The sequence below is a fragment of the Diabrotica virgifera genome, chromosome 3 (genome assembly GCF_917563875.1).
Source record: "Diabrotica virgifera virgifera chromosome 3, PGI_DIABVI_V3a".
Lineage (NCBI taxonomy): Eukaryota > Metazoa > Arthropoda > Insecta > Coleoptera > Chrysomelidae > Diabrotica > Diabrotica virgifera.
In genome coordinates this window covers 107,938,420-108,226,777 of record NC_065445.1, presented here as the reverse complement: position 1 = coordinate 108,226,777, position 288,358 = coordinate 107,938,420, and the positions used below count along the sequence as shown (strand labels likewise).

General features: G+C 33.6%; 2 protein-coding genes and 2 long non-coding RNA genes across 4 annotated transcripts in view; 2 read left to right on the top strand and 2 right to left on the bottom strand.

Moving 5' to 3' along the window:
• LOC114338920 (extracellular serine/threonine protein CG31145) overlaps positions 1-25,152 on the top strand; it is a 964,172-nt gene extending 939,020 nt beyond the window's left edge. The window contains exon 11 of the mRNA XM_050647518.1: positions 12,795-25,152. Coding sequence (XP_050503475.1) covers positions 12,795-12,981 — 187 coding nt within the window. The 3' untranslated portion in view covers positions 12,982-25,152. The remainder of the gene's footprint in view (positions 1-12,794) is intronic.
• Positions 25,153-109,700: 84,548 nt separating this feature from the next.
• Positions 109,701-126,368, bottom strand: LOC126882036 (uncharacterized). The gene is made up of 2 exons (XR_007697086.1): positions 110,928-126,368; positions 109,701-110,592 (listed from the first exon to the last, which is right to left on the bottom strand). It is a non-coding gene; the product is annotated as an uncharacterized LOC126882036 (long non-coding RNA).
• Positions 126,369-138,557: 12,189 nt separating this feature from the next.
• LOC126882037 (uncharacterized) lies at positions 138,558-139,716 on the top strand. The gene is made up of 2 exons (XR_007697087.1): positions 138,558-138,698; positions 138,765-139,716. It is a non-coding gene; the product is annotated as an uncharacterized LOC126882037 (long non-coding RNA).
• A 4,831-nt stretch (positions 139,717-144,547) lies between these two features.
• LOC114339927 (E3 ubiquitin-protein ligase SMURF2) lies at positions 144,548-280,060 on the bottom strand. Its single transcript, XM_028290612.2, has 12 exons — positions 279,928-280,060; positions 279,723-279,761; positions 239,991-240,233; positions 235,916-236,279; positions 230,112-230,632; positions 228,794-228,963; positions 223,037-223,209; positions 216,917-217,174; positions 197,652-198,038; positions 194,753-195,045; positions 156,164-156,517; positions 144,548-144,829 (listed from the first exon to the last, which is right to left on the bottom strand). Exons 1-11 carry the CDS (start codon positions 279,980-279,982, stop codon positions 156,165-156,167), a joined length of 2,856 nt encoding a protein of 951 aa, XP_028146413.1. The 5' UTR covers positions 279,983-280,060; the 3' UTR covers positions 144,548-144,829; position 156,164.
• Positions 280,061-288,358: the final 8,298 nt, after the last annotated feature.

The following is a 288,358-nucleotide window of genomic DNA, read 5'->3' as shown; positions in this document are numbered from 1 at the left end:
CATTTTTGTAGATGGTAGAATAAATACCAGATGGCTCATCATGTGTAGTTTGCCGAACTTGTATTATAAACAAGTGATTAAATATTATTTAAGTTATTATAAGCAAGACAAAATCCAAAGAGTCGGAGAACTAAAGATTTCTTAGGCAGGCGGCACATCAAAGAAACTTGAAACGTGAAACATTAAATGTGAAACATGAAACAAATAAATTGTAAAAATAGTACTAATCGATGAAACAAAAATAAAATTTGTATAGTCGGCAATGGATAGTGACGTGGTCGTTGCTGTCGGCGCCGCTCTTTAATTGCTTTTTAATATTAAAGAAACGTGAAACATAAAATGTGAAACATGAAACAAATAAATTGTAAAGAACGAAACCGTGTCATGTTATATACAGTTGAGTCCGCGAGTCTTTACCCGTGCGTCATTAATACCTGGCGAGATAAAACACATACTTTTTATCTAGCATCATTCTCTTCCACGCATGAAACTAATGACAAACCAGCTGCCGCCTGTTATTAAGTAAAAACACATGTTAATTTTATGAACGATCTACACTCAGTGCATTGAAAAGAGATAGGTACAAAGAAAGACGATTGGGGATGTTTTCACATATTTTAAGTACAATTTCTGACGTTTTGGCTTGTTTACTTTTGTGGCTGTCAGTTTGTCGAATTTTTTGCTGTTATTTTGTCGAATTTTTGCATTTTGAAGTTTTTTATAGTATACAAACAGTTGTTTTCACAACTAATGTTATATTGGAGTTAGAAATTTTATGATAAGTTTATGTTATTTTACGATAAATTTTGACAACGTACAAATAACCTTATTGTTGACACAGTTAAGGAATGCTTGTGTTTAATGTTCCACCAAACTGAATAAAATAACAAAAAGAAAATATGTTATCAAATTTTTTTAAAAATTGTTTATTTATTTATTAATCAATGATAATAAAATAATTTATTACGCTACTTCAAATGTAGCTGCAATTATGCACCAAAATTTTAAAGCAAAACTTAAATTTGACATTCTATTTATTTGATAACGTCAAATTTTATACTATAATCCGTGATCGGAATAATACCCACTTTCTGTTAATTACTGTTGCGTTTGGTAAATTTCCGACTTATTTCGTATGCTTTAAATGATGACGCACGAGTAAAGACTCGGGGACTCAACTGTAGTGTAGGAAACAGAGGTTGAACTTCGCAAACTCGACACAAGTCCGGTTTTATTTTGTTTCTAGTATATCAAGGGGTGCTTTTAACGAGATTAACTCTTCCAAAAAAAGATTTCGCCCCGGAACACCCATTTTCATCCCTTTAAAGGTAGTTTGTGGTTTTTGCGAAACGTAGCCCTTCCTGTACGTTATTGCAAAAAATTTCTTAATAGAAATATGAAGAGGACTATATTTCCTACAATTTATTCCGCGACAGCATATATCACACACCGTTTGCGGAGGTGGCGCCCCAAAGTTGACAAGTTTTTAAAAAAGATGTTTTAAAAAAATTATTTTTCCCTAACCGTAATGGGAATCAAGAAGCAACCCAGCGGCAATTAATTACAAATAAATGTCTGATTTTTGGTATAATTCACCCCCATATTTTCCTCGAAACCACCCAAAAAAAAAAGAAAAGAGAGAATATGCAAAAATTGACCCCTGGTCTACCACTGTGGCTTTAGGGTGCAAAGAAAGTAAAATATGTATAGGTCATAATATGTAGCAGACAGTGTGTTCTTTTATTTGTCATAAGTATGTTATTAATAAAACGAATAGGTGACGAAAAAAAAACAAAAACTGGAGCCCGCCAAAGCATTTCTGAGGTTTGCGGTGCCACTGTGCCGTAACGGTTGCTATACGAAAAAATGCATACCACCTTACTTGTAGAGCAAATAGTGGTCTTTAATTCTGTATAAGCGTTGTTTCAAAAAAATATATAGGTAATGAAAAAATCGTAAAAACATGCTCGCCAAACTTATTTTCAGGGATAAGGGTAGTTTCCGCAGGCATATTGCAATAACCATAATATATATTTATAAAAAACCCTAATGATGGAGTAGGATTTTCCCTATCACCTTTAAAGGAATGAAAATGAGTGTTCCGGGGCAAATCTTTTAAGAAAATGTTAGTCTCATAATAAGAACCCCTTGATATACCAGAAAAAAAGTAAAACCGGACTTGTGTCGAGTTTGCGAAGTTTAACCTCTGTTGCCTACACTAATATACTAATCAAAGAAACAAAAATAAAATTTGTATAGTAAATAATAGAAAGTGGTGATGACGAGGTCGTTGCTGTTGTGGAAACTCTTTTATTACTGTCCAAAGATCATAACCATAGTACTTAATATTTGGTTGCAAACGAATTAAATAATCATCTTACTAAATTTTAATAATTTTATAGAATGAGTATTGGTTTAAAAGAACGATATTTTCTTATTATTGTCTATTCGAGTACCACTCCAGGGTATAGTTGTACAACTCTTCGTTCTTCTCCACCACAGAAACCAATGCAATATTAAATTCTTGGTCGGCATTTATTTTACGCACGTAATTAATTATTCAAAACAATGAAACTAATATCGAAAAATAGAACACGTCCTATTTCATGCAACACGTTTCAAAAAGTTAAAAATGTTTGATGGGCATGAATCACACTCGTTTCATAGATATGCGGACGTCTATTTGTTTAGCAGTGTTTTACTTTTATGAAACGTGTTTCACGTTTCATGTTTCTTTGGTGTGCGCCTTCGGAAGATAAAAATGTTTCACACGCATGAATCACACTCGTTTCATTGGTATGCGGACTTCTATTTTGTTTAGCATTGTTTTAGTGTCATGAAACTTGTTTCACGTTTTATGTTTCATGTTTTACGTTTCATGTTTCTTTGATGTGCCTTACACTGCGCCTTACACTGGAGAACAAATTCTGGTTAAAACCTAAACCCGAGCCTTCTACAATTTATTTACAAATCAAACGGACGATAAATAGATAGACGTAGGGAATCTACAATTCGCATTCCACGACACGTCAATTTATCTAGTTAAAACTCCAATGAATTTCATTCCTAGTTTTACTCAATTTGTCAGTAAACGAATGTAAATAAAGACAATTAAGGTTTAATTTAGTTCAGAGATCAACACCATATGCTTCTGCACATTTCATTCTCTTGAACTCAGCACAGCCCGTCGTGTGATATGTCTTTCTATAATTTATTATATTTTTATATAGTTATGATTAAATAGCGGAGTATATAGTCTAAGAGCTAGAGCCGGAAAATCATCGTCATAAGTAATATGGAGTTTGGCATGTGAAATGTGTCTATTGTATATTGATAATTATGACCCCTTTCAGGCTGACACCTCAGTGGATACAGGAAGTAGCAATAAGGGATGAAAGGAGAAAGTTAGTGTAGTCTTTAAAGGTTTTCAGCTCCTATTTTGTTAAACCTCCATCGATTTGCATGAAAATTGGTGACTAGTTAGATCATACCTCAAGAAACAAAACTGATTTGGTGCCAACTTGCACTTTTGCCCTGGGGGTGGATACCACCCCTTCGCCGGGGTGAAAACTATTTTATTAAAAATACATCCAAATATCGATAAAGGGACAAATTTTAAATAAAATTTATTATATCATGTTATTAAAATAAATCAATACTTTTTGAGTTAAAGATCAAAGATTTTAATTTTTCGTGAAAAAATGCATGGTGTAAAGCGGTTTTTCATAAATAACTCAAAAACTATAAGTTTTATCAAAAAAGTTATAATTATCAAAACTGAAGACAATAAAAAATAAAATAGATTTCTTATTCGAAAAACCTTTGATAATTAATTAAAAGTGAGTTATAGGTGATTGAATGTATATTTTTTTCGGCTAGTACTAAAATCTAAGTATTCAAGCTTAAATAATGGGAAAACGATACATTTTATAAAATATATTTACTGAACACTTGACAAAGTACTCAGGAATATGTATCAAATGAGCTTTCGGAGAAGTGGATACCATTACACATTATGCTACAAACATTTTTCAAAGTTTAGGCTCCAAAAATTTGGAGCCTAATTTTAATATTAATTATATAAGTTTTTTAAATTGTTTTAAGACATTTATGTAAAATCTAGCAAAAATGTATTCGAATATGTCAAATGTACCCATTATTGGACACCCCCAGTTTCTGGTAATATTCAGTTTATATTGATAGAAAAAATTCAATAATATTCAAAATAATATAAAAATAATATTTTACTAACATACAATTAATTAATATGTTCTTTTTATCATCCGTAACTTGTGTGCTCTTAAATAGACGCTATTGTATTCGATACCTGAATTCTATAACTAGGTAACTCCATATTAACTTATTTTACAGAATCAACAAAAATGATGCGCTAACCTTTTTGGAAATACTGAAACTCACACAACAGTTAAATAAAAATGTCAAATATTGTAATCATACATTTTATTATCAAATTAATAGTAATATTGACAATTATTACAAATAGTAGTTACATTTTGTTAAAAAATAAAATTAGATTATGTAACATATCTACTTTTGGTTTTAAAGAGATATCTACTTTTTGGTTCTATACAGAGTGTTTCATTAATAATTGTCCATATAGTAACTGGAGAATCCTTAGCACAAAATACGAAGATTGAACCTAAAACACTTAAATAAAATGTGGTTCCTTACTGAGTTACAGGGTGTTTTATCTAAAAATTTAAAAACTATTTTTGCTCAGCATTTTAAAACTATTCGACGTATCCTTTTCATACTTGGCAGGAACTACCTATAGGTACTGTACAAACTACTTAATTATGTTAAACAAACGTTTCTGTCTATTACCAGAGGCGTACGACGGGGGAAAGTGAATGCTATTTTAGTTCAATTTTTGGATTCTCCAATACTTTCCATTAAAATAATATACTCTTCATTCGTAACGATAAAGTCATTAGTTTTCGAGATCATTGAAGTTAAAAATGAAAAGACACGGTTATTTTGATTAATGTCCCTTCATTTTTAATTTCAAATATCTGGAAAACTAATCATTTTATCGTTACGAATGAGAAGTACATTATTTACATAAAGAGTATTGAAAAATCCAAAAATAACACTAAAATAGCAATTTCGTCAGTGGCGTAGAATTTGGGAAGGGTCAACCAGCCACTATCCCCTGTCGTACGCCTCTGGTAGTAGCTATAAACGTATATTTATCTTAATTTAGTAGGGTGTACAGTACCTACACTTTCTGGAAAGTATTATACGGATACGCCAAATAGTTTTAGAGTACTGGGTACAAATAATTTTTAAATTTTAATCATATCAATCATATCATAAAATTAATCGAAATAACTGTGCCGTTTCATATTTAACTTCAAATATCTAGAAAACTAATGACTTTATCGTTACCAATGTGGAGTATATTATTTACGTAGAAAGTATTGGAGAATCTAAAAATGGCACTAAAATAGTAATTCCACCAGTGGCGTAGAATTTGAGAAGGGTCAACCATTTACTATCCCCTGTCGTACGCCTCTGGTAGTAGCTAGAAACGTTTGTTTATCATAATTTAGTAGGGTGTATAGTAGTCACACTTTCCGCCAAGTATGAAAAGGATAAGTCAAATAGTTTTAAAATGCTGAGCAAAAATAGTTTTTAAATTTTTAGATAAAACACCCTGTAACTCAGTAAGGAACCACATTTTATTTAAGTGTTTTGGGTTAAATATTCGTATTTTGTGCTAAGGTTTCTCCAGTTACTATATGGACAATTATTAATGAAACACCCTGTATAAGAGATATCTATAATTGACACAGTTAAGTTATCCACTTATAGAACTAATAGGTCGATAAGAAAAATTAAATAAAAACAAACAAAGGAACGTGAAAACCCTAAATTAAACAAGAAACACATAAAAATTGGATTTTGACAGAAACTAAAAAACTACCTATATCTATTCATCATCGTTACCACTTGCATAATCTTCATCTATACAATTTCCATGTGGCAAATTTTTATAAAAAAATGTATAGTCTACGCTAATTGCTGGTGGGTTTGATGTAAATAATGACATTAAGTCATTGTATTTTGCATTGGAAATTGGTCTTCTCGAAGGGTATAACTTTTCTACATTTGATTGAATATTATTATACCTGGTTCGTTTGTTGCAGTCTAATACTCGTTAAATTTTTCTTTACATAAAATTACATTGTGCCTATCTTTTTTAAATCGTAGCCAACTAATTTTTTGCCAGTTAATATTATTTTCATCATTTTTTTGCTTAATTAAAAGGGATTTTTGAGTTCTTTTCTCGTTTGACCAGTTGTTAACCTCAAATTTCTTTCGCATTACTAATGTTTCTTTAGTAAACCTATGTCCTAAAAATGAAGCCAACATAAAATTCAGCAATAAAATAATTCAGTTGTCAATATTTTCAATAGCTGAAAAGGGGTCCAAATGTTCAGTGTCTTCCAGTGGTTCAATATTCTCAGTATATGGTAGAATCTTTTGGCAAGCACCAATTTCTGTCTACACTGTTTTGTGCAACCGCAAGGTGCACCTATGTTTTTGTTTCTATTTTCTTCCCTTTTGTATTTATATATTCGTAACCTATATTTCTTTTAGTCTTGCGCTTAATTTTTTCATGTCGTTGGCTATCCTTGTGTCTCCATCTAGAAGGGGCCTTTTTTTGGATTGGCAAGACACCTGGAGAAATCTATGGGGTATAAACCTATTCATTTTCCTACAATAAAGTAGGTATTTTACTAAAAAGGGATAAGCCACAAAAAACCTTTAGAACAGTCCTAATATTTTTAGGTTCGAAAAATATAACATAAGGGGACAAGCCATACATTTAATAAACAAACTGTTCCTAAGTTTATGCCTAGTTCCTAGCCTCATATTTTTTCAAAAAATATTCAATAACTCCAAAACCGTTAAATAAACATTTGTGTTGCTTTTATTGTATATTTAATAACATATTTCCAAACGATTATTGGCCTTACTTCCGAGAAAAATGTAAAAATTGGATTTTAGGATTTGAAAATGAGTTTAAAATTATGTTTTCTCCAAAATATTGTTTGGTGGCATGTCCCCTTCTGGTCCTAAGGTCTTCAATTTATATTATAAATAGCGTATGTTTTAAAATTCGAAAGGGTTCTCTTATTTTCATCATCACTTGTTTAGCTTTGATGTTATCAACTTCATCTGGAGCTCATTTACTTTATAGGTATTCTTGAGTATTTTGACAAGTGTTGAGTAAGTATGTATATTCTAGAAAATGCATCGTTTTCCCGTTATTTAAGCTTGAATACTCGTACTTAGATTTGAGTACTAGCCGAAAAAAAATATATATTCAATCAACTATAACTCACTTTTAATTATTTCTAAAAGGTCTTTCATGCAAAGAATCTATTCGATTTTTTACTATCTTCAATTTTGGTAATCATAACTATTTTGTTAAAACTTACAGTTTTTGAATTATTTATGAAAAACCGCTTTACATCATGCATTTGTTTCACGAAAAATTCAAATCTCTTATCTTTAATAACTCAAAAAGTATTGATTTATTTTGATAACTTGATATAACAAATACTTAAAATTTGTCCCTCTATCGATTTGTGGGGTTATTTTTAATAAAATAGTTTTCACCCCCGAGAAGGGGTGGTATCCACCCCCAGAGCAAAAGTGCAAGTTGGCACCAAATCAGTTTTGTTTCTTGAGGTATGCTCTAACTAGTCACCAATTTTTATGCAAATCGATGGAGGTTTAACAAAATAGGAGGTGAAAACCTTTAATGACTGCACTAACTTTCCCCTTTCATCCCTTATTGCTACTTCCTGTATCCACTGAGGTGTCAGCCTGAAAGGGGTCATAATTATCAATATACAATGGACACATTTCACAGGAAAAACTCCATATTACTTATGACGATGATTTTTCGGCTCTAGCTCTCCGTCTAATAAGCATGGAAGAAACGTCAAAATGAGCATCAAATAACTTGTGCAATTACACAAAAGCCTCCAGATGTAGTGCTATAATTGCAATTTTTAAACTTTAAGTTTGTGTAGTGTCTTGTTATGTGTGATCCGTTTTACTGTATTTAGCTTTGTCAAAATTCAATTTCAAAAAGAACTTGACTCGAAACCAACTATAGATACGTCAATAAATTAAATTATTATCAATCTTGAAAATACCGATAGCCAGTAAATGAACGGAAAATACCGTGTAATTTTCAGGAGGAACTCTGAATTGCATGAAAATTTGGATTTAGGTTCTACTTACCTTCCACTTAAAAGTTGAATTTGTGCCGTTGGTTGCTTTACTTGGGGGATGACAGTAACCCCTTCTAGGGGTTGAAAATAGATAAATTGACTGATTATAAGCAACTTTTGTTTCATAGAGTTGTTTATGTAAGTTTATACTTTTCGAGTCATTTGCGATTGAAAATGTTTATTTTTCGACAAAAAAACTACGTTTTTAGACGGTTTTTTGCAAATAACTCAAAAAGTAAATATTTTATCGAAAAAAATATTTTTAGCAAAAATGTAGCTGGAAAAAAAACGAAAAGAGTTGTGAATTCGTGAAGTCTATAGATCCAGCAAAAGCAAATTTGTAGCTCATGCAAAATACGTTTTTATTCTTCCAATTCCAAATCGAATATTTCATCGTGAAATGACCAAAAAATGATGCACTTTTTAGAAAAAACTAATTTAAACTTTTTTAAAGTGTTTAAAAAAAGCTTTATTTGAATTGTTTATAAAAGTTTCTAGCATTAAAAATAAGCGAGTTACGCTCAAAATAAAGTTGGCCCCCTTTTTTTGGTAAAAAATCATGAAAATCTCCCCGTGTTTAGCTCCCTAAATTAAATTAATGGTTACCGCTTTACAAACAATTTACTGTACTTATCTATTTTTTTATATCAACTGTCAGTTTCACTGGTTTAAAGTTCTTATTTTTGAAAGGGTTCTAGTTGAAAGGGTTTGAATGAGTCACTAATCATGAGCGTATGCAAACTTTGAACAGCCATATCTTAACCAATGTTTGTCTTACAGGAAAACAAAATGAAACTAGCATATTTATAACAGCAAACCTACATTTTTTTACTCTTTAAGATTTTTCGTATCACTAATACTTTTTTAGTTATTTTAAAAAAAGGAAATTTTTTCAAAGTTTTTGGAAACATTTTTTTTTTACTATAAAATCAAATTTTTTAAAAAATAAGCACTTCAAACGGGCCAAACTTACAGATCATAAAATATAAACAATACACATATATTTTAAAGTAAATGGTAAAGCGGTAACGATTAAGTTTATTTAGGGTGGTAAATAGAGGGGACTTTCACGATTTTTTTACCAAAAAAAGGGGCCAACTTTTTTTTCAGCGTAAATAGTTTATTTATGATGCTAAAAACTTTTTTAAAAAATAAAAATGAAGCTTTTTTTGTAAACACTTTAAAAAATGTTTTTCCCGAAAATTGCTTTTAATTTTTCGAATTAGGCGAATAAAAAAGTATTTTTCATGAGCTACAACTATGCTTTTACTTGGTTTATAGACTTTACTAATACACAATTTTTTCGTTTTTTTATAAGCTACACTTTTGCTAAGAAAATTTTTTTCGATAATTTTTTTTTGAGTTATTTGCGAAAAACCGTCTGAAAACGTATTTTCCTAGTTTTTTTTTGTTGAAAAAGAAACATTTTCCATCACAAATAACTGGAAAAGTATTGACTTACATAAAAAACTCTATAGAACAAAAGTTGCTTATAATCAGTCAAAGTATCCATTTCCGGGCGTTATTTTAACACGCGCTTTTTCACCCCCGAGAAGGCGTGACTGTCACCCCCCAAGTAAAAGCAAACAATGGCACAAATTCAGCTTTGAAGTGGAGGGTAAGTAGAACCTAAATCCAAATTTTCATGCAATTCGGAGTTCCTCCTGAAAATTACACTCCAAAACGGTCATTTACTGGGCTAGGATTCAGACGGTGATTTTTTTTAATGTTGGTTCTAAAATTGAAAATAGTGAATCCGATGATAGTAATTCATAGAAATCGATTACAAACAAATATTTTAACAAACCAAAGGGAAAAATATAATTCTTTTATTATACGAGCTTAAAACGGTAAATTTATTTCCAATAATTTACAAAAGCTTTCAAATATAAATTTCAGCTCTTATTGTATTTTTTATTTAGTGTAGGTATTGTTTGTTTTTATATAGAAATAAATATTCAACAAACATTGTGCAAATTTTAAATGTAATCAACAATTCTTATTTAGATTATCTATAAATATTTCTTCGTCCTTTTAATAGACAAATATTTCATGGATTTTATGGATTTTGTCCAACAAGTGAAATCATACATTTAGAGTTGCATCTCTATCAGATACAAGCAAGTTAGAATTTTAAAATCAGACGTATGATTTTTAATTCAGCAGTTCAGCACTCAGGTAACTGCATCTAGTTTCTCGGTAAATAAAAAATATTCAAATACACAAGGAAAAAGGTTTTCTTGTAGCCGGCTGTATACCATAATCACAAAAAATAAGTAAAATCCTTTATAAATAGTATATTAAGTATGGAGAACGGTAAGGGTTTTATACCGATCGAAGACAATTGTTTGTCCAATTATTGTCTGAGATCGGTTACCCTTAACGTTCGACATGCTTATAACGTTTTTTGCACGATTGATACCATTATAAACTATAAAATTAAACATTTTCCTCATATTGACTAACTAGTTTCATTCATTTTATCAAGATAGATACTTTGGTTGTTAGGTAGTAACTAGGGTGCATAACAACAATGGAAAATTGAGTTTTTATTTAGTTGTCAATAATTTTAAGTACAATTTTGATTATTATAAATTAAAATATGAGCGAAAGTGAATTTGAAGAAATTGAACGGGCTTGGGAAGAAGGGTGATCCGCAATTATTCCCGAATAATCCAAAAAAATATTGTGCAATACTAGTAATACTACTAATGTATGCGATTCTGCAGGAGTTTCTGTTAGAAGTGAAACCACAGCCCAAACAAGTGGGATTTCATTAAATAATTTAACAAATTGTACCATAAGTTTCAATATTAATAAATAATTCGTTAGTTTTCTTTATTCTTTCAAAAAATAAATTAAAATTAAGAGATTTTTTAACTCAACGGTAAGTATATTACTTACCGTCGAGTTGGAGTACTTACCGTCGAGTTGGATTACTTGAAAGTTGAAAATATTTGGGTAAATAGGGGAGTGCAATTAGAACGAGAACATGCATTGTTTCGGAAAAATTCAAACAAGCTTATACTTTTCTAAAACTTTTTTTGTTAGTTTATATACATGTTAAAGTAAAAAGTTCTACTCGCAGATTTGGCCGCTACTTGTTTATTCCATTTAGAAATATTTTTAAATGGTTCCTATTTTCTTTTACCTATGTGTCGAATTAGCTTTTGAAAAAATTTACAGAGAACAAAAATTAATTAATACATACTAGAGATGCAGGATTGAATAATGAAATAGGTACTTACATTCCGTAATGTCTTCAGGGATAATCTTTTCAAATAAAAATGTATTTGTTTTATTCTTGATATGACTTTCACACCGAAGAAAGGAGATAATTCTTTCGAAATTGCTGTCTCATCCATCAATAAGTCCATTTCCATTTCCAAATGCCACTCCAAAGTCCATATCAATCTGCAAAAGTGGAAATAGAAGTACAATTTTTTTTTATAGAAATCCAACAAAATAATTTATAAATAGTTAAAAATATATGTAAATACATACCTTAGAAAAATCAACCAAATCACTAGTGCCAAACACCGCTCCTCAGAGTCTGCAGGGTGACTGTCTGCTAGGAGGCTGCAACTGTTGTCACGTGATTTTTACACCAATAAAAACACTTATAGAGTTTTAAGAAATGTATCGGTTTATGTACAAGATTATTGCTACAATGTATTGATCATTGATTCAGGTATATTACATTAATACAATGATTGCGTTACATCAAAACAATGCATCGAGTTATTAATCAAAGTAGAAAACATTGATTCAATAAACGAGTTCGGAATTTAAAGAACACTGTACATTAGTGCAACGTTTTATATTCATTAATTTAACCGCATAATCCTTATGTATAGTTTCATATATACAATGAACAAATTATTAGTATTATGAAAAAAGTCATTGGATAGATAAAACGATTCGTTGGATTAATGATTCTATTCATTATTTTTTAATGAATAGAATTACATTGTAATAATGAATATGGTCATTACTTAATGACTACGTGTTTATAGTATTAGCAAAATTTTCATTGAATCAATGTAAAAAAAGTCAATGATTGGCGTTCATTGGTACTATGTACAATATTTTTTTCAGTGTATCGGTACTAAATTGACTTCTGGATTTTCAAGTGATTTCCATTTTTTATGGTATTTTGATATTTCTCTGTTTTTTGAATTTCCCATTTCGTTTTTTTTTTGGGATTTATTCTTAACATTTAAAAACAGTGACGCCCTTTTTTGAAGAGTTGTTTCCTTTCCTGCTTTATTTTGTTATTTTATATTTATTCTTTTTTGTCTATGAACGACTCCGCTCTTAATCTATCAGGATTAAGCAATGGGGCCTTCGAGCATATATTGTATCAATGTTATAAGTTTATTTCGTAGCAATCTAGTTCACTATGAATGGCTACAAATGACAAACAATGAAACTTGTACTTCAGATGTTAATCTACTGTTAGCTATATTTTAATTATTATTTTATGCTTTTAAATACTATTTTTACGTTTCTTTGTTACAGATTCCAAAACGGCCCTGTCAAGTTAAGCCAAGCTATGCGCATGAGCATGAGCACCGATCCTGTAGCTCCAATTCTATGGGAGCCCCATCTAGAGGCTCTAGATCGTAGGTTAGAAACTGTTCTAAGAGTTATAAGAGACTGTTTACAAAAAGGTGAAAGCATTTCGGGTAATGAAAATGAAACGTAGGAGTTATTATATTTAAATGAAAGAAAATTACTATGACTGAAGTTTCAAAATAATTGGGATATTTTCTATGTTAGTTATGAATATATACATACCTGTATGTATATATAACATAAATATACATATATGTATAATATTTATATAACATTAACAAATATATGCTATATGAGTACTGAATATCTTGATTATTTTTAAATAGACTTATGAAAAATTGATAGCAACGGCTCCATTTTAACATTTGTTTTGACCATTAAATAGCTTTAAACAAAAATTAGGAAATATTAAATAATTAAATAAAAAATCCGTTATTGTAAATTTAATTAACAGACCTTGGGCCCACATTGGTTCCTTTCCTGTCTTCTCAGGGATTGTCATTTAAACTAATATTGTCGTTATTTTTACAAACACCTTCAGTCTATCTCCTTTGCTGGTGTTTTATCTCATAGTTTACTCAATGTTCTGAGACTTTATTTTTATAGAATTTTAACATTTATTATATTCTCGCTAGCAATAAGGTTCGATATATAGAAAAAAACAAAGTGTGCCTATGTTATTTATAGTAAATCTTTCTTTCATTTATTTTATTGAAAGTACAATGTAAATGGAGCATTTCTATTGATTTTTCATGCATTTTGAATAGACATTTTGTAATATTGTAAGATATGTACAAATTGTAAGTTCAGTTCCTACGTTTTTACTATTATTTAAATTCAAAGCTAATAATAAATTAAATTTTATTTGTAAGTATCTTCCTAGTCTCTACACCATAGTGAAAATTTACTCGGATTCGTATATTATTTAAATATGTATAAAGATTTATTAAAATTCTCACCTAAGCATAAGCAAAAGTTAAAAATACCTATCTTTATTTGAAACTTACATTAACCAATTCTTCTTCTTATTCAAATGGTAAAAGTAGCCATCGATGATAAAACTTTTAGACATCTTGTAATATTTTATTTATCATTAAAGTTTTCTATATAGGCCGATATTCGCCAATATTCATTATATTTTGTGAAAATACTAATACAGATCGATTTTTATTCCAAAGGAGACATCTTTTGACGACATTGATACCTGTCATTTTTCAACCCCCTCCCTTTCAGTACCACACACCCTTAACTTTAAATAGAGAATATGTTATGTGTGGTACACCATTAGACAGGTTCTTCCCTGAAGAATTCATCCATGATTTCCCACCCCTAAAAAACTAACTGTAACGCCAATGTTACCAAATTTAAGTTTTTCTCGTCACGTCAAAAACTACCATAAAACGAAGTTTGCAACATTAATAGGAAAGTTTATTAAATGCAAAATAAAGTGTAAGTAAATAATAAATTCATAATTCAAAACAGTTAACTCATCAGCTACAAATATTTAATACTCTGGGCTAATTAGTAAAATACAAGGAAAAGTTATTTACCAGCAATTTTATTGCTGGAATCGAATCTTATGATTGTATATATTCTTAATATAGGTATGCAAAGTCCGCAGAAAGTGTGCTACTTTTTTATAAACAAAATGACGCCCGAAAATCGTGTTTTTTCAATTTTTGCTCTATAACTCCAAAGATTTTAACGTTACACCAAAAACACTCAAATAAAAATTCACCGTAACTAAATTCTGCATAGAGACGTGTTTTTCCCGATTTACTTCGACGAAAATTTTCCCCGGAAAATGCAATTACAAATTAGCAGTGACTTCATACCCCGAATTTAAGCATATTTCTCTTATGTAAATATGGTCGTGTTTCAAATAATGCATGTGACATAATTCAGATCAACTGTTTAGTTTTTAAACAAGCCATAAGTTACTTAATATTGATCGTGAAAAGAAATATTGGTTAATGTACAGTTTTTTACTTATTGAAAGCTACACAAACTGTTTGTATGTGATTAAGTGAATCTCACAAATAGTTACTTTTTATATACCAATATGTTAAACATTTGTTTAGCCAAGGAGAAATCAGTTAAATTTATTTAACACTAGATACAAATTGTTAAAGATATGTTTAAACTTTTTTAATGTACGTAGCCAAAACCTTAGCACAACAAAAAAAAAGAGGAAAACTTTACTATACTAGAGAAGAAAAGACTAAGAGCAAGCTTAGGACCACTAAAAATAAATAAAAATGATTTTAGACACAGAACGAATCATGAACTGATAAAATAAATAAAAGAAGATATAGCTTGTAAAATAAAACAGCAAAGAGCAAAATGATATATATTATGGGAATCAGGACCATGTACGTCAATATTCTCAATATTAGAATGGACACCAGCTAGACGTGGTAGACCAATATTTATCTATATTCTTATTCTTCTTCTTGTAGTGCCTATCCGTTTCGGATGTTGGCGACCATCATGGCAAGATGTAGTTTGCACACTGCTGATCTACAGAGATTTGTAGTTGTTGTGTTGAACCATGTACATAGATTTTTCAGCCAGGAAATCCTTCGCCTTCCTGGTCCTTGCTTTCCTTCTACTTTTCCTTGCAAGATTAGTTGCAGCAGTCCATATATTTCACTGTTCCTCATGATGTGATCATGATATTCAATTTTGGCTTTTTTATTGTGATTAACAGCTCTTTTTCTTTTTGCATTCTCAGCAAAACACCCTGGTTAGTAATGTGGTCGGTATAAGATGTCTTCAGGATTCGACGATAAAGCCACATTTCAAAAGCCTCAATTTTCTTGCAGATGGCGTCTGTGAGAGTCCATGACTCAACTCCGTACAACAGTGTAGAAAAGATATAACATCGTAGTAACCTGATTTTTATGGGTATTGAGAAATCATGACATTTGAATAACTTTTAAAGCCATTTTTGAAATGCAGATCTTGCTTTCTCTATCGTACATTTGATTTCTATGGAATGGTCCCAATTTTCATTAACGTTCGTACCAAGGTAGCTGTATGTTTTTACTCTTTCTATTTGTTGACCGTTCACACTGATTCGTCCAAATTGCTGTTCATTCTTAGAGATCATCGTACATTTTGTTTTCTTAGTGCTTAGTGAAAGTCCGTATCTCTGACTGACTTCTGCGATTCTGTTCATTAACTCCTAGAGGGCTTCAGAACTGTCAGCGAATACCACCGTGTCGTCTGCTGCGTATCTTATATTATTGATACGGTTATTAGAAGTAAAAAAACAACCTCAACAGGTCGGGTGTAGGATAATAGAGAGAAAAAACGAGAGATGGGTAACTGTGAAAAAAAATAACTTAAAAAATTAAATAAATAAAATCACGACTGATGTATCACATAATATAGATCTAGAGAGCGGAAATCTGCCTTAACTCACCTAGCATCAAGTTTCCCATATGTTCTTTATGCCGTTGACAATATAGCATAAATATAAAATAAATATTTTGTCTGAAGGTACAACTCTAGTTTTTCCACAAAAAGATGTTATGACTCTCAGGATTAGAAATTAGAGATTAGAGAACAATCACAAAGCATCATTACTTATCGAATAGAGTATTAATTTTATGTAATCGAATGAATTATGTTCATAAATTATTCATAAATTTATTACAAAAATTCACCTATAACATACTCTGATTCCTGTTACAAACAGGCAAGCAGCTAGTATTGCCAAAGTCACGTCTTTGAATGAACGAAATGACAAAAAACTAAGTGGTCATTTGTCTAACATAGCTCCTCTAGATTCAGTGAAATTGACGATAAACTATAGGTCCTAAACATGTGTGTGTACACTTAATAATATACACCACATTACACGTAAACCCCATTTGGGAGTTACGATAAGATAACGCCGTAAATAGTACCACAAGAGATTGGTTAGATTTGTTAAATTAGACAATCATTTTTGAGGCATCCAGATATATTCATACACAAAATTCTTGATGCGTATACAGACTATCATTATATTGATTCGTTCAATGGTATACTATAAATTTTATATTCTGCATATCCGAAAACATCCTAAAAATATCCTAGAAAAATCTTAAATATGGATACAATTTCAAAAGTAGTCAAAGCTCATCCGTTGGAGAACAAATCTGTCTACAAATCAAGTGTGGAATCTATTTTAGAACAAAAAATATTAATAACCAATGTGTATAGCTCCATATTTAGAATTCAAATTGAAGAATACCTTTTAAAGGGTACATTCAACCAACTACAGGTTAACTATACTTTCTCCTTGGCTGACATTGTTTGCTTATGTTTTAAAGTGTATACTATTGGTTTATATATTATCCAAAGAAAGTAATGGTCAGACTGATGTATCTAGGACTCGAAAATTAAATGTATGTAATTGTTTATTAATGTAATAAAACAACACCGTACTTATAATACCTTTTTTAAAAAAGATTAATTTTGAAAAAGATGGTAAATAAAATGTAATAATATAATTATTTTATTAATTACATTAATATTATAATTGTATTATGAGTCTTAAAATTGTAACAATTTTTTTCATATAATTGTCCCGAAGTATTTTAGTGATTTCTAATAATTTGGTATTCAGAAGTCAATAAAAGTTTTTAAATCAAAATTGAAAAATGTTAACGATAACAATCATAAATTTTAGTCTGAATATTTTTTCTGAATTTAGTATCTTTGTTCTTAATTTTGTAAAATTGTCCGGTCAACAACAATCCTAATAAATGAATGGATATTTACTGCTTATGTGAAAAATATTTTGTTTTTCAAAGATTTTTAGTGATGTTTCTTCATTATTAAGAAATTTTATGTAAATCATGTTGGAATCTTAAAAGAAGGCAGGCCTCTTTTGATATATGGACAAAATGAGGATATGCACTAATGTACTATGTACTTCGATTAGAAAATATTTTAAACAATAGGCTTGCTTGTGGAAAAATGTGAAAAGTCGTTGCTTTTGTATGTGGTATAAACACTTTAGTCTGAATATATTATTACGTTACTGATTTTAAGTATACAATATGGTGCAAATGAAAGAAATAAATTCGTTATTTCGTAAGCCTGCTATTTGAACCAGGTCGATTTTTATTTTTAAATTATGTTTTTTTGACATTACTTATATGTATCATCGTGGATTTCGTACACTTCCAATGAAGATGTTCTTCAAATGATGAATTCGGAACGTCTGCTCATAAGCATCATAAAGAGGAGAAAAACAGAATACTTCGGCCATATAATTAGAGCATATTATAGAGGACTATAACTATATAATTAGAGGACCTAAATACCATCTGCTTCTCCTTATAATACAAGGAAAAGTGGAGGGAAAGAGATGGATTGGTCGAAAGAAACTTTCATGACTGCGTAATATTAGACAATGGTGTGGCTGCACAGTAGAAGAATTATTTCGCGCAGCAGCCGATAGAGAGAGATTTTAAGAAATTGTAAACATGATGACGGCCAACGTCTGAATACAGACACGGCACCTAAAGAAGAAGAAGATATGTACTCGTGTCTGGCGTGATGACGTAATCGATGATTTTTTTTGTTTAAATTTAATCGATGATTTAAATTAATTGACATAAACAAAAGAATGTGTGTAATTTATTTAATTCAAAATATATTTTACTGCTGTCAGAAAACAGAAAAAAATGTTTATTTGACAAATAGATGTTGCTTTTCGCTTAAATTAAATGTTCAATCCTCCACCCACTTACCTCTTGACAGTGTGTACATTTAATTTAGGCGAAAAGCAATGTTTATTTGCCAAATAAACATTTTTCTGTTTTGCCGTAGTAGTAAAATGTAGATTCAATTAATTAAATTCAATACATTCTCACTTTTTGTGTCAATTAATGTAGTTAAAAAAATTTGTTTGCACACCCGGTAGAAATAAGTATATTAATGTTTGTATTACTAAATAGAGAATTAAAATACCTCTCAAATTATCCATCACACGATCCCTATTCTTATTAACAAAAATCATCGATTACGTCATCAAGTCCAGATGGATGACATCACTAGTATGATACCTATATACTATGCCAAATGATCACAATTTAAAAATAAAAATCGACCTGTTTCAGGATTTTTCCCTAAAGTCGCCGGTTTACGAAATATTCCTTTCATTTGGATCATACTGTATGTTAAAATATTAACATAAACGGGAAATTGAATCTTCTGTTTTATTTCAAAATACTTTTTTGTAACCATACTTATCATAAGATGTTGTTTTAATACATTAGTTAACTGTTTCTAGAAAAAATATCGATATTCTAGCTTTTTTAAATGTTAATTATTATTTAGTGTAAAATCTATATCATTAAGCCAAAGTTATTTGTAAAATAATGTCCAGAATATACTTGTATCTATCCAAATATTGTTTTTAGATTATATTCACAAGTGGTTTGTTATTTTTCTTTATTTTAACAGCTCCTTTGTAAAAACATTTTTCCTCTTATTTCTTTACTCTATATTTATTGTAATACCCAATCGGAAGGCCTCGAAAACGATGAAATGATAACTTACTGAAGGCACATTGAAAAAACAGACAGTCATTTCTACAAAAAAAGAAGAAGAAGAAGAAGAAGAAGAAGAAGAAGAAGAAGAAGATAATCGTAATTATAATAATTTTCGTTTGCGATGACCTACCATATTTGTGTTGCAGGTTTTATGAGTTATAGTATATGGGTATATGAATGCAATTGTGTGGTTGTCGTATTTCGTGGAAAATCTTCCTAGATTTTTGTTATTTTCTATGTTCCACTATTATATTTCCACTTCTTTAACACCATTTTTAAGATATATTTATTTAACATAGCTAAATATTTATTTTAGTAAATAACTAGTACACGGTTTATCCATGATAGAGAATATCCATGATAGAGAATAAACAAGAAAGAACATTTACTGACCCGGCCAGTCAGCAATCACACTTTTGGCCAAGAAACGCATGAGCGCCCAAATATTTGTATTATGTGTTATTCTCTTGATACTAATCTACTGCAATATTCACGCATTTATTATAATATTATGAAATACTGAAAATAAGATCTCAAAACAACTTCCTGTTAACTACTCCAACTTCCACTTAAAAACAAAAAAGATTTCCGAACGGGAATCGAACCCGACTCGCCTGGGTGAAAGCCAGCAGCCAGATGTCCTAACTACTAAGCCATTATGGATGTAAGTCACGGAGATAAATATTTGACTTATAAGTTGTAGAGTTTTTCCATCTACTTTCAAATTTTATCTTTCCTTGCCTAAAAGCCCCGGTTAAGGGCTAAGTGATACATCATTTGTTAGTAAGCTTTGGAACACCTAACTAAATTAAAAAACAGCCATGCTAAAATGATCCGGTCAAATTTGACACTATCTCCCGGGCTACCATCTATCTTTCTATAAGTTCATCATGTTTTATTTTTTTTTAATTCTGTAGTCAGGTTGGTGATATTATTTATGTATCGAAGATTTGAAATGACCTTAGAGTCCAAGACTATTCCAAGATTTTTAACATCTCTAGCTAACATTAATAATAACCTGAGATGACTTAATCTAATAAACTTTCAGTGAAAGCAATTAGTTTGGGTACCGTTAGCATTTTAGCATCATATCTCTATTAGTTTAGTGCATAGCGCATCTGAATGGACATTGTACCAGGAAATTTGCTCTTGATAACAGTAAAGGTATTATCTGCCCATCTTTGTACCCTTATTCTGAAGTGTCTCACGAATGTGATTATGCAAAAAAATCTCATGGGAATATTTTTCCAACGAAGCCGCCGTTTTCGCCTTGTTTAACTGGCAAATCCGTCTCTGTCCAATGCGGCTGTAAGCAAAGATGCTGAATGAAAACAGTCCTGTCTCTGATATTTTTAATCCATGAAATCTGGCGCCTATCGGGACCCCTTTTTCCTTCAAACTAAAGCTTAAATTTAATAAAAATGTTTAAATTTTGGCTTAAGCTGTTAAAATAAGGAAGAAATTAAAACTTCGATTAGCTATATAATTAAATGTGGGTTGTATATATACATAATTATATAAAATTATATTTTTGATTTTATATTATAAAATTATACCTACGTGATACTTATAGTGTGTGATATATATAAGCTACGCAAACTCAAAGTTAAACAATGTAAGACATGAATATTTAATGAAGATCTAATTGTACTGTAATATAGCTCTGAACTTTTTAGTAAAAATTCATGCTTTATAAAACTGTTTGATGAATTTAAACAAGGGAGCTTTTACTCTATTCATACTTACATTTTACGTATCAATAAAATCTTTTTGTGGGAAAATTAAAGAACATTATCACTTAAATATTGAGCGAGTACATTACCGTTTTAAAATCAATTATACGTCTACAGGGTGTTTCATTAAGAATTGTCCATATCGTAACTGGAGAAACCTTCTTCTTCTTCTTCTACGGCACTACAGCCCAAATTGAGCCTTGGCCTCCTTTATTTTTTGCCTCCACCCTTGCCTGTCTGTGGCTGCTCTTCTTCATACACGGACTCCTAAAAGGGCTTGTGCGTCGCTGTTTACTGTGTCTTCCCACCGCTTTCGTGGCTTCCCAACCGGTCTCTTTCCTTGCATTCTAGCATTCAGTGCTCGTTTTGGTAGCCTATCCTCTCCCATTCTTATCACATGTCCGGCCCATTGCAATCTTTGTAATCTAATGAAGTCTGACAGGGGCGTTTCCTTATAAAGTTGATAAAGCTCGTTGTTGTATCGACTTCTGAAGATTCCGTTTTCCCTCACAGGTCCTAGTATTCTCCTAAGTACTTTCCTTTCGAATGTGTCGAGTTTGTTTTTGGATGTTTCTTTCAGCACCCAGACTTCACTGCTATAGCATGTTATTGGTCGAATTAAGGTTTTATAGATTCTCATCTTTGTATTTCGGTGGACACTTTTTGACCGAAATATATGGGAGAGGGCAAAATAAGCTCTGTTTGCCTGCGTTATTCTCTTCCTTATTTCTCCATCTTCTGATCCGTCGGCATATATTTCTACTCCCAGGTATGTAAACTTTTCAACCGTTTCAATGTCATTTTCATGTATAATGTTTTCTGGGACTATATTTCTTTTCGTCTGAGTCATTATTTTTGTTTTTTCTGTGTTAATTTCCAGACCTAGCATTTTTGTTTGTGTTTTTAACTCTGCATATGTTTCCTGTGCTCCTGTTGATGTTCTACTCATAATATTAATATCATCAGCATAAGCGGCCAGTTGAACCGTTCGGTTGGTCAGTAGATTTCCTCGTCCAGTTTGCATTTGCCTAACCGCATACTCCAGTGCCAGGTTAAACAATGTTGGGGCCAGCCCATCTCCCTGTTTTAGTCCCTGCGAAATGTTAAAAAAGTCTGTCCGGTGGTTTTGTATTCGTACACATGCCTGAGTTTCATCCATTGTGGCTTTAATGAGTCTTATTAACTTGTGTGGTATTGCCAATTCAGCCAATATATAGTATAGTTTGTTTCTTTTGACTGAGTCGTATGCCTGTTTGAAGTCTACAAACACGTTGTGAACATCAATATCGTGTTGCCATGCTTTGCTCAAGATCTGTTTTACTGTGAATATTTGATCCAATGTCGATCTTCCCCGTCGGAAGCCCGTCTGATACTCTCCAATAATATTTTCTGCTAGTGGTTGGAGCCGCTGGTTTATAATATACGTGAGGACTTTATATGCTGTACATAGTAGAGAGATTCCACGGTAGTTTTTGCACTGGAGTTTGTCTCCTTTTTTATAGATCGGGCATACTATACTTTTCTTCCAGTCGTCGGGTATTTTCTCTTCTTGCCATACGTCTCTGATGAGCGCGTGGATGTGACTTGCTAGGTGGTCGCCACCTACCTTATATAGTTCTGCTGGTATTTCATCAACTCCCGGAGCTTTATTGTTTTTCTGAGCCTTAATGGCTTCGAAAACTTCCTCTATGGTTGGAGCTTCTACTCCATTCTCTTCTACGTAGATCATACCCATTTCATCTTCCATGTCTACTTGAGTTCCAAGTAGTGTCTGAAAATAAGGCTTCCAGGTTTCTGTGACTTTCTGTTGGTCACTGATTATTTGCCCACTTTCATCTTTACATAGACTTGTTTGAGGTTTATACCCACTTTTTATCTTTTTTATGTATTCGTAAGCCCCTCTAATTTCGTTGTTTTTGAAATGTTCTTCCATTTTTTCTATTTGTCCATTTTCATAGGCTCTCTTTTTATTTCTACATGTCTCGTCTGCTTTCCGTCTTGAGACTTCAAATAATGTTCGTCTTTCCCGTGTTCTTCTTGTTATGTACATTTTGTGTGCTTCATTTCTTTCCTCGATTGCTTGTCTGCACTCGTCATCAAACCATGCTGCTCTTCTCTCCTTTTTCTTGTTTCCCAGGGTGGACGCTGCTGCTGTCAGTAGTGCTGTTTTGATATTAGTCCATTTGCCCTCTATGGAGTGCAGTTCTAGCGTCCTTAACTCATTTGCGACTTCTTGTTCGAACTTCTCTTTACATTCCTGAATCTTCAGTTTTTACAGGTCCAGTTTGTTTGTTCTTTGTTGTTTTTCGTTTCTTTTGCTGTTAACTCTGCATCTAAATTTGGTTTGTACTAAAAGATGGTCTGATCCACAGCATGCTCCTCGTCGTGTTCTCACATCGGAGATACTACTGGAGAAACCTTAGCAAACACAAAATACGAAGATTCAACACAAAACACTTAAATAAAATATTTTTTTTGCCGAGATAAAAAGTGTTATAATACAAATATTCTAAAATTATTTTAGCCCATTATTTTAACACCTAATATTATTTTTTCAAACTTGATAAACAGTTTACACATGTTAGGATACTCTAACTAGTGTTAAAATATGGTTTTCTGCTATTACCAGAGGCGTGCTGTAGGGATATATACTTCATTTTCGCCACTTTTCACCCTCACAATCTACGTCACTGTCGTAATAATGATTTCAGCATGATTTTTTTATTCCGTGTTACTTTTTACATAAATATCATCCTTTTGTTTCATTGCGATAAAGTAAGTAGTTTTCAAGTTATTTGCGTTTAAAGATAATGGATTCCATAAGACTATGTATTTTAAACTACATTCAATACACACTTTTGGCCAAGAAACGCATGAGCGCCCAAATATTTGTATTATGTGTTATTCTCTTGATACTAATCTACTGCAATATTCACGCATTTATTATAATATTATGAAATACTGAAAATAAGATCTCAAAACAACTTCCTGTTAACTACTCCAACTTCCACTTAAAAACAAAAAAGATTTCCGAACGGGAATCGAACCCGACTCGCCTGGGTGAAAGCCAGCAGCCAGATGTCCTAACTACTAAGCCATTATGGATGTAAGTCACGGAGATAAATATTTGACTTATAAGTTGTAGAGTTTTTCCATCTACTTTCAAATTTTATCTTTCCTTGCCTAAAAGCCCCGGTTAAGGGCTAAGTGATACATCATTTGTTAGTAAGCTTTGGAACACCTAACTAAATTAAAAAACAGCCATGCTAAAATGATCCGGTCAAATTTGACACTATCTCCCGGGCTACCATCTATCTTTCTATAAGTTCATCATGTTTTATTTTTTTTTAATTCTGTAGTCAGGTTGGTGATATTATTTATGTATCGAAGATTTGAAATGACCTTAGAGTCCAAGACTATTCCAAGATTTTTAACATCTCTAGCTAACATTAATAATAACCTGAGATGACTTAATCTAATAAACTTTCAGTGAAAGCAATTAGTTTGGGTACCGTTAGCATTTTAGCATCATATCTCTATTAGTTTAGTGCATAGCGCATCTGAATGGACATTGTACCAGGAAATTTGCTCTTGATAACAGTAAAGGTATTATCTGCCCATCTTTGTACCCTTATTCTGAAGTGTCTCACGAATGTGATTATGCAAAAAAATCTCATGGGAATATTTTTCCAACGAAGCCGCCGTTTTCGCCTTGTTTAACTGGCAAATCCGTCTCTGTCCAATGCGGCTGTAAGCAAAGATGCTGAATGAAAACAGTCCTGTCTCTGATATTTTTAATCCATGAAATCTGGCGCCTATCGGGACCCCTTTTTCCTTCAAACTAAAGCTTAAATTTAATAAAAATGTTTAAATTTTGGCTTAAGCTGTTAAAATAAGGAAGAAATTAAAACTTCGATTAGCTATATAATTAAATGTGGGTTGTATATATACATAATTATATAAAATTATATTTTTGATTTTATATTATAAAATTATACCTACGTGATACTTATAGTGTGTGATATATATAAGCTACGCAAACTCAAAGTTAAACAATGTAAGACATGAATATTTAATGAAGATCTAATTGTACTGTAATATAGCTCTGAACTTTTTAGTAAAAATTCATGCTTTATAAAACTGTTTGATGAATTTAAACAAGGGAGCTTTTACTCTATTCATACTTACATTTTACGTATCAATAAAATCTTTTTGTGGGAAAATTAAAGAACATTATCACTTAAATATTGAGCGAGTACATTACCGTTTTAAAATCAATTATACGTCTACAGGGTGTTTCATTAAGAATTGTCCATATCGTAACTGGAGAAACCTTCTTCTTCTTCTTCTACGGCACTACAGCCCAAATTGAGCCTTGGCCTCCTTTATTTTTTGCCTCCACCCTTGCCTGTCTGTGGCTGCTCTTCTTCATACACGGACTCCTAAAAGGGCTTGTGCGTCGCTGTTTACTGTGTCTTCCCACCGCTTTCGTGGCTTCCCAACCGGTCTCTTTCCTTGCATTCTAGCATTCAGTGCTCGTTTTGGTAGCCTATCCTCTCCCATTCTTATCACATGTCCGGCCCATTGCAATCTTTGTAATCTAATGAAGTCTGACAGGGGCGTTTCCTTATAAAGTTGATAAAGCTCGTTGTTGTATCGACTTCTGAAGATTCCGTTTTCCCTCACAGGTCCTAGTATTCTCCTAAGTACTTTCCTTTCGAATGTGTCGAGTTTGTTTTTGGATGTTTCTTTCAGCACCCAGACTTCACTGCTATAGCATGTTATTGGTCGAATTAAGGTTTTATAGATTCTCATCTTTGTATTTCGGTGGACACTTTTTGACCGAAATATATGGGAGAGGGCAAAATAAGCTCTGTTTGCCTGCGTTATTCTCTTCCTTATTTCTCCATCTTCTGATCCGTCGGCATATATTTCTACTCCCAGGTATGTAAACTTTTCAACCGTTTCAATGTCATTTTCATGTATAATGTTTTCTGGGACTATATTTCTTTTCGTCTGAGTCATTATTTTTGTTTTTTCTGTGTTAATTTCCAGACCTAGCATTTTTGTTTGTGTTTTTAACTCTGCATATGTTTCCTGTGCTCCTGTTGATGTTCTACTCATAATATTAATATCATCAGCATAAGCGGCCAGTTGAACCGTTCGGTTGGTCAGTAGATTTCCTCGTCCAGTTTGCATTTGCCTAACCGCATACTCCAGTGCCAGGTTAAACAATGTTGGGGCCAGCCCATCTCCCTGTTTTAGTCCCTGCGAAATGTTAAAAAAGTCTGTCCGGTGGTTTTGTATTCGTACACATGCCTGAGTTTCATCCATTGTGGCTTTAATGAGTCTTATTAACTTGTGTGGTATTGCCAATTCAGCCAATATATAGTATAGTTTGTTTCTTTTGACTGAGTCGTATGCCTGTTTGAAGTCTACAAACACGTTGTGAACATCAATATCGTGTTGCCATGCTTTGCTCAAGATCTGTTTTACTGTGAATATTTGATCCAATGTCGATCTTCCCCGTCGGAAGCCCGTCTGATACTCTCCAATAATATTTTCTGCTAGTGGTTGGAGCCGCTGGTTTATAATATACGTGAGGACTTTATATGCTGTACATAGTAGAGAGATTCCACGGTAGTTTTTGCACTGGAGTTTGTCTCCTTTTTTATAGATCGGGCATACTATACTTTTCTTCCAGTCGTCGGGTATTTTCTCTTCTTGCCATACGTCTCTGATGAGCGCGTGGATGTGACTTGCTAGGTGGTCGCCACCTACCTTATATAGTTCTGCTGGTATTTCATCAACTCCCGGAGCTTTATTGTTTTTCTGAGCCTTAATGGCTTCGAAAACTTCCTCTATGGTTGGAGCTTCTACTCCATTCTCTTCTACGTAGATCATACCCATTTCATCTTCCATGTCTACTTGAGTTCCAAGTAGTGTCTGAAAATAAGGCTTCCAGGTTTCTGTGACTTTCTGTTGGTCACTGATTATTTGCCCACTTTCATCTTTACATAGACTTGTTTGAGGTTTATACCCACTTTTTATCTTTTTTATGTATTCGTAAGCCCCTCTAATTTCGTTGTTTTTGAAATGTTCTTCCATTTTTTCTATTTGTCCATTTTCATAGGCTCTCTTTTTATTTCTACATGTCTCGTCTGCTTTCCGTCTTGAGACTTCAAATAATGTTCGTCTTTCCCGTGTTCTTCTTGTTATGTACATTTTGTGTGCTTCATTTCTTTCCTCGATTGCTTGTCTGCACTCGTCATCAAACCATGCTGCTCTTCTCTCCTTTTTCTTGTTTCCCAGGGTGGACGCTGCTGCTGTCAGTAGTGCTGTTTTGATATTAGTCCATTTGCCCTCTATGGAGTGCAGTTCTAGCGTCCTTAACTCATTTGCGACTTCTTGTTCGAACTTCTCTTTACATTCCTGAATCTTCAGTTTTTACAGGTCCAGTTTGTTTGTTCTTTGTTGTTTTTCGTTTCTTTTGCTGTTAACTCTGCATCTAAATTTGGTTTGTACTAAAAGATGGTCTGATCCACAGCATGCTCCTCGTCGTGTTCTCACATCGGAGATACTACTGGAGAAACCTTAGCAAACACAAAATACGAAGATTCAACACAAAACACTTAAATAAAATATTTTTTTTGCCGAGATAAAAAGTGTTATAATACAAATATTCTAAAATTATTTTAGCCCATTATTTTAACACCTAATATTATTTTTTCAAACTTGATAAACAGTTTACACATGTTAGGATACTCTAACTAGTGTTAAAATATGGTTTTCTGCTATTACCAGAGGCGTGCTGTAGGGATATATACTTCATTTTCGCCACTTTTCACCCTCACAATCTACGTCACTGTCGTAATAATGATTTCAGCATGATTTTTTTATTCCGTGTTACTTTTTACATAAATATCATCCTTTTGTTTCATTGCGATAAAGTAAGTAGTTTTCAAGTTATTTGCGTTTAAAGATAATGGATTCCATAAGACTATGTATTTTAAACTACATTCAATAAGATTATGTGTTTAAAATACATACAGTCGGAAAAATGAAAGAATACCCATGAACGATCACATCAATCACTTATTTTGTATTTGCTGTCTGTTTCTATAAATAACAAACGTTTGTTATAGAAAAAGACAGCAAATACAAAATAAGTGATTGATGTGATCGCTCATGGGTATTCTTTCATTTTTTCGACTGTAATCTTATTGAATCCATTACATTAAAACGCAAATAACTTGAAAACTACTTACTCTATCGCATTGAGACAAAAGGGTGATATTTACGTAAAAAGTAACAAAGAATAAAAAAACATGCTGAAATGATTATTACGAGAGTGACGTAGATTCTAAGGGGGAAAAGGGGCGAAAATGAAGTATATATCCCTACAGTACGCCTCTGGTAACAACGGAAAACTATCTTTTAACACTAGTTAAAGTATCCGAACATGTGTAAAGTGTGCCAAGTTTGAACAAAAAATATTAAAAGGTGTTTTAACAATGGACTAAAATCATTTTAGAAAATTTATAATAAAACACTCTGTATCTCGGTAAGGAAGAATATTTTATTTTTTAAGTGTTTTGGGTTAAATCTTCGTATTTTTTGCTAAGGTTTCTACAGTTACGATATGTACAATTGTTAATGAAACACTCTGTATACATCATAAATAAACATAAATTAAGACCTCTTGTTTAATTTCCTTTCATAGTTACTTTTTTATTAACAGTCATTGAAGTTGAATAAAATATTATTTTTTAATGATTATTGAATCATCAGTTATGTTTGCAACAAAAAAGTTATGAAAAATAATAACGTAAATATAAAAAACTAACAAATTCGAAGTTTTATTTCCGGAGAAATTAAAACTCTAATGAGACCAATTTTCTGGTTGCGCCTACTCGTGGTATCTAATACTTGCAAACCAAACGAATGATGAATGAAAGAAGACACGGGGAGATTTAAAAGTTGCATCTCACTACCTGTCTATTTATCGTGGCCAAATTTATGGCGCTCTCTAAAGAAACTGAAATATAAGACGTCTCTTAATTTCGGTTTACAATGAGTTATTTTGTTAAAAAAATATTTTATTTTTTTTGTAAAAATCGGCTCGTAAACATCTTCTTTAGACATATATAGAGAAGAATTGAGTTCTAAAAATAATTATATACTATGGTAAAGGGTTTCTTTAGTAACTATTAAATTTCTTCTTCTCTTCTTTTTCGGTTTCACCCCTATTCAGCGGTCCCCGATTGAGCGGTCTCAATACAGCGGTCCCCGTTTCAGCGGTACCCCCGATTCAGCGGTGCCCGATTCAGCGGTCCCCATAAACTCGGTCCCCAATAGAGCGGTCTCAATAAGAAAATAATAATATGACAATGATAAGTAATTAGTTTTATTGTAGGATATTATTTTAACCTATTCTTGTTTGAAAATATACAGGTAATATCTAAGTATCTGGTATATACCCCAGTTAATAGGGAAAAAATCATCGATTTCACGTAAAAATGTTCTACAGGGTTTTCAAAGATTTAAACGGTAGATGAGGGATAACTGATGATAATTCCGTGGAGACGTACAACTGATTTTGCTTTTTTTTTAACAATTGTAAAGAATGAAAAAAGCAGTTTTTTGACTATAAAACGTTTCTTGTACATTTTAGAGAAAAATGTTTCAAATAAATGTAGATCTTAAAAAGTTCTTTAATTTAGTGGTAAGCATATTGTAATATATAAACAATTGATCGAGATACGCGCAAAAAACCCTCATTTTTGCAGTAAATTATAAATATTAATAACTTTACTTTTTTGCACAATGACGTAAAATTTAATGACTTTAAATTATGTCAATTAATGAGTTATTTAAGTGTGCTAAATTTCAACCAGATCGACCAAATAGTTTATAAGTTATTCAATTTGTTTATCTCAGAGAGCAATTGTTTATACAACTGTTCTTGCCCTACAGTGACCCTGTGAGATATTTAGCAGATCGCAGTCGATTATTTGACACTTTAATTTTAAGACGTATTAAAAAAATTTTAACAAATCATATTTCCGTTGTTTATACAAACTAAGAGCTGAAAATTGAACAGATTGTATATGAGAATCTACATTTTATGATCCAGTTTATGAACTGCCTATGCAGTGAAATAATAAAAAGTTGTGACCCTTTAAAATGATGGAAAATCATGGAAAAATCAATTGATTACATTTTTTTAATTATTGAATTTTACAATTATTTCGTAAGAATTCTGTAAATTTTATTAAATAAAGTATATTATTAAGATAAATATATAATAAAAATACACATTAAAAAAGAAAAAAATAGTTTTACATGACCAGTAGAAATCAAGTTAACATTTGTTTTTTAATAAATCATATTTCAATTGTTTACAAATATTAATAGGTGAAAATTGAACAGATTTTATATAAGAATCTACATTTTATAATCTAATTTATGGATTGTATATGCAGTGAAATAATAAAAAGTAAGGACCCTTTAAAATAATGGAAAATCCCTGAAAAGTAAATTGATTACATTTATTATAAAAGTTATTGAATTTTACAATTATTATTATTTTGTAAGTCACTTACACACGTAAAAACATGTGTAGTTCATATGCTGTCAAAGTCAATGGTGACTTGACAATTTATTTTCGGTATGGTGTGGACTAACTGGACTAATCAATAATTGTGTTCGCATATGGAAACCGTGAAGTAAAGTTAACGCTGTGGCATTTTTTTTAATGCCTTTTTACATTTTGTCACTCTAACTATAAACAGCCGTTTTAAGTGCAACAAACCGGTGTAATATTAGGAACTTTAAAAATGAGGCGTAGAAAAAGCTCTTTTTGAGTAGTGGTTGTAAAAAAAATGGATTTTACTCACTGTTTTTTTGGTGCGGAAAATGTGATTTTCCGCATGCTAGTAGAAAAAATATTTTTTTTACTTCTAACAAATTGATTTGATAAACCCCCTCTCCCTCTTTCGATAGGTACCCGCAGAATCATCCTAAGTAAATTGGTTTATGTAGAATAAAGTTATAAATATTTAGCCTCTAGGATAAACTTTTACAATTTTACAAAAACTATTGCATGAATTAATTAAAAAATTTTTTTGAAAATTATTTACTATCTTACCCTACTTTTTATGCAATTGCAAAGCAATAGGGTGATTTTGGGACAATTTATTGTTTATTTTATAAAATTCATTTTTTATTGTTAAAACTACTTTCCCCACGAGGGTCCTGTTTTTACTCATTTTCCTGAACGATGCCTCTCAAACGGCATGCTGCAGAACCAAACGCCGGCGCCGCTGAAACGGGTCGGTGGAATCGAGAACCGCCGAAACGGGGACTGCTGAAATGGGTACCGCTGAACCGGGGACTGCTGAAAAGGGTCGGTGCAATCGAGAACCGCTGAAACGGGGACTGTTAAAATGGGGTCTTACTTCTTTTTCAGCCTATTTGCATCCACTCGTGAACAAAGACCTCCTTATGAGTTTTCCACTTTTCTCTGTTCTGTACTATTTAGTGCCAATTTCTCCCCACTTATGCTTTATGTCGTCTAGCCACCGTTTTTGTGGTCCTCCTCTACTATAACTGTGCTAACATGGTCTCTAATGTACAATGTTTCTCTTCTACCTTCCTTTTTTTTTGTCGTAGCACGTGTCCTACCCAGTTCCATTTCATTTGCGCAATTCTTTCAATTACATCTTTCACCTTCGCCCTTCCTTGCGCGTCTTCATTTCATATAGGTTCCCTTAAAGAAACTTCTAACATAGCTTGTTCGATCGTCCTCTGTGCTGTTCCTAATCTATTGGTTAATAACTCTGTAAGTCTTACGGTCTCCATTCTATAGGTCATAAGTTTAGTGGTAGAATACAACTGTTTGTAGAATACCCTTTTTAGCCCAATAAATGACCGTTTTGGAGTGTAATTTCCAGGGGCAACTCCGAATTGCATGAAAATTTGGATTTAGGTTCTACTTACCCTCCATTTCAAAATTGAATTTGTGCCGTTGGTTGCTTTTACTTGGGGGTGACATTTACCCCTTCTCGGGGGTGAAAAACGCGTGTTTAGAATAAGTCCGGAAATGGATAAATTGACTTATTTTAAGCACCTTTTGTTCTATAAAGTTTTTTATGTAAGTCAATACTTTTCGAGTTATTCGCGATTTAAAATGTTGATTTTTCGACAAAAAAGCTACATTTTCAGACCGTTTTTCCCAAATAACTCAAAAGTAAATATTTTATCGAAAAAAATATTTTTAGCAAAAGTGTAGCCTATAAAAAAACGAAAAAAATGGTGTCCAGTAAAGTCTACAAATTGAGTAGAAGCAAAGTTGTAGCTCATGAAAAATACGTTCTTATTCGTCTAATTCCAAATCAAATAATTCAACGCGAAATCACCGAAGAAAGAAGCATTTGTCGGGAAAGCCTTATTAATATTTTTAAAGTACTGAAAAAAAAAAGCTTATTATTTGTTTTGAAAACACTGAAAATAAAAGTTGGCCCTTTTTTTGGTAAAAAAAAATGTGAAAACCTCCCTCTATTTAGCACACTAAATGAAATTAATCGTTTGACTTTACCATCTATTTTAACTGTATGTGTATTGTTTATATGATCTGTAAGTTTGATTAGTTTGAAAACATTTGGTTTTATATTAAAAAAAAATTTTCTAGAAATTTTTGAAAAATTTAATTTTTTCAAAATAACTTAAAAAGTATTAGTGATAAGAAAAATCTTAAAGAGTAAAAAAATGTAGGTTGTGCTATTATAAATATGCTAGTTTCATTTTGTTTCTCCGTAAGACAAAAAATGATTAAGATATTGCTGTTACAATTTGCATACACTCGTGATTAGTGACCCATTCAAGCTTTCTCAATTATACGCCTTTCAAAAATAAACACTTTAAACCGGTGAGACTGACAGATCATATAAAAAATACAAAGATGAGTAAATTGTTTGTAAAGCGGTAGCGATTAATTTCATTTGGGGAGCTAAACACGGCGAGATTTTCATGATTTTTTACAAAAAAAAGAGGGCCAACTTTATTTTGAGCGTAACTCGCTTATTTTTAATGCTAAAACTTTTGTTAACAATTAAAACAAAGCTTTTTATAATCACTTTAAAAAAGTTTAAACAAGTTTTTCCCGAAAAGTGCTTAATTCTTCGGTGATTTCACCTTAAAATATTCGATTTGGAATTAGACGAATAAGAACGTATTTTTCATGAGCTACAACTTTGTTTTTACTTGATCGATAGACTTTACTGATACACCATTTTTTTTGGGTTTTTTATAAGCTACACTTTTGTTAAGGATATTTTTTTCGATAAAATATTTATTTTTTGAGTTATTTGCGAAAAACCGTCTGAAAACATAGTTTTTTTGTCGAAAAATCAACATTTTCAATGGCAAATAACTCAAAAAGTATTGACTTACGTAAAAAACTCTATAGGACAAAAGTTGCTTAAAATCAGTCAATTTATCCATTTCCGGTCTTACCTTGAACGTATGTTTTTTCACCCCCGAGAAGGGGTGACTGTCACCCCCCAAGTAAAAGCAACCAACGGCACAATTTCAACTTTGAAGTGGAGGCTAAGTAGAACCAAAATCCAAATTTTCATGCAATTCGGAGTTGCCCCTGAAAATTACAGGGTATCGCCGAATTTCCCGTTCATTTACTGGGCTATTTCTTTAGATTTATTGATATCGTGTTGTTTTTCGATACAACAATAAATCATTCGGCTTCTTTTAGTTCTCTGCCGTTTGATTACGTATGTTTAAGGGACTGTTTTCATGTAGGCGGTTTGCCAGCGGTTGACGACGCGGTTAGCCGACGTTTGCATCGTACACATGAGAGCGATTAACTGGCGGTCTCATTCCTCCCCTAGTAAACTAACAACCGCCGCGGTTTGACGACGGATCGGTTGTATATGTACGATTCCATTTGTTTCTTGGCAACTCGAACTGCGGCGCGCGGCGGTTGGGTTTTTCAGGTAAACCGCGGCGTCAAACGTTGACAAACCGCCCTATCTGAACAAGGCCTTAGCTAAACATGTGATGGGATCGCTATTGTTGTTATTTTCTTCTCCTCAAACTGTTCAGATTTGTGATTGTTTCGTTTTGCCATTCTCTGTTTTTTGTAATGAATTTTGTAATAAATAGTTGAATTACCTGAATTAATTTGGGGCTGATATGATATCTTCCAATGCTTTACATATTGAGCTCTTTTAATTTATTAAATGCTTGTTGAAAAGCTGTTAAAAATTAATAAGTAATATTTTATTCAAAGAAGATGACAATTAAGGTTATTAAAATCCAAGGTAAATATTTTAAAATGGATATTTACTATGTTATATATTACCAAAATTGACAATGTGTCTATTGATTTCGGTGACTATAGGTAAGTTATCAAACTACTAGCAAATATACCCAAGAAGTTCTGTTTAATTTAAAAATACTTGGTGGTGTGTTATTTTTTAATTGTTATAATAGAACCAAATAGGAGCACTGGATTTTCAATGAAAGCAATATTAGTATATTATTTTTAAGAAAGCCATATTATCCTTATTACTCAACTAAATGATTTAATACTGTGTACACAAAATGTCTTAGCCATCAGCCTGTTAATGCATGTACCTACACAAATCTTCACACGAATAAAAACAACCAACAAATTTTACCAAGCCAGAGAGCAGGCAAGATTTCGGTCAAAATTTGGAACCAACGCGTTGACCGTTGACCGTTGCTACGGTCACCTGCAAACGATAAAACAATTCATTGAAAAATCCATAGAATACAACAGACCTCTGGTATTAGTGTTTGTCAGACTGGGTAGAATTAGTTAGTGTAATTGAAGCATTAAATGAAAGTCGCGTAGATAACTGCTTTTCCAGATCAGTATAAAATATTTTTAAAATTGCATCAAGTTACACGAAAACAATAACAAATTAAAAATTCAAAGAGGTGTTAGTCAGGGTGATACACTACCGCCAAATATTTTTATAACTAACCTAAAACGTTTTTAAAACTCTTAATTGGGGTTATAAAGGGATAGGTAAGTGCCGACTGGGATAGACTGTACTACCTGAGTTATGTTGATGACATAGTTTTTATAAGAGATGACCTAGGCGATATCAACAACATGTTAGAATAACAGGAAATAGCCTGCAGAGAAGCGGGTTTCAGAATAAATATCCCCAAAACAAAATACTTGTTTTTAAAAGCGTATTTTAGAGCTTTTAAAAACGTATTTAAAGACGAAGCGTACCGATTAATCTGAAACGGCAAGTCTTATATCAGTGTGTTTTGCCAGTAATGAACTACGATTCAAAACAAAAAACAATGCCCCAAAGAAGGATGTATCGTTCAATGATATCGTCAAATGAGCTAGCACGCAACCCCTATTCTTATTTTAAAAAATTATTGATTACTTTAACATGTTCATATGTATAACGTCACCAGTATGATATATTGTGTATGCAAAAAAATCATATATTAAAAAATAAAAATCGACCTATTTCGTTAATTTTTCCCAAAGTCGCCTATTTTCGAAAAAAAAAATGTATTTATTTCATACTTTTGCCCCTCACTGTATATTAAGCATAAGGTGTTACAGGAAAATACTAAATGTAATAACTAGGAATGGCGGTTGTTGACAAAATCACCGGTTTTCGGTTATACCGGTTTTTTTACATACAGTTTAACCTGGCGGTTATAACCGGTCAACCGAGTTTTTTAGTCATAGCCAATACCAAATAAGTTACATTTACATTGCGCTTTAGTTTGCGATACTACATTCGAATCGATATCAGTCCGTATCAGTATAGAAATCAGTCATCAGTGTTGTAAAATCGGTTTCAGTCAGCTTAAAGTTTCTCATTTATGCACGGGGGTGAAAAATGTTCCCATTTTTTCTCTAAATTCAGTATTTTTTCCACTTATCCGGTTTTTTGCCGGTTATTACTTTAAAAAGAAAAAAACGGTTATAACCGGGATAAAAAAAGAACCGGAAAAACTGATTATTGCAAAGGGAAAAAAACCGGTTTTAGGTTATAACCGGTAGGTTTTTATCATCCCTAGACAACACCCACGACTCTGAATCCCCACTTTCTGAGTTAGAAGCCGAAATTGTACAATATTTAAAATTAAACTTATTCACATATTCTGAAGCAAAATTACTTAGAAAATACTAGTTTGAACTTTTTCTGGGAACAGACACTTTTAAAGCAATACCCTTTTCTTACTTCGACGTCTGAAATGAATAATAACGACCTTTTCCACCATACATAAAGGAACTAAAATGGATCTACTAAGCTCAAAAGAGTTACTTACAATTTAATTGTATTTAGAACTAATTCATTATAAAAAAAATATTGGATTTTAATGTTAACTAAAATTCTGCAATAACCGATGCAGTACATGTAAACAACGATTTAAGTTGTTAAAGATGTTCAAAATTTACCTACTCGTTCTATAATAACGTTATACAGTCAAACCCGCTTATTAGAGTACCGCTTATGGGAATATCCCGGTTTGTGGAATAAAAATTCGAGGTCCCGAAACCTTTCCATTTACTCATTAATAAATTTATCGGTTTATTGGAATATGATTTAGTAAGATAGTACCGCTTTATAGAATATTCTTCATGTCAACCAATTAATTTTTACCTACAATTTCCCAAAAATTTAAATTATGTCTGGTATTATGGATTGTCGACAAAGGCCTCGAAGGCATAATATAGTGCTGTTTAAATTTTTAGGGTGTGTCAAGTAATACACTTTATTACTTTATTACTTTGTTATGAGTTCGAATTCAATCGTTCGCCGACACAGGTCATAAAATAATTTCATTTGTCTGCAAATTTCTTTACATATTGCCACCCATTATAAAAACATTTTTAGAAACAGGCTTATCGGCTATCCTAACCGCTCGTAGATAAGAAGTTCTCTGGAGGGTCAATCCAATGGAAATTTTTCTAATTTTATAATTTAGAGCAACAACTGATTAGTAGTTTATGTAACAAAAAAAAACAGTACAATTACCTATTATTTTTCAAGGCAAAATAAGTAACTCTTTTATATGTATTCTAATAAGAAAATATTTACACATCTATATTGTATACATTTCATATTATTCCTGTATGCACCCACATTATAATGCAATTTGGTTTTTAATAAATAAGTACCTAATAGTTACACTACTGTATTATTGACATAAAAAGACCTAAAACCATATACATATTATACATGTTAACATAGTATGTACTATCATTACGTATATTCGGTACATTTATTTCGGCTAGCCACCAACGATCGGTTATTAGAATATCCCGGTTATAAGAATATTTTTGCTTGGCACGAAGGCTATTCCAATAAGCGGGTTCGACTGTATTATTAAAATTACTTTATCACTTTTTCTCTTTTCTCGATTATTACTTTTTAGTGTATAGTATATAAATTATTGTAATCGCTGAATGCATAGATAGTGAAATAGTAATCATATTAATTAAATTAATAAATAATTTACTCGATTATACAAGTAACTATTAACCAAAAATATTCAAAAACTGAACGAAATAGCCATCTCGTTCGTTGCTGATGACGACATTGCTGTTACCTGATGTTTATATCTACTGCATAGCTTATGTGAATAAACTTTAGTGATTTATTTTATTATTAATGTTCGTTGTCAGTTCAAATCATTTTTAAAATATTGCAACTGTAGTCAATGGTAACTAATTTTTTTTTAACTAATTTTGTTCCAACCTTTTTCTATAACATAATGCTTCAACAAATATTTTAACATCTATTTTAATAGTTCAGAGATAAATGTAAGCTTCTACGTATTAATTAAACACCTATGAGATAGCTAGACAAACACAAGGAAACTAAAATTTCACGGTAGGTAAGGAATCTATCCAACAGTAACAAGAGCGAAAGTGGAAGTTTAGCTTTAATTCAAACTCCTTTATAGTCCTGTCCATATGCTATACGGCTTATCGAGGTTTAGTTTTTAAAAAATGAAATAAAATATATACATGTTACATGACAAGAAAGCTATTAGAGGAATACAGGAAATGGGGACTAGAGATCAACATAAGAAAAACCAAATATATGAATATCGGTGGAACGCAACAGGACTTGATACTAGAAGGAGGAGAAACAATCAGTAAATGTAAGGAATATAAATACCTGGGTATGAAAATCACGAATGATGGAACACTGGACGGAGCCATTAAAGAACGAAGTACTCAGGGCATGAAAGCAATTACGCTTCTAAACTCAGTACTCTGGGACAAGTAGATAAACAACCAAAACAAGAAAAAGATCTATAACGCCGTAGTGAAAAGCATTATAATATACAGCTGCGAAGTATGGTCTATGAAAAAAAAGCAAAACTAATGTTAGAGGTCACCGAAATGGATTTCTGGAGAAGAGCTGCCAAAAGATCAAGAAGAGAACATGTCACCAATGAACGAATACGAGAAATAATGAAGGTCACACATAACCAAATTAATGAAATACAACTACGATGGTTTGGTCACGTACAAAGAATGCACGAAGACAGAATCCCAAAATAAATACAAAACTGGAAACCGCAAGGCAGAAGAAGAAGAGGTAGACCGAAGAAAAGTTGGCAAGCAGGAATAAATAAAGCCATGGATCAAAGAGGTCTGCAAGTAGATCATTATGCGGACAGAGAGGAATGGCGAACGGGTATCGGAAGACGGAGAACGTTGTAAACCGATAATACATAAAATAAAATATACATCTTCTTCTTCTTTAAGTTCCATCTTCTATCGAAGGTTGGAAATCATCATGGCAATGCGGACCCTGTTGACTGCCGCTCTAAATATCTCTGCACTACTGCATTCGAACCATTCCCGTAAGTTCTTAAGCCAGGATGTTCTTCGTCTTCCCACATTTCGCTTTCCTCGGATTTTGCCTTGCATAATAAGTTGTAATAATGAGTATTTTTGCCCTCTCATCACATGTCCCAAGTACTCAAGTTTTCGTCTTTTGATAGTTAGTATTATTTCCGGTTGATTTCCTATCCTTCTAGTTACTTCCACGTTCGACATTCTTCGATTCTTCTGTAACACCAAAATTCAAAGGCGGCCAACTTATTCAAATGGACTTGTTTCAACGTCCACGCTTCCAAGCCATAAAGAAGAGTAGAGAACACGTAACATCGAAGCATCCTTAGGCGTAGTTCTAACCTTATATCCCGACAACAAAGAAACTTTTTAAGTTTAATGTTTATTATAAACATGGCAATAATGAAAAGTCACATTTGACTTTTCATTATTGCCATGTTTATTATAAATATGGCAATAATGAAAAGTCACATTCTAATGTTTTGACAGTTCTCTTACATCAAAAATTTTGACCTACGTAATATCGCTTTTGTAGTAAAAATACTATATATGGTAAATCCCAAATCATGATTTCCAAAGTTTATACATTGTAAATTATGATTCGGGAGTGCTCCTAGTAGCATTTAACGTGTCTTGGTTTGTTTATTTCTTCTGCATCTTGATTGTAAATTTATTATACACTATTTGTTACTGCTTTTTATGGTTGGCGATAAAATTTTGTATGCACAACGTCAGTAAAGACTATTTATTGACTTGGTACATAAATAACTATAACCGTAATATTATACACGTTGGTGTGACCACAAGACTACTAGGCGGCCAGGCGGTCGGCTAATTCGTGGAATACGTGCTGGGAGTGCCAGAGGGGAGCTATGAGTAAGGTCGACGGGTCAGATATGCTCACTAAGAGCGGTTCCGGACCCGTCGGCTGGAGAAAGAGGAGGTGGGTTTAGTCGGTAGGCGGCCCGGCAAGATAGAGATAGGATGGACTGAATCCGACACACCTAGGACACCTTCCCAGACGGTCTTAAGAAGATTCCCACCTCCCAAAAAAAAAAGAAAAAAAATCTATACAAGTTACAAGACGTAGTACAATTATTATTCCAACCGATTTTTGCACAAACGTAATAATTGTAATGATTAGGAAATGGCTATTATCCCGGTGGACGTATTTTATAAAATTATTTTATTGCAGTGTTTGAACTTTTCTTGACAATTGAGGAAATTTACGGACTGAACATTAAAAAGATTGAAGATCATACCAACTATTGCTAATATAAAGATAATATAGAACGGTAATAAATAAAAAAAACAAAAAGTAATGCAGTAATCTCGAAAATGAACAAATAAGTTTCCGTTTGACAGAACTATAGCCAGACTAATGTATTATAGTAACAATTTGTTGGTTAAAAAATATTACTTGTCTCATTAGCTTAAAAATAGATTATTACCGTATTAGTAATTATGAAGTAATCAAAAGGGAGAGCAACAGTTAGTCGTTCTAATAATTATATTAAAAGAAAAAATTACAATGAAATGTACAAACAAAAACTAAAAGTTTAATTAATATGAAAAACCATTTTAAACACAACATAGGCACCAATGTCACTGAAAACGATAAACGACAAAATTCTTAATAAATAATGTATCAAAGACGTACCCGTATCGCTTATTCTTGTCTAACTTATCGTGGTTTCTATTGACAAGCGACTTAAGTTTGCAATACTACTTTCTTTGAGTAAAAAAGAGACCTAGTATAAAAAGTAATGCGTGAATACTATCATGAAAGTGTAAAGATCCATTGACGTTGGAACAACTGTATAATATGATATTGTTCGTCCGTTCTAACTTTTCCCATGCGTCACGTTTCATTTTCAAACAAATTAAATCAAAACATAAAGTGAAACGTACGCCGGTGTGTGTAGTATAGTGATGAGCGCGCAAATAACCAAAATAGCTCAAAAGATGGAAAACATAATACATTGCGAAACAAAAACAAATAAAACTAGTGGAGGTGGAAATTATCGTTATAAACGTCTAAAATAACATTACATTACATAGTTTCCCACCTTTAGACGTATCAGAGGAGTGTGACAACTGTCACTGTGACAGTAGAATTTTATAAAATACTCCTGTCACAGACGTCTAAAGGTGGCAAACTATGCAATGTAACGTTAATTAATACGTTTATAACGATAATTTCCATCTCCACTAGTTTCATCTCTTTTTGTTTCGCAATGTATTATGTTTTCCATCTTTTGAGCTATTTTTCCGGTTATTGTATAGTATACAAAATGTATATACACATCGACGTTCGTTTCACTTTATGTTTTGACTCAATTTGTTTGAAAATGAATCGTGACGCATGGGAAAAGTTATAGCGAACGAACAATATTGACCATTTACTGGAAAAATACGCAATATACACGGATAAGGATGAAAAACTCAAGAAATGTTAATATTTATCAACAAATAATTTTCCAGGGAATAATTATTAAAGGTGAAAGAGAACGGAACATAAAAAATATATTTAAGATACTCAATTCCAAAAAAGATTTATTAAATATTAGATAAGAAAGATCTTTTTATTTCAACAGGCTGCGCTTTTACATAAAAAATATTAAAAAATAAATTCATAATTCAAATAGTAAAAGGGCTACCTTCAAGAATTGTGAGTTATTATATTCTATACTTGTTTTAAGTGTTGGAATACTCAAAATTATTAATAAAATATTAATATGTACGCCCATGGCTAGGTACTAAAATTTAGACACAAAAAATTTTTTCGGTGGAGTATATGTATGCAACGTATTAAGTGATTTTGTTGGGTAATAAAGATCTCTTGAAAAACATGATAATTTTGAAATTTGCTGAAATGACTTTACAGTTATTTAAAATCATCCCTAAAAATTTTACATGATTTTCAAAAAATCCTAAAACATGTTCTAGTAGGCTTGATTGATTTAAACAAACAATTACTGACTTTTAGATATATCTCAAATACTCATTTTTTTTTGTCTTTTAAAATCAATAATTTACACCAAAGATTTAACACATGTATACCACCTATAATAAGCTTTTATTTTATTTTAGTGTATAATATATCAAACCACTTCAAGTACAAATACTAACCAAACCACAAAAACTATAAGTATCTGATATGAGACACATTGTAAATCGTATTTTTACCTGCTAATTTTATTATAACAAAATTTAGTTAATAAGTTTGATCAATTTCACTGTACACAAGAACGGTATTTATATTTAGTTTTGAAATTGTTAATACAAAAATATCGCTCAACCTTGTAAAAAATAAAAATATTTTATTTAACGTTTGCACACTGTGTTTTTTATAGCCTTCCTCCATCATCCATATTACGTTGTCCTAGCATAGCAGTTGTTTTGATTTTCTGTGTGAATATAAACGCTTCCTGTCGTCCATTTACTCTCCTTAGTTGGGATATTATCAAATTCGGATAAATAGTATACGCGTCTTAAAAAATTTGTGTAAGATACCTAAAAATCAAATGTAGGATAGAGAAAGCAAGATCGGCATTTCAAAAAATGGCTTCTTCTAATGGTGCCTACCTTCTGGAGATGTTGGCGACGACATTGGCCCATCTTATTCTATTTACAGCAGCTCGCAATAGATCAGTTGACGTTAGAACAGTCCACTTCCTAAGATTGTAGACCGGTCTGGTTAGACTCAAAAATAGGAGTGAGGCTACAATAATTACCATCAAGCTGAAAATTGGCAGGATTGTTCAAAATACCATCATAAATGAAATCTAAAAAGTCCTTATAAATCCGACCCCTGCTAAAAAATTTACGCTTGGTCAAAGGTCACCAAATATAGTTTTTAGCGATTTTCAGCGAAACGCTAAGTTTTATCGTAAAATAGCTCTAACAAAAAATGTAGATTAGATAATTATCTATAAAAAATATCTTAATAGTTTTTTTCCTAAGAGGCACTGTTTTTGAGATACAACGATTCAAAGAGTTGAAAGACTTCTAATCGTCATAATATATGTATTAGTACACCAGGTATATACATCACTGAAGCTGTAATACAAGTAAACATAATATTCTACGGTCAACTTAACTTATACTACACATAATAATATAAGATTATAAATATGATAATGTTTCTACTATACAGCTTGCGGTCTACCGAGGGATGCAATCCATAAGCTGTATTATATTACAGTGCCAACAAAAAAATCTTTACAAAGTGAATGCAACGCGAAAATAATAAGAATTATTTGAATTTTACGGCTTAATCCCAACAAAAATACACAACAAAATACAACAAATGACAAAGTATTAACTCATAATAATTCTTTTTATTTATGCGCCTTAGTTCAATTTGCAAAGATGGGTTTTGTCGGAATAAACACGTTCGTCAGCTAATCTAATCACCCTACCTATTCTCTTCTCAGGAGGGTTTGAACATAATAATGAAAGACAACTTTCTAGGCAAAATGTTTATTGCTAAGTACTAATAAATACTTATGCAAATTACACCGTAATTTTCCTGGGTGGCGAAATCCTTCAGGTAGATGACACCCTCGAGGTATTAATTAGTCTTGAGTACTACTCCGGAGTGAAAATACGTGTTAAACCTATATTTTTTATCGTGTATTTCATGTTATTTTCATTGTTGTAACAAAAATGTCAGAATATTGTTTTATTTGCGCTAAAATTTTAACTGAAGGTGAAATTGTTACCGTTGAACGTGGTATAAAAACATTAATCAATGCAAGTACTGAAAGAGCTGATGGATTTTTAGAATTTCTTAAACAGCAGAAATCTGTGACCATACATGTGAAGTGTCGTAAAAGTTATACTCGAAAGTGTTCTATTGCTGCAGCTATTAAAAGACAATATGAAAAACAAGAAGCCAGTATATCGACCAAAAGTCCTCCTCTTACTAGAGCACGTGTAAGTGAACTAGCTTTTTGTTTTAAAAAACAATGCTTATTTTGCGGCCAGGAATGTAATGAAGAGCGTGAAGAAAAATCCTGTCTTCCTCCAACCTCAGCGGCTGCTCATCAACATCTTTTTCGGGTATATTACCAAGTTCAAGTGTAGCTTGGTTATCAGCTAGATCCAAAAGACTGGGGATGGAAATTAGTCGACAGTTTATTAGAACCAATTCAAACGTTACTCCCCCCTGCGCCGGAAAAACTCCTGAACACAATTTTTTGCAACTGTAAAAAGGGATGTAGCGCTAAATGTGATTGCAAAAAAGTTGGACTGTTTTGTTCGGTAGCATGCACTAATTGTCAAAACCGGTCGCGCTCCAATGTTGAATCACCAACAATTGAGGATTCATTTGTTTCTATCGAGGAGCCATGCGATGTGTCATTATTGGGACAATTTACTTGCACCCAGGATGAACAAGAAGAAGAAGAAGAAAAACAAGAAGAAGGAGAAGAAGAAGAACTAGAAGATAAAGAAGAGGAAGAAGAACAATGAGAAGAAGAACAAGGGAAGCAGAAGTATTAGAAAATTATGAACCAGTTTGATAAATTTCCCTTTTTTTTAATTTATACCGCTTTATATAAAGTTTAATCATTTTTAACCCTTTCCAATATCCAATTATTAAATAGCTTTAAATTAAACAGAATCATAACAGATCCGTGGAATAGGCCTACTGGGGAAACCACGTTAAAAAAACGCACTAAGTACACTACCTCAAAGGTGGTGTGGATACGTGTGCGCATATTATGACGATTACCACTTTTTGAATCGTTATATCTCAAAAACGGTGGCTCCCAGGAAAAAAAATAATAAGACATTTTTTATAGATAATTATCTAATCTACATTTTTTGTTAGCACTAATTTTACCATAAAACTTACCGTTTCGCTGAAAATCACTAAAAACCATATTTGGTGACTTTTGATCCCGCGTAAAATTTTTAGCAGGGGTCGGATTTATGAGGACTTTTTAGATTTCATTTATGATGGTATTTTTAACAATCCTGCCAATTTTCAGCTTGATGGTAATTTTTGTAGCCTCGGATGCGTAAGTTGACCGGAGTATTGGCCAGCCAGGATATACGTCTACGTCCAGGGCATCTCTTGCCCTCAATCTTGCCTCGTAGGATCAACTGTAGCAGTCGGTATTTTTTATCATTACGCATAATGTGGCCGAAGTAAGCCAATTTTCTGTTCTTTACGGTGTTAACTATTTCTTTGTCTTTTCTTAGCCTCTCGAGAATAGTTATATTAGTTGTGTGGTGTATACAGGGTGTCCCGGAAAATAGTGCGTTCCTTAAAGGTATAGGTAGAAGGCACCATGTAGAACAAAAAACTCTCATAACATTTTTTTCTAAATTCAACCGTTTGACCAAAAAACTATAAAACATTTTGGAACGCAAATTCAAATCTGGCAACTCTGTGAAGTACAAGAATCTAAATGTAAATAGTCCCATGTTTAGTAAACAGATAATTTGAAAGAATCCTGTTTAGTGTCAACGCCGAAAATGTTTTTGAATCGTGTGTTCATGAGTAATATTATGATATTATGTTGTTTATTTATGGCAGATCAATAAATGGAGAGGCATAATACCTACTAAAATTCTTTCAAAATGTTTTGCTGGAATTTCTCGTCGTACGAGTGCATGTTTCTCTATGAATTCATGTGTTCGCAAAAGTGGTGGTTCAGTTAAAATATGTGTTTTCATCTTAAAATATGTAAGTATATTTCGTTTAAAATTATGCCATATTTCAACTACATTTTAAAAAAAATTATAGTAAACAAAGATAGTAAGTATTAGGTTGGATTATTTTAAATACTGTAAGACACAAACGAGTTCTTATTCACCAGTGCGTAACATGTTGCCAGATTATTTAATTTTCTGAAGATTAAAATTCAGGTATATGGAAACCAATGTAATCTTTTTTTTGGAAACGGCTAACTTTAGAAAAAAATGGTATAGGACTTTTTTGTTCTAAATTGTGTGTTCTATCCATACCTTAAAGGAACGCACTATTTTCCGGGACACCCTGTATATGAGACCCTCAACCAAAGCTTGGCCGGGTACTGATAAATTGTACTCGGGTACAGAGTACCGGGTACTTTTCATATTAAAGGAACGAGTACAGAGTACCGAGTACATTGCCCCAGAAAAGTACTCAGAATACAATACTCAAAGTACAATTACCCTAATTTCTCGGGTACTTATTTCGAGTACATTCGAATGTAAAACCCGAAAAAATGTAAGAAGGTAGGTAATAATTATCTCTGCATCTCTAAACATATTTATGATTATGAGTCATGAAAACATCTAATCAAATAACGTTCAATTCCAATTGAAATAAAAAAATAAGAATTTTAAAAATTAATCATCGATTAATAATCAGTGTAACACCAGTCACACTCACTGATTAATTTTATTGACTTTTAAGATAACTCATTTTTCAAAGCTTTCATCAGAGTTAGAGCATTTCTTCGGGGGCTATTAATTATTGTAACATAAGAGAATAGGCATTCTGTAGACGCAGAAGAAGGCAAGCATGTATTATATCTAGAGCCTGGATTATGTGCACTAAAAAATGGTTAAACTATGCATGCAATATGCACTTAAAAAGTAACCACTATGCTATTATTATTTGTAATATGCATTATTTATACATGTATTATATGCACTTTAGAAAAAATATTTTGCAATTTCCAATGCTTGAGATTTGGCGAGAAATAAAATTATTGTATAACTTAGAGAGTTTTTATTTATTACTACATTTAATAATAAACTATACCTACATGAAAATTCACAAGAAAATGTCCTCGTTTCTGCTGTTACAATAATCATAAAATGTTTTATGCCTTCTTTCAGTTAATAAGTGTTTATATGAGGAAAACGATCTTTCAACATCAGAAGATGTAATGGGCGCAAATCTAAAGTTTGACAATAGCGAGAGATCCATATTATCAACTTCGTCAAAACTTCCATTGATTTTGTTATTATTTATTGATCGCAATAAAGAAAAGCCTTCGTTTCTGTTTAAAACGTCACTAAATTTAACTTTGATATATTTGATATTATTATTTGCAAATGCTATCTCTGAGGTTCTCCTTCTATCTTTGACTCTCTAGTTTTGTGATAGAGTTTATAATTATGTCAAAATTCGATTTTATATAGAACAGTTCTTTCTGAACAGAATTCTCATTAAAAATTTTTTTGACATTTAAAGGACGTTTTACCGTAAAGAGGATTTAAAAACGAATTGACTATACCTGTTGGTCCTATTCTACTGATAAACAGTTCCAGATTGGTTTTCCCAAACAATAAAACTTGTAATAAAGCCATTTAGTAGATACATACTTGGAATAAAGTAATAAAGTTATTTAGTAGATACCCCAAGTATATACGCGTATATACAGGGTCTCCCCGAAAATAGTGCGTTCCTTAAAGGTGTAGGTAGAAGGCATAGGTGTAGGTATATTGAGAACCGGCAACGGGGTAGAGCCAAGAGAAGGTTATTGAAATACCACCTACTATTTTACCGAATTTTGGATGTAGTAGTGGAAATTAAATAACAGTTTCCAATATAAAGTGAATATAAAAGTGCATACTGACGATACAAGTGAAAAAATAAACAAAAATTACTAATTAAGTGTGAATTAAGAGTGTATAAACAAACAAACACAAAAAACTGGCATAGGAAAGTGAACGAGTTTCAACAGCCAGCTGGTAGACGGGTCACGCTCCACGTCACGGCGACGTTGCCAGACTGTAGTAAAAGTCGCGGAAAAAGGGAAAACTCTAAAAATTAAAATACTTAGCGAAGAAAAATAAAAGAAACTACTTAGTTTGAGGACTCAAAGAGGAACCTAGCTTTTGAAGAGTCGATCTGGGCCGAAGTTCCTATCGTTGAGATACCAACTAAGATACCGTGAAATAAACAAGAACATGGCGGAAGGTGATAATAAAATAATACAAAGCGAAACAAACAAGAACATGGAGGACAGCGACGACTGTTCGGACGACAGCAAAAGGAAAAGAGATCCGGATGATGCGACTCAAAGATCAAAAAATAGAAAACTCTCACAAATACCATCTAAAACAAATAGTAAAGAACAAAAACTAGATCTATTAATAGAGATGGTGTCGGAGCTCAAAAAGCAGAGTGACAAAACCAGTGAAGATATAAAAATGATAAGAGAAGAAAATAAGATATTGAGACAAGAAAATCAAAAACTAAAAGAAGAAAATAAAGATATAAAAGAGAAGCTAGAGGAAACAAATGATAGAATTGAATGGCTAGAGAGAGAGAAAAGGAAAAATAATATAGTGATGTCAGGAATTGAAATTGAGACAGAAAATAAAACAGAACTTAAACAATTCGTGGAGAACATAATAAAAAACACTCTACAGATAAATCTTAATGTAAAAACAGCTCATAAAATAGGAAGAAAAGTATGCTTAATTGAAATAAATAATGAAGACGAAAAAGAACAAATCATGAAAAACAAATACAAATTAAAAGAACTGCAGCAGGAAAAGGTATACATAAATCATGACATGACAACAAAGGAGCGTGAGAAGAACAAGCAAATAAGAAAAATGGCAAAAGAAGAAGAATTAAAAGGAAATAAGGTGAAAATTGGATACAATAAAATAACTATAAATGGCGAGATATGGAAATGGAATAAGACTATGAAAAAACTAGAAGTAATAAATCCAAAAAACGAATAGCAGAAATTGAAAGCGACATGAAAACAAACACAACGAACCTGGCAAATAAAATGGACACGAATAAAAATATATATGAAGCTACAAATATAGCGAGGAACAAAAATGGTGAGATATATAAAAATACGGAACATAAGGAAAACGAAAAGGAAATCATAAAAATGGCTATATGGAACGTGCGAGGTATTAACGGTAAAGAAGAGGAAATAATTGAAGAGATGAAACTACAAAATATAGACTACTTGGGAGTAACTGAAATAAAAAAGAAAGGTAGAGGAATAGTAGATCTAAATGATGATTACCGCTTATATTGGTCAGGAGTTGACTTAAAAGAATGGGGCGCGGGAGGTGTAGGCCTAATAGTAAAAACAGAAAAGACAAATAACATAATAGGTGAAAGATATATAAACGAAAGATTATTGGTAGTGGAAGTAAAACTAGATAATACAAATATAACCAGCATAATCGTAGCATATGGGCCAAATGATAATGCCAAAAAAGAGGAAAAAGATGAATTCTTTGAAATATTACAAGCAGAGATGGATAACGAAGGAGAAAACATTATATTAATGGGAGACCTAAATGGTAGGGTGGGAAGAGACAATAAAGGGATTGAACGATACTTAGGGCAACATGGAGAAGAAATGAAAAATGATAACGGAAACAGAATCATAGATCTATGTATAGCAAATGATATGGTTATAACGAATTCAAAATTTATGCACAAAGACATACACAAATATACTAGAGAAATCTCATCGAGAAAAGAAAAATCCATAATAGACTATTTCCTAATAAAAAGAAAAGACCTAAAGATGATAAAAGACGTAAAGGTAAAAAGAGAGGCTGAAATAAGCAGTGACCATTACTTGCTTATAATGGAACTAAGGGTGTACACACATAACACAACAGAAAAAAGAAAGAAGATAACTAAAGAAAAAATAAAAAGCTACAAATTAAGAGAAATAGATAGTAAAGAGGAATACCAGAAGAAGTTAACCAAACAGTTCGAGACTATAAAGGCAATTAACACAGGAATAGAAAATAAATGGAAGCAATTTAAGGAAATCATATTGAAAACATCAAAAGAAGTATGCGGAACAACTAAAATCACAAACATATATTCGAAGAAAAGTAAATGGTGGACAGCGGAAATACAACGTAAAGTGAAAGAAAAGAAAAAAGTATGGAAAATGTATCTAAAAACCAAATCGGAGGACGATTTCGAAAAATATAAAATGGCCAGAAACGACATTAAACAAGAAATTAAAACGGCAAAAAAGAAGTCTTGGGAAGATTTTGGACACAAAATGAATGAAAACTATTGTAATAACCAAAAATTGTTCTATGGTACATTGAAACAGCTAAGACAAAAGAAAACACATAGATTAAGAAACATAAGAGATAAAGAAGGAAATATATTAACTACAGAAAGAGAAATAATGCAAAGATGGAAGCAGTACTTTGAAGAACTAACAGAATGGAAACAATATCAACATGAAAGAGAGGAAGACATGATCGAAAATACAGAGGAAATGCAGCAAATAACAAAAGAGGAAATTGCAGAAGCCATTGACAAATTAAAATTGGGAAAATCTCCAGGCCAAGATGAAATCACAGCTGAAATGTTAAAGTACATGAGTGAAAATTCAAAAGAAAAATTCCGAGAACTACTAAATGAAATAATCACAGCAAAGGAAATACCATCTGATTGGAAAACAGATATAATAGTACCACTGTTTAAGAAAGGAGAGGCAAGAAATTGCGAAAATTATAGGGGTATTACATTGACAAGCGTTCCTGCCAAAATATTCAATAGAATAATTGAAAAAAGGCTAAGGGAAAAACTAGAAATAAAACTAGAAGAATCCCAGCATGGCTTCAGAAAAGGAAGGAGTACCCAAGATCTGATATTCATATTGAGACAAATAGGAGAAAAACTATTGATGAAAGGCAAAGAGATACACATATGCTTTATTGATCTGAAAAAAGCTTTTGATAGAATAAGAAGGGAAGATATATGGAAATGTTTAAAGAAAAATGGAATAGAAAAGGATATGATAGAAATAATTAAAGCCTTATATAAAAATAATAAAATAAAAATAAGGACTCACAATCAAGAATCTGATGAATTCCAGGCAAAGATAGGACTAAAACAAGGCTGTGTACTAAGTCCATTACTTTTCTCAATGGTACTAGATGACGCAATAAAGCAATGCAAGGAGAAATCTAAAGACATGATATTGGGAAAATGGAAAATAAACAATGTACAAATACAAGAATTACTATTTGCAGATGATATGGTATTGTTAGCTGACACGGAAGAGAAACTGCAACAAATAATAAACACTTATATAAAAGAACTAAGAAAAATGAACATGGAAATAAACACAGATAAAAGTAAAACAATGGTTATGGCAACTACAAAAAAAGTGATAAAAATTAAGGTAGAAGGACAAGTTTTGGAACAAGTAAACAGCTACAACTACTTAGGTACAATTATTGAAGAAGATGGTAAAATAGACAAAGAAATAAACAATAAAATAGGAAAAGCAGGGACAATTTATAATACATTAAGAAATACGTTCTTTGGAAAGAAAGAGGTACCCAAAGAAGTCAAAACACAAGTGTACCAAAAAGTGGTTCGACCATCAATCGTCTATGGGAGTGAGTCGTGGACGCTAACAAAGAACAACAAAAGAAAAATCAAAGCTACAGATATGAGATTCTTGAGAAAAATAGAAGGGATCACACGAAGAGACAAAATAAGAAACGACACAATAACTCAAGCTCTAAAGATAAAACCCATAGAGACAATTATAGGGGAACGACAGTTAGGATGGTTGGACCACATCCACAGACTAAACGACACAAGAATAACGAAAAAAGTATATGAAGTCAGAGTACAAGGGAAAAATAAAGTAGGTCGCCCAAGAATGAGATGGGAAAAACAAGTTAGACAAGAAGCAGAGAAGAGAGGACTGCAATGGAGTATGGCAAAACAATTGGCTCAAAATAGAACAGCATGGAAAAGAAGTATCAAAGAAGCACCACAAGATTAAAACATATGGACAGAAAAATGGGTCAAATAAGTAATTTATATTTATTAAAATTGTATTGTTAAAATAAAAGTTTTGTATAATTATTAAAATGTATTGAAATGTAGATATTGAACTAGTTGTAAACAGCCCAACACCGAAAGGTACGAATGGGCTTAACTGATTAAATAAAATAAATAAAATATTTGATATTATTATTTGCAAATGCTATCTCCGAGGTTCTCCTTCTATCTTTGACTCTCTAGTTTTGTGATAGAGTTTATAATTATGTCAAAATTCGGTTTTATATAGAACAGTTCTTTCTGAACAGAATTCTCATTAAATTTTTTTTGACATTTAAAGGACGTTTTATCGTAAAGAGGATTTAAAAACGAATTGACTATACCTGTTGGTCCTATTCTACTGATAAACAGTTCCAGATTGGTTTTCCCAAACAATAAAACTTGTAATAAAGCCATTTAGTAGATACATGCTTGGAATAAAGTAATAAAGTTATTTAGTAGATACCCCAAGTATATACGCGTATATACATATATGTTTGGTGCGTGGTGCTTGGTGCGTGGTGCGAGATGCGTGGTGCGAGGTGGGTGGTGCTTGGTGCGTGGTGCTTGGTGCGTGGTGCGTGGTGCTTGGTGCGTGGTGCTTAATGCGTGGGCGTGGTGCTTGGTGCGTGGTGCTTGGTGCTTGGTGCGTGATGCGTGGTGCGTAATGCGAGGTGCGTGGTGCTTGGAGCGTGGTGCGTGGTGCTTGGTGCGTGGTTCTTGGTGCGTGATGCGTGGGGCTTGGTGCGTAATGCGTGGTGCTTTGTGCGTGGTGCGTTGGTGAGAGTTTTTATTTATTACTACATTTAATAATAAAATATACCTACATGAAAATTCACAAGAAAATGTCCTCGTTCCTGCTGTTACAATAATCATAAAATGCCCTATGCCTTCTATCAGTTAATAAGTGTTAAGTAATAAAGTTATTTAGTAGATACCCCAAGTATCAGTATAGGCGTATATATATATATGCGTGGTGCGTGGTCCTTGGTGCGTGGTGCGAGATGCGTGCTGCGTGGTGGGTGGTGCTTGGTGCGTTGTGCTTGGTGCGTGGTGCTTGGTGCGTGGTGGTGCGTGGAGCGTGGTGCTTGGTACGTGGTGCGTAATGCGAGGTGCTTGGTGCGTGATGCGAGATGCGTGGTGCGTGGTGCGAGGTGCGTGGTGCGTGGTGCTTGGTGCGTGGTGCTTGGTGCATGGTGCGTGGTGCGTGTTGCGTAATGCGAGGTGCGTGGTGCTTGGAGCGTGGTGCGTGGTGCATGGTGCGTGGTGCTTGGTGCGTGGTGCTTGGTGCGTGGTGCGTGGAGCTTGGTGCGTGGTGCCTGGTGCTTTGTGCGTGGTGCGTTGGTGAGAGTTTTTATTTATTACTACATTTAATAATAAAATATACCTACATGAAAATTCACAAGAAAATGTCCTCGTTCCTGCTGTTACAATAATCATAAAATGTCCTATGCTTTCTATCAGTTAATAAGGGTTTGTATGAGGAAAACGATCTTTCAATATCAGAAGATGTAATGGGCGCAAATCTAAAGTTTGACAACAGCGAGAGATCCATATGATCAACTTCGTCAAAACTTCCATTAATTTTGTTATTATTTATTGATCGCAATAAAGAAAAGCCTTCGTTTCTGTTTAAAACGTCACTAAATTTAACTTTATGACTCATAGGGATACAGTAAAAACAAAAGTTAGGCTTACTTGTCTATCTATATATATTTAAATATATAAATATTAAATATCTATATATATTTTTTATTCATAAAATTTATTATGATTTTATCATTCCTATACTATTATTAATCTGTTTTTGACCTTTCTCCCCACTATAAAACTTATAACCCTAAGCATATACAGAAAAGGCCCAAGAAGTTGTTTGAGGATAAATTCGCCGGTTCAGAAGAAGAATGACGCAACCGCAAAATTCTTAAGAAGAGCAAAAAGCGAATTTTTGATATCAAACCATAAAGTATGATCAAAATTAGCCATTCACCACACCGTGGTCAGGATCTCGAGATATAAGTCTTTTTTTTTGGGGTGTGCCGCTTGTTTATGAAGTAACATACCTTTTTCCTATTGTATATTTTGACTTAAAATTTTCTAAAAAACTTCTTCATGAATTATGTTTTATTGTTGTGTTGGTAACAACTCCTTTTTTAATCTGTTCAAACATTTTGGACAAATTTCATTGTTATCTACATACTTCAAAGCAGAACCGGCCCGAGGGCCGTGTGAGCCGTGCGCCCGAACAGGGCGCCAAGTGTTTGGGGCGAATTTCCCCCCTCCCAAAAAAAAATTAAAATGGGATAAATGATTTAATGTATGTCAATTTTTTAAATCAATTATTAATTTATTTATGATGAATTAGTAATATTTCAGAAAGCCTTAGTAAGTTTTGATTTTATTATAGACAAATAATTTCCATGTTCAGAATCATCCAGGAGGTGTACAATTTCTTCGCAGGATCACCACATCGTTAGGATGTTCTGAAACAACATGTAACAAACTTGACCCTGAAACCTTTGAGTGAAACTAGGTGGGAAACTCGAATTAATGCGGTTGTGCCACTGAGATATCAGCTTGGGGAAGTCTATGACACGTTTTTTGAATGTAGTCAAGACCAAAAAAGGCTAGACGCATATGCAAGAAATACAGCTACAATTTTGGCCAAAAAGTTGAAAGATTTCCGATTCATCTGCTGCTTAGTAACGTGGCATATGATTTTGTTTAAGATAAACCTCATAAGCAAGAAACTTCAAGAGGTTGACATGGACATAGCAAACTCTCTTGCTTTGATTTCTTCAACGAAGCAATTTTTTTAAGAAACAAGGAGTTATGCAGGATTCAACAGAATATTAGTCGATTGCAGGGAAGTGGTCGAAATGATTGAAGTTGACCCAGCATTCCTTAAAGAAAGTGAACTGCGGCCGAGAAAAAAGAAAAAAATGATTTCTTATGAATCAAGTGATGAAAGAGATCTTGATCGTGTTCAAAACTTAATTATTCTACGCGGTCTTGGATCAGTGTATCTCTTCTCTAGGAGACAGATTTGAGCAGCTTCACAACTATCACCAACTGTTTGGGTTTCTACATTCAAAGACCACAAGTAATAACAAAACCTTATTAAAATGCTGCAAGGACCTAAACATTGCTCTCACTGATGGCCAGCACAGTGACGTTGATGGTCTTCAACTATATTCTGAATTGAAACTTGCCAACAGCATGATTCAGAATGTCGAAAAAGAAGACAAAGGCAAAATCAAAGGCCCAGTTGACATGTTGAGCTACTTAGCAGGTAACGGATTTGTGGAGAACTTTTCTAACCTTTGTGTATCACTGCGAATCCTTCTTACTCTCCCAGTGTCTGTCACGAGTGGAGAAAGCAGATTCTCCAACTTGAAAATAGTAAAAAATTATCTGAGGTCTTCCATGTCGCAAGACAGATTGGTGTCTGGTGTGACTAGCTTTGATGTCAATTGAGTTTGCAATGCTCGAGAATATTGATGTTAATGCAATTGTAAATGAGTTTGCCCAGAGAAAAGTTAACTTTGTTAAACTTAAACCATAAAAACACAATGTCATGTTGTCATAAATAAGCGTGTTGTTACTGCCTTCTGGTCCCAATTAATTAAAACTCTTATGAAGATTCCCATCTTCAGAAGATTCTCCAACTAGTTTACAGGATCGCCATGTCATAAATAAGCGTGTTCTTACTGCCTTCTGGTCCCAATTAATTAAAACTCTTATTTCTGTTCAAATACATATATTTTTGGTTTACCATATCGATGACTAAATCATAATAACTTGTTTATAATCACGACCTATCTTAACGTAGTTACTGCTAACTATTACAATAATCATAACAATAATAATAATGGTATCATATCATCGGGCGTTTACTTATATATTAGAATGAACTTTGCAACCTCACGCGTCGGCCTTGGTCAAGGGCGGACAATTTACTTTCAATAAAACATCTTTTGTACAGGGTGATATTATAATACCACAATGTCTCATTGCCTTACAAGGCCTACCACTTTATGTCCAAAGCTCAACATTGCCATTTTCAAGTTCAATTCTTTTTAATTTAAAACTATTTTTTCATCAAGTATTACGTTTGATAAATAACCATAGTCATTAAATTTGTATAACCATTTTCTAAACTGTATTCAGGACTTTTATAAATAAAATCTAATTGTATAACTTGTCAACTTAATTTCAAATAAAATATGTTGTATACTACTTCATTTATACAACCATGATTTTCCTATAAAGTTGAACTTTTGAAAACCAGTTGCCCCCTCGGGGGGGGGGCACAATAGTAATTCGCACGGGTGAAATACCCACGGACCGGCTCTGCTTCAAAGATGACACAGTAAAATTTTCAAAAGGAAATATTTACAGCGACCAAAGATACAGCTAGGTAAATTTGAAAAATCATCAAATTTGATTTTCGGCATTTTTGTATAAAATTTGATTTTTGCACATGTTCGACAAAATCTACACTAGGTTCGCTTTCAAGATACAGTAGAAATAAACAAACCAAGACACGTTAAATGCTACTAGGAGCACTCCCGAATCATAATTTACAATGTATAAACTTTGGAAATCGCGATTTGGGATTTACAATGTATATACATTGTAAATTGTGATTTGGTTGTGCTCCTAGTGGCATTTAACGTATCTTGGTGTGTTTATTTCTACTGCATCTTGAAAGCGAACCCAGAGTAGATAAAAATAAACTTCATATTCGGATTCAGCGACCTCGAAAACATAAAAATAGACCAAAATTGGACATTCACCTTAAAATTGATTTTCGTTGTCGGCATAACGATTGCTGCCGCTCGACTAATATAAAGTATTTTTTTTTATTGTATTCCTATGTGAATTCGAGAATCTGGTCAAGATTGGAGCGCTGTAAAACCTAGATAATAAATAAAATTAAACAACTTTATAGTGAAAATTGTTCACTGAAAAATCTTCTACAAAATCGGTCTGATGGTATTTTATTGTGAAATGAACGGAAAAAAAGTAATAGCCTCCAAAAGAAACTTCTTACAAAATTTGCTCATATTTTTGTTTATAACTTTTTTGTTGGTCACTTGAAGATAATAAGTAATGCATATAAAATTATAGAAAATTTAATTTCCTACATTTTATGTGTAATTAAATTTTCTGTAGGATTGCTAGCTTGAACTTAAGCTTATACTGAACCCCCCTACACATTAAAAAAATAAAATTGACTCCTCTAAGAAATGCAACCCTAAATATAATATTTCAATGGACTACATCGAGTTCTAGAAATATGTACATAAATTTCTTCTACAATCTTCGCTTACAAATGTGCGTAGATGTCTTCTAATTATGCAAAACTAGACAATATTGTAAGTTCTTCTATTGCTCTGAGTTAGATTTAAATATTTAAAAATTAAGAAATTCAAATTGTTTCAGATTTTATCATTTCTGGTGAATGCGCCAGGAATTTTAAAAGTTTGCTGGAGGTGACGATACAGTAAGCGATAATTTGTGGTTTCTTTATTATACGCTTAAAAAATTTTGTTTTCAAGCACCGACTTTTTTATAAATAGAATTTTGGAAAAACCTTTACAATACGTTAATGTCAGATTTTTTTTAAATTTGATTCATCGACTATTTTCGATCTGTTTGCTAAAGGTGACGATAACGAACCACCAACACCTGAAGTGACAACAAACGAAGAAATAAACATTGAAGAAGCAGAGGTAATGGAAGCATTAACGATATTAAAAAATAGAAAATCACCAGGAGAGGACAGAATATCGAATGAACTAAAGTACGGAGATCAAGATCTGAACAAACAACTATTAAAACGAATCCACAAATTGATGGAACAAAACAGAATACCACAAGCATGGAGATCAAGAACAGGGCCCCTGTAACCGGGCGTGCAACGCGTGCTGCGCACGAGAGCGTAACCCCAAAGGGGCGCCAAACCGAAGGTTTGGTAAATAAGAAATATTTATTTTAAATGAGATAATCATTTTTTATATAAAATTTTAATTATTTCATGAACAGCTAGAGAAATCTCAAAAATCAAATATTGTGTTATTACTGAAAAAATAATTATTCCCGTCCTGAAATGTTGAACTCACTCCGTCAAAAATATATTTTGTTGTTCCTTTCTATTTTTTTTCTTTGTAGTAGATTGAATTACGCTTGGCATACCATCCAATCGATTTTATGTTGTAAACTAAAGCGACACTCAAAATAGTCAAATACACATCAAATCACACTCCTTGACGAGTAGAAACATAAATCATTAACACCCGTAAAACGCAACTTAGCAGTTTACTCCTATAAAAACACAACTTGCTGGATCAAGCAGTTTTACTCCTATAAAGTGAATCTTTTACTTGAAGTCAACAAATACTCTATGAATTATGATTACCTATGTATTTGATAATACCTTTTCCTTTCTCGTCTATTAGGCACAAACATTATTCACTCTTACTGGTGAAGGGTGGTTTCCTGCAGTGAAAGGTTTAAAATTTTATTTTATATTGAAGTTAATAATTACGACCAGTATTGCAGTATCCGTTGGGTTAATTTTGCCCTGATTTTAAACTTTTGTTTTCGTGTAAAAAATATTGGTCAATTTTTTTTATTTGTTATTATTGTAAGTGGTGTGGAAATTAAATTAATAATTGTGAAAATGGTAAGTATCATAATCATTACATAGAATAATAATAATCCATTTTAAATATAATCGGGTTTCCTCTAATAAAATCCACAATTACAAACTTACAATTTATTTTGAAAAAAAAAAAGAAAATTAAGACATTGTGCCTGCGTAACTTGGAACCATATGGGAAACTTTTTTATTGTTAATTTTACGGAAAAAATTTATTCTTCATAAAATGGTTTGCATAGTCTAAACACGAAAATACAACCATATATAAAATTGTATCAATCTTATATCGACGGGTTTTTGACAAAACATCGTAAGCATCAATTTTCCGAAAATGGGATTTTTATCTTAAATAGTTCCTTACGATAGTATACAGCTAATTAAAAATTATTTTTTTCCTAATAACATCCGAATTGTCTAAAATTGAATTTAATATTTATCGTAACCACCGCATTTCAAACTCATTTTTTGCCTATGGTATCGTAAACGCTAAGGTAGTACCGAGAGTTGATGGTAAACGCCATCAATCTTGTCGTTTACGTTTGGATATTTTGCCGCTTACGATAAGATTCAATAACCAAAATGACCTTTACGATTACTCAGTGTTACCTTAAATGTGTTAGAATTCAGTGGAAATTTTATTTCGCTCCAACAATTTAAAACGAAAATAGTGGTAGTTTTTATAAATCCTTTTATTCAATAGATGCGGTAAGTTGTTAATACTTGTTTTTATGGTTGATTGTCTTTTTCATAGAATTTGAAGTCTAATTTACTAATTTGGTAATGACGTAACCTATGGTTTTTAGTTGTTCTTGTGCACATGTCATAAATATTATATTTGCAACAAAAATATATCAACTTAGTAGTAAATATATCAACGTAGTAAGTTCACTGAAACCTGAAACAAATGTAGGGGAGTCAATATAGAACGAACATTGAAACATAGTTTTTAATTCAAAACAACTTTTTTTATTAACAATTTTCGATATTGTGAAATATAAAGCTACTTTACTCTTGAACAAGATTCACATTTTTTGACATACCTCGTATGAAATTAATGATAATATCTGATAAGTAGTTTTTTTTAAACTAATAATAAAAAGTAATCAATAGGTTCCAAGTTATGCAGACATACTGTGTAAGAGCTCAAAAACAATTACATTTATACATTTTTAAGCTTGTTATTATTTAGGTAAGTTGTAGGTACAGAAAAAGGTTTTGATGACTTTGTACAAACATTTTTTTAACTGATATTTTTCGGTTATTGTATTACCTACATTTGTTTTATCTTTCTTAATTTTCTCAAAAAAATGTTGTTTATTTCATGTCTAACGCAAAATAATTTAGTGCAGTTTAAAGATTACATCTTAAGCTTTAAAGAACACATAAACCTATGTCGGAAACATGTCATACCACAGGAGTTTGTGCAAGAATATTAAGAGTTAAGTTACAAAAGTGAAATTCCTGACACATTGGCAGAAACTGATGAAGAAGATCAGAGTGTCACATATTAATATATGTATTAAATTTTATTTTTCTTTGTCGATTTTTGTCATGAGTCATGAATAATATTTTTCCTCTTAAGATACTTACGTTATTTATGAATATTCATTTATAAATTGATACCTTAAAACTATCGACGTTTATCTTAAGCGACAAGCTTCAACTAAAATTTACACAGACAAGGTCTCACAAAGTATCGTATGCTACATAATTTAATTAAAGAATGTTATATTACAGTTTTTTTTTCTTTAATTATTAAATTATTATCTTTTTTTATGTACTAATTTATCACAGTTTCAAAATTTTAATTATATTAACCGAAAAGTCGGTAGAAGAAAAAGTCGCCTCCTGTAAAATTTGCGTTTTGTCGGTTACGATGTTTTGTCAAAAAGCCATATGAGTATCAAAAATATGAATTTCGGTCAAGAGTACCTTATATTTCACAATATCGAAAATTATTATTATGAAAAGTTGTTTGGGATTAATTAAAAACTATTTTTTACATGCAATTACATCCTTTTAATTGAATTTTTTTTCCTAAAATTACAGACACCCAACGCCCTTTTCATTTATTATTATGAATAATGTGATAACTTCTTTATTATTAATGATTAATTAGAGTTATCACATTATTTGTAATAAATGAAAAGGGCTAATTATTAATAATAAAAGACAACACATTATTTCTAATAAACAAAAAGGGCGCTGTTGAAAAGTACAATTATTGTATGATAAAAAGTTCTTTATAAAAAGCTTTGCATGGTCTAAAATCTAAAATGCAACTATCAAATCCTATCAAATTTTACCAATTTTATAAATATGATATATGTGTAAAAAAATATGAGTTTCGATCAAGAGTAAAGTGCCTTTCTAGATCACAATATTTTAATTAGAAGGATGTAATTGCATATTATAGAAACACAGTTTTTAATGCTGAACAACTTTTCATAATAATAACTTATCAATATTGTGAAAACTAAACGTACTTTACTCTTGACCGAAACTCATATTTTTTGACATACCTCATATAAGATTCCTAAAATTTGATATTTGATGGTTGTATTCTGAGTTCTAGACAATGCAGATCTTTTTATGAAGAATAACTTTTTCTCGTAAAATTAATAATAAAACAGTTTCCCCTATGGTTCCTACTTATGCAGACAACCTATATAAAATTTGTTTGAAAACTTTGAAATGACCAAATATTATTGTTTATTTACTTAAATGTATATTTTTAATTTAATATACAGGGTGCTTCATTAATGTAGCAAGAAAAAATTAAATTAAAGGCGCAAAATGTCGCCTGTCAAAATTTTTAATGTGTTTTAAATGTATTAATTTTTTTCGAATCCTGAGAAAACTACTAAGTATTTTTAAAAAATTTAAACGAATATTACTTCTAACAAATATTAAAGGTAAATAATTCTCACCAAAGCCATAAATTCCAAAAAAAGAAGAAGATGAAAAAAAAGAAAAAAAAAACCCACGCATTACTACATTCTTCCTCGAAGCACTTACTAGTGGAAAGTTATGTTGCAATATTTTTCATCGAGTTATCAGGAAAAAAAGGAAAAAAAAACATTAGATTTTTCTAACAGCGCGACTGCTTCCTGGTTAGAAATCACACTAAATTGTCTCTTTTATTTTCACCCCTGTAACTTATTAAAATAAACATTATAGAAGTTTTCAGGGACTTTCGGCCTCAGTAATAATGTAGTCTTTCATTCTGCGTTTAAATATTTCAAAAATATTTATTAGTTTTATATAGTAGATTTAAAGGGCGCTAAAATATGTCCCGCACGCGGGCGCCAGTCAGCCTTGCGGGGGCCCTGATCAAGAATCCTAATACCTCTCTTCAGAAAGGGAGAACAATAGGACCCGGAGAATTACAGAGGAAATAATTTATTAAACACGATACTAAAATTAACGACCAAAGTGATAATAAACAAACTGAATACAATTATAAGATTAGCAGAAGAACAACAAGGTTTCAGGTCGGGAAGATCATACACATACTCTATATTTATAATAAGGCAAGTTTAAGAGAAATCGTTAGAATACAACAAACCGGCATACTTATGTTTCGTCGACGTTAAAAAGGCATTTGACAGGGTCAAATTAAATTGTACACAAGAGAGGTACCTCTAGGAATAATTAAAACGATCGAAAATACCCACCAGAACAACATAATAAGAGTAAAAGTAGATGAAGAACTAACTGACCCAATTGAAGCTGGCAATTGAATAGGACAGGTAGAATCCCTGAGTCTTCAATTGTTCAACCTGATCATGGATGAAATAATAAAAAAATAAGAACAAAAAAGGATATCAAATGGGAGAAAAACAACTTAAAATAATCTGCTATGCAGACGACGCAATACTAATCTCTCAAAGTGAAGATGATTTACAACGTATGCTGCACCAATTTAATATAACCGTCAGAAAATTTAACATGTTAATTTCCCCAAAAAAGACTAAATGCATGGGTATAACAATAAATCTAATAAGGTGTAAATTAGAGCTGGAGGGTCAGATAATAGAACAAGTCATGAAGTTTAAATATCTAGGTATCACACTATCTACATAGCTACGGAAAGCTCGAAACAGAAGTGGAAGATCAGGTGAATAAAGCAAACAGATCCACAGGCTGCCTGGATGACACAATATGAAGAAATAAAAATATCGGAAAAGAAGTGAAAGGCAGAATTTACAAAACAGTCGTCAGACCAATAATGACATATGTTGCAGAAACACGATCTGATAAAGAAAGAACAAAAATAATGCTAGAAACAGCAGAGATGAAAACACTTCGAAAAATCGATGGTAAGACGCTATGGGATAGAGCTAGAAGACCCGTGTTGAGCTGCCCCCCCCCCTTACTTGCAAAAATTAAAAAACAAATAGCCCTGATTTATGAGCTTACTTACTTACTTTCCGTGTCCGGAACACCAACAACTTTAAATTCTGTATTTCCAATGGTTGGCCACATAGATGGCCCTGTCATTTGCTATAATTAAGTCTTGTTCTGTGCAGGTCTCTCTCATCTCTGTGCATGATAGTAGATGCCGGCTGGTCTGAACCGCGCCACAGTCGCAGGTATCGTCCTCCTGGTATCCCCATTTTTTCAGGTTACTAGCACAACGTGAAACGCCGGTTCTTAGTCTGTTTAGCGCTTTCCAAGTCGGATACGGTAAATTGTGTCCAGCAGCCATTTCCTCCGAGGGAGGAAAATGTGTCGCGGTAGCTGACGCTTGCCATAGGTGTATTCGGCGCGTCTCTGGCGCTTCGGGGATGGATCTTGATGTTTTCAGGAAGCTTTTCCGAAATCTTAGTCTGCTTGGCTGAATTTGGTGGTCATATAAGGGGTGTCTTCGTTCCGTCTCCTGCTTTTTCCGTTCTACCTCTGACGTGACCTTCCTCCTGATAGGTGGTGGAGCAATTCCAGCAATGGGGTATACCTCTTCGATAGGTGTCGGTTTCAGGCAACCCGATATTATACGGACCGTTTCATTTAGAGCCACGTCGACGTTCTTTGCGTGAGCAGAGGTTGCCCATACTGGTGCTCCAAACTACGCGGCCGAAAAACATAATGCCAAGGCAGAAGTGCGGAGAGTGTGTGGTTGTGCTCCCCATTTTGTATTAGTTAGCTTGCGGATGATATTATTTCTGGCACTTACTTTCTTCTTGACATCGGTGGTATCGGTAAGACAGAGTTCTATCCAGACGGACGCCAAGGTATTTTGGCGTCTTGTTGTGTTCCAGCATCTGACCATGTCATTCCACCTCCAGCAACCTTCGGGCATGCTTGTTTCTCAGGTGGAAAGCACATACCTGGGTTTTTGTGGGATTGGGTTTCAGATGGTTTTTATCATAGTATAGAGCTAAGTCTCCCAGGGCATCTGTCAGTTTCACTTCGACTTCATTGAAGGTTCTTCCCTGAGCTGCCACCGCTGTATCATCAGCGTAAATAAATTGCCTTGTTTGTTGGTGTATGGGTTGGTCGTTGGTGTATATGTTGTATACAATCGGCGCGAGGACACTTCCCTGTGGTAGCCCATTTTTTTGGTCCCTCCACCGACTGTTCTTGGACTGGAGCGTTACGTAGAAGCGTCTATTCTGGAGGAGACATTTCACTAACCTTGTTAGTCGGAAATCCTTTGTAGTCTCGTAGAGTTTTGCGAGTAGCCGTTGATGGTTAACTGTATCATAGGCGGCAGTTAGGTCTATGAACGCTACTCCCGTTATTTCCTTCCGTTCAAAACCATCTTCAATATGTTGGGTGAGATTAAGAATTTGACTGCAGCAGCACTTTCCGGGCCTGAATCCTGCTTGTTCTGGAATAATTTTAGTCTCCACATATTCTGCGATCCGGTTCAGTATCATTCTTTCAAAGGCTTTGAAAAGGTGGCACAAGAGAGATACAGGTCTAAAACTCTTTGTATCCGCCGGATCCTTCCCTGGTTTTAAGAGGGCTACCACTCTAGCTTTTCTCCAGATTTTGGGGATTTGTAATGTACGGATGCAGCAATTTATCATTTTTACGAGCCACTCTACGGTTTTTAGTCCAAAGTTCTTTATTTGCTCTGTTCGTATGTCGTTTTCGAATTTATCGAATTAGAATTATGTTCGAATTATTATTATTATTATTTATTATTATTATTATTTATCGAATTATGTTCGAATTTATGAGCTATTCATGAGCTTTCATATTCTGCAAATTAAAAATTTTGAGCTCGTTCCACTGAGCAGGAATTTAATATTTTAGTGGATCGATTTACTACTTAAAAATAGGAATATTGGATCGATTTTTGCAGCAGAATTACGAGCTATTTATGAGCTCTTGAAATGATATAGTTTCGATTTTTGAGCTCATCCCCTTCACCCCCAAACAACCCTTTATTGATTTAATTAAGAGAAAAATGCTGATATAATTGCTATAGCTTATATATTCTAAGAATAAACTATTAAATCACGTGCATTTCGATTACTCAGCTACAACCCCTTCGCAAGGAAACTACCCCATCTTCCCGGCTTAAGAGAGAGTTCTACTTAAAATGCATTAAATTACTTATTTGGCGACTACATATCCTTTAATAATTTATGAGCTCCCAAATTACGCGCATTTAGATCAGTAAATTGCAATTTATTTTGTATAGTCCAGTCACTGAAGGTAAAAATCAACGATTACTTTTAATTTCGATGAACCTTCATTGATTTTCACGAAAATGGGTCAGTGTTTAGAGGATACCTCAAGAAACAAAGGTGACTTGATACTACCTTGCGCCTTTACCCTGAGGGTGGATACCGCTCCTTCTCGGGGGTAAAAATTATTTTATAAAAAATAACTGCACAAATCAATAAAAGGACAAATTATAAGCAAAATTTGTTATATAAAGTTATTAAAATAAGTCAATAGTTTTTAAGTTATTGCAGATCAAAGATTTTAATTATTTATGAAAAAAATGCATGTTTTGAAGCGGTTTTCCGTAAATCACTAAAAAACTGTAAGTTTTTACAAAAAAGTTAATAGTAGAATAAAAATGTATACCATTTTTATTCAGTTGCAATGCGAAGGCAAAACAATCTTACTTTTCAATTAGAATACGGAGTGCAGTCCAGTCCCTTGAATCGCGATTTTCGGCTCTTATTGGAGCCTTCATCGGAAGGAACTTAGGCACTGTTCTCCATGTTCACGTATTACTCCGTAGAGTAACTAGGTGCATTTTTCCGTTGGAACTTTACCAGCTGCAGACGGGGGATGTGAATTGCATAGTGTAGAATTCCTTCCCTCTCGTCTTCACTGCAGCATCCATTTGACTTGCAAATTATAGAAGTCTTGGAGGTGTCACCAGGAAAGTGTACCAATAAGTTTTCAATTTAAAAATATGTTAGTAATATTTTTAATATTTTCAATATTAATAATTTACTATTAGGATTGAAAACTACTTCGTCTTAAGTTAATAGTAGTTTAATTCGTATAGCTTATATTCTAAGAATAAACTCTTAAATCACGCGAATTTCGGTTATTGAGCTACAACCCCTTCGCAAGAAAACCATCCCATATTCCCGGCTTAAGAGAGAGTTGTACTTAAAATAATTTAAATTAATTATTTGGCGACTACATATCGTTTAATAACTTATGAGCTCGCAAAATATACGCATCTCAATTATTGAATTTCAATTCTTCCCCCTTCTCGGGGGTGAAAATTACTTTATAAAAATAACCCCACAAATCGAGAGAGGGACAAATTCGAAGCAAAATTTGTTATATAATGTTATTAAAATAAATCAATAATTTTTGAGTTATTAAAGATCAAATATTTTAATTTTTGTGAAAGCAAATGCATGCTTTAAAGCGATTTTTCATAAATAACTCAAAAACTGTAAGTTTTTACAAAAAAGTTTTCATCACTAAAATTGAAGGTAATAAAAAATATAATAAATTGCTTACTTGAAAAACCCTTTAATGTTAATTTAAAGTAAGTTATAGGTAATTAAATGTATATTTTTTTCTGCGACTATTCAAATCTAAGGATTCAAGCTTAAATGACGGGAAAGATATGCATTTTATAACACTTACTAAATGCTTGTCAACGTGCTTAGAAATACCTATCAAATGAGCTCCAGAAAAAGTTGATAGTATCAAAATTTATACTCCAAAAATTTTTCCAAAAAAATGATTTTTTTTTAATAACTCGGTTAATTTTTATGATATCAGGCACATCCAACTATTTGAAAGGTAAGTGGTAAGTTCAAGAGCTATATCTAAAACTGTATTACATTTAATCTTTCAAATACTTTATTTTTTAGGATAATAGGTTAAAGGGCTCCAGTTACATTGTTCTCGTAGTAAAATTTAGGCTTAAACGTTTCTATCTTCGTTATTTTGATTCATACAGAAATAAAAAGACAAGTAAAGTCTTTGCTAATAAAAAAAAGAATGTGTGTACTTTGTAAGAAGCTATACTTCTATTATATGATTTCAACGAAATCAATATACTTTAAACAGTTTCTCTACTACTTTCCAAAAATATTTATTAAAACAATACCAAAAATTAAAAAAATAAAAGAATAAAACACACACAAACACATTGAAAAATGCCACAAATGATTTCTGAACAATAATTGTTGCCAAAAATTTTAATTAAATACGTATTTTCTGAAAAAAATTATATAATAATATACTTACAATCATAAAATCTATAAAAAAAATAAAAAAAAATGATATAACTTGCATTGGACTTGAACCTACTTCCCGTGTATCCCGCCGTACGAGAGTCGAAGCGATTTCAAACTGCACCATCTTCGCGTATACGTCATGTGGGAATATGCACAAACTGAACAACTTTTTGACATTTTGTTTATATGAATTTTTATTAGTTTGATTTTTGTCGAATTAAAATACAACAATATATAGAGTAAGAAAACGATACATTAGATGAAAATTTGTAGAAAGTTTGTTCGTAATCAGATTATGTAAATTAAAGCATTGCCTACTAGGGGTATAGCATAGCAAGTACTAGGTAAGTACATTATTTTTTTTTACATTTTCCAAATAGGTATGAAGATAATTTTTTATTGGAATACAACTGAAACATTTAGAATTACGTACCTGTGGCTTTTCAAAACTATTTAAAAAGTCACTATAATTATAAATTAGATTTTATTTCTGTTCTCACAACAATAAAAACTAATATATTATACAACATTTTTGTTTACCGATAACCTCCATATTGAACAATTATTGACAGATCATTTCAACAGCCAATCAGAGCCTGTATAAAGCCTAATACCAAACTGTCGGTGTGAGCATGCGCGCAGATCAATATAAATTCACCCTCAATCTCAATCGCGCCTAAATAATTATAACTTCAAAAACTCAAATTTCGTTATCTATCGTTTTTTACGTGTATTGAGTATTGTTGGAGTTATTATCAAAAGCAAATAATTTACAAAAATTTGAAAAATTTTGATTTTTTTAAATCATATTTAAAATAATAACTCCAACAATACTCGATACACGTAAAAAATAATAGATAAAGATTTTACTGGTCTTTTGATTTCTGTATGAATCAAAATAAAGGAGATAGAAACGTCTAAGACTAAATTTTACTACGAGAACAATGTATCTGGAGCCCCTGAACCTATTATCTTAAAAAAAAATAAAGTATTTAAAAGATTAAATGTAATACAGTTTTATAGCTTTTGAAATTACCTTTCAAATAGTTGGATGTGCCTGATATCATAAAAATGAACAGAGTTATTCAAAAAAAAATTCATTTTTTTGGAAAAATTTTTGGAGTATAAATTTTGATGCTATAACTTTTTCTGGAGCTCATTTGATAGGTATTTCTAAGTACTTTGACAAGTATGTTATAAGTAAAATTCTTATACAGATACATGTACATGAAAACTAATAAACATATTTTTATTATTATATTATTATTATATAGTAAGTTTTATAAAATGCATCTATTTCCCGTTATTTAAGCTTGAATCCTTACATTTGAATAGTGGCAGAAAAAATATAGGTACATTTAATTACCTATGACTTACTTTAAATTAACATTAAAGGGTTTTTCAAGTAAGAAATTTATTATATTTTTTATTAGCTTCAATTTTAGTTATGAAAACTTTTTTTGCAAAAACTTACAGTTTTTGAGTTATTTATGAAAAATCGCTTTAAAGCATGCATTTTCTTTCACAAAAATTAAAATATTTTAATTTTAATAACTCAAAAAGTATTGATTTATGCTAATAACATTATATAACAAATTTTGCTTAGAATTTGTCCCTCTCTCGATTTGTTATTGTTAAGTTTGTTTCTTGAGGTATCCTCTATCCGCTCACTAATTTTCGTGAAAATGAATGGAGATTTACCGAAATCGACGGTCATAGTTGATTTTTACCTTCAGTGACTGCACTATAAAAAGAAAACTGCAATTCAATAATTGAGATGCGTATATTTTGCGAGCTCATAAATTATTAAACGATATGTAGTCGCCAAATAATTAATTTAAATTATTTTAAGTACAACTCTCTCTTAAGCCGGGAATATGGGATGGTTTTCTTGCGAAGGGGTTGTAGCTCGATAATCGAAAGGCGCGTGATTTAAGAGTTTATTCTTAATATAAGCTATACGAATTAAACTTACAGTTTTTCAGTGATTTACGAAAAACCGCTTCAAAACATGCATTTTTTTCACGAATAATTAAAATCTTTGATCTTTAATAACTTAAAAACTATTGACTTATTTTAATAACTTTATATAACAAATTTTGCTTATAATTTGTCCGTTTATTGATTTGTGCAGTTATTTTTTATAAAATAATTTTCACCCCCGAGAAGGGGCGGTATCCACCCTCAGGGTAAAGGCGCAAGGTGGTACCATGTCACCTTTGTTTCTTGAGGTATCCTCTAAACGCCGACCAATTTTCGTGAAAATCGATGAAGGTTCACCGAAATTGAAGGTAATCGTTGATTTTTACCTTCAGTGACTGCACTATACAAAATAAATTGCAATTTACTGATCTAAATTTCCGTAATTTGGGAGCTCATAAATTATTAAATGATATGTAATCGCCAAATAATTAATTTAATCCATTTTAAGTACAACTTTCTCTTAAGCCGGGAAGATGGGGTGGTTTCCTTGCGAAGGCGTTGTAGCTCAATAATCGAAATGCACGTGATTTAATAGTTTATTCTTAGACTATATAAGCTATAGGAATTATATCCGCAATACGATATATTTTAAGTTTTCTCAGCATTTTTCTTTTAAGTTAAATTAATAAAGGGTTGTTTGGGAGTGAAGGGGATGAGCTCAAAATCGAAACTATATCATTTCAAGAGCTCATAAATAGCTCGTAATTCTGCCGTAAAAATCAATTCAATATTCCTATTTTTAAGTAGTGGGGGGCTGAGTCGGCCCACTAGAATATTAATCTCCTGCTCAGTGATTCAATAAAATTGTGTTTTGACTAGGAAAGTTTTGGAGTAGTTCTGATTTCTTTCATTATATATGGATTTTGGGCTGCTGAATACGAATATGAGGTTTGCGGACAAAATTTTTTGCCGGAACATTGAAAAAATCGCGAAAAAAGCGAAAAATTTCAGCTTTTTTCCGATTTTTTGCTAAAATCTCGAAAACTATTAACTTTTAGTAAATAGTCTGGAAACAGAAATTAAAGTACTTAAAATTATCTACAAACATCACTATTTACTTTTTTTTTTCAGACGAACCGTTCGGTCTAAAGTACAAGTTGAAAATTGCCAATTTTTAACGGTCTCGGCAAAACCCACTTTTTACATTCCAAAACTTTATTTTTTATTAGAATGCTGTCATTTGATAAATTTCTCCTAGTTTTCTGTACAAATAATAAATGTTAATTTATAGGTATGTTATGTCTCTTGTGACAGCTGCCATGAGTCCATTCCGTCCTAAGAGGCCGGGAATGTCTCTGCTTTTCCCTTAGAGCCACAGAAGATCAGGCACAGATGGAGTCACAGTTTCAGTTGGTGTGATCATTTCCTTCAGATCTGTTATCTTGATTTCTCATAAACCTTGAGGTCTTGTCCTTTTAAAATGAATTAGTTGAACAGCTCCCTGACTGCCATAAACCTCAGGCGCGGGTTTCTTTTTTATCCGAGGAATGGATTGCTTAGAAGCTTCTGCTTGTTTTGGTGCAATAAAAGAAATGCTACATATGACATAAAAAGTGTGGCATTTGTCGATTGTATGTACGTTAAAATCAGCGTTATCGTACACCTGCTGTGTAAAGCACGGCAGGTCAATTTTCTGTGGATCGCTTGCGAATGCTGACACTTCCAGGCGAACAGCTACTGTATAGGATGAACAAAACCCCAAAGAGGAAACTTCTTCTTTAGGTGCCGTGTCTGTATTCAGACGTTAGCCGTCATCATGTTTACAATTTTCGAAATCTCTCTCTATCGGCTGATGCGCGAAATAATTCTTGTACAGTGCAGCCACATCATTGTCTAATATTACGCAGCCATGAAAGTTTCTTTCGACCAATCCATCTCTTTCCCTCCACTTTTCCTTGTACTTATTATAAGGCGAAGCAGATGGTATTTAGGTCCTCTAATTATAAGGCCGAAGTATTCTGTTTTTCTCCTCTTTATGATGCTTATGAGCAGACGTTCTGAATTCAGCATTTGAAGAACATCTTCATTGGAAGTTTGTAAAACCCACGATATCTTTATGATTCATCGATAGCACCACAATTCGAATGCTTCTATTTTGTTTAGCATTGTGGTTTTTAACGTCCATGTCTCACAACCATACAATAGGAGAGACCACACATAACATTTCAGCACCTTCTTTCGAATATTCATCGACAGATTTCTGTTACATAAAAAGAGGAAACTACATCAACCTATTTTCTTGAGCCGTACTTTTTGTAGAGAAAACGGCCAACCCTGCAAGGAATGGTGAGACCAACTATCTGGGCCTTACTGCCGCTACAAGACTTTGAGCAAGCGCGTTGCTTATCTGGAAGTGTCAGCAATCGCAGGCGTTCCGCAGACAATTGACCAGCCGTGCTTTACACAACAGGTGTACGAAAACGCTGATTTTAACCCTTTCTACGTAAGGCCTTAATTTGCATGTTGGTCCCTTAATCCCAAAGGTAATTTCATGCTTAGAGTCCCATTGCCTTATATACGTCTCATATAAATAAACAAATACCTGACCAAAACATGTTTTAATGAGATTTTTTTAACCAAATTAAAGGTTTTCTTTTCAAAAGTACTCACCAGAGAGCAAAACCAACTTGAAAAAATGAAAGTTAAAGAAAATAATGTAATGTAAATTAACATTAAAAGTTTTCTTTTGTATGGTACTCCTCAAAACATGACACTACGCAAAGGCCGACTCCACATCTTGCACACATGTATCTCGATTCGCTTCTTTGTTTTTCTGGTATTTTCTGTTGCTAGCTTCCTTCACCTTCTAGCAGCTACCTATAAGCGTTGCCAACAGTGCTACAATATAGCATATATCTAAAATATGTGAACAAATATATACGGCAATAGGTCCGCATGACCTGTCTTAGGCGCCAACATTTTGAGGCTTTGGGAACAATAATCTAACATTTTCTGACATATTTCTACGGCATTGGGACACCAATGAGTCTAAAATTTTATAAGCAACGCATATTTTCGGCTTTGGTAAATTGAGACCATAACACCTTGAATGTATATATACGGTGGTTGGGAATACAGACCCACTTTTTCAAAAACATATACATATATGCAGCGTTGGGACCGAAAGGGTTAACGTACATACAATCGACGGATACCACACTTTTTACGTCATGGGTGGCATTTCTTGTATTGCACCAAAACATGCAATAGCTCCTAACCAATCCATTCCTCGGCTAAAAACTAAACCCGCACCTGAGGTAATACATTTTGAAAGGACAAAACCTCAAGGTTTATCAGAAATCAGGATCCGAAGGGAATGTTCACACCAACTGAAACTGTGACTCCATCTGTGCCTGATCTTCTGTGGCTCTAAGGGAAAAGCCGAGACATTCTCGGTATTTTAGGATGGAATGGATTCATGGAAGCAGTGAGAAGAGACATACCAGATTCATATTATGAACTAACATTTATTATTTGTACAGAAAACTAGGAGAAATGTATCAAATGACAGCAATCTAATAAAAAGTAAAGTTTTGGAATGTAAAAAGTGGGTTTTGCCGAGACCGTTAAAAATTGGCAATTTTCAACTTATACTTTAGACCGAACGGTTTGTCTGAAAAAAAAGTAAATAGTTATATTTGTAGATAATTTTGAGTACTTTAATTTCTGTTAAGAGACCATTAACTAAAAGTTAATAGTTTTCGAGATTTGAGCAAAAAAGTAGAAAAAAGCTGAAATTTTTCATTTTTCTCGCGATTTTTTCAATGTTCCGGCAAGAAATTTTGTCCGCAAACCTCATATTCGGATTTAGCAGCCCAAAATCCATATATAATGGAAGAAATCAGAACTACCCCAAAACTTTTCCACTAGGGAGCTCGTAGAGTACAAATTCACTGAATCACAGTGGAACGAGCTCAAAATTTTCTATTTGCGGAATATGAAAGCTCATAAATAGCTCATAAATCAGGGCTATTTGTTTTTTAATTTTTGCAAGGTGGGGGGGGGCAGCTTAACACGGGTAGCTAGAAGTACAGATATACGACATTGATAACATTAATAACTGGGTGAAAAACAGAAGAGTAGAATGGAACGACCACGTAAGCCGAATGACAACAGAGTAGTAAGGACGGCGAGAGATTTTTCCCCAATAGAAAAACGATCAGTGGGAAGACCACGTAAACTATGGAACAGCAACTTACTGGAGGCACATTGAAAAAACAGAGTCATGTCTGTTGATTTTCTGCTTCTGTTTGGTCAGATTTTAAAAGCATTAAGAAGAGTAAACTGTAACACTATTGTTACATAAAATATGCCGCTAATTTTTCTGTGCTCAGAATTTTTCTACGGCTTACGATTCGTAAGAAAAAATTTCCTTTGGAGATTTGAAAATTTCATACAATTAAAATTTTCATATTTTGTCCAACTTAAATCCAAGATTTATAAACTGTAGTCTCCCCGCAATTACGACAATTACTGTTCTCTTAAGAAATCGTGTAAACTCTAAAAAACATTGATTTTATACACCAAAATTTATACCATAATTTTTTCATTAGGTATTGATTTTCATTTCATGCTTTTGATTTTCTCTTGCTGTATTTTGCTTAAATTTTAAAAGCATTAAAAAGAGTAAACTGTAACGCCCTTCTTACATAAAATATGCCGCTAGTTCTTCTTCAGTGCTCAGATTTTTTCTACGCCTTCATGAGAAAAAATTTCGTTTGGAAATTTTCGTAAAATTTATATTTTGTTCAATTTGAGCTCAAGATTTAAACTGTAGTATCCCCTCAATTACCAGATGATTGGTTGGAGTCACTGTTTATAACATTACCAAAGAAAAGCAGGCCCACCAAATGCAGCGATTTTAGACTAATCAGTTTGATGAGTCACACACTTAAGATACTTTTACGTATTATACAAAACCGAGTATTCCTTCTGTGCGAAACTAGAATGGGTAATAAGCAATTTGGATTTAGAAATGGTCTAGGAACTAGAGAAGCACTATTTTGTATGCGCGTTCTATTACAAAAAAGTTGTGAATTCCGAAAGAACGTTTATGTTTGTTTCATCGACTTCGAGAAGGCATTCGACCGAGTACAACATGATACACTTTTCGATTGCCTGCAGGCAGCAGGACTTGACCACTACGATATAAGACTGCTGAAATACTTATATTATTACAATCAAGTAGCCTCTATCCAAATTGGAGACAGTCGTACTGAAAAACTGCCTATAAAACGTGGAGTACGACAAGGTTGTGTTTTATCACCCACCCTTTTTAATCTGTACTCTGAAGAAATCTTTAGGGAGGCTTTGGATGACGGACAAGAGGGAGTAAGGCTAGGCGGAGAAGCAATCAACAATATTAGATACGCTGACGATACAGCCATTCTTGCTGAAAATTTACAAGATCTTCAGACACTACTAAATCTAGTCAGTGAAGCAAGCTATCGGAGAGGCCTTAAAATCAACATTTCAAAAACAAAGTGGATGGCAGTTGGAAAGATTAATATAGATCAAGGTCAGCTTTCTCTTGATGGAGCGGAGTTAGAACGGGTAAATCATTTCAAGTACCTTGGCAGCTGGTTAAATGTAAATTGTGACTCTGATGAAGAGATAATAACTAGGATCGAAATATCACGGAAGGCTTTTATGACCTGGAAACCAGTTTTATGTAATAGAAACCTGTCGATGAATATTCGAAAGAAGGTGGTAAAATGTTATGTGTGGTCTATCCTATTGTATGGTTGTGAGACATGGACGTTAAAAACCACAATGCTAAACAAAATAGAAGCATTCGAATTGTGGTGCTATCGACGAATCCTAAAGATATCGTGGGTTTCGCACACTTCCAATGAAGATGTTCTTCAAATGATGAATTCGGAACGTCTGCTCATAAGCATCATAAAGAGGAGAAAAACAGAATACTTCGGCCATATAATTAGAGGACCTAAATACCATCTGCTTCGCCTTATAATACAAGGAAAAGTGGAGGGAAAGAGATGGATTGGTCGAAAGAAACTTTCATGGCTGCGTAATATTAGACAATGGTGTGGCTGCACAGTAGAAGAATTATTTCGCGCAGCAGCCGATAGAGAGAGATTTCAGGAAATTGTAAACATGATGGCGGCCAACGTCTGAATACAGACACGGCACCTAAAGAAGAAGAAGAAGATCCCCTTAATTGCTTTTTTCTTAAGGAATCATGCATAATAAACTCTAAAAAACGTTGATTTTCTACAAAAAAATATATACCATCTTTTTTCATGGACTATAGCCCTTGATTTTTTGCTGCAGTATTTTGGTCTATTTTTAAGGGCAGTATTCTTCTTCATGTAGCATATCCTTTCAGAAAGTTGGTTACCATCATAGCTATCTTAATTTTATTCACCGCCACTCTAAATAGCATACTTGTATCAACCTCATACCAATCTCGCAAGTTCTTCAACCATTAGGTTCTTCTTCGTCCTGGACTTCCTTGGTTTGTCTGCTATTTTCCTTTGCATAATATTTTGTAGCAACCTACATTTGGGACCTCTCATTACATGTCCTAAATACTCCAGCTTTCTCGTCTTGATGGTTTTTATAATCTCAGTGGTCTTGCTGATACGTTCTGGTATTGTGGAGTTTGTAACATGCCTACGAAAGGGCGCTATTTTTGTAACATTATTGGAAAATGGAATTTGACACGATGTTGATACGTCATATTATAAAGATGTGACGTGTTACACAATTTGGAGAACAAGTCCACATTTGCTCAGATTCGGAAGAGATATGGGATGGTTCTTAACAAGATGTTATTAATATTGCTCTTAATTAGCTTAGAAATAAAAAAAATAGAAAAATCAGAATATGAATATCAAATAAAAAGAAATAAAATATTGGGCGCCACTGGTTACCTTATGGGAACCAAAATATACAAAAATAGAAACTTAAAAGAAAAGATAGCTAACTCAAAAATTAAACAAAAACATAGTCAATACAATAGTTATTTTCCTAACAAGTGCAGAAAGTCATACTTTTCCGCACGCGATTGCAGTTTGCGGAACGAAGCGAAGCGGAGTTCGGCAAGCAGTCGAGTGCGGAAAAGAGACTTTCTGCAAGAGTTAGGAACAATATTTTTTCTACGAGCATTTAAAAATGACCAAATCTTAATCAATTAATTGAATTAATATAAAAATACATACACAAATTAAATCTTTGACAAGGTTGTCAAAACCGAACTTTCTATATAATAGGTTAGCATGACGACGATCTAATAACACCGAATTAAATTCAATGCGGTGCCTAAATACAATACCCGTTATGTACAGGTTTTAATATTTTAAAGGCATAGCAACGATGTCAAACAAAGCAATTATTGTCAAGAAGCACGTCACATACTTTAAAATTTATCTTTACTTACGAATTAAAAAATAATTCAGTGATTTAGATGGCATCAAGTGACTAAGAACTACCTCCATCTATCCTCGACGTTGTCAATTATCTTAATTTGTTACCGGAAAAATCAGCAAACAGGTACAAGAAAGAATACAATATTTTTATGAGTTGGTGTAAAGAAAAAAGTGTAAATAGCTTAAAAGAAGAAGTGTTTTTTGGCTTATTTTATTAGTCTATCCAAAATCTGCAAACCAAATACTTTGTGGTCCCGCTATTCCATGCTCAAGTCAGTATTAAAAATTGAAAAAAAATGTCAATATAGGCGATTATTTTAAGTTAACAGCATATTTGAAGAAAAAAGCGTAGGATTCAGTTGTACGTTCAATATAAACATTGTAAATAATAAATAGATATAATTAAAATTACATATTTTGTATTTGATAATAATAAAATTGTTAAACAGTTGACTTAATTCTTTGACAATGTTGTCAAAATCAAACTTTCAATATAATTAGTTAGCATGACGACGATCTTGGTTTCCATGACGGTGGATACGCGTGCGGAAAAGTAAAAACCGCGTGCGGAAAAGTAAACCGCGTGCGGAAAAGTAACACACGTGCGGAAAAGTAAAACTTTCTAAACTAAAATGCGTCCGCGAAAGTAAACATTTTTGCACACTCGTAGAAAAAATATATAAAATACTTTTATATGAAAGCAAATATGGCGTGACTTACCTTATCTATGTCTTTACTCAGCTAAATCTTTGTTATACTTACGAAACAAGAGAGAAGGAAAAGACAAATAATAAAATTGTATTTTGCAAATCAAACATTATTTATTGAAACAAAATTAAAAGATCTCTGATCTCTCGAGATCTTACATAAAGAGATCATGTTTAGCAAAAAGAAAATGAAAGGTTTACATAAAAAAATAATACCTTGTTATATTGGTCCTGTATCTTCTTGGTTGGTTATAAGTCTAAGGCACAATTCACTCCACTAAATGTCACTTTACATATGAATAGATACAATAACAATACCTTGGGTTACTCCCATAGTTTATAGAAAATTCAGCATTTAATTTATTTTTTAAAACAAATCGGCACTACTCGAAAAAAAAATATTTAAGAATTCAATAGTCCTTTAGTGTAATAAACGGGATCACAAAAAAATACTAAAATAAAAGCAACTCCGTGCTCTAACTATGATGTTGAACTAATAACACAAAAGAAAACTTCTAACTCCGGCTTACAAATAAGAAAAAATTATTATATCGGTATTCGTATAAGACAGGGGTGGCCAAGCTCCTTGATAATCCGAGCCATTTTTCAAAATTTGAAATTTTTCGCGAGCCGCAATTAAACAATTATTTAAATTTAGAAAGTATAAAAAGGTATACAATTTTTCTCTCAGTGATTGGATTTCACGAATTTTAAAGTGAAATAAAAGGGTTCACATTGTTGTTTCAAATATGGAAATCATTCTACAAGCAGCCTTTACTAATTCAGGATACTTCGATTATTTATCATCCTTCCATCTTTTTCTGGGATGGCCTATTGATCTTCTACCGTCTCTCAAAAAACACTGTCTGTAACACTCTGTCTTCCTCTGATCTTACCACATGACCTGTCCATGTTATCTTAGCTTTTATAAATATGTCTTACGATGTTTTTAGTACCATACGGTCACCAAGTACCATACAGTCACTGGGCGAATAATTTGCATGTACACAATGTACAGTATTAATTTAGAATACTTTTTTAGCAACTTGGATCTTAACAATGATGATAGGGAGTAAGACGCTCTATTCACCGCAGCTATCCTTGCCGAGACCTCTTTTTATATGTGGTTATAATCACTGCCCCCAGATATTTAAACTCTTTTACTACTTCGAAATTGTAGTCATTAATAGGTATGTTCTACGTAACTCTTGGTCTTGGATTTTTGGTTACTAGCATGTATTTCGTCTTCTCTTCGTTTATTCGAAGGCCCAGACTACATGTTTCTTCCTTGAGTTGTGAAAACACCTCTCTCACGTCTCTTGGTGAATAAGCAACTGCACCTAGATCACCAGCAAAGGCCAACAATAGTTTTGATCATTGATTCGCAAATCCCTCTGTCATCTCAGATGATATTTTACTTATTACATATTCTAAGGCCAAATTGAATAGCAAAGGTGATAAGGGGTATCCTTGTCAACGTCCTGATTTTACACTTGAGTCTTTTATATTTTTTGTTGTCAGTAATAATTACTTACTTAACTTATTTAAGACATTTTGAAAGAAAAAAATTAAAAGTAATTCAGATATTTATTGAGAATTGAGAGCCACAAATAATCCTTCAAAGAGCCACATGTGGCTCGCGAGCCACAGTTTGGCCACCCCTGGTATAAGATAGCACGTTCGCTTAAAAAGAGCGGAACGCAGTGGCCTACGGATTGCTTAGACCATACTGAAACAAACACTTTAACTCCAACACAAAGACTTTTGCAATAAATTTGCACAATAGCTTCACTATACTCAAACTAAACTAGAACTGATACTGGTACCTACTGCAACCCTGGAGACCTTCCGTGGCTAAATAAAATTGACTTCTTGACGGCTCCTACGTAACTTACTTTTTTCGTCCCAATTCAAGACAAAATTCCTAAACCAAACGCCCTTTCCAAAAATCATTCGATCTTCCCCAATCAACAATTCAACGACCAATTACAGACTTAAGACACTCAATTAATCAAAATCTTGACCAATAGAAAAATGCAAATTACGCACTAGGTTAAACCCACTGACGCACACCAAAACAGCTCGTCCAATCCTGAAGAGAATAAACAAACACATCTCAATAGTTCGTTCCACCTACTTTTCCCATCAAATTAGCTGAATCGGCTCAAACAACATCTGGCCTCGCTGAACACTCTCATAGCTCTTATCGTTATAAGATAAACATTTCTCACAGTCTCAAAGTTGGTAGCTACAGTAATCTGAGCTTAATGAGTACCATTGATCAACAAAAATTCGGACTCTCGTCTCGAAAAATCATTAAATCTATTTGATAATTAGCCGAAGATAAACAAATGCTCTACTTGAACGGCAAACGAAAAATATATTAAAGAAGAATTTATGACTCGAATTCTTTTGACGGTATAAGATAAAATAAACATAACAAGGTCCCTCAGATGAAAATAGATATGATATCCACGCTAAAACCCTGAGAACGTAAGATCGACAAAATACACAATATTTAACATCGTGAGAACGGAAAGAATCACAGAAGATCCAATTACAATTTCCGAAACGGATTTTGCATATAGGGTGGAACAAGAATAATACTAGGGTTCCGAAAACGTTAGTGACTTTCGTACCCGTTACAAGTTTCGAATCTTCTCCACCCAAGAAACTTTTAAAATTCTTCTTAAGCACCACATTTCGAAAGCATCAAGGCGAATTCACAATCCAGAACTCGACACCATAAAGTAAGACTTCTTAAAAGAATTCCTCCTCCTAAGTGCCTTCTCTATTGAGGTTGGCGATCAATATGGCAAATTTCTCTCTGTTTTGGTCTTGATGAATTAACTTATTCCCTGTTGTGTGGGCCCAATTTCTGATGTTTCGGAGCCAGGATTTTTTCTTTCTTCCTATACGCCTTTTACCTTAGATTTTGCCTTCTAATATTACCTGGAGCTGCTCAAATTCCCTATGGCGCATTATGTGTCTTAGATATGACGTCTTTCTAATTTTGATTGTATTGACCAGATGAGGACGTGTGTTCATTATTTCCAGTACTTCTTCATTTGTAGTTCTGCTGGTCCAGCTTATTCTTAGCATTGCATAATTATTTCTTAAAAGCATTTTTTTTTTCTTTTATGGCCTTTGAGAACTGCGCCCATCTAGCCAGCAACACTTCTTAAAATCAACGCCTAACCAAACCTACCAGACACCAAGACCATTACGAATCCAATCGAACAAGCAACTTTTAAGCAAACAACAATTTACTCACGCACTTTTCTTACATAAAATATGCCGCCCATTCTTCTGCTGTGCTCGGATTTTTGAGATTAGTGAGAAAAAATCTCGTTTGGAGATTTGAAAATTTCGTAAAATTAAAAAATTCATATTTTGTTTTATAAATACATTTTTTTTAAATATTTTTGTAGTGTGATAGTCCTTTCCTTTCCTTCAAAAACTGTACATATCAAACTCCAATATCAACAAATAGGGCAGTCAATGAGGGTATTTGGCTCCGAATTCCATCCTACTACATCGATTTACTTGATATTTTCACAGTAAGTAGGGAATAGCTCATGAAACAAAGTCTACCTACCCTATGCCGATGTGCGCTTTTATCTTGGGGTGGTTCCCACCCCTTCTCGGGAGTGAAAAATGTTTTGGTTAAAATAGCTACGGAAGATTCTAGAGAACCTAATTTGAAGCAAAAATTGGTCATTTTCATTGAAAAATGACACCTTTTCGGACGGATTTTTGTGAATACCTTAAAAGCTATGCATCTAACAAAAGAACTATATAAAATATTTCTATAGGTTATAAAAAAAGAGATTCGTTCTTTCATAAATCTTCTAGTTAAAAGAGGAAGAGGGATATGGTAGGTAAGAAGAGTTCGTTTTTTTGCTGCATGCTCAAATCGGTGAATTCAACTTGAAATAACAGAGAAACGGTTGATTTTAGATGTATAATGTTATGTTCGTGTAAAACTCCCTTGACCATGAATGTAGGTTGGTACTACTATCATCTGAACGACAGCTATCACATACTTAATACTGCGATAGAAAATGGAAACCATGTGCATAATTCTTTAAAATAAAGTATTTTACATCGAGTATTATTTCATTACAAATACTTACGTCCTTTAAGTACAAAGGACTTGACATTTGGCGACGAGGATAATGGATACAAATATTACAGACACTACATCAACTACAACGCTTCCAACTACAGCCGGTACAAACACGAGTTCCTCGACTACAACTGCGATAGTTGCACCTGCTACAGCTCCAGTAATGTCTACACAAGTTTCTACATTCCAGTTTTCCGTTGAACCTTTTAACCAGACAGCTACAAAATGGTCCAGGTGGGTAAAACGGCTGGAAGGAGCATACAAAGTTTTTAAAATTCCAGAGGAAATGAAATTGCCCTATTTACTACATTACATGGGGTCGGAAGCATACGATACACTGTGTGATAAACTAGCTCCAGAGGTCCCTGAAGACAAGTCATATGAGGATACAGTTAAGTTAATGGATAATTTTTACAACCCTGCACCACTTGAAATTGCTGAAATATTTAGGTTTCAATCAAAAAGACAAGCAGAAGGCGAAAGTATACAAGAATACCTACATTCTCTACAGAAACTTGCCATAAACTGCAACTTTTCCACATATTTAAAAAGTGCTATACGAAATCAGTTTGTTTTTGGTTTACAGTCAAAGAGGATTCAAGCCAGACTATTAGAAACAAAGGGATTGGACTTGGACCGAGCCGTAGAAATTGCAGCAAGCATGGAAACTTTAGAAAAGGATAGTAATCAATTTTCTCACAACAATAATTACAATCAGGCTAGTATAAATGTTTTAAATGCGAAAGCAAAAAGTTCTCATAAAAATACAAACACTAGTAAATTTAATGATAATAATACAGTAAATAATCATAGTAGCTCTCCTAATAATACTTCTACAATGTCAAATAACCCTAATAGGGCTTGTTATAGATGCGGAGACACCTCGCATTTAGCCGATAAATGTAATAAAAAGCATTTAATCTGTAACTTTTGTAAAAACGTCGGACACATTCAAAAAGTTTGTTTAAAGGCACAACAAAATTCACACAGGCAAGTAAATTCAGTAAACTCTGCTCAAGAGGTCTTAGAAGTAAATGCTGGAAATTGCAAAGATAAATTTTTTATAAATTTAAAAGTGAATGGTAATATTTTAAATTTTGAAATTGATTCTGGCGCTGCTGTTACAATCATAAATAAAAATATATTTGAAAAATATTTTCCTGCATTACAATTACAAAAATCGGATGTTAAATTAACTATATACTGCAAAAATAATTTGAATGTTTTAGGTTTAGTTTCAGTGGAGGTTGAGCACCAGGAATTAAAGCACACTCTAAAGTTGTATGTGGTGGATGGTGATGGCTACTCACTGGTTGGTCGAGAGTGGATACATGCTCTGGAAATCAATTTACATCAGGTAAATACAATTCTACATGAAAATTTTGAAATTGCAACTTTGTTAGATAAATATAAACATTTATTTGAAAAGTCAGTTGGTGAAATAAAAGGGTTAGAGGCTGAAATTTATCTAAAACCTGGTACTAAAGCAAAATTTTGTAAGGCCCGTCCTGTAGCTTTTGCATTACGCCCTAAAGTTGAGGCAGAATTAGAGTCCTTAGTAAATCAGGGAGTCTTAAAGAAAGTAGCATTTTCGGACTGGGCAACTCCTATTGTTCCTGTAGTTAAACAAAATGGGGACATACGCATTTGTGGTGATTTTAAAATCACATTAAACCCTTGCATTGAAGTGGATGAATACCCTTTACCTACACCAGATGACCTACTTTCCCAATTAGCAGGTGGGGACAAATATACAAAAATAGATATTACGAAAGCTTACTTACACTTGCCAATAAAAGATGAAATGAAACATTTACTTACATTAAACACCCATAAAGGTTTATTTCAACCAAATCGATTAATGTTTGGAATTGCTAGTGCTCCTGCCAAATGGCAACGTTTAATGGAGCAAATGCTACAAGGAATAGATGGTATTTCAATATTTCAGGATGATATAAGAATTACAGCTCCAAATAATACCTTACATTTACAAAGACTTGAACAAGTTTTAAAGAAATTATCTGAACATAATTTACATATAAATTTGGATAAAAGCGAATTTTTCAAAGACGAGATTGACTACTGTGGATATAAGATGAGTAAAACGGGTGTGTCTACTAGTGCAGATAAGGTAACTGCAATTGCAAATGCTCCAATACCTACAAACAGAACTCAAGTTCGGAGTTTCTGTGGCCTAATTAATTATTACAGACGTTTTTTAAAAGATACTTCTACAATTTTACAACCATTAAATAATTTACTTAAAAAGAATGTCAATTTTAAATGGTCGAATACTTGTCAAACTGCGTTTGACAAAGCAAAAAAACTCATTTGTTCTAGAAATGTTTTATGTCACTATGACCCAAATTTACCATTAGTCCTAGCAACTGATGCATCACCCTATGGGGTAGGTGCAGTACTTTCACATATCTTTCCAGATGGTACAGAGAGACCCTTACAGTTTGCTTCTCAAACTCTTACTACTACACAGCAAAGGTACTCACAAATAGACAAAGAAGCTTACAGCATAATTTTTGGAGTAAAAAAATTTTACAATTATTTATGTGCTAGGAAATTTACTTTGCTCACTGATCATAAACCGTTAGTTCAAATTTTTGCACCTGATAAAAGCCTACCAGTTTTAAGTGCAACAAGAATGCAACATTATGCAATTTTCTTACAAGGTTTGAATTATGACATTCGTTACAAAAATACAGATTCTCATCTCAATGCTGACGCACTTTCACGTCTACCTATAAAATCAGAACAAAATTTCACACATGATGAGCCAGATATTTTTGAAATAAATCAAATTGAAACTTTGCCTACAAATATTAGAGATATAGCTTTTCATACAAAAAATGATCATACCTTAAAAAAATTACTTGTTGGGTTAAAAACAGGAAAACCTGTTGATAAACGATTTAGCTTCAATATAAATCAAGCTGAATTTTCATTACAATCTGATGTTATTATGAGAGGACAAAGAGTAGTTATACCTACTAAATTGAGAAATAAAATTTTGACAGAATTACATACTGCACATTTTGGAATAGTTAGAATGAAATCTTTAGCTCGTAGTTATTGCTGGTGGCCTCACATAGACCAGGATATTGAGTCACTTTGTAAAAATTGTTTAGAGTGCAATAAGCACAAGAACAACCCAATTAAAGATAATTCTCATATATGGGAGCCACCAAAATTTTGTTTTGAACGAGTGCATGCTGATTACGCTGGACCTTTCAATGGAGGTTATTATTTTATATTGGTAGATTCCTTCAGTAAATGGCCTGAAATGCATTTTACAAAAAATACTACTACAAAAACTACTATTGAAATTTGCCGAAAAATTTTTACAACTTTTGGTATTCCTAAAGTTTTTGTTACAGACAATGGTAGACAATTTGACTCTCATGAGTTTAGAACTTTTATGAAAGATAATGGAATTACACAAAAATTTACTGCACCCTACCATCCTGCAACTAATGGACAGGGAGAGAGATATGTCCAAATACTGAAAAAATGTTTAAGGGCTATGCGAAGTGAGGGAAATGACAGGGAGTTTGAATTATGTAAGCTACTTATGCAATACCGCAGAAGCCCACATACAGTTACAGGTAAAAGTCCCTCAGAACTTATGTTAGGAAGACAAATAAGGAATAGATTAGATTTACTTAAACCTTCATGTAGTGATAGAGTTACCTATACTGATATGAGTCTAAGAAACTTTGATATAGGAACTAGGGTTTCCGTGAGGGATTATTTTCATTCTAAATGGCAATTTGGCATTATTGTACTCAGATTAGGGTTATTGCATTATTTAATTCAGTTAGATGATGGTAGAACATGGAAACGTCATGTAGACCAAATACGGCAAATTGGGGAATATACTCCATCTCAAAATAATCCAACATGTTACATTCCGGATACCATTACTCACAATTTGATTCCGAGGGAGGCATCAATTCCAGAGCACAGTGTCTCACCACCACCTACCGAAGTGATTACTGATGAATCCGAAATTTCAAACAATATGGAAAGTTCGAATAGTGTACCTGGGGCTCAAACTGAAACTGAGGAACCCATTTTAAGGCGTTCCACTAGAGTAAGGAAACCTGTTACCAGACTGAATTTGTAAGTACTTTTACTTCTAGTTAACTTTTGTAATTCATGGTCAAGGGAGGAGGTGTTATGTTCGTGTAAAACTCCCTTGACCATGAATGTAGGTTGGTACTACTATCATCTGAACGACAGCTGTCACATACTTAATACTGCGATAGAAAATGGAAACCTTGTGCATAATTCTTTAAAATAAAGTATTTTACATCGAGTATTATTTCATTACAAATACTTACGTCCTTTAAGTACAAAGGACTTGACATATAATGATACTTACAACTATTATAGTGCTTGAAAATACCTTTAAAATGAGCAATACTAAATGTCGATTACATTTAAACTAAGCGAGATATTCTGCAAAAAAGTTGATGACTAATGTAGTTTAAGAAGAAATGAGAAGTATATTTAACCCCTCATCCATCAGAATTTAAATACATCGTTTTCCTTCTACAATACTTTTTATTGTAGTGTTATTTATATGTTCAAAAAGTTGGACTGTTTTAAAATGAATGGTTTTGAAAAAAATAAGATCAAATTATAAAGCGCATTTTTAAATTTTCTTAAAAATCTTCCTTTTTCTCCATGTAACTCGAAAATGATAAGAGATACGAAAAAATACACCACATAAAAATGTAGGGTTTTTTTAGATAAAAATTTCCTTTCTTTTTATTTTTGATTTCTGTATCTCTTATCATTTTCAAGTTACATGGAGAAAAAGTAAGATTTTTAAGAAAATTTAAAAATGCTCTCTCTATTTTATCTTTTTTTTCAAAAACCATTCATTTTAAACCCGTCTAACTTTGTGAACATAGAAATAACACTATAGTAAAAGGTATTGTAGAAGGAAAACAATGCATTTACATTTTGATGGATGAGGGTTAAAATTACTTCTCATTTTTTCTTAAAACACATTAGTTACCTATCAATTTTGTTTCCAGCATATCTCGCTCAGTTTTAATGTAAGGGGCCTTTAATATAACTCATTTTAAAAGTTTTTTCAAGCACTACAAAAGGTATTACAGTCGAACCCTCTTACTGGAATAGCCATCGTGCTAAGCAAAAGTATTCTTATAACCGGGATATTCTAATAACCGATCATTTGTGGCTAGTAGAAACGTTTCGGGACCTCAAATTTCTATTCCTTAAAGCGGGATATTCCTATAACAGGTATTCTATTAAGCGGGTTCGACTGTAGTAGCATTAAACATCTAAAATCGACCGTTTCTCTGTTATTTGAAGTTGAATACACCAATTTGAGAATGTACCAAAAAACAAACTTTTTCACCTATCTCTTTTTGTATTATAACTAGAGGAGTTATGGAGGCAAATGTCTGTTTGTTTTTTTTTATAACTTACAAAAATGTTGAATATAGTTTTTTTCGTTAGATGCATAGTATTTACGGTATTCGCAAAAAAACGTTCGAAAAGGTTTTAATTTTATTCAATGTTTCAATGAAAATGGCCAATTTTCAACCACGAATAACTCAAAAAGTAATGAGTTTTCAAGAAAAAATTATAGAACATTTTTTGTTTAGAATTAGGTTCTCTGGTGAATGTCGTGATAATTTTACCCCAAAAAATTTTCCACCCCTAAGAAGAGGTGGGAACCACCCCCCAAGATAAAAGCACACATCGGCATAGGGTAGACTTTGAATTGGGAGATAAGTAGAGGCTAGGCCCAAAATTTCATTAAAATCCATGCAATAGGATAGAATTCGGAGGTAATATCCTATTCTTGCTCCCATTGACTGGTAAAACTGGTTACACCAGGGAAATAAGGCAAGAATATACCATGTTCGGGACACTTGAGCAGCCAAGTTGCAAATGGGTTTTTTGGGTACTATATACCTAATACATTATAAATACAAAAATGCCCGTCACAGTTTGGACGAGAAATTTAGTTACTAACAAATAAGGGTCAAAAATGAGAGTTTTTTCGTTTAAATCGCTACAGGTAAAAATAGGGTAATTAAATGTCTTATTTATAATATTTTTCTTTTAGTAGATGAGCCAAGGTTTAAAATAGCGTATTTTGAATTTTGGTCCGATTATTTGTTGCTTCGGATATTATAAAATTTCGAAAATAAAAAATTTGCTATAACTTTTGCGAAAATGAATTTAGGGCTTTCATATTGCATGAAAAGTTGATTCAAACAGTCCATACAATTCACAAAAAATTTTAAGACGATGCGTCAATTAGTTTAAATTTTATTCAATTTGTTTCTCCCAAAGAGCTTTTTTTCGCAATGTTATTGTTCAGAAAATAATAATAATACAGCAATTCTGTGAAAACAACATTTTCATCACTCAGAAAACATTCTACTAAAATAGAGTCATTTTTGGCTTATAAACAATTTGAATAACTTCGTTAATATTGACTGTAGGCAAAAACTACAATGGAATTTGAAAAACTGGTATTTTTATACGAATTTTTAAAGAAAAACTTTTCGCCTCGGTTAATTACGGTCAAAGTTAGCCACTTTTTTTTATTTAATTGACGTCTACTTTGTTTATAACAATTAAGCAACCTAACTAGAGCCATTTTGAAGTTGAAGATATATATGGTTATGTGTAAAAGTTTGAGTAAACTTTGAACCTCAACAGAGTGGTTAATAAAGCTTTAAAAATGGCGTCCGAACGGAATTAATTCGTGGTCGGTGGAGGAGAATTACTAAAATACGTGCACTCAAAAAATGAAACTGTTTCTGCAAACATATGCTGCGATTAATATCGCTGGAACTTGTTGATGGATTTTGATCATAATTTTTTTAATTTGTATGTACTCGTAGTCATATAGAGTACGTTATGTACATACAACCCTACCTAACATTACAAAATGTTAGGGGGAACTCATCTTATCACTCAGGGATATGAAAAATAGATTACGACCGATTCTAAGACCTACCGAATATACATATATAATTTCATAAAAATCGGTCAAGCTGTCTCGGAGGTGTATGGAAACTAACACTGTGACAGGAGAATTTTATAGATGGAAATATATAGATGGCTATTAACAAATAGGGGTTTATGATAGAAGAGTGAAAATTAAGGGTTGTATGTATTTTTTAATTCTACATCATATAAAATTAAGGTAGATAATTTTGCCCAAAAAAAAATTAAAAAAATGTCAGGGGGGCAACCCCCCTTATAACTTATGGGTATAAAAAATAGATTAAAACCTCTTCAACGTCCTACAGGATAAACGTGTAAAATTTTATAAGAATCGGCCAGCCGTTTCGGAGTAGTATGGTGTCTAACACTGTTACAGGAGAGTTTGATGTATATAGAAGTAACTGCGAATTAAATAATAAAAGGGCTAACTTTGAACCTAATTAACCTAGGCAGAAAGTTTTTTCTGAAAATTCGTATAAAAATACCAGCTTTCGAAATCCTAAAGTAAATTTACTTATAGTCAATATTAACAAAGTTATTCAAATTGTTTAGAAGCCAAAATGACTCTATTTTACTAAACTTTTTTCGGAGTGATAAAAACGACTTTTTAATGATTTTTTTCAATACTTTAAAAATATAACTATTAGTCTTGCATGTGGTTTCTACCGAATTGCTATGTCGTTATTATTTTCTGAACAATAACATTGCGAAAAAAAAGCTCTTTGCGATAAACAAATTGAATAAAATTTAAACTAATTGACGAATCGTCTTAAAAAATTTTCTGCATTATATGGAATGTTTGACTCAACTTTTCGTGCAATATGAAAGTCTTAAGACCATTTTCGCAAAAGTTATAGCACATTTTTTATTTTTGAAATTTTAGTCTTATTTTGCACTTTCCGAAACAAAAAAGGATCGGACCAAAATTCAAAAAGTGCCATTTTAAACCTTGGCTCATCTACAAAAAGAAGAATATTATAAATAAGATATTTAATTACCCTATTTTTACCTGTAGCGATTTAAACGAAAAAAACTGCCATTTTTGACCCTTATTTGTTAATAACTAAGTTTCTCGTCCGAACTGTGATGGGCATTTTTGTATTTATAATGTATTAGGTATATAGTACCCAAAAATCCATTTGCAACCTGGCTGCTCAAGTGTCCCGACAAAAACCTTATTTCTTTGGACTAGGTGTATATTATTACAATAACGATAAATGTCATTATAAAATATAATGGTGTGACGTCACAAGTGTTTGCGCACTTTTTGGGTCGTTTGAAATGGTTTAAATACACAGAAGATTTTAAATTTGTACTTTTAAGATATTCTGAGTTTTTGAGGCGTGAAATTTTGAAAATCCTATTTTTAAACAAAACTGAACATTATTATGTAATAAAAAAATGTGCAAGTTCCCTATCGCTTGTCTCTTGAGAAATCGTATAAACTCTAAATAAACGTTGGTTTTCTACAAAAAAAAATGTATACCTGCCATATTTTTTTCAAGGACTATAGCCTTTGATTTGTATTTTGGTCAACTTTTAAAAGCATTAAAAAGAGTAAACTGTAGCACTTTTCTTACATAAAATATTCCGCTCGTTCTTCTTATGTGTTCAGAATTTTTCTACGGCTTACGATTCGTGAGAAAAAATTTCGTTTGGAGATTTGAAAATTTCGTAAAATTAAAAAATTCATATTTTGTCCAATGTGAGTCCAAGGTTTAAACTGTAGTCTCCCTGAAATTACTCTTCTCTTAAGGAATTGTATAAACCATTAAAAGACGTTGATTTTCTATACAAAAAATGATACCATCATTTTTTAATGGACTATAGTTTGAATTTCTGCTGGTGTGTTTTTGTTAAATTTTAAAAGCATTAAAAATAGTAAACTGTAGCACTTTTCTTACATAAAATATGCCGCATATAAATTTTGCAATTTTCGAAATCAAATGTTGTAAAAAACATATCTCTTACTACAGTCACGTTTAAGATCATTATGTCGAAATATAAATTAAATTAAGTCAGTAAATTTTTTGTTATGAGTGGGTTTGTCAGGCATTGTCTTTTTTCACTTTGCCCCATCTATTAATAATTCACATTGTCTCAAATGCATTTAAAAGCAAACTTTTCCAGTAAAAATGTTTAACTCTAACCTAACAATCTATCGTATATTTGCTATAAAAATAGTTAAATAAGATTGCTTTTGTGAAAAGACATTAGGTAAAAGACCACAGGATAGACCACCAAAACGATGGCGAGAACGCTTGACCTAATCGTCCAAGGAAGACTTGATGCCCAATAAATAGGCAGTAGCATTAACGATCATGCTAGAAAGAAGAAGAATATGTTTAGTTAAATAGGATAGCACAATTAACAATTATTATACGGCCTCCCAAAATGGTCGATAAGTACGTACGTACTACTTCTAAACACTGACTGGATTGTAAACAGTGGTAGCTCCGTTTGCGGAAGAATTTGAAAACAAGCTATTTCGCTTTATCTCACTATTTAACTTTACCCTTCCCTCCCCTACAGGATTTAAACTGTAGTCTCTCCGGAATCACTTTTCGTTTAAAGAATTGTATAAACTCTAAAAAACGTTGATTTTCTACACAAAAATTTATACCATAATTTTTCCATGGCCTTTGATTTTCTGTTGCTCTGTTTTGGTTAAATTTTAAAAGCATTAAAAAGAGTAAACTGGAGCACTTTTGTTACATAAAATAAACCGCTAATTCTTCTTCTGTACTCACAATTTTTCTACGGCTTACGATTCGTAAGAAAAAAGTTCGTTTGGAGATTTGAAAATTTAATATAATTAAAAAATTCATATTTTCTCCAATTTGAATCCAAGATTTAAGCTGTAGTCTCCCCGCAATTACTTTTCTCTTAAAAAATCGTATAAACTCTAAAAAAAACGTTGATTTTTTACACAAAAATTTATGCCATAATGTTTTCATGGACTATAGCCTTTGCATTTCGGCTGCTGTATTTGGGTCAAATTTCAAGAGTAAAGGCGCAAATATTTTACGGCTATCCCTACTGTCATAAATAAGTGTCCATAACGCCTTTCTGGTCCGAATTAATTAAAACTCAGTTTTCAGATATTATATATATAATCGATAACCCTTCTACCCTAAGGTGTTGGGTATAAAGTCTAAAATAAAGTCTATTTTTATGCTTCGTACACAAACTTCCTCCAATCCTTCTTATTTCTTGCCATTTTCTTCGCTTGTTCTTTAGTGACTCCTCTTTTGTCTAGGATGGCAGCGATTTGATCGTCCCAGTCTTCATGGGCCTGCCCCTCGGTCTTTTCAGGTTTCTTCTCGCTTCCCAAACTTGTTTTACTGGCCTTCCTTTATCCATCCTAACCATGTGGCCGTACCATCTTAACTGGGCTGCTTCGATTTTCTTCTCTATTGGTTGGACTTTAACCCGTACCTGCCACGTGGCTTTGCAAGGCGCCAACTGCCACGTGGGGTGCTCACAGCACCCCATAAAAATTTTCTGTGATCTACTTGTTTAAAAAACAAAATAATGTGTTGAGTAACACAAGATTATAAAAAAACATGTTTTATTAACTTATGAGCCACTAATATGTTATAAAAGTTAAAAAATAAAATGAAAAATGTGTTATAAGCAAATTAGCAAGTACCATGCCATAATAAATGAAGTCAAGTAAAATATCTAAAAAAAATTAAGATTTAGTGACTAGAGAGTCTATATTAACAATTTAAATAAGTTATTTCAATAAAGAATGTAAATTTGACCTGTTTATCAAAAATACAAAAAAAATTGAAAACTTAAATTGCCAGATGATGACACCTCAATTCGACTTTAGAGCTACAAGTTCAGAATGACACTAAATAACCACTTCAATCACTAACAGATCTAGGCTATATAATATAATAGAAAGCTACTATGACGCACAGCTCGGTTACCAAACTTGAAATACCAAATATTGGATAAAAACGTGTTATGGGGTGCTGGTAGCACCCTACGTGGCAGGTGCCGGGTTAAGGCGTTCTCTTATTTCCTCATTCCGTATCCTGTCCATCCTGGTCACACCTAGTACTCTTCTTAAATACTTCATTTCCATGCTTTGCAGTTTCTTCTTTAGTCTGGTGGTGAGCGTCCAGCTTTCACATCCAAATGTTAGGATAGGTACGAAAACTGTGTTGTAGATTGTTATCTTGGCTTTTTGGGATACTTCTTTTTTCGATAGGAATGTGCTCTTAATTGCATGGTATATGCGGGCTGCGCTTGCTATTCTGTTGTTTATCTCAGTATCGTGTGCACCCCTACTCTCTATTTGAACTCCCAGGTATTTGAAAGTTTCAACTTGTTCTAAGGTGTCGTTATTGATTTTAATTTTTGTACGTTTATCTGTTTTCCCACATATCATGACCTTAGTTTTACTTTAGTTAATCCTCAGATTACGTTTTTCAAGTTTATCCCTCCATGTGTGGAGGTTTCTCTGTAGTGCGGCCTCATCTCTTCCAAACACAACGAGATCATCTGCAAATGCACATTCTGCTATCTGTATCATTTCGAGATTTCTATGTCCAACATATATTTTCGATGTTTCTTCTCTGGTTTCCTTCATTACATCATCTAGAACAATATTGAACAAGATGAGGCCTAGTACACCTCCTTGTCTTAAGCCATCATTAACTATAAACTCGTCCGATTCCATATTATCTATTCTTACTCTATTTCTTGTGTTTTTGTATAGGCTCATAATAGCTTTTCTGAGTTTAGTGTCTAATTCCCTGTTCATTAGGCTTTTGTCGATTTCTATCCTTGGTGTTCTGTCAAATGCTTTTTCTAGATCTATAAAAGCTTGATGTAGTTCTGTGCTATTATTTCGCGTATTTTGTATTAGCTGCTTGAGTGTGAAAATATGGTCATATTCTTCCCTTCCTGAATCCGCTTTGCGACTGTTCCAGTTTGTGGTCCACTTCTTGTAATAATTTTTTCTCTAGTACTCATTCGTAGACTTTGGAAGGAATACTCAGGAGGGTTATACCTCTATAATTACTGCAGTCTCGTCTGTCTCCTTTTTTGAAAATTGGTAAAATAATCCCCACTTCCCAGTCTTTTGGGATCTTACTCTCATTCCATGCTTTATTGCAAACTTTTCTGAGCATTTCATTTCCATTTTCTCCCATATTTTTTAGCATTTCCGCGGATATCTTATCATAGCCAGCTGCCTTTCCTCTTTGAAGCTTGTATATTATTTCTTTTATTTCATCTGTTGTTATTTCGGTTTGATTTTGGTTTTCAAGTGCATTTTCTTCGGTGTTATCTGATTTATTATTGGAGTCTTCTTGGGTCAAGAGGTTTTCAAAATATTATCTCCATCTGTTTATGATGCTTTCGTTCTCGCAGAGAATGTGCCCATTTTCATTTTTAATTTGTTTTGGTGTTTGTTGTACCTTCTCTGCTCTTAGACTTCTCAGGGTTTTGTAAAATAATTTTTGATTATTGTGGTAGTCTTTCTCCATTTATTGCCAAAGTCCTCCCAGTTCTTCTTTTTCGCTTCCATAACCATGTCTTTTACTTTTGCCCTCTGCTGTTTATATTTTTGATAGCTTTCTAGGTATTTCTTCCATGCTAACTTTTTTAATTTGACCTCTTCTTTTATTTCATTACTCCACCAATTTGTGCACTTCTTGTTTTTATTAATTATAGTCATTCCGCAGACTTGCTTGCCTCCATCTAGGAGTGCTTCTTTAAGTTTTTGCCAAGTTTCTTCTAAGTCATAGTTCTGGTTTAAATGCTTTTGAAGACTATTGTTTACAAAGTTTTTGTATTTCTGTGCTATTTTCTTATCTGTTAGCTTATATGACTTAATAGCTGCGTTTGTGAGATTTTTTGGGGTTTTGTCTCTTTTTTTTAGTTTCCTTTGAGTTAGTTTTTGTTTGTTTCCTATACTTGTTCGGGACACTACCAAGTAATGGTCGCTATATATTTCTGCTCCCCTTCGCACTCTGACATCTTTAATATATTGTCTTAAAGATCTGTTCACCAATACATAATCAATAATAGATCTTTCTCCTCTGCTTTTAACTTCTCTGGTGAATTTATGCACATCTTTGTGCTGAAAAAACGAATTCATTATTAAAAGATCATTCTCTCTGAAAAAGTCTATAATACGTTCTCCATTATTATTTCTTGTTAGTTCTCCATATTGCCCTAGTACATCCGAGGAGTCGTTGTCTTTTATGCCTACTCTACCATTAAGATCTCCCATTACTATTGTGTTCCCTTCTGCGCTGTCTATAATCTCTGTCGCCTTTTCCCAAAAAATGTCCTTGGTTTTCGCTCTTTCGGTATCATTTGGTCCGTATATGACAAATATGTTAAGTAGCTTCTTCTCATCGGTTGTCATCCTTATTTTCAGGATCCTTTCGGTGATACATTCCCAATCCTTAATGCTGCTAGTCAAATTTTTATTGATTAAACAACCAACCCCTTTACTTGCTCTTTCTAATTGCGATACTCCGCTGAGGATTAAAAAATGGCCATTTTCTAGAAACTGTGTGCTCTTCCCCTTTCTTTTTGTCTCTGTTATACCTAGTATGTCTATTCTAGCCTTATCAAATTCTTCTGCAAGTTCTGTCTCCTTACCGTTGAGACCTCTTACGTTTTCAGATAACATATTTAAATCGAACTATTGGTGATTCAACCATAATTGTTTACAATAACATCACATTACCTATACCACTACATTTGTACATCTTAAGTATCTAATAATAACTCTCATAATAAATTCACCCACACTGCATTTTTATACCTGACATAATATCAATACATCACGTTCCTAATTCACGGTCAAGTTATAACGATCGGATGGACAAGAGGTCATGGAAGCTGAACCAGAAGGATCAGGACGATATTATCCTTAGATGGAATAAGGAATGACCGAAGATGGAAAGGTCCAATCGCCTACATTGACGAAACAAAGGCCACGTTGCTCAGTCGGAAGAGATGTGGGCGTGGTTCTTTGGGTTGGGCTTCTGTTGCAATAAAAGATGTTAAATGAATAAATAATGATATGCGAATAGAGCTAATGAAACAACGATAGACAAAAGATAAATAGATAACATTAACTGATGGTTTGACTCATGGACTCTAAGAAAACGAAAATACTGAATACACAAACGAAATTGGGCACCTGGGATTTTTACCTCTTAAATCCTCAAAGGAATAATTAACGAAACGTAACGCAACAAAGAAATTAGTAACTCTACTATGACACCTAATGCTACAAAAGAAAAATTAGCAACGCTGCTACAACAAAACACCAATGTTTTAGTCTTGAGCTGTAAATAATAATCAAATAAAATGCAACATCGTACACTTTAATAAAACATTTATTAAACACTCAATGGAATCTTAATATTCACATAATATATATAAAAACGTTAACCACAAAAATAAAAATTAAAAAATAATCATTTAAAAATGGTTAACAAATTGCATATACACACACGTAAAAAAATTGATAAATTGATTTTGACTCAATATTTGAAAATGGAATTAACTGAAGTTAATAAACATTATCTATAAAGTTTAAAAATATAAAAAAGTAAAATAGTTTCTTAAAAAAGTTTATCCATAAAAAGATCATAATTAGTCATACTTCGTCCATTTCTAAATATAGTAAAAAGGCCTTTTTGTCGCGATAAAACTAAATACTTAAATTATACTCTAACAACAGAAATCGGATAACGTTGTAAAAGAATTAGGTAACTATACCAGAGCTTCCCAAACTGTGCGTCGCGACGCCTTGGGGCGTCGCGGCGTTGTCCCAGGGGCGTCGCATGTCAGCAAGGACTTTTAATACAGAAAATATATTTATTTGGTTTTAAATGAGTATAAAATATATTATGTATTAATAAATAAATCAAATAAAAAATATAATATCACGTCGATAGACCCTTGAATTATCCGAAATTATTTAAAAAAGTGTTCAATCCAAAAATTATCCGATGGTCTACGAAATTATTCGAATATCAAAAACTTTGTAAAAAAAATGGGGACCGAGCACACACCTCCTTAATTTGTTGTTGCAATGCTCGTTGGATGTCCAAAGGCAACGTATTCGCATGTGTATACGAATGAATAAATGAATTTTACACGTAGGTATCTACACACAGAATCACATAATGATGCGCAAAACTTCATTAATAATTCAGGGTTTATACATATTAAATTACATATTAAACAAATTAAATGAATAAGTCTTTGCAGGGAAACAATACTCATATCCTGCAATTGGCATATCAAATTACTGGGTTTCAGAAGAAGTTGCTCTTATTGAAGAGAAAATTAGAAGATCAAGAAATTAGACTGTTTTCCTGCTTTACAAGATATTCTACAAGAAAAATCGATAGAAATCCTCGATCCCTCTTTAAAAAATATGTTTACACCGTACATGTTATCATTGAGCGAACACTTTGAGAAATATTTTCCTGAAGATCTAGAGCAATATGACTGGGTCAGAAACCCTTTCCAGTCATCTACACCATCGACACTTACAACAGAGGAAGAAGAACAACTGACAGAATTGTCCTGTGATTCCAGCCTAAAGCTTCAATACGACAAGGACAAACTGTTTGAATGTTGGAGCTCAGCTTCTCATAAATATCATGCCATCACCACTGTGCATTAAAGGTTTTATTATCAGTTGCGACTTCGTATTTATGCGAAACAGGCTTTTGTGCAGTTGCAGTACCTAACTAAAAACAAGTACAGGTCAAACATAAACTTAAAAAAGAAATGAGAGTGACAATTTCCAAACTAGATGTGCTCAAAAAGCAAACACATCCCTCACACTAACCAGGCAGTTACATAAATAAATATCACTTTTTATTTTTGTGTCTAGATTTTGATTTCGTTCTTAGTTTCTAATAAAAATGATAAAAAATGTTCAAATTGTGTAATTGTTATAACTATAACCTCTTACTCATCTAGTACTAAAATTGGTAAGTATTATTGGGGGTTGGGTTGAGGGGCGTCGCAAAAAAATAGCAAAGTCCCAAGGGCGTCACAGTGCGAATAAGTTTGGGAAGCCCTGAACTATACAACAACATACTTCAAATTAAGTCAAAAACATTAAGTGAGAGTGTCTATATATCCTGAATTAGAAATGTATGCAAAAGTAAATGTCTATATTCCTTTCTTTTTTAAATCGAAAACGGCAATGACCTCATATATTAAGTAAGTCTCTTAACTTTATGCAAATAACATATGGTAGCTACGTTATCTCAGACAAACAAAAATAAACCAAAATAGTTCACTCACTCAAAAGGTAGAGAAATGCTCCCTTTGTAGGCCTGCCGGCCCGTGAGGCGCCAAAGATGAATACGAACAAATTCGACTATTGACATAGTCGAGAGAAGAACGGCGCTAATAATGCAAACTTAGGTCAACTCAGATATTAGCAGTGGACGGTTATCTGGGACTTGGACCAGCCCTATGAACAAAATTAATTACCCATAGCGAGTGTTCTATGAGGAAAATGTTTTTTAAAGACAGCAGACTAATCCAGGCTGGTCTTAAGATCACAAAATACTAGAGTTCACTACATGACTGCACTCTATCAAAACTCAACTCACGAATCGAAGCGTCCTGACTTCGGACGTCAACAAAAAAACTATTGAACTTCTTAAATGCTCAAAAACTATACACATAATGCCAAGATTTCACAGATTTCTGCTTAAATAAGAACTGATGGCGTGGGTACGCGACTTTGTCAACGGTCGTCAAAGATATGCAAAAAAGGCTTTATTAACATCGCGGCATTGGTCGTCCAATGTCTCAGAACTATAATTCTCCAATGAGTTATGACTATTAAGGGATTAAGTGTTAATGATTTTTTCCAGTTCTAGATACCAATTCCCACGTTGAGTGTCACAATAGACGGTTTATGGGGGGAATATGGCATTGGGATGCACATATGTTTTTCTGAGAAATACACGGCCCTAGAGCTTCTAAAATCTGTAGATTAAAATAAGTTAAAAACCGTGAAGAGATGGGGATTGAATTAAAAGTTACACTCAGAAAACTTAAACGTTACACAGCTTTCTCCCACGATTTAAACCTGGGGTGCAACACCAGTGTTTACAATCGGAGTCTGCAGTAAGCACCATAAACAAAAGACTGACCATCAAGCAGTAGCCTGACATAGTTGGTAGTCATCTAGATTCACTAAAATTGGTGTTGGTTCTCGAAGTGCTTGAACAGAAGTGACCAAGTCGAAAAAAGCAAATAAGCAACAAAACTCAAACACCAAACTAAAAAGGGTTATCTCTAAGATAAACTAAACTCAAATAAAACACAAAAACTATCAACTATATATACAAGGACTACTCCAATTCTAAACGACTAAGGCAGCAAACACGTACAGTGTTGCTCTAATCCTTAACATAAAACTAAACATTCAACTCGAAAGTCGACTCAAAGTATGGTTCGTTAACTTGCAAGTGCAATGACCAATGGCAAATATCTACACAAATGGCTCTAGCCAAACTAAAAAGGTGGAACATACCAATGTTGAAGTTTTAGACGCGAAAATAAAAGTTGCTCCAGCTCAACAAAGGCGAGTGGCCAACAAGGTAACGTAGGCAAACTTCGTTATGGTTGTCCCCTCAACCGTTAACTAGGCAAGCGTCAAGCAATGCTAACATTTTGACTGCAAAAGTCAAAGCAAAAAAGTGTCGAAATTCCAACAGCTCTAGCTGGTCGAAATTTGGCGACAGGGAAAGAAAACAGGTTGGCTATTAAGGGATTAAGTGTTAATGATTTTTTCCAATTCTAGATACCAATTCCCACGTTGAGTGTGAGAATAGACGGTTTATGGGGGGAATATGGCATTCGAATGCACATATGTTTTTCTGAGAAATACACGGCCCTAGAGCTTCTAAAATCTGTAGATTAAAATAAGTTAAAAACCGTGAAGAGATGGGGATTGAATTAAAAGCTACACTCAGAAAACTTAAACGTTACAAAGTGTCAGTGTCTTCGTATCGGGCTAATACCCTATATTATATTTTGATAAAGTTATTTAAAACCTAAAACATATTTTATATAGATTGTCCCAACTATACTACATGCCCGCCGTTTTTTTAAGAAAATCCTAAGAAGAGAAGAAGAATATCTGACGATATATTCCTCTTTCCCTTTTACAAAATGTTTATGGTTACCTAATACTATTTTCAAAAATTAAATTTCCTAACTATAGACCTAACTATATAAAACCTAGATAAGGGATTCTGTAAGTTAACTGTAATCCTAATATACCTATACAAAATATAATCTCAAGATATTTACATTTTTCCCTATTTAACTAAACTGTCTTTTCTTAACCGATCACTATTTCACGTACTTTCACTTCGTGTCTTTTCGTCCTTTTTTTTTCGTTCACTAATTCACTTCATCAAAACAGTGTCTATAGTGAATAAAATTGATCCTAACTTTTAAATAGTCTTTTAGTGCATATAAGCCGTTAAATAATCTAATTGTAATAATAAAATCTCGAATCTAATACTTCCTAAGCTAAGCTAAATATTACCTAAATCTCTATTAAGTGGTATATATTGTTATGATCTGCTTTCTATTAATTTGCTATTAATTATTATTTATTTGATCAATTATTTAATTAACGCAAATCATACATAAAAATTAAGAAAGAATCTCAGGGTGCCTTTTTATAATATAAAAAAAATGTCTAAATTATCTTATGTTATACCTACTTATCTTCTCTCGTGGTTTCAGTATCTCTTAGTTGATCCTTATCGGGATAAAAATAGGAAAATGAAATAAATAGAAATACCATAAATAAACACATACAAATACCTTTATTATCAATAGCAATGTTCTGTAAATTTATCAATTAAATTCTGTGAGCATAATTGTCCAAATGAAACCTTTATCATATAAATTAATCTAATTCAAAAAAAATATTTATCGCTTTGTTTTTGATACCATTAATAAAACCAACTAAACAAACAAATTTGGTTTTCGCAAAATTACTTATACTTCCTATTAAATTTTTGAAATGTTGGAATCTTAAATTCATATGCTTTTACGTAAAAAAAATTAACTTCTGATTATAAAAAATCTATCACATAGGTTATTGACTGACCTTTTTGATTCACACAAAATGATGTCTCCTCTTGACCCAAACAGCTCCTCCTTGTTGATTATGTTAGGCTACCAATCAAAGCCCTCTCCGTTCTCAGCAAACAATCCAGCAGGATACCAGCAACTATTTCTCCAAAACACAAGCCAGGCTTCCTTTGACCAGGACTCGTTCAATAAACTCCAAATCTCTCTCCTCTCTTTCTCTCAACAATAATCTCCTGAGACCCAAGTATCTTTTTTACTTGGTGTCAAAAATAATTTTAATAACGATAATTCTTGTAACTTACTCTCTTGGACTTTACAGAATCAAAGAGGTATTTCTTCTCGATTTGATTTGTCTCTCGTTCCACTTTTCAGCTACTCTCACTATCAAACACAACCACTAGTACTTGCTTCTGAACTACTCACGAAAACTTTTGACTGCTCCTTTCGGCTGCCGGTAACACAATAATCCCTCTTTCCAAAACTATCTGAAAATTCAACCTTCTCTCCTTCCCATTCCAAATTGCCAAACCAATCAGAGACATTTCTTCTTCCCCCATTCTTTTTTTCATTCGAAACACCCACTCATACTTTCAAAAATATTCCTACCATCATAATAATTACTTTCGGGAAATTCTACAAAATTTACTCGGGGTTAAACAAAAAGAGATTAAAATTCCAAACTTTCTTTACCTTAATTTTCTAAGAACTAATTACCTATGGCTTCCACCTTCCCGTAATAAACAATCGGTTTAAAATAATAATCCTAAATAAACTTTCACTTCACTTTTATTTACAAATGTTTTTAATATTCTTCACGGAAAAATTCATTAAGGAGAAACCTACTATGTGAAATCTAACTTCTAATAAATATTTACAAATCAATATACAGGGTGTATGAAATTTATGTGCCCGCGTTATATTAAAAAAATAAAAAATTTTATTCTATCTTTGATTGATAAATTGAAACACAATAATATATAAAAAAAATAACGTTACTGTACTAGTTCATCTTAATATTTCAGTCTTATTTTGATTAATTACTATTCGTCCCTTCTTTTATAATACTTAATAATAAAAAATTAATGTCTCTTGCTAGAATAAATATTAATAAATAATGTCATATAAAGATTAGAGCAAATTTCTTTTAGTTGTTTTTTTTTTAATATTAACACTCACTGTAAGATATTGTCTTTTCATATTCAAATATTTCCATTTTCCGCGAAAATTTAACCTGAATTCATTATCTACATTTAAAATTTTTAAGTTATTTATAATTTACGTTACTTTAGTTAGAGATTTCAAAAAAAATTTTCAAGCTTAGATTTAATTGAATGATTAGCCACTTATTTGATTAGTATATTATTCTTAAGGTGATACAGTAGCGATCAACAGGTAGCCAAAACGTGTTCCAAGATTGCGGCTGTAATTTTGAATATTTTTTCGAGATATTTGGCACACGTATTCGTAATATAATAAAGAATGGCGGTACAGAGCCCAATTTGAAAAATATATTAATATGTGGAAATTACTCTGTAATTAAATACAATATTAAAAATACGAGCCTGTACCGCCACAAAGTGGTTCCAAATGCTGAAAACGTAGTCATGAACCTTTAAAAGCGTATATTGTTTATACATTTCGGAATTACTTTCGTTCTTAGGGTTTTTTTGCATCGCTGATTACGAATCTGACATTATTTTTTCTGAAAAACAAAATGGCAGATCCAACATGGCGGAAAGAAATTGAAAGTATCAATCAAAACGCATTTTTTTTGTCAAATTTGGTAATATAAGGTCGTTGATTACAAATCTAACATTACTTTTTATTAAAACAAAATGGCGGATCCAATATAGCCGAAAGAATTTCGAAAATTTTATTTTAAATGCATATGTGTTTAAAAATTTATATTATAAGGGGTTTTTAAAATTGCTGATCACCAATACATTTTGATTATGAAGTACAATATTCAGAACCTATTACTTTTGTACAACCACCCATAAATACTCCACAATCGCCAGAATAGTGTAATATGCGTCATTTTCCACTTTTGCATTCAAACAACTGCCAGCAATGCATAGGCAGTTATAGGCAGCTAGACCAAAGTGATTATGTATCTTCTTACAATATATTTTAAGACTAATAAACATTAGTCGCAGAATTATGCAGAATTTTGTACTTTTTGAATGTATCTTTACAAAATTTTGATTATTTCAAGTATATTTTCACTATTTATGTAGTAACAAATTTAAGGCATTTATTGTTACTAAAACTTAAGTTAACTTACATCTTACATTACTACATACTTAAAAAAGAAGAATCTGCTTTATAGCGATAAAATTGATAAACCACAAAACGTTTTACAGCGTTTTCAATATACGCGTTCTTTTACACTTTCTCTGCCGACCAAAATAACCTCGGACATGGCTCACTTGTTCCTGAGCTGTGAACCACAATACATCCAGTCTGATCCTCATACCTGCGTATTACGACTTTACGATAGTATGAGAAAACAACTGTAAACATGAAAATCCCTAGATAGGGACTTTTTCCTTCGCCTCATGACCACGTTTTCAGCATTTGGAACCACTGTGCGCCATTAAGAAGAACAAAAAAATACACTTTCTTCAAATAAACTTTTTTATCCGATGCCTAGATTTTGTGTCATTTTGGAACTACTATTGAAATAAAAAATTTTAGTAGTTCCAAAATGACACAAAATCTAGGCATCGTATAAAAAATTTTATTTGAAGAAAGTGTATTGTTTTGTTCTTATTAATGGCGGTACAGGCTGGTTTTTTTAATATTGTATTTAATTACAGAATAATTTCCAAATATTAATATATTTTTCAAATTGGGCTCTGTACCGCCATTCTTTAATATATTACGAATACGTGTGCAAAATATCTCGAAAAAATATTCAAAATTACAGCCGCAATCTTGGAACGCGTTTTCGCTACCTGTTGATCGCTACTGTTTCCTCTTAATTTTGCTTGCTAATTTTGACATTTCTGACAAATTTTTATGTCTCCTTTCATTTTTCCCACATATTTTAATAAAAATTCTCTTTTCTTCTCTTCTTCTTCTTCTCTGGTACTACAACTATATATTTCTTCATTTTTCTTCATATAACAGCACTTCTACAGTGTACATAGTTCATCTTCATATACATATTTCATATAACAATCATTTGTCATTTAATCATCATAATAATCACTTCCTTTACCTATCCTCAATACCTACGTTCGACTAATCAAAGTGGTTTCACTCGAGTGGATGGTTCAAATTCTTTTACATATTTCTCTCATAATAATCATAATAATCATTTCATATACTAGCCACGAAACCTTTGCATCTTACCTAAATAAAAGCGGGTATAACTTCGTTGCATAGATCAAATTCTTCTACATATTTCACAACCTCAATCCCTTGCTTTGAATCCATTGTTTAATCACGAATAATCATGAATAAAATAGGTACCCTTCAAAACACAGAGTGGGTCTCTAATAAGCTTTCAAGCTTCTATAAATCACTAAGGGCCGGTTGTTCGAACGCTAATCAACAATGATCATTATTAAATATTTAATTAATGTCACCAAAACTGTCAATGTCAACTTTGTTTGGGTCGCTGAAAACATAATTAATTACAATTATGAGATTTATTATTAATTATGTTAATAATTATTGTTATATTAATTGATTATAGTCTCAGAATTGTAATTAATTATGTTTTAACAATTGACATTGACAGTAATTAATTATTTGATAATGATCATTGTTGATTAGCGTTCGAACAACCGGCCCTTAGTCTTAGTACCTTCTTAATTTGACAAGAGCAGTGGGTTTCTTATTGTCTCAAATTGCCTCATAATATTCAACTTATAATACTGTTAGTTTTTCCTCTAATCTATATAATTCTTCTCAACATTCCTTATCTCGACTCCATCAGGTCGGTTCGTTAAATATATGACACTTGCTTATAGCAATGTTTGTCTTAAAGCTCTTGTATCAACATATGTCATCACTAATCATTATTTATTAAAAAAATCATTTATATATCATTTATCACACAAAAAAATATTAATTCAGGTTCATATCATACAAAATTTAACACAAAATCGATGAGAATGTATCTATATACTCAATAAATATCAATAATAGTATACATATTCGACAAAAAATCAATAAAAATTAAATAATAGCATATGCAAAAGTTAGATAAAAATATTCAAAATCAGTTCATATTTTTAAAATTCGATAGAAATTTTTGGAAAAATTCGATATTTCATAAAATATTCAAAAATAACTGTACTAAAAATCGAAATCGGATAGAGATTTTTCAAATAAATAAAATAAAATTCGATAGCAAAGGTAAATATTCAAAGTTCAATAATAATACATAAAAACGAGGGAAGCATTTTTAATAAAGATAGACATTCTTACTTACATTTTATTTCCACTTGTGTCTTTTCACTGTCCGTTCACTGGGCTGCCGCTCACAATACAGGCAGTATTGGATCCCTGGTTCCTGGTCCATTTTCGCCGTCTCTATTTCCATCTTGCAGTGTCCATTTTCAGAAGACCTTCCTAGTCTGCAGGATCAGCCATGTCACAAATAAGTGTCCATAACGCCTTTCTGGTCCGAATTAATTAAAACTCAGTTTTCAGATAACATTATATTTAAATCGAACTATCGGTGAGTCAACCATAATTGTTTACAACAACATCACATTACCTATACCACTACATTTGTACATCTCAAGTGTCTAATAATAACTCTCATACTAAATTCACCTACACTGCATTTTTATTAATTCAGTTAATTAATATGATTATTTCATTCATAGTATGGTATAACTAGACCCAAACCCAGACATCCAAAGTGAAAGTTATCCTCCAACACCAAATTGTTCTATATAGTCCACATAATGTTCAGAAAAAAGTCACACCATTTTGAGCGTCGGGTTTGGGGGGAGAGGGGGGAGAAATCGGTAAATTCGTAGTTTTTTAAGTTTTTCGTAAATATTTCTAAAACTACATATATGATTTAGCATAAACCACCTTCTATACAAAAATGTTCTACATTAAATTTGAAATAAAAAAGGTCCTGTGCATAATCCTTCTAAAATGAACGGTTTCAAAGTTACGGAGGTAGTATATAATAATTGGTCCAAAAAAGGCCTAACCTAAACATCCAAAGTAAAAGTTTTCCTCCAAAACCAAATTGTTCTATATGGTCCGCATATTGTTCAGTAAAAAGTTACACCATTTTGAGCGTCTGGTTTGGGGGGGGGGGGAAATGAGGGAGAAGTGTAAATTAGTAGTTTTTTTACGTTTTTCGTCAATATTTCTAAAACTATGCTTTAGCGTAAACAATTTTCTATACAAAAATGTTCTATATAAAATTTAAAACAAAAAATGTTCTATACATAATTGTTATAAAATCAACGGTTCCAGAGTTACGGAGGGTGAAAAGTGGAGGTTTTCGATACTTTTTATATTTAGCGGGCAATTTCCTACTGATTTTCTTTAACAGTATTGGGTTTTATACATCAAATTTGCTATTTCAGTGGCCGATGGTATGTTAGTGATAATCCCTTGAAGAAACGTCAACCTCACCACCCAAAATCATCATCAATTGCCCAAAATATATAAAAAGTATCGAAAACCTCCACTTGTCACCCTCCGTAACTCTGGAACCGTTGATTTTATAGCAATTATGTATAGAACCTTTTTTAATTTTAAATTTATTGTAGAATATTTTTGTATAGAATATTGTTTAGGCTAAAGCATAGTTTTAGAAATATTGACGAAAAACGTAAAAAAACTACTAATTTACCGACCTCTCCCCCATATTCCCCCCAAACCGGACGCTCAAAATGGTGTAACTTTTTACTGAACCATATGTGGACCATATAGAACAATTTGGTGTTGGAGGAAAACTTTTATTTTTGATGTCTGGGTTAGGCCTATTTTTGGACCAATTATACTATACTACCTCTGTAACTTTGGAACCGTTCATTTTAGAAGGATTATGCATTGGACCTTTTTTATTTCTAATTTAATGTAGAACATTTTTGTATAGAAGGTTGTTTATGCTAAATCGTATAGTTTTAGAAATATTTACGAAAAACCTAATAAATTACGAATTTACCGATTTCTCCCCCCTCTCCCCCCCAAACCCGACGCTCAAAATGGTGTGACTTTTTTCTGAACATTATTTGGACCATATACGCTGTGAGCTTGTACGTAGAGGGGATATTTATAAATTCGTGAGCGCCAGTAGTGACAAGTCTGTAAACGTTTACCGGAAATTTGACATAAATTTCAAAGTGATTAATTTTAAATTAAAATTAAAAACATTAATTATAAAAAATATTAGTTGATCAAAGCTGTCGTTTATATTTTTACCTTAAATATACTTACGTTTTAAATACTGAATTTGTGTTTTTTAATGTTCTGTAATATGTAATTATAAATTAATCTTGGTGCCATCTACATGATAATTGTGAAAGTATCCGAAGTAAGAAATTAATATTTCATCAATAGAATATCAAAATGATTAGCAAAATGTTAAAAAAATCTATTACAATTTAATTACTTTTTAGCGTTGTAAATATTAAGCGATAACAATTAAATAATAAATGTAAAAATTACCGGTGAAAGTTGAATTAGTAACCGCTAGGAGCGACCCCAGCGAAGCTCAGAGCGTACAGAACAATTTGGTGTTAAAGGAGAACTTTCACTTTGGATGTCTGGGTTATGCCATCTTTTGGATCAATCTTATCATACTATCATAGGAGATTCTGACCAATAGAAATCTACAGAAATCTTAATTAAATCGATAATTTTTGATAATCTCCCGTCGTTAAGTATATTACGTCAGATGCCCTTCGTTGCTCCGAAAAAATACATTCAGTGACATTAATGACAATTAATGTTTTAAAAATTATAAAATGATGACTTTCAATCGTCAAATATTTATAAAAACTGTGTGTTTAATGGTACTTACATAAATAAATTACAATAAAATTTTGGTTTTGAACAATTTTATTCATGAAATAATCGCAACAAATTGCACTCGACCTCTGAAATTAATATAGAATTTTTGCTCTCGTGACACTTTGACATAATTTCACTCGCCTTCGGCTCGTGAAATTAAAACTGCCAAAGTGTCACTCGGGAAAAATTCAATAATTTCAGAGCTCTTGTGCAATTACTACTGATAATTTTTTCACTAACTATGTATTCAGTGATTGTAATAACTTATACACTATACAACATTCGCTCGTTCTTCTCGTGTGCTTAGAATTTTTCTACAGCTTTACGATTCGTGAGAAAAATGCGTAATTCAAATAAATATAAATAATAAGATAAAATATTTTCTAAATATCTTAATGTATATTATATTCTATCTAGTGTTGGAAAATTCTCGAGAATGAAAAATCAGAGAATATTCTCGATATGGAGAATAAACCCTATGACGCCCTTAGGGGTATTGTTGAAGATGAAATAGGGTATTAAACATCATGAATTATTTACAAAATTACGAGACTAAACAACAGTGTTCTTTATATGTATATAAACAAAATACAAAAACAACAGAGAACACAAAATTTATTTGATAAAAAAATGAAAGTTTCTTTTTAACAAAAAATAATGCAAGTAATGGATGTGGTGATTTAATTAGAAAAACATGAGGCCTCAGGTTCAGAATCTATTTCTATCATTAGCTCATCCTGGTCATCTACATTCTACATTTCAATGAGAAGTTGTGGGATGTTATTTTTTCTACGAGCGTGGAAAAATGTCTACTTTCGCGCACGCATTTTAGTTTAGAAAGTTTCACTTTTCTGCACGCGTGTTACTTTTCCGCACGCGGTTTTTACTTTTCCGCACGCGTGTTAATTTAGATGTGTTAATATGGCCTTAAAGTAATTATAATACATAATATTTAGATATTATTTACTAATTTATTTCAAATATATCTTATTGTGTTCCTGTTTTAATGAAATTAACGCGACAATTCGATGAAATAAAATTATTTTGACATAATATTTGAAAGTCAAATCGGTAGACAATAACAGTCGTTTTGAATCATCATCATGGAAACCAAGATCTTCGTCATGCTAATTAATTATATTGAAAGTTTGGTTTTGACAACCTTGTCAAAGAATTAATTTGTGTATGTATTTTCATATTAATTAAATTAATTGATTAAGATTTGGTAATTTTTTAAAGACTCTTAGAAAAAATATTGTTCCTAACTCTTGCAGAAAGTCTCTTTTCCGCACTCGACTGCTTGCCGAACTCCCGCTTCGCGTCGTTCGGCAAACTGCAGTCGCGTGCGGAAAAGAATGACTTTCTGCACTTGTTAGGAAAATAACTATTTTACGAGTCGTCAGCTCAGTCATGGATTGGTCTACGTCTGAAGGGGCATTTAGACGGGCTTAGTTTTTGAAGCAACATGTTGCGGAAAATATATATTTGGTATGTTTCTGGCAACATTACAGCCATCTAATGAAAATTTCGCCGTTTGGCTGAGCCATGTGGCCGGAATCTTACTGGTATTTGAACACTGCTGTGGAAAATTTTGCATGTTGCTCTGTATTTCCTCTTTATTTCCTGTACTCTGTTGAAATTTAAGTTGGTTTTGTCAAAATATACAAAAAAAAGATGAGTATGTGGTCAAATGAAATCACAATAAGGTTTATCAATGCAGTACATTAATGCGTCCAGAGTTGTGGAACTTGGCATACTTCTGGAACTATGAGACAAATGGCAGAGTAGTGCACCCTGAATAAATACATTAAACTAAAACTGTTGCTATATTATATAAATAACAATTGCTAATCTTGTTGAGATTGTTATTGCGTTTCTCATGTTTGATCTTTCTTCTCTATTCTTGCCCTATCATATTAATTAATAGTTCGAAATCACTTTTTGATATACATACTTGTAAAATTGTTAACCAAATAATTGTCTAGCAATATTTCCATGGTTAAATTACCCATTCTTTCGTGTTTACTTAGAAAAGCCGTATCCACATTTTGCATTGTCCATTTTTTTTATGTATCGTCTTAGCACGATTAAGGACGAAGCAACTCTCAAGAGAATATTCTCTTCTTACATCACTAATTCTGTCTAAGGTATGGATAAAATGAAATTATTATAAATATTGCGAGTAGCATATATTTGTACAAAGTGATAAAAGATCTTTAATTTATTTTACAATGAATACAAAAAAAATAAACTGCGCATTTTGTTAAAGTTTTAAATCGAACCAAATCGATTCTTATGTAACAACGTATACAAAATTTTTACAAAATAATGTGCATTCTTTGCTTTAATATTAGCACGAATATTAAATTTAGTATCTAGACGCTCATAGAAAGTTAATCCTTAACTAGAAAATGCTCCTTAATTGTGAATAAATATAGATAATAAGGTTGACATCGCATGGATAAAGATGCCAACAATCAATGTTTTGCTCAGTCCATTTATAAACTTTTGGTAAAGATTATGAGCTGAAGGTTTGGCCGAGCTACAGATCAATAATTAAATTGATTTGTAGGATCTAGACACATTTGTTAGGTTGGGTTTTTTGCAGTATGTCCCTGTAAGTTGGAACCTTATGGAAACCTTTTTTATTATTAATTTTACGAAAAAAAAGTTATTCTCCATAAAAAGATCTGCATTGTCTGACACCTAAGATTCAAACATCAAATATTAAATTGTAATGAATGTCGACTCGATTCAAGTTCTCTGTTTCACCCATGTATGACAATACCAAAAGGCACCGTTAGGAAAATATTCCAATTTACGGTTCAGAGAACCTGTATGAATCGAGTCTTTGTACTCTAATACAGAGTATGGCATTTACCATACCATATGACAATACCAAAAGGTATAAATCGAGTCGACATTCATTTCACTTATTCTCCGTTAGAGGGCGTTCTAAACATACTGCAGTATAAATAGTTTATTTTATACCGAGAAACTACGGACGTGTTGGTGTGAATTTGTCTTCTGCAGAGCCTCCTTGACAACGGGTAGACCTAGAAATAGTACTATCAGGAGACAAATTTTAATCGAAACGAAACCGTAGATTTTCTATTTTATTAATGCCATATTCTGTATTAGAGTAAAAAGATTTGATTCATACAGGTTCTCTGAACCGTAAATTGGAAGATTTTCCTAACGATGCCTTTTGGTATTGTCATACCTGGGTTAAACAGAGAACTTGACTCGAGTCGACATTCATTTTACTTATTCCCCGTTAGAGGGCGTTCCTAACCATACTGCGGTATAAATAGTTTATTTTACACCGAGAAACTACGGACGTGTTGGTGTGAATTTGTCTTCTGCAGAGCCTCCTTGACAACGGGTAGACCTAGAAATAGTCCTATCGGGGGATGGCAATAGACAAATTTGAATCAAAACGAAACCGTAGATTTTCTATTTTACTAAATATTAAATTTTATCAATATTATACGAGGTACGTCGAAAAATATGAATTAGCTTTATTTTTCATAATACATATTGAAAATTGTTATTATGAAAAGTTGTTTGGAATTATAGTCCAGAGAAATAAGATTTTTGTCGTGACACATCCCCCTCCAGGCCGAAACCAAATTTTTTGAGTAGTATGGACATCTATATTAATAACCTATATGTTTCCTGCAGCCGATTTTGATGATATACATAGTTATAAACAAATGAAGATCAAAAAACGGTAAATGTTCGTTTTTTTCGTCTATAACCAAAAAGTTAAGCATTTTAAACAAATTTGAGAGTAAGAACCTCATAATTCGTCTTAAAAATTTTAATATGACGTTCGCTGAATATGTCTATCCTTATTGGTTGCTTAGAAAATTGCAAAATAAATCATAAATTTTGAGTTTTTATAAATATTCATAACTTATGTAAAAATTAATTTAGAACCTTCTTATTACAGAAATTGCTGAGACTTCTGGTGCTTAAATTATATTTTAAATTTCAAAGCAATTGGTCAAATAGTTTAAAAGTTATTTAATTTGTTTATCCCAAATTCATTTTTTTTTTGCAACACTACAAGTCAGAAAATTATGAGGTTACAGTCAGACTTCTGACAGTTTATGGAAGAAGAACACTTATACTATTGACTTAATTTAAAAAAATGACCAAAAGTAATTTTAAACAGTGTAAAATTATTTTGCAAAAACACGTCGATTCTTTGCTTACTTATAAACAATTAGAATAACTTTTTAACCGTTACCCGTAGAAAAATTATTTTTTCATATTTGGAAAGACTGAATTTTTATACACATTTAAAAAGAAAAACAATTGTTCTAGAACACTCAGGCACGAAGTTAGCCCCCCCTTTTTTTAATTCACATGTTTTTGCAAAATAATTTTGCAGTATTTAGAATTATTTTTTGGCATTTTTTTTTAATTAAATTAATAGTAAAAATCTTCTTCTTTCATAAACTATCCAAAGTATTACTGTAACTTCATCATTTTCTGACTTATAGCGTTGCAAAAAAAATTAATTATAGCGTTTAAACAAATTAAATACCTTTTAAACTATTTGACCAATTGCTTTAAAATTTAGGGTATGATTTAAGCACCAGGAGTTTCAGCATTCCGTGTAATAAGAACGTTCTAAGTTAATTTTTACATAAGTTATGAATATTTGTAAAAACTCAAAATTTTTTATTTATTTCGCAATTTTCTAAGCAACCAATAATGATAGACATATTCAGCGAACGCCATATTGAAGTTTTTTATACGGTTTATGAGTTTCTTACTCTCAAATTTGTTTAAAATACTTAACTTTTTGGTTATAGACGAAAAAAGCGAAAATTTACCGTTTTTTATCTTCACTTGTTTATAACTATGTATATCATCAAAATCGGCTGCAGGAAACATATAGGTTATTAATATAGATGTCCATACTACTCAAAAAATTTGGTTTCGGCCTGGAGGGGGTTATGTCACAAACAGGATATTTTTTTCCTTATTTCTCTGAACTATTAGAACTATATTCTAACACGCAATTACATCCTTCTAATAGAAAAAAAAAAATGAAAATTTTTCTTAAATTATGGATAACCAACATTATTTTCAGGTATTTCAATTATGGCAGTCACTTATTATTAATTTTCTTGTGAGATCGGTACTCACCGGAGGGACCGCAGACGTTCGGATACAATTAGCCTCTCTTTGCAAAGACAATGACGTCGACTTTGCAAAGCAACAAGACACTTACTCAACACACACTACACATGACACTAGGTACCTAACTGCAAAAATTTACCGTACCTACCATGTCAATGGCCATTAGTTGTCGAGGCACTAGCTAAATAATAAAAAAAAATAATATTCATTTTACGAAAAAAAGTTATTCTTTATAAAATGTTCTGTATGATCTAAAATCTAATATACATATCAAATTGTATCAATTTTATATGAGGTATGTCAAAAAATATGAATTTCAAGAGGAAAGTACCTTTATAGTTCAGAAAATTTCAATTAGAAGGATGTAATTACATATTGGAACATAGTTTTTAATTTCTGAACAACTTTTCATAATCCTCGTATAAAATTGAATAAATTTGATATAAGTTGGTTGTATATTAGGTTTTATACCATATAGAACATTTTATAAAGAATAACTTTTTTCGTAAAATTAATAATAAAAGAGTTATCATAATCGAAGTAACTGAAAATAATGTTGGTTATCCATAATTTCAGAAAAATTTGCAATTTTTTTTCAATTAGAAGGATGTAATTGCATATTAGAATATATATCTTAATTCCAAACAACTTTTTCATAATAACAATTTTCAATATTGTGAAAAATAAAGCTACTTTACTCTTCAGCGAAATTCATATTTTTCGACATACCTCGTATATTATTCATAAAATTTGATATCTGAGTTGAATCTTAGGTTTTAGATCATGCAGAGCTTTTTATGAGTATGAATAAAATAGTTTTTTTCGTAAAATTAACAATAAAAAAGTTTTCCATATGGTTCCAACTTACAGGGGCATACTGTATAACTAAGGAATCAAGTGTAACCACTTTTTATAAGTACTTCTTCTTCGATGTCTATTTTCTCTTGGATAATAATTAACTGAAGTACTCTGTATTTATTCTACTACTACATACTAATAAGTACTACGATATTGTAATGTTTTTTGTAATACAGTATAAAAATAAAACAGTACAAGAAAAAGTAAAGAAAATTAAAAATGAATAACCATTTTCAATTTCGTTGCCAAACGAAAATACAGCCGCACCATATTGCAGTCCAATCAGAGAGTGCAGCAAGCACCTCTACCGGTTTCGAAACTTATTAAGCAGCGCGCGCACTGAATCGGTATAGAGCGAACGGCTCGGCTAAGAGCAATCGGCAGATTTTGCTTTATGTACATGGAAATAAATTAGCCACCGCGCACCGCCTAAGAACGTTCGACAGTCGAACGTCACGCGACAGTCGCGGTGGCTCATTTATTTCCATGTACATATAGCAAAATCTGCCGACTGCTCTTAGCCGAGCCGATCGCTCTATGCCGATTCAGTGCGCTGCCTGCTTTTGTCTCTCATCAGGAGGCACATATTATGCTGCTCTCTCTGATCAAATCAAAACAAACCCCGGCGTGCAATCCCGGATCGCAACGAACGAAATGGCATAGATGCCCTATAAATGGCATATAAAACAACATAATGTTACTCGACATCCCACCAGACTGAAAACAAAAAAAATTACTTGATCTGGGTATCAACCCTAAATCCATTAGTTTTACCCATTATGCTATGGCCAGACAAGCGACAATTTACAGCGCTGTAAGAGCAGTAAAATGAAGCGCGAAAAATGGGTTCCACGGTGAGTGTAGTGGATGGCCAGACTGAGCTGTAAACTATAGCGCAGCAACATAGCAATACATAGGATAGGACCCATTTTCGCGCTTTATTTTACTGCTCTTACAGCGTTGTAAATTGTCGCTTGTCTGGCCGTAGCCCAACTCAGCCAAACCTTGTTTCCACAGCGTTTGCATGAATTACGCAGAGTTTTATTATTATCGTCTCTTCTGACCGAATTACAAACTTCGTTTATGTACACCCAAAACGGAAAACATCATCTCCAGAAAAGATAACTTTCTATGAGCGTCTATATTCATTGACTCTACACAGACCGTTTCATTACAATGGCAGAAAAAGGTTTGCCAAGTATGTAATCAATCGTTCTGGCATATGGAATAGGTTAACAGTGTATCGTGAAAAATTGGAAGTTATTAACAATATAATGGCATTTTTCAATATTTCTTATAATTATGATTAAAAATAATCCAAGTTTGACGAACTGTTTAGAATATAAAATTCCCAGGTAATCCCAGGCCACATAATCACAGGTTTCATAGAAAAGGTTGTAATACAAGGAATGAGAGGGTGGGATACGGTAACGGATATAAATACAGAGAGCGAAATAAGAAAAACAATATGCGCTTTTATACGCATTTCATCCTTTTGGAATCATAAGAGCGAGCTGTGGTAGACTCTCTAGATCGAAACAAAATCTTTCTGTCATGTTAGCAAATTTCTTACTTATGAAATCAATTCAGGAAACGGCCCAAATCGGAACACACAAATAGACGATAAATGAAATGAAGTGAGGAATCTAGAAATTTTATTCCATAACACGTTACTTTCAAGAACTCAATTGGGTAATAGGCCTGGGTCCAGCCTACAAAAAAAATTGATTAATAGCAAGCTGAAAATTTGTTAAGAAGCTTAACGGTGTCTCGTCGGACAAACTTTGATATATGGGAACACTGGAACAGGGGAAGTTTTAATTGTGGAACAGGTTAAAAATTTAGAACGTCAGACTACGAAAACGTCCCATGTATTTTGTCGGACAGAACTTCCAATTGATTTGTTACCCTTTCATTAAACTCTCATGCAAAAATCAGACTAGTATTTATCACCAATTGGGCATTTTAATAAGTCCGACACGTAGAACATGTCAAATGACAGGTGATAAATAACAGTCTGATTTTTGCATGAGAGTTTAATGAAAGGGTAACAAATCAATTGGAAGTTCTATCCGGATTGAAACTCACCGGAGGGACCGCAGACGTTCGGATACAATTAGCGTCTCTTTGCAAAGACAATGACGTCGACTTTGCAAAGTAACAAGACACTTACTCAACACACACACACACACACACACACACACACTACACATTACACCTGACTTAGTGATAAGTTATACAATTACGTGGCTAAAGGTTCTAGTTCTAAACCAAGGCCAGAATCAGAGAAAAAAAAAAGTTCTGTCCGACAAAATACATGGAACGTTTTCGTAGTCTGACGTTCCAAATCTTTAACAGACTAGACACGAACAGTTTGTCAGACTAGACACTGTTAAGCTATTAACAAATTTTCAGCTTGCTATTAATCAACTTTTTTTGGTACGCGGGATCCAGACCTATAAGTAAATGAAAAATAAGAAAGACAGTGAGGTCGGTCGTCCATTGGAAGCGTAGTCGCGCGACTCGAAGGTAGCGCGTATACGCCCGTATAGAAGCGACTAATCCTAACAAATAAAATGTAACTAAACAACGTCCACTGCAAACTACTTTGAGCGACCGGGCTCGACCGACCAGAAGCGACCGATCCCCCTAGAATGGGATTAGTCGCTGGTAATCGCATGTTGATGCTAACACTGGTTTGCAATAAATATCTGCGCAGGTATTTTTGATATTGTTTTAATTTTCGATAATTGTGTTATTTTCGATATGGAAATTGATAACGAAAAACTGATTAGTGCCGTTTATGAAAAGCCTCCGTTGTGGAACATGAAAGACAAGAGATATCATTCACGTGATGTTCAAAGGAAATTGTTGTCGAAAGTTGCAGAGAAGTAGGTGCTAGTGAAAATAGTTTTTCAATATTATTATTTTATAATATATAATTACAATGTAAACGAAAAATAAAAAAAATAGAGCGTGGCACTTGCGGAGTGCCGACAGAAGTGAATAAGTACTTCTTATAGTTTTAAGATAAACAAATTTTCGAAAGAATTTTTATTTGAAATTTTTAGAATACTAAACGTCTTACATCTAAACCAAGTAAATATAAAGTTACATAAACCTTTAAATTATTTTTATTAACAAATTACTTATTGTTTTTTTTTTCAATTTGGGGAAAAAATGTAATTAAATACTGATAAAGTATAGTAAATATTTGGTGTAAATTTGAATCGCCAACAATATATGGAAGAGTCGATTCTCGTTAAAGGGGAGGCCATTGTACAAAGGTACCAACCTTTTTAAAGTTGTTAATAAATAACATACATATTTGTGTAATAAATTATTCCTTTGCAAACTATGCTTTCTATGTATATTTTACAAGCTATTCACAAAAATACACTTTCTTTTGATGACGACAGTAAGTTTGACAGTCGCGAACTAAGTAGTATACAGTCGCCTGCAGTGGATGATACCAGTCGCTCAGTCGCATGATCGCTCATACACGGACGTATACGCGCTACCTACGAATCGCGCGACTACGCTTCCAATGGACGACCGGCCTTAAGATTGAATTTCGATACAGAGAACTACCATTCGCTTATACGGATTTCATCCTCTTGGAATCATCAGAGCGAGCTGTGGCAAGCTCTCTGGATCGAAACAAAATATTTCTGTCATGTTAGCAAATTATTTAAAATAATATGCAATTAGACGCTACAGCACCATCTATTAACACGTTAAGCGCCGTAAAAAATTACGGTCTATAATACAGCTATGTCCCGTGAATAATATCTATACACACGTCGCCCTGGACCCGACTACTGTGTATATATTTTATACACAAAGCGCTTAAGGTGTTAAAAGCAAAACGAAATCCGAAGATTTCTTACATTTGAAATAAATTCAGGTTAACAGTCCAAACCTGTGCTTTCTTAATTTGCAAAGCATACAGACGATAAATGAACTGAGACAGAGAAAAACAATGATATATGAACAATAAATCAAATTTTTTTAGACTCCAAATATAAAAAGGAAATTAAGAACTTGACTAACCTTCTAACTGCTCCTTATAACGAGCATAATTACATATAGAAGTGACCTAGAGGAGGAAGTGACCAGAATCAAGAGAGACGTATAAGGAAGAATACTTTAATGCCATTAATTCAAAGCATCAAAGATCAGACATATAATTGTGATAATTGTATATACATCAATAACTTCACCACATTCCTTCGATACACCATTGGCCCATAAACAATTGTTAACTAAATAAATATTTGTATTGCTCTTTCTCCTAACCTCTAAAACATTTGAGTTTGAATTTAGTTTCATAAAATCTACTTACTTACTAGATTATTGCAAATCAGAAAATACAAAATATTTACAAATAGCATTTACATATAAACGTTTTACAAGTATCAACAATCTCCAGGAATATTTTGCTCCAGATATGTACAGGTAATAGCGTCCGGCATTTTGTAAAGTCGACGAATGTCTAAACTTCTTACGGTTATAGAATGTTTGAGGGCACTATATTTGGCCAAGCTTCATACTTACGATGTTTACTACGATAAGCTAATTTGAGTACCGCATTCTCATTTTCGAGACTACTGGTAACTTTGAACTGTTACTAAAATAGCAGAATAACACACAGACATTGTTAATTGGACAAAACCAAAGAATTGTTAAAGAAAACGCCAAAAATAGAAGCATACAAACAAAAGGACTATACGAGAAAGTGCACTTTTTGAAGTGGACTTTTTTATTATTTTAAATAAGTGCATAACTTGAAGAATACTTGCTGAAAATTTCTGCTTGAATTAAGCAAAATTACCGGAGATATAGCATGTTCAGTATCCCTACCTTCGACTCGCTTCACAGTGGATTCGCGCCAGCGCGCATGAACGTAGTGGGAAACAGCTGTTCCCCTTCTGTTTTGTAGATTACTCCGCGATTCAAAAACATATTCCGCTGTACATCACTTTACGATTTGACAGATATAAAAGAAGACGAATGAGTACTGAAAATAAAAGTTGTCGAAACTTTGAATGCGGTGGACACTGTAACTCTAAAATTTTGTAAGTATAGATTTTCTTTAGACATTTCGTGAGGTAACGCTGTGCAGATATTTTTTGTTTCGTGTTTATTTTTTGTTTAACAATAATAAATATGCTAATTTTCACCCTATTTTACAAAAAAAATATTTTTTTTTTACTTCTGAGTGATACCAAAAACTCAAAAATCGTTAAAAATAAACTAGACAGCGTTACTTCGAGAAACTAATAAGTTAATAAAATCTTTTTGAATTTTTTTGTGATCACATTCATGATCCAATGAAGAGTTCTGATGTCCACCGCAAAGTCCATTTTTTGAGGAGTCTGTAAAAATTTGCTGCCGTGGGCTTATTTTTCAATATTTTGCCCTGAAATGTTGTTTGAATATTCTCTGAATGGAACTTATATGTATATTTGATTTCAATTCCAATGACTAAATAACCATTAGAAAATAAAATTCCAGTTTTGCAAAATGCCGAATACACACCTTAAACAAACGACGTACCTAAAATAAATCTTATCTTTTTATTATTAACATTATAAATACAGAACATCGTTATTGCTTAAATATTCTATAGTTTCCACTTAATATGTCCATCCACTGCCAGGAAACTAAATTATCACGTCAAATAGTGTTCACGAAATACAAATAATTTGAGTATGTGGTTGCTCAGTACTTAAAGAATACACTCTTATCGTAATTGTTTTAAACAACTCTTTCGGATGTATTAACATATTTTACATTATACAGTAAAACCTGGGTAAAAACAAAGGACACCGCACACATCTTATGAAAAATATGTCAGTCAAATTCAGTAAAATTTAAAAATGTAGAAACATTTTCAATTTCTTTGCAACACGAAAATGCAGCAGCTGTATAATACTCTGGTTAAATCGGAGAGTGCAGGAAGAGTCTATACCGGTTTCGGATATCTTTTTCCCCTCATCAGTAAACCCATATCCTCTTCGTATTCATATTTGAATAGATTCGTCTCGAAATTACAATCATTTTATATCATTGCGACAACTCTGAATTTTGATTAATAACGGTGTAGATTGTAATAAAAGTTTATGTAAATCACATTTTAGAAGTCCATAAAACTATCATATTCATAAAAAATATTAGTCTAGTGACTATTGAAAACAGCTTAAGGGTACGGCCACAACGGCGCACGGCACATTGCACCACACAATACCTCGCACCTAGCCTAGCCTTGGCTTTGCACAATAGTGGCCGTATTGACGCACCGTGCATCGCACATTTATTCTTTTTTTTTTTTTCAATCATCATCATCATCATCAATAGCGCTACAACTCTTCGTGAGTCTTTGCCGCGTTTACTATAGCCTTCCATGTTTGTCGGTCCTGTGCCACTATTTCCCATTGTCTCACTCCCATTTTCTCTAGATCTTCTTTGACTGCATCTTTCCACCTTTTTCTAGGCCGCCCTACAGACCTTCTTCCATCTGACCTTTCTCAGAACACATTGTTTATAAGGCGATTGTCGTTAATGCGTATCACATGCATTTTTTCAATCATGTCATCGTTATCCTTTACATCGAACGTAGAAAGCGTTGTTTTAAATTCTAATTTTAATACAAGGTGTTCATCATCTAAATAAGAACCTAATTTACTATGGCGAATCCACTTCTTTCCTTCCTTTCTTTCCAGAGTGTTGTTAAAACTATTGTGGCGATATTTGCTTCTTCTGCTCCAAATTGGTACAAGCATAGACACTCAACTAATTAATTTGTCTTTATACATCCCTAAAACAATCACTGTGCGAAGTGCCATGATCCGAAAATACTAAGCGCAACTTACGTAGGCGAGGCGTTGGTACCCAGCGATGTGCGAAGGACGGTGCGGTGCAAAGTTGAGGCCACGCGCATTTACGACAATGCATGTACAGTGGAACCCCGATAAGTCGGCCCCCGATAACCCGGAAGTCCGGCTAACCCAGACCGATTTTCCTCAGATAAACATTTTGGTTTTCAATATTTTGTATTTTGACAACGACCCGATTTGGGCGTCGCGAAACGTTAATAAAATTATTTTTCAATTTAATTGTGGCTTATTTCCCATCAAAATAGTTAATTATCAGACAAACCTTTCAACAATAAAAATGTATGTAATATAATATTTGAGAGATAATGTGTATGTCTGTAATTTGAACTATACGATATTAAAAATGACTCATAGCACACGCCGCAGAAACAACAGCCACCTGTCTGTAGTACCTATTCCTTTTTATTTCAAACTATCTTAGCATTGTTTAGGAAAGATTATTTAAAAAATTTTTTTATAAACAATGGTCTTTAGTTTTCACTGTTCTTAAATAACATTACATCGTTGTGACTGTATTGTGTGTCTTGTATTGTTCGCTTCCGTTTGCTTACGTTTGTGTTTGGTGTTTTTTTAGTAATTTTAATGAGTAGGTACTGTGCATATTTATAAATATATTTCATGTTATTTCAATTCTAACGGAGTTTATCTGTAAGTATACCGTATTTTATTAATTTTTATCATATTCTCCGGCTATCTCGGATTTTCGATAACCCGGATCGGCCGCGGTCCCGATTAATCCGAGTTATCGAGCTTCCACTGTACTTACTTGGCTTCGGCGAGGCTATGGTCAAGGCTAGGTGCAGTGCGCCGTTGTAGCTGCCTCTTAGACCCAGCGCAAATTGAACCTAAGCGAGACACAACCTGCACCGGCTAACTGCGTAGACAGTTTTGCGCATCCGACTATCAGTACATTCGTTCACAGGTCTCGTTTGGGAACGTTTGTCATTGGCGTACAGTTTTCTTGGGCTGTGGGACGTGTGACTCACCGCTAGATGTTTATTTTTACTTGTTTTTGTGTGGGAGATGGACTTATTTGAAATGAATACGGATGGTACCTAAGTACAATTTATTATGATAAATAAAAATATTAGCATAGTCAACGCCCCGAGTGAAAACTGCGTTGTCTTTGTCATTAAATTCTGATAACTTTTGGTACACTAAATAAGCGATAAGGCGATACGAAATTAATAATCAAAGTTATGCCTTTACAAAAACACATTATTAAAAAATAAGGTGAAAAATTATTCATGTTACTTAAAACCGTGATCGATAAAAATATCGTAGTACCCTCAAATTCAACTTGTCGGCATATTACATTTTTGTTTATTACATATTAAATTTTTTATGCTTAAAAATTAAAAACGAAATAAGCAGATAGTGTTATTTTTTATGACCGATCAGTAGCGGATGGATTATGAATGATTATGACCTGCAGTAATTGTAAATGATTGCGATCCTGCAGTAATTGTAAATTATTGTGATCCGAGCAGTAAATTGAGGAATATGAGTTATGACGGAGCAGTAGGGGAGAGATTATTTTAAATATGTAGGTATTATGTGCAGAAATAAAATACTCAGTGTAAAATATCTTTTTATGCACCCACTTATGATCAAATTCGATGTTTTCGAAAGTCATACCGCTACGACTACTAGAAACGTGTAAGATATTTTTAAAACGTTACTATTTACAAGTACGGAAATACCGATTTTAAGTTGCCTACTCCATTCAGTACAAGGATCAGATACATCTGTATTTTGTAATCAGTATTTGTACTCAGTACCACTTAGAACCGGTATCAAAATTAACCGTTACATGTCCACACTGATTTTGCCCGTCTCTATTCGCCACGTCGCGCGTCGATAGCCAACGGTTGGGTTGGGTTGTGTTCAATATGCGGCACGCTAGAAAAATAAATGCACGGGTCACCCGTCCCGCCGGCGCAGGTTGTGTCTGGCTTAGGTTCAATTTGCGCCGGGCCTTAACCCAACGTGAGCTAAGCCGATTAGGGATTTTGCGGTGCGTCACTGGAAGTGCATTGTCATTTATTCATGCCTATTCTGTAACTCATTTCGATGATAGAAGTCAGTAAAATCGAATAGAAGTGACCAAGTCGAATAGAAATAGTCCAAATCCGTATTCCATAACTACTTCGGAATCTGTACAATCGTAATGTGAATGGAAATCACTTCGACAGCATTTACCCTGTCGAGATGAGATTTCGATTATCGGAATTGTGGTTGACGCAAGCGCATTTTGTTTTGTTTTAACGTTTATATTTTATATATAAAAATAATTAATTACATACTACTTATTTATAATTATTTATAGTATTTGTACCTTTTTTTAGCTGCTTAATTTTTAGTCTGTGGTGTTATTTGTTTAGAGAACTATATATATTTCATTTAGACATGTTGTACGAGTATGAATAATTGGACCTAACCTTATTTATTTGCTACTTAGCGTCTGAATGTTTCCCATTCACATTGTTGCCATATTTTGTTCCCATATTTCTTGTACAATAATTGCAATCAATGGTATAATGCACAAGAATAGCATACGATAGACTTCTTATGCGTTAATTGATAAATAAATATTATACCAGTATACTTGTATATTTATCAGTCAACGCTCATAGTCTGAACAAATTATAGAAAAGATGCCATTTTTGGGAAAAGCTGTTTAGCAGTTATTTCAACTGGAATCGAATCTTAAAGATTGCATATTATTAGTAATATCAATTTTAAATAATTTATTAATAATAATGAATTAATAACATCAATTTAAATATCTTTGATTTAAAAGCATTTATACTTCTTATCTTCACTTATCTTTTTTATTTATCAGTTTATCTTCTTTTTTATATCAATTTTAATTAACTTTAATTTAAAACCATTTATCCTCTTTTGAGCTTTTTGCATCCAGTATTTACACGAATATTTTATTTACTTCTCAAAACTTTGAGGATAGTATGAAGAAAGTATGAAAACATTGAGGAAATGGCAACGGTGTCATATTTCAAGTAACAAAATAGGTCACAGAACACAATTTCGCTGGTTACTGCGCGGTTGCCACCTCCTCAGAACCGCGTGAAATAGAAGTCAAAAATTTCGATTACGATATGAGTTACAGAATACCGATCCAAACACAAAAATGACGCGATAGATATCAAACATTCCGATTTTGGGTAATTACGATTCGACTTGGTCATTTCTATTCGATTTGTTACAAGTTACAGAATAGGGCTAATTATCTACTTCCCAAGTAGCAATTTTACGACCTGCAACCAATTTTGTCCTAATGGGACGTTAAATTTAAGGACAAAATTGGTTCACAATAAGCCTTAACCAAGGACAACGTCTGTTTTTCCTATGGACCAACGTTGAGCTAAGGCTACGTTTCTGAGGCGCTTTCAGTTTTTAGCAATTTTTATACCTAGTTTAACAGTACATTTCCTTGCGTTTGTAAATTTTCGACCGCATTATGCAATGAGGCAGATGATTAATAAAATAATTATACAAGTCACTTAGGTTATATTCTAAATAGAGTAGGAACCTACACTAAATTCGCTTTCAAGATGCAGTAGAAATAAACAAACCAAGGCACGTTAAATGCTACTAGGAGCACTCCCGAATCATAATTTACAATGCATAAACTTTGGAAATCATGATTTGAGATTTACAATGCATATACATTTTAAATTATGATTCGGTTGTGCTCCTAGTGGCATTTAACGTGTCTTGGTTTGTTTATTTCTACTGCATCTTGAAAGCGAACCTAGTGTACTCAAATAAGTATCAACAGGCCGTCATGCATCTTAGTTTCTGATGATTTAATATCCTCCAAGATTATTAACCTATTTGGTAAAAATGAAGTGTGTCGGCCGTACTTCTGTGGTAGAGAATTTTATACTATTACTTTACAAGACCAAAGTCCTAAAAACTAACGTAATTTGACGATAAAATATCTCGAGCTGAGAAGTCGAGAGGGGGACGTCGAGGCAACCCGTATTTCTATTCCCCACTTAGGTGCAAATAGCGGTTTTCTGACCGTCGTCGCAACGTCGCGTATTAACGTTGGGGCATTTAATCCAACGTTAAGACGTCGTAATATTACGTCCAATTGTTTCTTGGGTTAATACCTGCAGAAAGATTTATGAACTGCCAATTTACAAAATCTCTACTCACTCTAACTCACGTACATATCCATTTGATTTTAGATTTATTTATATCAATTTACGCGGTTATTAATCAAAATTCAGAGTTGGAGCAATGGTATGAAATGATGGTAACTGAGGGACATTCCATTTTCCATAAGAAGTGTGAGATGCCTTTACCAGCATAGATAAGATTCCGCGTTAATCAAGTTAGACTATTACACATTACGATATGCAGGTAATCACAAAAATTTAAATTACGCGTTAATCCGCCCAGAGTACTATACCTTACAATATGCTGGAATCTTAAAAAAGAATGTGTGTGTACTTTGTATGCACGTAAGAAGTTATATGGTTCTTTTCGTGAGCATTTTTCAGTGCGTCACAAATGATAGAAAAAAAGGTTAGTCCGTGATAAATACACATTTATGATATTTATTCTAACATGACATTTTAGTTAAATCTGACAGTTGTCACATTTTATTTGCAATTGGGTATAAAAACAAATCAATTTTGTTTATTACATTTATAAAATGGTATTTTCTTTGATTTGTATAGTCTTATAAATTGTACAGATTAATTTTTTTTATATAGAATAATATATTATTTAATATTGTATTATTAGCGCCATCTATTGACAACTAGATTAAATGTTATAATTGTCACCGACGGAATGTAATCAGCGACGTGCGTTTTTTTTCTGTCACATACAATTGAATGCGTTAGAGAGAAATCGAAAAACTGTGACGCACTGAAAAATGCTCATGAAAAGAACCATACTTCTATTATATAATATCAACGAAATAAATACACTGAACAGTTTATTTGTATTTTATTTAAATATTAAACTAATTTTAATACTTACCTACCACTTTAAAAAAAATTTTTATTAAAACAATACCAAAAATTAAAAAAAAAGAATATGAATCGTCCGGGATTTGAACCCGGGACCTCTCGATCCCTGGTCCAATGCTCTACCAACGAAGCTATCATCGCTCTGTGTACGTGACATCTCGGACATAATTACAAATCACGGTGACAAATAGATCAAGTGAAGTATAAAAATGTTTTTTATAATTGATACTTTATGATCTTACTCCCGAGGAAGACAAATCCAAAGACACAAAAATTATAATAAATAATATATTTACTAAAAACACTAATATATTCTTTTAATGACTTATTTGCGCTGATACATACATAACTTGAAAGATTAGCAACGAACTACATACTGTCTGTGCGCGCATGCGCTCAGAATAATAAAAATTTACTCTCAATCGCGCCTAAAGAAGCATAACTTCAAAAATGTTCACCATACATAGGATTCTATGATGAGTATTGGCTCCAGCATTTTCTTCCGAACGAACCAAACGAGCCGAGCGCTCACAAATTAGTAAATTCTCAGGTTAGTCGAACTGTTTGTTCTATTTACTGAGCATCAACGAACAAATGCTCGCTTTTGATCTTTCAATGGTTACAGACACTCGTCCGAAAATGATCGGCTCGTTCGGTTCGGCAGAATTTTGCTCGCGAACGAGCTACATCAATTTGTTACAGACCTCTCTGCTCGTTTGGTTCGTTCGGAGAAAAATGCTTATAGTCTAAGAGCTAGTGAACCTTTTGACTAACGGTCGTCCTGTAAGGCTAGAAATTTGTAGAGTGATAATTCATAGCACACCAAAGCTAAAAACCATGACCTGGCAGGCCTCAGCGGTGCACGTGTATCTACCAGGTGAATCGAAAAGTGCAAATTTAGGGGGTAAAATAAACTTTCTCCTGTAAGGTTTAAATTTAAGTATGTGTTTGAGTAAGTCATTTAAAAGAAATGTGTAAAATGACAGGCGATTCTGAAGAGCATAAGACCTTGCCAGGCGAGGGGAAAGATTAGGGGTTTTTCCTAAATTTATTTTTTTTGCATCGAACAAATTTTTTTTAAGTTTTTTGAATCATTCCAAACAGAAAAGGTCTTTGGTGATTTTTCTCTTAAGTTAATAGTTTTTGTTATATAAGCGATTGAAAATTTTGAAAATTGCGAAATCGACCATTTTTAACCCCAAATCGGATATTTATCTAAAAATCTCAAAGTTGCCAAGGTAGGTAGATATTCTTTAAACATTGATTGATGAAATCCCAAAGAGTTTTTTGCAATACAATATCGGAAACCCCTTTGTTTTTTAATTGCTAATCAAGCGGACGCTTCACTGTAGTATAAGTGAGGACGTTTGAGTTGGCATAAATTCATTATCTCGAGAATTGGCAAATTTCAAGAGCAATCTTCAGACAGGTCGATTTTTATTTTTAAATTAGGACTTTTTGGCATATATATAATACTAGTGACGTCATCCATCTGAGCGTGATGACGTAATCGATGATTTTTTTAAATGAGAGTAGGGGTTGTGTGATAGCTCATTTGAAAGGTTATTTAATTCTCTATTCACTAATATAAACAATAACATAATTATTTATACAGGGTGTACAAAAAATTTTTTTTTATTAAATTAACTTTGATTAAATTTGACAAATAGAAGAAAAAAATTTTTTTGTACACCCTGTATAAATAATTATGTTAATGTTTATATTACTGAATAGAGAATTAAATAACCTTTCAAATGAGCTATCACACAACCCCTACTCTTATTTAAAAAAATAATCGATTACGTCATCACGCCCAGATGGATGACGTCACTAGTATTATATATATACCAAAAAGTCCTAATTCAAAAATAAAAATCGACCTGTCTGAGGATTTCTCTTCAAATTTGCCCATTCTCGAGATAATGAATTTATGCAAGCTCAAACGTCCTCAATTATACTACAGTGTAGCGCCCGCTTGATTAGCAATTAAAAAAACAAAGCGGTTTTCGATATTTTATTGCAAAAAACTCTTCGGGATTTCATCAATCAATGTTTAAGGAATATCTGCGTACCTTGTCAATATTGAAATTTTTAGATAAATGTCCGATTTGGGTTAAAAATGGCCGATTTCGCAATTTTCAAAATTTTCAATCGCTTATATAACAAAAACTGTTAACTTAAGAGAAAAATAACTAAGGACCTTTTCTGTTTGGAATGATCCAAAAAGCCTAAAAAAAATTTTTTCGATGCAAAAAGAATAATTTTAGGAAAAACCCCTAATCTTTCCCCTCGCCTGGCAAGGTCTTATGCTCTTCAGAATCGCCTGTCATTGTACACATTTCTTCTAAATGACTTACTCAAACACATACTTAAATTTAAACCTTACAGGAGAAAGTTTATTTTACCCCCTAAATTTGCACTTTTCGATTCACCTGGTAGATACACGTGCACCGCTGAGGCCTGCCATTTCATGGTTTTTAGCTTTGGTGTGCTATGAATTATCACTCTACAAATTTTTAGCCTTACAGGACGACCGTTAGTCAAAAGGTTCACTAGCTCTTAGACTATTAAGTCAGTACACACCTTTTGGATCCGGATTATTCAGGTTTTACTGTATGTAATTTACAAAATTGTAAAATTATAGTAAGATAAGTAATTAATTAAGAGATATACTGGCATATTATTTCTTCAATTGGTAGGGATCAACTGGCACATAAAAAGGTCATGACGGTTTTTAGACAGGAATGTTGTGTATCTAACCAATTTCCTAAGTTAGCAAAGGTCGTAAGTTCATATAATTGGGTTTATACAAAACTGTACTGAGAATACTAAATGTGCTAATAGCACTGAAGAATAATTAATGATGCTGAAGTTATAGATCTATCGTTGTTTGTAAGATTCACTTTTTCAATATTCGGATGTACGACTTTTGTAAAGTAGGCTAACAATCTACAAGGTAAAACAAATTGTAAATACGTGTTAAGATTCCACTTTTCCTGCACTGTTGCAATATTGCATGAATTAAGAGGCAAGAGAGGCACACATGCTTTGCGAATGGCTTATTTCTATTTACACCAACATTCTTCTTCCAATTCGTGTAATTGCGAGAAAGTTCCAAATTAGTTAGGTGTTTCAATTAAGAGAAAAAATATTAAAGAGTAGCATAAGGCCATACAAATAAAAACAATTTATAAAATTACACCCAATCAATGATTCTACTATGTAGATTATACTATTGGGACCGTGCAAGTTCGGCAAAGCGACACCTGGTTTCTACGCTCAGCAACATTTTTCGCGCTTTTAATTATATTGGCCAATTATATTAGTCCTGGTTACTGGATAATTGTCAAGGCCATAGTCCAAAAAAATAATAAGAAAAAATAAGATGCAGGTTATGTTATTAAAACGTAAACAATTGTATGTAGTAAATAAAATTAGTTATTAAAATGCAGTACTGCAAGCAAAATACAATTAATTAAATAATTACCTTTATATAATAATTGCATATCATATCAATATTGTGGAGCAATATATAATTTTTCTTCTTCAATGACAGTAGGTATGAAATATACGTTAATTTGACAATTTCAATTGACAATATGAATTATTTAAGAAAGTTGCAATATTTCTCCGCTATTCGCGCACGATCGTTTCTCGTATCCCCTCCAAGTACTTGCACACCGCGAATAGAACATATCTGTAAAACACTTCAAGAGTATGAAATTTACTTAACTTACATACTTTACGGGAAGATAAAAAGTCAAGCCGCTGTTAATCATTCTCAATTTACCGAAAAAATTAAACGTTTTACAATCACAATTTTAGATAGGTGAAATCTTATATTAATCGCCGCAAAGTTACACGAAGAGTTCATATATCGAGTTCTAGTTCTACTTCCGCTCACTTTGGCTGAAAACCTAGGACTTACGAAGTCCAATTGCTTGTTGTCATTCGGATTATGTGGTCCGTCCGTTCTACTCTTCTGTTTCTTATCCAGTTCTTAATGTTTTAATGTCTTAATAATCACCACTTTTCCACATCTCCGTCATATATATTTACATAATATAACTTTGTCCTACAATGTCTTACCATCGATCTTTCAAAGAGCATATCTGCTGTTTTTAGCGTTCTTTTTGTTCTCTCTGTCAGGTCGTGTTTCTGCCGCGTATGTCATTATTGGTCTGTTGACTGTTTTGTAAAAACTTCCTTTCATTTCTTCCCGATATTTTTAATTGTCCATATTGTTTCATTCAGTCAACCTGCGGCACTGTTTGCTCTATTCACTTGTTCTTTCGAGCTTTCCGTAGCTAGATAATGTGATGTATAGATATTTAAACTCCATCACTTCTTCTATTATCTGATCATTCAGCTCGAATTTGCGTCTTAATAGATTTGCTGCTATAACCATGTATGTTTTTAAATCATCTTCACTATGAGACATTAGTATGGCTGCACATGGATTCGCTCCCGGGTTCAGGTAGGAAGACCTAACCCTTCGGTCATAACTTAACTTTCGGGTATGAGTTTCGGAGCCAACTCGTGTACAATAAAAGTGGTTTTATAGGGGTTGGGAGCGAATCCATGTGCGCCGATTAGTATTGCATCGTTTGCATGGCAGATTATTGTAAGTTGTTTTTCTCCGATTTGGTATCCATTTTTAGTTCTTACTTTTTCATCATTATATTCATCTTCAGATTGAACAATAGAGGACTTAGGAATTCCCCTGTCTTATCCTATTGCCAGCTTCAATTGGGTCAGTTATTTCTTCTACTTTTACTTTTATTGTGTTGTTCTGGTAGATATTTTCGATCGTTTTAATTATTCCTGAAGGTATATCTTCTGCGTACAATAAATGGATAACATCGCTTAATTTGGCTCTGTCAAATACCTTCTTAGGGTCCACGAAACATAAATATGCCTATTTATTCCCGAATATTGCCAGAGAAATTAATTTCTCTATAATTCTCAGGGTCCGGTTTGTCTCCCCTTTTGAAGATATTAGGATGCTTGATCTCCATTCTTGTAGTATGCAATAGCATAACAATAACACCACTCGTGGACAAAGAGATCTATGACAGGTTATGTTGTAACGACAGAGATATACATCCATAAAAAATAATCGACGTTACATGCTTCAACTCAGCAGATTTAGGTAGCGACCATAGTCTAGAGTTACGTAAAATAAGAATAATCATAAAATACATACCCAAGAGAGCGGCAGCAACACAAACAAAAATCAAAGCCGAAGGACTAAATACGGAATCCACGGAATATTTATACAGAATAAGAATATCAGAGAAGAATGCTGAGAATGAAATATTAAAAAACAATAACATCGAGAAAAGCTGGGAAAACTGGAAAGATAAAATAATTAACGCAGCAGCAGAAGCACTTGGAGAGGAAAGTAACCAATGCTAATATACAGTATAAATTAAAGAAATATGGAACATAGCTTCTTAAGACACAGTGTTTGAACTGCATTTGAGATAGTGGACCAATATAAAAGTTCCAGACATTAAAACCAGAAATCATAGCAACATTAACATTGGCATGTAGAAAATATCTTTGAACTAGAACCTCCTACTTCTATCTCTCTTTTTAGGAGTTTACTAAAATAGCGAGCCCAGCCGAATGAGCCGAAAGTAGATAATCGGAGTTAAGGGTCCGCACCGCGCCAAGGAATATAACCGAACCGAACCCACTACCTACATGCACAGACAAGGCGACTGCAGATACGCGGTACGAATGGGTTATTATTTTTATAAGTTTTTGGATATGTATTTAAAACGTATAATTTAACCTAAAATATTTATTTTAATATTTATAGTGCTAAATATTTCATGTGTATCTATTTATGGATAATGATGATTGGCATTATACATAATATTACGTATATTGTTCTAAAGCTATTCTTTGTGGCGTTTGTGTAATTTATTATTCTAAATAGGAAATAAGCCACAATTTAACTTAAAAACTGATTTTGTTAACGTTTCGACCTCCACTTCGGACGTCGTTGTCAAAATACACAGTATTAATATATTAAAGAAAAATGTTGTTGCTTAGTAAAAAAATTTCTGCTAATAATATAATTTATTCTAACTCATTCATATCGGCAATTATTAGAAGATTTTTTTTACTGAGCAACAACATTTTTTTAAATTTATTAATATTTTGTATTTTGACAACGATGTTGAAAATAAAAGTTAATAAAATATTTTTTTAAGTTAAATTGTGGCTTATTTCGTATTTAGAATAATAATAAATTACATAAACGCCACAAAGAAATAGCTTCAGACAATATTTTAGGTGAAAAAATATGTTTTAAACCGGTACGTATCCATAAACTTATAAAAATAAAATAATCTATTCGTACCGCGTATGCACAAAAAGCTAGAAGGATCTGCAAATTCTGCAATCGCCTTCTGCATGTAGTCACGTCGGTTCGGTTCTATTCCTTGGCGCGATCGCGATGCGGACCCTTAAATAGGAACCGGTCCTAATACCTGATTCTGACCTAGAGGTGGGCTAGAAGTATTTGCAATCATGTAACCGATCGTAATTTTTATCTGTGATTGTGATTTAACAGAGCAACAAAATAGTTGTATTTTAAACTCCTAATTAAAAATGTTCAAAAACATTCAACAGGTGTTATTATTTTCTCTAGGTCAGGATTATAAAATTAGGTCTGTTAGAATGAGAAACAATTGTATTGAAAAAGTAGTTTTTGTAATGAAAATAATATTGCATTAATAAATAATTTGATGTTTTTTTCATTGTCTTAATTGTTATTAGAAAATATAACAAGAGCATAGGCGCCAAATTTCGGGCCAATACTTTCTCAATGCATTCATTTTTTTTTCGAATTTTAAAAAAATAATAAGTATTTTTGAAAAATATAAACGCGGAATGAAAGATTACATTATTATCGAGGGCCGAAAGTCCATTAGAATAATAAAAGTGTCATTTGAATGAGATATTTGAAATTAAAAATCACACTTAATTTTCTCTTCTTTTTACCGCTGTAACTTATTAAAATACACATTATAGAAGTTTTCAGGGACTTTCAGCACTCGGCAATTATGTAATTTTTTATTCTGCGTTTAAATTTTTCAAAAATACTTACTAGTTTTATTATAATTCGAAAGAAATAAATGCATTTAAAAAGCATTGTCCCGAAATTTTGCGCCTACCCTCTTAAAAACGAAGTAAAAAGTAAACTTTAAATACCAGTATTTGCTACAAATACTGATTAGTTACTATTTGTTACTTTTAAATTAAAATTTCAGAATAGCAGCCTTTTAACCTTTTTATAATTAACTCAAATTCTTCAATCAGAAATAATTAGACTAGCTTTGGAAATAACCGTTCGCAAGGCACTGATGTTCCAATGACACTAAGGCGTTCTTGAGCTACTTGTGCATAATAAGGAAAAATATATTTATTTTCTCTCCGCCATTTTAACGAATCGTCACTTCGCGGCAACCGATTATTATTGCCCTGCTTGTCGTAGTGCCTCGTGGCTGATCCTGCGATCCCATAATATCATCCGGATCTGCAGATGTTTTCTCATGTTCTAATAAAATTTGAGTCGTAAATCCTTTATTTTTTTGTTACATTCCAAGTTTTTCTGCAATAAGAGCGATTCTATTTTCTGTGCTATTTCCGCATTTGTTGGATCCTTAAAAGGAATTAGTCGAAACCTTATTTTGCCAAGAAAAGTTGAAATCGACAGTTTATAAACAGTTTAATAAAATTCCACTCATACATTGTTGAACTAGTGTTTACGTACATATTTGTTATGCTTATAATAGCCTTAACAATTTCTTCTAGCTGAATAAATCTTTCCAACACATAAAATGTCGAATTACAACATGTGGAAACATCTTGCAGTAATTTGAGAGGATTCCCGTTTTCTGGATTTTTTGAAAATCTAAAAGTTTAGCAGTTGCTTGTAGAACTCTTTTTAAAGTGGCTAATGGTATTTTTATTTTGGTTAAATTTTTAATGATTTTCTTATATCACTTTTGATAACAACATCTGAGGTAGAAGTCGAAACGTCAATAAAATTATTTTTTTAAGTTAAATTGTGGCTGATTTCCGCATCCTTTAAGTCATCGTTAACAATAAAGTTTATTTATTGTGTGTGCAAAGCATCCAAAATGTTTCATTTTCACATCATTTTGTGTACCACCTTTAACATTTTGTGCATTATAGGAAACAATAATGTATTAAAATTTTGTTTTCTAAGTTCTCTAAGTTTTATAAGACAGCTTTATCTTACAAATATTGCATGATGCATAATTATCATCCACTTATATAAAAACGTTCCATAAACTACTAAATTTTTTATTTTTTTGTTTGGCACTAATGGCATGGTATGCGTTCTAATAGCAAACCCAATTTTGTAATAGTGACCTTAACAAAATAATAACAGGTGTAGAATTTTACGATGGTCCATAGTGGTAACGCTTCTTATTAGGAGTTTAACATACGAATATTTCGTTGCTCTGTTAAATCACAATTGAATCGGTCATTGCGAAAACAATCTAAGACCATATTTTGGGTAAAATGACGACGCTTTTCAATGCCATTAAATTTACATATAAATATACAGGGTGTTTCATTAATAATTGTCCATATAGTAACTGGAGAAACCTTAGCACAAAATACGAAGATTTAACCTAAAACACTTTAATAAAATGTGGTTCCTTACTGCGTTACAGGGTGTTTTATCTAAAAATTTAAAAACTATTTTTGCTCAGCATTTTAAAAATATTTGACGTATCCTTTTCATACTTGGCAGAAAGTGCAACTACTTACTAAAGTATGATAAGCAAACGTTTCTAGGTACTACCAGAGGCGTACGACAAGGGAGAGTGGATAATCGACCCTTCTCAAATTCTACGCCACTGGAGGAATTACTATTTTAGTGCCATTTTTAGATTCTCCAATACTTTCTACATAAATAATATACTCTTCATTGGTAACGATAAAGTCATTAGTTTTCGAGATACTTGAAGTTAAATATGAAACGGCACAGTTATTTTAATTAATTTATGATATGATTCATATGAATTAAAATTTAAAAATTATTTGTACCCAGTACTTTAAAACTATTTGGCATATCCTTATCATACTTGGCAGAAAGTGTAGGTACTGTACACTCTACTAAATTAAGATAAACAAACGTTTCCAGCTACTACCAGAGGCGTACGACAGGGGATAGTGGCTGGTTGACCCCTCCCAAATTCTACGCCACTGATGAAACTGCTACTTTAGTGTAATTTTTTGATTTTACAATACATTTTATGTAAATAATATACTCTTCATTCGTAACGATAAAATGATTAGTTTTCGATATATTTGAAATTAAAAATGAAGCGACACAATACATTAATCAAAATAACCGTGTCGTTTCATTTTTAACTTCAAAGATCTCGAAAACTAATGACTTTATCGTTACGAATGAAGAGTATATTATTTTTATAAAAAGTATCAAAGAATCCAAAAATTGAACTAAAATAGCAATTCCGCCAGTGGCGTAGAATTTGGAAAGAGTCAACCATTCACTTTCCCCCGTCGTACGCCTCTGGTAATAGCCAGAAACGTTTGTTTAACATAATTTAGTAGTTTGTACAGTATCTATACTTACTGCCAAGTACGAAAAGAATACGTCAAATAGTTTTAAAATGCTGAGTAAAAATAGTTTTTAAATTTTTAGATAAAACACCCTGTAACTCAGTAAGGAACCACATTTTATTTAAGTGTTTTAGGTTAAATCTTCGTATTTTGTGCTAAGGTTTCTCCAGTTACTATATGGACAATTATTAATGAAACACCCTGTATACATAAACATTTAAACTTTTTTTTGCCTTTCAGAAAGATTCATTTATAACCCATAATACTTATATAAAATATCCAACTATTAATGAAAATATTTTTACGTTTCCTTAAAAGTTTACACATTGTAACATGTATTGTTTTTACAATGACTGATTCAGTTACAGACAAAAATCACAATGAATAAAATATCACTGTATCATAATTTAGCCCACCTCTAGACTCGTTCGGCTGATTTAAAACAGACTGAAATGGTAAATGTAGGCGGGCTTTTGCATTTGCGTAGCTTAGTTCAGAATCCAGCAGTCGACTGAAGTATTGAATATAATAATTATTTGAAAATATTTTGTTGGCCAGCCGCCTAGAGCCGAAATACATGTATTGGCTATGATCCCTTTAAAAATCGCTGGACCTGTATATATTATTTAAAAGAGATCATCCTTCGTGAATTCCTTATAAGTATTTACTTATTTATGGTTATATACAATATCAATGTGACACAAACTGCACGTCCGGCATGTTTTTGTTTTAATGCTAAAACGCATTAGATATTGCCACATCTGCCAGCAATATTTCTGATTGTTCGACAGACAGTCCCAATTACCATTTAAGCCAGACTCCTGATTGTTAAAACTTCTATTTTCTTTCAAATATTGTGCTTCGGAAATAGCAAAAAAAAGGTTGTTGTAAGATTTGGTCAAAGACAAGAATTGTGACATCACAACCAGTAATTATTAATCTAAAATTATAATTTTACAATTTTGTATTTCGAAAATGTTTCGGGATACCTTTTTGATAAGCCTACGATAGAACAGAAAAAACCATTTGAAAATATCAGATGTAATATTTATGTTATAGAGTACCAGAATATATAATAAAAATATTTACACTTTGCTTTTCTAGAAAAATAGATTTACTAACTAATTTAACATCATCATATCCAATAAATAAATCAAATTATACACATAACGTGAAGAGATTTAAAAATCTCTATTGGGCAGTATTCTTTACAAATTTTATTATATATAGCTACCTCCTTTGAAAGATCTACAACAGTGTGAAATGGTGTCTAAAATTACGAAATAAATATTTTTTTATGTTAATACTTAATTTACAGGGATACGAGTATTTTTCAAATGATCAAAATGTTTGAAAGATTTATCAAAAATAGATAATTTGATAACTAATATTTTACTTTTTCTTGTATAGTTGTCCTCAGCAAATATCTTAAGTTTTTTCATGTGTTGTAAATATTACTTGTTCTAAATTGATATGTCATCGATAAAGTTTTTGTGACATTGCCCCTTTCTGTGTTTTTATTACTTTATTGTGCTTTTTTAATTGTACAAAATAATTAGATATAAATTATATGTTTAGTGTGTAAGTTAAAAATAAAGACTAATAAATAAAGTGATTTTAATTAAAATAAAGTTAATAAATAAATAAACTCGTAACATTGGTGTCAGAAGTGGGATGAAGCTCTTCAAGAATATGAGCTAGATATTGCCAGGTTAGTACGATATGCATATCCAACAGCTCGCGAAGACATGATGGAAAAGTCGGATGTTTAAACATTTATTGATGGTCTTCCTGATCACGAGATACAGACAATACATCGGCCAGCGTCTTGTGACAAGCTAATTGCAGTGTTCTTTCATGATAACGAAGACCATCAATAAATTCTATCTTCGATTTTGAACTGCAACTAATAGACATGCCCAAGTGTTCGTCAACATATCGCATAATATATACAGCTCCCGAAGCGAGCCCTGGCCGGTTAGAGAAATCCTGTCTGTTAAAGTTTAGGTGGGCGTACGACCTAAGACAGCGTTTGTCACCGGCCATGATTCGTTCCGGGAGCTGTAGTTTCTTCCTAATCTGTTCGAAATCCTCTGTCTCCTCCACGCCTATGGTCTGAAGCACATCCGAAGCATCTCCGCGAAGGGCAATAGTTAGGTTTACAGCCTTTTCTTTTTCGGGCCATCAGTTCGCTCTGGCTGTAGTGATGTTGATTATAGTTACTTTCGAGAATTCGTTACAAATAGTTACTTTTGTAAAAAGTAATCATTTACAGTATCCGTTACTTTGATTACTTTTGTATTTGAGTACCGGTAATCATAATATGAGCTAATCATGATATTATCGAAAATCGTATTTCTCAGTAGTTAGGTATTTTGTATAATAGGTATTCCGATATAACAAGTAATCATTTACAGTATTCGTTACTTTGATTACTATCATTACTTTTGTATTTGAGTACCGGTAATCATATCGAAAATCATATTTCTCAGTGGGTAGGTATTTTGTATGCCCCCCTAAATGCCCTGGTCTAATTCTAATAAAACCAATGCAATACATAAAAAAATTAAAGTTGTTGATCATACTGTAGAAATATGGTACTGTGTAAACAAGTGTACTGGTTGTAGACACAATAGTCGTTACTCGCTCTGATACGACTGGTACGAAGTAATCGGAGTAATCAAAGTAGATACAATAGTAGTTACTCGCTCTGATACGATTGGTACGAAGTAATCAGAGTAATCAAAGTAGATACAATAGTCGTTACTCGCTGTAATACGATTGGTACGAAGTAATCAGAGTAATCAAAGTAGATACAATAGTCGTTACTCGCTCTGATACGATTGGCACGAAGTAACGATCAGTGTAATCAAAGTAGATACAATAGTCGTTACTCGCTGTAATACGATTGGTACGAAGTAACCAAGTAAACAGAGTAATCAAAGTAGATACAATAGTCGTTACTCGCTCTGATACGGTTTGTACGAAGTCATCAGAGTAATCAAAGTAGATACTATAGTCGTTACTCGCTCTGAGACGATTGCTACGAAGTAATCAGAGTAATCAAAGTAGATACAATAGTCGTTACTCCCTCTGATACGGTTTGTACGAAGTCATCAGAGTAATCAAAGTAGATACTATAGTCGTTACTCGCTCTAAGACGATTGCTACGAAGTAACGAAGTAATCAGAGTAATCAAAGTAGATACAATAGTCGTTACTCGCTCTGATACGATTGGTACGAAGTAATCAGAGTAATCAAAGTAGATACAATAGTCGTTACTCGCTCTGATACGATTGGTACGAAGTAATCGGAGTAATCAAAGTAGATACAATAGTCGTACTCGCTCTGATACGATTGGTACGAAGTAATCAGAGTAATCAAAGTAGATACAATAGTCGTTACTCGCTCTGATACGATTGGTACGAAGTAATCGGAGTAATCAAAGTGGATACAATAGTCGTACTCGCTCTGATACGATTGGTACGAAGTAATCAGAGTAATCAAAGTAGATACAATAGTCGTTACTCGCTCTGATACGATTGGTACGAAGTAACGAAGTCATCAGAGTAATCAAAGTAATCAAAGTAGATACAATATGTAGCCGTTACTCGCTCTGATACGATTGGTACGAAGTAATCAGAGTAATCAAAGTAGATACAATAGTCGTTACTCGCTCTGATACGATTGGTACGAAGTAATCAGAGTAATCAAAGTAACGATGTGCCTCTCTGTATAGTAATCGTTACTTTCGGTATTCGTAAGTAACGAGTACTTTGTAACGAATAGTTACTTTTTCAACATCACTATCTGGCTGCTGATTCGAACTGTTTCATGTAGTTGTTACATGAATATTTTCCGTCGAAAGTTGGAACTTTAACACGAACAGAACCTTCCACTCCCTTCATGTCGGCTGTGGCTCACAATTTAAATTTGACCTCTTCGTCTTTTGTCTCTGTTAAAACGGGTTTCACTCCTCTGTCTACTGCCCTGATAAGTTAGAATTTGTGAATTTCGGTTTTGTTATCCAAAGTTGTGTTTAGTAATTCTATGATCTGCACTTTTACAAGCATGATAAAAATATTCCTAACTTACTGGGTTATATACCGTTTCATTCTAAAAAGGTATTGCCTTTTAGAAATGTATATTTTCTTCACAATAATAAAAGGTAATAAAAACAAAAAAAATCGGCTGTTTAGTACGGCTGTTGAGTAAAAGATATGTTTAGCAGGTAGCAGATGCAGATACAGTTGTAGACATTTAAATAAAAAACAATGTCATAGCATAAATTTGACCGCTATTATTAAAAGTTTCGTAATTATAGATCACTTTTGAATTGATGCAGTTATTCTAGAGGGTTTTGCCACAATCACTTAATAAACTTATTTAATATTAACTTATACTTTTGACTATGATTCCGTAGTGCGAATGTAGGATTTGTTATTAAATAACAATATAAATAACTTTTTTTTATGTAGCTAATGCCTCGACAACTAAGGGCCATTTGCATGGATAAATAACTTTAATGCAAATTTTGTATTAAAGTTCTTAAATTTCTTAGTCATTGTTTTCTAGTTTTTATAGATCGTGGTCTGGAGTTATTGTTAACCTCATAGCTCAGTTAGCTAAAAACAATTACGACCTTTGCCGTACCACTTGTGATAATATGTGATAACTGAATAAAAGGGAATGTAGACATTTGTCGGAAAGAAATAACTCTAGATCATGAAAGATAAAGTCTAGAAAGCAATGTATCAATACAAACACCGGCCAGAAAGGATATACTCCTCGATATTGTACTTCCCTAAAAAAAATACATGTATGTTTTTTTTACCCTTAACCACTGACATGCGTTATGTCATCTTCTTCTTCAGCCTGTGTTCGTCCACTGCTGGACATAGGTCTTTTCCATTTGCTTCCATCAATTTCTACTCTTGGCAATTCTCATCCACTGCTTGCCCGCGACTTGTTTGATATCATATTCCCACCTCTTCTGTGGTCTGCCTACTCCTCGCCTGTTCTCTCTTGGTCTCCAGTTTGTAAGTCTCTGTGTCCATTTTTCTGGATTATCTCGGGCAACATGTCAGACCAATTGCCACTTGAGCCTTGCTATACGTGCTGTGACATCAGTAATCTTTGTTCTTTCACGAATGTCGATATTTCAAAATCTGTCTCTCAAACTAATCCCTAGCATGCTTAAAGGTTTTCTTTGTAAATGCCATGGTCTCCAGTCCATATGTAGTTACAGGCAAGATACATTTGTCATAAACTCTACGTTTTAGACACATCGGTATATCTTTATTCTTCAAGATAAAGCTTAACTTGCCGAAAGCTACCCAAGACAATTGTATGCGTTTTTTATTTCGACTATTTGGTTTTCTTTGCCAATTTTAATGGTATGTCCCAGATATATGCCATACCGCACTGAAAATATATTTTGTTGTAAAACGTGTTTTATAAAAGATTCCTAGAACACCATCTGTGTACCTTCAAGTTGTTCTATCTAACTGCTATCAACATGATTTTACTATTTTTTTAGTTACCAATAATCCAGTTTTTTGTAATTCAGTTGATAAAGGCTTTTGTAAGATCCACCATTTTTTTAATATTATGCATACCTTCAAGGAGAATAAGCAACGATATGACATACCTCATGTCAGAGTCTATGTCCTGAAACATCCACGTAAGTAGTTAGGGGTTAATATAAGATGAGACTATACGCTGTGAGCTCGTAGGTAGAGGGGATAATTAAAAATTCGCGAGCGCCAGTAGTGACAAGTCTGTAAACCTTTACCGGAAATTTGACGTTCTGCATTAAGAGTTGCATATAGCTTTTAAATGTCTCACCAAAGTTGTTGTACATATTAAAGAGTGTCGAAATACTGGTTACAATAGTAACTGTGTATTCTACAACTTTCCTGTCGCTAAGCATAAGGTGAGTCAACGACAAAAATGGATTGATTCAATTAGAAAAAAGTAAGTAAACACATTTAAAAATAATGCATTTTAATAATAATGCATTTAAAAAAGAGTTGCCCCAAAATTTTACGTTTACACTGTTCATTAATTAATTATTTAGGTGCAATAAATGCATAAGTTAATATTTAAAAAGTATTATACTATTATAATTATATTAAATTATTATACTTTTTTGCAGAATAAATTTTTTCTAATGTAAGTTGTCAACATAAACGTCAAAACGATAAGCAAAATCTTATAAATTCTGTACTTTTTTTTTCTCTGATTCTGGCCTTGGTTTAGAACTAGAACCTTTAGCCACGTAATTGTATAACTTATCACTAACTCAGGTGTAATGTGTAGTATGTGTTGAGTAAGTGTCTTGTTACTTTGCAAAGTCGACGTCATTGTCTTTGCAAAGAGACGCTAATTGTATCCGAACGTCTGCGGTCCCTCCGGTGAGTACCGATCCCACAAGGACAGAAACTATTTTCATTTATTAATTTATAATAAATGAAAAAATTCCTGACCCTGATGTAATTCTGTACTTACTGATATTAATTATCGATTACAATCCAATTACTTCTTTACGTTGTAAATATTCCACGACAAGAATTAAAGTTTGAAACAACTATTATTTGCTTTTCTACTGTCCTCTAAAATTCCGGCCGAAATAGGAAGACTAGTCAACCGTTAGATGGCGATACCAGCCATACCAGCGAAACTCACAGAGGATAGGCAACACTTTTTTCTTTCCAGATAAATTTCCGGTGAAAGTTATACTAGTAATACTGTAGGTAGGTGGCGATACCAGCGAAGCTCGGAGCGTATATTCCACCAGCGAAGCTCGGAGCGTATATTCCAAGAAAAATTGAACTGATTAACAAACAGTGTGCGTTATAAAAGGCTAAATTATTATCAAACTACCCTTGTATAATAGATCCATCTTTTTTGATATGTTTATGACACTTTAGTTCAATAGGAATTAAAGTGTGTACTGGGACATTTAGAAAATATGAATCCAAATTATAAACTTTCGATTGTAGTGTGTCGCCTTTATTATTTTACCTAAAGCTACAGCTTAATCATTTAAGGAAACTTAAAGTTTCTTTTTAGTATACAGGGTGATTGATTAGTAGGGTAAAGCTCAATAGATCCGCTATAGTAATAGATAGCAATAAAAGTTAATTACAAAAATTTTAGCCACTTTTGAGCTTCACATTACAAAATTTGTTAGAATGTTACAGGGTGTTCGATAACACAGTGGCAGACCAAACTTATGTTTTTTTAAATGGAACACCCTATATTTTATTTTAAATTCGAAATCCTGTTAACTTCTCAATCACAAAAATATAAAGGTGTGTTATGTTATACTGGGTATTTACAAAGCTATAACCTATTTTATATAAAAATCGTAACAAGTTCAACTCCCTGTATAAATAAAAATAAACAAAACATCATCGATTTATTAATGCCATATTTTTTAACGTATTGTCGAAATTTTCAAGAATGGTTGATATTGCTAATTTTCTTTATATCAAATACAGGGTGAGTCAAAACGCAAGTACATTATTTTTTCAGTAATTTTAAATGGAACACCCTGTATTTTATATCACGATTGGAAAGTACCATTATAGTACTTTAATTTTTAAATAACATTCCCCATGTCTAAATTTATTAGTTTTTGAGATATTTTCATTTTTCAATTGACAAGTAGCGTGGCCACCCAAATCACCAGAATTTAATAAACTGGACTGATTTTTTTGGGGTTACGTTAATAATGAAGTTTATAAAATACCTCCAACAACAAGGAATGAGATGAAAAATAGAATACAAAGTGTATTTCGATGTGTTAAGTTACAAGTGCTTCTTAGAGTAAGTAGCTCATTCAATGATCGTTTTTAGGCGTGCATAAATGTGTTGGGAGGTAATTTTGAACACCTTATGTAGGGAATTAAATATTAAAAATATTTTATTAAAAGTAGCTTATTTTTCGTTCTTTATTTGTTACATTGTTAGATTTACATACAAAAGTAGTGTTTAATTGTCTTCACAAAATGTTGTATTTTGTGTTGTTTTTTTTTTTTTGTAAAATTTATTACTAATTTTCTTTCTTTATTTTTTACGTTTACATAAAAAAGTAGTTTTTAATTGTTTCAAAAATGTTGCATCTTGTGGCTGTGTTTTTTTTTTTGTAAAATGTATTACTAATAAATTATTTTTATTTCTTTATTTGCTACATTGTTACATTGATTACCGGATTTATAATCAGTAATCGTCAATTGTCAATTCAGTCATGGCATGGCTTACTTAAAATTTAGATAAATTTAGACATCTAAAATAATTTGCTCTGAAAAATGAAAATATCTCGAAAACTAATAACTTTGGACATAGGGAATGTTATATAAAAATTAAAGTACGGTAATGTTACTTTTCAATAATGATATAAAATACAGGTTGTTCCATTTAGCATTACTTAGAAAATAATGTAGTTGCGTTTTGACTCACCCTGTATTTGATATAAAGAAAATTAACAATGTCTATAACTCTTGAAAATTTTGACAATAAATAAAAAAAATATGACATTAATAAACCATTGCTGTTGTGCTTATTTTTATTTATACAGGGAGTTGAACTAGTTACGAGTTTCATACAGAATTGGTTATAACTTTGTAAATACCCTGTATAACATAACAAACCTTTATATTTTTGTGATGGAGATGTTAATAGGATTTCGAATATAAAATAAAATATAGAGTGTTCCATTTAAAAAAACATAAGTTTGGTCTGCTGCTGTGTTATCGAACAACCTGTAACATTCTAACTAATTTTGTAATAAGCTCAAGGTTGGCTAAAATTTTTGTTATTAACTTTTATTGCTATCTATTACTATAGCGGATCTACTGAGCTTTACCCCACTAATCAATCACCCTGTATGTATATTAGCTACCAGTAGTGATTGGACAAAACCTCTAAACACAACTAAAAATATACATAAACTTAATAAGTAGAAGTAATACGCCAGATAGTAACATGTTAGCTTGTAACAAGAAATAAAGATTATACAATTTTTTTAACACCTAGACTCTACAGATCTTATTTCTACAGTTAAATATAAAATAAACTTGATCTGTAAAATCCCAGAAAGGTGAAAAGCCATAAAGCAACGTAATATCAATTCAGGTACATTAATAGATAGAGCAAATTTTTTTCATACGTATTTTTCATGGATTAGGCACCCAACGCTAAAAAAGAAACAATTTTACATTGTGCAACATATAGAATAAGAATCATAGTTTCCTACTTTGTAACACCTAATAAATAATTAGTTTGTTTCTGAACGAAACAACTATCAAAAACTATTGCAGATAGTTACAAGAATATGCACAAGTGTAAAAATATTATTTGAAAGCCTGCTTCTTCATATTTAGCGAAGAAAAGTTTGATTGTGTATTCCTTTGTGTTTGTATGTTTTTGCTTAAAAACCAATAAAGCTCTCGTATTTCTCATTTTATTATTGCACAACGTATATTACATATTAAAATCAAGTTTTGAATGGTCACTATCTAGTGTACTCAGAGAAAAGTATATTTTTAGCATAGGCTCTATGATACTTCCGTCTAAGAGATATGGTGCTCGTGAGATGTAAGATGACTAGCGTATTAGGCACTTGTGAAATAGAATAAGAAGGTGAAAACTTAAAAGGCACTTTGACAGTCTTCCAAATGAGCTCCTCAACTACCACAGTTACGTTAATTGGTTAACAGTTCATTCTAAAATAAAAAAATATCAGATTAGAGCAACATATTATGTACAAATTTTTTAAATATGAATAATTCTAATAAGAGATTTTATAAAGATTTTTCTCTCTGCCCACTACACCGTTTCATACCATGACCGTGCTATGGTCCTTTTCACAGGCATTTTTCAGTGCGTCACAAGTGAGAGAAAAAAGGTATTGTTTCTTGCATTTATAAAATGGTATTTTCTTTGATTTGTATAGTCTTATAAATTATACAGATTATATTTGTAATATTATTATCTAATTAAAAAAAAATATTTTTTTATTATGGCGCCATTAATAACTAGAATAAATGTTATAAATGTCACCGATGCAATGTAATCACCGACGTGCGTTTTTTTCTGTCACATACAATTTAATGCGTTAGAAAGAAATCGAAAAACTGTGACGCACTGAAAGATGATCATGAGAAAAAGAATAAGTCCGTGATAATACACATTTATAACATTTTAGTTAAATCTGACAGTGCCAGTTGTCAGAATCGTAATCAGCCAAATATGAAAAGGATATTGCAGTATAACCCTTTTATTTGCAATTTGGTATAAAAACAAATCAATTGTGTTTATTGCATTTATAAAATGGTATATTCTTTGATTTGCATAGTCTTATAAATTGTACAGATTATAGTCGTATATAAAATTCGTAAATCATTTTTTGTTCGATTATAGCGCCATCTAGCAACAGCTAGAATAAGTGTTAGAAATGACTGTAATCACAGAAGTACGTTTTTTTCTGTTACTTCCAACTTAATGCGTTAAAAAGAAATCGAAAAACTGTGACGCACTGAAAAGTGAATATGAGAAAGAGATTATGAAAGTAACAGGAACGGAAAAAACACGACACAGTCTATTCTTTCTAGTTGTGTTTTTGCGTGGGACAGACGTATCAGGAAGAGCAGGTGAATAGTTTTGTTAAAATAACTTCCTATACCTGTACGATGGCTATTAGAAAATTCTCCAGGACAGAATTAGCAATGATAGCCATTGTTTAAGCGAAGAAGAAAGAGAAAATAATATTTTATTATTGTTTTCTCTTTCGGGCACCTAATTGATGACGAAAAAAAAATTTCATATGTATTTTCGTATTTCAATTTAATGAATTATGTATTGGGAAAGATCGAAAATATTATAACTATAACTTTGTTCGCTTTAAAGGTAAACTAAGTTTCAGACGCCTGATTGGTGGGTTTGTAGTGACGTCGTAGCTTGTCATTGGTTAGAAATTAATTTATAACCAAGTTTAATTAATTTCTAACCAATGAAAAGCTGCGACGACATGATAAACCCATGGATCAGGAGGAACTGGCGTCTTATCTTATCTTGGAAGGGAACGAAGTTATATACGAAGTATAGAAGCAATACCACATTTAGAGAAAGTCTTACAACAAGAGAAAAACTAGCAGTGTGTCTAGGTGAGTAAAATACAGCAATATTTATACATATTCATTTAATTTGTAAATACTTCTTCTTCTTCTACGGCACTACAGCCCAAATTGAGCCTTGGCCTCCTTTATTTTTTGGCTCCACCATTGCTTGTCTGTGGCTGCTCTTCTCCATACACGGACTCCTAAAAGGGCTTGTGCGTCGCTGTTTACTGTGTCTTCCCAGCGTTTTCTTGGCTTTACAACCGGTCTCTTTCCCTGCATTCTATCATTCAGTGCTCTTTTTGGTAGCCTATCCTCTCCCATTCTTATCACATGTCCGGCCCATTGCAATCTTTGTATTCTAATGAAGTCTGACAAGGGTGCTTCCTTATAAAGTTGATAAAGTTCGTTGTTGTATCGACTTCTGAACTTTCCGTTTTCCCTCACAGGTCCTAGTATTCTCCTCAGTACTTTCCTTTCGAATGTGTCGAGTTTGTTTTTGGATGTTTCTTTCAGGACCCAGGCTTCACTGCCATAGCATGTTATTGGTCGAATTAAAGTTTTATAGATTCTCATCTTTGTATTTCGATGGACACTTTTAGACCGAAATATATGGGAGAGGGCAAAATAAGCTCTGTTTGCCTGCGTTATTCTCTTCCGTATTTCTCCGTCTTCTGATCCGTCGGCATATATTTCTACTCCCAGGTATGTAAACTTTCCAACCGTTTCAATGTCATCTTCATGTATAATGTTTTGTGGGACTATATTTCTTCTCGTCTGAGTCATTATTTTTGTTTTTTCTGTGTTAATTTCCAGACCTAGCATTTTTGTTTGTGTTTTTATCTCTGCGTATGTTTCCTGTGCTCATGTTGCTGTTCCACTCATAATATTAATATCATCGGCATAAGCGGCCAGTTGAACCGTTCGGTTGGTCAGTAGGTTGCCTCGTCCAGTTTTTATTTGCCTAACCGCATACTCCAATGACAGGTTAAACAATGTTGGGGCCAGCCCATCTCCCTGCTTTAGTCCCTGCGAAATTTTGAAAAAGTCTGTCCGGTGGTTTTGTATTCGTACACATGCCTGAGTTTCATCCATTGTGGCTTAAATGAGTCTTATTAGCTTGTGTGGTATTTCCAATTCAGCCAATATATAGTATAGTTTGTTCCGTTTGACTGAGTCGTATGCCTGTTTGAAGTCTACAAACGCGTTGTGAACATCAATTTGTAAATACACCTGTATTAAATTTATGGAAAAACTGTTGGGACTGATCATTCCAGTTGTTAGGACTTGTCGGCATTGGCGTTGTACTAGTACTTGCTGACTGCGGAAACGGATCAAAGGCGTATGGAGTTGGCGATAAACTAGGTGGACCAAGATGTGATTCCATTTCAGACACTATAGAAAACTATTTTTTTTTGCTAGTGCTTGCACATACGGTGATAACTTCTTAACGGTATCAGAAATGTTTAAGAAAAAGCGATCTAACTCGTCATGTCTTCCGGGTGGCCTAGTTTATTTTGGTCATTGAGCAATTTTGCTATTAATATGGCGATGCTGAGGGCTTTGATCGGCAGGATTTTCTCTTGACAGCTTTGTTTCTTGTTATGGTTTGTTTATTGTGATTCACTGGAGCTTCGTTTGATCTTATAGTATTGTTCACATGACTTAAGTCAGCCTCAACGTATGATTACCTGGTTTTCGTCGATATTGTTAAATATTTCATCATCGCTAATCATAATATCGACGAAATCTTGAGTTCTTTTTTTTTTACAAAAAATCGGGCCACAAGCGCCATCACTTTCATATTGCTATTGTTTAATATTTCTGGCTAATTGTCCGCTTTTTCCTAGATGTTGTCTGGTGTTTATTTGGCAGATATTTTTGTTTTGGGTTAAAATAAATTTGGAATTTGGGAAAAGACACGGTACACCGACAAAATAGCTTGCATATTACCAACAAGTGGTTGGAAAAATTAATAGACTGCATAGACAAATTTAACGCAACGCTTACAATATACAAGTTAGAAAAACACAGCGAAAAAGAAGATATAATAGTCAGGGGAATAATTACAATGACAAAGGAAAAAATTGAGGCAATAAAAGTGGTATTAGAGAAAAGAAAGGAGAAGCATAAAGGCGGTACAATGGCAGAAAAATTTGATCTCAAAACCGCAGGGAACCTGATTCCACATATTGGAAGCACAGAAGAGTCGTTCAAGGCATTCTGGGATGCAATCGAATTATACAACGAATTTTTGGACGACTATTTCAAATGTAGTTCCGCTACCCTGTATTACCTGCGTATGTCCCGTTTTTATTTGGCTTATTTTGTATATTCAATAAGTATATCTATGATAAAAATCTTCCTGGGTCGAGGTAAAGATGCCATGTGTTATATTAGGAGGCGAAGCTTATTCTTTAAAAAATAACCTGTTAAACCTTAGCCATCACAGAAATCACTAACGGATCTTTTAAACTTACGAACAGTGATATTCGATAGAGATATATTGTTCTTCCACTCTAACTTTTCCCATGCGTCACGATTCATTTTTAAACAAGTTAAATCAAAAAATTAATTGAAACGTACATCGATGTGTATTTTACTATACGCTAAGAGCTCGTAGGTAGAGGAGTTAATTAAAAATTCGCGAGCGCCAGTAGTGAAAAGTCTGTAAACTTTTACTGGAAATTTGACGTTCTGCATTAAGAGTTGCATATAATTTTTACTAAATGTCTCACGAAGGTTGTTGTATTAAAGACTGCCAAAATACTGGTTACAATAATAACTGTGTATTCGACAGATTTCCTGTCGCTAAGCATACAGTTACATTATTTGCGAGGGCCGAAAATTCCTTAGAATAAACAAAAAGTTTCTTCTGAATGAGATATGTATTTGAAATTAAAGATCACACTAAATTTTCGCTTTTTTTCACCCCTGTAACTGATTAAAATAAACAGAAATTTTCAGGGACTTTTAAACCTCGATAATAATGTAGTCTTTCATTCTGCGTTTAAATTTTTCAAATACACTTATTGGTTCTCTCAGGATTCGAAAAAAAGTAATGCATTTAAAAAGAGTTGGCCCGAAATTTTACGTTTACTCTCTTAATTAATTATTTAAGTGCAATAAATGCATAAGTTAATATTTAAGAAGTATTATACTATAATTATATTAAATTATTATACTTTTTTGCAGAATAAATTTTTTCTAATATTAACTGTCAACATAAATTTCAAAACCATAAGCAAACTCTTAAAAATAATCATAATGAATAATAAATTCTGTTCTTACTGATATTAATTATCGATTACAATCCAATTACTTCTTTACGTTGTAAATATTACACGATAAGAATTAAATAATAAGTTAGAAACAATTATTATTTGATTTTCTCCTATCCTCTTTAAATTTCCGACCGAAACAGGAACCGTTAGATGGCGATACCAGCCATACCAGCGAAACTCACACAGGATAGGCAACACTTTTTTCTTTCCAGCGAAATTTCCGGCGAAATTTATACTAGTAATCCGTTAGGTAGGTGGCGATACCAGCGAAGCTCGGAGCGTATAAGTACGAACTGTCACAGTGTCATTGGTAATAATTGGGAAATGGCTATTATCCCGGTGGGGGTATTTTATAAAGTTATTTTATTGAAGTATTTAATCTTTTTGCACTATTGAGGAGATTAATCGACTTAACATTATAGAGCTTGAACATCATACAGAGTATTACTGGTATAGATATAAATATATAATGGTAGTAAATAAATATATAGAATGGTAATAAATAAATTAAAAAAAAAACGAAAGGTAAACAGTAATCTCGAAAATAAAGAAATAAGTTTCCATTCGACAGAACTATCCGCTATGAGCTCGTAGGTGGGGGGATAATTAAAAGTTCGCGAGCGCCAGTAGTGACAAGCCAGTGAACTTTTATTGGAAATTTGACGTTCTGCTGAATTAAGAGTTGCATATAATGTTTATTAAATGGCTCACGAAAGTTGTTGTATTAAAGAGTGCGAAATTACTTTACAATAGTAACTGTGTATTCTACAGATTTCCTGTCGCTAAGCATAAAGTTACATTATTTGCGAGGGCCGAAAGTTTCTTAGAATAAACAAAAAGTTTCTTTTGAATGAGATATTTGAAATTAAAAACCACACTAAATTGTCTCTTTTTTTCACCCCTGTAACTGATTAAAATAAACAGAAATTTTCAGGGACTTTTGACCCTCGATAATAATGTAATCTTTCATTCTGCGTTTAAATTTTTCAACAATACTTATTAGTTTTCTTATTATTCGAAAAAAAAAATAATTAATACATTTAAAAAGCGTTGGCCCGAAATTTTACGTTTACGCTCTTAATTATTTGTTTAAGTGCAATAAGTGCATAATTTAATTTTTAAGTAAGTATTATACTATAATTATATTAAATTATTACACAGTTTTGCAGAATAAAAATGTTTTCTAATATTGGCTGTCAACATAATCTTCAAAACGATAAGCAAAATCTTAAAAATAATCATAATGAATAATAAATTCTGTTCTTACTAATATTAATTATATCGATTACAATCCTATTACTTTACATTGTAAATATTACATGATAAGAATTAAATAATAAGTCTGAAACAATTATTATTTGCGTTTCTTCTTTCCTCTTTAAATTTCCGGCATAAACAGTACTAGTCATCTGCTAGGTGGCGATACCAGCCATACCAGCGAAACTCACAGACGATAGGCAACACTTTTCTTTTTAAATTTCCAGCGAAAGTGATACTATTAATCCGCTAGGTCAGCGTTTCCCAAACGGTGGGTCGCGACCCACTAGTAGGTCGCGCGCGGATTTTAGGTGGGTTGCGGCGTGGTTCTTACATTAGTCGAATAACGTATCTACATTATATCATCATGGGTGAGGGATGGGTCGCGAATATGAAAAAAGATGAGGTGGGTCGCCAGATATAAAAGGTTGGGAACCACTGCGCTAGGTAGGTGGCGATACCAGCGAAGCTCATAGCGAATAGCCACACTCATAAATTTACTTGTCACTTTTCCTTAAGGCTATGGGTACATAATTCGCAAATATTTTACGTGTATCCCTACTTTTTTTGTCTTTACACGGCAAATTACGTGTAGTAAAATTCACACTGGTATGGATATGTAAACATTACTAGAATGTCATTCCACTTGAAAATGTCATCATTAATTTAAAGAGATGGGTTTTGAATGTTCTTGGATAACTGTTATTTTTATAATTGCAAATTATTAATTCAGTTAATAAATGTGATAATTTTTTCACTAACTATGTATTCAGTGATTGTAATAATTTATTTGTACAACAAAGACTAATACTCAATCGAGAAAAGAGGAAAAGTGTTAAAGTGATTTTTTAATAATATATTGTTATGGAACGCTTACAATTTTGAACATCTTTAACAACAAAATACTTGGATCACGGAATATATTATCCTGATGTATTCTCTGCTTGGATCTTCCACAAATAATACACAATAAATAACTTTTTATTAAGTTCACGTCTTAAATCAATTATTTATCAAATACACTATATATCAATAATATTTAATCAATAACTCAACATATTCCCGATGCAATGTCAAATATTTAAAATTGTCACTGATTGTCAGTGTCTGACTGACAATATATGCTGACAATATTATATTCGGCTGAGTGCGTTGTAAGCCAAAGATAGATTTGGAAAATATTACCACGGCATTGTGTTCATTTTTTTCGAATCCTGAAAAAACCAATAAATATTTTTGAAAAATTTAAACGCAGAATGAAAGACTAAATTATTACCGAGGGCCGAAAGTCCCTTAGAATAAATAAAAAGTTTATTTTGAATGATATATTTGAAATTAAAAATCACACTAAATTTTCTCTTAGTTTTTCACCCCTGTAACTTATTAAAATAAACATTATAGAAGTTCTCAGGGACTTTCGGCCCTCGCTAATAACGTAATCTTTCATTCTGCGTTTAAATTTTTCAAAAATACTTATTAGTTTTTTTAGGATTCGAAAAAAATGAATCCCCATTTGATTAGCATTGCAGCCGAAAATACGTACCGATCCTCTTAAAGAATAAATAAGTACTTACCGAAAGTAATCAAATTAAGAGAGAATAGTAGTTCATCATCATCATCGGTGACCGCTGACAGCCCATGGAGGGCCATGGTCGCCCGTTGGGGTTTCTAGGCTCTAAAGTTTTACATGGTGTGGAGGCCAGTCACACGCATAACTCCTCAAAAGTTCTAAACGATATTTATCTAAAATATTACTTTCTTGTTTCTTTTTTTTTTTTGAGGTCTTTTCGGCGTTATGTGTGTTTTGCTTGTTTGACTATAGCTGCCCATGTTTTTCTTTCCTTTTCTTGTTTTTCCCATTCTCGTATTCCTAGGTCTTTCAGATCCTGGTTAATACCATCAATCCATCTCTTTCTAGGCCTACCTCTCGGTCTCTTCCCATTTAATTCTTTTCTAAGTACGTTTTTTGTATTTCTCTTATCATCCATCCTTTCTACGTGTCCTAACCAGCTCAGTCGTTTACTTCGTATTTCTTTTGTGATAGTCGGTCTGTTAAACACTCTATTTATTTCGTGGTTCATTCTTATACGCCATTCTCCATTCTCCTGTATAGGTCCATATATTATTTCCCTTAAGATTTTTCTTTCCCATCTAAGAAGTTGTTCCTCTTGTTCACTAGTCAAGGTCCATGTTTCTGATGCATACATTACTACAGGTCTCATTATTGTTGTGTATATTTTTACTTTTGAATTAATAGATACTGATTTTGACTTTATGATATTTTGTAGGCTGTAGAAGCATTTATTTCCAAGAGAAATTCTTGCTGTTACCTCATCACTGTTTTTATTTCCTTCTGTTATTGTTGATCCTAAATATTTAAAACGGTCTACTCTTTCAAATATTTGCCCGCTCAGAGATATGTTGCCTTTCGTTTGTACTTTTTCCCGAGTTGTTATCATGTACTTTGTCTTTGAGACATTAACTTCTAGACCCATAGTCTGTGCCGCTTCTTTAAAATATGTATAAATTTTTTCTAGGTCTTTTAATGTCCAGCTGATTATGTCTATATCATCTGCGTAGGCAACGACCTGATCGAGCTTTCTAAATATTGTACCATCTCTATCTATAGGAGTTTTCCTGATTACTTGTTCCAACGCAAGGTTAAAAAGTGTTGTTACCGAAAGTAATCAAATTAAGATAGAATATTAGTTAGTCGTTCTAATAATTATGTTTTAAAATAAAAATTACAATTTCACTAAATAATTTGAAAAATCAAAAATAAACAATAAATTGAAATAATAACCAACACATTCGCTATCACTGTCACTTAAAATCATAAACGTCAAAATTAATAGTAAACAAGATATCAGCGACATAACAATTTGTTTATCCTTGTTTAACTTATTGTGATTTCTTAGGACAAGCAGCTTAATTTTGCGATACTATGGTTTGTTTTTAAACCAAGAGGAGTGATTCAAATTTACCGCGTTGTAATGCTTGTTTGTAATTGGTCCAACCGCAGGCAAGTTTACTCCACTGTTATAAAATTTTGACACTAATGACAGTTATCAAATTTTGACACATTGGCATTTCATAGGTTCATTAAGTTATTTCGGCGTTTTTTTGTGTTTTCTGTGTTATTCCTTTAATTTTTAGATTTTTAATATGATTTTATATAAAAGCAGTTGTTTTTAGAACTCTTAGCGACGTATTAATAGGTATAATATAATATTTATGGATTACCGTTGAGGGCCGACATGATCAAACCAAAAAAGAAGATGTATTTGGTGATTTTTCTAGTGACATTATTGGGTGTGAATCTGTCTTTTTAGTTCACTCGTCTTGGTTAAAAAATAAACTATAGTTTTAGTACATTCTTTCACGGTTTTTGCTGTAAATTTTAAAGAACCGTTTGGATTGATATGAAATTTGGCATACGCATAGCTAACATGTCAAAGAAAAAAAGTGATATGGTGCCGATGTGTGCTTTTTCCCCAGGGGTGAGTTTCACCCCATCTCGGGGGTAAAAAATATATGTCCAAGATATGTCCCGAAATGGATAAACTGACTAATTTTAAGCAACTTTTGTTCTATAGAGTTTTTTCACAAAATCAATACTTTTCGAGTTATTTGCAAGTGAATATGTTCATTTTTCAACAAAATAACTACGTTTTTAGACGGTTTTTCGCAAATAACTCAAAACGTAGGCATTTTGTCGAAAAAAATATTCTTACCAAAACTATAGCCTATAAAAAAGTGAAAAAGATGGTGTATATACTAGGTCTTTATACCTAGCAAAAGAAGAGTTATAGCTAATGAAAAATAGGTTCATATTCGAAAAATTCAAAATAGAATAATTCAATGTGAAATATCCAAATAATGAAGCATTCTTGGGGAAAACACATTACAACTTTTTTAAAGTGTTTAAAAAAAGCTTTATTTCTGTTTTTATAAAAAAACTTTCTAGCATCAAATGTAACCAAGTTACGCTCAAAATAAAGTTGGTCCCTTTTGTTTTGGCAAAAAAAAATCAGGAAGATCACCCCCCAATTAGCAACTTAAATGAAATTAATCGTTACCGCTTCACAAGTTACTTTACTTATGTTGTGTTTATATGATCTGTAAGTTTCATCGATTCAAAGTGCTTATTTTTGAAAAAATTTAGTTTAAAAATAAAATTTTTAAAAATTTTAATTTTGAAAAAAAAATGCTTTTTTTCAAAATAACTTAAAAATTGTTAGAGATACCAAAAATCTTAAACAATAAAAAAGTCGGCTTTACTTTTCTGAATATTTTGTATTTTTTTGTTTTTCTGTAAGACAAAAATTGATTCGGTGTTTCTAAATTTGCATACACTCGTGATAAGTGACTCGTTCAAGCTCTTTTAACTATAGCTCTTTCAAAAATAAGGACTTATTTGAACCGATGAAACTTACAGATCATATGACCAATACATACGCGAGTGAAAAACTTGTGAAGTGGTAACAATTAAGTTCATTTGAAATGCTAATTAGGGGGTGATTTTCCCGATTTCTTACCAAAAAAAAAGGGACCAACTTTATTTTGAGCGTAACTTGTTTACCTTTGATGCTAAAAATTTTTTTTAAAAACAAAAGTAAGCATTTTTTAAACACTTTCAAAAAATTAAAATGAATTTTGCCCAAAATTGTGCTTCGTTTTCTGGTTATAGCACGTTAAAATATTCGATTTGGAATTTGACGAATATGAACCTATTTTTTATTAGCTATAACTCTGTTTCTACTAGGTATAGTGACCTAATATATACACCATGTTTTTCACTTTTTTACGTGCTATATTTTTGATAAGAATTTTTTTTTTTCGGCTAAATACTTACTTTTTGAGTTATTTGCAAAAAACCGTCTGAAAACGTAGTTATTTTGTAAAAAAAATTAACATATTCACTCGCAAATAACTCGAAAAGTATTAACTTGGTGAAAAAACTTTATAGAACAAAAGTTGCTTGGAATTGAGTCATTTTATCCATTTCCGGACTTATTTGGAACATATATTTTTCACCTCCAAAAGGGGGTGACACTCACCCCTAGGGTAAAAGCACGCATCGGCACAATATCACTTTTTTTCTTTGACTTGTTAGCTATGTGTATGTCAAATTTCATGTCAATCTAAGCGGTTCTTTAAAATTTAGAGGTTTTGCAATATTTTACCTTTAAATAATGTACTATTTCTGTGAGTAAAAAAGAGACCTGCTATAAAAAGTAATTCGTGAATAATTTCATCCATGGGAAAAAGTTAGAGTGGAAGTACTTATACTGCATATGGTTGAATATATACACGAGAAATGTGGCTCATATGAAATACATGAAAAGTATTGATAACAAACGACAAAGCTAATACAAATATTTAACATAAAAAACATTACCTCACTCTACCGCAAATCCACAAGTCTCTTCAACAGCCTGAGTAAGTTTATCTAATAACAATTGGTACGACTCGTACGGCGGTATGTCTATTCTATTAAAACAGGTGTGTGCTTTGGGCAGATGTTGCGGGGGTACGTCCACGCAGTGTATGGTGAAAAGCCTAGGTCCCGCCGCTCCCGTACTACCCTGCAAGGCTTTGAAGCCTTGAAGAGGCACCCTAGAACTTCCAGTCACAAACTGAAGGAGGCGCGCCCTCATTTCTTCAGAATAAGAGTCAACTGCTTGCCAGAACCACTGGACTACTGGGGTCTCAGGCGTGCAATGTTTTAGTCTTGTGTGCGCACGCCAGTCAGCTGAAAGCAAAACAGAGATATTATAAAACCATTTATTTTTAGATTTTAAATAAGACGCTCGTCAAATGTTACGAATATCAGAAAATGCTTGGAAAACAAAAATATTCAAAGGTAAATGATAAAAATTCTTTATTTTAAAATAGATTAAGATCACTGCATCTCTTTTGTATAGGGATGGTCACAAGCTCGAGCTTAGCTCGGATCGGCTCGGTTGACGAGCCGAGCTTCGAGCTCAAGACAGTTTGTTTCTTGAGAGTCGAGCTTCGATCTGAATCAAATTATTTTTGAGCCGAGCCGAAATGAATTCGCAACGAGCCGAGCTGAATTCGCAACGAGCCGAGCTGAATTCGAAACGAGCCCAGCTTTCCTTAACGAGCTTGTCAATATTTTAGCTAATACTTTTTCTAATTCATTTATTTCTGCTACGACTGATACTTGTGTTTGAGAATAAGTAATTCAGACTACAAATATGTATTTTCAATATACATTTTGTCCGTAAAATATGGAATAAATTCCAGTCGAGCCCGGGCCCTGATTCTAATTCATTTCGAGGTCGCCGAAAATTTCCGCCGAAGGAAATCGGAAAAAAATATCTATGTGCAGAATTAAATTACAGTGAATTTTTATGCGAGTGTTTTTGGTTTAACGTAAAAATCTTCTGAGTTACAGAGCAATAATTGAAAAAAAGATTTCGGAGCGCTAATTTGTTTATAAACCAAATAGCACACTTTCTGAGGACTTTTCATAGCTATATTACTAAATATAAAATCTTAAGATTTGATTCCAGCATGTCCAGCAATAAAATAGCTGGTAATACATAATTTTCCTTGTTGTATACTAACTTTCCCAGATTATTACCTTACATCTTCCATTGTGTTGATAATTCACGTTGTAGAGATTCTCAATTATTATATTTCTAATTTAATAAATACTATTCTATCTAATTCCTCCAAAACCACCAAATTTCCATAAAACCCAGCCATATTAATACCTTTTGCTTTGGTTTTCCTTGCAAGAAACAAACAAAACACATCTCCTAAACTAAACCTAACCTCGCTTTCGGCCATTCATATTCATTCATGCCCGTGTCACAATAATTTCGACTCGAAATTATAATATCAACCACTTTTTTGGAGTCGCTATTAATTTCGATAAGTCGCTATTTTGTGACGTGATTTCGTTAGTTCAACTAAAATCCACAAGGCTTGTACAGTAGCATTTCAACGCCGCCATATTGATTGCGACTTTTTTTGAGTCGAAATTTTAATTAGAATCAGGGCCCCGGCTCGACCGGTTTAAGGGGAACGGAGCAAAATGCAAAACTTTGACGCATGTCAAAATTTTCAATGTGTTTTAAAAGTATTCATTTTTTTTGAATCCTGAGAAAACTAATACGTATTTTTGAAAAATTTAAACGCAGAATGAAAGACTACTTTATTACCGAGGGCCGAAAGTCCCTTAGAATAAATAAAAAGTTTCATTTGAATGGAATATTTGCAATTAAAAATCACACTAAATTTTCTCTTTTATTTTCACCCCTGTAACTTATTAAAATAAACATTATATAAGTTTTCAGGGACTTTCGGCCCTCGATAATAATGTCTTTCATTCTGCGTTTAAATTTTCCAAAAATATTTATTAGTCTTCTCAGGATTTTGCTCCGTTCCCCTTAACAGCAATCACTACATACACTTTCAATAAACAAAACAATGTTCATTTGTTGTGTAGTGCAATTTGTGAAATAAGGGAAAATATGGACATAGTTTTTAATGCAAATATTTACATAGTAATCAGTATCTTTTATATACTCACAGGCAAAAATATTGCATATTTTATCTTCAATCATTATTTTTTGATTATTTTTTATTTTTGAGATGTTAAGTTAGGTTAGTTTTTTTTTTTATTTATGAATGGGTTATGCTGGAATGTTTTACATTTCCTGTTACAATTTATTAGAGATAAAAGGATGCTAAAACATAGTCTTTAGAGCTGAAGAAGCAATGTCACAAACTAACAAGCATTGCATATTATGCAAAGTATGCTTTGGCGACTTACAATGATTCTTGTTTTGTTTCTTGGTATTGAAATGTCAGTCGAAATATGTTAGTTGGAAACTATTAGTTTTTGATTCTGCAGTTTTCTTTCTTATATAATACATGTAAGCTGGTATGTGTTAAAATTGTTACTTTAGCCAGTATTTTATTTATCGTATGGTAATTACAACACATTTAGAACAAAATTACAAACACTAGTAATATATATGACAAACTATAAATAGTTACAAACAAATATCAAGTGTATTAATATAAGCAATTGACTCTGAAGTTGCAAACAGGAAGTCTTCAGGGCTACCATTGTAGGATCTTGAGCGACACTCTTCAATAATGTGGTCAATGGTTTGGTTCTCCCCACAGTCACATTGAGTTCTTTCCCCATTTATGTAGCATGTATGCACATCTGCCATGCCTGGTTCCGATCCTATTTAGAGTGGACCATGTTTTACGTGGAAGATCAAAACCTGGTGGCTTGTGGGTAATGCAGGGCATGTTATTTTGCCATGCGTTACATTCTTGGGACCATGCATTCGTGATGTTGAACTCCTCATGTATCATTCTTGCCGTTTTTATCGGTGGTTTTCTAGAGCGGAGACGGATATTTCGTGCATCCTCGGTATCTTGGTGGATCGGCAGATTTATATTGTTCATGATCTTTTTGTATTCACGTGTAAGTTCGTCAACTCGTCGTAAATGTGGAGGTGGGATGTGACTTAATACTAGAAGCCATTGGGTAGGAGTTGATTTAATTGTACCAGCTATCATCCTCATAGTGCTGTGCAGCTGAGTGTCGACCTTTTTTACGTGTGGGCTGTGTAGCCAAACTGAAGCACAATATTCAGCGGTCGAGAAAACAAGGGCTAAGGCAGTAGAGCAGAGAGTGGAAGCCGATGCTCCCCAGGTGGTACCACAGAGGTTCTGTATGATGTTATTTCTTGTACTCAATTTTTGGGCAGTTTTTGTTAGATGCTCTTTAAATGATAGCGTTCTGTCTAGTGTTACGCCCAGGTACTTAGGTGTTTTGTTGTGGGTAAGTGTGGTATTTTCAAACCGTATGTTGAGTTCTTTTCCAGCAAGTTTATTGTTCAGGTGAAAGCAACTAACTTCTGTTTCGGATGCATTTGGTTGAAGTCGCCAGTTGCGAAAATATTTGCCCAATATATATAAGTCTGCCGTCAGAACTTCTTCAGACGTTTCTAGTGTTCTGCATCGTGTAGTGAGGGACCAGTCGTCGGCGTATCCGAACTTTCTTGATTGTGTTTCCGGCATATCTGCTAAGTATAAGCTAAATAGTAGTGGAGAGAGCACTGACCCTTGTGGTAGGCCATTCTTGAGTTTCTTTGGTGGTCTGATATCTGTGCCCATCACTACTTGAAACATTCGGTCGTTGAGCATGCTATCTATTAGGCGTGCTAGTGGTTTACAGGGGATTGCACGGAGAATTTTGTATATGAGGCCCCCCCTCCATACTGTATGGTAAGCTGCCGAGAGATCAATAAATGCCGCTGAAGTTTTAAGTCTTCTTTGGAAACCCGCTTCGATGTAGGTGGTGAGTGACATTACCTGGTCCGCGCAGCTTCGTTCTGGTCGAAAACCTGCTTGTTCGACTGGGATCACCTGGAACAGTTCTGTGCTGATTCTATTATATATAAGCCTCTCTAATAGTTTGTAGATGGCAGAGAGAAGCGCAATTGGTTTTTTAGGTTGTCGGCGGGTTTGCCTGGCTTTAGTATGGCTATTATCTTAGAGCGCTTAGTTCTTGTGGGATATTTCCAGTTTCCATGATGTCTGTGAAAAATCGAGCCGGCCAAACTTTTGTATACTTGCCACAATTTATTAGAAATTCAGGGTGAATATTATCAAATCCTGGTGCTTTTGCTGGCTTAACGTCTTTAAGAGCCTGTGATATGTCTTCGCTGGTGAAGGGGAGGGAATGCTCCGTTTCAGTGGCTACATGTTTTAAAGTTTTAAGTTCTCTGTTTACGTAGATGGTGTGTGCTTTATCCTTTGGTGCCCTGGATGTTTTTACTATATGTGATGCTACGGTCTCTACTATACTATAGCCTTTACTATATGTGATGCACTTTAGCCAGTGAGGGTTACAGACAAGATCTTGAGCGGAACCTTTGCGTCTATCAACCGACTGGTTATCGTATAGTAAAACAGTACAATGAGACTAGAGAATACAAACGTTGACCTGGTAAAGGGCGAGAAAGATGTACAACGCCAAGACATGACCAATATTTGAGACTTCAAACTTTGCGAAATAGCCCATATACAGCTCCCAATCTCAAAAATTAATTACTAATAACAAGACCAGTTAATTTTAGTGTAAAAACAGTGACGAGAAGACTTAAAAAGATTGGTTTAATATAAGTATAAATCCAAAATGGCTTTCTAGAGTTACACGGCTTTTTCAACGGCACAAAACCCAACTGTTGCAATTTTCAAGAGCCCATGTTAATCGGAATGAACATCAATAGGTAAAAGTTCTATTCACTGATAAAACAAGGATACAATTATGAAAGCCAAATGGACGTGGTCGAGTTTACAGAAAGTCTGGAGAACGTTTCGCAAAATGTAGTCTTACACACAATGTTAGCTTTGGGGACGGTTCCATTAAGTTATGGGGTGGTATAAGTTGGGAAGTCGTAGGGAGCTTATTCAGGTGAATATTCGAATGAATGCTAACCTGTACAAACACAACATCCTCGAATTGCATGTATTTCTTTAAACCGGCTCCATTGGGCAGATAACTGTGTGCTATAACGTGCTTGCACATGTCGCAGAAAGTCATACAATAGCTTGAGAATTTTGGGATTGAGGCTCTATGAGACTGGCCACCAATGAGTCCTGATGCAAATCCTATAGATATGGCAGTGGCGGCTCGTGGCTTTAGGGACAGGGTCGGCAAGGTTTTGTCTCCTCAGATAGGTATGCCATCTAATTAAAAGGCTTCAATTTCATGAGATTTTTGGTTTTTGTTCTTTTTTTATTTTTTTCTATTTTTTTTTGTTTTTTCCCATAAATTTAGAACCTAAACCTGTTTATAAATTAAGTCTATTTAGTCTAAGTTGTTTCGAAGTAGGAAAATGGGTTATAACGTCATTGTAAAATTTATTATTGCTTTGGGGAGAGTTTAAAAGTTTTTTTCTATTGACATTTGAAATTTGAGACAAGTTTGACGTTTTCTCTTGTTTCATGGTGTTTCGACAATACGTTTTGACTCTTTTGAGGCAATAGAGATCCCGTTCATGTGAGGCAGAATTTGCCCACATTTCAGCACAATAATTTATTAATTTCGGGAACAGTTTGTTGTACCTAATGAATTGCAGTATATAAAATTATACATATTTTGTAACTTATCCCACCTTCCGAAAATATTTGGATCAGCATATAAACCTGTTAATCCATTTTCTTATTTTATTTGATTAAAGAATGATGGATAATTTATAATGAACTTGTCTAATAGATATTTTGAAAATTCTTTGGCGTAACTTTAAAATTTTGAATCGTCAAAGAGGTCAATTACTTATAACAGTAAGTAAATAATAGTTTTGCCTGATGCAATAGTTTTAACTTTTGCCTGGAGACCATACAATTCACCGGACATCAAGGCAGCGCCGTCAAAAATTTGCCTTACCAATTTATTTTTGATATCAAAAAATTTTAATATGTCCTTTAAAACACCAAAAATATATTCTGTCTTGTGGCTTCTACTTACATCTGAAAACCTAAAAACCTCTCATAAATATTAGACGTAACGCGTATCGAAGAACAATTAATACTTGTGAATGACATGTTACCTCTATCAGTAGTTTCGTCTACTTCTACTAGTCCAGTCGGGTTAGACGAATAACAGGCCTCACCTTGCATTAGGAGCTGCCGAAAATTTTATTTTTCTAATATTTAGGGAGGGTCAATAGTAGTGTAAATTTAAAATCTCGACTGATATAAAACGAGAACTGTTTCTCAATATCTCCGCCATTTTCAACTTTTAGACAAAAAGTATGACAACTAAAATTGTTGAAAATGTGATTTTCTATCATTTCTATTGTTACAATTTTTTCGTGCCTTCGATATTTTCCGAGTTATGGCGGAAAATAGTGACAGTTAGAGCATAATTAATCAATTATCTCGTTTATTATTAGTTTTACGACAAAAATGTTTCTATGCAAAAATAGAGAGAATTAAATTCTAAAATTTTTTTGCTAAAGTTAATATTTAAGGTAGTACGTATGCGATAATGGCGCGAGCGTAAGACCAGATTGATTTTGTAGCAATTGTTTTTGTTCAATATCTACGCCATTTTCAACTAAAATTGTTCCAAATATATGATTTCCTACAATTTATTTTGAAAAATTTTTTTCATGCGGTTGATATTTTCTGAGTGAAGTCGGAAAATAGTAAAAAGTGGTGGGGGGAGCATAATTACTAAATTGAATCTTGTGCTGCTGTGAATAATTACCGAGCTGCCCGAAATTTTATAATTCTATCCTTTAGGGGAGATCAATAGTAGTGTAAATTTAAAATCTCGACTGAATTACGCGGTTGCATTAGCCGCTATATTGATTTTAAAGGAGAACCGTTGTTGCTTAAGAGGAAACAGTAGCGATCAACAGGTAGCGAAAACGCGTTCCAAAATTGCGGCTGTAATTTTGAATATTTTTTCGAGATATTTGGCACACGTATTCGTAATATAATAAAGAATGGCGGTACAGAGCCCAATTTGAAAAATATATTAATATGTGGAAATTACTCTGTAATTAAATACAATATTAAAAAAACGAGCCTGTACCGCCATTAAAAAGAACAAAAAAATACACTTTCTTCAAATAAACTTTTTTATCCGATGCCTAGATTTTGTGTCATTTTGGAACTACTAAAATTTTTTATTTCATTAGTAGTTCCAAAATGACACAAAATCTAGGCATCGGATAAAAAAGTTTATTTGAAGAAAGTGTATTTTTTTGTTCTTCTTAATGGCGGTACAGGCTCGTTTTTTTAATATTGTATTTAATTACAGAGTAATTTCCACATATTAGGGTCATTGCTTTCAAAATGTACATTTTGATGTCCTTTAAGCAAAAATAAGGTTTAATAAGAAAAAATAATTAGCATAATATTACACTCAAATAAAGTGCATTAGAACTTAACTTCCTATGATTATTTAAATCCCACAAATAAAACCAATCCTATATTTTTTTGAAATTAAAGGAGTCAATTCTCACTTTCGTTAATGTCCCCACCTTGCTAATATAAGCTTTGAAACAAAAAAAAAACGGCATTTTAACATATTATGTAAAATAAATAATTACAGAGAATGATAAAATAGCTGACATTATTTCTTAGTTTTATCATCCCTTATAAGAAATACTTTATTTTATAGTTTAAAATCAGATTTTTATAGGTGTCCTCATCATTCACTCTCACTTTCGTTAATAGAATTATTATTTCACATAAATTCAGTTAGATGGCGCTGATAGTGTGACATTAAGTGTTTGGACAAGTCTTCTTTAGTAGAATAAAAGCCTTGAGAGAGGCAGGTTGTTCTGTGAAATTTAACAAATATTAATAGAAAAATGGAGTTAAGACCCACAAACGGTAAGCATAATGTTTCACTTTTGTTAATAAGTATATTTTGTGAAAATTTTTTAATTAGTAATGTTTGTAAACTGTATATGCTAGGAAATTAAGCAAAGTAGTTATTCTTAAAAAGGCGTCACCATCCAAACAATTTATCAGGGATTTGGCGGGAAGTTTAACATAAAACCTCACTTTCGTTAATCTCACTTGCGTTAATTTATGTGTTAACGAAAGTGAGACAGAGTTAACATAAATGAGGTTTGATTAAATTGTTACAAAATATTATTTTGCTTAAATCATTGCTTAAAACTTATTTTTTTAAAAATAAACATAGATTTTTTTAATAATATAGTACTGACAGTTTGTAGAAATGGCAAAGTCGGCGAAATACAATGAAAAAAAGGAGAGTGTTCTTAGGGAAAGATAAAAAAATGCGATGCGTAAGTTAAGAGAAAAAATAAACAAGAATGTGTGTGTACTTTGTACGCACGTAAGAAGTTATACTTCTACTACATATTATGTGATTTTTAAGACAATACCAAAAATTTAAAAAAATAAAAGAATAAAACGCACACAAACACATTGAAAAATGCCACAAAGAAAAAATGATTTCTGAACGATAATAATTGTTGGCAAAAATTTTAAATACGCATTTTCTGAAAAAAAAATTATATAACAAATATACTTACAATCATAACATGCATAAAAAAATAAAAAAATAAAACTTGCATCGGGAATTGAACCCCTGAATTTCGTGCCGCTTTGACTCGTAATCGAAGCGTAGACTCACTCGTCCAATCCCACATTATTTATCATGTGGAAAAATACGGTAACTGAACGTTTTACTGTTTGATAGTTGTTTTGAAAATTAAATTATGTAGTGTAAATTTTGTGGAAGAAAATATAAAAATATAACAAAACAGTAAGAAAACAATATATTAGATGAAGATTGGTAGAACTTTTGTTGGTAATCAAATTAAGTATGTAAATCAAAGCATTACATACCTACTAGATAAATAAATCTACGCCAAAAAATCATAATTTAAAAATAAAAATCGAACCTAATTTGGGATTTCTCTCTAAAATCCGCATTCTTGAGAAAATAAATGTATGTATTTCAACCTAATCCAAATGTATAATTACAATATGATTATAATAAAAACTACTTACCAAATTAGAATGAGTTTTCCTTGTCCAAAATAGTCCAAAAGTCCAAAAATATAGGTATATGAAAACTATTTAAAAAGGCAGTATAACTATTAACTAACTTTTGTTTGTTGTTTCTTTTCAGACAAATTTTAAAACGCAGCAACCATAAATAATCTAACTACAGCTGTGCCACAGCCGTAATATTGAATAATTTTTGACATGTCATTTAAACATCAAATCAGAACAAAGTTATAATGCGCATGCGCCCGGTCGCTAGGTTTTCCCATATAAAAATTTACCCTCTATCGCCGGTAAAGAAGTATAACTTCAAAAATAATCCGGCATTGCATGAAGAAGAAAAACGGAAGGCTAGAGAACGATATAGAGCTAGAAAAGAAGCCGGCAAAGTAATAGGTCTGGATCCCGCGTATGAAAAAAAGTTGATTAATAGCAAGCTGAAAATTTGTTAATAGCTTAACAGTGTCTAGTCGGACATACTTTGATGTATGGGAACACTGGAACAGGGGCAGTTTTAAAATTTGGAACGGTCAGACCACGAAAACGGCACATTTATTTTGTCTGACAGAACAGACTTAAACTCTCCGAACAGAGATTAAACTCTCATGCAAAAATCAGACTGGTATTTATCACCTGTCATATTCCTGTCATTTGACATATTCTACATGTTCCACTCATTAAAACGCCTATTTGGTGATAAATAGCAGTCTGATTTTTGCAAGAGAGTTTAAACTCTGTTCGGAGAGTTTAGGTCTGTTCTGTCGGACAAAATACATGTGCCGTTTTCGTGGTCTGACCGTTCCAAATTTTTAACCTGTTCCACAATTAAAACTTCCCCTGTTCCAGTGTTCCCATATATCAAAGTTAGTCCGACTAGACACCCTTAAGCTATTAACAAATTTTCAGCTTGCTATTAATCAAATTTTTTTTCACACACGGGATCCAGACCTATAAAAACAATAATTGATGAATTATACGAACGAGAGCAAAGGAAGATTAGAAAATGTTGTTGAGAAAAAAGTAAGAAATCGTACTATGCTAAAAAAGGAAGAGAAAGATTTTTAGCTCGGCTTAATGAAATAAACCCACCATCCACTCCAGTCCCTGAGGAATTTGCAGGAGATATTACACCTCAACAAAATCCACAGCCTGGTTCATCACGACAGTCCTTAAAAGTTTTTTTATAATTTCACATTGCATTTTTATAACAGAATAAAATTTTTATTTTGAAACTTGTTATATTAATATAGATTCCTGTTTTCTCACTTTTGTTAATTGCTGTCTCACTTGTGTTAACCAAAACATTACAAAATCCAAAAATATAAGCAATATAGAAAAATTTAAGCTTTACCTGTTATTAGAATATTAATATTTAGATTTTCCTGTTCTATGAAGGTCTTTCATAGTTGGCTTTTTAAATTTTTAATTTATAATTTTTTTATAATTGAAAATGTACATTTCAGTAGCAATGACCCATTAATATATTTTTCAAATTCGGCTCTGTACCGCCATTCTTTATTATATTACGAATAGGTGTGCCAAATATCTCGAAAAAATATTTAAAATTACAGCCGCAATCTTGGAACGCGTTTTGGCTGCCTGTTGATCGCTACTGTATCACCTTAATATCTCCGTCATTTTCAACTTTTCGACAAAAATGGTGAGAACTAAAATTGTTGAAAACGCAATTTCCTACAATTTCTTTTCCACAATTTTTTTTATGCGATCAATATTATTTAAGTTAAGGGGGAAAATAGTGGAAACATAATTATTGAATTGTCTCATTTATTATTAACTTTACGACATAATTGTACATAAACAAAAATAAAGAGAATTATATTTTATACAATTTTTGAAACTTCCAATGAAACACCAACCAAACTAAGTACATAAAAGACATAAATAATAACTTATATGCATTAAGTTCACTTAGTTTTATTAACTAGCGGGTTTTATTGGTTGAATTTGTCTGTCGATAATTAAGTTTCATGTCAGCTAACATATTTTAATATTTCAACAATTCTTTTTTAATTTTGGACCCCGTTACCACCTAAATGGTAATTCCTAACAACTTAAAAAAATTACAATATCAATCATTAAACGACGTAAAACTACCTACTTACCTATTTCATAATTTTATCCCGGACGCGATAGCAAGGTACGTGGCTGTACGTGCCTTGCTACCGTTTGCAGATCACCGCTCGGCAGATTGGTTTCTGCCGTACTTGCCATTCAAATAGTACGGGAAATGTATAATTGGTTGCCTATCGGCTAATATTCCATAGCTTCTCATTACAAGCAAATCTTCAATCTGGGGACGGCTTGCCGAGCCGGGCTTTATAATAAGAATTCACACAATCGCAATCGGGTGCATGGCTATAGGATCATTTTTGAAAAGTCTCTTACGCACAGCGCACAGGGATCACTTTTAACGTATGGGATCGATCGAATTCTTTTAAAAACAACGAATAAAATTTCGTCTGTATTATCTCACAGATATTTTTTTTATTTCACAGAAACGAATATCAACTGTGATTAAATTAAATATTTAAAAAAATCTATAATGTGTCCATAAATGTGTGGGTCGGCACTGCCGACCCTGACCAGCGGCCACTGATACATGGGACATCCTACTCCCAAACAGAGTTCCAAACTCAATTGCAGAATTAGGCAAGCATTTCACGAGGAATAGAATCGACTTCCGCAAGAAAGAATCCAATACATTCTGAAAAGCATGCCTAAAAAGCTGCACGCTATCACTAGAGCTAGAAGAGGAAATACTAAGTACTAAAGTGTTCTTCTTAGCCTTCTATCGTCCACGTTTGGACATAGGCCTCTCCCAACTCCTTCCATCGGTCTCTATCCTGAGCAACATATTTCCAATTCGTTCCGGCTACTCTTTTAATATCATCAACCCATCTCATCTGTGGTCTTCCTCTCGGTCGTTTACTTTGGTAAGGTCTCCAATGTTGTATCGTGGCATTCCAACGTTGGTCTTTTTGTCTAACAGTGTGGCCTGCAAAGCTCCATTTAAGTTTGGCAACTTTTGTTGTTATGTCCTCGACTTTTGTTTTTGATCTTACCCAGTCGCTCCTCTTTTTATCTGACAGTCGTATACCTAACATTGCTCTTTCCATAGCTCTTTCTGTTGTAGCTAGTTTATTCATATTTGCCTTGGTTAGGGTCCAGGTTTGACACCCATATGTCATGATAGGAAGGATGCACTGGTTGAACACTTTGGTCCTCAAATATTGATGTATTTTGCGGTTCTTAAGTATCCAACCAAGTTTTCCAAATCCTGCCCATGCTAGTCTTGCTCTCCTATTAATTTCCGCACTTTGGTTTTCTTTGTCAAGTTTCAGGATTTGGCCTAGGTAGATATATTCCTGGACTTTTTCTATCTCACTGCCATTTATAGTTATGCGTCTGGGGTCATCTGTGTTTGTCATTATTTTTGTTTTCTTCATGTTCATTTTTAGACCGACGTATTGGGAGCTGCCTGCGAGTTCCTCTATCATAATTTGCAGTTCCTCGAATGAGCTCGCTATAATCACAATGTCGTCAGCGAATCTGAGGTGATTTAGCTTCTTGCCATTAACGTTAATGCCATAGGTTGACCAATTTGTCGTTTTGAAGACGTCTTCTAGTGCTAGGTTGAAAAGCTTTGGCGATATTACGTCTCCTTGTCTCACGCCTCTCTTAATAGGGATGGGATTTGTATTTTCGTCTAGTTGTACTATCATAGTTGCAATTTCATATATATTATGTATTAGTTGTCTATATCTCGAATCTATTCTACAATTATTAATAGCTTGTTCTATGGCCCACATCTCGATACTATCAAACGCCTTTTCATAGTCTACGAAGGCAAGAAATACGGGTAGTTGGTATTCATTTGCCTTCTCTATCAATGTTCTCATTGTCAGCAGATGGTCTGATGTACTATATCCTTTGCGGAAGCCAGCCTGTTCCACTGGTTGGTAATTGTCCATTTTGTAGGTCAACCGGTTGTTAATAATTTTCATGAATAGTTTGTATACTTGACTGAGCAACGATATCGGTCTGTAATTCTGTAGGTCACATTTGTCCCCTTTTTTGTGTAAAAGTATTACTAGACTTTCGTTCCAGTCTTTAGGGATCTTGCTATTATGGAGACATTTATTAAATAGCTCTGTTAGTATAGGGATTGTTACTGTCTTGCTTGTTTTCAAGAGCTCGGCAATTATACCGTCCTGTCCTGGAGCTTTATTATTTTTTAGTTCTTTTAAAGCTCTTTCTATTTCGAATCCCTTTATATTTGGTAGTACTTCTGATCCCACGTTTTTTATTTTTCTTTTGACGTTCTCCTTTGTTGATTCATTAGGCTGGCTTTGCGAGCTGTACAAGCTTTTGTAGAAGTCTTCGACTATTTTTGTTATTTTATATTTGTCCTTCTCTTCCTTACTATTGGCGTCTTTAATTTTAATGATTTTTTGAACACCCAATGCGGGTCTTAGACATTTTAAGCCTCTGTTGTTTTCAATGACTCGCTCTATAAAGTTCTCGTTCCATTTTTGTAAGTCGCGTTTTAGTTCTTTTCTAATTGTTTTATTAAGTTCTATGTATTCTTGAGTATGGCGTTTATTTTGCGTTAGTAGTTGTCGTCTTTCCGTCATCAGTTGTTTAGTTTCGTTGCTTATTTTGTCTTCTTTAGTACTTGTTTTCTTTGCGACCTGTAGTCCGGCTTCGAGAAGGTTCTTATTGATGTTTTTGTTAATTTCGTCAATTTCATCTTGATTATGTGAAGGATCATATTTGAACTTATCCGCTAAGACCTCTCGGAATTGCTCTTCATTTGTTTTTACTTTAAAGGCATCTATTCGCGTTGTTTTTTTAAATATTCTTTTCCTCTCTTCTTTCATGTTAATATTTATTTTTGCTCTAACTATACGATGGTCACTACCCGTTGTTACGTTGTTTATTGTTGTTACGTCTTCGAATATTCTTTTGTTGTTTGAGAGAAAATAGTCTATTTCATTTTTGGTGGTTCCGTTAGGTGCAACCCATGTCCACTTTCTGTTAGGTTTCTTTTTGTAGAAGGTATTCATAATATACATGTTTTCTTGTTCCAGAAATTCCATAAGTTTTTCTCCCCTTGTGTTTCTTGTGCCGAATCCAAAATTTCCAATCTTGCTTTCAGAGTCTTCAATCTTACTTCCAATTTTGGCGTTAAAATCTCCCATTATTATTATTTTGGATTCTCTGTTGGTGTCTATAGCTTTTTTAAGATCTTCGTAAAAAGTATTTATTTCTTCATCAGTTGCCTTTTCAGTTGGAGCATAAACTTGCACAATCTTTAATTTGGTTTTTGGATTTAGTTTTAAAATCATGTATGTAACCCTGTCTGAGATGCTGTCAATTATTTGAATTTGTGATTTTCTCTTCTTGTTGATTAAGAAACCTACTCCACCGTATGTATAGTCTTCATTGCCTTTATAATAGAGCCTGTTGCCTGAATGTAAGTCCACATACCCTTCACCTCTTCTTTTAACTTCTGATAGTCCCATTATATCCCAATTCATATTCCCTAATTCCTCTTCTGGTTCGTAGAGTTTTTCGTCTTTTGCCATGGAACGGATGTTGTAAGTTGCTATATGGAGTTGTTTGTTGTTCTTCTTTTTCAATGTCGACTTGCCTCCCCCAGAATCCTCGAGGCAGACCGTTATTTCGGTGTGGGACTGTGGAATAAACTTCCTACCCACCTGGGGTATCTTCCGTATATCTGTTGAAACCGACATTTTTGATTTGTGAAGGTTTTGGCCATAACCCACCACGCTGGCCAGACGGGTTGGTGGGTGGGAGGGGATATTAGGGAAGGAATTTGGGGTTTGGATAGGATAATACGGAGGTTGGGGCCTGGTTACCTCTAAATAGGAAATGGAGGAAAAAACCAGGAGCTCGCGTGGGCAGGGGCGCTAAATCCCTGAAGTAAGTCTGCTCTCTATCGGGATCATAGAGGGGTACCTACCCGCTACCACGATCTACCTACCCGCTACCACTAAAGTGTTACCATCTAACAATTGTTACAATACAGTAAAAACGTGTTCTATTGTCGTTATTTTTTTTTCTTCTAATTAAATGATCTATCTTCAATCCTGACCCCCCGGAGGGAGTGTAGTATCTGCCTCCAAAGATATCTGTCTCTGGCCATTTCTTTTAACTCATACATAGGTCTTTTGCACATTCCTGTAATTTGATCGATCTATCTTGTTGGGGATCTTCCTCGTAATCTTCGGCCTTCCACCTTTACTTGTATAATGAGTCTTTCCATGTTTTCTGTGTTTGATCTCATAACATGTCCACAGTATTTTAATTGTTGGAGATGGACTTTACTGGAGAGTCGTTGGGTAACTTTTAGCTCTCTTAAAATTAAATTATTTGTCCTATGGTCGGTCCAAGGAATTTGTAACATTCGTCTTCAACAGAACATTTCAGTGGCGTCTACTTTTCTTCTTTCCGATTTTCTCAGGGTCCAAGATTCACATCCGTAGGTTAGTATTGGGAATATTAAGCAGTTGATTAACCTCATCTTTAACGCTCTTGAAATTTGGTAGTCCTTTCATATTGTGGTCCTTTTTGCTGTGGCAACTTTTGCTAGATCACATCTACGTTTTATTTCTTCCTGTAGTGATCCTCTGTTTGTGATTAATGATCACAGATATAAGTATGAGCTCACAACCTCAAACCGGTCAATTGTGGTTATGTGTGGATGATTGTTATGTAGTCTATCCACTATCATGATATTTGTCTTTGATATGTTTAATTGCAGACCAAATATTTCACTTTCGTTTTCAAAGAGTCTTATAAGATCAATCAGCTCTCTTTGACTATTTGCAAAAAGGGCTGTGTCATCTGCGAAACGTAGGTTGTTTATTTTATGACCATTTATTGAGATGCCATTTTCTTATCCTTCAAGTGCCCTTCTCATAATATGCTCCCCATATATATTTGAATAATTGTGGAGATAGTATACATTCCTGTCTGACACCCTGTTGTGGATGAAATTAAATGATACTTGATAAGAAAGGAAATAAACTTGACTGCAATAATTATCGTCCAATCAGCCTAGTTCCTATTGTCGGCAAGGTCATGGAATCCATTATTTCTGAAGCTATGTCTGAATTCCTCCTTCAAGAAAATGTCATCCCTCACCAGCAGCATGGTTTTATCAAGGGTCGTTCAACGATCACAAACTTACTTCATTGTATAAGTGACTGGTCTTCATCTTTAAACAATCGACATCCTGTTGATGTAGTCTATTTAGATTTCTCCAAAGCTTTCGATCGTGTTCCCAAACGTCGATTACTAGCTAAATTGGATCACTATGGTATCCGCGGAAAGTTAAACTTTTGGATTCAAAATTTTCTATCAGACAGGTACTTCCGAGTTCGTGTTGGGGAAGCTTATTCACTGGACAAACCAGTCAAGAGTGGAGTTCCACAAGGATCAGTACTTGGACCACTACTATTTTGTATATACACTAGTGATCTTCCTCTTGTTGTATCCAGTAAGGTTTCCATTTACGCAGATGATACTAAATTATATGTGAATCCAATTATTGACCAACATGTTCTTCAAACCGACCTTGACGCAATATTCAAATGGTCCTCAGAGTGGTTACTTCCACTGAATATTGAAAAATGCGTCATACTACATATTGGCAAAAATAACCCATTACTACCGTACTTTACTAATGGGCATCCCATAGAGTCAGTAACCTCCCACAAAGATCTTGGAGTGATATTTAACAGTAACTTAAATTGGTCTGACCATATAGTGTCCGTGTGTAAACGTGCAAATTCCAAACTGTTTCTAATCCGCAAATGTTTTACACGAATATCTCTAACCTCAATGAGTAAACTTTACTCTATATACGTCAGACCTATTCTTGAGTTTGCCGGACCAGTGTGGAATCCAGATCTTAACCGTGATAAAGTCTTACTTGAAAATGTTCAACGTAAAGCCACAAGACTGGCATTTGGCCGTGTAAGACCTAATTATGAAGACAGACTATCCTTGGCTCATCTAACAACATTTGAACATCGACGTCTTCGAGGTGACCTAATTATATCCTTCCGTATTTTAAAATATAATTTTGGAAACCTTAACACAATATTTACGCTAAATCTAGACGAACGATTAAGAGGTCATCGTTATAAATTAAAGAAGGAACAGACGACAACAAGATCCAGAATGAACTTTTTACCAAACAGAATATTTAACATCTGGAATAACTTAGATGAAGACACCATATCGGCAACTAGTGTTAACATTTTTAAAAATAGACTTGATAATTCTTTATTTTCTTTGCAAGACTGAATAATTTTAGGACGGCATTATTTATTGTTTCAAAATTTTGTTTGAAATTGTAATCTTTAAAATTTTTATTAGTTTTATAACGATATTTTTCTTTGTTTTGAACATTATGGGAGCTTTACAGGATTGATTGTTTTAGGGCGACATTGTTTTATTGTTTCAATATTTTTATTTGATGTTTGTTAATTTTTAACTTTATTCTTAATTTGTATTAGTTGTAAAATGATATTTCTCTTTGTTTTTGGGCATAATAGGAGCTCGCTCCTCTGCCCTTATTTGATTTATAATAATAATAATAATAATAATAATAATAATAATAATAATAATAATAATAATAATAATAATATAATAACATAATATAATATAATAATAATATAATAATAATAATATAATAATAATAATAATAACCTGTGGGAGTTTTTTGTCAGTTCTTCTATCAGGCGCGGCCTCCTGCGAATGGGGGATGCTTTCTGGGTATTCGTAGCGCCAATACCCAGAGAGTAGCAGGGATACTTGCCGTGGAACGAAAACTGACACCTGGCAGTAGGTATAAAATGCACACCCATTAATATGGAGAATATTGATTTATGTTTAGGATCGCTGCCTGGGGATCGCCAGGGCACGTCTGGAGCCGGCGCTGGACGTGACAGCATGCGGGACGTCGGTGGCAGGGTGTTGAGGAGGCGGGCCCCTGTCATACAATCAGTTACAGCCCAACAACAACAACAACCACAAGCGAGCCAAACAATAGCAAGAGCTCCACCCGCTGAAGGTGCTGCGCTGGAACATCAGCCGGCGCTCACTCAAGCGGGACGACCGAGGCAGCGCATGAAATGGACTGTGTCCATTAACGAAAGCATTTTGCGCTTCTATTATAAGGTGACAAACCTCGGTCAAGAAACGATCGGCTACAGACAACAGCTGTATGCCGAATTTTGCAGGGAGTACCCAGATATTCAAGTATCGGAGCAAAGAGTATCAGATCAATACCGGGTAATCATAAGAAACAACCTTATCCCAGAGGCTAGACGCAATACGATCAAAAGCGAAGTCGAACGGGAGATTAACAACCAAGGGCTAGTTTTAGATCAAGTCCTAAATGAAATCCTTGATGAGCAGATTCCTGAGATTCCCTTACCAGAAACTCAACCTGACAATACACAACAGGAAAACAACGAGTTGCGCTATTATCTAGCAAACGAAATGGCTCGTGCCGTACAAGAGTTTAATGGAACAAATCCACTTAGCAGACCACCGCTACCACGAATAAACTCTTGTAAGAAACTAGGTGAGCTGTTACAAATTGTGAACACTGAAGTCCTACCCAATTATGTCGTAGAAGCCCACACATTGGAATATCTGCATATGCTAATCTACTGTGCAACAACAGCAATTGCTAATGTAATGGGCGTTAAGATCAGAACACGACGGAGTGCTAATAACGGAAGGACTGGTAACAGAATTGCACCCTGGGAAAAGAGACTTCTCGGAAAAATTGAATTACTGCGTAGGGATATTGGTCAAGTCACAGAATATGTAAGAGGTGTAACAAGTAGAAAAGTCATTAAGAGAACTGAAGAAATAATGCGGAGCACTGCAAGACACTCGAGATACGATCCAGAAAATAACACAGCCCAACAGTGTCTGGATACATTAAAACAAAAACTCTCCGTCTATTCAGGACGATTAAGAAGGTATAAAGTTAGTAACAACCGAAAATGTGACAATGCACTTTTTGAGAACTCTGAGAAGGCGTTCTACCGAAAACTGAACTCCACCGTAGAAACTGTAGACAAGTCTTACCCAAGCCAGGAAGAGATTCATGAGTTTTGGGGAAATCAACTTTCCACACCAGCTGCTCTTAACAACAATGCTGGCTGGATAGAAGATACGACGCACAACTGTCACCACTACGTCACAGCTAACTACGAACCATTCACTACTGAAGAGGTCTCAAATATCATCAAAGAGCTTCATAACTGGAAATCTCCTGGACCAGACGGAGTCCAGAACTTCTGGCTTAAGAAGTTTTGGAGCATTCATGATTGCTTATCAACATTAATTAATCATGTTATTTCTAACCCGCAGGAAATACCATCATTTCTAACTCAGGGAACCACTTATTTAATACCGAAGGATCAAAATAACACCCAAGATCCAGCCAAGTACCGCCCAATTACTTGTCTTCCAACTTTGTATAAATTGGTCACATCCTGTATAACCCGGCGTATCTACCAACACTGTGCTCTAAACAATATCATAGAGCCTCAACAGAAAGGATGCGCTAAGGGTTCTATGGGTTGTAAAGAACAACTTATCATCGACTCAGTCATTTCTAACCAGGCATTCACCAAAAAAAGGAACCTCTTTACTGCCTTTATTGACTACAAAAAGGCCTTTGATTCAGTGCCGCATGAATGGCTTATAGATATATTAAGAATATACAAAGTCGATGATAACATAGTGACTTTTCTAAGGCATATAATGACAAGTTGGAAGACTAAAATTCACCTCCAAATACCTGGTGAAAACAATATCGAAACGGAAAATATTGCAATCAACCGGGGCCTGTTTCAAGGAGACTCGCTGAGTCCATTGTGGTTCTGTTTGGCTATGAACCCTCTATCACAGCTATTAAACTCCACTGACTCAGGTTTTAGCATTAAAAACAACAATACTGTACTAGCGAAGCTTAATCATCTGTTGTATATGGATGATTTGAAATTAATGGCTTCTACTCGAGACAATCTAGAGCAGATGCTAAAAACAGTAGAAACATTTTCTAATGATATTAATATGCAGTTCGGCCTAGACAAGTGCCGTGTTTTGAATATAGTCAGAGGAAAGGTACAGCCCGGTGGATTCGATATGCAAAATGGCCAGAACATCGAGGCCATGGGTGAAAACGATATATACAAATATCTTGGAGTAAAGCAGGCGCGGAAAATTGACCATAAGCAAATGAAAACTGAAATAACTACTGAGTTTATACGAAGGATAAAACAGCTGCTTCGTTCACAGCTTAACAGTAAAAATTTGTTTAAGGCACTAAACACCTACGCTTGTTCCGCACTTAGCTATTCATTTGGTATTGTTAAGTGGACAAAAACAGATATAGAAAATCTTCAGCGAAAAGTACGAACACACCTCACAAAGGCACAAAAACACCATCCTAAAAGTGCAGTAGAAAGAACAACATTACCACGGAATCTGGGAGGAAGAGGACTTATGGATATAGGTGAGCAATTAGATAAACAAATTGCTAATTTAAGAACTTATTTTCAGATGCAAGCTGAGACATCTACTCTACATCAAGCTATTTGCGCAGTAGATGACACAACACCGATCAAACTGAGGGAACCAGAAATGCGCATAAACCACCTCACTAAAGACGAAAAACTGCGCACCTGGATGGGTAAACCTCTGCACGGGCGACATCCCAATGAGGTCAGCCAAGACTATGTCGACAATACAGCGTCGAACTATTGGTTGACATCAGGAAAGATGTTCCCTGAAACGGAGGGTTCATTACTGGCTATTCAGGATCAGGTTATACCAACCAGAAATTACCTGAAATATATCATCAAAGACCCTCAGGTTCAAAACGACAGATGCCGATATGGATGTCAAGCCCAAGAAACCATCCAACATCTTACAGGGGGCTGCCAGGCATTTGCTGCAACTGAATACAAGGAACGGCATGACGCAGTGGGAAAAATCCTTCATCAAGAGATAGCTATCAAGCTGGGACTTCTCCAAACGGATCATCTCCCGTATTATCAATACGTCCCTGAGAGTATGCTTGAGGATGGCAACTACAAGCTATACTGGGACCGCACTGTTCTCACAGACCAAACAGTGGCACATAATAGACCAGATCTCGTACTAGTTAATAAATTAACAAGACAGACAACACTAATTGATGTGGCGATACCTAACAACAATAATCTACGTAGTAAATTTACTGAAAAGATCGCCAAGTACAGAGATCTGGAAATTCAAATACGAAGGCAATGGAGAATGCAAAGTACCCAGACGATACCAATTATTATCTCTACTACTGGAGTCATTCCGAAGACCCTCCTCGAAAGCATAAAAAAGCTGGGTCTAAATGAACACCTTTATAAGACCATGCAGAAAGCTGTACTACTTGCGACGGCCAGATGCGTACGAAAATTTCTGGGAGAAACTCCAGCATACCAAGTCACCTAGGGCTCGAAAACACGGAAAGAGTCCCACCAGAGCTCAATCCTTTTGATACCGTAGGTATCTGGGATGAGTCAATTTTCCCCTTAGAGGGAGTGTGAGCCGTATGGCTAAATCTGGATAATAATAATAAATAACAACAAGAGCTCCACCCGCCGAAGGTGCTGCGCTGGATCATCAGCCGGCGCTCACTCAAGCGGGACGACCGAGGCAGCGCATGAAATGGACTGTGTCCATCAATGAAAGCATTTTGCGCTTCTATTATAAGGTGACAAACCTCGGTCAAGAAACGATCGGCTACAGACAACAGCTGTATGCCGAATTTTGCAGGGAGTACCCAGATATTCAAGTATCGGAGCAAAGAGTATCAGATCAATACCGGGTAATCATAAGAAATAATCTTATCCCAGAGACTAGACGCGATGCCATCAAAAGCGAAGTCGAACGGGAGATTAATAACCAAGAGCTAGTTTTAGATCAAATCCCTAATGAAATCCTTGAGGAGCAGATCCCTGAGATTCCCATACCAGAAACTCAACCTGACAATACACAGCAGGAAAACAACGAGTTGCGCCATAGTCTAGAAAACGAAATGGCTCGTGCCGTACAAGAGTTTAATGGAACAAATCCACTTAGCAGACCACCGCTACCACGAATAAACTCTTGTAAGAAACTAGGTGCGCTGTTACAAATTGTGAACACTGAAGTCCTACCCAATTATGTCGTAGAAGCCCACACATTGGAATATCTGCATATGCTAATCTATTGTGCAGCAACAGCAATTGCCAATGTAATGGGCGTTAAGATCAGAACACGACGGGGTACTAATAACGGAAGGACTGGTAACAGAATTGCACCATGGGAAAAAAGACTTCTCGGAAAAATTGAATTACTGCGTAGGGATATTGGTCAAGTCACAGAATATATAAGAGGTGTAACAAGTAGAAAAGTCATTAAGAGAGCTGAAGAAATAATGCGGAGCACTGCAAGACACTCGAGATACGATCCAGAAAATAACACAGCCCAACAGTGTCTGGATACATTAAAACAAAAACTCTCCGTCTATTCAGGACGATTAAGAAGGTATAAAGTTAGTAACAACCGAAAATGTGACAATGCACTTTTTGAGAACTCTGAGAAGGCGTTTTACCGAAAACTCAATTCCACCGTAGAAAGTGTCGACAAGTCTTACCCAAGCCAAGAAGAAATTCATGAGTTTTGGGGAAATCAACTTTCCACGCCAGCTGCTTTTAACAACAATGCTGGCTGGATAGAAGATACGACGCACAACTGTCACCACTACGTCACTGCTAACTACGAACCATTCACGACTGAAGAAGTCTCAAATGTCATCAAAGAGCTTCATAACTGGAAATCTCCTGGACCAGACGGAGTTCAGAACTTCTGGCTTAAAAAGTTTTGGAGTATTCATGAGTGCTTATCAACGTTAATTAATCATGTTATTTCTAATCCGCAGGAATTACCATCATTTCTAACTCAGGGAACTACTTATTTAATACCCAAGGATCAAAATAACACCCAAGATCCATCCAAGTACCGCCCAATTACTTGTCTTCCAACTTTGTATAAATTGGTCACATCCTGTGTAACCCGGCGTATCTACCAACACTGTGCTCTAAACGTTATCATAGAGCCTCAACAGAAAGGATGCGCTAAGGGTTCCATGGGTTGCAAAGAACAGCTTATCATCGATTCAGTCATTTCTAACCAGGCATTCACTAAAAAAAGGAACCTTTTTACTGCTTTTATTGACTATAAAAAGGCCTTTGATTCAGTACCGCATGAATGGCTAATAGATATTTTGAAAATATACAAAGTCGATGATAACATAGTGACCTTTTTAAGGCATATAATGAGAGATTGGAAGACTAAAATTCACCTCCAAATACCTGGTGAAAAAAATATTGAAACCGAAAATATCGCAATCAACCGGGGCCTGTTTCAAGGAGACTCGTTGAGTCCACTGTGGTTCTGTTTAGCTTTGAACCCCCTTTCCCAGCTATTAAACTCCACTGACTCAGGTTTTAGCATTAAAAGCAATAATACTGTAGTAGTGAAGCTCAATCATCTGTTGTATATGGATGATTTGAAATTAATGGCTTCCACTCGAGAACACCTAGAAGAGATGCTAAAAACTGTAGAAACATTCTCTAATGATATTAGTATGCAGTTCGGTCTAGACAAGTGCCGTGTTTTGAATATAGTCAGAGGAAAGTTACAGCCCGGTGGATTCGATATGCAAAATGGCCAGAACATCGAGGCCATGGGCGAAAACGATATGTACAAATATCTTGGAGTAAAGCAGGCACGGAAAATTGACCATAAGCAAATGAAAACTGAGATAACTACTGAGTTTATAAGAAGGGTAAAACAGCTACTTCGTTCACAGCTTAACAGTAAAAATTTGTTTAAGGCACTGAACACCTACGCTTGTTCCGCGCTTAGCTATTCATTTGGTATTGTTAAGTGGACAAAAACGGATATAGAAAATCTTCAGCGAAAAGTACGAACACACCTCACAAAGGCACAAAAACACCACCCTAAAAGTGCAGTAGAACGAACGACATTACCCCGGTATTTAGGAGGAAGAGGACTTATGGATATAGGTGAGCAATTAGATAAACAGATTGCTAATTTAAGAACTTATTTTCAGATGCAGGCTGAGACATCTACTCTACACCGCGCAATTTGCGCAGTAGATGACACAACACCGGTCAAATTGAGGGAACCAGAAATGCGCATAAACCACCTTACTAAGGACGAAAAACTGCGCACCTGGATGGGTAAACCTCTGCACGGGCGACATCCCAATGAAGTTAGCCAAGACTATGTCGACAATATAGCGTCGAACTATTGGTTGACATCAGGAAAGATGTTCCCTGAAACGGAGGGTTCATTACTGGCCATTCAGGATCAGGTTATACCAACCAGAAATTATCTGAAATATATCGTCAAAGACCCTCAGGTTCAAAACGACAGATGCCGATATGGATGTCAAGCCCAAGAAACCATCCAACATATTACAGGGGGCTGCCAGGCATTTGCTGCAACTGAATACAAGGAACGGCATGACGCAGTGGGAAAAATCCTTCATCAAGAGATAGCTAACAAGCTGGGACTTCTCCAAACGGACCATCTCCCATATTATCAATACGTTCCTGAGAGTATGCTTGAGGATGGCAACTACAAGCTATACTGGGACCGCAGTGTGCTCACAGACCAAACAGTGGCACATAATAGACCAGATCTCGTACTAGTTAATAAATTAACAAGACAAACAACACTAATTGATGTGGCGATACCTAACAACAATAATTTACGTAGTAAATTTACTGAAAAGATCGCCAAGTATAGAGATCTGGAAATTCAAATACGGAGACAATGGAGAATGCAAAGTACGCAGACGATACCTATTGTTATGTCTACTACTGGAGTCATTCCGAAGACCCTCCTCGAAAGCATAAAAAAGCTGGGTCTCAATGAACATATTTATAAGACCATGCAGAAAGCTGTACTACTTGCGACGGCCAGAAGTGTAAGAAAATTTTTGGGAGATACACCTGCATTCCAAGTCACCTAGGGCTCGATAACACGGAAAGAGTCCCACCAGAGCTCAATCCTTTTGATACCGTAGGTATCTGGGATGAGTCAATTTTCCCCTCAGAGGGAGTGTGAGCCGTATGGCTAAATCTGGATAATAATAATAACAGTATTACTACGTAAGGATATTGGTATAGTCACAGAATACATACGAGGTGTAACAAGTAGAAAAGTCATCAGGAGAGCTGAAGAAATAATGCTGAGTACCGCAAGACACTCAAGATATGATCCAGAAAACAACACAGCCCATCAGTGTCTGGATACATTAAAACAAAAACTCTCCGTTTATTCAGGGCGACTAAGGAGGTACAAAGTTAGTAACAACCGCAAAAGCGACAATGCTCTTTTTGAGAGTTCTGAGAAGGCGTTCTATCGAAAACTCAATTCCACTGTAGAACGTGTCGATAAGACTTACCCAAGCCAAGAAGAAATTCATGAGTTTTGGGGAAATCAACTTTCCACACCAGCTGCTCTTAACAACAATGCTGGGTGGATAGAAGATACGACACAGAACTGCCAACACTACATTACTACCCTTTACGAACCCTTCACTACTGAAGAAGTCTCAAATATCATCAAAGAGCTTCATAACTGGAAATCTCCTGGACCAGATGGAGTTCAAAACTTTTGGCTCAAGAAGTTTTGGAGTGTTCATGAGTGCTTATCAACACTAATTAATCATGTTATTTCTAATCCGCAGGATATACCAGCATTCCTAACTCAGGGTACCACTTATTTAATACCGAAGGATCAAAATAACACCCAAGATCCAGCCAAATACCGCCCAATTACTTGTCTTCCAACTTTGTATAAATTGGTCACATCCTGTGTAGCCCGGCGTATCTACCAACACTGTGCTCTGAACAATATCATAGAGCCTCAACAGAAAGGATGCGCTAAGGGTTCCATGGGTTGCAAAGAACAACTCATCATCGACTCAGTCATTTCTAACCAGGCGTATTCCAAAAAGAGGAATCTTTTTACTGCCTTCATTGATTACAAGAAGGCCTTTGATTCAGTGCCGCATGAATGGCTTATAGATATATTGAGAATATATAAAGTCGATGATAATATAGTGACCTTTTTAGAGCATATAATGACAGAGTGGAAAACTAGAATTCACCTTCAAATACCTGGTGAAATTAACATCGAAACTGAAAATATCGCAATCAGCCGGGGCCTGTTTCAAGGAGATTCGTTGAGTCCTCTGTGGTTCTGTCTAGCTATGAACCCACTATCTCAGCTATTAAACTCCACAGACGCAGGTTTTAGCATCAAAAATAACAACAATGTGGTGGCGAAGCTTAATCATTTATTGTACATGGATGATTTGAAATTAATGGCTTCCACTCGCAACCAACTCGATGAGATGCTAAAAACTGTAGAAACTTTTTCTAATGATATTAGTATGCACTTCGGGCTAGAAAAGTGCCGTATTTTAAATATAGTCAGAGGAAAAGTACAGCCCGGAGGATTCGATATGCAAAATGGCCAGAACATCGAGGCCATGGGTGAAAACGATATGTATAAATATCTTGGAGTAAAGCAAGCGCGGAAATTTGACCATAAACAAATGAAAACAGAGATAACTACAGAGTTTATACGAAGGGTAAAACAGCTGCTTCGCTCACACCTTAACAGTAGAAATTTGTTTAAGGCACTAAACACCTACGCATGTTCCGCGCTTAGCTACTCATTTGGCATTGTTAAGTGGACAAAAACGGACATAGAAAATCTTCAGCGAAAAGTACGAACGCACCTTACAAAGGCACAAAAACACCATCCCAAAAGTGCAGTGGAAAGAACGACATTACCACGGAATTTAGGAGGAAGAGGACTTATGGATATAGGTGAGCAATTAGACAAACAAATTGCTAACTTAAGAACTTATTTTCAGATGCAGGCTGAGACATCTACTCTACATCGCGCTATCTGCGCAGTAGATGACACAACACCGATTAAACTGAGGGAACCAGAAATGCGCATAAACCACCTCACTAAAGACGAAAAACTGCGCACCTGGATGGGTAAACCTCTACACGGGCGACATCCCAATGAGGTCAGCCAAGACTATGTCGACAATACAGCGTCGAACTATTGGTTGACATCAGGAAAGATGTTCCCTGAAACGGAGGGATCAATACTGGCCATTCAGGATCAGGTTATACCAACCAGAAATTACCTGAAATATATCGTCAAAGACCCTCAGGTTCAAAACGACAGATGCCGATATGGATGTCAAGCCCAAGAAACCATCCAACATATTACAGGGGGCTGCCAGGCATTTGCTGCAACTGAATACAAGGAACGGCATGACGCAGTGGGAAAAATCCTTCATCAGGAGATAGCTATCAAGCTGGGACTTCTCCAAACGGACCATCTCCCGTATTATCAATACGTCCCTGAGAGTATGCTTGAGGATGGCAACTACAAGCTATACTGGGACCGCACTGTGCTCACAGACCAAACAGTGGCACATAATAGACCAGATCTCGTACTAGTTAATAAATTAACAAAACAAACAACACTAATTGATGTGGCGATACCTAACAACAATAATCTCCGTAGTAAATTTACTGAAAAGATCGCCAAGTACAGAGATCTGGAAATTCAAATACGAAGGCAATGGAGAATGCAAAGTACCCAGACGATACCGATTATCATGTCTACTACTGGAGTCATTCCGAAGACCCTCCTCGAAAGCATAAAAAAGTTGGGTCTGAATGAACATCTTTATAAGACCATGCAGAAAGCTGTACTACTCGCGACGGCCAGAAGTGTACGGAAATTTTTGGGAGATACACCTGCATTCCAAGTCACCTAGGGCTCGATAACACGGAAAGAGTCCCACCAGAGCTCAATCCTTTTGATACCGTAGGTATCTGGGATGAGTCAATTTTCCCCTTAGAGGGAGTGTGAGCCGTATGGCTAAATCTGGATAACAGTATTAGCTACTGTGCAGCAACAGCAATTGCTAATGTAATGGGCGTTAAGATCAGAACACGACGGGGTACTAATAACGGAAGGACTGGTAACAGAACTGCACACTGGGAAAAAAGACTTCTCGGAAAAATTGAATTACTGCGTAGGGATATTGGTCAAGTTACAGAATATGTAAGAGGTGTAACAAGTAGAAAGGTCATTAAGAGAGCTGAAGGAATAATGCGGAGCACTGCAAGACACTCGAGATACGATCCAGAAAATAACACAGCCCAACAGTGTCTGATTACATTAAAACAAAAACTCTCCGTCTATTCAGGACGATTAAGAAGGTATAAAGTTAGTAACAACCGAAAATGTGACAATGCACTTTTTGAGAACTCTGAGAAGGCGTTCTACCGAAAACTCAATTCCACCGTAGAAAGTGTCGACAAGTCTTACCCAAGCCAAGAAGAAATTCATGAGTTTTGGGGAAATCAACTTTCCACACCAGCTGTTTTTAACAACAATGCTGGCTGGATAGAAGATACGACGCACAACTGTCACCACTACGTCACTGCTAACTACGAACCATTCACGACTGAAGAAGTCTCAAATGTCATCAAAGAGCTTCATAACTGGAAATCTCCTGGACCAGACGGAGTCCAGACTTCTGGCTTAAAAAGTTTTGGAGTATTCATGAGTGCTTATCAACATTAATTAATCATGTTATTTCTAATCCGCAGGAATTACCATCATTTCTAACTCAGGGAACTACTTATTTAATACCCAAGGATCAAAATAACACCCAAGATCCATCCAAGTACCGCCCAATTACTTGTCTTCCAACTTTGTATAAATTGGTCACATCCTGTGTAACCCGGCGTATCTACCAACATTGTGCTCTTAACAATATCATAGAGCCTCAACAGAAAGGATGCGCTAAGGGTTCCATGGGTTGCAAAGAACAGCTTATCATCGACTCAGTCATTTCTAACCAGGTATTCACTAAAAAAAGGAATCTTTTTACTGCTTTTATTGACTATAAAAAGGCCTTTGATTCAGTACCGCATGAATGGCTAATAGATATATTGAAAATATACAAAGTCGATGATAACATAGTGACCTTTTTAAGGCATATAATGAGAGATTGGAAGACTAAAATTCACCTCCAAATACCTGGTGAAAACAATATCGAAACCGAAAATATCGCAATCAACCGGGGCCTATTTCAAGGAGACTCGTTGAGTTCATTGTGGTTCTGTTTAGCTTTGAACCCCCTTTCCCAGCTATTAAACTCCACTGACTCAGGTTTTAGCATTAAAAGCAATAATACTGTGGTAGAGAAGCTCAATCATCTGTTGTATATGGATGATTTGAAATTAATGGCTTCCACTCGAGAACACCTAGAAGAGATGCTAAAAACTGTAGAAACATTCTCTAATGATATTAGTATGCAGTTCGGTCTAGACAAGTGCCGTGTTTTGAATATAGTCAGAGGAAAGGTACAGCCCGGTGGATTCGATATGCAAAATGGCCAGAACATCGAGGCCATGGGCGACAACGATATGTACAAATATCTTGGAGTAAAGCAGGCGCGGAAAATTGACCATAAGCAAATGAAAACTGAGATAACTACTGAGTTTATAAGAAGGGTAAAACAGCTGCTTCGTTCACAGCTTAACAGTAAAAATTTGTTTAAGGCACTAAACACCTACGCTTGTTCCGCGCTTAGCTATTCATTTGGTATTGTTAAGTGGACAAAAACGGATATAGAAAATCTTCAGCGAAAAGTACGAACACACCTCACAAAGGCACAAAAACACCACCCTAAAAGTGCAGTAGAACGAACGACATTACCCCGGTATTTAGGAGGAAGAGGGCTTATGGATATAGGTGAGCAATTAGATAAACAAATTGCTAATTTAAGAACTTATTTTCAGAAGCAGGCTGAGATATCTACTCTACACCGCGCCATTTGCGCAGTAGATGACACAACACCAATCAAACTGAGGGAACCAGAAATGCGCTTAAACCACCTTACTAAGGACGAAAAACTGCGCGCCTGGATGGGTAAACCTCTGCACGGGCGACATCCCAATGAGGTCAGCCAAGACTATGTCGACAATACAGCGTCGAACTATTGGTTGACATCAGGAAAGATGTTCCCTGAAACGGAGGGTTCATTACTGGCCATTCAGGATCAGGTTATACCAACCAGAAATTACCTGAAATATATCGTCAAAGACCCTCAGGTTCAAAACGACAGATGCCGATATGGATGTCAAGCCCAAGAAACCATCCAACATATTACAGGGGGCTGCCAAGCATTTGCTGCAACTGAATATAAGGAACGGCATGACGCAGTGGGAAAAATCCTTCATCAAGAGATAGCTAACAAGCTGGGACTCCTCCAAACGGACCATCTCCCATATTATCAATACGTTCCTGAGAGTATGCTTGAGGATGGCAACTACAAGCTATACTGGGACCGCAGTGTGCTCACAGACCAAACAGTGGCACATAATAGACCAGATCTCGTACTAGTTAATAAATTAACAAGACAAACAACACTAATTGATGTGGCGATACCTAACAACAATAATCTACGTAGTAAATTTACTGAAAAGATCGCCAAGTATAGAGATCTGGAAATTCAAATACGGAGACAATGGAGAATGCAAAGTACCCAGACGATACCTATTGTTATATCTACTACTGGAGTCATTCCGAAGACCCTCCTCGAAAGCATAAAAAAGCTGGGTCTCAATGAACATCTTTATAAGACCATGCAGAAAGCTGTACTACTTGCGACGGCCAGAAGTGTACGAAAATTTTTGGGAGATACACCTGCATTCCAAGTCACCTAGGGCTCGATAACACGGAAAGAGTCCCACCAGAGCTCAATCCTTTTGATACCGTAGGTATCTGGGATGAGTCAATTTCCCCCTTAGAGGGAGTGTGAGCCGTATGGCTAAATCTGGATAATAATAATAACCTGTGGGAGTTTTTTGTCAGTTCTTCTATCAGGCGCGGCCCCCTGCGAATGGGGGATGCTTTCTGGGTATTCGTAGCGCCAGTACCCAGAGAGTAGCAGGGATACTTGCCGTGGAACAAAAACTGACACCTGGCAGTAGGTATAAAATGCACACCCATGAGAATGGAGAATAATCATTTATGTTTAGGATCGCTGCCTGGGGATCGCCAGGGCACGTCTGGAGCCGGCGCTGGACGTGACAGCATGCGGGACGTCGGTGGCAGGGTGTTGAGGAGGCGGGCCCCTGTCATACAATCAGCTACAGCCCAACAACAACAACAACCACAAGCGAGCCAAACAACAGCAAGAGCTCCACCCGCTGAAGGTGCTGCGCTGGAACATCAGCCGGCGCTCACTCAAGCGGGACGACCGAGGCAGCGCATGAAATGGACTGTGTCCATTAACGAAAGCATTTTGCGCTCCTATTATAAGGTGACAAACTTCGGTCAAGAAACGATCGGCTACAGACAACAGCTGTATGCCGAATTTTGCAGGGAGTACCCAGATATTCAAGTATCGGAGCAAAGAGTATCAGATCAATACCGGGTAATCATAAGAAACAACCTTATCCCAGAGGCTAGACGCAATACGATCAAAAGCGAAGTCGAACGGGAGATTAACAACCAAGGGCTAGTTTTAGATCAAGTCCCTAATGAAATCCTTGATGAGCAGATCCCTGAGTTTCCCATACCAGAAACTCAACCTGACAATACACAGCAGGAAAACAACGAGTTGCGCGATAGTCTAGCAAACGAAATGGCGCGTGCCGTACAAGAGTTTAATGGAACAAATCCACTTAGCAGACCACCGCTACCACGAATAAACTCTTGTAAGAAACTAGGTGCGCTGTTACAAATTGTGAACACTGAAGTCCTACCCAATTATGTCGTAGAAGCCCACACATTGGAATATCTGCATATGCTAATCTACTGTGCAGCAACAGCAATTGCTAATGTAATGGGCGTTAAGATCAGAACACGACGGGGTACTAATAACGGAAGGACTGGTAACAGAACTGCACCCTGGGAAAAAAGACTTCTCGGAAAAATTGAATTACTGCGTAGGGATATTGGTCAAGTTACAGAATATGTAAGAGGTGTAACAAGTAGAAAGGTCATTAAGAGAGCTGAAGAAATAATGCGGAGCACTGCAAGACACTCGAGATACGATCCAGAAAATAACACAGCCCAACAGTGTCTGGATACATTAAAACAAAAACTCTCTGTCTATTCAGGACGATTAAGAAGGTATAAAGTTAGTAACAACCGAAAATGTGACAATGCACTTTTTGAGAACTCTGAGAAGGCTTTCTACCGAAAACTCAATTCCACCGTAGAAAGTGTCGACAAGTCTTACCCAAGCCAAGAAGAAATTCATGAGTTTTGGGGAAATCAACTTTCCACACCAGCTGTTTTTAAGAACAATGCTGGCTGGATAGAAGATACGACGCACAACTGTCACCACTACGTCACTGCTAACTACGAACCATTCACGACTGAAGAAGTCTCAAATGTCATCAAAGAGCTTCATAACTGGAAATCTCCTGGACCAGACGGACTCCAGAACTTCTGGCTTAAAAAGTTTTGGAGTATTCATGAGTGCTTATCAACATTAATTAATCATGTTATTTCTAATCCGCAGGAATTACCATCATTTCTAACTCAGGGAACTACTTATTTAATACCCAAGGATCAAAATAATACCCAAGATCCATCCAAGTACCGCCCAATTACTTGTCTTCCAACTTTGTATAAATTGGTCACATCCTGTGTAACCCGGCGTATCTACCAACATTGTGCTCTAAACAATATCATAGAGCCTCAACAGAAAGGATGCGCTAAGGGTTCCATGGGTTGCAAAGAACAGCTTATCATCGACTCAGTCATTTCTAACCAGGCATTCACTAAAAAAAGGAACCTTTTTACTGCTTTTATTGACTATAAAAAGGCCTTTGATTCAGTACCGCATGAATGGCTAATAGATATATTGAAAATATACAAAGTCGATGATAACATAGTGACCTTTTTAAGGCATATAATGAGAGATTGGAAGACTAAAATTCACCTCCAAATACCTGGTGAAAACAATATCGAAACCGAAAATATCGCAATCAACCGGGGCCTATTTCAAGGAGACTCGTTGAGTCCATTGTGGTTCTGTTTAGCTTTGAACCCCCTTTCCCAGCTATTAAACTCCACTGACTCAGGTTTTAGCATTAAAAGCAATAATACTGTGGTAGCGAAGCTCAATCATCTGTTGTATATGGATGATTTGAAATTAATGGCTTCCACTCGAGAACACCTAGAAGAGATGCTAAAAACTGTAGAAACATTCTCTAATGATATTAGTATGCAGTTCGGTCTAGACAAGTGCCGTGTTTTGAATATAGTCAGAGGAAAGGTACAGCCCGGTGGATTCGATATGCAAAATGGCCAGAACATCGAGGCCATGGGCGACAACGATATGTACAAATATCTTGGAGTAAAGCAGGCGCGGAAAATTGACCATAAGCAAATGAAAACTGAGATAACTACTGAGTTTATAAGAAGGGTAAAACAGCTGCTTCGTTCACAGCTTAACAGTAAAAATTTGTTTAAGGCACTAAACACCTACGCTTGTTCCGCGCTTAGCTATTCATTTGGTATTGTTAAGTGGACAAAAACGGATATAGAAAATCTTCAGCGAAAAGTACGAACACACCTCACAAAGGCACAAAAACACCACCCTAAAAGTGCAGTAGAACGAACGACATTACCCCGGTATTTAGGAGGAAGAGGGCTTATGGATATAGGTGAGCAATTAGATAAACAAATTGCTAATTTAAGAACTTATTTTCAGATGCAGGCTGAGACATCTACTCTACACCGCGCCATTTGCGCAGTAGATGACACAACACCGATCAAACTGAGGGAACCAGAAATGCGCTTAAACCACCTTACTAAGGACGAAAAACTGCGCGCCTGGATGGGTAAACCTCTGCACGGGCGACATCCCAATGAGGTCAGCCAAGACTATGTCGACAATACAGCGTCGAACTATTGGTTGACATCAGGAAAGATGTTCCCTGAAACGGAGGGTTCATTACTGGCCATTCAGGATCAGGTTATACCAACCAGAAATTACCTGAAATATATCTTCAAAGACCCTCAGGTTCAAAACGACAGATGCCGATATGGATGTCAAGCCCAAGAAACCATCCAACATATTACAGGGGGCTGCCAAGCATTTGCTGCAACTGAATATAAGGAACGGCATGACGCAGTGGGAAAAATCCTTCATCAAGAGATAGCTAACAAGTTGGGACTTCTCCAAACGGACCATCTCCCATATTATCAACACGTTCCTGAGAGTATGCTTGAGGATGGCAACTACAAGCTATACTGGGACCGCAGTGTGCTCACAGACCAAACAGTGGCACATAATAGACCAGATCTCGTACTAGTTAATAAATTAACAAGACAAACAACACTAATTGATGTGGCGATACCTAACAACAATAATCTACGTAGTAAATTTACTGAAAAGATCGCCAAGTATAGAGATCTGGAAATTCAAATACGGAGACAATGGAGAATGCAAAGTACCCAGACGATACCTATTGTTATATCTACTACTGGAGTCATTCCGAAGACCCTCCTCGAAAGCATAAAAAAGCTGGGTCTCAATGAACATCTTTATAAGACCATGCAGAAAGCTGTACTACTTGCGACGGCCAGAAGTGTACGAAAATTTTTGGGAGATACACCTGCATTCCAAGTCACCTAGGGCTCGATAACACGGAAAGAGTCCCACCAGAGCTCAATCCTTTTGATACCGTAGGTATCTGGGATGAGTCAATTTTCCCCTTAGAGGGAGTGTGAGCCGTATGGCTAAATCTGATAATAATAATAATAATAATAATACATATAACTATAATAACATATATATATATATATATATATAAATTAACAAAACAAACAACACTAATTGATGTGGCGATACCTAACAACAATAATCTCCGTAGTAAATTTACTGAAAAGATCGCCAAGTACAGAGATCTGGAAATTCAAATACGAAGGCAATGGAGAATGCAAAGTACCCAGACGATACCGATTATCATGTCTACTACTGGAGTCATTCCGAAGACCCTCCTCGAAAGCATAAAAAAGCTGGGTCTGAATGAACATCTTTATAAGACCATGCAGAAAGCTGTACTACTCGCGACGGCCAGAAGTGTACGAAAATTTTTGGGAGATACACCTGCATTCCAAGTCACCTAGGGCTCGATAACACGGAAAGAGTCCCACCAGAGCTCAATCCTTTTGATACCGTAGGTATCTGGGATGAGTCAATTTTCCCCTTAGAGGGAGTGTGAGCCGTATGGCTAAATCTGGATACATATAAGCAAAATCAGCCTATTTCATTAATTTCTCTACAAATTGATTGTAGCTCTTCAATATGCAAGTTATTTGACAATTAAAATACGTAGAATAGTCCAGCATAACTTATTTAGCAATGAAAAATACAACTTTTCAAAACAAATAAAAATACTGTTCTGAAGCTATTTCCTTGTGGCATTTTTATAATTACGTATTTTTTATGGGAAATAAGCCACAATTTTACTAAAAAATGAATTTATTAACGTTTCGAATTTACTTAGCAACAACATGTTTGTTTTATTTTAATAGTATTTTGTATTTTGACAACGAAACCCGATTTGGGCTTCGAAACGTTAATAAATTCATTTTTTAGTAAAATTGTGGCTTATTTCCCATAAAAAATACGTAATTATAAAAATAAAAATACTGTCAAAGCAGACTCAAAATAAAATTGCAATATTTTTGTTTGTAAGTGTATATAATATAAATTTATCAATAAGGGAAAATGAAAATGTAGTATGTCAAAGTGTGTAAATAATTTATTTCCTTAGCTGAGCGCTTTCGACATAAACGTCATCATCGGAGCTAATGCTAAAATAAAAAAAAGAGATCTTGTAAGAAAAAGAAGTACAAAACTCTTTTTTTACTTACGTCAAATACTAAAAAAGTACCGCTACATAGAGGTGTAAACAAGTGCATCTTAGGAATGTAAATTTGATTTTTAAATTGTGAATGCTAACTTAGTCCTCCGTACAACAGCAAACAGCAAAAAAACAGAAAGAAACGGCCACATACACGTTGCACAAAAACATATAAACTTTTTTCATGGTACGGGTGTCGATATCACCCGTCCATCCTTGGCCTAGTAACAACAGCTGACTGACAAGGTCGGATATTCAAATCTGCTTTTATCTGTTCTGCGTTGACGTTGACAGCTGACGTTGAAACATGAATATTTTAACCATACTGAAAGGAAAATTGAAAATTTTTACAATGAAATTGATAAGGAAATGTACCTTAGATGTTTGTACTAATCAACTATTAAATTAATTGATGACATGCTTGATTTTGAGACTAATTGGCCTCACTTACATACACTGTGTTAAGTTAAAAAATTAAAAAAACAAAAAAATTATTAAACAGAAAGTAATGAGAAAGATCAATTTTGATTGTGAATTCTCAAATTCAATATTCAGAAGATGTTAGCTTGTTGAAGTTAAAGATTGAGATAATATTATATTGTTGTTATTTATCATCTTCTAATGTTTATGTAGAAATATTAAATGATTTTATTAAATGTATGATGTTAAAATGGGTATATTCAGTGTCTATTGTTGTAAGACGTTGATGACAAAATAGAAGGATATAGTGTTCGGTGGAATTCAATTTTTAACAAAATAGTTTCGAACACTTTTGTTGTTAGGTGTTTTATTTCTAAGGCTCTCATTACTTGTTGGTAGAATCTGTATTAATAATGTATATATAAATCTGGCCAATAGTCAAATGTTTTCCTTTTTTTTTTTGTTTTATATAAAGTTATAAAATTAAATTTTGAATAAAAATACAATAGTTTTTATATACATAAAAGATTGCAAGAGGTCACTACTAAACTGTCTCCCACAGATACTTGAAGAGAGGTTTATAATTACAATTTAAATTGATCTGAGTATTAACACAAAAATCAGGATTAGACTTCATCTCTCTAGAAATCTCCAGGTCCTCCAACAAATTCATTAATCTATAGTTTTTAGATGGGATGTTATGCAAAATTTGGCTGTCTTTAGTAGGAGAGAAGGAATGATTGGTAGATTTAACATGATAGCCAAAGTTTGATTTTTCTGGAGTTCTGACATGCTCCTTGATTCTCTGAGAAAGGGTTCTCATTGTCCTTCCTACATAGGTGGTACTACACTCACCACATGATAGCTTGTATAATATGTATATACGTCTTACAACAATAGACACTGAATATACCCATTTTAACATCATAGCATTTAATAAAATCATTTAATATTTCTACATAAACATTAGGGTTTCAACTTAATAAAATATCCATACACCAAGTCAAGGTCATTGCAATGACTTACATAAATGACAAAAAGATGATAAATAACAACAATATAATATTATCTCAATCTTTAACTTCAACAAGCTAACATCTTCTGAATATTGAATTTGAGAATTCACAATCAAAATTGATCTTTCTCATTACTTTCTGTTTAATAATTTTTTTGTTTTTTTAATTTTTTAACTTAACACAGTGTATGTAAGTGAGGCCAATTAGTCTCAAAATCAAGCATGTCATCAATTAATTTAATAGTTGATTAGTACAAACATCTAAGGTACATTTCCTTATCAATTTCATTGTAAAAATTTTCAATTTTCCTTTCAATATGGTTAAAATATTCATGTTTCAACGTCAGCTGTCAACGTCAACGCAGAACATATAAAAGCAGATTTGAATATCCGACCTTGTCAGTCAGCTGTTGTTACTAGGCCAAGGATGGACGGGTGATATCGACACCCGTACCATGAAAAAAGTTTATATGTTTTTGTGCAACGTGTATGTGGCCGTTTCTTTCTGTTTTTTTGCTGTTTGCTGTTGTACGGAGGACTAAGTTAGCATTCACAATTTAAAAATCAAATTTACATTCCTAAGATGCACTTGTTTACACCTCTATGTAGCGGTACTTTTTTAGTATTTGACGTAAGTAAAAAAAGAGTTTTGTACTTCTTTTTCTTACAAGATCTCTTTTTATTATTTTAGCATTAGCTCCGATGATGACGTTTATGTCGAAAGCGCTCAGCTAAGGAAATAAATTATTTACACACTTTGACATACTACATTTTCATTTTCCCTTATTCATTTAAGTGTGTACAAACTTATCAGTCTTTCAACTATTTATAAATTTATCAATATATAAAAACTTACCAATATCTATGGATCCGATTCCACTAATCACAAGTTCCAGCTCCCGTTCGTCAAATGGCCTCAAAGATGTCGACGGAATGAGTTCTGAGAAACCCTTTTGTAACGCTAGGAACTGTTGTTCAATGCCTCTCATAAATCGATAATTTACGTACAACTTTACGTATTCCCTTTTATTTTCTTCCGTCACCGCTATCGATGCTCCTCCAGGTTTAAGTTCGTGAACTTTGACTATGCCAAAGCTGTTGTTCTCAACGGAGAAGGTCGTGTCTAGCACACCGTCGATGTTATTTTCTCTGAAAGATGAATATAGTTATAGCCCGTTTACTAACTACCCTAAAACTTACAACTAAAATTTTACAAGAGCTAATGAATCAGTGGATAAGTTTAGCAGATGAACAACAGGGTTTTCGTACTTGAAGAACATGTACAGATGCAATATTAGTCATAAAGCAAATTACATACTACACTCTGGGCCAAAATTAACTGGCCACCTTAAAAATGGGTCATTTTTGATGTCTTATATCTCCTAAACCTGTTGTCCGATTTAAGTGATTTTTTAATATGTTATAGCCTTATTCCTTGACAATAACGCTATAATATTATTGTTGCTAAACAAGTAAATTTTCATTGTATGCCGGGTGTACGAATCAAACAGTGTTTTTTTCTTAAAGTTTGGATCACCCTGTGGAATATTCTAGCATTTGTAGAATACTGAAATTAAAAACTAACTATAGCCTCATGCTTTCTCAACATTTTGTTTTTTGATTGATGCGCTTATGTTTGATAATAAAAAAGTTAGGTGATTTAACAACTAGACATGTTTTTTATCAACACAGGGTGTTTTTAAAAAATGTTCTTAAAGTTTAAGGGGTAATTCTGCATGAAAAATAATGACAGTTTGCTTTATAAACTTATGTCCGCAAATGCTTCGTTTCCGAGATAGGGGCTGTTAAAATTTTTCTGACTACCTGACGATTTATTTATTGATTTAAAACCGGTTGAGATATGCAAATGCAATTTGGTGGGTTTTAAGCCGTAGTTATTGCACATTTTTTGGCATACAATTAAGCATTCAATATTTACCATTGGCGCGCATACGGGTAATATGGGCCAATGGTGAATATTACATTTTTAATTGTGTGTCAAAAAATATGCAATACCTACTTCATAAAACCCACCTAATTGCATTTGCATATCTCAACCGGTTTTAAAGCAATAAATAAATCGTCAGTTTGTCAGAAAAATTTCAACACCCCCTATCTCGGAAACGAAGCATTTGCGGACATAAGTTTATAAAGCAAACTGTCCATTTTTTCATGCAGAATTATCCCTTAAACTTTGCCAATTTTTTTTAAAACACCCTGTATTGGTAAAAAACATGTCTAGTTGTTAAAGCACCTAACTTTTTTATTATCCAACATAAGCGAATCAATCAAAAAACGAAATGTTGAGAAAGCATGAGGCTATAGTTAGGTTTTAATTTCAGGATTCTACAAATGCTAGAATATTCCACAGGGTGATAAACGAAATGTTGAGAAAGCATGAGGCTATAGTTAGGTTTTAATTTCAGTATTCTACAAATGCTAGAATATTCCACAGGGTGATGCAAACTTTAAGAAAAAAACACAGTTTGATTCGTACACCCGGTATACAATGAAAATTTACCTGTTTAGCAACAATATTATTATAACGATATTGTCAAGGAATAAGGCTATAATTTATTTTAAAAAATCACTTAAATCGGACAACAGGTTTAGGAGGTATAAGATATCAAAAATGACCCATTTTTAAGGTGGCCGGTTAATTTTGGCCCAGAGTGTATTGTCTTACATAAATTACATACTATCTTAAATTGAATCATGAATGAAATCAACAAAGGAAGAGGTTACTAAATGGGAAACAAAGAAGTAAAAATACTCTGTTATGCATACGACGCAAAATTAATAGTCTATAATAAAGATAGTCTACAAACATTAGTCCACAGATTTGACATAAGAGCAAAAGAATTCAATATGACAATTTCATCTCAGAAAACTAATACAATGATAATCAGTAAAAAACCAGTCAGATGTAAAATAGAAATTGATGGCATCGGTATTAAACAAGTAATGGAAATAAAATACCTTGGAATTACACTGCCCTGCTGCGGAGACCTTGACAAAGAAGCGAGAAATCAAGTACAAAAAGCAGATAGACTGACAGGATGCCTTAATAACACTATATGGCAAAACCGACATATTAACACTGAGATGAAGTCAAGAATTTATAAAGCCAGTGTAATCAGAAACAAGACCCGATACAGCCACAGCACAAAGACTAGTGGAAACTGCAGATATGAGAGTACTGAGAAGAATTACAGGAAATACGCTGAGAGATCGAAAGAGGAGTGAAGACATTGGATGAAAATGTAACGTACCTTATGTAACGATGTATAAACGAATGGACGCTAAATAGAAAAAAAAAAAGAATTGAAAAACCACATAAGCATAATGGGGAGACACGTGTGGTCAAAATAGTAAGAGATAAATCACCAATCGGTAGAAGTATCTGTCGACCGCGCAAAAGTTAGAGTGACAACCTTCCATAGAGGTATCAATCCGGCAATGAACCTTGGTATGTCAGTAATCTCATTATTCACAATAAAATGATCTGAATATTCCCTTTGTAAGAGATGAATACAGCTAGCACCGACAATGAACTGATTAAACATTTCTACCAGAATGGACTAGCAATCAGAAGACTCCAGTAACGTGGCCACAAGATTTATTACAACAGTGAAATAAACCTATAAGGCGAAGCATCATTTGGTTGTAAATAAATTTATTGTTATGTTGATTGTAAATAAAAGATCAAAAGGAAAAAAATTATAAGTAAAAAATGCATTTAAGAAATTACTTACAACATCCAGGTGAGACTTCGGTGCAATTCAGGATCTACCCCTTCAATATCTTGAAGCGTAATCGGTTTGTTCAATAGCTGCTTATAAAACGGCAGGGTGAAACCCCCTTCCAACTGATGGTTATGAAACACCGCTATTCCCAATATCCTTCCCACGAAATGAAAGTATGAAAGATGCTCGGGATTAACCGATGAATCTGGATTGATTTGTAACGTGTAGTGATCGTCCCTGCTGTATTGGAAAAGGCCGTATTGAGGATTCAACATTTCGCGCGATAAGAGATGTAGCCACTCTCTTGCAACGCCACCATAGTCTAGGCCTTCTTCGCCGCGGAATTTTACCATCAATCTTTTGCGCATGTCTTTTGGGCGCATTTTCATAATAAGTCTGTAAGATAAAGGTATGTTTAGAATTAAATTTTTATTAGAATTGTGAAGCCTAAGGGCAGCCGCACACCAAAGAAACATGAAACGTAAAACATGAAACATAAAACGTGAAACATGTTTCATGGAAATAAAACACTGCTAAACAAATCTCAAAGTCGGCCTACCAATGAAACGAGTGTGATTCATGCGTGTGAAACATTTTTATCTTAGGCAAGCCGCACACCGAAGAAACATGAAACGAAAAACATGAAACGTGAAACATGTTTCATGGAAATAAAACACTGCTAAACAAATCTCAAAGTCGGCCTACCAATGAAACGAGTGTGATTCATGCTCATGACACATTTTTATTTTCGGAGAGTTTCATAAATGCCCGGACGTATATTTGTTTAGCAGTGTTTTATTTCCATGAAACGTAATTTACGTTTCATGTTTCTTTGATGTGCGGGCCTGCCTTAGCCCGATCGCACATCAAAGAAACATGAAACGTAAATTACGTTTCATGGAAATAAACCACTGCTAAACAAATATATATCCGGCCATTTATGAGACTCTCCGAAAATAAAAATGTGTCATGAGCATGAATCACACTCGTTTCATTAGTAGGCGGACTTTGAGATGTTTTTAGCAGTGTTTTCTTTTCATGAAACATGTTTTTCGTTTCATGTTTCATGTTTTTCGTTTCATGTTTCTTTGGTGTGCGGCTTGGCTAGGAAGGCGTACACCAAAGAAACGTGAAACACGTTTCATGGAAATAAAACACTGCTAAACAAATAGACGTCCGCATATATATGAAACGAGAGTGATTCATGCCCATGAAACATTTTTATCTTCTTGAAACATGTTTCATGAAATAGGACGTGTTCTATTTTTCGATATCAGTTTCATTGTTTTGAATAATTAATTACGTGCGTAAAATGAATGTCGACCAAGAATTTAATATTGTATTGGTTTCTGTGGCGGAGCAGAACGAAGAGTTGTACAATTATAACCTGGAGTGGTACTCGAATAAACGATATCAAGAATATATCGTTTTTTTTTTTAACCAGGACCCACAATAAAACAATGTAAATGTTTGAATACTCATTCTATAAAATGATTGAAATTTAGCAAGAAGATTATTTAATTCTTTTGCAACCAAATATTATGTACTATGGTTATGATTTTTGGACAGTAACAAAAGAGTTGCCACAACAGCAACGACCTCGTCATCAGCACTTTCCATTATTTACTATACAAATTTTATTTTTGTTTCTGTGATTAGTATATTAATGTAGGAAACAGAGGTTAAGGTTGATATGAACCCTTAATTAATTTGTTTCTGATCCTAGAGATGGCTGTACTGTAGCATGTTACTGTGGTAACATTTTCAACTTAATTGTAGATTTCTACATGATGACTCTGTAATAATGTAGAAACCTGAACACTATTCTGTCCTTACACCCATTGGCTCAATTGGCCCTGTTGCCAAATTGTTTAAGACAGTAATTTTATCAAGGCCTAATAACAAAATGTAATGTTGGCAAGAAACATTTAGTCCATGACGTGATGCCGCTCCCGTCTAAAAAAAATTATGGTTCGGTTTCTCTGCGTATTCCTATTCAGAAATGTTCTCTTTAAGGAAATATGAAGTGCGCAGGGCGAAACTTTTGGCCAGAAATTGTTTAAAAATTTTTTTTTAAGAAATTCAAAAGATCACCCTTTTTGCTCCGGAACATATTTTTTTAGGTTTTTTGGGCCATTCTAACAAGAAAGGTATGTTGCCATTTTTCTCAAAAGTTGATAGATTTCGAGTTAAGGGCGATTTAAAATCTGAAAAATGCGATAATACGCATTTTCGAAGTTTAAAAACTTAGATTTATGTATATTAATATATCTGAAATAGCCAAGTGCTTGTATTAAAGTTTAAACATTTTTTTTTCAAAATTATGAAGAGTAGTCGGTTCTGTCTTAAATTTAGACCGTTCTTTTTAAAATGTATCAAAGAATATATAGTGAGTAGAAGTTTACGGCCCTGTAACGTTTTAGCATAAGATTTTGCGTTCCAACTGAGTAGGTGCTATGGAGGTGCATAGATCTGACAACGTCCGTAGTCACCGTCATCTCACCACCGCCCGCTCTGCGGCCGTAACATCCCTCGTCAACAAGCCTCCTTATAAACGTGACCATCTGTTTCATATAAAAGCTTTCTCTATGAGCTATATTATATTCGTTCAATTCGTTGATGTTATTATGCGTCCATCCAATTTTAATGCCGATGCGGCAGGTTCTATTTCAACAATCTTCTATTTTGCACGGGAAAATATTTTTTCAGGTTTTTAGGGTAATACTAAATAAAAAAGTTTGTTTTCATTTTTCTGACAAGTTCACAGTTTTTGAGTTATAAGCGATTGAAAATCTGAAAAATGCGAACATACGCATATTCGAGTTAGAGGCTTGAAAACTGATAATTATTATTATTTTTGTAGTTGACAAGTGCCTAAAATCGAAGCTTAAACATTTAATTTTAAGATTTTGCTGGGTAACCGGGGCTTATTTCAAAAATTAATCGTTTTTTACTTGTTAATTATGCGCGTTAAAAATAAAATTTAATAGTTATTTATGATAAGTGTTAAAAGTTTAAAAGTACACGTTTAAGGCAGGCATGTGAAAGTTTGCAGAATCAGCGAAGCGAATTCTGCAATTCACATTAAAGTGCCTTAAAAATGTACTTTTTAACACGTATATCATACAATATTTTTTCTACAAACGTCTTATATATCAACAATTATAATTTATTCATTCTCATTTACAGGACAATGACAATACCTACAAAAACTTTTACTTGAACTTGACTGACATTCCATTTTTATATTTTTCTTGACATTACATCAAAACCGTCTATATTGTCAATACGTAAATCATAACATAACAAAATATAGAATAACATCTACTTTTATTGTTGTAAGTATATTCTAACAAATTTTAATAGTTTTTTCTACAAACGTGTTAAAAATGCAATAATACAGTTTAATTTAAATTTTACAAAACGTTTTAAACTACCTTTTTCAAATTGAGCAAGTTGTACTATTAATATTAATGTTAATAAATGAAATATGAAATATAAATATTTTTACGTTTCACAATTTGACAATTCACTTTTAACTGCAGTGCCTTAAAAATTTTAAAGTAGCATTCTTAACGCTCGTATGGAGTGCTAAAAATTGCATTTTTAACACGGTTGTAGAAAAAAGTTATTTAAACAATTTCTGCCCAAAAATGCCGTCCGGCACCCTTCTCATAAAGTTTAAAGGAGACATTTTTGAGCAGGAATTCCAGAGAAACTGAATGGGAAGCATTTTTCATGCGGGAGCTACCACACAACCGGGACTACTTCTCTTTAAATTTTGTATATTATTATTACCATAGTTTTTTAAACAATTTATTTATTTATTTAATTATTTACAATGTACCAATTACATACGCCAATCATATCGCACGACAAAACTGTGGAAAACCAACAACCAACCTACAGTTTACAGGACTTAAGCAGTCACCATATGTAAATGAGGGAAACTCCTGGAGTTGGCCGAAGAAATCAATATTCACCTTATTCATAGTCTAAAAGATAAAACTACTTTCTTTTATAGGAGATGGCGCAAAGGCGCAACCTCGATCTATGCTGGGTTTCGAGTAACTCACAGTTGCAACTACTCCCAAGCTTCCGAACCGTACTCCATAGTTTCCCCCCCTCAGCCAACATCGACCAGTCATAATCGAAATAGATTCAGAAATATTCAGATTGAGTTACACTAAATACCAATTACCAATCTTGTGAATTTGTTTAGAAACATTGTTTAGTTAGACAATTTCTGCCCAAAAATTTCGCCGGCACCCTTCTGATTTATTTAAAGGGGACATTTTTGAATAGGAATCCGCAAAGAAACCAAATCAGAATTTTTTTCAGACGAGAGCGGCCTCACATCATAGACTAATTGCATATTATGTTTCTCGGTAACTAAATATTCCAGTTGTTAGTCATCTCATAAGGATCGTTTAAACACAGCGATAAATCAAACAACTTATCAAGGTCAATCGAGTTGTTGCAACTTATCATTGTGTGTAAACGGTGCATCGCACAACTTATCAAAGTTGGAGTTGGGTTGAAGGTGGTATCGCATTGAATCGCAGCGTCTAAACAGCGTTTCAACTTGTCATCACAACTAGTTGCTGTGACTTGTTGTGTTTAAACGACGCTTTAAGGATCGTTTAAACACAGCGATAAATCAAACAACTTATCAAGGTCAATCGAGTTGTTGCAACTTATCATTGTGTGTAAACGGTGCATCGCACAACTTATCAAAGTTGGAGTTGGGTTGAAGGTGGTATCGCATTGAATCGCAGCGTCTAAACAGCGTTTCAACTTGTCATCACAACTAGTTGCTGTGACTTATCGTTGTGTTTAAACGACGCTTTAAGGGTCGTTTAAACACAGCGATAAATCAAACAACTTATCAAGGTCAATCGAGTTGTTGCAACTTATCACTGTGTGTAAACGGTGCATCGCACAACTTATCAAAGTTGGAGTTGGGTTGAAGGTGGTATCGCATTGAATCGCAGCGTCTAAACAGCGTTTCAACTTGTCATCACAACTAGTTGCTGTGACTTATCGTTGTGTTTAAACGACGCTTTATCTCACACTGAAAAATGGTAATAAAATTTTATGACCGCTTGCAATCTTGTAAAAATGTATTAGCACAAATTTTGTTTATACATAAACTTTTTAACACGTTGACGGACAGTGCGTCAAATGTATAAGCAAGTGTTGTGACACTATATGAATTTTGCAAAGTAGAATATACACTGGCGCGCAAAAAATTTAGGTCACTAGATGAATTATTTGATGCCTCGGATTTCCTAAACCTGTTGTCCGATTTGAATGATTTTTTTTGTATGTTATAGCTTTATTATTTAAGAATCTTAATGTGTTAATATTGTTTGCTAGACAGGTAAATGTCATTTCATACCGGGTGTAACAATCATACTGTGTTTTTCCTTAAAGTTCGGAACACGCTGTGGAATATTATAGCATAGATAAAATGAGGCGCTCAGAGCAACAGTGGCCTAACAAACATCCCACAATTTTACCAAAACGATATTATTACATTAAAGTTATTCTTTATTTAAGTGTTTTCAGATGCAGACTAGTTCAAGCAATGGTTGCTTCAGCCACCCTGCATCTGAAAACACTGAAGTAATGCATAACTTTAATGTATTAAAAGCATTTTGGTAAAATTGTGGGATGTGGGTTAGGCCACTGTTGCTCTGGACGCCTCAAATATTGAAATTAGAACTCAATTGTAGCCTTAGGCTTTCTTAACACTTTCTTTTTTTATTCATTTGCTTATGTTGGATAATAAAAAAGTTAGGTACTTTAACAACTAGCCATGTTCTTCATCAATACAGGGTGTTTCTAAATAAGGGCGACAAACTTTAAGTGGTAATTCTACATGAAAAAATAATGACCGTTTGCTTTATAAACATTGTCCACAAATGCTTAATTTCCGTGATACGGGATGTTGAATTTTTTCTTACCAACTGACGGTTTATTTGTTGCTCTAAAACCGATTGAGATATGCAACTGAAATTTGGTAGGTTTTAAGAGGTAGTTATTGCGCATTGTTTGGCATACAATTAAGAATTTTATATTCGCCATTGGCGTGCATACTCCAACATAGCAAATGAATCAGAAAAGAAAATGTTAAGAAAGCCTAAGGCTACAATTGAGTTCTAATCTCAATATTTTATCTATATTATAATATTCCACAGAGTGTTCCGAACTTTAAGGAAAAACACAGTATGATTGTTACACCCGGTATAAAATGACATTTACCTGTCTAGCAACAATATTAACACATTAAGATTCTTAAATAATAAAGCTATAACATACTAAAAAAATCATTCAAATCGGACAACAGGTTTAGGAAATCCAAGGCATCAAATAATTCATCTAGTGACCTAAATTTTTTGTCCGCCAGTGTAATAGCCAAATTGCTAAATTTGTTTTATGGAAACAATATGTTTTTGTAAACATGTGGACGACGACCATGGATGTCGTATTATATTTCATATGCATCTGTAGATGTAATGTGACAAAAAATCTACCGATTTTTTGTCATAACTCGTTATTTTAAAAATGTCGTCTATAGACGTTCTGTTCATCAACGTGTTAAGAACTAAAAATGTCTGAGAGAATAAAGTCAATGTATGATAGAAAAAGAATAGAAGAAAAGAATAGGATTTTGATCTTAAATTCGGCAAAATATGTTTAAGCAAGGCGAAAACATCGTGTTTCTTGAGAAAAATATTCCCATGACATCTTTTTGCGTAATCAGTTTCATGAGATACCGCAGAATAAGGTCCAAAAAGGTTATAATAAAGATATTAAAAATGATTGTTAACAGAAAAAAATACTCAAAACTATTTCACTAACACCAAAACTAGTTCTTCTCTGTCTTGCTCGTCGATTTATTGCATTTCGATTTAATGTCCATGATTCAGCTCCTTAGTATTAAAGCACACTGTGTATGGTTTGTTCAACAGTAAATGGTTTGAGTTCAATTAGTGCGGTCGTAAATATTATTAAATTTATCTGACCTGGCCCATTGTTAAGACCCACCCGGAGCGATAAGCCACCGAGGTAGACAGAGTTGGTCTTTTGCAATTAACACTGACTAGACGGTACTCCCATAATAAAGCCTAAAATAAATTTTACCTGAAACCGGGCCTTTTATACTATTATCGGTTAATCCGGTCTGTTTATAGTGGTAACTAATTAAACTTAACCATTTACTGTTTAACATACCATATACATAACATATTATAATTAGCCTTATTCTGAGGGCCAATATCAGATCTTTGCTGCATAAAATCTTTTTCATTTTCACGAAGTTGGCACGTGCTTTTTCAATTCTCTCTCTTATTTCTGGAGTATAATCGTTATTTTCTGTGATTATCGTTCCCAGTAAATATATTTTTTACTCTCTCAGACTGCTGGCCGCCTACCGTTAATATTTCATTTGTATTGTTGTTTTTGCTGTACAATGGGGCATTCGATTCCATAGAACTCTGGACCGTATTAAACGGAATGAATAACGCAAGGAAGTCATCTAAGATTTGCCGATGACATAGTGCTCATAAGCAACAATACAGAAGAACCAATCTACATACTAAAGATGCTTAAACATGAATCTGAGGAAGGCGGTTTAAAAATGAATTTAAATAAAACAAAAGTGATGACAAATCAAAATATCAGAATCGACTTAGTTGGAAGTGAGATCGAAAGTGTCGAAGAGTCACATGATCAAACTAGACAAACAAAATCAAACGGACGAGATAGCTATAAGAATCTGAATTATTTGGGCAGCAGTTGCAAGACTCAGTGATGTGTTGAAAAACAAAAAGATACCAATAAATCTAGAAAAAAGGGTACTCAACAGTTGTATTCTACCAGATAAGGCTTATGGAGTGGAGACCGTGACACTTACAGGGTTATCAGCCAATATATTAAGAACAACACAGAGGGCCATCGAACGAGCTATCTTAAGAGTATCTCTGAGAGAACATATTCGAAATGGGACGTACGAAACAGGACGAAGGTGGAATATGTTATTGGAAGAATTGCGCAAATGAAATGGAGCTGAATAGGACAGTACACGTGCCACGGCAAAACAACGAAAGGTGGACGAGAAACATTTTACATTGGAGACCACGCGAGCATAGTCGTAGCAGAGGAAGACCACAAAGACGATGGCTAGATGACTTCAAAGCAAAAGTGGGGAGAAACTGGTACCAAATAGCACAAAACAGAGAAGAGTGGAGAACTCATGGGAGGCCTTTGTATAGGAGTGGATGCAACCAGGCTAAAGAAGAAGTTATTGTTTTCTTTAGGGACATTCACTTAACAAGCTACATGTTTTTATGGATTCGGCTGCCTCTAGAGATGTATATTCTCGGGATGAATACAGTCACTTAACTTCCACAATATTATTGTCACTTACTGACCCGTCCGGACAAGGTCGTAAAAACCCATAACCTTTTTCAAACACAGAAACAATCCACACTGCTTTACTATATTTTTGAAGATATTCTTCTTTAGCGGCGAATCGATCGAGGGTAAAATTGTACATTTACCGCGCGCCTGCGCACACTGACAGTATGTAGTTCATTGCTAATCTTTCAAGATAGGTATGTATGTATCTGTAACCGTGCAAATAAGTCATTAAAAGAATATATTAGTGGTTTTAGGAAATGTATTATTTATTATAATTCTTGTGTTTTTGGATTAATAAAATATTATGTAAGCATAACATTTTTACACTATATGTCGCCGTGTTGTGTAATTATATCCGAAACTTACATGTTTATTTCTAGTGCCTCGATGGAGTAGTTAGAAATGCGTTAGCACTGAGATTGGAAGGTTGCGGGTTCAATTCCCGGGCCATTCATGTTTTTTTTTTATTTTTGGTTGTTTTAATAAAATTTTTTTGAAAGTGGTAGATAAGAAAGTTAGTTTGATTTTTAAATAAAATACAAATAGAGAAGAGAAAGAGAATAAAATACAAATAACCTTTTAAGTATATTTATTTCGTTTAAATTACCTATTATATAATAGAAGAATATCTTCTTACGTGCGTACATAGTACACACACATTCTTTTTTATTTTGATAGCAATTTCTGGCTGTTCTTCGTTTCTTATCAGATAAAACAATTGTTCCAGATATCGTTATCGCGTTTCCTCTTTTTACTTCTTTATCGATGATTATTCTGCCGCGCCGTTTTCATTTTCTAATATTCCATAATCTTTCTATTCCTGCTCTTAAAGAAACTGTTTATTAGATTTTTTTCTTTCTCATTTAATTTATACCGATCCAGATTAGCTCCATATAACAGTTTTAAGTTCTACTTCCATCAGACTAATCAATACGTTTATTTAACATACATATTATTAAGTGACAACACATTTTTCTTTTGTCTTATTTATTTCTGTTGTTTTCGTACAGAGAAGAAATCAATATAGATGTAAGATTTTTAAAATTGATTGTTACCTATTATTCCTTGTATATTGATCCTTTTTTATTTTTAATATGAAGGTGAAAATATTTTTAACCTCTCCTCAATTAATTTTAGAAGTGGTTATTTACTGCTCTTACTCCATATCTATTTACATATCGTCCAATTGTTTTCCCTTAAATTTAGCTCACCACAAATGCAAAAAGTAATGGACAATGAAAATTTTAAAGATAAAGTAATAATTTCAATTAAAATCTTTAATAAACATAAAAGTGCGACAAAAGAGAAATACCATGGATGGTATTATTAGAAACACTATTTGACAAATGAAGACTATGCTCCAATTCCAATTCAAAATATAGTCAAATACAAAGCTTCAGAGATACATGAAAAAATGCAAATAAAAAAAGACAATTTTATGGTACTTAAAAGCATTAAAATGCCAATTGCCAACTAGGGTTTATATATCAAAATCTAATACGGCCAAGGGGACTGAAAATATTTCAACAAAAGTAGTTAAATTAATTTCAGAAGGTCACGTTGATGCGTTATAAATAGACGTTATAGTAGTAGGCTTATATTACCTACTAACATTAAAACATTTTGTTGTACAAAGTAATTGATATGGCAACGCTGTTAGGATAAAGTTCTGTGTGACGCGATTGAAGCAGAAGGCACTGCTATCTATCGAACATAAATATTACCGATGGTGTAGATGGCGCAATGTCATGGCGGCACAAATTCTTAGCGGCAATTCAAGATATAATTCTTGTTTAACGAGATTTTTCATATGTTTAGGAAAAAATATTCAACATTTTATTGGAAATATTTTCCATTGTTACAGTTTTATATATGTTGTTATTGAAATTTTATCCAATTTCTTACCGGTAGCTTTATTATAAGCCGAAACATATTATTTTTTCCTACTGTGGCAAAACTGTACATTCAAAAATTTAAAAAAAATTCATAAGTATTTCCTAGGATTATATCTTTATGCTGTAAGAAAATTAACAAAATTGTATGTTTAGTTTTCCCGCTTTATACTTGAAAAAAATGAGTTTTTTTGAGTTTTTTCGAAAACGAAAACATGAAGTTTGCTTAAAATTTGTCAAAATACTTCTAGTGATCACATATACCTTCTCAATTTTTTTCAAATTTTTTGAATGTGTAGTTTATTTTTGGGGGGGTTCAGATCAACCTTAAACTTCGCAAGCTCGACACAAGTCCGGTTATTTTTTTTTTCTGGTATATCAAGGGGTGCTTATTATGAGACTAACTTTTGTTTAAAAGATTTACCCCGGAACACCCATTATCATTCCTTTAAAGGGGGTAGGGAAAAATCCTGCTCCATCAGTAGGGTTTTTTATAAATACATATATATTATGGTTATTGCAAAACCCCTTAGGAAACTACCCCTATCCCTGAAAATAAGTTTGGCGAGCATGTTTTTACGATTTTCTCATTACCTACATATTTTTTTGAAACAACGCTTATACAGAATTAAAGACCACTATTTGCTCTACAAATAAGGTACTATGCATTTTTTTCGTATAAGCAACCGTTACGGCACAGTGGCGCCGCAAACCTCAGAAATGCTTTGGCGGGCTCCAGTTTTTGTTTTTTTTTTCGTCACCTATTCATTTTATTAATAAAATACTTATGACAAATAAAAGAACACACTGTCTGCTACATATTAGGACCTATACATATTTTACTTTCTTTGGACCTTAAGCAACAGTGATGGCCCATAGTCAATTTTTGCATATTTTCTTTATTCATTTTCCTTTTTTTTGGGGGGTGGTTTCGGGGAAAATATGGGGGTGAATTATACAAATATGTAAATAATACTTGTACATGGGTAATCGCTGAAAGCTTTTTACGCTAGCATAAGCGGTTCAGATGGTATATATAAAAAGGGGCATTTTAAAATTTAACACCCTGTAATTAAAAAATGGACAATTGCCCTTAAATGAAACCTATACCAAAAAATCATACACTTATTTGTGATTAATTGACGCTAAATTGCTTCTTAATTCCCATTACGGTTAGGGAAAAATAATTTTTTTAAAACATCTTTTTTAAAAACTTATCAACTTTGGGGCGCCACCTCCGTTAAACGGTGTGTGATAAATATATGCTGTCGCGGAATAAATTGTAGGAAATATAGATCTCTGCATATTTCTATTAAGGAATTTTTTGCAGTAGCGTACAGAAAGGGCTACTTTTCGCAAAAACCACAAACTACCCCCTTCAAAGGGATGAAAATGGGTGTTCCGGGGCGAAATCTTTTAAGAAAAAAACTACTACTAAAAAAATACTAGAAAAAAAATATAACCGCACTTATTTGCGAAGTTCAAGCTCTGTTTCCTACACTATATAACATGAAACGGTTTCGTTCTTCACAATTTATTTGTTTCATGTTTCACGTTTCTTTGATATTAAAATGCAATTAAAGAGCGGCGCCGACAGCAACGACCACGTCACTACCCATTGCCGACTATACAAATTTTATTTTTGTTTCAACGATTAGCATATTACATGAAACGGTTACTTTTTTCACAATCTATTTGTTTCATGTTTCACGTTTCTTTGATGTGCGGCCTGACTAAGGAAAACAAACCTTTACGGAGGGGTATGGTTTGAAAATTTTGAAATTTTCGATTTTTGTATTAGTTTAAATCAAAGTATATAAGTTTAAAAATACTCTCTGAAAATTTCAGATTGTTCAGAGCAAAATTACCGGAAATATAGCATGTTGAATATCCCTACCTTCGACCCGCTGTGCAGCAGCTTCGCGCTAGCGCTCTTGGACGCAGTGAGAAAAATTCAACAGCTGTTCCCTATCTGTTTTGTAAATTACTCCACGATTCAATAACATATTCCGGTGTGTATCACTTTACGATTTGGCAGACAAAAAAGAAATTTAAAATAACATTTGACAAAACTTTAAACGCTTTTTTCTCAAAGCTGCTTTTTTCAAAGGCGATGCACATTGTAACTCAAAAACTACTTGATACGTTACTGTTTACAACAAACACTGGTTTACATTAAGGTGAAACAGTAGCGATCAACAGGTAGCGAAAATGCGTTCCAAGATTGCGGCTGTAATTTTGAATATTTTTTCGAGATATTTGGCACACGTATTCGTAATATAATAAAGAATGGCGGTACAGAGCCCAATTTGAAAAATATTAAAAATATTTGAAAAATATGTGGAAATTACTCTGTAATTAAATACAATATTAAAAAAACGAGCCTGTACCGCCATTAAGAAGAACATAAAAATACACTTTCTTCAAATAAACTTTTTTATCCGATGCCTAGAATTTGTGTCATTTTGGAACTACTAATGAAATAAAAAATTTTAGTAGTTACAAAATGACACAAAATCTAGGCATCGGATAAAAAGTTTATTTGAAGAAAGTGTATTTTTTTGTTCTTCTTAATGGCGGTACAGGCTCGTTTTTAATATTGTATTTAATTACAGAGTAATTTCCACATATTAATATATTTTTCAAATTGGGCTCTGTACCGACATTCTTTATTATCTTACGAATACGTGTGCCAAATGTCTCGAAAAAATATTCAAAATTAAAGCCGCAATCTTGGAACGCGTTTTTGCTACCTGTTGATCGCTACTGTTTCCTCTTAAGTTGTTTTCTTATATTTTTCGGTCGGAGAGTATCACGTATTTCTGAAGACGGGTATGATCTGAGGTGCTCAGGACTGGATTTTCCATTGAATTTTATGGCTGCATATTTTCTTTTTAAATTCGAATGTTTCGTTTTTTGACTAGTGGCTTCTACGTTGGGTGTATATTTAAGGCGTTATCTCTAATCGTAAACTTCCTTATGCTTCTAATTATCTCTATTCTATTTTGTGACCTGTGATATCTTGAATCTATAAATAAAGTCATTAAGTTGCTTATTCCTTAGACTAGTTTGTTTTAAGGCCATCGGTATATAATTCGCAAATATTTTACGACTATCCCTACTTTTTCTGTCTTTACACAAATTACGTGTAGTAAAATTCACACTGGTAGGGATATGTAAACATTACTAGAATGTCATTCTACTTGACAATGTCATCATTAACTTTAAAGAGACGGCTTTTGAATGTTCTTGGATAACTTTTATTTGTATAATTGCAAATTATTAATTCAGTTAATAAATGTGATAATTTTTTCCCTAACTATGTATTCAGTGATTGTAATAATTTATATGTACAACAAAAACTAATACTCAATCGAGAAAAGAGGAAAGTATTTTTAATAATATATGGTTACTATGGAACGCTTACAATTTTGAACATATTTAACAAAAAAATACTTGGATCACAGAATATATCCTGATGTATTCTCTGCTTGGATCTTCCATAAATAATAAACAATAAATAACTTTTTATTAAGTTCACGTCTTAAATCAATTATTTATCAAATACACTTTCAATATTATTTAATCAACAACTCAAAATATTCCCGATGCCATGTCAAATATTTAAAACTGTCACTGTCTTGTCATCATATTCTATTTGACTCTGTGCGTTGTATGACAAAGATAGCGAATGTTCGATATGGAAAATATCACCACGGACATAGTGTCCATTTTTTTCGAATCCTGAAAAAACTAATAAATATTTTTAAAAAATTTAAACGCAGAATGAAAGACTAAATTATTATCGAGGGCCGAGAGTCCCTTAGAATAAATAAAAAGTTTATTTTGAATCAGATACTTGAAATTAAAAATTATACTACATTTTCTCTTAGTTTTTCAGCCTTTAATTTATTAAAATAAACAATATAGAAGTTTTCAGGGACTTTCGGCCCTCGGTAAGAACGTAATCTTTCATTCTGCGTTTAAATTTTTCAAAAATACTTATTAGTTTTCTCAGGATTCGAAAAAAATGAATCCCCGTTTGAATAGCATTGCAGCCGAAAATACGTACCCATCCCCTTAAACAAGGAGAATAATTTCCTGTAGCTGGCTGAATACCATTAATCACAAAAAGTTTAATATTACTAAATATTTTTTTATGTTTGTATAATTTGGTGGAGAGTCGTCAGTTTGTTTGTCCTATATATTTTTGGATATAAGTCCGGCGATTTCACTTCTGGATTTTTTAATAATAAGGTATCCTCTGTATTCTATATAATTCCTTTATACGCCCAACAATGATTCTAGATTACACAGTTACATCAGTTTAAAATGTCAATATTTAAATTAATAATTAAACCTCTGTCTGGGGGGGGGGGGCATGGTTTGAAATCAACATTTCAAGCACATATTTGTTAATTTTTTTTAAACTGTGGTAGAATTATTTTTTTTTAATTATTAAATAAACATATTCAGTACAATTCAAAGAACATTAAAAAAATTCAAGGCAAAATATTGAAAAACAAGCCAACGCATGGTGAAAATTAACCGGTAAAATAAAAAAATGGAAATATTAAAAAAAAATTCAAGGCAAAATATTTAAAAATAAGCCAAAGGTGAAAATTTAACGGTAAAATAAAAAAATGGATTTTGCGGTGGACATCAGAACTGGACATTCAAAAAGATTTTATTCGCTTACGAGTTTCTCGAGGCTTATAACGCTATCGAGTTTTTTTAGTTTTAACAATTTTTGAGTTTTTGGTATCACTTAGAAGTCAAAACAACGAAATTTTTGTAAAAAAAAGATGAAAATTAACATATTTATTGTTAAACAAAAATAAACATAAAATAAAAAATATCTCGACAGGGTTACATCACGAAATGTCTTAAGAAAATGTATGCAAAATTTCGGGTGGATCGGTCACGTAGTTTTTGTGTTACAATGTCCACTGCTTTTGAAAAAAACAGTTTTGAGAAAAACGTGTTGAAAATTTGACAGCTTTTATTTTCAATTTCTTTTTTGGCTGTCAAATCGTCTCACTACACTCAGCCCGCTGACGCTAAGCTGCTGCAAAGCGAGTCGAAGGTATGGAGTATGGATATTCAACATGCTTTGTTTCTGGTAATTTTACTTCGATAAATCTGAAATTTTCAGAGTATTCTTGAAGCTATGTACTTCATTTAAAATAATAAAAAATCCAAAAATTCAAAATTTTCAAGCCATGCCCCCCTTAAGGCTGTTTTATCAGTTGAAGCACATTGCAATTTGAAATGGTCGTATCACTTACTTTCCTAGACTGCTTACGTCAGACACACGTGACTACTTGAAATTGATTTGAAGTAGGGAGTGCGACCGACAATTCGATCTTTACTCAGTGGCGCCGGCGGACAAATATTTTAATGACAACAAAATGCATTATTCTCCATTCAAATTAGTTTTGTCGGGATTACCTTTTTAGATTGATTTTATCGTAGATAATATTTTAAAAAGAATTATCACATTTTTGTCACATAGTTTGGCCTAGGCCAAACTAGTTTATCCTGATATAATAAAGATTCACACTTCAGAATAAACTAGTACGGCCTTCTTCTTTTTCTTCTTCTTCTTCTTGTAGTGCCTACCCGTTTCGGATGTTGGCGGGCATCATGGCAATCTCTACTTTTCACACTGCTGCTCTGAAAAGATTTGTAGTGGTTGTGTTGAACCACGTACGTAGATTTTTCAGCCAGGAAATCCTTCGCCTAGTACGGCCTAACCTACACTAATTTAGCCGAGTCGAAAGTAATTTGACGAACATGTAAGGACTTTTACATGCGGGGAATTCCCAAATTACGTCCTTTATAATCCAAGGATGGTACTAAAAGTGAGAAATTTGACCTAGGCTGTCTGTCCGTCGGTCCGTCCGACCGCGAATATAACTGCTCCGTCACTATACTAGGTAGAATGACAAATAAGGTGTCAAATGAAAGCTTATAATCCAAGGATGGTACTAAAGGTGAGAAATTTGAGCTAGGCTGTTTGTCCGTCGGTCCGTCCGACCGCGAAAATAACTGCTCCGTCACTATACCAGGTAGAATGAAAAATGAGGTGTCAAATAAATGCTTATAATCCAAAGATGTTATTAAAGGTGAGAAATCTTAGCGAGGCTGTCTGTCCGTCTTTCCGTCCGATCGCGAATGTAATTTTTCAGTCAATATACCAGATATAATGACAAATGAGGTGTCAAATGAAAGCTTATAATCCAAGGCTGGTACTAAAGGTGAGAAAGGACCCCGCAGAAACCTTATGGGAAATGGCTCTCTGTCAAATGCTCCGATACTTTTCTGGTAATCCTTGATATGTAGAACAAAAGACTTCATGGGCGCGTAGCTCCAAAAAATTATAGTTCTGAGATATAAGCCTCTGAAGTTATAGGTACAGTGAGGACGTTTGAGTTGAAATAAATTCATTTTCTCGAGAATGGGAGACTCTGGAGATAAATTACAAATCAGCTCGATTTTTATTTTTAAATAATAATTTTTTGGCGTATATATCATACTAGTGACGTCATCCATCTGGGCGTGATGACGCAATCGGTGATTTTTTTTAATAGGAATAGGGGTCGTGTGATAGCTCATTTGAAAGGTAATTCAATTCTCTATTCACTAATGTAAACATTAACATAATTATTTATACAGGTTGGCCAAAACTTTTTTTTAATTAAATTAACTGAGACAAAAAGAAGAATGTATATAATTTATTTATTTCGAAATCCATTTTACTGCTGTCAGAAAACAGAAATAAATGTTAATTTGAAAAATAAACATTGCCTTTCTCTTAAGAAAGAACTTGTACTTTTAAATAATAGTGTAAATAAACGATTCCATGCTTCCAATCCAGTAGCTTGTGGAACCGTATTCAGTAATGATATGAACCGTTATATCAACCGTGATCTTCTTCTTTCTTGTATGTAGGGTTAAAAGCCTGTTTCTTCTTCAATATTAGCCTCCTAAATTGTTTGAATTATCGCACCATCTTTTTTTTGGCCTGCAAATACTTCTTCGTCCATTTGGTGACTTATCTCGTGCTATTCATACTATCCTATCCTTTGCCATTCTACTAATGCGTTCATTCCACTCCTGTTTCCGTTTTGTCGCCCATCCATTTATGTCTTCTACCTTATGTTTTCGCTTCTCTCCCTATCCAACAGACTTTTCCCTGATATTCGTCGAAGTATTTTCATCTCTGTTGTTTCTAGTAGTCGTCTCGTTTTAGATGTGTCAGGTCTTGTCTCCGCTGTGTATGTCAATATAGGTCTAATTGCTGCTTTATAGATTCTTGCTTTTGTGTCTTGTCTTAGGTGTGTGTTCTTCTAGATTGTGTCATTAAACGCCGCTTTACTTGCGTTTAAGCTTTCTTGTCTAACTTCTTCTTCAACATCTCCGTAACTAGTTATATCTATTCCCAGATATCTAAACCTTGCTTCCTCCTTTATTATTTTCCCATCAATTTCGACTTTACATCGTAGTGGGTGTTTAGATGTTGTCATACCTACATTTGTTTTTTTCTGCTGATATTATCACAGTGTATGTGTTGGCTGTTGTATTGAAGATGTGTGTTAATCTTTGGAGATAGTCTTCTGTCTCTGCGATTACCTACTGACAATTAATTGAAAGTTGGAAAAAATCTTAAGTAACAAGTTTATGTTTAAAATTCTCTGTATATAAACTTACGTGCATAGAAATACGCCCACTTAAAAATTTGGTCATTTTTGATGTCTCGTATTTTTTAAACCTGTTGGCCGATTTAAGTGATTTTTTTAATATGTTGTAGCCTGATTCTTTAAAAATACCGCTGTAATAATGTTGCAAAACAGGTAAATTTTCATTTCAGAATATTCTAGCATTTATAAAAATACTGAAATTAAGCCCTACTATAGCCTCAGGTTTTCTTAACATTCTGTTATTTGATTCATTCGCTTATGTTGGGTAATAAAAAAGTTAGGTACTTTAACAACTAGACATGTTTTTCATCAATACAGGGTGTTTATAAATAAGTATGACAAACTTTAAGGGGTAATTCTGCATGAAAAAATAATGACAGCTTGCTTTATAAACGTATGTCCGCAAATGTTTGGTTTCCAAGATACGGGATGTTATTTTTTCTTACAAACTGACGATTTATTTATTGCTCTAAAACCAGTTGAGATATGCAAATGAAATTTGGTAGGTTTTAAGAGATAGTTATTGCGGATTTTTTGACATACAATTAAGAATTTTATATTCACCATTAGCGTGCATACGGGTAATATGATCGGTCATATTATCGGCCATATTATGTGCGCCAATGGTGAATATTAAATTTTTAATTGTATGTCAAAAAATGTGCAATAACTACGTCTTAAAACCCACCAAATTTCATTTGCATATCTCAACCGGATTTAAATCAATACATAAATCGTCAGTTTGTAAGAAAAATTTCAACATCCCGTATCTCGGAAATGAAGCGTTTGCGAACATACGTTTATAAACAAAACTGTCATTACTTTTTCATACAAAATTACCCCTTAAAGTTTGCCATACTTATTTAAAAACACCCTGTATTGAACATGTCTAGTTGTTAAAGTATCTAACTTTTTTATTATCCAACATAAGCGACTGAATCAAAAAAGATAATGTTTAGGAAACCTGAGGCTATAGTTGGGTTTTAATTTCAGTGTTTTATAAATGCTAGAATATTCCACAGGATGATGCGAACTTCGAAAAAAAAAAGTTTGATTCGTACACCCGGTATACAATGAAAATTTACCTGTTTAGCAACAATATTATTACAGCGGTATTGTTAAAGAATCAGGCTATAACATATTAAAAAAATCACATAAATCGGTCAACAGGTTTAAAAAATACAAGACATCAAAAATGACCAAATTTTTAAGTGGGCGGATTTCTATGCACGTAAGTTTAGTAGTTATTTACCTGTAACTCTCCTCGAAAACTTCATTTCTTGACACTTCCAGTCGACAATGTCCACTTTGTGGTTGTAGAGCATTTAGTTCTGCTCTCAGAACTTTCAGCTTGGCCACGAGATCTCGCCTATACTTTGGTAGGTGTTCCGACTCGTTCAGAAGGCTCTGAGGTAGATCTTCGTTCCTAATCTGTTCTGGCCTTATTCTGGGGGACACTGGGTCTGGATTTGAGTGATGTGAAGATGACTGTCCGTCTGGTTCAGTGGTACTGAAAAAAAAAAAATTATATGTTTTAACGATTAAAAGATACAAAAATGTATAAAAAAATTGGATATAAAAATTCTTGCGACGTCACGTAATTTTGAGTGATAGAATAGTCCAGAGTAATAAGGGTTTTCTCGGGACACTCAAAGATCCAGGTAGCTGACTACTTTTTTAGTTATTGTAGACCTATAGGAAGAAAACCTACCTGTTTCCTGGCTAGAGTTCGCGTCCGCTTTTTAATTATTAACAATTTAGTGCAAAAATCGCGATTTTTTCGATTTTTGCACTCCATTCAAAAGCTAAATAGTTGACATAAAATTACAAAATTCAGTTTTTTAGAACATTGAAAAACCTTCAAAATGCCGATTTTTGAAAGTTTAAAAGTTAATTTGTTGCTACGCAAACTGCAAAATAAGTGAAAATCGTTATTTCTTAATAACTTTTACTAAAACTACCTTAGAACTTTAGTGTTTCATCCAAAGTTGGGTATTGGCGTACTTAACAAACCTTCAAAATTTGAGACCGATCCATTAATTAGTTTAAGAGTTATTCTATTTGTTTATCCCAGAGACCTTTATTTTGCAATAAGATAAGACAGAAAATAATGAAGATATGGCAAATCTGAGTATGCCAAATGAAAGTAGAAGAGTGATAGTATCAAAAGGTATTAAAAAAAGATAAAAAAAAATAATTAACATAGTCAAAAATCCTAATGCCAAATTTTTGAAATTTTATAGTTTATAAACATTTAGAATAACTTTAAGAATGTTGTCCGTAGAAACAGTCTTTTTATATATTCGAAAAGATAGTATTTTAACACGAATTTTCAAATAAAAAAAATTTAGCCTGGGTTCATTTGGGACAAAGTTAGCCATATGTTTTTTTTTTAATTCACAGCTAATTTGTTTATAATAATTAAGGAATCTCATTAATGCCATTTTAAAGAATGGGATTTGTATTTTTTCTTAAAAAATTTGCACAAACATTGTACCTTCACAGCACCCTCTACGATTTTTCAAAAATGTAGTTCAAACGATTACTAGGGGGAACCTACAAATCCACCGAGTTAAAATACCGAAAAAGCAATTTCAAACGAATATAACTTTCTGTATCTCCGGATCTACTCAATGGATTTTGATCTTTCTTTTTTTAATTTGTATGTAATTTCTACGTACATTACAAATATGCAATTTGTTTATAAATTTATTAATTAATAAACAGTCTAATTTGTTTAAACAATTCTTGAAAAAATATTTTTTTACAAAAATCTATTTTTTACAAACATCGATTTTTTTAATCATAGTATCATTAATGATCATAGAAAAAGTTAAAGTACACTTTAATAAATAAATGATTTTTATTAGATAATTATTTATTAAAGTATACCTTAACTTCTTCTATGATTAATAACGATAGTATGATTAAAATCATGGATTTTTGGGAAAAAATTATTTTTTCAAAAATTGTTTAAACAAATTAGATTATTTATTAATTAATAAATGTCTAGACAAATTGCATATTTGTAATGTACAGAAAAATTACATACATATTAAAAAAAGAACGATCGAAATATATTCAGTAGATCCCGAGATATAGAAAATGATAGTAGTTTAAGTTGCCTTTTTTAGTTTTTGGACTCGTGCATTTGTCGGCTCCCAGCTCCCCCTTCACTTATCACGACTAGTCACCAATTGAACTACATTTTTAAAAATTCATGTAGAATACCAGCTTTTCTAATATGTAATAGCTATTTGTATAACAAGGGAGGAAAGTGCTACTTTTCCTCCCGAGAATGAAGTTTACTGCCCGACGCGTAGCGGAGGGCAGTAATCATTCAAGGGAAGAAAAGGCACTTTACTCCCATGTTATACATATGGTTTTTCCACCTTCCTCGAATAACAAGTAATTTTTTCATTTTTACTTAATTTATTTATGTAACTAACCAACAAAATGTATTAGAACTAAAACTAACAAGTAGGTACAATATAACTGTCAACTGTCAAATATAAGTCAAATTATTAATGTAAACATTGTTAAATTAGAATAACAATTTACTGTTTTTTATCATTCTGTTATTTATTCATTTAATTATTCATTTAAACGTTAAAATGTATAGATACTTACGTAATAGAAAATAGATATTGTACAGGGCGTCAATAAGTTATACTTCATGAATGAAATACCATTACGTCACTTTTACTTTTCCTCCCTAGGGAGGAAAAGTACAACTTTGTTCCCTACAATCAGGTCCGGAAAAGTATACTTTCGGCAGAGGTAGGTGGAAAAATGATTTTTTCTAAGGACAATAATTTTAAAGGTATTCTAAATGTTTATAAACTACAAAATTTCACAAATTTGGCATTAGGATTTTTAACTATATTAGATAATTTTTTATCTTTTTTAGTTCATTTTGATAGCATCAGTTTTCTACTTTGATTTGGCATACGCAGAATTGCCCTATCTTCATTATTTTCTGTCTTATGTTATTGCAAAATAAATGTCTCTGGGATAAACAATTAGAATAACTCTTAAACTAATTAATGGATCGGTCTCAAATTTTGAGGGTTTGTTAAGTACCCCAATACCCAACTTTGTGTGAAACACTAAAGTTCTAAAGTAATTTTAGTAAAAGTTATTAACAAATAACGATTTTCACTTATTTTGCAGTTTGCGTAGCAACAAATTAACTTTTTAACTTTCAAAAATCGGCATTTTGAAGGTTTTTCAATGTTCTAAAAAACTGAATTTTGTAATTTTATGTCAACTATTTAGCTTTTGAATGAAGTGCAAAAAATCGCTACTTTTGCATTAAATTGTTAATAATTAAAAAACGGACGCGAACTCTAGGCAGGAAACAGGTAGGTTTTCTTCCTATAGGTCTACAATAACTAAAAAAGTAGTCAGCTACCTGGATCTTTGAGTGTCCCGAACATGGTCTATTTCTAGCTTATTACCCTGGAGTAGAAGGGTCACAGTATAATGCTAAAGAATCAGTAGGGTCACTTCGCGAAAATCCTTTGTTCTTTAGGTTCCATTTTGGTGACGAAGCATCAAAAATTTTAATCCTTCGTGCAGATGAATGACAACTAACGGCATCCTACGTTTGCCATGATTGGTCGTTATCGCCGCGCATTCAAAATTTTGTATCAGGAGTGGATTGCAAAATTGGAACCGTCAAAATCCGAGAGTGGATTAACCGATTTGTTATCATTAAATTGTGGAAGGGTATTTAAAAGTTATCGTGTAAGTTATATATGACCGACGTGGCCTCGCGTTAAAAATGTTCGTTAGTCATATCTATCTGACATAGCCCCTCCCTCCATAGAAACTTTTTTGGGGTGGCGCCCATAAAACTTTTTGAGAAAGGCGTATAGCTGGCAATGTGTTAAAGCCATCAATATAATATGTGATTTAATATCTAAAGCATAGCACTAACAAAAAAGGCTAAGAAATAAAATAAAAGGTATTCCATTTTTATTCAGTTGCAATCCGAAGGCAAAGCTGTCTTATGTTTCACTTACAACATGGAGCGCAAACCAGCACTCTAAATCGATGATTTTCGACTCTAATTGGAGACACCATCAGAGAGACGTAGGTTTGCTGCTCTCTGCACAAAGTGACAAAACTATGAAAGCTAATTAGCGTCATCTGGCAACTGAAATGCAAAGTTTTCAACCTAATAGAAACATTAAGAATATTGAAAAATATTGATATTTTCTAATTCCTAAAAGATATTTAATTGATTTCCTAAAAGATATTCCTAAAAGATATTTAATTGAAAACTTATTGGTCCATTTTCCTGGTAACACCTCCATGGCTTCTAAAAATTGCAAGCCAGATGGATGCTGAAGCGAAGAAGGCAAGAGGGAATTCAAAATTCAGAATTTGTCTTCTTCGCTTCAGCATCCATCTGGCTTGCAATTTTTAGAAGCCATGGAGGTGTTACCAGGAAAATGGACCAATAAGTTTTCAATTAAATATCTTTTAGGAATAATACCAGTTATAGCCCAGTCGGGATAGCATTTGACCTTGCATTACGAGCTGCCCCAAACTTTATTTTTCTAATCTTCTAAACTAGGGGGGGGGGGGGTCAATACTAGTATAAATTTAAAATCTCGTCTGAATTTGACCGTTGCGTTAGCCGCCATCTTGATATTTTAAACGAGAACCGTTTTTGTTCAATATCTCCGCCATTTTCAACTTTTCGACAAAAAGTGTACAAACTGAAATTGTTGAAAATGCGATTTTCTATAATTTTGTTTATTATAATTGTTTTCGTGCGGTGGATATTTTCCGAGTTATGGGGAAAAATAGTGACAGTTAAAGCATAATTATTGATTTATTGAATTATCTCGTTTATTATTAGTTTTACAACAAATTTGAACCTATACAAAAATGAACAGAATTAAATTTTGTACAATTTTGATCTCTTTTTTATATCAATTGTTTTTGCTCAATATCTCCGCCATTTTCAACTTTCCGACAAAAAGTGTAAGGACTGAAATTGTTGCAATTACGATTTGCTACAATTTTTTCGAGAGAACCAGTGGCGGGTCTACGAATATTCCCCCCAACAGGGTCCGAAATTAAAAAAAAAAATTGTTGAAATATTAAAATATGTTAGCTGACATGAAACTTAATTATCGACACACAAATTCAACCGATCAAACCCGCCAGTTAATAAAACTAAGTGAACTTAATGCATATAAGTTATTATTTATGTCTTTTATGTACTTAGTTTGGTTGGTGTTTCATTGGAAGTTTCAAAAATTGATTAAATTATAATTCTCTTTATTTTTGTTTATGCACAATTATGTTGTAAACTTAATAATAAATGAGACAATTCAATAATTATGCTTCCCCTCCGCTTCCACTATTTTCCCCCTTAACTCGGAGAATATTGATCGCATAAAAAAATTGTGAAAAAGAAATTGTAGGAAATTGCGTCTCCAACAATTTTAGTTCCTATCTTTTTTGTCTAAAAGTTGAAAATGGCGGAGATATTAAGCAACAACGGTTCTCCATTAAAATCAATATTGCGGCTAATGCAACGGCAGAATTCAGTCGAGATTTTAAATTTACACTACTATTGATCTCCCCTAAAGGATAGAATTATAAAATTTGGGGCATCTCAGAAACAATATTCAATTTAGTAATTATGCTCCCCCACCGCTTTTTACTATTTTCCCACTTAACTCGGAAAATATCAACCGCATGAAAAAAATTGTTATATTAACTTTAGCAAAAAATGAAAGATGTTAAAATTGTGTAGAATTTAATTCTCTCTATTTTTGTATAGGGGCAATTTTTGTGGTAAAACTAATAATAAACGAGATAATTCAATAATTATGCTCTAACTGTCACTATTTTCCGCCATAACTCGGAAAATATCGACGGCACGAAAAAATTGTAAGAATAGAAATAATAGAAAATCACATTTTCAACAATTTTGGTTGTTATACTTTTTGTCGGTAAGTTGAAAATGGCGGAGATTTGAGCAAAAACGGTTTTCGTTTAAAATCAAGATGGCGTCTAATGCAACAGCGCAATTTAGTCGAGATTTTAAATTTACACTACTATTGACCCCCCCCCCCTAAAGATTAGAAAACTAAAATTTGGGGCAGTTTCTAATGCAAGGTTAGACCTGTTATTCGTCTAACCCGACTGGACTATTAATAAATTTCGTTACACCGGTAATGTGGCAATTTAAAAATCACATTGGCAACTCGCTTTGAAAATTTCAAGAATTTAGAGAGCCTCTCAATCTTTCAAAATGGTCTACTGAAAAATTAGGCTATATGGTCATATCAAATTTTGCAAAAAGGCTACATATTCAACCCTTCTATTCTATTCCTTTAATACATACCTAACAGTGGCTGTGGCTGTAGTGGTGGTAGGTGTAACTGTTAAACACGTACTTGTGACGGGCTGACCAGGTGGATTACACCCATTCCTCCTAATAATGTTGCTCAAAATTTGAGAATTTAATCTAGGATCGGTAAATTGAGTTGTACGCTTGTTGTGATCGACGAAATATATCTAAAAAAGTAAAAAATACTGTGAACTAAACAACACTATTTCTATATGGATAATACAGGGTGTCTCATAATGGATTTAAGATTTTAATTTATTCTGGCGCCGGCCCTGCGCTAAGTAGGAATTAGCTGACGGTGTATATAGGTTGAGCGAGCATGCAGATTTCAGTTGCGATGGCAGGATGCACAGTGGCCAGCAGAGCAACGGGCGTTTATGCTTGAATCGTTCTTTAAGTCGAACGATTCTTACACTATGGCGCATCGACGTTTTTGTGAACATTTCAATATCAGACGTTTAGCCGTTGCACCGTCAGCAGCTTTAGTGAATAATTGGGTGAAAAGATTCCGAGCAACAGCTTCCGTTATGGAGAACATTATTTTTAGTGATGAAGCACATTTCCATCTTAACGGATATGTGAACAAGCACAATTGCCGACATTGGACCCAAGATAATCCGAGGCAAAAACATCAAAGACAATTACTCTCCAAAAAAGTGACCGTATGGTGTGCCATGTCCGCCTTGGGCATAATCGGGCCGTACTTTTTTGAAGATGGTGCAGGACGTACGGTTACTGTGAATAGCGCCCACTACACCACTATGAATCGTAATTTTTTACGCCAATCCTTGCGCCAGATCCCTGGCTATGATGTCAACGGAACGTGGTTTCAACAAGATGGCGCCACGGCACATACTGCAGCAATGTCAATCAACGCAGTGACAGAACTGTTTTCTGGCACGGTTATTTCCATTAACGGAGATATTCCGTTTCCTCCACGATCTCCAGATCTGGCCCCCTTAGATTTGTTTCTATGGGGTACCTAAAGAGTATCGTCTACACCGGTCCAGTACCAGAAACCATCCAGCAACTGAAACACCGCATTACCAATGCTATACGTAACATACCCGTTCAGATGTGCCAGCGAGTTTTCCGCAGCTTGCGCTCTAGGTTAAGAGCCTGCTGGGAAGAAGATATTTAAACTCCAACATTTAAACAATGTTTTGTTTAAACAATAGATCCGCATTGTTAACGTACCCAACAAGTGTATTAAAATTGTTCTAAAATTATTAGAATGTTTCTTTTTATTCCTTTAAAACCTTAAATCCATTATGAGACACCCTGTATAAAAAAAGTTACAATATTTCAGTCATGTAATGAGACACCCAGACAGATATAATCTTCTACACCTCATAATACAGGGCAAGACCGCCGGAAGAAGAGGCACAGGCCGAAGAAGAGTATCCTGGTTCCGAAATCGTCCAGAGAGAGACATCCGGTAATCTGTTTCTAGCTGCTGTAGACAAAGTTATTATTGACAATATGATCGCCAACGTTCGAAAGAAGAACAAATTGAAGCAGGAACTCAGTGGGGAAACGGTCCCATATGCAGGGAGACATTTTTTTTTTTTTAACATCCAACGTTTATTGCAATCTGTCTAATCACAAACAATAAGCAATACATATAATTATTGAAAAATAACACAGATGGAAGCCGCCCAGTGGCGAGCACCCAGTAAGACATATAACATTATAATTTTAAAATAAAACAACAATTACTTGGAACATAATACATAGATAAAATTTAGTATAGTGGACAGTTCAGACAATAAAAATATGATTATTAAAAGTCTAAGGAACATGAATAAAAATACGAAAGAAGTTTAAAAAATCACTAAAACTAAAACATGATTATTTCACTGCACTATGACACTGCACTCTGTTGTTGCTCTGATGTCCAGATGTACTAGAGGTCCAAAGGGTCAGGTCTTTTTAATCGTCTTTCATGAGAAATGTTGAGCAGGTCCGTGGCGAGTGAATTTGGATGGCAGGATAGTCTGGTTTTATATCTAGAATTTACAGCAGATATTGCTTCGCTAACTGTTGGTAGCTGTAGGTCGTGGTGCAATCTCTGGTTCGTAACATACCAAGGGGCATTGCAGATCTGGCGCAACACTTTTGATTGGAACCTTTGAAGTTTTTGAATGTTGGTATTACTTGCTGTTCCCCATATTTGTGCTGCATATAGCCACACCGGTTTTAAAATACATTTATAAATCATAATTTTGTTCTCCAGACTAAGATTTGATTTCCTACTCATGTACCAATACATTTTCCTGTAGATTAGGCCGAGTTGAAGACGTTTCTTCCAGATGTGGGTGCCCCAATTAAGTTTACTATCTAAATGAATTCCCAGGTATTTTACGGCGGTATTGACTGGTAGTGGAGTGTTATTTATAGAAACCGGAGGCGCGACACCTTTTTTTAAAGTAAATGTTATTTGTGTGGATTTTAAACTGTTGACTTGTACTCGCCACAATTTAAGCCAGCTCTCTAGTTTAGTCAGATGATTTTGCAATACCTCGGATGCTTCTGTTGCTATAGGATTTGAAGCCATTATAGCTGTGTCATCCGCATATGTAGCAATTGTTGTATTAATGGTGGTTGGAAGATCCGATGTGTATATTAAGTAGAGTGTTGGTCCTAATATGCTTCCTTGTGGAACTCCAGAACATATTGGAAACAGGTTAGTAATTTCCCCTCCTCTTTTGACTTGAAAAAATCTATCTGTCAGATAGGATCTTAATAGTGAACTTACGGGATAAGGAAATATGGATTTAATCTTGGAGATAAGACCTACATGCCAAACTTTGTCGAATGCCTGTGAGACATCTAGGAATGCAGCTGTACAGTAATTTTTGTGTTCGAGCGAATTTCTGATAGTTTTTACTACCCTATGAATTTGCTCGATGGTACCATGTTGTTTCCTAAAGCCAAACTGATAATTAGGTAAAACATTGTTGCTGTCTAATGTAGGCTCTAGTCTTCTCAGGAAAAGCCGCTCGAACACTTTGGATATAATAGGCAACAAGCTTATTGGACGATATGAAGATACTTCCGCGTGATCCTTATTAGGTTTTGGGATTAGAACAATTTGTGCTACTTTCCATTGAAGTGGAAAGTAACCTGTTTTTAATATTGAATTAAATATATAAGTAATCAGGCTTACACCTTCGTTGGGTAGATTTTTCAGTACCAAACTAGATATTATATCATACCCAGGTGACTTCTTATTCTCCAGATTATCAATTACTTCTTCTACTTCAGATTTCTTGAAAATTTTAATAGGCAGAGCCATTTGATATGGTGCGTTTATGACTTCATGAATATCTTCTTCTTCTTCAGCTGAGACTTCCCTCTGATGCGGTTGAAATACCTCGCATAAATGATTTGCGAAAGTATAAGCTTTATCTTTGTCAGTTTTAGCCCATGTGCCATTTGGTTTCCTGATTGGCATATTCATTTGTTCGTTGTCTTTAAGTTTTTTTGTTAGTTTCCACAGAGAATAATTTGTATCATCTGAAGGTGAGAGGTTCTTTAAATAATTGTTGATTCCATTGTCTTTATGTTGGATCAAGTTTCTTTTGAGTAATCTGCAAGCTCTATTAAAATTTGTTTTATCTTCTGGGTGCCTAGTGAGACTATCTGTTTCTAGCTGCTGTAGACAAAGTTATTATTGACAATATGATCGCCAACGTTCGAAAGAAGAACAAATTGAAGCGGGAACTCAGTGGGGAAACGGTCCCATATGCAGCGAGACATGTAGTCACTTATAAATGTTTAAATTGTGAAAATTATTGTAAAAATGCATAAAACACCTTAAAAAAATCATGATAATTCTCATAGAAAACGAAGTCCGCCAGAAGAATCCCATCGGAAATTTTTCGCAATCCTTTCTTGAATTTTATGAGAGATTTTCGTAGGTCCCATACACAAAATTTAATAGTAACGGAGTTAGTGAGAAGAGGAGCCCAAATTTGAAGACAGATGAGCGAAAAAGACTATATTTGATTCCTTTTTGTAAACTTTAAAATAAATTAATGTTGTTTAATATGATCAAAATTTAACCCTCACGCACAAGTTGTAGTCCATGTGACTAACAACTTCAGTGAGAAACTGGGTTTATTTATTATGTTATTAGTTGCTACAAATAAACTCTATTGTGGGAGTTATTTTGTCAGTTCTTCTATCAGGCGCGCCCCCCTGCGAATGGGGGATGCTTTCTGGGTATTCGTAGCGCCAATACCCAGAGAGTAGCAGGGATACTTGCCGTGGAACAAAAACTGACACCTAGCAGTAGATATAAAATGCACACCCATGAGAATGGAGATTAATAATTTATGTTTAGGATCGCTGCCTGGGGATTACCAGGGCACGTCTGGCCCTTCTTCTTCATGTACCATGTCCTTTCAGAACGTTGGTTACCATCATAGCTATCTTAATTTTATTCACTGCCACCCTAAATAGCATGCTTGTATCAACACCATACCAATCTCGCAAGTTCTTCAACCATGAGGTTCTTCTTCGTCCTGGACTGCGTTTGCCTGCTATTTTTCCTTGCATGATATTTTGTAGCAACATATATTTGGGACCTCTCATTACATGTCCGAAATACTCCAGCTTTCTTTGCTTGATGCTTTTTATGATCTCAGTGTCTTGCTGAGACGTTGTAGTATTGTGGAGTTTCGAATCTTCTCCGCCCAGGAAACTTTTAAAATTCTTCTATAGCACCACATTTCGAAAACCTCAAGGCGATTTAGATCGATTTTATTCACAGTCCAGGACTCGACACCATAAAGTAAGACCGAGAACACGTCTGGCCCACAAGTTGTAATCCATGTGACAAACAACTTCAGTGAGAAACTGGGTTTATTTATTATCTATGTTATTAGTTGCTACAAATAAACTCTATTATTATTATTAGATAATGCACCCGCTCACAAGAACTTTATGACAGTGCTAAAAATTCATGAGTTAGGCTTCGAATTGCTTTGTGATCCACCTTATTCTTCTGATTTGGTCCCCTCCGATTATTATAGGTTTCGAAATCTTAAGAGATGGCTCGTAAATAAAAATTCAGTCCGAACGAAGAGATAATTGACGAAACAAACGCCTATTTTGTAAATCTTGTAAAATCATAATATTCAACGGCATAAATATGTTGGAAAATCACTGGAATTGTTGTATTGTTCTAAAAGGAAACTAAATCAAACAAAATAAAAGAATTTTCTGACAAAATATGTTTTACCAATAACATGTTTTCATTTCAAAGGTTACTATCAGATCGCCTAATACATTATGTCAGTCTGAGTATGAATTTGTAAATATCTACACATATCCGATAATATACTTTTAATATGCGATAACATGTTGATGTTTACAAATTTCAAATACTGATATCAGAAAGTGTGTTGTTTTCGAGCCATAGACCATAGCTACTAGCCCAGTCGGGATAGCATTTTTAGCCTTGCATTACGAGCTGCCCCAAATTTTATTTTTCTAATCTTTAGAAATTTCAATAGAAACTTTCAATCTCGACTGCATTCCGCTGTTGCGTTAGCCGCCATCTTGATTTTAAACGAGAACCTAAATATTAGAAAAATAAAATTTGAGGCAGCTCCTAATGCAAGGTTAGGCCTGTTATTCGTCTATCCCGACTGGACTATACATACATTTCAGCTATAGAATGTTTTTCTGAAAAATTCATTTTGCACACTATATTTAATTTTAGACTTTTAATATGTTACTTACCCGCCCGGAACTGGTTTGTCTCATTTCCCAACCTGGCGGTAAAGGTCCTAAATGATCCAAATCGAGACTAAGTGGTGTTAAATCTTTGGGTATTCGAGGATCATGCCACGTGGATACACCCGTTGGTATATGAAAAAAGTAAACTTGTCCTTGTTGAGTTGTTCGTAATTCTAAAATAAAATATTTTTTTGTTGAATACAGTTTGGTAGAAAATTCTGTTATAAATTAAACTAGAGTCTGTAGACTATGATTATAAGGGTAATATTATATAAAAAGATTCTAAAACTATTTTCTAGTTGTAATATTATACAGTGCGCTGGAATAAATGTTACCCCCCCCCCTCATTAACTTATTTATTTTTTGCACATAAGCAAAACGCTCGGACAGGTCGATTTTTAAAATAACCATAGTATATAATAGCATCAATGTTTAGAACATTACGCGATCCCTCTTCAGGTGACAGGCATAACTTAAATTTTTTTAAATGGGAAAGTACATCATGTAACACCTCATTTAAAAGCTTTTGAAATACTGATTACAAAAACGTATAATACTTTAATCCTTTTTGCGAGCGTAGGCGCAAAATTTCGGTCGAACTCTTTTTAAACCATTCATTTTTTTTTCAAATCCTAAGAAAACTAATAAGTATTCTTGAAAAATTTAAACGCACAATGAATTATTACAGTATTCTCGATGGTCGAAAGTCCCTGAGAACTTCTATGTTTATTTTAATAAGTCACAGGGGCGAAAAAAGGAGAAAATTTAGTCTGATTTTTAATTTCAAATATATCATTCAAAAGAAACTTTTTGTTTATTCTAAGGGATTGTCAACCCTCGGTAATACTGTAATCTTTCATTCTGCGTTTAAATTTTTCAAAAATACTTATTAGTTTTCTCAGGATTTGAAAAAAATGAATGGTTTAAAAAGAGTTCGACCGAAATTTTGCGCCTACGTTCTCAAAAAGGATTAAAGTATTATACATTTTTGTAATCAGTATTTCAAAAGCTTTTAAATGAGGTGTGACATGATGTACTTTTCCATTTAAAAAAATCAAAGTTATGCCTGTCACCTGAAAAGGGATCGCGTAAAGTTCGAAACATTGATGCTATAATGATTACTATGATTATTTTAAATATATGATGCTACTATGATTATTTTAAAAATCGACCTGTCCGAGCGTTTTGCTTATGTGCTAAAAATGAATAAGTTAATAAGGGGGGGGGGGGGGTAACACTTATTCCATCGCACTGTATAAATGATACATATAAAACATAGAAATATAGTTCGGACATTACATGCCATAAACTTTTGACTTACCATAACCTGGAGGCAAATCCATCTTTACCCCAGCCACAGCCCCATTTTGATTAGTATTACTAGGTGATGCAACTACATTAATTGAATTCCTATTTCTACCTTGTCTTCTCCTGCTGCTTCCGTCCCTTCTCTCCCCTTCGTTACTAGGCCTTGGCCTCCTTTCCCTCGTTGTGACCCTCTGTTGAGGACTACCAACTACACCCCCTCCATTATTTGTCACAGTTACCAGCGTGTTACTCGTTGTGACAGGTACTGCCGGTGCATTACAGCTAATATTATTAGGCGCCGGTACTACAGCTGTAGATGTAGGAGAAACTGTTGGGAAACTTAGTTGCGAGGGAGTAGCTGCTGATGTGGTAGGTATCGCCCTCAATGGCGGTGCTTGTTCTTTCTGGGGGCTAACGACGGGAGAGGTGCTCGAGCACGGTGTCACTGGTGATTGTAATGTATCTATAGTGGTAGTTGTTGTTATTGTGGGTGTACTAGTTGTCGGTGAGTTGTTATTTACTAGTTCAACATTTCTACAAACAAATATTTGATGATTAGTTTTAAAACAATAAAAACATGAAATAATAAAATATATATTAAGTTTACCAAAGTCTTGGGGAAAGAAATGAACGAGGCGATAGATTAATAGAGTTCTGTGGCCAAAGAAAATTGTCTGTAATGAATACCTACTTCCAACACCACCCACGAAGACTCTACACTTGGAAATCCCCGGGCGACGGAACAAGAAATCAGATAGATTTCATAATGATCAATTCAAGGTGGAAGTCCTCAGTTACTAACGCAAAAACTTATCCAGGTGCAGATTGTGGAAGCGACCACCAACTCCTTGTAGCTGTATTCCGAATACGTTTTAGAAACAAACACAAGCCCACTCCTAGAACTCCCGGGTTTACAGAGACTGAACTTGTAACTTTCAAAGAAAGAATAAACCCAGTGTTAACTGGGACAAGTACTACCCCCATAGATGATATCGAGACTTTCTGGGGAGGTTTTAAAAGAGATATATTAGATACAGCTAAGCAAAGTCGCCAACCCATAAAAAACAACAGTCGTAAACCATGGATCAGTGACCAAACATGGAAAATTATAGAACAAAGGGCAACTTAAAGTTGACAGTTTTGATTTAAACGACTATCGAAGCTTATCAAGAGAAATCCAAAGAAATTGCCGGAAATATAAATACAAATATGTGTCATTTGCCAGGAAGTAGAAATCCACTTACATCGAAATGAAACAAGAGATCTCTTTCAGAAAGTAAAGTTACTGGCTCGGGAATTCAAACCCAGAAATTACGCTACAGAGGATGAGACAGGTAATATGGTAAGCGATATGGATCCGGTTCTGGAGACTTGGAAGAAATACTGCACAGAACTCTATAAAGCTGAAACCTCTAACACTAATCATATAACAGCACTGCAAGTCTCAACAACAACCCTAGAACCAGATATTCTAAGGTCTGAAGTCGATGAAGCCATAAAACACCTTAAAAGAAATAAATCACCTGGTTGCGATGACATCACGGCAGAACTTTTACAGAACATGGGTGAACATGGTCTCCAATTAATGTGGAGACTGTGCAATCATGTATGGAGAATCGGCAAATGGCCCAGTGATTGGTGTACCGCACTATTTACTCCCATTCATAAGAAAGGCGCAACCACAAAATGTAGTAACTACCGAAACATCTCACTAATTTCACACCCAAGTAAAATTCTGTTGAGAATCATCAAGTGTCGCATTCAGACATACCTGGATAGATAAATACCACAAGAACAGGCAGGCTTCGTGAAGGATAAAGGCACAAGGGAGCAAATTCTTAATATGCGACAATTCATTGAGAAGGCACGAGAATTCAAAATTCCGATAATCATCTGCTTTCTGGATTATCAGAAGGCATTTGACTGTGTAGACTGGACAGTTTTGTGGAAAGTTCTACATGAGATGGGGGTTCCTCATCATCTGTCAGCTCTGGTGAAAAGCCTATATGAGAACAGTGAAACCAGAATAAGAATTGAAAACCATAAGTCCGATCCTTTTAAAATAGGTAGAGGAGTCCGACAAGGATGTATTTTATCTCCAAGTCTTTTTAATTTCTATGGGGAATATATAATGAGAAAAGCACTCGACAAATGGAATGGCGGTATTTCTATCGCAGGAAAGAAGATCTCAAATCTCAGATATGCAGATGATACAACATTAATAACTTCATCCGAAGAAGAAATGGTCAGCCTGCTGCAGGTAGTGGAAGCCGAAAGCAATAGATGTGGTCTCAAGATCAATAAACAAAAAACAAAGATTATGATAGTAGATTATTCAAATTCACTTCAGACAACAGGAGCCTTAGACCAGTTTGAAGTGGTTAACGAGTTCAATTATCTAGGATCCTACATCAGTAATACAGGATCTTGTGAAACAGAAATACGTAGGAGAATAGGCATGGCCAAAAACGCTACGAGTCGATTATCGAAAATCTGGAAAGATCGCTCCTTGTCGAAGAACACCAAAATAAAATTAGTACGTTCCCATATTTAAATACGGATCCGAAACATGGACAATGAAATCGGACGACAGAAAAAGGATTGACGCCTTTGAAATGTGGTGCTGAAGAAGAATGCTTCGCATCTCATGGACGGAACACAGAACAAATCACTCAATCCTCCAAGAGCTTAATATTCAGACTCGACTTTCCTCTATTTGCCTCCCACCGTCTTAAAATGTTTCGGCCATATTGCAAGAAGAAGTGATGATAATCTTGAGAGACTTATAATTTCGGGAAACGTTGGAGGGCGCAGAAGTAGAGGTCGCTCACCTACTCGATGGACGGATCAAGTACAGAAAGCCAGTGGAAAAACATTCTCTGAATCCATGAGGGAAGCTCAGGAGAGAAGCCGATGGAAAGAGATAGTTGCTCGTATTATAGGGAATCAGGACACTCAGCAAGGAGGAAACGACTGAGGAGGAGGGAAGTTTACCAAAAGATGAGGTTACCTATTCTTTAGTTATGTGTACAAATTTGCTGGTATGAATGTTTGAAGGAAAATGAGAGGTTGAAAATCACTCTACAAGAAAATCTGTACCTGTGCAAATAAGTTGGGACAAGCTAATTCAACAATACATATAGATATAGAGAATAATAATAAAAATAGTTGAAAGACTGATAAACATATATTATTAGAGCAGCATTTAAAGTAACAGATACTCAAAAAAATAAATGGTACCACAAAAAACAGTGACAAGAAAAGAAAAAAGATTTCAGGATTCGTGAAATGAATACAAAAATTCAAAATTCTTCTTTAAGTTTCATCTTCTATGGAAGGAGGGAAATCATCATGGCTATACGGACCTTGTTGACCACCGCTCGAAATAGTTCTGCACTGCTGCATTCAAACCATCCCTCAGGTTCTTAAGCCTGGATATACAGTTTTCGTATTTTTATAGTTAACTTAATTTCCGCTTTCTTTCCTATCCTTTTAGTTACTTTCACGTTTTGCACTCCTTGAATCCATGATATTGCTAAGATTCTTCTGTGACACCAAATCTCTGAGAAAAGGCGGCCAAACTTATTCATATGCACTTGTTTTAGTGTCCACGCTTTTAAGCCGTAAAAGAGTAAAGAACACGTAACACCTAAGAATTATTAGGCGGTATTCTAACCTTATATCCCGGCAACATAGAAACTATTCATATGCACTTGTTTTAGTGTCCACGCTTTTAAGCCGTAAAAGAGTAAAGAACACGTAACACCTAAGAATTATTAGGCGGTATTCTAACCTTATATCCCGGCAACATAGAAACTGTTTAAGTTAAATTAATGATGCAATGCTATTTCAATATAAGTTTTGATTTGTTTGGTTTAGTCTACATTTCATGTTATCCATGTTCCTAAGGATTTTTAGGTTTCCACACTCTCAAATACACTATTTAAAGTAATTAATTGAATGTTTACATCTGTTGATTTAGTCATAATCATGCAATTAGTTTTCTTCAAATTCATCTTCAGACATCCTCTAAGGGGAAAATTGACTCATCCCAGATACCTACGGTATCAAAAGGATTGAGCTCTGGTGGGACTCTTTCCGTGTTATCGAGCCCTAGGTGACTTGGTATGCAGGTGTGTCTCAAAAAATTTTCGTGCACATCTGGCCATTGCGAGTAGTACAACTTTCTGCATGGGCTTGTAAAGATGTTCATTTAGACCCAGCCTTTTTATGCTTTCGATGGGGTTTTTCGGAATGACTCCAGTAGTAGACATAATAATAGGTATCGTCTGGGTACTTTGAATTCTCCATTGTATGTAGATTGCATGTAGATTATTGTTGTTAGGTATCGCCACATCAAGTAGTGTTGTTTGTCTTGTTAATTTATTAACTAGTACGAGATCTGGTCTATTATGTGCCACTGTTTGGTCTGTGAGCACAGTGCGGTCCTAGTATAGCTTGTAGTTGCCATTCTCAAGCATACTCTCAAGGACGTATTGATAATATGGGAGATGGTCCGTTTGGAGAAGTCCCAGCTTGGTAGCTATCTCTTTATGAAGGATTTTTCCCACTGCGTCATGCCGTTCCTTGTATTCAGTTGCAACAAATGCCTGGCAGCCCCTGTAAGATGTTAGATGGTTTCTTGGGCTTGACATCCATATCGGCAACTGTCGTTTTGAACCTGAGGGTCTTTGACGATATATTTCAGGTAATTTCTGGTTCATATAACCTGATCCTGAATGGCCAGTAATGAACCCTCCGTTTCAGGGAACATCTTTCCTGATGTACAACCAATAGTTCGATGCTGTATTGTCGACATATAGGTCTGGATCCCGCGTATGAAAAAAAAGTTGATTAATAGCAAGCTGAAAATTTGTTAATAGCTTAAGGGTGTCTAGTCTTATAAACTTTGATATATGGGAACACTGGAACAAGGGCAGTTTTAATTGTGGAACTGGTTAAAAATTTGGAACGGTCAGACCACGAAAACGGCACATTTATTTTGTCCGACAGAATAGACTTAAACTCTCCGAACAGAGCTCTCATGCAAAAATCAGACTGCTATTATCACCTGTCATTTGACATATTCTACATGTTCCACTCATTAAAACGCCCATTTGGTGATAAATAGCAGTCTGATTTTTGCATGAGAGTTTAATCTCTGTTCGGAGAGTTTAAGTCTGTTCTGTCGGACAAAATACATGTGCCGTTTTCGTGGTCTGACCGTTCCAAATTTTTAGCCTGTTCCACAATTAAAACTTCCCCTGTTCCAGTGTTCCCATATATCAAAGTTTGTCCGACTAGACACCCTTAAGCTATTAACAAATTTTCAGCTTGCTATTAATCAACTTTTTTTTTCATACGCGGGATCCAGACCTAATAGTCTTTATTATTATTTATTAAATTATAGGGAAATCATTATTATTATCCGTCATTATTACTGTATCGTCGCAAACTGTAAGTTATGGAAAATTTATCCATAAATAGATATACTCTCTATTGAAACTGAGAGCGTTTCTTTAAATAGCTGTCCAATGTAAACATTGAAGAGTACAGCTTACAACCCTGATGGACCCTCTGTATTTGATATCTCGGGTTTTCTGGTTGTCAACTTGGCAGTTTAATTCCAATATAGATTAGATATAATAATAAGATAAATAGCCGAAATACGATCGTAAACATCAATAATAGAGAAAACAGAAAAGATATTAAACTGGAAAAGCTTCTTTGCAAAAATAAGAAAAAAAAACGACAGAACATTGTGAACAAATCCATACACCAACACTTTATATAAAAATAATGTACATAAGTACTGACCTATTAGTTTCCACATTATTATTATCGACATTAACATTTGAATTATTGTTGTTTATTCTAGGCCTGTTTGTTCTCAATTTTCCATTGCTTTGTGGTCGAATCCATTGTGTCGACTTTGTGATGTGGTTGACATAGTATAAACGGCCGGTTGGAGTTCTCCTCTCTTCCCAACCAGGTGGCAGCTCTGCTGTAGTATTAGAATTAGAATTTTCATGGTCTGTGGGTCCTCTAAGATCGCCTAGAGGACCCACAATTGCCAGTGGGGTTCCCCCACAAGGTCCATCTCTGGAAAGTAACGATATGATTATTTGGCCTTTCACTGGTTCATCTTCTGCATTTGCTTTTCCGAGATCCAGACATTGATCTAAAAAATAAACCAAATCATAGTACACAATATATTTATCTTGCCTTTTTTTAAGAATGAAGATAAAAATAAGATATGGTTGAATGCTCTAATATTAGTCGAAGCAATAAAGCACTGAACCTCCGAAAAAAAAACGACAAGACGGATCTTAATATTTCTTTTTGCATTCGATTCGTGAAAGCGCCAGGAAACTTTGTGACCCCCTAGCCATGACATAATATTGAAAAACTGCATACAAAAAATGCATTCTTAAAGTACATCTCAAACAGACAATAAAAAAAATTCAGAACTCGTCAATTATCGACGAAAATGAGTTCAATTTTGTTACTCGGGGGGTTTTTGGGGTCGCTAAAAACGAATATGACGTAAGTGATCTGCGGAGTACCTGATGCCCAGGGTACCTACTGTTTACCTCGTCTTGTGGAGTTTTCGGCAAATTTAAAAAATTAATCAAAAATCATTACTTGGGGGGTTTTCGGGGTCGCTAACGACGAATATGACATCGGAAGTGATCTCCGGAGTACCTGGTGCCCAGGATACCTACTGTTTATCTCTTGACTATTGATTTTTGACTAATTTTTTAATGAATTTGCCGAAAACTCCCGAAGACGATGTAAACAGTAGGTACCCTGGGTACCAGGTACTCCGGAGATCACTTCCGATGTCATATTCGTCGTCAGCAACCCAAAAATCCACGGGTCATGATTTTTGACTGTTTTAATGAATTTGCCGAAAACTCCAGAAGACTAGGTAAACCTACCCTGGGCACCAGGTACTCCGGAGGTCACTTCCGATGTCATATTCGTCATTAGCGACCCCAAACCCCCCCCCCCAATACTGATTTTTGACTAATTTTTTAATAAACTTTTTGCCGAAACCTCCCTAAGACGAGGTAAACAGTAGGTACCCTGGGCACCAGTTACTCCGGAGATCACTTATATCATATTCGGTTTCAGCGACCCCAAAAACCCCGAGTAACAAAATTGAACTCATTGCCGCCGATAATTATTGACGAGTTCTGAATTTTTTTTATTGTCTGTTTGAGATGCACTTTAAGAATGTATTTTGTGTATTAGTACAGTAAAACCTCGATATAACGGACCAATTGGGGGGACGGGTTATCCGTTAAAGCCGAAAGTCCGTTATACAAAAATACGTTTAAAATTAATCAAAAACTTTTTTTTGAAAGTTTTGTTTGCACTTTTGAAGTTTGCTGTTTTTTATACTATTATTAGAAATATGTCCGCATTATGCTATAATAAAAATTTTATTGAAATTCTTTGTAAAATACAGAGACGTTTCAATTTTTTTCACATTTGAGCGGATTTTTTTCTCCGTTATATCCGAAGTCCGTTAAATAGAGGTCCGTTATATCGAGGTTTTACTTTACGTTCTTTAACGGTAAAATATTGCAAAACCTCTAGATTTTAAAGAACCGCTTGGATTGACATGAAATTTGGCATACACATAGCTAACAAGTCAAAGAAAAAAAGTGATATTGTGCCGATATGTGCTTTTCCCCCGGGGGGTGGTTTTCACTAAGTCAATACTTTTCGAGTTATTTGCCAGTGAATATTTTCATTTTTTCAACAAAATAACCACGCTTTTAGACGATTTTTCGCAAATAACTCAAATAGTAAGTACTTTGTCGAAAAAACGTTCTTAGCAAAAATATAGCCTGTAAAAATTTTAACAAAATGGTGTATATATCACGTCTTTATACCTAGTAGAAGCAGAGTTATAGCTAATTAAAAATAGGTTCATATTCGTCAAATTCTAAATGGAATATTTTAACGTGAAATAACCAAAAATGAAGCACCTTTCGGGGAAAACTCATTACAACTTATTTAAAGTGTTTAAAAAAGCTTCATTTTTGTTTTAAAAAAAAAATTATAGCATCAAAAGTAAACAAGTTACGCTCAAAATAAAGTTAGTCCCTTTTTTTTGGTAAAAAAATCGGGAAAATCACCCCCTAATTAGTATCTCAAATGAACTTAATCGTTACGACTTCACAAGTTTCTTGACTCGTGTATGTATTGTTTATATGCTTTGTAAGTTTCATCGGTTCAAAGTCCTTATTTTTGAAAGGGCTGTAGTTAAAAGGGGTTGAACGAGTCACTGATCACGAATGTATGCAAATTTAGAAACACCAAATCTTAATCAATTTTTGTCTAACAGAAAAACAAAGAAATACATGATATTCAGAAAAGCAATAACAATTTTCAAGTTATTTTGAAAGGAAGCATATTTTTCAAAATTAAAATTTTTTAAAATTTTACATTAAAACCAAATTTTTTCAAAAATAAGCACTTTGAATCGATGAAACTTACAGATCATATAAACACAACATAAGTAAAATAATTTGTGGAGAGGTAACGATTAATTTCATCTAAGTTGCTAATTAGGGGGTGGTCTTCCCGATTTTTTTTTTGCAAAAACAAAAGGGACCAACTTTATTTTGAGCGTAACTTGCTTAATTTAATGCTAGAAACTTTTTATAAAAACAAAAATAAAGCTTTTTTTAAACACCTTAAAAAAGTTATAATGGGTTTTCCCCAAAAAGTGCTTAATTTTTTGGATATTTCACATCGAAATATTCTATTTGAAATTTGGTGAATATGAATCTATTTTTCATTTGCTATAACTCTGGTTCTACGAGGTCCAGAGACCTAACGCGTACACCATTTTTTAAATTTTTTTACATGGTATATTTGTGCTAAGAACATTTTTTTCGATAAAATACTTACTTTTTGAGTTATTTGCGAAAAACCGTCTAAAAATGTAGTTATTTTGTTGAAAAATGAACATATTCACTCGCAAATAACTCGAAAAGTGTTGACTTGGTGAAAAAGCTGTATAGAACAAAAGTTACTTAGAATTAGTCATTTTATCCATTTCCGGACTTGTTTTGGACATATATTTTTTCACCCCCAAGAGGGGGTGAAAGTCACCCCCAGGGCAAAAGCACACATCGGCACAATATCACTTTTTTCTTTGACATGTAAGCTATGCGTATGCCAAATTTCATGTCAATCCAAGCGGTTCTTTAAAATTTAGAGCAAAAACCGTGAAATAATGTACTATATGCAGTTTTTCAATATTATCTCATGGCTAGAGGTCACAAAGTTTCCTGGCAAATTCACGAATCGAATGCAAAAGGAATTATTAAGATTCGTCTTGTCGTTTTTTTTCGGAGGTAAGGCCGATTTTAGTGCTTTATCTCTTCGCCTATATATGAATTTTAGAAATAAAAGGCAACTTTGTTATTTATTAAATCTTGCTAAGTATACTTTTGCTCTCAGAGCATCATCAGGGTTATTTAGGGTTATTCAGAAAGGAAGATATCTCAGAATGTTGTAGACATTTGTTGAAAATTAACGATACAAATAATAATTAAAACACACTGGACAAAGATCTAACAGATTAAAATATTTAATTGCTGCTACATTCTTCGAAGTTGGAGGTACCATTGTAGCTGCATTTAAATATTTTAATCCTTTTGTCGTTGTCCTTTTGCCCAGTGTGTTTTAATTGTTATTTGTATCGTTAATTTTAGACAAATGTCGACATTCTGGGATATCTTCCTTTCTGACTAAATAACCCTGATGATGCTCTGAGAGCAAAAGTATACTTGGGCAAGGTTTAAAAAATAACAGTGGTCGATATCTGCCTTTTATTAGTAAAAGGAAGATCAAAATGTTTAATACTTACATCCAGTATCTTTAAGCCTTTGTATTAAATTATTAACTATACGAACACATCCTAGAAAACCACTGCCTTGCTTTTTATGAACTTTGCGGTGATTCCAAACTGAAATTGTGATACTATCATTTTTACTTATATACAAATCATAATGAGAATTCCATTTTGGATCTAATGTATTCTTTACAGTCTCCGTAGAGTGGCACTGTCCACTGCCATCGACAGATATCTTTGCAAAGGGATCGGGGAGACCTTAAATAAAATAAAAACAATGTAATAAATAACATGTTATACATAAGTGAAAAAATTTTGTACAAGTACTTTTTGTTTTCTAACCCTGAAATCCGTGTCTTCTTTACCATAACAATTAAGGTGATAAAGATTCACTAAAAAGATCAACATGAAACATTTGAGTTGGCATGATCGTCTGAGATAGTTCAATAGTTCTAGCTTGAGGGATTATTATTTGTTTTCTTTGTGGTTAAGAACTAGCAACGTTTTCGAGAAAGTATTTTAAGACAGCTGATTCTTTAATATATTGTTCCCTATGCTTCCTTGAACACCGTACCGGCCATCTGGCTGCTGATACAGGCAGAACCGGCCCGAGGGCCGTGGGAGCCGTGCGTCCGAACAGGGCACCAAGGGTTTGGGGCGAATTTCTCCCTACCCCAAAAAAATTAAAATGCGACAAATTATTTAAATTATGTAATTTTAAGCCAATTATTCATTCATTTATGATGAATTAGTAATATTTCAGAAAGCCTTAGTAAGTTTTAATTTTATTATAGACAAATAATTTTCATGTTCAGAATCATCCAGAAGGTCTAAAATTTCTTCGCAGGATCACCACATCGTTGGGATGTTCTGAAACAACACGTAACAAACTTGACCCTGAAACCTTTGAGTGAGACTAGGTGGGAGACTCGAATTAATAATGCGGTTGTGCCACTGAGATATCAGCTTGGGGAAATCTATGACGCGCTTTTTGAATGTAGTCAAGACCAAAAAAGGCTAGACGCATATGCAAGAAATACAGCTTTAAGTTTGGCCAAAAAGTTGAAAGATTTCCAACTTCATAAGCAAGAAACTTCAAGAGGTTGACATGGACATAGCAAACTCTGTTGCTTTGATTTCTTCAACGAAGCAATTTTTTCAAGAAACAAAGAGTTATGCAGGATTCAACAGAATATTAGTCGATTGCAGGGAAGTGGCCGAAATGATTGTAGTTGACCCAGCATTCCCTAAAGAAAGTGAACTGCGGCCGAGAAAAAAAAAAGAAAATTATTTCTTATGAATCAAGTGATGAAACAGTTCTTGATCCTGAGATCGTGTTCAAAACTAAATTCTTCTACGCGGTCTTGGATGAGTGTATCTCTTCTCTAGGAGACAGATTTGAGCAGCTTCAAAACTATCACCAACTGTTTGGATTTCTACATTCAAAGACCACAAGTAATGACAAAACCTTATTAAAATGATGCAAGGATTTACACACTGCTCTCACTGATGGCCAGCACAGTGACATTGATGGTCTTCAACTATATTCTGAATTGAAACTTGTCAACAGCATGATTCAGAATGTCGAAAAAGAAGACAAAGGCAAAATCAAATGCCCAGTTGACATGTTGAGCTACTTAGCAGACAACGGATTTGTGGAGAACTTTCCTAACCTGTGTGTAGCACTGCGAATCCTTCTTACTCTCCCAGTGTCTGTCGCGAGTGGAGAAAGGAGTTTCTCCAAGTTGAAAATAGTAAAAAATTATCTGAGGTCTTCCATGTCGCAAGACAGATTGGTGTAACTAGCTTTGATGTCAATTGAGTTTGCAGTGCTCGAGAATATTGATATTAATGCAATTGTAAATGAACTTGCCCAGAGAAAATCTAGGAAAGTTAACTTTGTTAAACTTAAACCATAAAAACACAATGTCATGTCTCATTGCCTTACAAGGCCTACCACTTTATGTCCAAAGCTCAACATTGCCATTTTCAAGTTTGATTCATTTTCAAGTTCAATTCTTATTAATTTAAAACTATTTTTTCATTATTACATTTGATAAATAACCTTACTACATACTTACTTAAGCCGTCCTTTTGTACCTTACGGTGTCGAGGTGATAATAAATAACTATAGTCATTAAATTTGTATAACCATTTTCCAAACTGTATTCAGGACTTTTAAATAAAATATAATCGTATAACTTGTCAACTTAAGTTCAAATAAAACATGTTGTATACTACTTTACTTTTACAACCATGATTTTCCTATAAAGTGGAACTTTTGAAAACCAGTTGCCCCCTAGGGGGGCGCCACAATAGTAATTCGCACGGGCGAAATATTACCCACGGGCCGGCTCTGGATACAGGTTGCGTTCATTACTGCGCAGCACACCTGTATAGGTAGAGACAAAGTCAGGGTGATTGATTAGTGTGATAAAGCTTAGTAGATCCGCTATAGTAATAGATAGCAATAAAAGTTAATAACAAAAATTGTAGCCAACTTTGAGCTTCACATTACAAAATTAGTTAGAATAATACAGGGTGTTCGATAACAAAGTGGCAGACCAAACTTTTGTTCTTTTTTAAATGGAACACCCTATATTTTATTTTATATTCGAAATCTTTTTAACTTCCCAACCACAAAAATATAAAGGTTTGTTATATTATACAGGGTATTTACAAAGGTATAACCAATCTTCTATGTTTTTTTTTTGTTTTTGGCCAATTTTGTCAAAATTGGTAAAATTACTAACTATTTATTAATTATTAACTATTTAGTAATTATTTTTTTGCCAGTTTTACGAAATTGGCAAATTTACTTACTAAAATCACTAGCCAGTTGTGTCTCAGTTTAGCGAACCGACTATATCAACAATTCTTAAAAATTTTCACAATCAACAAAAAAATATGGCACCAATAAACCATTGCTGTTGTGCTTATTTTTATTTATACAGGGAGTTTAACTTGTTACGATATTGATAGAAAATTGGTTATAACTTTGTAAAAGCCCTATATAACATGACAAACCTTTATATTTTTGTGATGGAGAAGTTAAGAGAATTTCGAATATAAAATAAAATATAGGGTGTTCCATTAAAAAAAAAAAGAACATAAGTTTGGTCTTCCACTATGTTATCGAACACCCTGTAACATTTTAACTAATTTTGTAATGTGAAGCTCAAAGTTGGCTACAATTTTTGTTATTAACTTTTATTGCTATCTATTACTACAACGGATCTACTGAGCTTTACCACACTAATCAATCACCTGGTATATCGAGTTTAAACTTATTTTAAAACGAAAAATTTTTTGTCATTACTTTTTAAACCACAGAAATCTCTGGCAATTATAATTCATATAATTTGCCAATAGAATCTTAAGATTGTATATTTGTATGCAAAATCCATCGTACAATTACATTCTAACAGAATACATTGTATAGAGGTTTATGTACCAACTTGGTTTGAAAATAAAATCCGACCTTATAAACATGATCCTTTGTACCTTTTCTTCCCAATAGGGTGTCTCAAACTTAACATAAGAAAAACATTTCTTTCCTTCCACCCGGTATAGGTACAAAAAAAAAGTTTGAGTAAACCTTTGCCCAACGGTGTAAATACCGAAGAAAAATCTAGAAAATTAGTGTAATTCGGTAATATGTTCATGAAAAAATCAACTATGAAAATGAGCATATTAGGTGATGCATAACTTTTGAAACAATTGTTTATTTAACACTACATATAGACCGGGCAGTATCGTCGCCCCCGCTAGCGAAATTATTCCGATTCGATTTTTTTGCACAAACTTACTCAAAAGGAGGTCCTTATAATATAAATATCCACAAGGTGCCGGGCGGTGCCGTGGTCGAACATTGTTTAAAAATTTTTTTTAAACAAATTTACGAAAATAATTTTTTTATTTCGAACAATTTTTTTCTTTTTAGATAATTTGGGCCATTCTGAGCAAAAAAGGACTCTTGTCATTTTTCTCCAAAATTGGTTGTTATCGAGTTATATGCGAATAAAAAATTGAAAAATGCGAAAATGGCCATTTTCATGGCTTAATAACTCTATTAAAAATTATAAAATTCAAAAAGTAACCAAATCAAGTTTCAAACCCCTTCTTCAAGGTCCTGAAGAGATTTTTGTCATTATTTTATTACAAAGCTGTTATTTTTAATTATTAACAATTAGCGCTATAATCCAGGATATATCGTCGCCCCCGTTAGTGAAATTATTCCGATTCGATTTTTTGCACAAACTTACTCAAAAAGAGGTTCTTATAACATATCCACAGGGTGGCGGGTGGTGCCGTGGTCAAAAAATTGTTTAAACAACTTTTTAAACAAATTCACAAAAATATTTTTTTCACTTCGAACAATTTTTTTTTAATAATTTGGGACATTCTATGCAAAAAAAGTCTCTTGTGATCTTTCTCTAAAATTGATTGTTGTCGAGTTATACGCGATTTAAAATTTGAAAAATGCGAAAATGGCCATATAACTCGACAACAATCAATTTTAGAGAAAAATCACAAGAGGCCTTTTTTGCTCAGAATTATCCAAATTATCTAAAAAAAATCGTTCGCAATGAAAAAATTATTTTTGTGAATTTGTTTAAAAAACATTGTTTAAACAATTTTTCGACCACGACACCGCCCGGCACCCTGTGGATGTGTTATAAGGACCTCTTTTTGAGTAAATTTGTGCAAAAAATCGAATCGGAATAATTTCACTAAAGGGGGCGACGGTAAATCCTGGACCATAGCGCTAATTGTTAATAATTAAAAATAGCAGCTTTGTAATAAAATAATGACAAAAATATCTTCAAGACCTCGAAGAAGGGGTTTGAAACTTGATTCGGTCACTTTTTGAATTCCATAATAATAATTTTTAATTGAGTTCTTGCTCAGAATGACCCAAATTATCTGAAAAAATATTGTTCGAAATGAAAAAATTATTTTTGTGAATTTGTTTTAAAAAATTGTTTAAACACTTTTTCGACCACGGCACCGCCCGGCACCCTGTGGATATGTTATAAGGACCTCTTTTTGAGTAAGTTTGTGCAAAAAAATCGAATCGGAATAATTTCGCTAGCGGGGGCGACGATACTGCCCGGTCTATTACTAAAATACTAAATATAGTATTTTTTCATGAAGTAGCACAACATTTATTTGCTATATGTAAATACAAGTACCAACATTTTTAAAGTCTACTTTTTACATATTTGAAAATAGTCCATAATAAATTATGCAATTTGAAAATATTCCATGATAAATTGAAATGACCCTTAAACCATAGCACTGCAGTAAAATGTTGAAGTTCTACTTTTGATTTTACATGCACAAACTATTTATGTAACCATAACCATTCTGACACACAATGCACTGTGAAAATATAAATAACAGTAGTAAACACACATAGCTAAAAGAAAACTTAGAAAAAGTAGATCAAAGCCAACAATTTTGGAAGCCAAATCTAGGCTACTACCAATATCTTTGTAATGTATTTTATAATATTCGTACAGTATAAAAATATTAGAACAAAAGAGCAGGCGATTCAATATATTTATCTGATAGGTCAGAACATTGTTACAGTTACTGGCAGGAGATGGGATCATTCGAAAAATCAATAGGATTCTGGAAAATTAGTTTGAAACATTCTTTTAAGGACAAGTATAAACTTTGGCGAAAATATCACTTCAATATATTGCTTTACAGGGTGTTAGTAAATAAGTATGAAATACTTTAATGCGTAGTTCTACATTCTACATGAAAAAATAATGACAATTTGCTCTATAAATGTACAGCTGGTTCCAAAAAAAACTGATACGACTCTTAAAGCGTATTTTGTAGAAAATTGAGCAGTGTACTCTCTTCTTCTTCTTCTTCTTTTTGTTTTTGGTCTCGCTGCAAGGCAATTACCAGCCCGATTTATAGGCGATCTTGATGTAGTCTGGCTCTAAGCCATATCAAAATCGCTGACTATGTTCTTGTAAAAAGCTTTTGATGAGGTGTGATATAATGAATATGAGTTTAATTATATTTAATTTATTATATTTTGAAGGATAAATACTTATTATTTACATACTGTCACTGTCACTGCTAAATCATAATAAATATAATATAATGTCAGACCAATCATACACTGCTCAAAATGATCAAATCTTACTAAGAGTGGTATCAGTTTTTTTAGGAACCAGCTGTACGTCCGCAAATGCTTAGTTTCCGAGATACGGGGTGTTGAAATTGTTATTTCAAACTGCCAATTTTTTATTGCTCTAAGACGGATTGAGCTATGAAAATTAAACTTGGTCGATTTTAAAAGGTAATTATTGCGCATTTTTTGACATACAAACAACAATTTTGTATTCATCATTGGCGCGCCTACGGGTAATGGTCTAAATTTTTTTAAAGAAAAAAATAGTACGCCACTGAGATATTTCAAATTAAAAATTATTTTTGTATTCCACGTTTAATTTGTGATAAAGAACCTTTCTTGTCTTTTTTTCATATGGTGCACCGTTTTTATGCAAAAAATAAAACATCTTCACGCGTATTTTTCATTTTTTAATACATTATCAAGAACTCACCGATATAATAACACCAAATTAGAATAATAACACAAAATATCAGGGTTGGCATAGAATTTCCCCATCTTATAAAACCCAGTGGGTTTTTTCGGGTTTTTTCAATTGATAAAACCCACTATTATTGGGTTTTTTGGGGTTTTTCCAAAAATAGCAAATTTTCAGTTGAATGAACATCATTGATAACATCATATACATATATTTCTTTCTGAATAAAAACAAAAACTAGCATAAATACCATGAAGTAAGCAGTAGGTGAATACAAAACGAGAGAAACTGAAACTAAACTAATAAAACACTTATTTTAAACATGGTATATAGACAAATAAAAAAATAAACAAGTTTCTTGTTAAACAAAGCATCAGCAAAGCATATTAGTTATCAGGAAAATCAGAATCTGTATTTTTGTCACATTCCCAATTCCCATTCGTTATTCGTTAGACTCGGTGGAGGACGAGGACTCGGTTCTTAAATGATTATATATTTTTACCAAGTTTGCAGCTCTATCGGCACCTAATCTGTTGCGAAGCTTAGTCCATATTAATCCATATGAAGAAAAAATCCACTCAATGGATGCAGATAAAGCTGGACATGAGAACAAAGATAACATATAAATACAAAATTCATCTGGTATTTTATTTGTTTTTTTATTTTTTATTGATATCAGCTTCCACCATTTCTTTGTTGAGAATTTTTTGACAAGTTCTTCTTTGAAAAGTGTTGCGGGGAACATATATGTATCCTTAATCTTGATTGATAACATCACTGCCAAAAACTCATCAGAAAGATTCGATGCAACCCATTGTTCGACTGTTTCCTCTTCTTCCCCTGTAAGTCGTCTTCCTATGTATTTGGGATCCATAGTATTTGCAAAAAGGTGAAATGGTTGAATAAATAATATAAATAAATCCCCGAAGAAATATCGGTGATTCCCCATTATCCGGCTGTTGGCGTGGAGGCAAATGACGTAGTGCAGGTGCTGATGCACTGATGGCCAGTGATGCCAAATGTATTTATTTATGTCAAGTTGCTTTATTTTGTAAGCATATTTTGTTATTTTATTATTTTTGCAATACAATTCATAATTTTTGTAAAACTTTTGATAGAGCAGAAACTATATATCAAATCTAAATAAAAAACTGAAAATCCCCAAAAAAACCCGAAAAAAACCCTAAAAACCCGTCGGGTTGGGCTTTTAAAAAAAACCCGGGTTTTTTCCAACCCTGCAAAATATTACTAAAAAGATTTTAACTAGGTGCAAAGCTACAACAAATGTTCACAATTACCTCCTTTAAAGGTGACAGATTAATTTTATATTCACCATTGGCGCGCGTATAGGTAATCGTCTGAATTTTTTAAAGAAAAAAATAGTACGCCACTGAGATATGTCAAATTACAAATAATTTTTAAATCCCTCTTTCAATTCACGACAAAAAGTCGTTCTTGTCTATTTTTTATATGAGGCGCCATTTTTATGCAAAAAAAATAAAACATCTTGACGTTTACAAAGTATTTGTAATAAGTTTCTATGCTATGCATTTCGAAACTACCTCGAATAATTTGTAAGGGTTAAGATGTTTTATTTTTTTGTATAAAAACGGCGCCTCATATGAAAAAAAGTCAAGAAAGATTCTTTGTTGCAAATTGAACAAGGAGTTCAAAAATGATTTTTAATTTGACATATCTCGGTGCGTACTATTTTTTTCTTTAAAAAATTCAGACCATTACTCGTACGCGCGTCAATGGTGAATATAAAATTATTCTGTCACATTTAAAGGAGGTAATTTTGAACAGATAGTGTAGCTTTGTACCTAGTTTAAATCTTTTTAGTAATATTTTCTGTTATTGTTCTAGTTTGGTATTACTATATTGGAGAATTTTTATTGGAGAATTCTTGATAATGTATTAAGAAATGAAAAATACACACGAAGATGTTTTATTTTTTTGCATAAAAACGGTGCACCATATGAAAAAAAGACAAGAAAGGATCTTTATCATAATTTAAACGTGGAATACAAAAATAATGTTTAATTTGAAATATCTCAGTGGCGTACTATTTTCTTCTTTAAAAAATTCAGACCATTACCCGTAGGCGCGCCAATGATGAATAAAAAATTGTTATTTGTATGTCAAAAAATGCACAATAACTAGCTCTTAAAACCCACCAAATTTAATTTTCATAGCTCAACCGGTCTTCGGTCAGAGGCGTCCGTTTTGGGTAGGTCAATGGTTATTTTAATGCATAAATGTCTTTATAAATACGCACAGCTGCAAAATTAACGGAACACTTTAAAAATGGGACATGTTAGATGTCTCGAATTTCCTAAACCTGTTGTCCGATTTGAGTGACCTTTTTAGTATGTTATAGCCTTATTATTTAAGAAAATCGATGTAATGATATTGTTGCTCGACGTAAGTGTCATTTTATACCGGGTATAACAATCATACTGTGTTTTTTCCTTAAGGTTCGGAACACCCTGTGGAATATTCTAGCATATATAAAATATTTAAGTTAAACCTCAATCGTACTCTTAGGCTTTCTTAACATTTTGTTTTTTAAATAATTGGCTTATGTTCGATAATAAAAGAGATATGTAATTTTATAATTACTATTTGGTCTTGATCAATATCATTTCAAAGATTAGTAAGAGCTACTGTTTCTACCTCTTGTGAGGTTCTAGGAGGTGACAAACGCTGTCCTACCCTTCTGCAAATTATGTCACACAAATGAAGACATAAGTGGATAAAGGTCATATGTCACAAAATAATGTTTTTGAGTAATGAGCATTTTAATGTCTTTTGTTCCAAGTTAGTTATTTATTTTATAAATTTGCATTACTACACTTTTTTAAATAAATATTTGAAGGTACTTTTTTCACACTTTAAATTGAATTTAAAAAAAGTTCCTTTAAGCCAAATATTTTAAATTTTGTGGACATATTACCTTTATCCACATAGTAAAAATAATTAAAAAATGTTAGGGTTAAGTGGATAAAAGAGTTAAGTATCAAAAATGAGCATTTATTGTCAAAAAAATGGCAATACAAACTGTAAAATTAATAAAAACATATTTTTTAGTAGGTTCTTCTTTTCTTTTTGGGATTTTCTTTATTTTCCTCTATCGCGTTTTCATAAAACGATCTATACTCTTCGGGAACAAATTTTATTCGGTCTCTTAAAGTTCCCTGTTTTTCCAAACTCAAACTACCAGTTTTATTTTCCAGTCTTCTTGGTCTATATTTAGTTGTGGTCAGATGTGCTGTCCTTTTTTTTCTTAAATCTACTTGCTGAAATCGCATGTAGTCATTAAGGTATCTATGTCTTATAGAGATAGAAGCCGAATTCGTCCACTCTTATCCAGTTTACGTAACACGAAAATGAACCTTTTGATTTGAAGTGTTTGTTTGCAGATCTTTAAAGTAGTAGAAAAAATTCTCCATATTTACACATTTCACATGAATAAAGGTATTATGTCCAAATGCGATTTTGGACATAATACCTTTATCCACTAGAATTCGAAAATCTAGTGGGACATATTGCTTTAATACCTTCCTGTTATTTTTATTTAGCTAAAAATAGGTTATTTTAAAATTTTAAAAGGCAACATATTATAAGAACAAAAACCTAATAAAACAATTTTCTCAAAAGATGATACATATTACCTTTATCCACTTATGTCTTCAAATGTTCGATCCGGTTAAGATCTGGACTATGCGATGGCCAATTATTCAAAGTCCGAAGAATTACCTGCTGTAAATATTCGATTAGAGTTTGTGAACGTGAGGCCTTGCATTATCGTGCATTACCAAAAAATTGTTACCAATATACGGAGCCGACAGCATGGTAGCTAAGTCCTTCGCTATTAGTCGGAGAGATAGAAGCGTATTTTGTGCGTGATAAGTAATATGAAAAAACTATACGGGGATATGTTGAATTAGTTGTGTACATGACTTTAAACAACGGCCGGAAACCAGAGTTGGGGCCGAGGGTAGTTATAAGGGGTCAAAGTCGCGGATTTTATTATTTTTTTTATGGCGCTCATGATCGTGATAGTGCACCAAAATTTGGGAATAAGTAGGTCATGACGTACCTAAGTAAAATCTCTAGGGGCTCAACGCTGCGTGGCCGACAAAGGGGTGGGGGTAGGGGTGAATATAAAAAATATAAAGGGTTTTTTGCGACGTTCGTGATTGAGATAATGGACGAAAATTTGAGAATAAATAGATCATGACATTACTAAGTAAAATCCCCAGAGCCGGAAACCAGAGTTGGGGATGAGGGTAGTTATAAGGGGTCAAAGTCGCCGTTTTTATTATTTTTTTTTGTGACGCTCATGATCGAAAGAGTGCACCAAAATTTGAGAATACGTAGGTCATGACGTAACTAAGTAAAATCTCCAGGGGTGGCACTCTGCGTGGCCGACAAAGGGGTGGGGCAGGGGTGAATACAAAAAATATAAGGGGTTTTTTTGCGACGTTCGTGATTGACAGAGTGCACCAAAATTTGGGAATAAGTAGACCATGACATAACTAAGTAAAATCCTCAGAGCCGGAAACCAGAGTTGGGCATGAGGGTAGTTATAAGAGGTCAAAATCGCCGTTTTTATTATTTTTTTGTGACGCTCATGATCGAGATAGTGCACCAAAATTTGGGAATAAGTCGGTCATGAGGTAACTAAGTACAACCTCCAGGGGTGGAACGCTGCGTGGCCGATAAAGGGATGGGGGTAGATGTGAATATAAAAAATATAAGGGGTTTTTGCGACGTGATAGATTGAGATAGTGCACCAAAATTTGGGAATAAGTAGACCATGACTTAGTAAAATCCCCAGAGCAGGAAACCAGAGTTGGGGATGAGGGTAGTTTTAAGGGGTCAAAGTCGCAATGTGTATTATTCTTTTTTGCGACCCGGCACAACATTTGTCCCCCACGCAGCGTTCTGCCCCTGGAGATTTTACTTAGTAATGTCATGATCTACTTATTCCCAAATTTTGGTGCACTATCTCGATCACGAACGGCAAAAAAAACCCCATATATTTTTATACTCACCCCTGCCTACCACCCCTTTGTACCCCAAGCAGCGTTCCGCCCCTGAAGATTTTACTTAGTTACGTCATAACCTACTTACTCCCAAATTTTGGTGCACTATCTCCATCATGAGCGCCACAAAAAAAAATAATAAAAACCGCGACTTTGACCCCTTATAACTACCCTCGGCCCCAACTCTGGTTTCCGGCCGTTGGTGAAAGTCATGTACACAACTAATTCAACATATCCCCGTATAGTTTTTTCATATTACTTATCACGCACAAAATCCGCTCCCAGCTCTTAGACTATATGTAAGATTGAACACACTCATCGAGGGTCAAATTTCTTGTAGCGCGTTCCATTTCCACCAAACAACAAAAAAATACAGACTTACTTGAAACTTTAAATAATAAATCTACTAATTTTCACAACAAACCAGACACTTTTTGACTGTAAACAATTTGACATCTATTAAAATGGTAATTTCTCATAGCCTACATTAGGCTTGTCTATTGAACTAAGCAGAAAATGAGGATTTATTGATGAAAAACGTGGCTAGTTGTTAACGTACCAACTTTTTTATTATCCAACATAAGCAAATGAATCAAAAAAGAAAATGTTAATAAAGCCTAGGACTACAATTGAGTTTTAATTTGAATATTTTATATATGCGAGAGTATTCCACAGGCTGTTACGAACTTTAAGGAAAAAACACAGTATGATTGTTACACCCGGTATAAAATGACATTCACCTGTCTAGCAACAATATTATTACATCGATTTTCTTAAATAATAAGGCTATGACATACTAAAAAATCAGTCAAATCGGGCAGCAGGTTTAGGAAATTCGAGACATCTAACATGTCCCATTTTTAAGATGTTCCATTAATTAAGCGCTGTGTGTATAATAAATATAGATAAGTTTTTGTCTTTTAACTTTTAAGCATTTGTGACACTAGATTATTCAATTGTAAGGTATTCTAGTACTAAAAAGTACTCTGTTGACAATTCAAAGCCAACTAGTGTAACAAATATTAACTTTGATGACGAAAAACAAAAAATTTTCAAATCTATTTTTCTAGAAAACGGTGTATCCTACCGACTTAAAGCATGAGTACCTTTTAGTACCAGAATACCTCGCAATTTAATAATCTAGTGTCACAAAGGATTAACAGTTAAAGGTAAAAAAGTTGTGTGTTAAAATAACCGTGAACCTACCCAAAACTGACGCCTATGACCGGTACTAGAAATGCATAATTGATGGAATCAATTCATCTCTGGAGGGCAAATAAGCGTACCAGTTTTCGTTTTTATAAATAGAAACGTTCTAGAGTATTTAAAAAAACTAATCACTAGGCGCCATTTTCAAAAACCTCTAATGTTTATTTTTTAAGCAGGAGGAGTAAACTAAAAAGACAGATTCACACCCAAGAAAGTCACTAGAATAATAACCAAATACCTACATATTCTTTTTTGGTTGATCTAGTCGGCCCTCAACGGTAATCCATAAATATTATATTAAATTAATACGTCGCTAAAGAGTTCCAAAAACAACTGCTTTTTATATAAAAATAGACTAACAATCTAAAAATGAAAGGAATAACACAGAAAACACAAAAATCGCCGATATAACTTAATTAACCTATGAAATGTCACTAGTGTCAAAATTTGATAAAAGTCATTAGTGTCAAAATTTTATAACAGTGAAGTAAACTTGCCTGCGGTTGGACCAATTGCAAACAAGCAATACAGCGCGGTAAATAATCCTCTTGGTTAAAAAACAAACCATAGCTCCCTTAGAAAGCATTTTTGGACAAGATGAATTGGGGTAAATTGTCTTAAAATTATATGAGGAAACTTTAGTTTTCGTTTGTCGGGAGAGTTTCTGGACACCCTGTATAAATGCAAATCCATAATTAACCAATTCCAACAACTTTCTTAAATGTAAAGTGATAAAAAATGTTCTTCGAGAAAAAATTTATGAGGTTTACTCAAATTTTCAAGGCATACTATGCTCCTTTTACTTAGTAAAAAATAGAGAATTATTATTAACAATTTTTTTTCTCTTAAAAAATTAGTCTCACTGGATTCAGGGTACCTCCAAATAGCAGTTACTAAAATTTCATAAAAATACATTTATAAATAACAAAGTTAGAATAGTTTAAAGTTTAGAAAATAAGTGACAATTAAAACCGATTCACTGGTCTGCATCAAATTCAAACGAAATTTAATAACAGATCTGGTCAAAGAAGGCTATTAGCTTTAGACTAAGTTTTCACTCTAATGGCACATAACATATCCCACCAGAATGAAAAATACTAAATGAAAAAGCTATTAGCTTTATTTGGGATTTTGCATCGATGAAAGGGATAAAATTGGCTGCCAAAACTATGCTCTATCCGTTGCTCAATAAGTTAAAGAGGTTGGCTTGAAAGAAGTCACAACTCTATGCTGTTTGTAGTGTTGGAAAATTCTCGAGAATGAAAAGTCGGAGAATATTCTCAAGAATATTCTCGAGAATATTTTCGATATGGAGAATTTTCTGAGAATGAACCGTATGACGCGCTGAGGGATATTGTTAAAGATGAAATAGGGTATTAAAAATCATTAAATTACATATAACACAATTATGAGACGACACAACAGTGTTCTTTATATAAAAAAATACAAAAACAACAGAAAACACAAAATTTATTTGATAAAAAAATGAAATTTTCTTCTTAACCCGCCGTTACACGCGTCTTCTATTGTGACGTGGTTGCACGCGTATGAGCGTCGCCCTCACCTACATCAATTCGACTTATTTCGAGGAAGAATGAATGTCAACATGTATAAATATAAAATGGGTTGTACTCACATATTATAGAAAGTCTCGTAAACCAATTTTTTTTATTAATTTAACAAAACAAAAGTAAAAATAATATAGATCAAAAGCAAGTTTTCTTAATTTTCAATTTCAGCAAGCCACTGAAGAAATTAACGTTCTTTACGAGAATTCATTTTACTAAAAATACAAATTAAAATTAACAACTGTTCTGAAGCTATTTCTTTGTGGCATTTATGTAATTAACTATTAATATTTTGTATTTTGATAACGACGTCCGAGGTGGAACTCGAAACGTCAATAAAATCAAATTTTCAAGTTAAATTGTGGCTTATTTCCCAATTAAAATAGGTAAATTTAAAAATGGGTTCTTAACCAGAGGCGCACCTAGAATTTTCCTCTGGGGTGGAGGGGTTTTGCTTGGGCACAGAAAGTTTTTTGTACTGTTTGTGAAAGACAAGTTACATTTTCCTACTTTCTTTTATATATGCTCTGGGTGGGATTTTAACCCCCAAACCCCCTCCTCGGTGTGCCACTGTTCCTAACCTAATCCAAACAATAATATTTTAATTAAACCTACCTAAATATTAAATAAAAACCTAAAAGTTTCTTTGAGATAACAGAAACGTGATTTCACCGTGATTGCACGCGCAGTGAGGAATTCCCTCACTTGAAGAGGAATGTCTCTTCTTTCAACTATCACACAGCACACTGACCGCCTGAAATATTCTATAAATCTTTCATACCCTCTCATGAACCATGCTAAAGGCATTCCTGGGTGCTTAAGGTTATCGTATTAGTTTACACAATTTTATTGGTTATAAACAAATATGGTGAGGGATTCCCTCATAGCGCGTGTAATGGCGGGTTAACAGCAAATAATGGATGTGGTGTCTAATCTGAAAAAGATGAGGCCTCAGATTCAGAATCTATTTATATCATTAGGTAGCTCATCTACATTCTACATTTTAATGTACCGATGAGAAGTTGTGGGATTTTGTTTTTCACGAGTCTCCAGCTCAGTCATGGATTGGTCTATGTCTAATAATTTTAAATTGTGAGCAATAAAAGTTACCTTACTAGCCCGTTCAGTAGCAAGCCGGTTTCTTTTAGGAGTTTTAGTACTTAACCATTAAATACTGAAAGTTCTTTTAGTCGCTGCACTGGATGAAGGCATGATTAATATATCAACTGCTATTTCAGTTAATTTTGTTCCGAAACATGTACCTTTCCACCATATGATTAGGTCTAGTTTTTCAATTGATTTTACAACGTATGGTTTTCCAAAAAATACCTCTTAGGACCGATAAAGTGCCAAATCTGCCATTATTTCAGCTGAGTCATCATATTTTAAAGTTGCTAAATTATCTATAAACTCAGTTCCCTCCACTTGTTCTTCTCTACTTAAATGAACACCATTCTAAATATTTGCACGTTAATATATCACCAAAACAATAAATACTGACACTGTAAACACTCTAGCTACTAGATGTTTGGGATGCAAAAAAATATACCAAGTGAATTGACTATAATAATTTGACCCATATCTAGTTATTTTTATTTCGGTTTTTGTAAATAAAGAAAATTCTCACCGAGAATTTTCTGGCCAAGAATATTCTCGAGAATTTTCTCGTTCTCGAGAATATTCTCTTGAGAATATTCTCTTCTTACATCACTAGCTGTTTGCAATGTCAATGATTTGGTGTGAACCTCAGAATCATGAAAATGATTGCTACTTTTGCATGTTATGAACATGAGGATTCTCGAGAGAAAATAAAGACAACATTATATTATATCTGTACATCACACCTGCAAAACGACCAGTTTTTCGTGACAAAGGCACTTCAAAGTACCAGTACCTCCAAAAAATAACAAGAATATAGATAACAAAAGTTTTTTTTCATGTACAGACTCAATGAAGTTTCCTTTATAAATGTACTTCCCCATATTCGTACATGTTATCTGGATTTTCATATCAATCAAAAGAACTTTACTTTTTAAAGTAACGTTTTAAAGCAAAATTTTTAGAACTAGAACTAAATCAAAATCTAAGACTCCATGGTTTGGATAAAGAATAAAAGCATTGTTTATATAGTAATAGTTGGTCAACCCAATAGATAAATTTGTTTGATTCTAATTGAGACAGCCACCAGATGTCACCAGCATATGTGTCAGGGTTGCAACGTCAGGCGTAACTACGATAAATCCAAAATGCAAAGACACCAAGTTGGATACGATCCTATTCATAACACCCCAACTCGCATATATATTAAGAAAAATAAATATATGGAAGAATACAAGACAACTCGTATATTTAGAAATTGAATTAATGATGTCATGCTATTACATGTATAATGTATAGTAGCATGACATCATTAATTCAATTTCTAAATATATTCCTCCATATATATTTATTTTTCTTAATATGTATGCGAGTTGGGGTGTTATGAATAGGATCGTATCCAACTTGGTGTCTATGCATTTTGACGTTGCGACCCTGACAGAAGTTGTGGGGACATCTGGTGACTGTCTCAATTAGAATCAAACAAATTTACCTATTGGGCTGACCAACTATTATACTGAATTCGCTCAGCCGAGACACAACTGTCTAGACGTTGGTAATTTCTTTTTTGGGAAGTTAGGTTGCTAGACGTGACAGGAAATTACTACACAACCAAACATACCTGCTCATACCCAATATGATAATTAGTAAACAGACATAAATAACATAAACCTTACGCCAACCAATAAGTATTTATTTACACCTTTATAATGTATGAGATACTTATTTATTGCACAAGATAAAAAGTTTAGTAGGTATACACTCCCACTATTTCCAAAAATTCTTTTTTATTTAATATAAGATTAAGTTGATTTTAGCAGTTAATAGTGTGAGGTAGGAATTTTTGTGCTGTATGTTTCCTATTCCGAATGTGTCAAAGGTGGTCAAAATGAATCTCGGTTGAGCGAATTCAGTATAAATATAAACAATCATAAAAGAGTTGATTTTCATATTTTCACACAAGGCAAGAAAATTTTACGAGTTACTTTTCTAAAGAGAACGATTTAGTGTAATGTAATGGATGACTTTTCTTGATGCTTCTAAGACTATAGTCTGTTTTTAAACCAAGAGGAGTAATTCAAATTGTCCGCGCCGTAAAGCTTGTTTGTAATTGGTCCCGCCTCAGGCAAGTTTACTCCACTGTTATCAAATTTTGACACTAATGACATTTATAAAATTTTGACACTATTGGCATTTCATAGGTTAATTAAGTTATATCAACGATTTCTTGTATTTTCTGCGTTATTCCTTTAATTTTTAGATTTTGAGTCTGTATATATAATGTATATAAAAAACAGTTGTTTTTAGAACTCTTTAGCGACGTATTAGTACATATTATAATATAATACCGGGTGTCCACTTATATTTTCCCCCATTTTAACTGCCTATAACTTCTAAACGGCTCAAGATAGAAATATGCGGTTTCGCTGAAATGTTTTATTTTAGTAAAAGTTTTGTCTGAATGGATTGAATTTTTATATCGCTTTCAAATACGAAAAAGAAAATGGCGGATTTTTGAAAAAAATGTTGTTGACTTTTTTTTAATGGAACACCCAGTATATTTTTTTGTAAATTGAAAGAAAGGCCATTCACCTATCCAGCGATATAAAGTTTTTCAAAATCGGTTGTCAAATAACTGAGTAATGAATTTTTAAAATGAGGGGTGCAACGTGGATATCACATACCTAAATAACATAACTGAGCAAAATGATATTATGTTATGTGATTTCCACATTGCATCTCTCATTTTAAAAATTAATTGCTCAGTCATTTTTCAACCGATTTTAAAAATTTTTATATTGCTGGATAGGTAAATGACCGTTTTTTCAAGATACAAAAAATATACTGAGTGTTTTAACAAAAAAAGTCAACAACGTTTTTTTTTTAAATTCCGCCATTTTTTATTTAAAAGCGATATAAAAAATGGTCACTTACCTAAAAACTTGAAAAAACGGTCATTTATCTATCCAGCGATATAAAAAATTTTAAAATCGGTTGTCAAACGACTGAGCACTTAATTTTTAAAATGAGAGATGCAATGTGGAAATCACATAACTTGTTAGTTATGTTATTTAGGTATGTGATATCCACGTTGCACCTATCATTTTAAAAATTAATTACTCAGTGATTTGACAACCGATTTTGAAAAACTTTATATCGCTAGATAGGTGAATGATCTTTCTTTCAATTTAAAAAAGAATATACTGGGTGTTCCATTAAAAAAAGTCAACAACGTTTTTTTCAAAAATCCGCCATATTTTATTTCGTATTTGAAAGCGATATAAAAAATTCAATCCATTCAGACAAAACTTTTACTAAAATAAAACATTTTAGTGAAAACCGCATATTTTTATCTTGAGCCGTTTAGAAGGTATAGGCAGTTAAAATGGGGGAAAATATAAGTGGACACCCGGTATTTATGGATTACCGTCAAAGGGCGATATGATCAACCAGAAACGAAGATGTGTTTGGTGATATTTCTAGTGACTTTCTTGGGTGTAAATCTGTCTTTTTAGTTTAATCCTCTTGGTTTAAAGATAAAGCTTAGTAGTTTGAAAGCTGTCTTAGTCCAAAATGATAATAAATCAATAATAAATGCATCTCGCACATGCAACAAACATAACAGAAAATTATACAAATTTGGGGATTAGAAAACAAAAACATTTTCAATACCTATGGATTTTATGTGTTGATGGGAAGGCTGTACCTATACTTGAAATAGCACCACCCTGTGCTATCCTGAATATTAGTCCCTTAGAAAGATGAGACTACAATAGATGCATAATTATCTGAATCTTATTTATTAATAAAGAAGTTTATTACAACTTAAATTCCAAGTCAAAAATAAAACTCAACTTAAAGAAGACCAGGGGGAGACGATAAGGCAAGACATGTTGGTAAAGGGGATTAACATCGATATGATCCAAGATAGAATTGTGTGGAGAAATGCAATTAGGGAAGACGACCCCGCATAGGGATAAGGCAAAGAAAATGATGAAACTTAAGTATAAGAAATAATTATTATCTAAATCTTATTTATTAATAATGAACTTTATTACAAGTTAAATTCCAAGACATAAATAAATATTTATTTAATAAAAAAAACTTGAGTATAAGAAATAATTATTAGAATATTTTAATGTAGTGTAAAACTTAATTTTAATTTGGATCCTAGTTGCTTTAAGTAATCCACCACCCAGTGAGATATATTATTTGCTGAAGCACCTAAATTACAATTCTTAGTTACTGTGAGGTTAATTTCTGCATATAAAAATGAAACTGAAAAATTTATCTAAATATAAAAAATGTGATAATAATATTTAAATTTGTAAGTCATACTTATTTTAAGGATTTATGAAATATTACCACAACATTGAATAATAAAGTAGATCAATTAACACAATATTAAATTGCAAATGAGAAGAAACATTTGGATCAAATATGCAGATGTCCAAAAGAGAAATTTAAAAAAGAATAAATAAATAATAATTTTAATAAACAAAGTTTAACTGTTTACAAAGCAGAATTGTTTGATTGGCAAGATAACAGTTCAAGTATATTTTTATATAAAAAATATTACCTAGAGTAAATCAGGCAATGCTGGCAGTACCAAGTTTCTATTGGGGGTACGCTGTAGCTTGTCGCAAGTTCTGCTTGAAGAGCGAGTAGACTAGATATGAGGTGTTTTCGTCAGGTGTGCCTGAACAGGCCTCAGTTTTAACAAGCCTTTGATATAAACTGTTTACATTTTTAGGTTATAGCTTTGTAATTTTGATCTATTTTACTGTTGTGTTGTTTTAATTTTTTCTTACCAAATAAAACAATCAGTATACATTGAAGAAATGTTATAAAGAAATAAGTGAAGTTCTTGGTGATTTCATTGAAATTTTTTAAAGTGGAAATTAGAAGATAATGACTGTCACAATAGAGACAGAGTTCTGAGTTCTATATGTTGCATATAGAAAATTAATGAAAAAATTAAAATCATCTGGAAAATCCATTGTGAACTTACAAACTTGATAGGTATACATATACATGAAGAGTGTGTGTGAAATCATGTATACATGAAAATCCTCATATCTGACAGGCGTACCTGATAGTGAGTGAGCTGGCCTAACACAAAGTTAATTTGAGGTAGAAGAATGAATAACCTAAGTCTAATCTAATCTAGCAATCATTTACCTACATATGTAATAATTTAAAGATATAGCCAAAAAATTATTACACTACTGTCAAAATTTGAATTTGACTAAGCTTCTCATAAAGAATATAATTATGACCAAGTATTGCACAGAAAACTGGTCTTTCAAGCTCAGTATTGTAAAAATATGAGCATTATACAGGGTGTAACAAAAATACAGGTCATAAATTTAATCACATATTCTGGGACCAAAAATAGTTCGATTGAACCTATCTTACCTTAGTACAAATGTGCACATAAAAAAAGTTACAGCCCTTTGACGTTACAAAATGAAAATCGATTTTTTCCAATATATCGAAAACTATTAGAGATCTTTTATTGAAAATAGACACGTGGCATTCTTATGGTAGTAGTATCTTAATAAAAAATTATAGTGAAATTTGGAAACCCCATAAAAATTTTATGGGGGTTTTGTTCCTTTAAACACCCCCCCCCCCCCAAACTTTTGTGTACGTTCCAATTTAATTATTATTGTAGTACCATTAGTTAAACACATTATTTTAAAAACTTTTTTGCCTCTTAGTACTTTTTCGAAAAGTCAGTTTTTATCGAGATATTTTGAATATTTATCAAATCCACTACATATTTGTATTATATGGCTAAGTACGATTATGAAGACTTGGTAATAATATGAAAATTTATTTGTGATTTGCATTTTTAGGTATATTTTGAACCATATTAAAAAAGAAGTAATATCTCGATAAAAAGTGCCTTCTCGAAAAAATACAAAGAGGCAAAAAAGTTTTAAAAACACTGTGTTTAACTAATGGTACCGCAATAAAAGTTTAATTGGAACATACACACACATTTGGGGGGTTTAAAGGAACAAAACCCCCATAAAATTTTATGGAAACACATTAAAAAAGAAGCCGAACTCGATAGAAACTGCCTTATCGAAAAAATAATAAGAGACAAAAAAGTTTTTAGAAATAATGAATTTAACTAATGGTACCACAATAATAATTTAATTGGAACGTACACAAAAGTTTGGGGGGGGGGGTTTAAGGGAACAAAACCCCCGTAAAATTTTTATGGGGTACACAAATTTCACTATAATTCTTTTCTAAGATTTTCCTGCCATAAGAATGCCACATGTCCATTTTCAATAAAAAATATCTAATAGTTTTCGATATATTCGAAAAAATCGATTTTCATTTTGTACCTTCAAAGGGCTGTAACTTTTTTTATGTGCATATTTGTACTAAGGTAAATTAGGTTCATTCGAACTATTTTTGGTCTCAGAATATGTGATTTAATTTATGACCTGTATTTTCGTTACACCCTGTATATTGGAGTTTTAAGTTTTATAATTTAATTACTATATACTGTTTAATAATTGTTATGGGGAAAATTTAGAGAATTCATTTTATATAAAAGACCACAAGATCGTAAATTTTCATCGCCCTGTATATAGCCAAAATTTGTAAATAATATAATTAGTCGTAAGCAGTCTTTCGTGGCAAAGAGGAAAAGTGTAGTGATAAAGATTCTACGAACGGACTTAACAATTCAAAACAATGGAACTAAATTACGATCGGTTTTAGAAAGTGGATGTATTCGCGGTTGGAGTGAACAATAGGACGTTTCTAAATGGTTTCCTCGAAAGCAACGACGGTAAACAGATTTTTTTAGTTTTAGAATAGAGGGTTTTTTCTAGGATATAAGAAAGAAGTTAATTTTAATATCTCCTGGAAATTTGACAAGACAGGAAATTTCCAGAAAGACCAGTCCAGTTTTTAAAGAAGTGATTTTGTGTAAAGTGATTAATTTGGTGGCCGTGTAAGCAGATTTCTGTTGAGACGAAATCGTGATCGAGTCGAGAAGTAAAATCTCCTCGTGTCCGAATAGATTCCAGTTTTCTGTCTGGAACGAGTAGCCGGTTTGTATCAATTTTGCACAAGATATCGAGCTGAGAGAAAAAATCTTGGAATTATAAAGATTGATATTGTTTGTATCGAGTCAGAGACTATATTGAGGAGAGATTTCAAGCGAGTGCTGTTTTGTTTGGGAAACAGTTTGGACAAGAAGAACAGTTGCAGCATCCGAGGAGCACGTGTGGGAGAAACGAGGACAACACAATCCATGAGAAGAAGTTAAGAAGATAGATAAGGTTAGTCAGATTATTTGTGAAAAGAGAGAGTTGTTTGATATTACATACCATATTTGTCTTTTGTCAATTTAACAGTTTTACAGCATAATTTATTCATTCATAAATTCATAGAGGACATAAGCAATCTATTTACAAGGTGAAAATTCCACCGGAATTTTACAAAGGAAGAACAGTCCACCGAAACATTTAAATAAAATTTTGTTAAAAGAAAAGGCGATAGTAGAATTACAGATTATTTTTAGCAGATAAAATATTTTTACGAGAGAACAAAGTTTTAGCATACATTTTGAATCTTATATTTATGGTATAGTATATGAATAAATAATATTTATATAATTTATATGATTGTGAGCATATTTATTTTCCTTGTTTTGTCCTGGATAAAGTAAGCAACGAGAAATACTAGAAGCCACAAACTAAAGGTGATATATTAAAATCAATTAGCCCTGAGAACATTTTTTTATTGGAAAGATTGATTAAATTTTGGTTTTGTTTCCATGAGTAACAATTAAAATAAGTAATTAACTAATTGAATTGGTAAGATGCTGATCAATCTCATACATGAGAGAAAATATGGAGCATAACAATACATATCTGGACCTCTGAGGTAAACTAACCTGTCATTTCAAGCAACTGTGTTTAGCGTGTTTGCAACAAAGTTTAGAGCTCTTAGTTATAAAAATCTGATATATCCCATAAATGTTTGAAAGACAATAATGAACACATTTTAATGATAAAATATAACCAATTTGTATAATCCAACTAATCAAATAAGTGGATTAAAGGAACTTATTCAAAACAACACCATGTCAACATAATGTAGTTTACCTCTGAGGTTTAGATTTATGGAATAAAAATAATCCTAAACTTTTTATTAAAAATTCTAATTTCCAATTCTAATATATTAAAGTACTTAAGAGGAAACAGTAGCGATCAACAGGTAGCGAAAACGCGTTCCAAGATTTCGGCTGTAATTTTGAATATTTTTTCGAGATATTTGGCACACGTATTCGTAATATAATAAAGAATGGCGGTACAGAGCCCAATTTGAAAAATATATAAATATGTGGAAATTACTCTGTAATTAAATACAATATTAAAAAAACGAGCCTATACCGCCATTAACAACAACAAAAAATACACTTTCTTCAAATAAACTTTTTTATCCGATGCCTAGATTTTGTGTCATTTTGGAACTACTAAAATTGTTTATTTCATTAGTAGTTCCAAAATGACACAAAATCTAGGCATCGGATAAAAAAGTTTATTTGAAGAAAGTGTATTTTTTTGTTCTTCTTAATGGCGGTACAGGCTCGTTTTTTTAATATTGTATTTAATTACAGAGTAATTTCCACATATTAATATATTTTTCAAATTGGGCTCTGTACCGCCATTCTTTATTATATTACGAATATGTGTGCCAAATATCTCGAAAAAATATTTAAAATTACAGCCGCAATCTTGGAACGCGTTTTGGCTACCTGTTGATCGCTACTGTATCACCTTAAGTAATTACATCATTTAGTTTTATTCTACACTACCCTCTACCCAGTTTTTTGTTATCTAGGCTATTTTGTGGCTATTATTAAACCTACGTAATTATATTGTTAATTGTTTGGATACTCAATTGTCAAAATTATTATTTCTAAACTATTAAAAATGGTCAAACTTCACTTTGAAATAATTTAAGACTTTCACACACCATCAAGGATATAATTAGTCAAAACTGTTAATATATTTTATAAAACATTTTAATTTTTAGTAGTTTATTAATGTCTAATTTATAACGAAGATATTTCAATATAATCATACAAATCATTGTTATAGAAGGTTCACAAATATAGTGCCTTCATTATCCTAATGACCTCTTAACCTTCGGATGACCAAGAGGAGTAAATTTTTACCCCAATATGTTTTTCTTTAATAAATTCAGAAATATTTTCAATTTTTAACTCATTCTTTTTTTATTTTTTAAACTTTAATTTCACTCTAGGTACCCTCATATTTTGTAATAAAAAAATTCCCTATATTTTACGAATAAAAAATATTTTCTGAATTTGGGGTCAAAAGACGACTCCCCTTGGCTTTCCAATCTATTTTTAGACTGTGCCTGTTGAATTTGCCCTGTAAATAGATAAATATGAAGACTAAGAAAAAGGAACATCTTTTTCCTTTAAGCTAGTTACACCCTTTATACAATAATCTCGACCGCATGAAGGTTTACATATAGTCGCCACAAAGCAACAGTAGAAGATGGCATATCCTACTGTTGTACTAGTGCACCGATCAACCAGTTAAGTGATATTGGACTGATGTGATGTGTATGTATATACGCATATACGGTGCACTCGTGCAACAGTAGGATATGACATATCCTACTGTTGCTTTGAGGCGACGATATTCAAACAGTCTAGATATGGTACTAACAAAATTTTCAGAAGATTCTGTAGATACAGAGCCAACTAAAATCCCAGAAAACGTGGCCAATGTAAAATTTTCAGTTGATCATCCAACAGTAAATTCACATGAAATGTAAACATTTTGTCTGTAAGGAACATTCCAATGTTAAAAAAAATAGTTTGTTATACCTGTGGAGACGATCATCCGTTTAAGAAAAAAGGTTGGTCATCGGAAGTTTAAAAATGGTGGTTAAGTAATACCTAAAAATAGTCCACCTTATAAATCTATGGTTGAAAATTTGTAAGTTATCAGGACTGCCTTAACCCCTTCCATACGGTGATGCACCTGTGTGCATCATGCTTGACTGTCCGCTATATACAGTGATGTATGTAAGCTGGGGTTCGCCACTGGGTAACCGCGGGAAGGGGTTAAATTAGAACTTAGCATGGCCCTTTTCAAAGTTCATTTAAAACACTACAGTGTTTATTGCTTGTTTCACCACTAACCACAATTCTGAGTAAGTCTAGGCACTATAATTGAGAGTCTGTTATAAATAATAAGTCAATTTGATTCTGTCAAACTTTGCAGATCTTAAAAAATGTGTAAGATATCTAGACAATGCAAAAAACAAGACCTTGATGAGTATTAAAAGAATGTTAATACATTGGCTGCCATGAGACATAAATGTTGTGTCTCATGTTGTTTTCAACAACAGCACGTAACACATCTTAGTTACCTCAGTGGTAATTCTGCATTATAGCCGCATGAGCCTCAGTTATTGTCTCAGTCTTATATAAGCTATAAGGGACTGAAGGATCACAGCTGTAAATGTTCAAATCTGTTTTTGTAAGTTGCCCTGAGTGTAGTAATATGTGTGTATTTATTTATTTATTTATTTATTTATTATTATACGGGATAACCCCATTAACAGAAAAATTACAGTTAAATATTAATACATTTCCAAAAGGTAATAATAAATTCAATGTGTTAAATATGACTTAATTAATCTAAAAAATAGAGAGTTAGAAAAGTATAAAAACACTGAAAAATTTCATATGTCACGAAAATTAATATATAACATAAATATTGACTACAAAAAAATATACAACATACAAACATAACACTTAAGAGTATAAAAATAACATCACAGAGCAAGAGATCTTTTTAATTGATTTAGAGTTATATTAAATAAATCAAGTTCGTAATTATTTAACAATCCCATATACCTATCAAGTGGGTTGTGAACGCCATACAATGTTCTATGGAAAGGTATTTTAAACATATTATGGTAACGGAGAGCTTGATAAGGAACATTAAAATTAATCTGACTTAAAAGATTGGGAGAATCTATAAGTCCATTTATGATCCTAAAAATGAAAACAGCACCTGCTATGTCACGGCGTACCTTAAGTGGAGGTAGGGACAACTGTTGTTCAAGAAAAGAATAATCGTGATTGACAATGATAGTTTGTGTATAGTAAGCACATGATCTCAAGAATCTATGTTGTATTCTCTCGATAGTATCAATATGAGTCTGGAAATAGGGTGACCAAACCACAGAACTGTACTCCAAGAGGGACCTTACTAAGCTACAGTAAACAAGCCTAGTAGATTCAATCGAGAAGAATTTTCAATTTCTTGTAACAAATCCCAAAAGTTTAGATGCCTTCACAGATACAGCATTTATATGCTCCACAAAAGAAAACTTCTCATCCAAAACAACACCCAAATCCCTAACGGAAGATACATATTCAAGTGGCTGATTATTAATGATGTAACCTGATTCAATTCTACTGACTTTCCGAAAGAAGCTTATAAAACAGCATTTCCTGGCATTCAAGAAAAGTTTGTTTCGAACACACCACTCCTGCAGTCTATCAAGATCCTCCTGCAACAACGCCTGGTCCAACAAACCATCCACAGGTCTCCAGAATTTCAGATCATCAGCTAGCATTAAGCATTTACTATTCAAAAAGCAATTATTTATATCATTAACAAAGATGATAAAAAGAAGCGGAGAAGTATGGCCACCCTGAGCAACTCCGGAGCTTACTGTAATAATTTATTTATTTATTTATTTTACGGGCAAGCCCAATTCTACAAAAATACATAGTGTACAGAAAAAAAACAATAACATAATATAATATAAAAAACAGACATACAGAAATATAAATATAATATTAGAAGTAAATATGTACTATGAAATAATATCGTCGCCTTAGTACTATAACTTGATAACTCCAAAATTGACGTTTTTGAGATAACTAGTTCACAAGATGTATTTCATTTGCCTCCATATTGTGTAAAAACTTGATAGCTCACTTCAAACGGGTTAAGTATTTATTTATGATTGACGAAAGTTGATAAAACTCAAATGCCACTAATATTCAGTGCTAAAACTTGACAAGATAAGTTATCAAGCTATTATTTAATCGAAATAATCGTGAATACGACATACACTGAATGCTATAACTAGATAACTCGAGTTATCTAGTTTTAGCACGTGTTTCTCTGAAACCATTGAACTTACCACATAATTGCTATCTGTTTATTCGGTTCATTTTAATGCAAGAGTTCGAGAATTGTTAGCAGATCTGGCAACCCCCAATGGCAGAGGGCTAATTTTCAACAAAATAATGTTTAAAATATTAGTTGTGTTAATAAGTTCACTTATATGCGACTTAGCACAACATGCGACATTACCAAATGTTAACATTATGGTAGTGCTAAAAGTTGATAACTTTAATTTTTCATGTTTTTTTCCATATTGGAAAACAAATTTACACCATATTCCTAAATAGATCAGTTGCCAAAAAGTTAAGGAACAGTATTTTAGAGCCGCAGAGTGAATTCCGTATTTACCAACATCATGGTAGCAGCACAAATATCTTTAAAATCTTTAAACTCGTTTATCTCAAAACTACTAATTTCGAGTTATCAAGTTATAGTATTAAGGCGACGATATCATAAAACCAAGTTAACAAATTACAAAACCAAGTTAACAAATTACAGACGCTTCACTCAAATATTGATCCCATCTAAATTTCTTTTAAAACGACTGATGGAGTTGTCGAACAGTTGTAAATTGCAAAGGGAGTTTGCTAAATTCAAGACTCTGGGTACGAATGAAAAAAGTGAATAATTAAACCTGTGGAATGGTACATAAAATGTTCGCACTTGTCTAGTGGTGCGAGGTGGTACAAACAGTGCGATCTTATTAAGTAGTTGAGAACAACTGCATATACCATTTAAGATCTTGAATAATAGCAAAAGGTCCCTTTGTTTTCTCCTGCTTGCAAGAGAAGGGACCTGCAGTTGATGCTGCCATACAGCGTAATCTTGATAGGTATGAAGCTTAAAAGCAATGTAACGGAAGAAACTATTTTGGACTTGTTCAAGTTTCCTAATGTAGACCAAGTAGTGTGGGGACCACACTGAAGAACAATACTCAAGGTGAGACCTGACCAAAGAGAAGTAAAGAACTCTAATACTGGATATGTTTGTAAAATCACGAGTTGTTCTTTTTACAAAACCCAGCATTTTCATAGATGTTTGAATGACATTGATGATGTGAGTATTGAAACAAAGAGAGTTTTCCAGTGTAATCCCCAAGTCCTTGATTCTATTAACAGTGTTGAGCAATTGGCCATCAATGTAATAGTTTGATAATATTGGGTGGTGAGTACGGTTAAAGTTAATTACATGACATTTGATTGAATTAAGGTTCATACCGTTAAGTGAACACCATGCAGAGAGGTTATTCAGTTCTGATTGCAATATGGCAGCATCATAATGATTTTTTATAACTTTAAAGCACTTCAAGTCATCAGCAAATAGCAAGGCGTTACAATCGTGAAAACAGTTGGTAATATCATTAATAAATATATTAAAGAGTAATGGACCCAAATGGGACCCCTGTGGTACACCTGACTTAACTGGAAAGGTTTGTGAGTAAAAGTGGTTTACTCGAACTTGTTGAAATCTTTCGGTTAAATAACTCTGTAACCACTGCAACAAAGGTCCACTTATGCCATAGGAGCTAAGCTTTTGAATCAGGAGTTCATGATTTACTCTGTCAAAGGCCTTGGAAAAGTCAGTATAAATTGAATCAACTTGAAGTCCCTCCTCCAAGGCTTCAGACAGAAAATCAACATAGGTCAACAAACTCAGTTCAGCAGACTTACCTGTAGTAAAACCAAATTGCTGAGAGTTTAGGATCCCGGAGCTATCGAAGGTGAGGAAATCAGTTATAATACTCTCAAACACCTTTGGTATAACACTAAGAATAGATATAGGGCGGTAATTACTAATATTAGATTTATTACCAGATTTATATATTGGTGTGACATAAGAAAGTTTCCAAAAGTCCGGAAACTGACCTACATCCAAAGATTTATTAAATATATGAAACAAAGGTCGCGATAGTACAAAACTGAATTCCTTAAGAAAATTAGGTGGTATACCATCAGGCCCAGGACCCTTGTTGACACTTAATGATGAAAGCTTTTCGTAAATTTTGGAAATCTGGATACGATATGATGAGATATTGAGTTGAGACTGAATATGGTCAACATTGCAATTTAAAGTAATATCACTATAAACTGATGAAAAGTGATCTGCAAATAAGTTGGCAATATCATTGCCACATGAAGCTACAGAGTCATTCAGGGTCATTGAGTCAGGTATACAATTGTTTTCACGCTTGCTACCTACAAATTTCCAAAAATGCCTTGCGTTATTTTGTATAGAAAATTCGGTGAAACGTATGTAATTGTCATAACAGCATTTAGATAGATTTTTACAATTTGTTCTCAGATGACAAAAATCAGCATAGCTTTCAGGAGTCTTTAAGGTTTTATAAATTTTATGAGCTTTTATTTTTTCCTTTAACAATTGCTTAAGCTCAGAAGAATACCAACAAGGAAATTTCTTAGTACTAAAATATTTAACTGGAGTGAAATGTTCAATGAGAGAGTAAATAATGTCATAAAACATAGCGATCATGTCGGAAAGATCTCTACCACGAAACAGGTTATCCCATTCTATATATTCTAGACATTGGTGAATTGCTGGAAAGTTTGCATTAAGGAAATCATAATAATATTCGTTACCAGAAATTGACCTATCAAAAACATTAAGCTGCAATGATGTTAACAGAGGAGGATGATGAGAGTCAGGTGAAACCAGAGCATCGTCAGCTTCAGAAATGACAAGCTCTTCTGGGGCCAGGATAAGATCCAGAATAACACCCCTGCTATTAAATATAAAGTTACATTGAAAAAGATTATGATAAGCACACATATTTGAAACAACCTCAATGGCATCAACTACAGCTAGAGGTGATGAAGTTTGTGAGGTTGCAGAAGAGCAATAATCTTCAACTCTCCACCTAGCTGAGGGGAGATTATAGTCACCAAATAAGTGAAATTTCAGGGATGAAAACTGTTCACTTAGAAGCATCAGTTGGTCAGCATGAACTTGATAGGTGTAGGCTGGAGATTGAGGTGGAATGTATAGAGCTCCCAGAATAAGTTTGCCGTGGAACCGTACAAACAGCTGTTCAATAGAAGGATCAGATTGGATTCGTAATGATGAATATTTCTTTAAAATAGCTATTAATACTCCACCCCCTCTAAGAGATGAACTAGAGGCAGGTGTACGATCCTGTCTATAGATATTGTAATTAACAAGACCAATTTCAGCATCAGCAATGTCACTATTGAGCCAAGTTTCTGTAAGAATGATAATATCATAGGTACAATTAAAAACATTGAGGCTTAATTCAGTAAGTTTTGTTCTGAGACCCCGGACATTTTGGTAATAGACTGTAAACTTGCCCAAGTCAGTAGAGTTTAAAGGTTTTTTTGAATGATTTTAGGTATGTTATTGAAATACTTAATCGTGAGATTAACCTCTCCAGCATTTTGTCTCTCTGAAAGCTCGGACCTAAGACTATCTAAAAGCTTTCTTTGGTTAGGGGTTTGATCTAAAATAAAATATATCGTTTTTTCACGACTAACTGTTTGTTTGTTTTTAATAACATGAAGAGCATCACTTGCTGAAGAAAAAATTACTTTAATGGGACGATGTCCATTCTTGTTCACATTTCCAAAGCGTAAGATTTTGACTTCATTTGTGTTGATGGAGGCATGGGCCTTTGATAAAATAGATTTTACTTGAGAAGCATCTTCAGAAGTGTTACTTAATTCAGGAAGATTAAAAATGAGGATGTTTTTAGATCTTTTTTCCCGTTCATGAAGCTCGTTTACCACATCATCAACAGAAAATGAATTAGCACCTTTTTCAGCCTTAAGTTTTAACATGTCCTGTTTCAAAGCACTAAGTTCATTTTTAAAATTGTCAATTTCCCTAATAAGTTTGGGTACACTTTTAAAAGATAAACGACAATCAGCACAAAAATACATTAAGGTTCTTTTTTGGATAACAACAGCGCGTAGTTCAGAGGCGCATAAACCAGTACAGTGTTCAGACTGGTGCACAGTAACATGGCAGCTATCACATGCGACAAACTTGTCAAGAAGATCATCATTACAACTGGAACATTTGCTAACCATTTTAAAGTTGAATTGGAGATATTAAGTTCACTAATGAAGCAAAATCAAATTAACACCTGGCCTATAATGAGTAAAGGTTCTGCTTGCTTAAATTAAATCCATATACAAGCCAAACTCATTAACTGGCCTATCTTCAAATTACCTTATCAGAACTAGTTTTTTGTAGAATTAAAATTTTTAGTATTTTATTTTTAGCAGTATATTGCAAATTACACAAATACCTCAAAAATAGGACAAAAACGGATACAGCCACTGTATAACTCACAACTTTGTCCACAAAATGATATTATTTTCAAAATAAAAGACTCACTTTAAACTATGAAATTCAAAGAATTTTTAGGAGCAGATGTTTTGTGTCTGTTGTTGACAATTAGTTTTTTGTGACTTTTGTGAGTTTAATGTCAGATAAATAGCTACCAATCTTCACTCGTTGAGTACGCCCCGATGAGGAGTTCTTAATCCACTCGACAAAGTTAACATCAAAACCCACAGACACCAGCTTTTCCAAGAGTATCTGGTGATCAACACGATCAAACGCTTTCGAAAAATCCGTGTATATGGCATCTATCTGTTTACGATCCTCCATTTGACACAATAAGTCAGACTGATACTCGACCAAGTTCGTCGCAGCAGACCTTTTTCGCAGCAGACAGGCTGTCAAAAAGCTTGGGTATTGCAGACTGAATGCATATGCTGCGATAATTTTCAATGTTATCCTTTTGCCCATTTTTATAAACAGGTATAACGTAGCTCTCCTTCCAAGCAGCCGGAAACATAGATGTCGCTAAAGACCTGTTAAACAGTAAATGCAAAGGTATGACTAGAGTACAGACACACTTTTTCAAAAGATAATTAGGCACACCATCAGGACCAGCTGACAGCTTATTGGGAAGATCACTTATACTGTCAAAAATTTCAATTAAGAGCGGAACCAGAGACATGCTAACTGTAAATTAGGCATACTGAGCAAAAAAGTGTAACGCACTGCAGTCGATTGGTGGTCTATCTCTCTTTTTAGTAAGCAATACTGCTAATATGACGGACAAAGATGGCTAGACCACTCAAAATGAATATTGACCAATGGGGTCCATGGCCACTTGCCAGAGGTAAGGGCAACGGCTCGTCAACGGCTGTTGACGGACTGACAGAAAACACTAAGGCCCAATGGACCAAGAAATTGATTCCAAACGTAGAGTCATGGTACACCTGCAAGTTCAAGAGGACGAATTTTTATTTCACTCAATTTTTGACCGGGCATGGGTCCTTTCGGGCATTCACCCACCGTATCGGGAAAGCGGATAATGATCGGTGCCGGGCCTGTTCGGTGAGGGAGGATGCAGAGCACTGTGTTTTCCGGTGCGGCGTCTTCGCTCGCGAACAGGCCAGGCTGTACGGCAGATTCGGAGCCGACGCAAATCCAGATAATATACTGCAGCGCACTACAGGGAGCAAGGCGGATTGAGTTCCTCACGGAGACGGTTACACGTATTATAAAGAATAGAATAGAATAGAATAGAATAGAATACTTTATTGGTATAGCTTTACAGCTGCCATCATAAAGATGGATATACACGTCAGATATACAACACAATATAGTCACAGACACATAATCAAATACCTATACATACACTTAAATTTTAGATTTAACATAATGTACATTGATAAATATGAAAATTATTAATATTAGACAGAACTCATAACAGCAATCTAGTTGCTAAGTATTCTTCTACACTGTAGAATGCATGTTTACATAGTATACTTTTCACAACTCTTTTGAATTTCACCGGATGCAAAGATCTAACTTCATTTGGAAGATGATTATATAGCCTGACCCCCACATAATCTGTGGACTTCTCAAATTTGGATAGTTTGTGACCAACAGTAACAAACTGATTGGCATTCCTAGTTGAGTATGCATGTAAATCAGAATTTCTCTTGAATGAATGTAAATTATGCTTAATATACAATATGGATTTCAAGATATATATGGAAGGCAACGGTAAGATATTGTTATTAATGAAAACTTGCTTACAAGTATGCCCAAAAGGAATATTGAAGATAAGTCTAATAATTCTCTTCTGTTTAATAAACACTGTGTCTGATTTTGTGGAATTACCCCATAACGTAACATTATAAGTAAGGTGACAATAAACCAAAGAATAATATACATTAATGAGAGTTTTAATACTGAGTGTTCTCTTCAACTGTACTAAAGCATAGAATGAACAATTTAGTTTCTTATTAACATATTCAACGTGAACATCCCAACTCATAAACTGGTCCAAGAATACACCTAAAAATTTTATGTTTGGAATATTTACAATTTCAGGAATAGACACAACTGGCATATTTCGTTTGCATCTAAAATGTATATACGATGTTTTATCAATATTCAGTTGTAGCAAGTTTTGTGTACACCATGTTTGGAATAATCTGATAACCCTTGACACTCTATTTTGAAGCTCTACGTATGTATGTGCTGATACAATCACAGATGAGTCATCTGCGTACATTACAATGTGGTCATGAGTAATATGATCGGGTAGGTCATTGACAAAAATAAGAAATAGCAGTGGTCCCAACACAGATCCCTGCGGCACTCCTACATCTACACTGAAGATGTCTGACCTTTCCTTGTTTAATTCAACATAGAATTTCCTCTCCAGAAGATATGAGTTCAATAAATTTAACATGTTACCTCTTATTCCGTGGACATACAATTTGTTAAGGACAAATTCAAATTTAAGACTGTCGAATGCTCTGGAAAGATCAAAGAAGATACCCACTACAAGAAGACCATCATCAAGATGCCTATAGACAGATTCCATAAATACTTCAGTAGCCCCCTCTGTTGATCTTCCGGATCGAAAGCCATGCTGTTCTGAACACAGTGCATTATTTTTGTCCAAAAACTGTATGATCCTAGTGTAGTAAGCTCGTTCAAAAATTTTTGAAATTACATTTAACAAAGAAATAGGTCTATAATTATCAATACAAGTGTGATCGGATTTTTTATATACTGGAACAATTTTACTTAATTTTAGGTTTTCAGGAAATTCACCTGTGTTGTATACTAGGTTAATTAAATATGCCAGCGGTTCTGATATAACATCCTTGATGTGTTTGATCATTCTTGTGTTTAATTCATCATTTCCAAAAGAATGTTTATTTTTAAGACCACAAATAATATCAAGAACTTCATCAGATGTTACTGGAAAATAAACAAAACTGTCTATAGTCCACCTATGTGATAAAGTACAGTTTTGAGGGTTATTGTCAAGCCTATTTTTTAGTGCATTATTTTTGTCATTGAAATGGCATGCAAAATATTGAGCTAAATTTTTATCATCTGATATTAGTTTGTCTTCAATTTTGAGTTTAATTTTATTAGTACTTTGCTTTCTCCCTATAGTTTTATTTACTATACTCCACATAGTTTTTTGTTTATTATTACTACTTATAATTTGAAGATAATTGAATTCCCTTTTCTTTTCAGCAATAAGATTATTGTATTCCTTCTTGGTAGCTTTATACTCATTCCAGATGTTACTATTATTAGAGTTTTTAGCTTCATTAAATAGGTTTTTTAATTGTTTACTCCTAGCATATATGTCATGATCAACCCAACCTTTACTTTTATGCACGTCCTTACCTATTTTACTTTTAAGGGGACAGTTTGAAGTAATAGCAAAGTTTAAAGTATCCATAAATTCGATAAAAGCGTTATTAATATTACTTTCATTGTATACCTCGCAAAAACCAATCCTCATTAAGTCTTGTTTTAGGATGTCTAAATTATTATCATTTAAACACCTAAAACACTGCTGTTTTATATTAGATTCCATCCTATCCTGATTACGACCTACAACAATGTCAAAAATAATGGCAAGATGGTCACCCATATTGGGTTGATTGACTTGACAAGTATGATTCATAGTGATATTATTAGTAGCAATGTAGTCAATTTTTGTTTTTGTTACTTTATTGTTATTCATGAAAATACGTGTTGGTATATTTGGGATATTAAGAGACAAACCAAACGATTGAAAAAGATCATCTAATCGAAGTTTTTCATTGCTCTGAATTAAGTAGTTGATATTAAAGTCTCCACAGAGATAAATTTTATCAACACGGTTGTGAAAATGACCTAAAATATTAAAACAATTATTTATAAAAGAATCTAGATTGCTGTTAGGCGTTCTGTACACATTAATGACTAGAAATTTACAGTTACTGATTAAAATAGTCACAGCACAACATTCAAAGCTTTCTTCCTCAGAGAATTTACGGCAATCAACGACTGAGACTGCATACTTGTCTGTCCCAGATTTAGATAAAATAAGAGTTCCACCATGTATTTTATTTTTTCTAGTAAAATGGGTTACTAAAGTGTACCCTGGGATATAAATAAGATTAATATTATCCTCATTACACCAGTGCTCCTGAATACATAGAATGTCAGGTTTTTCAGCATTAGAAAAAAGCTCAAGATTTAAAAGTTTGTTTGTTAAACATTGTACATTAACCGAGATTAACTTCAATTTAAAGTCATTTACTATACGTGAAATAGTTGTATTGCTTGAGGACCCACCTAATGCGACAGCGTCCTCCTCATCTTGAAAAACGAGACTAATGCTCCGCTGGGCCAGATTTCTCGCTTCCATGCATTCTTAATTAAGTCTCGTCTAATGGTCACTTTCATGGATGCATATATGTCAGGTTTTTTGGACTGATGGATTTCGCATTTTACGCCATCTAAATGATTTTCCAGGAACTTTTCTAATTGCTCCGGTTTTGTGTCAGGCTTTAGGCGAGTCACATGTAGGTTGATCATTTGTGGAACAGCCTCAATGTTGCAAGGTGACTCGGTACTTCCAACTAAGAACTTCCTCTTTTTTCTATGAGCTACCTGTGTCCACGCACCGTTGCTTGAAGACTCTGAAAGAACCGGAGCATTATTTTCAGTGTTCAACAGATTATGTAAAACAGTTTGAGTTTTGGCTTCTTGCATTGCGGCACTCATTTGTCTTGATGTAATGTATTTTTTTTCATTTGGCACTTCATTTCCAAAGTTTGTCGATGTTGAGGATCGCGCTAGCGTTCCGTCTGCAGGAATTTTAGTCACTACTAATTCAGTTTGTTTACTATTAGTAAGGTCATTAACATTTTGTAGTTGTTTATCATCTTTACCAGGGGAAGTCCAGTTTTTTCTTTTGTCAACGTTAATTACCTTGAATTCAGGTTCTTTAGTTTTTTGTTTTACTTTTTCTTCAAGGAGCTCGTTAGTTCTTTTTAACAATTGATTATTATCAAATAAAATTTTATATTTTTCCTCTTTTTCACTTAAAATTGTTTTTAGAAAATCAATTTCCAACTGTAGGATATGTGCATTTACCTCTTGAGTATGACTTACTGAGTTTCCTTTGGGATTTTCAGATTGTTCACATGTCTCACATACAATTCTAGTATCACATAACTTTATACATTTCTGCTTTTTTCTTGATGAACAAGATAAATGAAAAATACTTCCACATTTTATGCACACTATAACGTTAGTAGTTTTCTGGCAACATTTGAATGCTTTTTCCTTAAAATTCTCATCATTTACAGAGAGGAGTAATTTCACGTGCGCATCGTTCGGCGCCATCTTGAATAAGCGAAGAAAGCTTTGTTAGAACGGCAGCAACAAAACGGGTATAAAAAAAAAATTAAAATAAAATAAAATATCGGTAAAGGCAGGTAATGGATAAAGCCAGTTTTTGCTTAGTGTATATAGAGGTATGTAATGCGCACCTAGGTATAGAGTACAAGTAATTTGTGCACAATAAACAAAAGGCGACCCTTACATCGAGGGACGCCCCCCCATGATCTTTATGATCTCTTCCTGTATGTCTTCGATCCTACAAAGGATCAGAGAGTTCCCATGAAGCACTACTATATTCGGTAGGCATCTAGGCAATGCAGTCACTAGCAGGAAGATACTCACCATAGTAGGCACAAGAATCTCCCCATCTCTTACCGCCTTTAGGTGGGAGCATGGCCATAAGACAATATTTCTGACATCTTCTTCTTCAGACAGCTTGGGATATCCCCATGCATCGCTCTCTACAGAGCCCGTCCAGGGATATCCCGGGTCGGAAAAGGGGGTGGTTTTGGTTGGTAGGCGGCTGGTTATGGGGTGCACGCGGGATGCATTGACCACACGTGGTTGGTGCATCCTGGCGTGTTCTCCTCTCCTGTCCGAGTCCAACAGTACTAGGGACACCTTCCCTAGTCTGCTATGAGCGTTCCCCGCAGTCCAAAAAAAAAAAAAAGTTGCCCTGAATGTAGTAATATGTGTGTAGCAGAACCAGAGACATTCTAACTGTAGTTTAGGCATACTGAGCAAAAAAGTGTAACGCACTGCAGTCGATTGGTGGTCTATCTCTCTTTTTAGTAAGCAATACCGCTAATATGACGGACAAAGATGGCTAGACCACTCAAAATGAATATTGACCAATGGGGTCCTTGATATCGGCGTTACACCTCGATGCACAGAGCGACCCATAGCTAGCCTAATCTAGAGGTTATTATATCTATGAGCGGAACACACCTCATGAGAGGGATTGTCGACTTCAGCTGTCACTTGTCTGGAGGCCGGCAACTGGTTTTGGCCAACGAACTGTCAACACTGATGGAATGGCCCGGTCCCATTCAAACAGTGAAGCTAGATTGGCACCGACATAAAAGAGAGAGGTCCTAGAGAGACAGAGAATTTGTCAGGTAAAATTTGCTACAACTACAACCAGAGTTGCCAGATGTGATTTTATAAATCCCCCACTTAGAAACTGAAATTCTCTCAAATTGAAGCTCAAATCACCCAAATTTAAATTTTTGCCACATTTTAATAAATTAGTAGTCAAATGTAGAGAACAGTAAACAAAAATTATACTACTTATCAACAAAGGGCCCTGGAAATAATTCATAGATCCTATCTTCTTCAATTATATGAGAGTATAATATACATTTCTATGTGTACATTTGCAAATTTAATTTCCCATGACCCCTTAAAATCATCAATAATTTTCACCCTAAAAAATCTCCCAACCATTTCTGCTGTGAGAAGTTCCCCTATACACTTTCAAATTACCCCAAAATTGTGGGAAGATACCCCAATCTGGCAACCCTGACGTAGCTGACTAGCACTGTCAATTTGTTTGTTTAGGAAAGATGGTGATTATCTTCCCTCCTTTACCTGATTATCTTCTATCTCATCCTAGCGCCATTAAATTCACTTCATAGCGATTCCATCAGTGTTGATAGTTCGTTGGTTTTGGTATACATAATGGATTATAATGGTAGATGAATAAGTAATTAATAAAGTACATAGTGTTGGCTTCATTTAAATAACATTAGAAACCACATTATAACACTGAGGGACCGATTTTTTAATATGATGGCAGTCAACGTGTTAAATATTGGCAGTCACTTGTGAAATGAAGTTTCTGAAGTATGAAAATAATTATGTATTGCAAATACTTTTACACCTTAAACAACAATGTAATAATATTGTGCATACTTGTATTATTCATGACAATAGACTGATGTAACTGCAATAATATTTTTAGTCTAGCAATAAGTACCAAAAATCATAAAACAATGTTTGGTATCTATAGATTAAGTGGCCTAATTTTTATTATCATTTTTGCTATCTTTATACCCATTATTCATTTATTCTAACATCGTAATTCAAATATAATTAGACAATAATTGTAGTTTTAACAAATGAATATTTTGTAAACAAATGGTACTTATTCTGTATAGTAAAGTACTTTTTAACAAAGCCTACTTGAAAATCGAGTAGTTTTGCTATAGAATAAATGCAAATCCATGTTAATTTTATGCCATCCTTTGACAACCAAACAAGAATAATTTATAATTGGAACACCCTGTATCATTTAATAGGCAAAATTTGTACTCACGAAATAAATCCTTCCTGACTAAGTTTCTAGCACATAAAACTGCAAACAAAAAGTGAAATTAGATTAAAGTTTAGTACACGGGATGTAATATGGATTAATAATCTAGGAAGTAATCAATGAGGCCAAGTTAACTTGACGTTTATGAAACAATGTTTCATGCTGCTAAATGATTCACATTTTTGTTAATACACTATATTTTACTCACTTGTTAATCTAATTTTTTGTGCACCATTACGGCGATTTGATGGTGCGTTGGACATTATTAATAAACTATTTTTATTGTCCTCATATCACTACACGTTAACTTTTTAACGCCATGTTGATATTTTAATTACATTTATTACGAAACACATAAAACAACATTGTGAAAGGTGACATATGACATCAAACGACATACTGTCAACAAGAAATACGTGGTTTGATTGGTTATACATATTTGACTTTTTGAAACTGAAATAAGGCAACTTTATATACACCTAATAGACTAAGAGCCGGGTAAGAAAAATGTGCTAATCATTTTAGACAGCATAAGTAGAGTCCGTAACTTAAATAAATTTACAGTCCACAACTTAACACATTCCCTGTCAGCGATATTTTCATATACGTGCCTCAACGGGCCACCATATACGTTTTTATTTTGTATATAGAGCCTTGCAACTTGGTTATTTCGTCAAAATAATTTAAATTTAAGAAACCATACATCATATATCACATATATCAACTGGAAAAAATTAGGGGAGGCCTATGTTCAACTTTGGATGCAGAAGGCTGGATGATAATGATTTTTTTTATTTATTTATCCACGGGTAAACCCCATTAACAGTAAAAATACAATAAATATAATAAAAAAATGAGGTACAATCATTCATTAAAATATAAAAAGTAAAAATAAGAAAAGCAAAGGCTTGAAAAATCACCAGGCAAGATGAAATCACCATGATGATGATGATGATGATGATGATGATGATGATGATGATGATGATGACTTCATATATTTATATCTTCTAGGCCATGTTGTTCTCTTAGTGTGCATTTAAACATGCCGTTAATAAATAAATAAACAAAAAAGTGTTGGTCCCATAGGACCAACGTGGCCCATAAGGCTTTTCAACAACAGTCATTTGTTTCGAGCTTCTCTCGTATGTTATATAATCCGTGTATACTATTAATATACACGGATTATACGAAATATGACAGAAGCTTGAAACAAATGGCAATCGATGAAAAGCGCTATTAAGGAAAGCCTAGCGTTGGTCCCATGGTACCAACGTGGCAGGGAACGTGTTAAATAGTAGAACCTAAAAGAAAGGTATGAGCACTATGCCTTCAATTTTCAATGGCATATAGGTTAACGGTGGAAAATCAAACTTACCACTTATGGACCGGATAAAAAATAATTAGGCAAAATACCCGTATTCCCAGAATTCAATATTTTTACAATGTATGTCATGAAAAATAAGTGCAATTTTAACCAACCACCCCCCTCCGCCAAAATGAATTTTTGATAGTGGGAGAGTGGGAAGGGGATAATGGGTTAAAATTGCTGAGTCTGATTCTTTAATAACATAGAATGTAAAAAAATAAATTCTGGGAGTGTGGGCATTTTGCGTATCTTAACGGGGTACCCTTTAAGTTATTTATCTCATATACAAGTTCAAAGTTTGATGCACCAATGTCGACCAATATGTGTCACTGAAAATTGACAAAATAGTGCTCATACGTTTTCTATTAGATTGTACTATTTAAGCTATAGACTCTTATGGTGCCTAAAATTATTGGCAAATTTTTCCTATACGTTTCTTACTCCTATATGATTCTATTTTTATGGTTTCATATATTTCTAATAGTCCTGTCGCCAGGGGGGTACAACGGCCTCCTTTATTCAGACGGACTTACCCAAGTTTTTTTATGTATTTTGACCCGTAGAACACCAATTTTTTGGGTAACAGTTGATCCGGATGTCGATAAGATTGTTATAAACAAAGAACTTGAGGAATTACATGACAGCGATTTCTCTCAAAACAAAACTTGTTTTTGTATTTTTTGGGTAATTCTAAGCAAAAAATGTTCTTACAAGTTTTTTCGTAGGTTTTCGAGATAAACGCGGTTGAACTTTCAAAAAATCGAAAAATTGCAATTTTTGAACCCGAATAACTGTTGATTAAAAAATAAAATAGCAATTCTGCTTACCGCATTTGAAAGTTCAAGATAAATTATATCGGTTTTGATTATTTGCATTGCTAAAAATTTATTTTTTTATTGTTAAACAAAGCTATAAACACATAGTGCTTGAGTGATGTTTTCAGTAGTAATTGCACAAGAGCTCTAAAATTCTATATTAATTTTAGAGATCGAGTGCAATTTGTTGCGATTATTTCATGAATAAAACTGTTCAAAACCAAAATTTTATTGTAATTTATTTATGTAAGTACAAATTAGTACAATTAAACACACAGTTGTTATAAATATTGACGGTTAAAAGTCATCACTTTTATAATTTTTAAAATATTAATTGTCATTAATGTCACTGAATGTATTTTTTCGTAGCAACGAAGGGCATCTGATGTAATATACTTGACGAAGAGAAATTATCAAAAATTATCAATTTAATTTAGATTTCTGTAGCTTTTTATTGGTCAGAATCTCCTATTAATGAAATAATCAATGATCTCCCATTTAAAATCGAACGAGTAGGTAGAGTAGGTACAAGTGCAAGCGAGGCAATTTCTACGTAATATGCATTAAAACGCATGTATTGCATACGGGAAACACTGTGTGTTTATAGCTTTGTTTAACAATAAAAAAATAAATTTGTAGCAATGCAAATAATCAAAACCGATATAATTTGACTTGAACATTTAAATTCGGTAAGCAGTATTTTTTAATCAAAAATTATTCGGGTTCAAAAATTGCAATTTTTCGATTTTTTGGAAGTTCAACCGCGTTTATCTCGAAAGCTATGCATCCTACGAAAAAACTTGTAAGAACATTTTTTCTTTAGAATGACCCAAAAAAATACAAAAAAAAATTTTTGTTGCGCGATAAATCGCTGTTATGTAATTCCTCAAGTTCTTTGTTTATAACAATCTTATCGACATTCGGATCAACTGTCAGTGGCATAGCTGAAAGGCCCGCAAGGCGGGGGCCCCGACGTTACGAGGGGCCCCTTAAAGCCTTCAAGCTTAATACTTCTACTATCTTTAAATTGGGGACCAAAACGAATTTTCCTAATAAGCATCAAAATAGGGAATTTGAATTTGAGTAAGGAAATAACGAAGCGGGTAATTGACGTAACTAAATTGCACCCGAATTTAGCACTGTTTTAGCTAAATTAATCGATAAAAACAATAACTGAAAAAAAAACAAATTACTTGGGCCCCCAAATACAAAACGAAATTGTAAATTTGCTGGCTCAAGAAACTGAAAACAAATTGATTAATTTAAAAAAAATTGTTTTTATTCAATAATTCTTGATACCACTCAAAATATTTCGAAACACGATCAGCTTAATTTTATTTTCCGTTATATAACTTGCGACGAAAATAATTTATCTTCTAAAGCAGAAGTTGTTGAAAGTTTTTTGGGATTTATTCGTATGTTAGACCAAAGTGGAAGGTCTTGTAAATGGAATTTTAAAATTTATACAATCAAAGCACCTTTCCGTACACAACCTGAACCTAGTGTTGAATGATGCCGTTGCTGGTGTACAGGAGTTGATTTTTTTAGGATATAATTAATTATTTAGGATTATTTTTTTTTAGTGCAAGTATTAAAAGATAGGATGTACTATTACTATGTAGTATTATGACTTTGGATCCATCGCGTTTGCCAACACTTAAAACATGTGAAACCCGGTGGTCATCCAGACATGATGCTGTTTTGGCTTTGCGTCGAGCTTTCCGACAAATAATGAAATCTTTAAGGAAAATTTCATTGCTATCTAAAAAACGATGAAAAATTATAAGTTAATGCATTATTAGAGCATATGAATAATTTTGAATTTGTCGTTAAGGGGATGGGTTCGAACTTTCGGCTTCAATGCTATTTAAATGGGATTCATTTTTTTTTTTCGAAGTATTTTTGAAAAATTTAAACGCAGAATGAAAGATTACATTATTACCGAGAGCCGGTAGTCCCTGAAAACTTCTATATTGTTTATTTTAATAAGTTACAGGGGTGAAAAACTAAGAGAGTGTGATTTTTAATTTCAAATATCTCATTCAAAAGAAACTTTTTATTCATTCGATGGGACTTTCGGCCCTCGGTAATAAAATAATCTTTCATTCTGCGTTTAAATTTTTCAAAAATACTTATTAGTTTTCTCAGGATTTGAAAAAAATTATTACATTTAAAATACATTGAAAATTTTGACTAGCGTCAAAATGTTCCTTTCCTCTTTATTAATCTAACATCAACACTTTTGAAATCTGAAACGGCAGAGTTAACGGTCGCCCTTCAACTTTTTGAAAAAACTCGTGATAACCTTCTAGAAATGAGAAATTCGTTTTCCGAAACTTTAGCAACGCAGCAGGAATAGCAGAATAGTGGGGTATTATACCGGAATTTAAAAATAAACGGATAACCGTATAAAACAATGTTACGATGAGCTCAGCTGCGACGAAAAAATAACTTTAAGCAAAAAAAGTTTTGTAGTTAATGTTTTCAATGTAAATTTAGATATAATATTGCAACAACTTACTAATAGGTTTGTCGGATTAAGATACATGTATAATAGGTTTTCATGTCTATTCCCAAAAAATCTATTAACACTAACTAATGAACGCTTATTAAAGAAGGGCCAAATATTGTCATTTACACATATTGTAGTAATTATACTGTTATTAGTTGTCGTTATGTTTATAATACGGGGGCCCACAAAAATTGTCGCGGGGGGCCCCGCAATCTTCAGCTACGCCACTGTCAACTGTTACCCAAAAAATTCGTGTTCTACGGGTCAAAATACAAAAAAAAAAATTGGTAAGTCCATCTGAATAAAGGAGGCTGTTGTACCCCCCCCCCCTCTCTGGCGACAGGACTATAATGTCTACTATGAGTTTTACTTGTTTCTATTTTACGTGTTCTACGCACCAATTTTTATTTTTGCATATAAGGGTAGAACCAGGACAAATTTTCGGGAAGGGAGCATGAACTTTTTGGGAGGGGGATCTGTGTGAAAATTTTTAAAAATTAGGGTTAAAATTGTGAGTTTTAAGGTACTTTTCACACACTTTTGAGTGCCATAAAGACATTCAAAACTTATTGTTATTAAAGTATTGTTATTTGTTTTTATTTGTCTCTTAACGAAAACTCGGGGCAATTTTTAAAAATTCTCGGGGTGGGAGGGGAAGACCCCTCCTCTGTATCCGCCCTTGCTTGTATGATTGGAGCAACACTCAAATTAACTGTCATGGAATATTTTACTAAAATTAATAAGTTTGACTTTGATCAAGTGTGTTACAAACAGAGAGGGGGGCGGAATATAAAGAACAAAAATATTATCACCAATTTTCCAGTTTTAAGACATATATTAGTGCAGTCACTGAAGGTTTTCACTTCCGATTTCGTTGAATCTCCATAGATTTTCATGACAACTGGTGAACAGTTAGAGAATACCTCAAGGAACAAAGGTGATATTACGCAACTCGCGCTTTTACCCTGGGGGTGGATGCCACCCCTTTTCTTGGGTGAATACTATTTTATTAAAAATAATACCATAAATCGATAGAGGAACAAATTCTAAGCAAAATTTGTTATATTAAGTTATTAACATAAATCAATACTTGTTGAGTTATTAAAGATCAAAGATTTTATTTGTTCGCAAAAAATGCATGTTTTAAAGCTGTTTTTCACGTATGACTCAAAAACTATTAGCTGTTACAAAAAAGTTATTCTTACCAAAGTTGAAGGCAATAAAAAATTAAATACATTATTGGCTCAAAGTACTAAACTAATGTTAACTCAAAGTGAGTTATGGGTAATTGAATGTATATTTTTTTCAATGAGTACTCAAATCTAAGTATTCAAGTTTAATAACGGGAAAACGATGCATTTTATAAAATATACCTCTAAACACTTATCAAAGTACTTCAGAATACCTAATAAATGAGCTCCAGAAGAACTTAATAGCATCAAAATTAAGCAAGTTATGATGAAACTAAGAGAACCCTTTCGAATTTTTTAGGAAAAAGTGAAAAATAAAACATACGCCATTTCCACAAAAATTAAAATTTATAGTAATCGTTACAAAAATTTCTTTATATTAGCATAAGTAATGATTTTAACAATTTTCACCGGTTTAGAATGCATATTTTTGAAAAAAAGATATAATTTAAAAAAATCAGAATTTTTAAAATTATCGTCATTTTAATTTTCTTTTGATAATAGCTATAAAAATACTCAATATACCTAAAAAAATTGTAAATAACCAAATTTTAGTTTTTTCTATATCAAATATTATATCTTTTTTAACATTTCTGTAGGGTGAAAAATAACCGAGATAGAAACGTTTAAAACTTAAATTTTGCTGCGAGGACCATGGTCATTTAATCTTTGATTTTGAAAAAGGTAAGGTGTTTAAAAGATTAAATTTAAGGCGTTTTACTAGCCTTTGGAAATACCTTTCAAACCGTTTTTGGGTAAACCTGATATCTTAAAAATTGACGAAGTTATTAAAAAAAAACCATAAAATTCTTTGGAAAAATTTTTAAAAGATAAAGTTTGAAAAATTGTTTGAGCATAAATTTTAATGCTATTAACTTGTTAGGTATCTCATTTGATAGATATTTCCAAGTACTTTCACGAATGTTTAAGTTTATGTTATAAAATGCATCATTTTCCCGTAATTTAAGCTTGAATACTTAGATTTGGGTACTCGCCGAAAAAACTCACTTTTAGTTAATATTAAAAGGTTTTTTAATAAGGAATTTATTTATTTTTTTATTAGCTTCAATTTTGGTAATAACCACTTTTTTGTAAAAACTTTTAGTTTTTGAGTTATCTATGAAAAATCGGTTAAAAACATGCATTTTTCTTACGAAAAATAAAATTTTTTGATCTTTAATAACTCAAAAAGTTTTGATTTATTTTAATAACTTTATATAACAAATTTTGCTTAGAATTTGTCCCCCTATTTAATTATGGGGTTATTTTTAATAATATATAATTTTCACCACGCAAAGGGGTGGCATCCACCCCCAGGGTAAAAGCGCAAGTTGGCACCATGTCACCTTTATTTCTTGAGATATCCTCTAACCATGATACTACGACAACCAGAGATAAAGCCACTTCGAGAACAACTTTTAACCGGTGACGTCAGCGCCCTACAAACTTTTACGGAGACTTATGGGAAAGCATAGAGTTTTATACGGTCTTATACATTCTCGTATTATTAAATAACTGAAATTGTCGTTCGTCTGTTCTGTTACACTGTTTAATTTATACTTCGATGAATTATTGTAATCATAGAAGTATGTAAAATAATACAATATATTATGTAGGTATTGTACTAAAAAACGTAATAGTTTTTTCACTGTAAAAATTTAAGAGGTTTCTTGACATGCAGAAAACTTTAAATAAATCGCGTCAAATAAAAGATGGTTTAACACATAATAAAAAGACTAAAGTTTCAAAATAGTACATTATATACCGCGGGACTGAAGTAGTACATTTAATCCTGAAGGTAAAGTTTATGGCCCGACCGCAGGGAGGGCCATAATTTACCTGAAGGATTAAATGTACTTCAGTCGCAAGGTATATACGATACTTTTCGTACTTCCGGTATGATTTTATTAATTATTTCAATAATTTCAATCAGTTTTTTCTCTCTTCAACTCATTTAATAAACTGTCTTTAAAATAAGTTACCATAGTAACATTGCGTTGTGACAGTTATAATTTAGAAACATTGTCATTACTAGTGTCATTGTAAAGAAACATTGTTATTGATAATTATTGGTATCATGAGTGAAGAAGGTGTATCTGGTCAATATGACGAACTGTCACAATATTAATTTGAATATTAACGTTAATTACCATTCTAATTAATTATATTTTTCAATAAAATATCCCTTAAATTCGTTTGTTTGTGATTTAATCGTTCCGGGAGTTTCGTCAATATTTAATCCCGGAGGGATTAAATGTGACACTTTAGTACCTGTCACAAGGGAGTGAAGTTGTCACTTTAGGCCCGGAAGTACGAAAAAGTATTAAAATTATAAAAACAAAATTAAGTAGATAGATTTAGATGGATTTAAAGAGGTGGCCGTTTAACCTATTCCGCTGCTACTTTTTCAGATCTATTGTGGTCCTCTAATTCTAGATTACATTCTTTAGTCTGGCCCTTTTTAAAAAGGTCCAATAAGCCCCCAATTCGCACCGCACATTCTTCTACATTTGCCCAAGGACATAGTAGCTTTCTGTGTGGTTTTCAGGATGTGAGTATTCCATTTAAGCATATGATCAGTATAAACCCCAAAGTATTTTGTTTTTTTGGCAAATGAAATCTCTGTTCCTCCCAGCGCACCACCGGTAGTTTTAAGCCTTCTAGTGCTCCACTAAAAAGTGAAATTTAAAATTATTTACCACTAATAACTTGCATCCACGTTCACTCATTACGAAATCTGTTACAAGTATTTCAGC

Coding starts and splice junctions, on each gene's coding strand:
- LOC114339927 (XM_028290612.2), bottom strand. CDS start 279,982: ATGTCCAACGCACCATCAAATCGCCGTAATGGTGCACAAAAAATTAGA. Junction 217,175..223,036: donor ACAGCCACAGCCACTGTTAG/GTATGTATTAAA, acceptor TTTTTTTTTCAG/TACCACTGAACCAGACGGAC. Junction 156,518..194,752: donor AATCGGATCCATAGATATTG/GTAAGTTTTTAT, acceptor TTTTGCTTTCAG/CTGACTGGCGTGCGCACACA.